Here is a 288,358-nt window from a genome sequence, read left to right as displayed (position 1 = left end):
AATTTTCGGTTCTTTACAACCTATAAAGTGTTTTGAAACTTGCTGTGTGTAATAATTTGGAACAGTGCATTGTACGTTTTTTTTATTTAAAAAAAAAAAAAAAAACTGTTATCATTAGGAGGTTTGTTCAATAAAATGTGAATTGTACTCTTAATAGTTAACATGAGAATTATGCCGACTGTTGTGTACATCAATTATTTAGGTAAATGAGAAAAATATCATTGGCATAATAATTTGGAACAGGGTGTAGTCTCTATTTGATCTGATACATATAGTTTCACTTGCTGGCCTTTACCTATTCCGATATGCCCCTCTTTTTTAGTGTTTTTATTTCTATTTGTTTTTATATTTTTTTAAATCTGTCACTGCCATTACTTCCGGAGTTCCAGTATATTCCTTTGCTGGGCACTTAATATTATTATAATATATATACATATTTTGTATTTCGTTTTTATTTAGTTTTAAGATTATTCACCCTTAGCCAGCCTTGTCTTAAAATCATTTATCTCATGCTCATTATTATGTTAGGAACGGTAGATTGCACAATCTCAGCTGTAAGTTTTGTTACCCCCAAGAAAATGCCCATGTCTCTATCCATTAAACACCAAAGCACAAGAAAATGGCCACTATGTAAATATCTATAGAAAAACGGCCGCTGTACGAATTAACATTGGACTACCAGAAAATGGCAGCTGATTGAATCCCACACTAAGGATATTTAAAGACACTTCCATTGCGTGTTTTTCTATTCCTTGATGAAGTCACGTGATCGCGGCGCTACGCGTCGAAACAGACGGGCACTGGAAGTGACGTCAGTGTACGAGCTCGCTGCTCGTGTCGTTTTGCATGTTACCTTGTTTTTAAATGTGAGTACTGCAGTTGGAGCTATTAAATAAAAGCTTATATTTTACATACTACACTATCCAGAACCCCTTTTCTTTCTCTATATATGTACCCACCTGGGAGAACTTTCTGCGCCTTATATCCTCAACCTCCAAGAGAGACATATACATTATCCTAAATCACCAATTAGGACACAAGGTTTTCTAGATGGGTCCTACGTTACGCCATTGATAGGAAGCCGGCCGAGGGACCTACTGTGGGATCGGGGATCTCCATTTGCTTTACATACATGCTGTTACCTTACAGCGGTAAGGTAAGGGGCCAGCTATTATTGAGGGGTTATTACACTGAAGAGAAGTCACCGTCTACTTTGCTGCATTTGCACCATAGCTTATTCATCGTCTAGTTTGCTACATTTGCACGGAAGAAAAGTCACTGTTTACATTGCTATTTGCACAGAATTCCAGAGGAACTTCAATATTCGTGTATTCACGTTTTTTATTATCAAATCAGGACATTTTATCTTCTGGGACTATTATTCAATATTTTTTAGTACTGTTCTTTCGGTATTTTTTTTCTTTACTTATATATTTTTGGATTTTGTGATGTCCATATGAATTAACCATTTGAGGTTTCCATTGCTTTCAAGCACGTGGCACATTACATATCTATTATTTATTTTTCTTGTAGCACTTATCACTTTAACTTTGCATGTAGTTTATTATCACTTAGAGCGCAGCAGCATCTATTGATTTTGATACATTACTCACTGTGGTTTATGGTTTGACCATTTTGGTGCTTGCAGCAACTACTGTAGTGTTTTGTTTTACTCTCTTCTCTTTTCACTGGTAGCATGGGAATACCTTTCTTTCTATTGTGGGTGTATAAAGTGGTCTTGGCAAATGTTGAGTGTACCCCAAATAAATCTGGAGGCCCTATGCTGTAGGATGCATAGGTAATACAAGGGAACCTGTATTGGGAGAACTCTGAAGAGAGGGAGGATGGACATTTTGAGCACCGTGATCCTGCCCATCCATGCCAACGGTAGGGATGACCATTTAGTCATTAGATTGGCGAGTAGGGTTAACATGCAAGGTAATTTGCAGCATAGAGGTCAGTTGGATTCGCAGTGAAGTTGAAACCTAGGAAGGTGATGTGGGTCGTTGTCCAGGTGAATGGGGGGAAGTCTTGTAATTGAGCTTGGAGGTTGGGGGATAAGGAAACCTTTAGGGCTTTTAATTTGTGTGGGTTTATATGTAGGTCCGACAGACGTCCAAATTTGGAAAGGGTGTCCATAAGATTCGGTGCCAAAATGAAGAGAGAAGTGAGGAATATCAGGACGTCATCAACAAACATGCATAGTTTATGCTGATGGCCTCTGATTTCCAGTCTTCTTATGTTTGGGTTAGAGCCGATAAGTTCAGTATTTTTTCATTTTATATATAAAAAAAAAAAAAAAAAGTGGTGATTAAACATTATCAAAAGAAAGCTCTATCTGTCTAAAAAAAAAAATTATACAAATTTCTTTTGGGTACAGTGTTGAATGCATGCACAATTGGCGTTCAAAATGTGACAGCTCTGAATACTGAAAATTGTCCCAGACTGGAAAGGGGTGAAAGTATCCAGACTTGGAAGTGGTAAAAAAGTTATGTCATGTGACTATGCATCTCTTGTTTCTGATGCGGGCAGGGTTACAGAACACTGTGCAGACACACAGTGTGCCTGTATTCTATAGTCTGTTCAGACTGGGGTAAGTTGCAGGCTATGCGTAATGTGAAGCTCCACCCAAAAGGGGAAGTTCTGCTTTTAGCACTCCTCCCCCCTTCTTATGCCACATTCGGCATGTAATTTTTGGGTGGAGTGGGTACCTAGTTTTGACACTTCCGCTCGGGCCACCTAGGTGATCCAAGTGAAAGTTCTCCTCCCGTCACAGGTCCCAGAAGATTGCCCAACCATTGAAGAGGCTCAGCACAACTTGCACCTGGCTGTGAAGCCGTGGGTGCCCCCAGCTGTAATGCCAGCACCAAGGAGAGGACTGAGGTTTTAGGCTACCACATCACTGGTACCTGGGACAGGTGAGTGTGTGTTTATTAAAAGTCAGCAGCTACAATTTTTGCTGACTTTTAACAAACACAACAATGACTGGAACTCTACTTTAAGCAGGGAGCATATTTAAAAGGCAGATTGTGATTGGGAGGGGATGTGTGCCAGAGGAAGGCTGTGATTGGTCAGGGGGCATGGTGGTTGAACAAACTATCCAATAAAGGCATGCTTGGTGTCTGCACGGTGTCCTGCACCTGTGAATAGCCAGCCTACTTGACCTGCCTACTGTAGAGCAAGCATATTCTCTCCCAAAGCTGGCCTGCAAATGAATCCAGGGCCTTACTGTTCCCAGTCATACAGTTTGGCAGCAGACCTCTGCAGTACAGAAATGTCTCTTCCTTTACCGCAATCTCTGCCTAGTCAGATTCAGTATCAGAGGTCAATGCTCATGGGACATCCACAGCTCACACACTGCCCATGTCAGTGCAGAACAAAGATCTAGTCAAATTGACCCTTGCAACATATCTTTAAAGCGATCTAAACCCAAAAACACATGTTTTATATATTGCAGCTTACTGGTCCTCGGAAGTGGTGACTTATTTTTTTCCTTTCATTTTAAATGGTGATCCTGCCATTAACACACTTCTTGTCATAGGGTATCAGGGCTCACCGCCTATACTGTAGCTACAGAGAAGCAGTGTTTCACCCCTAGGTTGTTGTCCTTATTTGGAATACAGTTGAATTTTATTTTTATTTTTTGATCAGGAAATTTTTATTAATACTTCAAACAGTAGAGCAATACAAGAATATGTGAGATTCAGTTGACAGATCAATACTGTGTAACCAAAGTAGGTACAACAATTTAAGCGACAAACAGCAGCCATAGCAGAAATCACTTAGTCAGCAAGAAGACAAATCTGTCCTGGCCCATGGCGGATGGAAACTGCATGGAAATCATAGCTATGGTCTGAACAGAAGCTTCATTACCCAACAAGGTGGCATTCTTGAGGACACCACCTGATATGAGCTAGGATTGGAGAACCAAGTGTTAAGAAGTTTGGGAAGCAGTAAAGCACCAGGAGATATGTTTGGAAGGGTGCAAGAAAGAAAGGGTGGGGGAAGGGAAAGGAGTGAAAATGGATAGGTGACAGCGAGAAGTGGAGCTTATCAAAATTATAATCTCAAAGGGCAAAGTCCTGATACCCAACTTTAAGATTGACAGAGTCCCCATGAAAAGTAGATAGTAGACTGGATCCATGGTTTCAAACTTTTCAAACCATTTTCAAAGTTTCCTGTATAGCTGTGTGTAAAAAAACAAAAACAAAACAAAAATGCAACCTGAGAAACCTGGTGCTTGACTTGAAAGCTAAGGTGGGCTACATCCAGGCCTTGGCTATTACACCTTTGGCTTCCAATAGCATATGAGTAACCAGGTTATACTGGGTATTTGTACACGTTTCAGTTTTTTTTTATTAGTAAAGCTCTATTTGAATCCTTGCAGAAAGATACTGCTTTCAGGGGTGGTTTACTATATTGATGGGGATCGAGATCCCAAGGGATGCTGGGAGTGGTGAGGTGGTAGCCAGTGATATAATTACAGTCGAGTTGGTCTGTTATTTTCGTGAAATGGACATGTCCTATTAAGACATGTCCATTGTAGGCAACCCCCAGAGTAGTTTTTTCAAATATTGCAAGAGCGACAACATAAGAAAGTCAACACATTTTTGGGTTTACACTCTCTCTTCATCAAGGCTTGTATATTACTGTATATCACTTAAATGTCAAGTCATTTCAGGAATGCCTGGACAAAAAGTTTAAAAGTGTTTGTCGATTTCACATTCAATATTGTCATCAGCCAGTAATGCAGATGCTATGAGTCTACAAACACTTTTTCTGTTTCAATCCATTTTATTGAGAATATTAAATATTACACGTATACAAATATTGAACATGTATTTTGTTTCACAGCGGTATACAGTTGAACTATAGCTTACAATGTGTGCAACAGATTACTAATAATAAATGATAGACCCACAAGGCCTTACAACTACTTGCAAGCCCACAGAAGGGGATCATAATGTATAAAGGGAAAGGACCCCTCGAGAAGTAGAAATAACATGAAAGAGTTGCATGTGACATTGTGGGAGGTGTCTCCTAACTTTGCCTGCAAACGCTTTTAAACCTTTCTGAATCCAGTCATTCCTGAAATGACATACAGGCTCTAATGAAGGGAAGCGTGTGAACCCCCAAAATACATTGACTTCTTGTTAATGTCAGTAATAAAAAAATACTCTGCACTCTATCTCAATTTGTGTGGCACCCTTACTGCTATTTGCTGGATTTCCCTCAGCACCTTATCTTTAGGGGGTCTCTCATTATCCAATCAGCTGGAAGTGGTTTGATCGGTGTACTTGATGAAGGTGAGCTACGATAGGGATAAAGCATCTGGTTGTGCTGTCTAGAAGGGGTGCCTGAATCACACCACTTAGGGCAGACACAGCAGCTCCCATATACTGTATGTATTTTTAGTGTTTTGTTTATTGCTTGTATAAAACTTGTGCACCCACATTTTATAACGTTCTCAAATCTTATCTTTAACCCATCTGAACTCTGGATTTGGTGCCCAGCCATTGAAATAGTCTTCCCAATAAATTTCTGATAGGTGTGTTTTCTCCTAGTAGAGTAACTTGGATTATCAATCTGTCAAATACTTGTTCTAGGCAAGAGACCAGATGGGTTACCCAACCAGACTTAAATCCATCTGATTCACTAAGGCCCCTTTCACACTGGCGGAGTCCATCAGTGGATCTGTCTGCTCAGCAGGGGATCTCGCAGCTGATCCTCACTGAGTAGGTGGATGACTGGTCTGTGTCCACTGCGCTGATGTAGAACAGACACAGCCCGCTGTCCTCTATGGGTTGTCAGATGGTAATTTTTTTTAGCAAACAGGATTGGATCCTATGTTGGCGGGTGTCAGCGGACACTTGAGTGGAAGTTCTCCTCTCCCCCTCCCTGCAATCTTCTGGGACATATCACAGGTCTCAGAAGATTGCTCGGGCATTCAGGGCTTGCAGTGCAATTTGCTTAGTGTGCACCTAGCTGTAAAAGAAGCTAGCTGCCACAGCCAGGTGCCCACACTAGTGATGCGGGGGAGAGAAGCGAGGCTTTGGGTGGCTGCATCGCTGGATCGTGGCACAGGTGAGTGTGTGTTTATTAAAGGTCAGCAGCTACACTTTTTGTAGCTGCTGACTTTTAATAAACACATACATGGCTGGAACTCTACTTTAACATACAAGGGCTTCTGATTAGCTGTGTGTAGGCATTAAGAGACCCAAGTCCCTACCCTGCTTTTTGAAAGAACAACAACCCACCTGCTTGTAGCCCTCTACCTCTGCCATATTGTGCCAAGCCTAATGCTATAGCCCCCCACAACAACCTTGGCCATTAGCCTTTATATTCAAAAGAAAGGAATATCCACACCAATAATACATTTTCTGCACTTTACTAATATTTCTTCAGAATATGGCAGTAACCAGTCACATTGCATACTATCCGGGGTCACATTACTTTTTCAATAACATATATAGTGGATGATCCGTAGCAGTCATTATGTGAAAGCAGCACACAGTAAATCAGCCTTATTTAAGCCATCTTCCTTTTGCAGGGTCAGTAGTACTCAGAGGGCTCTGACCTGCCATAGGCTCTATATATCCAGGTCACGACTCCCTGTTTGCTGTTTCAGAGACGGGATCACTTCCTCTGCACTGCTAGCCTCAGTACACTTCTCCCAGGTCATCCAGGAGGATAGAACTCAAGGTAGAGAACACTTGGCCTGGCCTGAAAGTCCTTTTGCAACCCACTCTAGCTTCCACCAACTATAAGACCAGTGGCGGCTGGTGCTCAACATTTTTTTTTTTGGGGGGGGGGGGGGCACAAACAAACTGAAAAATACTGAAAACAAAAACCATCAAATGCAGCCACCGTACCCATCATATGCAGCATCTGTGCTCATCATATGCAGCCACTGTGACCCCCAGCCTGCCCGCTTGCTCTCTGACTGGCACTTACCCCATATTGGTGGCTGGTCAGGCAGAGGTTGATGGCGGTGAGCTGTGGGACATGCAGTGGGTCCATGTAGTGGGTCAGGTTATGGCTCCTGTGTCCTCCATAGTTCCCGTGCGTCTCTTCCATTCCGCTAGGCATCCAATAGAGATGCCTGTGCCTTCAGCCAATCAGGCAACGGGTATTAAACCTGCGCTTCCTGATTGGCAGAGAGACGGTTCTGTGTTCGTGTTCAGTGTTAAAAAAGCAAATGTTCATTTGCTTTTCTAACACACTTGGGTGGACTCAGAGCAAAATGCCCTGCGCTCTGAGTCCACCTTTTTTGAAGCCTATTGGAGCCTATGGCTCTAATCAGGTGCTTTAACCGTTTCATGACTATGCCTATTTCTGACGTTTGGTGTTTACAAGTTAAAATACGTATTTTTTGCTAGAAAATTACTTAGAACCCCCAAACATTATGTATATTTTTTTAGCAGATAATCTAGAGAACAAAATGGTGATTGTTTCAATATTTTATGTCACACAGTATTTGTGCAGCAGTCTTTTAAATGCAACTTTTTGGGGAAAAAGACACTTTCATGAATTTTAAGAAAAGGAAACAGTAAAGTTGGCCCAATTTTTGTGTATAATGTGAAAGATGATGTTACGAGTACATAGATACCAAACATGTCACACTTTAAAATTGCGCACACTCGTGGAATGGCAACAAACTACGGTACCTAAAAATCTCCATAGGCAACATTAAAAAAAATAAAAATAACGGTTACCAAGTGAGAGTTACAGAGGAGGTCTAGTGCTAGAATTAATGCTCTCGCTCTGATGATCTCAGCGATACCTCACATGTGTGATTTGAACACCGTTTACATATGCGGGCACGACTTCCGTATGCGTTTTCTTTGCCGCACGAGCTTGCGGGGTGCTTTAAAAAAAAAATTTTTGCAGCTGCGGCCATCATCCGGGAATAATCCCCAAAAGCCGGGGCCGCATATCTGCGTACTCTCGGCGGGCAGGAGTTTAAAAAAACAAAAACACTTCTGTAATTTAGGTGCCTGGAGTACAAAAAGGGGCCAGACGCCTGTATAGGGGGTGGCTGCAGCGGCCATGAATAGATTCATGCTATTATTTTTCTCATTACGGGGGTCTAAGTTTTGCCTAAAGCCTCACCAAAACTAGAGCTGCCTCTGCTTGTAATAGGAATAAAAGTGACGTTTTTGTTTTGTTTTTAAAAGAACAGTGTAAAAAATAAAAAAAAATAAAAGGTAAAATAAATGAGATTTTTTTTTCTTTAATTAGCCCCGTCCCCCCGAGCTCGCACGCAGAAGCGAACCCATACGTGAGCAGCGACCGCATATGAAAGCGGTGTTCAAACCACACAAGTGAGGTATGGCCGCGACCATTAGAGCGAGAGCAATAATTCAAGCCTTCCTCTGTAACTAAAAACATGCAATCTGTAGAATTTTTTAAACATCGCCTATGGAAATATTTAAGGGTAAAGGTAAAAAAAAATAAAATAAAAAATAAAAAAAAATGGGGCTAACTTTACTGTTGTCTTATTTTTTAATTCAAAAGTCGCTGCACAAATACTATGTGACATAAAGTATTGCAGCGACCGACATTTTATTCTCTAGGGTGTATTTTTTTTTAAAATAAATATATATATATGCAAAAAAAATTTTTAACGTAAACACCAAATCTCAGAAAGAGGCTCGGTCCTTAAGTGGTTAATGTGACCTATAAACTGTACAACTCAATTGAAAAACAAACTGAAATCTTAAAAAATAAAAAACTGCAATAGTGGTTGCATAAGTGTGCACACCCTCTTACCCTAGGTTCACACCTATGTGTTTTTTTTTATGCATTTTGCAGTTTGCAGAAAGACACTGCAGTCCATTTAACATGATTTGCTATGGTACACATTCACATCTGTGTTTTGCAGCCAGTGTGTTTTTGGAAAGGGTTCGGGGACTTTTTTCCTGTTATTTGCGGGTAATGGACTTCAATGGAATTGCACCAGAAACGCAAGTGTTGCGGCTGTGATGCGATTTTGATGTGTTTTTTTTATTTAACCAGTTCCCGACCAGTGCACGCCGATGTACGTCGGCAGAATGGCACGGGCAGGCATATTGGCGTACAGGTAGGTCCAATCTTCAATGCCGCCCTGCCATCGCGAGCGCGCTCGTGTGCTGGTTGGGACCCTCGTGAGTCCGGTCGCGGGTCCCGCGGACTCGTTCGCCACGGGCATACCCGCGATCTTCTCACGGGGCGGCTGAATGGAGAAATGCTGTTGTAAACAGCATTTCTCCATTCTGCTTAGCAACTAGTGATGCTGATCTCTGCTCCATGTGATTGGAGCAGAGATCAGTGTTCACTAAATGAAAGCCCAGCCCCCCCACAGTTAGTAACACACCCCTAGGAACACTCAACCCCTACACTGCCACCCACTGGTTAACCCCTTCACTGCCAGTGTCATTTACACAGGAATCAGTGCATTTATATAGCAGTGATTGCTGTATAAATGACAATGGTCCCAAAAATGTGTCAAAAATGTCCGATGTGTCCGCCATATTGTTGCAGTCCCAATAAAAATCGCTGATCGCCGCCATTACTAGTAAAAAAAAAAAAGAATTAATAAAAATGCCATTAAACTATCCCCTATTTTGTAAACGCTATAACTTTTGCGCAAACCAATCAATAATCGCTTATTGCGATTTTTTTACCAAATATATGTAGAAGAATACGTATCGGCCTAAACTGAGGGAAAAAAATTTTTTTTATAGATTTTTGGGGGATATTTATTATAACAAAAAGTAAAAAAATGCGCTTTTTTCAAAATTGTCGCTCTATTTTTGTTTATAGCGCAAAAAATAAAAACCGCAGGGGTGATCAAATACCACCAAAAGAAAGCTATATTTGTGGGGAAAAAAGGAGATCAGTTTTGTTTCGGAGCCACGTCGCACGACCGCACAATTGTCAGTTAAAGCGACGCAGTGCCGAATCAGAAAAAGTGGTCTGGTCTTTGACCAGCAAAATGGTCCGGTCTGTAAGTGGTTAAACACTGCATATAGCTGGTTGCTAGACAGGGGGCGGGGAAGCCGGCTGCCACGTCCTTAACAACTGATGAGTCATCAGCTGTCAGTGGGGTTCCCCGCTGACAGCTGAATGTAAAAAGCAAAACATTGCCAGCAAAAAAAACACTACCGTGCCTGACCTGTCAGGCTGTGTGCTCGGATAAGGGTCTGGTATGGATTTTGAGGGGACCCCCATGCTATTATTTCTGCATGGGGGTTCCCCTTAAAATTCATACCAAGGGCCTGGTATGCTCTTGGAGGAGGAAAATATGCAGTTTTTTTTTAAAGTTTGCTGTGGAGTTCCCCTTCAAGATCATCAGAGCACAAGTCGCATGCCAAAGTCAGATCAGTCAAGATGGCGATCTGACTTCAGTGATATTTAATGGGCTGAAGTCAAGTCAAGGCACCCTGCTATCTGTGGTACCTAACACTAACTTGTGCCTTGACGAGGATCTGTGGCTTACGCATGCATTTGCAAATGTGTGTAGACTAAACCCCTGCTTTTAACGCATATTTTTTTATACAGGTTATTTAGTTGTCTGCAGGCTGGTCGGTAAGTTAAGCTTGTTTTTTTCCTTGGACTTATCCTTGGCCTTGTTTATAAATGTTGTTAGCCTTCCAATGCTTCTTACTGTGATAGCCAGCTATAGATGGGGGCAAGTTGTGTACCCTTTTTGTATCACTGTTGTGTTTTATGATCAGGCAACGCACTGACACATTTGCAGCCATTGTGCTATATGCTGGGTGCTCAGTGTACCTTTAAGAAGAGGTGGCTCCCCTTCAGTCCACCTGCCCTCATCTATCCATCAGAATGCATGTGCCTCCATTGTTGAGACACTTATAAGTTAGTGTTAGGGACCACAGATACCAGAGTGCCGTGGCGAGGCTCTGTGGCTTACGCATGCATTTGCAAATGTGTGCAGACTAAACCCCTGATTTTAACGCATACTCTTAGCCCCTGTACACACGGTCGGAGATTTCCACAACTAAATCCGTCGGATTCTGCCCGTCGGAGTTTGTCCGTCGGATCTTGTCCGAAACTGTTGCATACACACGGTCGGACAAAGTTGGCGAAAAATCCGATCTTTCAGAACGTGATGACGTAATTTCGTTACGATGGGACTACATTCAGGCTAGTAGCCAATAGCTTTGATGTAGGAATTTGATTTGAGCATGCATGGCACTTGGTCCGATCAAAATTCTCTTCACATGATCGGATTGGGTCCGACCGGCCCAGTTGGTCAGGAAATATTTCCAACATGTTGGAAAATTGGGTCCGACGGAGATGCGGACGGAATCAGTCCGATGCAGACCACACACAGTCGGATTATCCGACGACACGGTCCGATAGGACACATTCCGACGGATTCTCCGACCGTGTGTACAAGGCTTTAGACAGGTTATCTGGTTGTCTGTAGGCTGGTTGGTAAGTTAAGCTTGGTTTTTTCCTTGGATTGTCAGACAGTTGTCATCAGAACAAGAAGTGAGTGCAAATCATTTGTGGCAAAGGTTTCAGAGAAAACTAAGAGGGGATTTCCTCTCACTTTATAGTTATCGCTTCTCGCTTCCTGTTGCCTTTTCTGGACAGGAAGTGAAAGAAAATCTACCCAATGGAATTTAGACCGCAAAAAAAATAAAAAATGAAAGCAGTTTTAACACTTTCCTACTCTATCTACTCTTATCTAAAGTTAAAAAAAGTTTTATACACTGTAACATGCATTTACTAAAGTCAAGCAGTTCACTTCTGATAAACTAAATTAGAAAGATAACCCTACCCCTCCTGAACCAAAGCAATGAAGAACCTTAATAATCCACTAACTGCCCTACTTTGAACCTATTTTCTGGTCTGAATCGGCTAAATCTTCGATGTCTGCACCTCATCATCTTGAGGGTTTGTTATTTGGTCCGGATCTCCTCTATCAGCACACCCGGCTCTGCATAAAAGTATTTTCACAACATCGCTATAGGAAGTGTGGCTTTACTTTTTCCTCTCCAGGAAACGTCTACCTAAAAATACCCAGACTGCGAGTTTGGTGATCAGCTTTGTTTTAACAAGGGACACTGTTAAGACAAGAGTCCTGCAAGTGTGGCTCTGCTCAGCAGCCTTCTGACACTTTGGAGGTTTGTTTCAAGATTAGCAGAACAGGAAGGAGAGCAAAGTGTTTATCAGCAGGATGCTAGAGTCACTGGCAGGAGAGTTACCATTTACCACCAAATTCCAGATACCATTCAATGCAAAATGGTGTGTGGCAGCTAGAGGGAGCCAGAGAGCTATTTAACATGATTTTGTTGGTGCTGACTGCCTGCTAGAAGGGACAAGCTGCATTGTGTGCTGCCTGTTCTCTAAAAACTTCAAGGTGATGATCACTATAGATTATAAACTGTCATGAGCAGGGCCCTTCTAACCTTCTATTCTTCAATTGAACTGTACTGTCTCGCTTTTAATTTTTGAAAGCACTGTGCTATATAAATCCTATATTATAATAATAATATAGTGCTTGTTGCAGATGAAATATGTAAGCATGCACTGTACATTGAATGAATACATTTTTACATGTATACTTTATTTGAAGTTGTGAATATGTATTAGAACATTTTGTCTATGAAGGTTTGACAGAATCTGACACCCGTTTTTTTTGACCTGGGGGTATGCTATTATTTCTACTATAAAGTGAAAAAAAAATCAAAAGCTCTAAACTTTTTTTTATTTTATTTTTTTACTAAAGCTATATCTATAACTGTGTCCCACAAACATGGGAAAGAGGAATCCGCTTCCACAAACTATTTTGGGTATTGTTTTTGCCAGCTGATAGCTTACTTCCATTGAGATGGGGAGAGCTTTACCCATTCAAAATTAGGCGACCCGATGCTTCATGACGTAATACAGCGTGTCATAACCCCTGTGTGGCCAATCACGCAAGTGCTAAACCTTGCTCCCAGTTTAATATTTTCTTTGTATAGCCCAATGTTGATACTCCCATCAATTACTGTAAACTCGTACTTGGGCTGGGTTCACATCTAATACTGATGTGGCTCCCAGCAGGAGTCCGGTGCATCCTGGTTCGTCGTTACAGGTCCGATTTCAGCCCAAATTTTGGGCTGAATTCGAACCTGAAACGGCCCATAAGACGCACAGGACCCGTGTACAAATTCGCACTGGAGCCGCATCAGAAATATGTGAACCGGCGGGCACCTTCAATACGCACTAGTGTGAACCTGGCCTTAAAGTGGTATTAAACACTGCTGGGATACTTATGGTATACTGAGATACTTATGCCTACAGCTAAGCTTATAATAAAGCTTACCTGTAGGTACAAGAAATATCTCTTAATCATGCACCATTTAGGAGATATTAAATGTTGCTCCAGTCGGTGACGTCACCGTTGCATGCGCTCTGAAGGAACAGCATACTCGTGCTATTCCTTCAGAGCTCTGTGCTGTGGCTCCCACGTGCATGCGCGGGAGTGACGTCATTGTGGCTCAGCTATTCAAATGGCCGAAGCCCACAAACACGGAAGGAAGACCAGGTGAAGATGGAAGCCTCTACAGCAGTGACAGCACAGTGCTGGGGGGCTTTGTTTTAAGCTAAGTATTTCATAATGTGTTGGAATGCGATGCATACTAGCACATTGTGCTCTTAACTTGTAGGGAGATTTTTATTATTATTTATAATGTGTTTGAGTTTACTACAGCTTTAACGAGGTTGTGCATAGACTTTATATGTATTTGAAGATGTATGCAGATAAGACCTCTACTTGAATTCTGCATTAAAAATAAAAAGTTCTAAATTAAGTCTGCTTTGTAACTCTCGGGACTGGGCACTTGAATCTTTATTGGTTGGTAATAAAACGTTGTTAGTAGAGAAAATACATAGATAAAGAGAATAAAACTGTAGGCTACCACTGAATATGTGTGAAACCACAACTCCAGGCAAAGAGCTAACTATGTGATGAAAGACGTGACCTGATCTATCTGCCAAAATATTTGTAATTCTGTTCAGGCACTCACACACACCCCTGCCACACTATATAGCTAGAGGGTGACTCCACTGGTTGGGACATGCAGCTTTCTGTGTCCCTTCCCCATATCTGCTCACTGGGCCATTACTGAACCTCATGTCATTGGAGCAGACCCCTCCCCCTGGTCTACCCCTTTATTAGGCCTTCCTAAGAACTTTACATCTCAGCACTAAATGCTTGAAACATGTTAGGCTTGCTAACAGCGCTGTACAGTTCAGTAGAGCTCCATCCTGATAAACGCAGTGTTGCCATTCTCACTCTAAAGCCTGGTTCACACTTATGCAGGTTGTAGTTTCCATATTGCAGGTGCATTTTGCATATTTCAATACACATTTTTAAACCATTGAAGTCTATGGAACCAAAAGCGAGAAAAAAAAAAACCACTGGCCCTTTCCAAAAAATGCACAGATGTGACCTACATCCATAAGAAACCATGTTAAATGAACTGTAGTGTGTTTCTGCAAAATTGAAAATGCACTAAAAAATGCATAGGTGTGAACCAGGCCTTAGCCTGATTTTTTTTGTTGTTGCACATATGGACTTAACGATGATTTTTTTTTTTAAAATCTGTTATTATTAGTTATGCAATTAAAGCCGAACACCTTCCTTTTTTTTTTATGGTAAACTTTTGCGTATGCAGAGTTTCATGGTTTGTATTGGAATATGCTTTTACCTTCATATTTAATGTATGAGCATATAGAAGTAATACACTAATGTAGATAGTACTGAATAGAGAACTATAATTCAGAGCATGCCCTGCAGGTAATTTTTCAGTATGTTAAGGACTCCTTTGACACTTGTTGGGCACAGTAAATGTGTTTGTAAATGGTATTCACTATGGAAATCATAATAAATAATATTTATTCTACCCAGGGTTCGACAACGGACTGAATTCACTATTATATATAATGCAGCTCTGTCATTAAAAAAACGGGAGATGCAGGCTCTAGGGGTACCCACAAAATATCTGAATTACATTCACTTGTGAAAGTCCCAGTCCGCATTGCATTGGTTAGGGCTACAATTAACTCTTGTGGATGTCCCAGTCCGCATTGCATTGGTTAGAGCTAGAATTAAGTCTTGTGGAAGTCCCAGTCCTCATTGCATTGGTTAGAGCTAGAATTAACTCTTGTGGAAGTCCCAGTCCACATTGCCTTGGTTAGGGCTAGAATTAAGTCTTGTGGAAGTCCCAGTCTGCATTGCATTGGTTAGAGCTAGAATTAAGTCTTGTGGAAGTCCCAGTCCGCATTGCATTGGTTAGAGCTAGAATTAAGTCTTGTGGAAGTCCCAGTCCGCATTGCATTGGTTAGGGCTAGAATTAACTCTTGTGGAAGTCCCAGTCCGCATTGCCTTGGTTAGGACTAGAATTAACTCTTGTGGAAGTCCCAGTCCTCAATGTACTGCTTGGGGCTAGAAGTAGTACTTGTGGAAGTCCCAGTCTACATTATATTGGCTAGGGCTAGAAGTAGCATTACTGGAACAAGGGCACTCTCTCTTCCAGGCCTTGCACATGCGCAGTGCTCCGTCACCTGGGGGCATCCCAGATCACAGGCAGAGCAGAGCCAATCAATCCCAGTAGTAATTTTCCTAGGCTCTGGGAAAACTGCAATGAACCTACAGGTATGGCAATTAAATTAAACTATATTAAAGCTATATACAGTGTTTTTAAAAGTACAGACCACCCTTCACTTCATAGTTTATTGCAAAGGTGAACTAATCCTTAAACACAAAAAAAAATGCGGTTTACCTTTTATAATTGCTGAAGAATCTTACTTAGCTTTTGGCTTTCTACGTAATGTTTGGGAGGGGGCTAGGGAAACATTTTTACTATAATTAACACTGCCTGTACTGCGCTGGCATGTTTTCATTAGCAGTTGCAAATGAGATTTGCACACTGTCTGAATTAGGGATCTCAAGGCTTAGGTCGTGCATTGCAAATGAATGCATTTTTAAACAAATCTGTCCCCCAATTGCACAATGCAAACTATTCTAAGCAATACAAACTGCGCATAGATTCCTTTGTATAAACCAGCTCCAAAGAAACCAAAAAAAATTCCAGAAACGGTAAACATTTTTAAAAGTATTTTTGAATACTGTGTGAATGGGAGCTCAGCTAAAATACAAACGTATACTGTGACATTTAAAAAGCGTCTTAGGCTGGCCATACATTATACAATTTTCCTTTTCGATTTAGCAAAACCATATAATATGAGGTCATACCAAAACACTTTCCATTTGAATGCAATCAGACCGTATTTTTCGGTCCATAAGACGCACTTTTTTCCCCCAAAGAAATGGTGCAAAATGTCTGTGCGTCTTGTCACCGCCATGTTAGAATACTGGGCCGGCCATCTCCTGCAAGCACTGGGCTATCTCCCAGCTGAGCCTGTCACCTGTTTCTTGGCTGAGTCTGTCACAGATAGAAGACAGAGCAGCCGAAATGGAGTACAGCTGTGGTGGCCGCTCTGGCTGCCCTGTCTCTATCTGAGAGTGATGCTTGATTTTCATGGGCACCGGTAAGGCTGCATTTAATTGCCATTGATCAGGCTGCATTTCATGGGCACCGGTAAATGTTTTAGTACATCATTTGGTTCAGAATATTTTTTTTTTTCTTGTTTTCCTCCTCTAAAACATAGGTGCGTCTTATGGAGTGAAAAATACAGTAGTTGAAGGTAAATCTAAGAAAATTGTATAATGTATTGCCAGCTTAAGACACTTAAAGGGGTTGTAAACTCTCACCATTTTTTTAAACTTAATGGATTCTATGCATTAAGGTGAGAAACCTCCTGTGCTGCAGCCCCCCCCCCTAATACTTACCTGAGGCCCGTAATTCCCACAACGGCAACGAGCACACCAGCTCTGGCCAGTGACTTGTGTCCTGATTGGCTAGATCACAATGGGAGCCAATGGCTGTGCTGCTTTCAGTCAATCAAATCCAAAGACGCGGGCACCGGAAGCCGAGTCCTGCTGTCTATGTCTATAGACACGGGCGCACGCCCGCACGGGTGTCCATGAAGGAGAGAGCTTCTCCAATGGGGCACTCGAGAAGAGGAGGAGCCAGGAGTGACCCCAGCAGAGAAGGATTGGGGCCACTCTGTGCAAAATCAACTGCACAGCAGAGGTAAGTATTTATTTTATTTTATTTTTTTTTAAACCTGAAGCTTTATAACCCCTTTAATCAGAGAAGCAGCCAAGAGGCCCATGGTAACTCTGGAGGAGCTTCAGAGATCCACAGCTCAGGTGGGAGAATCTGTCCACGTTTGATTGATTGATTGATTGATACATAGATATATATATCTATCAATTTTTATTTTTTTTAAACCAAACCTTAACAACCACTTTAATAGAAATTAGTCTCAGGGTAGTGTGACAAATGGCACAACTTGAGACAGATTTATGTACGTGTCAGTAGGGGGTATGTAAATCTTTTACAGTAAAATGTTTTAAGAGTTTACTCCAAAATGTAAGAGATCTTATTTACTTCCACTTTTCTTACCACTGATCTGGTGGTATTTATTTATAAATGTGTTGTAATGATAGTGACAGATAGTAATAATGTTTTGCCAAAAAAACATTAAAAAAATAAAAAATAAAATCTTGAAGCAAGGTTTCCAGCCCCATCGCCAGCAATGTGCCACAAATGAATCGCCCCCTCATAGCGAAGGTTTCTCAAATTTGACAGTAAATGTAGCAATGAGATGTAAGACAGCCAACAGTGTTTGAGGGGGAATGGAATGATTATCAGGTCCTGTGAACTATGATGGGACCCACGTCTACCATTAAAACACTTCCATGTTTGTAGAACATGTGAGTACTTTGTGCGGTTAGAGAAGCTCAGCCAGAAAGAGCCTCTCCTTAGCTTTCTTGTATGCGTTTTGTCAGAGCTGTGTTCATGTTTTGGGTTCACTGATAAACCATGAAAGGCTTTCTCCCCCTCAGCTGCCTTCTTGGCTGCAGAGCTGTCAGTGCAGTGTTTGGATTAGATCAGTACTGGTCTGGCTCCCAGGCTTGGGAGATGGATTTTATGTCAAGGGCAAGGAAGGGCAGCTGCTCCAGACTGTTTGGCGCCTCCCAAACACCTGTTTAACTCAGGTTAAAGTGTTCCAGCATACAGGTGAGGAGGCTTCCTTTCAGAGTCCTTGCAGCAGGCAATCCCCAGGCAGCTACGTTAACCCCTTCCGTCCACTGAAGGCAGGAGAAAAACCTCTTCTGCTTATTATACAGCGACACTGCATTCCTTCACTGCAGAGAGCATGCCCGTCACTTAAGCCCCATACACACTATTGGATTGTCTGCAGATTTACCAAAACCGTATAATAGGAGGTCAAACCTTAAGAGTTTCAATTTGTTTGCAATCAGGCAGGGCCTTCCACTAAATCTGCAGAAAATCTAATAGTGTGTATGGGGTCTAAGAGATCCTAAACCGCGTTGTCCTGGCATGCGAAGGACTTACGGTATGGTAACAGCTGCAATTTTTAGGGTCATCCATGCTTTCCAGTAGAACAAGACGCTCTACAGCTAAAGATTTTTTTTTTAAAGGGGCAAATTACACATTTTAGTGGTCTTATTGAAAGCAGTTGCTATAGGACTAGCCTGTGCAGAAGTTTACTTTCATGCTTATTCTACATTTTGGATGTTCGTTTAGTTCACTAGTATACTTTTTTTTTTTTTTTTTAGTATCTCACTGGTATACTTTAATTATTATTAAGCCTCAATCTAGAAGCAGAACAGAAAGGAATGTGGCAAGAAATGCAGTTCGCCTGTACAACTATTGCACATGACCCCATAGACGTGGGACAGTAGTAGCTGCTAACAGCTGTAGTTCCCCATATATGAATAGCATTTGTTAGTCTGAGGCAAGTCAGTTCCAAAAGAAATAATGTGTTGATTGCACCTTGAGCAGTTTATATGAGAATAGAGAAACGTTGGTTATTATATGGGTCAGGTACCATTCAACCTCTAAAGCCCTAGATGCAGATTTTTGGCTTCAGATTTACCAAAACCATATAATATAGGATTTTCAATGTGTATGCAATCAGGCAGGCCCTTGTACTACATGGTTTGGATAAATCTGAAGACGAAAATCTGATAGTGTGTAGGGCTTATGGCTGGATTCACACCTATGCAGTTTTAGTGCTTTTTTGCAGATTTGCACTAGAGTCCATTTAACATGGTTTCCTATAGAACACGGTCTATAGTGCAAATCTGCAAAATGCATTAGGTGTGAATCCAGCCCAAGTGTGGGCATATAGGCTTCAAAGAGAGCAAGATTGATTGGGTTTTGAGCTGTACCTCAACACTGCAGGCAAAGATTCAGAGTTTTACATCAACTATGCAGGTAGGTGTTTTTGTGCACATTAATCCCAAAGTCTGCTCTGTCTAGCAGTTTCTTCTCAACCACAACTAGAAATAGCCGATCATTAAACTGATCAGTTACATGGTACCTATAGGCAGTATGGAACCTCTACAGCCAGCTCCTATGTTGAGCAAATAATTTAAATTTACTTGAATTCCAGCTTGCACTGCGGGTGTGTTTAGTGCATTACAGTGGCCATCAGGGGTATATACGGTTAAATCCGGTATGGTACTAAATTATGTGCCAACTACATTTTCCTGTCTATGGCCAACCTAATACTTTATTTTTTACATTAGGTTAATTGTATAATGTACGCAAATTTGATGGCTTGTTAAACACCAGGTCTACTGCTAGAGGGATGGACTAAATTGGATAAAGGGTTCTCAATCTTACGCAAAGCATAAATAATGCTGGACATCAATGCAAAGTTCAAACCAGGGTAGAATAACCTAGAATTCTACAACTGGGGGGGGGGGGGGGCACGCGGAGAACTATTACAGGGGATAATTCAATTCTTATGGGAGACGTTAAGTCTTTTTCCAAGAGGAGCCAAGGTTTAATCAGTAACATAATGGTTATTTTAACCTAACTCCCATTACTCCAGCCTGATCTAGAGATTACAGAAATAGCTCAGCTGAAAAAAAAAAAAAAGTGGGTCTTGAGTGCAACCTAGTCACCTAATAAAGCATTTGACATGTAAAGGCAGTAGAGGCAGCTGCTTTGGGCGCAAAGAATTTATATTTCCAAACACCTCCCAACCATATACAGCCTTTTTCGAGGGGACAGGAGAATGGTTAGGTCAGGACCACATGCCAAACTGACAGCAATTCACTTCCAAGCTGGTACAGACATAAGGCTGGGAGTGTTACAAGTTTCTTTTATGTTCTGCATGGTTTGTTTAATAACCGTATAGATCATGTGTGACCTGATCCAACTGAGCAGTGCAAAGTCTGTTAAGACAATCATTTACTTGCTTAAGTCAATTAGTGTGATTCATATAAGGATCTGTTGGAGGAATATCTGTACACAGGTAAAGAAAAGGATTTCCGTTAACCATTTTTAACATATAGGCAATACCTTTATTAGAATAAACCCACAAAGACTAAAAAAAAAAAAAAAAAAAAAATTCATTTCAATAAACACCATTGATTTATTCTGTATAAAAAAAAAAAAAAAAAAAAAAAAAAAGCTTTTACAACCAAACTTTTATAAAAAGTTTAGCATGATTAAATTTTTCTTATTACACATTTTGCAGAAATAAAAATCTCTGCCACTGTACAAGGGAGGGGAAAAGACTTGGAATGTTAAAGAGTTCACAATTTTCTTATTTAATAATCTATATACACACACATTTTTCATTTCAGTCCTGGAGGAGACATCTGATCCCATACAACTTTAACTCCCGTCCGCATTGCCTGATGCTTCACCTTTTATTAAATAAAAAGGTATTATAATAGCTGTTGGTAAAGTGGCAAATCCCTTGTGGTAACTTTTTTTTTAGCTTCCACTCCCCATTGCAGGAGAGAATAGTAGATTTCAAGCCTTCCCTGTATTAGGAAAGGTGAATTAAAAAGTCTTTCATAAATAAGCAGTCCAAAGATTGGCTGAGAAAAAAAATAAAATAAAAAAAAATTCGGGGTGGGGGGGGGGGGGGTGATGACAGAAATAAAAACTGGATGCGAGTCCCTTTTCATAGCCACACGGATCCCCCCTCTTCCACAAGCTTCTGTACAAATGCAGTACTCAAATAATGAAATAGAGAAGTCTTGTAGCCATGTTGTGCAAAGAAAAACAGTCAATCGGAACACCTGCAAGAGATTGAGAAGGAGGCCTTTAGTGGAAGCGATCAGGAGACAGACTGGCGCCAGTGAGGAAGCCACACTGAACATTTAACCAAACACTCACTGGGGGCGAACCCAGTCCTCCAGATGTACACAGGAGCTGGGGATTAACCCTTCCCACGCTACAGGCAGCTTCACCCACACTGCTAGGTCACATGCTAGACCCCACACATCTCCCCCCCCCATCAGGCGTACTACAAGAACATGCTACAGATCACATACAACTGACACTCGTATACAAACAGCACAATAATACATTTGGAGGGGAAGCAAAATAATTTGTCTGATTTTGCTGCAAGGTACTTGGACCAATAAGAGTCATGGTGGGCATAACAAAAAAGGAGACCAGGGCATTGAGCACTGGTTATAAGGAGGGACACTAAGTGGATTATGGAATGAGATCAGGGCAGGCTGCTGGGTATAGTAGTGCTTATTATAAAAGGGACACGGCCTAATAATGAAGACTAGTACAGGCGGCTAGGCACTGCACAGGTAATAAGGACATGGTATGCATATTAAAAAAAAAAAAAAAAAAAAACTGGGGAGACTGCTTAGGCACAGAAATGGTTAAAGCAGATTTAAAAAAAATAAAAAATAATGTTTAAGCCATTTTCTTGGATCTAAGCATGTAGGCGCCAGTGTACTGCTTGCATCAATTATTTGATTAAATGCAGCCACTTAGACGTGATGGCAGGAGCCCACAAACATTTAAGGCATTAGTGCTGACTCTCCGCCACTTACTCTGCTTGTGACAGAAGGGAGAAAGATGGACCGCTCAAACTGAATGGGACGTACAAATTGAATGTTCAGCTATGACAGCACAGCCAACAGAGCGTTCACCACCCTAATAGACCTTTTAGAGTATCCGAATAGGACTTGCCATAAATCTGAACGTTCAGTATCCCGATATTGCAGCCATTCTCAGCCAGGGTTCAGTTTTACAGTTAAGGTTCTTTGAGCTGTAGCTGATTGACCTCCCGTTTGATAGTGTCTGCATAGTTCCGGGGCCTGTGCCACTTGGCAGAGCCAGCTGCATGACACCAGTTATCTTTACAGCCATCTGTAAGGGGTGCATGCTACCTACTGACCACCCAACTGTAAAAAGGTGCATACTTCCAACTGACCGCCCAACCACAAGGAAAATGTTCATCAGTTTAGAGCATTCTTCCCACTGAAGGGGGCATCCTCACCAATTAAACAAACATTCTTCCCTATTGACCAAAGGGGGCATCCCCCCCACCACCTAACCAAAAGGGCATTCTTCCCACTAGCCACCAATGTAAGGAGTATTCTCACCAACATAGGAAGCATTCTTCCCCTTTGACCACCCAATTGAAAGGGGCATTCTTCCCACTGACCACCCAACTGAAGGGGGGGCGGGGGCATTCCTCCCCACCCAACCGCAAGGCACATTCTTCTCCATTGACCAACCAGTTGAAGAGGGCATTCCTCCCCACGACCACCCGCTTCCCACTAGCCACCAATTTAAGTAGAATTCTCACTAGCATAGGAAGCAGTCTTCCCTTTTGACCACCCAATTGAAGGGGGCATTCTTCCCACTGACCACCCAACTGCAAAGAGCATTCTTCCCCATTGACCAACCAATTTAAGGGACATTACTCCATGACCACCCAACCGAAGGGGGCATTCCTCCTCACCCAAGCACAAGGGCATGCTTCCCACTAGCCACCAATGTAAGAAGCATTCTTCCCCTTTGACCACCCAATTGAAGGGGGGGGGCATTCTTCCCACTGATCACACAACTGAAGGGGGCATTCCCACCACCGACCACCCAACTGAAGGGGGCATTCTTCCTACAGACCACTAAGCGTAAGGAGCATTTTCCCCCTATTAACAACTTAGCAATGATTCCCTGAGAATGTCAAAAGGTTCCTCTAAAAGGTAAAAATGGGGGTACTAGAATGTTCAGATTGACAGCAATTCCCACCAGAACCTTCAGTAGGCCCATAGAACGTCCAGTATTGTGATGAAATGTTGGAGTATCCTAGTAGAAGGTGGAGTACCTTTCTCGGGGAGGTCGCTCATCCTCTCGCCAGCCCCCCACATACATACACCCCGCAATCACACACACACACACATATATTAGACACTCACCATTTTTAAGGACAAAGAGCTTTGCTGTCATTCGTGATAAACTCTGCCGATAAATCAGACGCCTGCAAGAGAAAACAAGCACGTGTAAGAAGATGGGAGCCAACAGAGGCTGACAGTCTGCTAGGAGAGGGGGAGGTGGAGGAGGGGAGCACATACACAAAGCAGCAGGGGGAAGAAGGAGGAGAGGAGACACCTGGCTATGGGGGTAATAGGGGGGTGGGGGGGTACAATGCAGAAGGCAAGTGTGTGCAGTCCAGATGGAGGAGAGCCAGGACAATGCATGTACTGAATATGCATGGGATGATGTAGGGTAGGGATCATCATAGGGATCAGCTCCCCGTACCTGCAATGTCAGGATACTGATGTCTGTGTTGAGGGTGGTGAGTGGGGTCCTGGTGGTGGAGGGGGAAGAGGTGCCCATCCTCGGGTGGTGCAGGCTGACGATGGTAGGGTGTGAGTCCAGGGCGATCTGCAGGTCCAGGATGTAATCGATGACATGCTGCAGGATTTCCATCTTGCTGACCTTCTTGTTCTGGGGGATGCTGGGCACCAGCTCCTTCAGCTTGGAGTAGCAGTCATTCATGTTGTATAGAAGGCTCATGGGATCGTCCACCGGCGTTTTGCTCCGGGAGATGCCCAGGCTGTGCTCCGTTATGCTGCCTTTCCTGACGGACCGGACGGGGCTGAAGGCTTTCATAGTGCCGGCTCTATAGATAGGGATTCCCCGACACACAAACACAGACAGGGAGAAGAGCGCTCAGCGATCCCTCTCCAGCTCTTACACTCCTAATTCTCCTTTCTTGATTAGCTCAGAATGAGCTGCAGGACGCTCGGCATTCACTTATATACCCCAGTGCGAGGCGGCTGACAGGTGGGCGGTACACGGCGTTCTGGTTGGCTGGAAGGAATGGCGGAGATTCGTGATTGGAAGGGGATTAGACTCACGGAATGCGAATCCCTTCCGCGTTCTAAACCAATTAAGGGCAACGGGGGGCGTGTCCGTGTGATCTCAGCTGTGCTAGTAAATAGCCTGCGATAGACTCACTGTCAGAGTGCAGGCATGACATAGAGGAGGACATGAGGAGAGTGCAGGCATGACATAGAGGAGGACATGAGGAGAGTGCAGGCATGACATAGAGGAGGACATGAGGGGAGTGCAGGCATGACATAGAGGAGGACATGAGGGGAGTGCAGGCATGACATAGAGGAGGACATGAGGGAAGTGCAGGCATGACATAGAGGAGGACATGAGGAGAGTGCAGGCATGACATAGAGGAGGACATGAGGGGAGTGCAGGCATGACATAGAGGAGGACATGAGGGGAGTGCAGGCATGACATAGAGGAGGACATGAGGGAAGTGCAGGCATGACATAGAGGAGGACATGAGGGGAGTGCAGGCATGACATAGAGGAGGACATGAGGAGAGTGCAGGCATGACATAGAGGAGGACATGAGGGAAGTGCAGGCATGACATAGAGGAGGACATGAGGGGAGTGCAGGCATGACATAGAGGAGAACATGAGGGGAGTGCAGGCATGACATAGAGGAGGACATGAGGGGAGTGCAGGCATGACATAGAGGAGGACATGAGGGGAGTGCAGGCATGACATAGAGGAGGACATGAGGAGAGTGCAGGCATGACATAGAGGAGGACATGGGGGGAGTGCAGGCATGACATAGAGGAGGACATGAGGGCAGTGCAGGCATGACATAGAGGAGGACATGAGGAGAGTGCAGGCATGACATAGAGGAGGACATGAGGGGAGTGCAGGCATGACATAGAGGAGGACATGGGGGGGGAGTGCAGGCATGACATAGAGGAGGACATGAGGGGAGTGGAGGCATGACATAGAGGAGGACATGAGGGGAGTGCAGGCATGACATAGAGGAGGACATGAGGGGAGTGCAGGCATGACATAGAGGAGGACATGAGGGGAGTGCAGGCATGACATAGAGGAGGACATGAGGGGAGTGCAGGCATGACATAGAGGAGGACATGAGGGGAGTGCAGGCATGACATAGAGGAGGACATGAGGAGAGTGCAGGCATGACATAGAGGAGGACATGAGGGGAGTGCAGGCATGACATAGAGGAGAACATGAGGGGAGTGCAGGCATGACATAGAGGAGGACATGAGGGGAGTGCAGGCATGACATAGAGGAGGACATGAGGGGAGTGCAGGCATGACATAGAGGAGGACATGAGGAGAGTGCAGGCATGACATAGAGGAGGACATGAGGGGAGTGCAGGCATGGCATAGAGGAGGACATGAGGAGAGTGCAGGCATGACATAGAGGAGGACATGAGGGGAGTGCAGGCATGACATAGAGGAGGACATGAGGGGAGTGCAGGCATGACATAGAGGAGGACATGAGGGAAGTGCAGGCATGACATAGAGGAGGACATGAGGGAAGTGCAGGCATGACATAGAGAAGGACATGGGGGAAGTGCAGGCATGACATAGAGAAGGACATGGGGGGAGTGCAGGCATGACATAGAGGGGGACATGAGGAGAGTGCAGGCATGACATAGAGGAGGACATGAGGGAAGTGCAGGCATGACATAGAGGAGGACATGGGGGGAGTGCAGGCATGACATAGAGGAGGACATGAGGGGAGTGCAGGCATGACATAGAGGAGGACATGGGGGGGGAGTGCAGGCATGACATAGAGGAGGACATGGGGGGGGGGAGTGCAGGCATGACATAGAGGAGGACATGGGGGGGGGGTGCAGGCATGACATAGAGGAGGACATGAGGGGAGTGGAGGCATGACATAGAGGAGGACATGAGGGGAGTGCAGGCATGACATAGAGGAGGACATGAGGGGAGTGCAGGCATGACATAGAGGAGGACATGAGGGGAGTGCAGGCATGACATAGAGGAGGACATGAGGGGAGTGCAGGCATGACATAGAGGGGGACATGGGGGGAGTGCAGGCATGACATAGAGGAGGATATGAGGGGAGAGCAGGCATGACATAGAGGAGGACATGAGGGGAGTGAAGGCATGACATAGAGGAGGATATGAGGGGAGAGCAGGCATGACATAGAGGAGGACATGAGGGGAGTGCAGGCATGACATAGAGGAGGACAATGAGGGAAGTGCAGGCCTGACATAGAGGAGGACATGAGGGGAGTGCAGGCATGACATAGATGAGGACATGAGGGGAGTGCAGGCATGACATAGAGGAGGACATTGGAGGGGGAGAGCGGAGTGTGCAGAAGGACATGGAGGAGTACAGGCATCACATAGAGGACATGGGGGGGGGGGGGGGGGGGTGCAAGCATAACCAAAAAGACATTGGGGGTTATTTACGAAAAGCAAATCCACTTTTGGGAGTGCAGTCACTGTAAATATGAAGGGTAGATCTAAAGTGAGGGGAAGCTCTGCTGATTTTATCATCCAATCATGTGGAAGTTAAAATTCTGTTTTTTATTTTTTTTATTGCATGTCCCCCTCAGATCTACAGCAAGTGCACTTGTAGTGCAGAGTGGATTTGCCTTTCGTAAATAACCCCCATTGTGAATGAAAAACAATGGGGAATATGTTTTCAACTTTCTTTTCTTTTTTTTGTCATCTCAGCACTCCTGATCTCCTCCAGTCTTTTTCCAGCCACTTTCTGTATACAGGAACCTGCTCCAGTGTCGCACAGCATTGGACCTGCTGCTCCCTGATAGTGATAAGAGTGCCTGTGTAGTCTGTGCGGACATGGTTGCTTATCTCCACCTGTGACAATGCAGGAGAACATCTGGGAGGTAGTTGTCACCCAATAACAGGAAGTTCTTGAACAAGGGACCTTGTGGCAGGATCACCAGGTATTCTTTAATGAAAGTTCCAGATTCGAAAACAGCATTTAAAACTACATTAAAGGGGACCTTCTCTTGAAAATCAAACCATAATTTTCTCTCTAACCCCCCAGCCTGTTCCACAATCACAGTATTTTTTATTTTTGGAGGGCTGAGGCAAGTACCTTCATTTAGCAGTACTTGATCCTACTTCATTCTTCTATAGCTGGGTAAAGTTCTTCTTTAAAGTGTTACTAAACCCAGGGCCCTGCATTCATTATATCTGGACTCCCATAGTCTTGTGTCTTCTATCAGTGTTTGTAGGAGGAGATTTCTTTATGCTCTGACTGTCCTATAAGGCTGCAGGATCCCTGACCTTCTGTCTGGACAGTGCTGATTGGCCCTGTGCTGATAACATGCACCCTCCCAAGAAAAAGAAAAAAAAAAAAACTCTCTAGTAATACACACCAAACTGAGCATGTGCAGCTTGTCTCATACTAGAAGTGAAACATGTGTAAGGGGGCACTATTATACTAGACCTATAGCTATTTAACAATGTGTGATGACATAAAATACAACAATCAAAAAATAAATATATAATGCCGTGACATAATTCATAAAGTGAAAAGTGCTACACATTAACCAGTGTGATTGAAAATGTCCTCTAAAACAGTTCATATAGTCTTCAATAGTAGGTCTTCAATATGGTATGATGTGGGAGACCATTACCGGCTTAGCACATATCCAAACCAATACCCCCCCCCCCCCCACCGAAGTGCTCAGTAGGATATCCTGCTCACCTGAAAATCATGACCCCTTTAGCTAAAAAGAGGGTCAATTAGCGCTTAAGTGGTTGAGTCATGGATCCTGTGGTTTTTCTCTGACGTGCATCAACATTATCTTCTCCTCTCCTCCACTCCATCAATAATCTCTTTGAAATGAGAGAAAGGGGAACCAATAGCATGATACTGTTTGTTTTAAAATATTCTAAAACATTAAAATTCCTGCTTACATGTATAAGTGCCTAACCCGGCACTGAGGATAGCCCACATTCAAGGTTGAAGGGAAAAGCCACCACCCGGCTCAAGCTCGAGGGCTGGCGTGCATGAAGCCAGGGACCCCGACGTGACCAGAAATGTGCCTCAACACCTCAATGTGAAGCTTGCTTCTAGACTCTGTACTATCAGGGGATGGATTGTGGGCACTGGAAGAAGGGGAGGAACAGAGAAGACAGGATCAAACAGCCTTTGTACACAATGCAAAGGATTAACCCCTTAGGTTCCACAGTGAGTATGACAAGCATGCTTTACTGCATATACAGACTGATTTTACTGTTGTGGGTTTAGTAACAATATAACTAATTGTCAACCAGCCGCCTTCATTATACCGTGGCAGGTTGGCTCTATTGCGCAAATTGCTGTAGCTATATGTCGGTTCGTGCAATAGATACAGTGTGCCTGCGGCGCTGGAAACCAAACCGCTATGTCCGCCGGCCACCCGTGATCGCTCCACAGAGAGCCATAATGGGGTCTGTCAATGTAAACAAACAGATCCCCGTTCTGATAGGGGATCAGAGAGAGATCGTCTGTTCCTAGTGATCAGCAACAGCGATCTCTCTCCTCCTCCAGTCAGTCCACTCCCCCCACAATTAGAAACACCTCCCAGTGAACACAGTTAACCCCTTGATCACCACTAGTGTTAACCCCTTCTCTGCCAGTGTTATTTATACAGTAATCAATGCATTTTTATAGCACTGGTCGTATAAATGTCACTGGTTCCACAAAAGTTTCCGATCTGTCTACCGCAATGTCGCGGTCCCACTAAAAATCGGTGATTACTAGTAAGAAAATAAATGAAAATGCAATAAATCTATCCCCTATTTTGTAGACGCTATAACTTTTGCACAAACCAATCAATATATGCTTATTGTGATTTTTTTTTTTTACCAGAAATATGTAGAAGAATACATATTGGCCTAAACTTAGGAAGAAATTTGTTTTTTTAAGGATATTTATTATAGGAAAATGTAAAAAATATTAGTTTTTTTTCAAAATTGTCACTTTTTTTTGTTTATTAAAACAGCAGAGGTAATCAAATACCATCAAAAGAAAGCTCTATTTGTGGGGAAAAAAAGACATAAATTTTGTTGGGGTATAGCATCGCATAACTGCGCAATTGTCAGTCAAAGCGACGCAGTGCCATATCACAAAAATGGCCTGGTCATTAGGGGGGTAAATCCTTCGGACCCTTAAGTGATTTAAAGGTAAGAACTGATATGAGATTTTAAGGACGTGCTAATTTTGAATCTGAATTTTGGTATGACAACAGATGGAGAGTAGTCTCTCTGACAGCAATGGGGTGTTTAGAAATCTATCTTTATGTGCATTGCTGGAACAAGGAGAACGACCCCATCATCGATTGACATACATGCGGTACAAGTGCAGTAAGAAGTTTGATCCCTTTTTTATTATGAAGAGGAACCATGATTATAAGGATTGAGAAAAAAATCTCAAAACAGGCGGATTTTGTAGACACATCATGAGGCAGTAAATATGAAAAAAACATCTTTATTACAAAAAGTAAAAAAAACATATACACATTTAGACAACACCTTATTATAGAGACAAGATCAGCAAATAGCCAATATACCAGACATGAAGGTTGGATTGTTACATATGTAGAAAAATATATAGATATATCTGCATTAAAATATGATCCAACAGCTCCTCCACATCTGCTTGTCAACGCGATTCACAAAATAGCTTCCTCAGGACATACTCGGTAGGTGCTGATATAGCACCTACCCAGTGTGCCCTGAGGAAGCTATTTTGTGAAACGTGTTGACAAGCAAACGTGGAGGAGCTGTTGGATCATGTCTGGTATATTGGCTGACCTTGTCTCTATATAAGGTGTTGTCTAATACCCCGTACACACGACCGGACTTTCCAGCAGACTAGGTCTGAAGGGATTAGTCTGTCGTACTATCCGATCGTGTGTGGGCTAGTCTGATTTCTATTTCCGATGGACCTAGAAATAGAACATATTTTAAATTTATCTAAAGGACTAAAATCGGGAAAACCGTTCGTCTGTGTGCTGGTCCGACAGACCAAATACGACGCAAGGGAAGCTATTGGCTACTGGCTATTGAACTTCCTTGTTTAGTCCCATTTACGTCATCACGTTCAAAACGAAAGGACTGTGTGGCCAAGTCCGTTAGTTCGGAAAGTCCATCGGAATTCCGCCGAAAGTCCGTCGGGAAGACCGTCGGACCTAGTCCGTCAAAGTCCGGTCGTGTGTACACGGCATAAATATGTATATGTGTAGCGCTGGCTCCTGACGAGCAGGCGCTATGTTTTTTTGAAAAGTTAATTTGCCTGAAACCACAGTTGGGTTTTGGGGCTATTTCTCAAAATTTCTGTCTTCAGTACCAGCCTAGCTGAGTTGCACTGGGTTCTCCTTGACCGCAGATGTCGCTGCCACCGCCGGCAACGGCAGAAACGCAGTCTAGCTGGGTGTATTGAATGCCACTATTCTCTCGGAAACCAGCCCAGTGGGAGTGTTCTCCTGCTGTGCATTCTGGGGGGTTGTATTTAAGGTACCGACGCCACGTGGTTTGGGATTCCATCTTTTATTTTCTGTCTGTTAGGTTCTGGGGGTCCTCCTGACCCAGCCCCCTGGCCCTCCTGGCCTGTGGTGCGGAACCATGCATGTTGAGTCTTGGGGCCGGCTGGCCCGAGGCGACGCAACTGTAGGGACAGGCCCAAGTGAAGTTTCGAGGTCTACTGATCCGAGGGTGGTCCGATGCCATCTCATCTGAAGGGAGAGGCCCAGCAACTGAAGAACCCCAGGGGAGGACTCTTCAGGAGAGGGCTGTGCACAAGGCTGGCTTCTCTGAAGTAGCCTGGAGGCTTAGTTGAAGGACGCAACCTGGATCAACACCCATACGGTATCGCCGGATCGGCTGAGAGAACCTGGTACCATATGTTAGCTCTTTAAATGTATCCACATCCCTCAGTAACGTTCAAGTGTACCTCACAAGTCTGTGGCAGAGACTTTGTCGAGCACCCCACCGGCTGCTAGGCCTAGTGAGAGGAGGTCTATCCGGGGGTTGTTAAATCCAGCTGTGAAAGGGTCTCTATTCTCTGGATTTTCACTAAAGACTTCCATTTTGCAATCCAAGTACCTGAACTCACTGCTAACCCTCTACCCCTTTATTGAAAGACTCTGTTTCTGTTCTAAATAAATAACCCAAAAGAAGATTCAGTGTCAGTTTCCACATTCTTTGGGCCATCTACCACAGGAACCCCAATACGGAGAAGCAAGCAGGTCAGGTAACGGTAAGCCCAAATAAAACCAGCAGCTCCTTCGGGGGTCAGTGCTACATATTTTTTTTAACTTTTTGTAATAAAGATATGTTTTTTTATATTCACTGCCTCATAATGTGCCTACAAAATCCGTCTATTTTTGGGGATTTTTTCCAAATCCTTATATTAAATTTTTGGATGTTGGCATAGTGGGGGTCTTCCCTTGGCATGATTATATGATCACACAGATTTCCTAACATGGTAAAAAAAAGTCTCTGGGTAGGATAATGTTTTCACCCTTTGCTAGTTAGATTTCCTTTTGGGATGTAATGGTTGGCCTGGTTACACCGCTTGCATCGATAAGTAAATTCATGGTTACCCTAGAACAACCACCTGGTCAGCGTGATATTTCCTGAACAATCCTCTGTTTACTCGATATGTAGAGTCATTATTCAGTGCATGTTGGGTGATCTCCTCATTACTGCCTCTAAGGCACTACCACCTGGTGCCAGATTATCTCTGCTGTATCCGCGTACAGGAGAAGAAAATTGCAAGACATTTTCCATCCTATTGGATCATTTGCCGGGCAGGCACCTGTCTCTCAGTACATCTTATCCGTAATGCACATTGAGCTTACCTACATTGGGCAGCCATCTAATAGCTTTTATTGGAGCGCACTCCCCTATAGCTGATACTATTTAGAGGTAAATAGAAATCTTCAGCTAAAATAGTCTGAAGACTGATAATGAGGTGAGCTTGTCCCTAGAAGGAATGCAGGAATCCATGCGTGTGCTATGGGTAAACAGAAGGTGGCTGTGTGCTGTTTGAAGACTGACAGCTCACTTGCTGAGTAATAGAGCAAGCATTTCCACTTTAAGGTCTGGAGAAGTGAAAGCAGGCAGGAGGCAGCATTATTCCCCTCTGCTCTGTATGAGGTTAATCTTTTTCCATTTATCTCATGCTGGCACTATAGGTTGACATTGAGTGTCTTTAAAGTGTAACAAATTGATACAGTAAGAGTAGAGGTTCAGGACCCTACACAGACCAGGAAGGATGCAGAGCTGCCTGCTAGATTTACTTTGCCAGTGCCCGAGAGCCTGATGAGAGGTTTTGAGCAAGAACAGCAGGAGGTACAAGTGAATTGTCAAAGCACATTACAAACATAGGCTAGCATGTTCTCTGCACACAGAGATTGAACGCATCCACTTTATATGGGATGCTGCCACATCTGGTAACAAGTACAATTATGGTACTGCTGTGTTGTCTACGTGTTGGCAGATTTGAAATAGAAATTTTACCTTTTTTTCATCACGCAAGCACAGTTTGTAGCAAAGCAAACATGTTATTATTTTATTATTATTGCTCTTTATTAAAGAATATGTAAACCCAACATTTCATATTCCTGATATGTGCCTGCTGTACCATGTACTTGTATGAAAAAGTATTCTGTTCTTTTTGTATTGCTTCCTTTGTGTGAAATCACTAGTGTTCCTGCAATTCCCTCTGCTTTAATAGGAAAAGCTGACCACACCAGGCATGAGAGCACGGCATGGTCAGTTCTTCAGCTGTGCTGAGAACTAAGCCTGCTCTCCTCCAATGATCAGACCAGTGGTGGCTGGTCCAGAAGGGGCGCAGGAATGCCACCTCCCCAGCTTGCACAATCTGCGCCCCTAGCCTGCACAATTAAACAGTGGGGCACCAGCTAACAGGTCCCCACCGGGTCTGTCACCCCCTCACAAGCACGTGACCAGAGCCCGAGGACCCAATTGGCCTGTTTCATGTGGTCTTCAGGGTGCAAAGCACTGGCCCCTGAACCCTCCCACCCTGCAATACAAGTGAATCAACACTCGCCTTCGGCTTCCGGCTTCCCGCCCCAGCCAATCAGGACAGGAAGCCAAAGACAAAGAAACCGGAAGAAGACTGGGTTAACACAGAAGCCGCAGTGCCGGGCACCAGGGGAGCCATGACCGCTGGAGGGCTCTGCCCATAGGGTGAGTGGGGACCTGGAGGGGCCTGCCCCATGCTCCCCAAAATCCTCCACCCCCCCACCCATAGCCATTCACTGGCATGACCAGTGTGCTGCTGTTTCTCCTCCCCCAGCTCTCTGGGCTCCATATGCAGCTGTGAACAGAGGGTATGTGATCACTTATAAAAAAAGGTAATATATTGTTATGTGTATATGTGTGTGTATATATATATATATATATACACACACACACACACACACACACACACACACACACACACAAACACAAATGTTTTGCCTTTCATTTCTATTTTAAGCTGGATGGGTTATTTTACAAGGTGAGGGTTTATGTACACTTTAATAACTTATTCCGCAGTGCTTTAACCCTTTCACTGACAGAGCAGTTTTTGCTTCTTTTTTTCTTTTTTGGACACACACACATTTAACTTTGGTCTAGAGCTCATGTCATCTCCATCTGTGGTTGTTTGCCCCATACTGTCACCACATGTCTGCACTCTCAAGCATATGCTATTTAAGCAAGTGGGGGGTTGGCATATCTGCAAGATAGAGTAGGGACTCAACAGAAAGGGATCACTTTGATGTAGTTGGCCAGCTTGAACATGTATTGCAATATATGCGAACTAAGAATCCCCATTTTATAAGCAAGAGTTTGCTATATGGAAGGGTTAATTAGTAGTTACACCTCTAGTATCTCATGTGTTGTATACTCCCATTTCTACTGTATGATGCAGGTTAGTAATTAAAAAGGGCAGGGATGTCTGAAGTTGCTATTTTTTGTTGAAGCTTTACAATTTTGCTTTCTGCGCTGTATCCCCCTAGTATTATACATTGATTGTTTTGGTGTTATTGGGAATACACCTGGTTATGTACAGAGCTAACTATTGTTAACTGTGGGTATTTTCACACACATTTAAAAAAATTGTTTTAGGCCTGAAGAATAGTCTAATCCCCTCAAACATTATATATTTTCTGAAAGCAGACACCCTGAAGAATAAAATAGTGGTACTTTAAATTTTGCATGTCACACAATATTTGCACAAATTTTAAAAAATACACTAAAGTTCATTTTAGGGCACACAAACACAATATATTACCCATTATTTTTGTAAAATATAAACAATGAGGTTGCATGAAGTAAACGGTCATGTTAAACTTTAAAACTGTGCATGCCTGCACAATGACGATGAACATCAGTACCTAGTATTTTTCATTGATGACCCTTTAAAAGTCCCCACAAATCATCAGTTTAGATTTAACTGTGCATATTGGCTCTAGAAATATTGCCCTCACTTTAGTGTGTGTGGCAACATGTAATAGGTGTACAGCAAGTGATGTTTTCATACATAGGTGTTCCAACTGGTGTATTTATTTTCATGTATGTGGGGGTGGGGCAGTCTCAGAATTTTTCCTGGGGGGTTTCTAAGTGCTCAGGTGGAACTTTATTTTTTGACATTTCACTAAAACTTTATTTATATCACATAGGGGACAAAAAGTTCCCTAAGTGATGTCAACTTTTTATGACAAGTTCTCTTTTAGCCCTCAATGTCTCACTTGCCTTCCATTGAAGCTAATGGAGCATAGATTGTGCTCCATTAGCTTCATTCATGGCCACAAAAACCATGGAAAGTGACAACAGAAACTAGAAGTAATGTGATGCTGGCCATAGATGATACAACTCTCTTTCCTTCCACCACAGGTCAGTAATGATGGAGGAATGCTTCCTGCTGTGCGCTATTGTATTCTGCCAGTGGAGAAAGAAATTTGTTTCATGTATGGGCAGTTTAAGCAAACTAGCCCCTAACCTAATCCCTAGTAATTAACCCCTAAGGTAGCATACACAAATTTGCAAAAGTATTACGTTCCCTTAGACAATACATTATGTAGCATTACAAACTGGCATTACAATAGGTTTATTGGGAATTTTATGACACCGATCTTTTACAAAACAGTCCAAAGTTTCCCAAAATATTTGCAAAAATAAATAAATAAAACCTCTTCATTCTATAAATATTCACCCCAGTTGCATAATTCACAAATAAACTGGTACAACCAACTGCTTACAGGGTTACATAATTAGTTGAATAGAGTCCAATTGAGCAATGAAAGTCACATGATTCCAGAACAAATACACTTATTGAAAGGCTACACATTTTATTAGAAAACATATCTTAACAAAAAGCATCACAGAGACCAAGAAGCTGTCAGAAGTCCATGACATACAGTATTTCTACAGAAGCACCAAAAAGGGTTGGGTTACTGAAAAATATCCCAGACTCTAAACTTTCATTATTAAAAATGGAAAACGTGGTATAATTGCATCTGGTGGAATCTTTTAACTAAAACTCAGAGACATAACAATGAGGCCAATGGGGAATTAAAAATATGACCGAGTCTAGAGCAGGCACAGTGTAGTGTGTCGCTACAAAGGGCTCCGTGCTGTTTCAGAGACCTTCCATCTTCTATTAAGGCACATCCTATGATAGGGCCCACGTTGTGTCAGTGTTCAGGGCTTTTCTCCAAGGGTAAGCTCTCATCAATAGAATCCCCACTGTTCCCCATCCTGGGCAACCCACAATTTGCCCTGGGTTTGCGGAAGGGGACCTTTGATATATTGATGGATTAGGCGTTATAGCAGGTTTCCCAGTTTGCGTCATCAGGAGCTTGGTCCACGTTTCAAACATGGACTTCTAGACCTGGCCTTTTTCAACTGGATTTCTGGTGAGCGGCCCAATTAAGACATTTTTTTACATACTTTACCCGTTCCTGGTGTCTTTGAGTGTAACTTATCCCCTTATGAAGAATAATGCACTGAAGGAGGACCACTTTCACATACCCTTTCGAAGATGTATGCCCTGTTGGTTGCACCTCCGGAGGACTTTCAATTATCATTTTTTCGAAAACAGGAGTTGGAGTTGAATAGAACTTTTACGGAGGAACAGTAATTTGCACAAAAGTGCAGGAAACAAATTTTACATTTTTTTCTCAATGGTATTGGACCCCGGTCCTCCTTGATAGATATTTTCCGAGCACCTCGGATAGATGCTGGCACTGTCGGCAAGAACGTGGGACGTTACTACATATTTTTCGGTCATGCTCTAGAATAGAGGGATATTGAAGAGAGGAGAGAGGTTCGGAGGATTACGCAAAAATTTAGAGACTGTAAAGTCTCTGAAGACCCAACCTTTTTTCTTCTGCATGACTCCAAAATACCTGTTAAGACATATAAAAATTCTATCCTGTGCCACCTTTTTAATGCGTCTAAATCTTGCTTTCCTCTTACTTGGAAGCAGACACAACCACCCTCAGTGGGATTGTGGCTTTAGAAAGGTGGAAGAACTGAATCGAATGGAAGATCTAGTTTGGACAACCAGGCAGAAACGAGAGATATACGTAAAAACATGTTTTTTCGTGGAACCTTTTTATTAACTCAGAGCAGGGATGGACTCTTACTGATGTGAATTTTGTTAATTGAAGGAGTGAACATATTATCCCCTCTGAGATGGATTGGCTCTTTGATGGAGCCGTGGACCCTGTGGGGAGCCGGGGGGTGGGGGAGGAAAGGGATCTTTTTTTTGGGGGGGCGGAAGGAAGGGGAAAAAGGGTGGGAGGAGAGGGTTTGACACCTTTCCATCATATGGGGGCTTTTTCATGTGATGGATATTTTTGGATCTTGAACCTGGAGGTAGGTTCTTTGAGCTTATGTCCAAGGTGGGGAAGTTATCTTGATTAATATGTTGATATTATTGATTATGCCATAGGTTAGACCTGTTTACATTTTTAAGATATGTGTTTATTGTTTTGCAATGCGGATATCAGTACCTTAATTGTATATGTATCTATGAAAGGTGTCTTCCTTTTTTCCTCTGAAATAAAAGATATAAAATGAAAATAAAAACAAAAAGGCCAATGGTGCCTTTAAGTTTGCTGCTGAGGTGGAACAAATAGTCTAATGGGATAAGTATAACCCAGACACCCAAAAAAGCTGTGATTTATGGAATAATGATGAAAAGCCTCTATTGGAAACATGTCGAACCCTTGTTTGGAATTTTGGAGAAAAGGGCATGTGGGAGACACAACAAATATGTAGAGAAAGTTTCTCTGGTCCTATGTGTCCCATGGCCCTAGTGCAAAATGGTATGCGTGGCCGAAACCCAACATAGCTTTTTGTCCTGAGTACCCCATCCCCAGTTGAAAAAATGATTGTAAAGTGATGTTGAGATTGATATTTATCAGCAGGGACTTGAACGCTGATTGGGACATGGAACAAGATGAATTGAACCAACGTCACACAAATTCTAAAAGAAAACTTGTGTCAGTGTGCAAGGGACCCGAGGCTGTGGACATCGTCCGGCAGGACCCACTAGAGTGGTTTTGAATGTCTTAGAATAGCCCAGGTTAGGCCAAAAAAATTGACAAAAATTGCAGGATCCAGATATACAAAGTGAGTAGACATTCACCCCAAGATGCTTAGAGCTGTATTGCAGTCAAAGTTTCTTCAACCAAGTACTAACTCAGAAGAGCTAGAGGGGTGAATATTACAAATAATAAGTGTTGTACCTTAAGATTCTGTGTAAATCATAGGATTAAAAACCAAATGAAATCAATTAATTCCTGGCTTTATCTTTACAAAATGGTAAAAAGACCATTTGAACTGTTTTGTTGTAGTTTTCTCTTTTATTTTAACTTTACAAGCGACGTGCTCCTTCATATCCCAGTGTGCCATGTTTTGCAAGTAAATTCTTGAGTCTTAAGAGACCCAGGGTAGAACACCACTACCATTCCTCATATACCATTTATTCCCGGGGGGGGGGGGGGGGGGGGGTCACAGATGTGTGGAGGTGGCATTATCCCCATCAACGCGCCTACACCTGGCATTCCGCCTCGCATAAAACCCTTTCCTGTATAGACCTAGTCTATGCTGGGGGTCTGACCTTTTTAGAATTCGTAACATTTCCATCCTACCTCATGGCATTTTGGACCATGCTCCTCTTGCCTTGAAACTGAATGTATCTACTGCCCCACAGGATAGTTTGTGGCATTTATTCAGGTTCTGATTGTCACATTTGAGGGTTTCTGAGCCATATAGAGCTGACATGATACACTACTGGAAGGATCAGGACCATTCTATATCTCTGTCCACCTCTTGGCCTGCTTTTAAAGCATTCTCCAGAGGCAGTTTGCAGTCACACGTCCGCCAGGTTCGCAGGCGCTTGAGGGAGGCCTTGCTGAGGGCTGAAGAGAGGGTGGCTGCAATTGAGGTGGAGTATTCCCTGTCAAGAGCGTCCCGAGTGTACTCTGATTTTCAGGCAACACTGAGAGATGTTCTTCTGCTCCAAACATCTGCTACTAAAACCCAGCTTCTACATAAATCCCAACGGATATTCAAACATGGGGAAAAAACTGGGAGTATGCTGGCGTGGTTGACTAGGGAGAGTTCCTCACCTGTGTCTATCTCCGGCATTTGAGACTCTGACGAGACGCTGACTGATCCAGCCTCTATTAATGCTTGCTTCGCATCATTTTACCACAAGCTATATAGCTCTCGGATGGTGGGCACGGATGAGGAACTAAACGACTATCTAGAGGGAATTGAGCTGCCATGCTAAACATCTACTTTTAAAGATGTATTGGATGGTCCCATTACGCTGGAGGAGCCCCGGCGGGGGTGGCTTCTCTGCAAAATGGTAAAACACCAGGCCCTGATGGTCTCCCTGCTGAATGCTTTAAGACATACAGAGAGGAACTGATCCCTAGATTTAGGCTTATGCTCGAAAAATCCATGGAGGAGGGATCTATTCCCCTTTCCATGTCTGAAGTGGTTGTTATGGTCCTTCTTAAACCTGGTAAGGCCTTGGAGCAGTGTTTCTTATGCTGGCCAATATCCCTCCCTAATGTGGATGCAAACATTTTGGCTAAGGTTCTGGCCAGTTGATTGAACGCGGTGATCCCCGCTTTGGTACATGCGGATCAATCCTGGTTTATGCCAGGTAGGGGAACTGATATTAACATCCGATGCCTGCTTACACATCTCTCTAGAGAGGACAGGGACGGTTCAGGGGTGGTGGCCTCCTTGGATGCCGAAAAGGCTTTTGATTCAGTGGAGTGGCGCTACCTCTGGGCCATCCTATGTAAATTTGGATTCGGCCCTCGCTTTATTAAGTGGGTCCAATTTCTTTATCACAACCCTACGGCCTAAATACACACTAATAACTCATTGTCCTCTCCTTTCCCCCAACTCAGGATACTAGACAGGGCTGCACGCTCTCCCCGGGCCTGTTTGCACTGGCAATGGAACCCCTGGCGGTATGCATTAGGTCTGCTCCCTAGGTTGAGGGCATCCAGGTGGGGAGTGATTGTAGACAAAATATTCCTGTATGCAGACAACACTCTCTTGTTCCCAAAAGACATTTCCCTTTTTACCTCCAGCCCTTCAAATCATAGATGTTATTGAGTCCTATTCGGGCATCAAGGTTAACTGGGGAAAATCACTCCTATTCCCATTACACACCTCAGATCCCCGCACCCAGATTAGTACTACGTTGACCTAGACTACTGAATTTAAATAGGTGTAGTAATAAGGGTCCCCTTGTCCTCATATTTTGAGCTGAACCTCTTGCTGTTGCTTAAGACCTTCTCTCAGAAATGCATGGCCTGAAGGTCTCTCCCTCTTACTCCAGTGGGTAGAGCTAACCTTGCTGAGATGGTATATTTACCTAAGTTCCTTTATCTCTTCCATAGCTCCCCTCTTGTGCCTCCAGCCTCCTTCTTTAACAAGCTACGGAGAATTATATAATCCTTTGTGTGAAATGGGAGGCCTCCAGGTTTGGCCATCTCTACTTTACATCTCCCTCTTTCAGGCTTATTTCTGGGCGGCGGTCCTGGTAACGGTGAGATGGTGGTTCTCCCAACCTAAAGATAACCCAGCGGTTACACTGCAGGCGGCCATCATGGGGTCATACTCCACCCTTAGCAACTTGGTGTTCAGGGGGGCAAAATCCCACCCCGGAATTACAGATTTGATGCATACCACTATTTCGGTGTGGCACAGGGCGAGGGTCCATTATAGCTTTCCGGAGACGTTCTCCTCACATACTCCCCTTTGGGGTAATCCAAACCTCCCACATCTGAATCGTGTTCCTGACCCGCGGTTTGGGTAACAAGAAGGGATTGTGAATCTGGAACATGTTTCATGTGGCAAGTTGCGCCCTTTTCCCGACCTTAAAGATGCATATACATTACCACGGTGGATGTTGTTCCACTACTACCAACTTCGCCACACATTTCATAAGAAGTTCCCACCCACTCTCACCCTAGAATTGGACCCTGTTGAAATATTGCTTATTGCCAAGGTAATAAACAAACCTCTATCTTCCCTGAACTTCCATACCCTCCACTAATAAATTAGAAAAGACCATTGACAAGTATAAAGTATACATCTTTGGCTTAACTGAGGAGGATTGGAAAGGTTGTTTGTCCTCCTTTGTGACTATGGTTTCAGCCAGAGACCGTTTCCTACAAGTCAAGTTCTTGCACAGGGCCTACTTCACCCCAAAAAGATTGACAATTATGAACCCGGTGGCCCTGGTATCCTGTCCCAGATGTGGTACACGGGCCGCCTTTTTTCTCCATATGGTCTGGTCCTATCCACTCCTTGTAGTAACAGTACAGTCCTAGCATGATCCAACCAATGGTCATGCTCTAAATGCAATTCTGTTACAGAATATAGAGGCATAGGACATTCCAACAGGTTATAAAGACCCAGAACAGTAAAAATCTAGCATGACTTGGTCAGGTGTGAATGGTAAGCAGGTGTGTTAAATTTGGTGTTATCGCTCTCACTCTCTCATACTGGTCACTGGAAGTTCAACATGGCACCTCATGGCAAAGAACTCTCTGAGGATCTGAAAAAAGAATTGTTGCTCTACATAAAGATGGCCTAGGCTATAATAAGATTGGCAAGATCCTGAAACTGAGCTGCAGCACAGTGGCCGAGATCATACAGACCATGCAGCGGTTTAACAGGACAGGTTGCACACAGAATAGGCCTTGCCATGGTTGACCAAAGAAGTTGAGTGCACATGCTCAGCATCATATCTGGAGGTTGTCTTTGGAAAATAGACATACGAGTGCTGCCAGCATTGCTGCAGAGGTTGAAGGGGTGGGGGGGGGGGTTTCAGCCTGTCAGTGCTCCCACCATATGCCACACACTGCATCAAATTGGTCTGCATGGCTGTTGTCCCAGAAGGAAGTCTCTTCTAAAGATGATGCAAAAAAAAAAAGCCCACAGTTTGCTGAAGATAAGCAGACTAAGGACATGGATTACTAGAGCCATGTCCTGTGGTCTGAAGATAAACTTATTTGGTTCAGATAGTGTCAAGCATGTGTGTTGGCAACCCGATGAGAAGTACAAAGCCAAGTGTGTCCCCTGGAGCTAATAAACTACTTTAAAAACCTGTCTAGTGTGTTTTTTATTGACTTTTCCCCCCAGGTGAATGGGTAGGGGTACGATGTACCCCATACTTATTCACATAGGGTGGGGGGCCGGGATCTGGGGGCCCTCTTATTAAAGGGTGCTGATTCCGATAAGCCGCCCGCCCGCAGACCCCAACAAACAATGGCCAGGGTTGTTGGGAAGAAGCCCTTGTCCTCATCAACATGGGGACAAAGTGCTTTGGGGTGGTGGGCCCGCAGGGCGCCCTCCTTCCCCAAAGCACCCAACCCCCTATATTGAGGGCATGCGGCCTGGTACGGTTCAGGGGGGGGGCCCTTGCTGGGCTGGGCTGCGTGCTTGGATAAGGGTCTGGTATGGACCTTGGGGGGACCCTCACGCCGTTTTTTTGGCGTAGGGGGTTCCCCTTAAAATCCATACCAGACCTAAGGGACATTTTTTCCTCTCTCTCGCGCTTGCTGCAATAGGAAAATTTGTTTTTCCTATTGCAGCAAGCGTGAAATGTACACTACCCTGCAGCCGAGAACCAGCGCGATAAGATTGCGCTGGAAACATTCTCGCGGGCAAGTGCTGTAGCTGTCCTTGCGTCGTATTTGGTCCATCGGACCAGCATACAGATGAACGGGTTTCTCGCTAGGAACTGGGTCCGGCGGAGTTCTGGCGGGAAGATTTAAAACATGTTCTATTTCTAAGGTCCGTCGGATTTTTGGACAGCAAAGGTTCGATGGAGCCCACACACGATTGAATTGTCCGATGGATTCGCTCCGTCGGACCTTTTGCTGTCAAAAAGTATGGTCGGGTGTATGTGGCATAAGGGGTAGATCTGAAATGAGTGGAAGCTAAAATGCTGTTTTTTATTTTTCTTGCATATCCCCCTCGGATCTACAGTGACTTTACTTCCAAGTGCACTTGCAGTGCGAAGTGGATTTGCCTTTAGTAAATAACTCCCCATATTTTTTACTGTTTGCTATAATAAATATCCCAATTTTTTTTTTTAAACAAATTTTTTCCTCAGTTTAGGACGATATGTATTTTTGATAAAAAAAAAAATGCAATAAGCTTAGATTGATTGGTTTGTGCAAAAGTTATAGCTTCTAGAATATAGGGGATAGATTAATGACATTTTTTTTTAATTTTTTTTTTACTAGTAATGGCACGATCTGTGATTTTTATCGTGACTGTGACATTACGGCAGACATATCAGACACCTTTGAGACTATTTTTGGACCATTCACATTTATACAGCTATCAGTGCTATGAAAATGCACTAATTACTATATAAATGTCACTGGAGGGGAAGGGGTTAACACTAGGGGGTGATCAAGGGGTTAAATGTGTTACCTAGGGAGTGATTCTAACTGTAGGGGGAGAGGACTCACAAGGAATGGAGACCGATCAGTGTTCCCCTGTACTGGGAACACACTATCGATCTCCTCTCACCTGACAGGACGTTGATCTGTGTGTTTACACACACAGATCCACGGTCCTGCTCTGTTATCAGGAAATCGTGGGTGCCCGGCGGACATCGAAGCCACCGGGCACGCGCATCGGGTCCCAAGTGACGAGGCGGTGCATGCCACCTAGATGGCCGGGAAGCCGAGGACATCATATGACTTCTGCCCAGGATGGGAGATCCCTCCTGCAGACGTCATTTGACGATGGCTGGGATGGGAAGTGGTTAAAGTGGAAATAATCCCTCCTATCATTTGCAGCCAAGGAAGCTGCCATCTTGGTCTTTGTTAATCTACAACTGCCATGATGCTGCACATGTGATCAGTTAGGACAGCGGCCATTGGATGGTTTGACAGTTTAGAAGTTGAGGTTGGGGGTGTTAATACAGGTTCGTTCAGGAGGTGTTGGGGGGGGGGGGTGAAAGGATTTAGGTATAAATGTACAATTGTCCCTTAAAGGGCTTTAAGGGACAATTGTACATTTATACTCCGGGGGGAAATTAGAATTTCCTGCAGGGGTTAATTGCTCGGTTTGTCTATGGGAGAGGAGAAACCATTTTAATTACCTGATCCTCTGTTTCCCTGGCAGTTTGTAGGTGGACTGTGCCTAGGTATTCTCAGGTCCTGAGCAGGGCTATTGACTGCTCCAGTCTTGATGAGGTCAGGACCCAAGACCGGTAGAGTGTGTGGACGCAGACACTACATATACTGGTCTAGCTGTAGCTGAGAGCAGAGAATCGAGTAAATCTTTTTTTTTTGTTCCCCTAGACAAAAACGAGTAATTAAGCCTTGCAGTGCAGGCACAGCCCCACTGCAAGGGCATGATGTTTGTATTTGCCCAGATTTTGGCTTTAAGGTGTGTTTGGTGGGGACAAGGTTGCATAGAGTTTCAAATTTGTGACTGAGTCAGCTGGTGTTGCTGTCTGGTTACGTGATGATGATATTCTGATCTTACATTACAGTGTTGATGTTAAAGAGACTGTGACCTCCACTTCACACCTGCTGTGCAAAGATTATCTTCTTTACTATAATTAACACGTATCAGTAGCTAAGTAAAATCCTCTCGGTGTTTCCTGATTTACATATCAGGTAACATTTGCGCGGGATCTTTCTATGAAGCAGAATCAGGTTTTTGCTGTCACCCAACAATCCAGCTCTCGGCAGTAATCAGGGCAGTGCATTGCTAATTTCACCTGCATGCTTGGAATCCTTCCAGCCCTACTTACCTGTATGTCTTCCAACTGCAACTCGGAGGCGTGCAGCTGACTACTCAGTGTTTGTTTTTATGGGAGGGCTCTACCTCTATAAACCTTCCATAAAAGATCACTTTGCAGGTGTGTCTACAGTGTTATGGAGCAGTCAGCAGATCAGATGTTTGCAAATGACCTTTTGAGTAAAGAGTGTAAACAATTATAAAGGTACTAAAGGAGACTCCAAGCTGGCCATAGACATTAGATGGCACCTGGATGTGTGTGCAGGACACAAATGTCATATTATTATTTTTGTTTTATGAGACTGGAATGCATATCCATTCGCTCCATTGTGCCCAACAATGTTTACTAGAGATCAGAGAGACTCTCAAAATTGTTTGATTTTACCTCTGACCCACATGTAGAAGAACATTACTGTCTCTTTGGTAATTATTCATTTTAAAAAAATGCATGTATTTTCAAATATGCCTATAAATATATGTAGAGGTGCCCCCCGTGGGGTCGTTGCATATTTCAGCTTCCACACATCACCCTGCTTGGCCAGGCATTCACTTCAGACACACTTTGCCAGTCAATGAACAGTCCTTTAGCTTGTTTTTCTTGTTTTTATTTAGGGGATTTAACTTGGATGGGGAAAAGGGGTCATGGGATGCCCAGATAATAAATCTTAATGAATTTAGCAATCGTTTTAAATCTATATTGGCAGTCTCTAAAGCTCCACACTCCTCCAGCACATTACTTGAGATCACTTGCTTTCTCTACTATGCAGACCTAGATTCCGGACACCATTAGCACTTGGTTAGGCCTCAAAATTAATAAGTCCCAGCAGTTGAATATTAGCCATTCGCTGGCAGGGGCCTGCAGTCCCCTTTGGTGTAGCAACCAATAGCAATAAAAAAGGGACATCCCAGAAAGTCCAATGGCTTCACATCCAATCCTGGCCTGTCTGGATCCCTCCTGAATGACTTTCCTGGCAGTGCTCCCGCTGTCTTCATCCTGCTCCTGTTCCAAGATACCTCTTGAAGACTGTATATAGAGAGGCTCCCTCCCAACTCGTGAGCTCAAGACCCGAGTTCACCCCCCGCCCCAGAAATGGGGTTCGATCCAGGGCCACAGCAGTCTAACACTCCATCATTCAGTTCTTCCACCCGACAACTCCTCCCCCAGCAGGCTGACCATGAGTATATGTAGGAGGCCTGCCCCTTGCCAATCCTAGTTGGGGATTGGTCAGGGCTCCCAGATACACTCCATGTCACTCTTATTCTTTGCCCTGCCTCTTCTCCAGAACCCTCTGTAAATAAAGGAGGCCCCAGAGAGATAAAGTACATGTCAGTCACCTGCTGCTACACTAAACCACTCCCCAGCCCCCAGATCAAAAACAAACAGGGTGAGCTAGGCCTGCCTAAATTTACCTGCACTGGCTGTGCTAACAAAAACACTACTCTAGCACCTACCTATCTAAGGTAGAGGGTGCTACATATATAAATATGACTATCAACTGAATATTATATTAGCTTCCTGTACTGCTCTGTACAGCAGCACTCAGACTGAGGAAAGATCGAATGATGCCTTTGCATGGCGCTGTCAGCATAACCACTTGAAGACCAAGCCTATTTCTGACAATTTATGCTTACATGTAAAAATCTGTTTCCTGACAGACTTCCATGGCAGCATAGGTTTGGGTAGCCCACCCTCGCTCCTACCCCATAGGACTTCACTTCCATAAATTTTCAGGCTGAGTCAGAGGCTGTGTTCCTTTTTCTGTCCTCCTCACTCATAGGACCATTTTGTATACTCATACCCATGTTGCAATCTGACGTGGCTTTGGCATTCAATGAGAACAAAGTTTTGTTCCTCCCATATGCAGAATCACCAAGGATAACTGGTTCCATGCCATGCATATTGGGATACTTTGCACATACTCTCAAGCTACATCTTTGCTCAGAGTTTTAGGACACAACTGTCACTCTCTCCAGCAAAATCAGCGGGATAGAGATTTCATCCAGAATCATCGCTGGATGGGTAATCCCAGCTAGCCATTAGGCTTATAGAGCTTAGGGCTTGGATCCTATGGAAACAGTCACCACACACTCAACCAGGAGTTTGTAGGTTTCATGGGCTCTATGTGAAAGGGTGCCAAGAATATTTGTAGGGCAATAGCATGTCTTCCATCAGGGGCGTAATCAGAAATCACGGGGCCCCATAGCAAAATGTATGGGGTCCCCCCCTCACCCTCACCCAGGGGCAGATCCAGAGTCTAGTCTCGGGAGGGGCACTGACAGAAAATATGTTTTTTTGGGGGCAATTTATCGGGGGCAATGGCTGATTTTGGTTGTTATGGTGTCAGGATGATTGAAACACATTATTTCTATTATTACATTGTGATAGCAAATTAAATAGTTCAACTCACCATAATGCAGAATCAGTGGGAGCCCTGATTATGTAATTTGCCACCATCACCTGCTACCAGATGCAGATTGTAAATTGTCACACGTTGCAGATGGTCACTTGCCATGTCACCTGCCACACGTTGTGGATTTTCACTTGCCACGTCACCTGCAACACGTTGCAAATTGTCCACTATCACCTGCCACACATTGCGGATTGTCCACTTGCCACGTCACCTGCCACAAGTTGCAAATTGTCTACTTGCAATGTCACCTGCCACCCATTGCGGATTGTCCACTTGCCATGCCACCTGCCGCCCGCTGTGGATTGTCCACTTGCCACATCACCTGCCACAAGTTGCAAATTGTCCACTTGCCACGTCACCTGTCGTACATTGCGCATTGTCCACTTGCCACGTCACCTGCCACATGTTGAGTATTGTCACTTGCCACATCACCTGCCACATGTTGCGGATTGTCACTTGCCACGTCACCTGCCACATGTTGCAAATTGTCCACTATCACCTGCGACACATTGTGGATTGTCCACTTGCCACGTCACCTGCCACAAGTTGCGGATTTTCCACTTGCCATGTCACCTCCCACAAGTTGTGGATTGTCCACTTGCCACATCACCTGCCACACATAGCGGATTGTCCACTTGCCACATCACCTGCCACACATTGCAGATTGTCCACTTGCCACATCACCTGCCACACATTGGGGATTGTCCACTTGCCACGTCACCTGCCACAAGTTGCATATTGACCACTTGTCATGTCACCTGCCACACATTGCGGATTGCCCACTTGCCACGTCACCTGCCACACATTGCGGATTGTCCACTTGCCACATCGCCTGCCACAAGAGAGAAGCACGGATTAAGAATGCAATGATATAAGGAGTGCTGGACATGACAGTGTGGATGAGGGACACAGAGGGTTAAGCTTTATGGGTGGAGCTGAGGAAAAAGGTTTGCAGGAAGCAAGTTCAGTGTAGGGGAGGGGTCATATAAAAGGGAGGGGTGTGGCTTTAGGGGATCATTCGGATCCCAGCGTGACACAGAGGAGGCAGTTTTTCTCTGCTCCTCTGTAATGGCCGACCTGGATGGGATTTTCAAGAGGCTGAGATGGGCGGCGGAGCGGAGTGGCTGCGGGACCGAGCGGGGACCTGGAGGACGCCGCGGAGGATGTCGATGATGCAGGTGAGGCGCCGCTGCGTGCGCGGAGGTCTCGGCCTCCGGCGCGTTTTTTCCCCAGGGCCTACACCTCGTCCACCTCGTGACTGTCGGAGCCCGGGGGCCGACCGCTCGGTCCCCCCGGCGAAGAGGCAGGTGCCTGGCTCTCCCTGGTCCGGGTGGTCATTGCGCCGCCGACCGGAGGGGGGCGGGGCCTCGCGGCAAAATGGCGCCGGCTCCGGGTCGGGCCGGCACCCGGGAACGGGGGGGGGGGAACGGGCGGGGGGCTCTGGGTCCAGCCGCCTGGGGGTGCAGCGGAAGGGGGGGATCCTCGGACTGGGGGTTCCAGCATGGGGACACGCGCGGTGGGGGGGCAGGGTTGGCACGGGGGGGTCGCAGCTCCCGGAATGGGGCGGGTGGGATGAAGGGAGCCACCGAGGTGCCTGGAAGGGCTGGTCTTGGACACCAGCATGCCGGGGGTGGTCGGGGGCCACAGGCACTGCGGGATGCGCCTGAACGCGCTGACCAGGAGGTCTGCGATTCGCCCAGGGGGATGGCGGCGCCCCCAGCGCGCACCGCGGAGGACAAGTCCGAGGGTGAGCTGTCGCAGGAGGAGGAATTTTCACATGCAGCGCACGAAACCATGACTGTCGGCAAGGCCCTGGTGCGGCCAGGTAAGTCACGTGCTCTTTTGGTTCTGACGGAAGCCTTGGGGGATTTGCTGGGGGACCCGGTATCCCAGAACGGCAAGGGGATGGGGGCAGAGGGCCGGTCGGCGGGGGTGGGGCATGTCGCCCTGGGGGGGCCCATGGACAGCTGCAGGACCTTCTTGGAGGGGCTGCGGGCCCTGGTGGGTAAGTTTGCCGGGGGTTCGGGGGCGCCGCAAGTGGGTCCCTGGATGGCTGCGGGCCCAGGGTCGGGGGGAGGGGGGTCCAGGGCCACGCCGGTGGTGGACCCCCCGACCGCTGCGGCTTCTGGGGGGGTGGTAGACATGGGGCCTGGGGGCACGGGGGTCCCCCCAGTGGTCACGGAACCTGGGGCGTGGACCGATGTGGTCAGGATTGCGGATGCTGCCCGGTGCGAAGTATATGTTGATTCGAGGGCCCGGTGGGGGCGTGCCCGAAGCAGGAGGTGCGGGAGAATATTGGCATGGGTGAGTATGTGGAGATTTTCTCTTTGCTCCCCCTTGAGAGTTCAACTTGGATAGGGTCAAGCCGGACAGTTCCAAAAGGACGACGAGGAGCAGCGTAGGTATCGGCTGATTCTGCACACTTTCTCCAATTGGCTTCAGGCGTTCGCTGGCTTAGCTAGCGTGATTGGGGAGAAGAACCCCGAGCATTGCTCGGCGTTGTTCTGCTATATGGACGCGACTGGAGAGGCTTATCGGGTGTATGGGGGGGGTGGCATGGCTGCGTTATGACGAACAGTCCAGGCAGCGGTAAGCGGTGCGGCCGGAACTACGCTGGGACCACAAGGACATCAGCCTCTGGATGAGGCTTATGTCTGCGGCTCGGACTCCTGCTCCGTTTCTTCAGGGGGGGGCGGGAGTGTGTTGTCCTCAGGGCTGCCGGCCGGGAAAAAGTGGGGTGTGTGCTGGCCCTTTAACGGGGGGCTTGTAAATTCGGGAGAGCGTGCCGATTTAAGCACGAGTGCTCCGGCTGCGGCGCCCTCGCACTGTCCCGCTGTTTCAGGAAAGGAAAGCGTTCCGGCGATGTTGCTCACGAAAGGGATGACGCCGGTAACCCTGGAAAGGATACTTCCTTTCCTAAGTAAGTATCCGGATGGTGAGGCGGCGCGGGGGTTGATTTCGGAGTTTTCGGGACGGTTTCAGGATTCCTTGTTCATTGGCGGAGGTGCCCCCAGTGGCCAGGAACTTGCGATTGGCTTTGGTACACCCTGGGGGTGGTAGGCGAAAACTTGGGCAAGGAAGTGGCGTTGGGCCGGATGGGTGGGCCTTTCGACGTGCAACCGTGGGGCGACCTGGTGGTGTCCCCGCTGGGTGTAGTTCCTGAGAAAGAGCCTGGGAAATTTCGCTTGATTCATCACTTGTCCTTTCCTAAAGGGGGGTCGGTCAATGACTTCATCGGCCCTGATGCGTGTACGGTCTCATACACGTCTTTTGATGCGGCGGTGAGGTGGGTCAGGCTTTCTGGATGCGGGGCTCTTATGGCCAAGGCAGATGTGGGGTGCCATTGGCGGGGCCAGTTCTATATGAGTAAGTGCCTGCCCATGGGTTGTTCCATTTCCTGCGCCTACTTTGAGGCGTTTAGCTCATTTTGGAGTGGGTGGTGAGTGACGTTTCGGGCCTGGAGTCGGTCATCCACTATTTGGACGACTTTCTGTGCGTGGGCCCCGCCTGCCTCCAGTGTGGGTGCGATTTTTCTGTCTACGTTGCAGCACATTGCAGGTAAGTTCGGGGTACCGTTGGCGGGGGCTAAAACAGAGGGACCAGTTACGGACTTGAGTTTTTTGGGGATAGTGATCGATTCGAGGGCAATGGAGTGTCGATTGCCCGAGAATAAATTACTTGATCTGAAAATGGAATTGGCGGAGATGCAAGGATAGTAGAAGGTCCGGTTGAGGGCCCTGCAGTCTCTGTTGGGCTAGCTAAATTTTGCTTGCCGGATCATCCCTATGGGGGCGGGTGTTCTGCAGACGGCTGTCGGCAGCCTCGGCCGGGGTGAGTGTGCCTAACCATTTTGTGCGTCTGCGGGAAGGAACACAGGGAAGACTTGCGGGCGTGGCTTGAATTCCTAGCCTCTTGTAACGGGCGGGACATGTGGATGTCGGGGCCAGTGAGCAATTTCGATGTGGAATTGGTCGCTGCCGCGGCTGGGTCGGCGGGTTATGGGGCGTATTTTCGGGGACGGTGGAGTGCTGACCCTTGGCCGCAATCTTGAGAGGTGGCGGGGTTGTTGGGCAACCTGGTTCTGCTTGAACTATTCCCGGTGGTGTTGGCATTGGAGCTGTGGGGGGAGGAGTTCCGTAATATGAAGTTGCGCATTAGTTGAGACGGCATGGGGGGGGTTCAGGTCCTCAACCATTTGGCTGCTACGGCAGCTGGTGTTTCGGTGCTTACGGCTCAATGTTTACGTTTCGGCAGTGCACATACCTGGGGTGGAGAATTCTTTGGCTAACTCGCTCTCTCGTTTTCAGTGGGACGAGTTCCGGGATCTGGCGCCGAGAACGGAGGAGTCGAGGGCGTCTTGCCCTGGGTGGATGTGGGGGATGCCCGTGTAGTCGCCGCAGGTTGGATTCAGGGGTCTTTGAGTGAGTCCACGTGGGCGGCCTATTCTAGGGTGTGGTCAGAATGGTTGGGTTGGAGCGGTTGGTCGGGGCTCCGACCAGCGCTGGTTGGTGCTGTATTGGGTGGCACGGAACATTGAGATGGGATTGGCACCTGCGTCGATGGATCGGAAATTGGCGGGGTTGGCATTTTGTTTAAGCTGTGGGGAGAGCCGGACGGGAATGCGGATTTTTGGGTGCGGCAAACCTTGAAGGGGTATAGGAGGGAACGGAAAGGTCGGGATGCGCAGGCTGGTGAAGTATGATAACTTGGTGGCGATTTGTTCCCGGCTTGTGGAAGTTTGTTCTTCTGCTTACAAGGCCATCCTGTTCACAGCGGCTTTTTCGTTGGCGTTTTATGGGGCGTTTGGGACTGGGGAGTTGGTGTGTCGGTCTAAACGGGTTGCTGAGGGGCTGTTGGATCAGGATGTACAGGTGGCTGCTGATCGGGTGAGTATACGGTGGCGGAGGTCCAAGCCTGACCAGCTGGGCAGGGGAGTGGTGATTATACTGTTTGCCTTGCCGGGCTCGGCAGTGTGCCCTGTGGAGGCGGTAAGGGCCTTTCGGGCGGTGCGGCTGGAGGGGGGGGGGCCTTTCTGGCTGCATGCGGGGGGCTCTTTTCTCTCTAGGTTGCAATTCGTGTCAGTTTTCAACGGTGCCTGCGGACTGTGGGTTTGGACGACCGGGAGTACTCGTCGCACTCCTTCCGTATTGGGGCGGCCACTGAGGCTGCCCGATGTGGGCTGGCTGAGTCGATTGTTCGCCGGATCGATCGTTGGGAATCTAAGAGGTTCCGTTCGTATGTCCGGCCGCAGTTGATCCTGGGGTGAGCTGGGGCGCGGCTGGGAGTGTTTTGCAGTATGGGGTTGGGAGTTACAGGTGTTATGGTATATTACGTTGGTTGGTTGTTATATGTTCTGTGTTATGTTTTTTCATTCCAGATGGAGGTTCCTCACGCCTCGTTTGGATCCTAGGGCACTCGGACGTGTGCTGGGGGGCCGGGAGAGGTGATGCTCGGCCGGCAGGCAGGCCATTGGGAATTCCCGGGCGGGAGGCTAGGTTGATGTGGTTGGGATTCCCGGGCATGCGGTGGGAGCGTGTGATGAAGGAAGTTGAGCGCTTTGCAATGAGGGACAGGCCCCCGGATGTGTTGGTCATTTACGCAGGGGGCAACGACCTGGGCATACGGAAGGAAAGGGACATCTTAGCTGATGTTAGGGCGGATGTTTTGCGCTTACGAGTCCGCTTCCCGGGTACCATCTTGGTTTGGTCGGACATTGTGGGCAGATCGGTGTGGAGGTGGGCTAGGTCCATGGTAAGCATCAACAAAACCAGGATGGGGGTCGGACGTGGGTATTGACCTTTGGTCATTGGGTCTGCAGGAGGGTATACAAAAAAGCTCTTAGGGTGTGGGGTGGCCCTCAAGGTTGAGGGGGTCACCCTTTCGGGCTGTGGCGGTGTGTTTTCTGGTGGTTTCTGACGGTAGACAGGTACTCAGAAGGGATCTGAGGGTGTGGGGGGCTCATCTAACGATCGGCCCCTCTGGGTATTCCTGAACGTTGGAGGGAATACGGTTATGTTCACTGGCGGAAGTTGTCTTCGACCGGTCACAGGTGGAGGCCTTTGGGAAGTTGGTCAGGTGTACCGCAGTGATTTGGTATTGGCTTAAGTGGGGTCACCGTCAGAGATCACCAGAATGGGCAGCTAATGTTATTTAATGTGGTTTAATGGTAATAAAGTTATTTATATTTATATATCTATATATATTTAGATATTTTCATATTTACAAGTTATTGGAGTGAATTTTGAGTTATGTTTAATAAAGGCTGTTGTGGCCAGTTTACTCCAACCTATGGTGTGGTCTCGTTTCTAATAGGGGAAGGTATGGGTAAGGAATAATATAAGGGGAACATTCAGACTACACTAGTCATGGCAAATTGTCATTTTCCTGCTAAGGTGGGAAATGGGGATTGTCACTTTCTATTTCCCAGTCTGAGTCAGGCAGCAGAGAGGCGATGTAATCTCTCTGTTGCCTGCACAGTTAGTGAGGGCGGAACTGCCAGGATGCAGGGCGGGTGTCGGGCGGTGAGAGGTGATGTCATCTCTCTGCTCCGCCACTCACTGATTGGCCAGTCCACCCACCGAGCCTCCCTGCTGGCAGCCCCCCTCCTCCGCCAAGCCACCCAGCTGCGTCTGCTGGTACAGTTAGTGTGACTGTATGAGCACCGAGCGGACAGGCAGCTCGGGGGCTCACCTGCCACCCACTCACCAAGCCCTCCTCGGCTGCGGGCCCCATAGCACCCGCGTGGGTTACTATGGCGGTAGTTCTGCAACTGTCTTACATTAAGGCTGTTCTGGCTCATTGTGGGGTGTAGCTAACTTCCTTATACTGTTAATATCTATCCATAGGTTTTCTGTTAGCTAAATAGCTAAATTCTATGATTGAAACCCTACTTTTTTCGGCATCCCACCCTTGTTTTTTGGGCTAGTTAGCTCCCATCAAATTCTTACTGTAATTTTCCTTTCCTGATAGACTCCATGACAGCAGGAGTTCCCTCCCAGTGTCATGAGTAAGCTAGTTACAGAATGTGGCTCAGCCTGAAAATTTATGAGAGTGGGGTCCTATGGGGTAGGAACCAGGGCGGTGCTACCCAAACATATGTTGCCATGGAGCCCATCAGAAAAGGGAAATTAGTATTTAATAGTACATTTTGCATTTTTTATTTCTAGAAAATTACTTAAAACACCCAAACATTACATATATATATATATATATTAAGATAAAAAAAAACATTTGTGTGTAGCAGCCACCCCAGCACCCCCCTAATTACTTACCTGAGCCTCATCTCTCTCCAGCAATGTCCATTAATGTCTGATGCCCATGACTGTTTTTTCCATCAGAATAAACTCTGACAGTCTTTTCGACGGAGTTCCCGCTGAAACTGACTTGTCTACACACAAACACACCAAAGTCCGTTCGTTTAGAACGTGATGACCTACGAAGGAAGTTCAATAGCCAGTAGCCAATAACTGCCCTTGCGTTGTTTTTGGTCTGTCGGAATAGCATACAGACTAACGATTTTCCCGATAGGAATTGATTCCGTTGGAAAGATTTAAAATGTGTTCTATTTCTAGGTCTGTCAGAATTTTTTTTTTTTTAAGTCAGATGCAGCCCACACACGATCGAAATATTCGATGAACTGATTCCGTCTGACCTTTTCTGATGGAAAGTCCGGTCGCATGTACGCGGCATAAGCCATCCGGGACACTCCTCCTGATTGGCTGAGACACAGCAGCGCCATTGGCTCCCGAGCTGTCCATCAAAGTCAGTCAGCCAATCAGGGGAGAGAGGGGGCGGGCCGGGTCGGGGCTCCATGTCTGAATGGACACATGGAGCTGTGACTCGGCTCCAGTGCCACATAGGATGCTGTTGACTGTGGGGGCACTCAATGGGAGGGAGGGGCCAGGAGCAGCAAAGAGGGACCCGAGAAGAGGAGCATCTGGGCTGTTCCATGCAAAACCTACTGTACAGAGGTGGTAAGTTAAAAAAAACGAGACTTTACAATCACTTTAACTGCAGACTGCAGCATCTTGGATAGAAAGCATGTGAGACACAAATGAAGGAGGTTTTGGCTTGAGACATAAATACAAATTTGGATTTGGTACTTGTTTTAGCCATTAGTTGGACTTTAATGGCAAAGGAAAATGTCAGCAGCCTAGCTGTGATGTCTTTAAAGAGTACCTGGATCTACCTTTTTTCTAGTGCAGGCAGGACAAAGATAATTAGATATGAATTTCCTTAGCAGTAAAGTAAAAACTTTTTTTTCAATTTGGATAAAGTAAGGAAGGGTATAACCCCTGTCCGTTTTCAATTTGGTATCCCATTGCATTTTCTGTCCCATAGCCAAAACAGGAAATGAGAGCAATCTCAACAAAGTGAGTGAATCCCTGGTTGTCCCCGGGGTCACTTGAACTAGTGTTCTCATTGGAAGGTTTCCTCTCTATTCGTGTTCTGGTGACAACCCAAATTTTGGGCTTTTCTTTCACTTTCACTCTTGGTGATCAGTGTTGGTCATCTTTAAAAAAGTAATTAGTTAAGTTACAAATTGCTTCTCCCAAAAAGTAATTGCGTTAGTAACTTGGTTACTACATTGGAAAAGTAATTAGTTACTCGGCAAAGTAACTGTGACAGGGGTGGCAGTAGTGGTACTTGAGGGGGTGGCAGTGGTGGTACTTGAGGGGTTGCAGCGGTAGTACTTGAAGGGTGGTAGTGGTAGTACTTGGGTGGGTAGCAGTGGTGGTGGTGTACTTGGGGGGGGTGGCAGTGGTGGTGGTGTACTTGGGGGGGTGGCAGTGGTGGTGGTGTAGAGTACTTGGGGGGTGGCTGCGGTGGTACTTGGGGGGGTGGCAGGCAGCGGTGGTGGTGGTGCCATCCTCTCCCACCACCACCTCTGCCTCTTACTGATCCCATCCCTCACCACCACTGATCTCATGCCTACCGTATCCCCCCATCACCTCTGTTGTAGAAGTGATGGTGGGTAGGGATGGGATCAGTAAGAAGCAGAGGTGGTGGAGGACTTGGGATGGATCGATTGCACTGCAATTCGAATCGTCAGACAGTCACTTACTTGAATGCCCCCAGGGATGCCTTTCCTCATGGGGAGAGAGAGAGAGATCCTCCCCTTCACTTGATTGGTGTCAGCTGACTTCATCTTTCAGTGTCCGCCCCGCCTCCCTACATTCTCTCTCTCTGGATAGGCAGGGCGGGATGGGGCGGTCCAGACAGTCTCTCTTAGTCTCAGCCTCTTCTCAGCAAGCGAAAGCCCCCCTCCCTGTGGTGGAACCAACAGCCAGGCAGCGCGGCCATGGCGGGCCTCCCGGGCGGTAAATGTAATTGTGGTAACAATGCCCAAGTAATGGGAACTGAGTTACCATGAGGGGAAGAGTAATCAGTTAGATTACTCGTTACCCTCTAAAGTAACTGCGTTACGTAACTGCGTTTATTTTAACTGAGTTACTTACATTACTGTTGGTAATATAGGTGTAACGGATGACATTTGGGATCAAATGTCATACGCATTGTAAATTTTGTTTTTGGCCTCAGGACAATAAAGGTTCTGAGGGTTAATTATTGTAGGTAGGCCTAACACCAGTCTGGCCAGGCTATGTTTAAAAGTTCTGCCTGGTCATGTGAACGGTGAGGTGCGCATGACAGGCCAGAACCAAGTCTGGTTGGATGTTTGGGTATCGGCCCTCTCGGAGCCAATCAGCGGGAGTGCCGGGGCCCGCTGAGGAGTCTGGGAGGGGGTACTTAAACAGGTGTGGGTCACATGTTCAGGGTTCCGGAGTTGTTTGTGAGACCCGTGTGGTCTGTTCTGGTTCCAGGACTGGGGTAGCCCCGTGAGGGGTCCCGGTCACGGGGTGTTTGACATCCCACACATGTTCCTGTTAGTGGCCCCTGATAGACCTGTCTGGTCTGGGGTAGGGATCCGTCTGTTCCTGAGTCTCGGAACCTGCTGGTCGGAGGTGCAATAACTGAGGGAGGATTCAAAGTGTCCGCGTGTGCTCTCGGCTTGGAGGGACACCACAGCTCGTGGAAGTGACCGGGGGAGGACTCTTCAGAGGAGGGCCGGCAAGTGGCATCCAGAGAAGTGCCTGGTTACTGAGTTGGGAAGGACATTGACGAATTCACAATTTTCCAGTACCATAAAGGAAGCGGGAAACATTCCAGGTACGGTTGGAAAAAGGTTCCTGTATACCCTCAGTTGATTGTTCAAGTTTTGAGTCAACGTGCTGATTGCCATGATCTCTGGCTAGAGATCTGTTCAGCCTTGAAGTACCCAGCTGTGAGTGGCTACTCTCTGGATGGAAATAGAGACTTTGCTAAACCTGCAGTTCAAGGTACCTGAGTTCTTCACCCGTGTCCTCTGTTCCCTAAGAGACTGTGTTTGTGAAAGTTCTACTGCAAAATAAACCTTTTTGAAAGGACTTAATCTGTGTCAGTGTACAAGTCATTGGGTATCAACCCTGGGAACCCCTAGACGCGGAGGAGCAGGCAGAGAGAAGGTAACCAGTAAGCCCATTAAGTTAAGGCCACCCTGCAACAGGTTATGGCCGCTACATAGGTAAATAGGATAAATGAGGAGGGTGAATCTCCGTAATAGGGGCACAAACCGTAAGAAAACCTGACAGGGTTCTTATCCCTCTCCATTCTATCCAAAAAAAATGTTTTTTGCTTTTAGTTAAAGGGTAAGCATAATAACAATAATGTGAAAAAAATAAATACATTATTGGTAGAAAAACTTACATAAATGTGTTACAACAACAGTTTCAATAATTTTTTAGGTGTACAACAAAAACCAGCAGTCACCCAAACAAGTCTTCCAGTCACTATCAGAGGGAGCCAGCATGAAGGAAGAGGTTGAAAAACTTGTCACAACTGATGTTGTTACGCCAATAAACATCGCCCCCCCCCCCCCCCCCCCCAGTACAGGGCTGACCTCTGTTTTGGAAAGACTCAGATCATTTCAGGCATGTTTTAGCGTTCCTCTAAAGCAGAGGTCTACAAATTATGACTCGCAGGCCAAACCCAGAACTCTGCGGTCTCTGATGGGAACCCTGATGTAAGGTGTGACTCTAATGTAAGGGGGAACCCCGATGTAATCAGGACCTGATGGCCTCATGTTTATTTGGAATTTCTTTGCTTTCTGTTACTGATTTTTTTGTTCAGTTCTAAATCATTTAATGCTGACTACAAAAAAACAAAAAAAAAAAACAAGTAAAGCTCGGAAAAAATGTATTTAAATTAATTTAATTTAATGACACCAAAATTAAATTGAATTTGTTCATTTATAAAATCATTTTTTTTCAGCCCATTAATATTTGTAAAATATACAATGTGGCCCCTGTATTAAACGTTTGTAGACCCCTGCTCTAAAATCTATGAGCACCAGGTACAAATACATAATTTATCTAAAAAGAGTATTTTAATTGAGATCACATGACTATGAAATACACCAACTGACTTCTTCCAATTATTATAGAATTGCAGCTGTGATGCAATGGTCACCAGAATCAGGTGTAAATCTGAAGGCACACATCCAAGGTAAACAATGGCATAGGTTGCATGACTTAACAGTTGTTGGGCTTGATTGAGCAATGATCTCATTCATGTCTTTGGGGAGACCCTGACCTCATTGACAGCTGAAGAGAAGGAAAGAAAGGAAAAAAGTGGATCAAATGGGTTAGAAAACCTTATATGTATGCAAGGTCACAAGCTCTCTTTGTTATCAATGAATATTGTTAAATGTTCTTTTGGAACTGCAGAAAAAAAATCGAACCTGATTGTTAGACTTAAAAGAAAACCCTGCATGGTCCTGGATCTGTCTGCAATTTTAAGCTAACAATAAACATTTTTTTTTATCACATTTTATTTAGAGCGGAGTTCCACCCAAAAGTAGAACTTCTGCTAATCTGTCTCCTCTCCCCCTCTGGTGCCACAGTTGACACCTTTCAGGGGGGAGGGGGGAACAGGTACCTGTTTTTGACAGGTACCCTTCCCCACTTCCGGGAGACCGACCCCCTTCTCCTTCCTCCGCCGCTAGACCAATTAGAAGGTGCAGCGCACTTTGTGCATGCGCAGTAGGGAATCTGGTTGCAGGAAAGAAACTTTGAACGTGTATGGCCAGCCTAACACAGTGTGAATTCTCCCTACAGCCTATCATATGCAAAAATTCTGGTGTATGGTACACTCTGTGCAAAAAAAAAAAAAAGCTGTGTTACTCTGTGGGATGGAGAGAGCTAAATATTCTGATTATTCCACAGCTTATCATTCCAAAGCTCATTGTAGAGTTGACCCTTAGGAAGAAATGTTCACAACAATTGTGTGTACTCCGATGAAATAAGCCTCCCCCTTTTTTTTCCATAATTTTTATTGTTTTCTGGATAATTTGTACAAACAAGAGGTTATCATACAGAATGTGTCAAATAATGCTTATATTGGGAGAATGGTAAATACAATATATGCAGTTCATCTGATAATAATAATTTGTACTCTTAAATTAATAGTAAATTAATAGTAATTGTTAAGCATGGGTGAACAGTTGGACCATTTTACAGTTTAACATTTTAACAATTCTAGATTCCTTGTCAAAAACCCATTCTAACTGAGTAATTTTGAGCATTTTAGAGTATGATAAAGTATAATAATAAAATAAGATAAAAAACAGAAATAAAATAAAAGCAAATAAAAAAATAAAAATAAAGAATAAAAAAAAACAAAAATATAAAAATAAAAGGGAAGGAAAAGTAATGACTGAAACTGTTGTACCTATGTGTAATGCCGCGTACACACGACCGGACTTTTTGACAGCAAAGGTCCGACGGAATGAGTCCGTTGGACAATTCGATCTTGTGTGGGCTCCATCGGACCTTTGCTTGCCAAAAATCCAGCGGACTTTAGAAATAGAACATGTTTTAAATTTTTCCACCGGAACTCCGCTGGACCGAGAAATCAGTTTGTGTGTATGCTAGTCCGACCGACAAAAACCGACGCTGGGCTACTGGCTATGAACTTCCTTATTCTAGTCCAGTCGTACGTCATCACGTTCGAATCTGTCGGACTTTGGTGTGATTGTGTGTGGCCAAGTCCGTTCATTCAGAAAGTCCGTCGGAACTCCGCCGAAACTCCGTCAGAAAGACCGTCGGACCTAGTCCCTCGAAAAGTCCAGTTCGTGTGTACACGGCATTAGAAAGTGTCATTTAATAGTCCCAGCTCGCCTAAGTATATCAGACAAAGGTGTTGGAGCAAAGTATGTAAACAATGGTGACGATTTCAAACTGATATAATGGAATTGTGCTATTCCCTTATTACATCTGTATAAGATAAATTACTCAAAAACAATGAAAAATGAAAAATAAATAGCCTGTGTTAATTTCACACACGTGAAATGGATAAATTAATCATTAACAATCAAGTAACTACATTTGATGAGTGTGGACCCATTGGGGCAGGGGTACTTTTCACATGGAGTGGATTGAAGTGAAATTTGCACTGCCCTACCATCTTTAAGCACTGGCATTGTTTAATAGAAAATTCTAGTCATCTTTTATTTATTTTTTTATAAGTTTTTCATTTTTTGCACAGTTTCTTAATGCAATGAACTTTTTGTTTGATTATTGATTTTTTCCTTATATACTGTATACTTTCTTCTGAAATCATGGATTGTACTTTATTTCAAGCACTGGCACTTTGTAAATTATTTACTTGATTGTATTACATATGTACAAAATGACATGTATAAACAGTTAACAAAGTTGTTGAAGTGCAAAAATCAAGTGAATTGCATATATAGTTTCAATGTATATATATATATATATATATAGTTAAGTGAAGTGAATACATAGTTCAAATGTAGTAAGTTCTGTGTCCAATTTCCAGACATGACTTTTCACATCTGAAAATTGGACTCAGAACTTACTACATTTGAACTATATATTCAATTCACTTGAATTTTGCACTTCAACAACTTTGTTAACTGTTTATACATATGTAATTTTTTGCACTACATGCATTTATGTGGATTTTTTTCTTAATTTCTTTTTCTTCACTGATATGAGGGTGTACAATTTTCTATATGTTATTTACACCGTTGGTTGTGTTATTTATGTTTTTGAGCACATATATTAATTCATGATTGTCATAAATGTATTAGTGCAGCCATTTTTTCTTTACACTAAACAATAACACACCTGTCCATGTTTGTGTCTTACACCATTCTCCGGTTTCACATACAGCGGGACACATCTAAGAGTTTTTCAAAATACTTTTGTCTCTCCTGATGATAAATGGTTTTTCATAACTGGTTCTCTGTGACAGACTTTTCATCTAGTTAAACCTGAAAGAAATACTTGCCTCTAATCTTGTCTCATCATACCGTCAGGCGTCCACGATAGGTACATACTTAATTTGAATAAAGACATAGCCACGGTGAACATATGTGCACAGGATTTATTCTAATCTATTGCTTTGACAGTTAATCGTGTTACAGTAGAAAACACTTTATAAATGACCGTGATGGATTGTTCTCACTTGTACCCACACTTTAACCTGTTCACTGCCTTGAAGGACCTAGGAAACGCTGTTAAATGATGCTGAATTCCAGGGGCACCTAAAAAGCAGTCATTGAATAATTCACTAATTATTCTCCATCTGGATACCTGCCACAAGATTATAAAGCCCACTCTTTGTCTAGTTTCACCCACATCCATTACCCAAGCATCTGATTTTTTCCATTCTGTAATGGGTAGTCCAGGTATCAGTAACATCCATCGGTTTTAATATTGACTGTTTACTTTTAACAATCAGTTAACCTAAAATTGTTATTTCAGTTATTGGTAGAACCTTGAGGGCTGAATGTTGGATGCTCCATTCCCCGTTACAATTTCCAAATCTGTTCTTGTCCACCTGGTAGTCTGGCTACTTTCACCCACCTTCTCGTGTTCAAGTTGCCACTCAAGTTGCCAATCATTTTGGAATGTTCCAGATACTTCTGTTGGATTCTTCAAAATATAAAAAAACTAAATAAAATCCAACAAAGAGAATGGGAACTCCTTTACAATGGAACATGGCTCAACTTTAGCAAAATCACCGACAGAGACCCTAATACCTTTAGGAAACTGTCAGATGGCTTAAAGTTATTTTGAAGGATTTAAATTTTTTTTTTAAAACATGTCATACTCACCTGCTCTGTGCAATGTTTTTTCACAGAGCAGCCCCCATCCTTCTCTTCTCTGTTCCCCGCCAGCGCTCTTGGCGCCTCCCACCTGCTGAGTGCCCTAGAGCAAGCAGCTTGCAATGGGGGCACACAAGCAGACTTGTTCCAGAGCCATGACTCTCCATGTCCAGTCACACACAGAGTCGCACACAGCGGGCCCCACCGCCACTCTTCATTGGCTGTGATTGACAGCAGTGGGAGCCAATGGCTCTGGCTCCTGTCTCAACTAATGGAGGAGGAAGAATCCCTTGAGAGCTGAGACTTTTGTGCGCAGCGCTGGATTGGGGGGGGGGGGGGGGGGCTGCTACACAGATAAGGTTTTTTTACCTCCATGCATATGCATGAAGGTAAAAAATCTTGAGCCTTTACAACCACTTTTACCAGATACTGAAATAACATTTAATTCACTGGTCTGGCCTTTTAAACATGCCATTTTCAAAAGGCAAGTCAATGGTTTAATTGGGCTTTGTTTACACATGCTGCAGTGTTTGGATTGCTCTTCAGAAGGTATTTGACAGTAAGGGGGCATTTAGCATATACTGGCTAGTGTAAGAGCTTGTTAAAACTTTGCTGCCAACGCATACATTGCCTGATTATCACAATCACTGCACACATCTCTTGTCAAACCATTTAACACTATGCTTCAGGGCTGCTGTTAGAAATCATGGAGCCTGGTACAGCCTACCTGACACCCCAAACCCCCCCCCCCCCTCAGAAAATATCAAATTTATAGTTTCACTAAAAACACACTAAAATCATTATTAGCAGACAAAAACACAACATAACATCCAAAATTCTTGCTAAACATAAAACTGTATTGAGTTAATAAAGCTTTGTGTGTGAATGATGTCTTGGGGCTCATTTACATGGGCTCTGTGGCCTGTACAGTGTGAATCTGCTTCTTTTTTTTATGTGGCTGGAGCTGTGTACAGGCAGCCTATGTTACCCTATGGCAGGGATATGCAATTAGCGGACCTCCAGCTGTTGCAAAACTACATGTCCCATCATGCCTCTGCCTCTGGGTGTCATGCTTGTGGTTGTCAGAGTCTTGCTATGCCTCATGGGAATTGTAGTACTGCAACAGCTGGAGGTCCGCTAATTGCATATCCCTGCCCTATGGGAACACAGCAGCTGTATGAACACAGCCACAGGTCCTAATTTGACAGGCGTGTGGGGGCCAGGCCACTTACCAGCACATGCACACCCATTCCCACTGTATGGGCCAGAGAACCCATGTGAATGAGCCCTTCATTTTTTTTATTTTTATTTTTTTATTATTTTTTTAAATATTTTTTTACATTTTTGTTTTTTACAGCGCTGTTGAGGGGGCTTTGGTGAAATATCAGGGGTCCAAACAGACCCCTGATACCTCACTTTTGAGAAAGAAATTGAAAGGAATTGAAAGATCCCCAATCCCTTCTCTGCTTCCTCATTTGCACTGCAAAATGAATGACATAAAGCCCTATGTACAGAATCTTCCATTTATTCACAAACTTAAGCGCATAGTACAGTGCCTTGAAAAAATAATTACACTCCATAAAATTTTCCACATTTTGTTATGTTGCAACCAAAAACGTAATTGTAATTTATTGGGATTTTATGTGATAGACCAACACAAAGTGGCACATAATTGTGAAGTGGAAGGAAAATGATGATTGTCAACATTTTTTACAAATAAATATCTGAAAAGTGTGGCGTGCATTTGTATTCAATAGTTTGTAGAACCACCTTTTGCTGAAATTACAGCTGCAAGTGTTTTTGGGGATGTCTCTATCAGCTTTGCACATCTAGAGAGTGACATTTTTGGCCATTCAAGTATTCAAGGGGTATGAATACTTTTTCAAGGCACTTTATATAAAGCGGGTAAAATAAGTATTGAAAACGTTAGTTTTTTTAGGTAAATATATTTCTAAGGCTGGGTTCACACTGCTGCGGGGGGAGATCCGGATGTGATTCGCACCGCAAATCACATCCGATCTCCGTAGCGATGCGAGTTCAGCCATACAGATAGTATGGCTGAATTCGCAGCGCTCCCGCAGCAAACTCGCACGGGACCCTTTTTTTGGTCCGCAACAGAATTGGATCGCATGGTGGTTCACACCATGCGATCCGATTCCTGTGCGAGTCGGCAGATCGCACTGCGATATGCGGACGGATCTGGGGGTGTCATTAACATAACATTGACACTCCCAGCCGTCCGCATAGGGCAGTGTGAACTGCCGGCGGGAGGTGTGCGATGCGGGAAAATGCCGCGGATTCGCGGCGTTCCCGCATCGCAGCGGTGTGAACCCGGCCTAAAGGTGCTATTGACATGAAACTTTCACTACATGTCGGTAACAACCCATGCAATCCATACAAAGAAACCAAAACAAATAAGTTTAGAAATTAAGTTATTTGTAATAAAATGGAATGACACAGGGAAAAAGTATTAAACATGCTAACTTTAAGTTTATTTAATACTTCGTACAAAATCCTTTGTTGGTAATGACAACTTCAAGACACCTCCTGTATGTATAAACTAGTCGCATACATTGCTCAGGTGTGATTTTGGCTCATTCTTCCACACAAACACTCTTCAAATCTTGAAGGTGTTGTGGGCCTCTTCTACGAACTCTAATTTTTAGTTTTCCATAGTTTTTCTATTGGATTCAAGTCAGGTGATTGGCTGGACCGTTCTAGCGGCTTTATTTTCTTTTTTTAAAACCAATTTAAAGTTTCCTTGGCTTTGTGTTTGGGATCATTGTATTGCTGAAATGCCCACCCCCGTTTGATCTTCATCATTCTGTCAGATGGCAGCAGATTTTTATCAAGAATGTCTTGGTACATTTTTCCATTCATACTTTCTTCAATGACATGAAGTTTGTCAGTACCATATGCTGTAAAACAGCCCCACACCATAATGTTCCCACCTCCAAACTTCACTTTTGGTATGGTGTTTTTGGGGTGATGTGCAGTGCCATTTGACCTCCAAACATGGTGTGTATTATGGCATCCAAAGAGTTCAATTTTGGTCTCATCTGGCCAGACTATATTCCCCCAGTATTTCACAGGCTTGTCTAAATGTTGTGCAGCAAACTTTAAACGTGCTTCAGCCCTGGTTCACATTGATGCTACTTTGAAATCCCGCTACTTTACTTGAAGAAGCAGGATTTCAAAGTAGCAAGGTCAGCGTAATTTCAGCTGCTACTTGATAGACAAATCATGACAAAAATGCGTGGCTTCATGCACAGATATCTATTGAAGTCCCACCTGAAATTAGTAAGCACAGGAACTACTTTTGCAAATCGGTGCAGCACTGCAAAATTGGTGTTGCACCGATTGTAACAGTGCCATTGCCTCCAATAGGCTGCCACTCGTCATGCAATTTGATCTCTCAAATCGCATGACAAATCGCTCCAATGTGAATCTAGGCTTAACATGCTTTTTTTCAGCAATGGAGTCTTATGTGTTGAGCATGCATACAGGCCATAGCGGTTGAATGCATTACTTATTGTTTTCTTTCAAAAAATTGTACCTGCTAATTCCAGGTCTTTCTGAAACTCTCCACAAGCGGTCATTGGCTCTTGGACAGCTCTTCTGATAATTCTTTTCACTCATCTGTCAGAAATCATGAGAGGAGCACCTGGTCGTGGCCGATTTATGGTGAAATGATGTTCTTTCCACTTCTGAAATATGGCCCCTACAGTGCACACTGGAACATTCAGAAGTTTGGAAATCATTCTGTAACCTATGCCATAAGTATGTTTTGCAACAATAAGGTTCCGAAGGTCTTGAGAGAGATCACTTTGCTTTTACCCATCGTGAAATGTTTATTGTGTGACACCTTGGAAATGAGGCACCTTTTTATAAACCATCAATTGAGACTGAACCAGGTGATATTAATTTGCACTGACAAGGGGCAGGGTGGTTTTCTAATTACTGATAGATTTCAGCTGGTGTCTTGGCTTCCCTTGCCTTTTTGCACCTCTCTTTCTTCATGTGTTTAATACTTTTTCCCAGTGTCATTCCATTTATTACACATAACTTAATTTCTGAATTTACTGTATTTGTTTTGGTTTCTTTGTATGGATTGCATGGATTGTTACAGATATGTGGTGTAAATGTCATGTCAATAGCACCTTTCGAAATATATATATTTTTTGTTTTGTTCTGTTTTGTTTTCCTTCCATGTGTCCCTTATATCCGTTATATCCTGCTGTATTCACTTTGTTGTTTTTACATAATTTCCATGGTGTTATAGTATTGTTTGAGAGGATTTGGTTCCGTTTGATGATGGCTTCCGAGTTTTAGAGTGCCCACAGTATCTTCTGTCCACGGACTGAGGGGCTGCTGTTTTATGATGTTTTTGTTCCAGTGTGGGCTGAATTTTTGGTTTGGGGGCCATTTTGGATAACACGCTATTGCGTAATTTCCACACTTTCATTCCAGTAACCATGGGTGATGGTGCTCTCTTGTGTTTGGGCACATTGCCCCATTAGCGTTGCAGCCTGCGGCCATGTTTGGTTGTGTTAAATGAGATTTTTGATGCAGCCACAGGGAGCGCAGGGGTGTATGGCACCTTTCTCTTCTCTGTGTATCTTATAGTTTGCCATTGAAGAGAGGACCCGTCCAGCTCCCAATTAGACACCAACTCCCCCCTCTGTATATTTAGATGGTTGATGGTGATGATAAGAGTTGCTGAGGGTTTTGGGTTCACGGGACAACAAGGAACCACCATTCCATTGCTCTGGAAGGTCAATTTAGTACTATTCTTGAGTGAACGTCAGTATTACTACCATTCTGTATTTTGATTCCATTTTTGTCCAGAGCGTGAGTCTCTGATTTATTGGGGTATTTTATATCTGCCTGTAATTGGTGCACCCCATTTGTGATTCTGTGCTCCCTTTTTTTGACACACAGCTTGCGGGATTTTCTGAGGTCCTTTTTTTTTCTGCTGAACTCCAGGGGTTGGCTTGCCCCAGTACAGGTTCCTGTACATTTGTCTCCCCATAGCTTAAATGGATGTGATGGCCATGTGAGGTAATATATATTATTGAGTTATTTTTTTTCTCCTTTCCCTTCTTTCCCGTTCCCTATTTTTCCTTCTTCCATGAGATAGGGTGTTCTATACAAATGTGTATATTGATATGTTTTTTGCTGATTTGTTTGTATTATATATTGATTATATATATTTGTCAATACCAGGTATTCAGTCAGATGTTGAGAGACTGAAGCCCTGAAGAAGCAGCTTTGACCACGTATCACCTTGTTTTTAAATATTTTAGGCTATATATTGCCCTCATAATGTGATTTGTCTATGCTTTAAGAATTTTGTTTATCTATTTAAATTAGAGATATCGGGTCATCGTTTAAAGCACTTACTCTTACATTTCCTTGCTTCAAAGACTTGAAAATTGCTGTTCACAGACGCTCTCTATCCAATCTGACAGAGCTTGACCTATTTTGCAAAGAAGAATGGGCAACAATTTTACTCTCTAGATGTGCAAAGCTGGGAGCGACATACCCAAAAAGATTTGCAGCTGTATAGCAGTGAAAGGTGGTTCTACAGATTATTGAAACAGGGGGGCTGAATACAAATGCACGCCACACTTTTCACATATTTATTTGTAAAAAAAATGTGAAAACCATTTATCATTTTCTTCAACTTCTCAATTTGTGTTGGTCTATCACATACAATCCCAATAAAATACATTTACTTTTTTGTTTGTAACATGACAACATGTGGACAATTTCAAGGCACTGTAAAACATTTTATTATGCTTCAGTTTTGAATGAACACAATAAGTGAATACAGTGAATAGTACAGATCACTTACTGTGTTTATTCAGGAAAGGAAGGGGCCAGTAAATATGACATATGCCTGAAAGCTGGCAGGAGGGAGAGAAGGAGAAACCAGCTTTCAGCTGTTGCAAGGAGACTCATACAGGGGATTGGTTCCTGTAATTGACCCCCCAACCCCAATGCACTGATCGCTCCCTCTCCTGCCCATGATCTAATTCTTCTATACATTAAGACCGGCTGTACCCCCTTATCAGCAGCCCTGCTAATCTTAAGCTAGCTATACACTAGTTGATTTTTAAATGAACATTTGTGCAAAAATTCTTCTCATCTGGAAGAAACCCTCTGTTTCGATTGCTGTGGTGAGGAGCATAATGACCAACCTTGATGATTAATGAGAAAATGTATTCTTCATGACTCTCACACCAAATTTCTTAACATTTTGTCTCCTTGGTGGTCTTACACCCTCCCCACGTTGCATCCAACCAGTCTTGGCACTTCTTTATTAATGATATGGCTTAGATCCTAGCCTATGGGTATCTTCCCCTCTTTCTCTCTGGGCTTCTGCCCATTCTTACCCTCGTCCTTTCCTGATATGTGCCGGTGCCTTTAGACTTTGGTCATTTTCGCAGACCTGTGGTGAGGGGGTCGTACTCTGAGCATGTGCTCTATAAAATAGATCTTTTTTTGATTCATTCGTTGATGTTCTGTGTAATCCTATGTTCTTCACCCGATTCCCCTGTGCGGGTGACCTGTTGATCTGCATCTGTGCATTTTTCAATAAAAAACTATTATTGTACCAGACAAATTCTTATCAGTACATTCAATGACTTGATGAATGTTGTTCCAAAGTGTTTAACCACTACAATACAGGGCACTTTCTCCCCCTTCCTTCCCAGCCCAATTTTCAGCTTTCATCGCTCTCGCACTTTCAATGACAATTGCGGGGTCATGCTACACTGTACCCAAATGAAATTTTTATCATTTTGTTCGCACAAATAGAGCTTTATTTTGGTGGTATTTATTCACGACTCCGTTTTTTATTTTTTGCGATATAAGTGCAAAAAAAGCAGAAATTTTTTCTATTTTAAATGAAATCCAATAAAATCTAATTTTTGTCATAAATTTAAGCCAAAATGTATTCTGCTACATGTTTTTGGTAAAAAAAAATTCCGTTAAGTGTATAATAATTGGTTTGTGTGATCACGGACATATGTACGCAAATTGATCATGTACAGATGTGTGCAGGTGATCACGTACATATGTGCGCAGATAATCATTGGAACATGTGATTTTAGTGGGACATATGTGGGGGACATGTGTTTTTTTATTTGGGGACATGTGTGGTGACATGTGTATTGTGGTGACATGTGTGTTTACAGTGTGTGGTGATGTGTGTATTACACTAGACTGGTGATCAGTTAGTAAAAAGCTGTAAAAACAGCTCATACTCACTGATCACCAGCCGGCTGCAGCGATCTGCTCTCCTCTCCTCAGCGATGACTTCTGTGTGAGGAGAGGAGGAGCCGATTGCCTAGCAACCGGCTGTTTGTTTACATCACATGACGTCCGTGATTGGACACGGCTGTCATGTGATCAGGAGGGCCAATCACAGAGCCCCCCTGCCGATCCGAGATGTGCCGTGTCCGGGTGACACGAGCACATCGGGATCGCACCGCTGCGCGGGCACGTGCGCGCGATCCCCCTCCTTCTGAAGGACGTTCCTGAACGTCCTATCAGAAGTAGAGAGGTCCCACCCGGCCGTATATGTACATTGGCTGGGTGGGAAGTGGTTAAAAATTTTTGCTTCTAACATTTGATTTTGGAGTGAATGGACTTTCCCAAACAAAAACCGCATTCACTGTTAGAAATGTGTTCATTTGCCAAAAAAATTCTATCCTGCTCCTTCTTGTCACTGTGGTCAGAAACAAACATTGATTTGACCCCACTAATGATTAGAAAACAGAAGGAACATCCTTTAAATTTAAATTTTCTAATTATATTCTAATATTCTATGGACAGCTTTACTTTAGTGTGTGTCACATTTATTTCTTCTTACCCCAAGTTTTGTGTTGAACATAGGAATGGCTAAGTGCCAAATGTTGTTGTAGGCTTTTTTTTTTCCAATGCTGGCACAACATTTCGTGACTTAAATGACTGCTTAGAATATCTTACTGGCATCCCATTGATTCTTCCTGCCTCCCAAGAGATTGAAATGTTTCTCATGGCTATTCTATGATTCTTCTATCTCCACTAGTCCCATTCTCATCCTCACCAGATGTTTCCTGCATCCTTCAAGAGCCCCTGTCTAGTCTCAGCATGTAGCTTCCCTTCATGGCCATTGGTACGTCTGCTTAGACCCCTGAACTGCATGTGACTGGTAGCCCAGAAGACAATACATATGTGTACATGACTATATAACTTCTAAAGTAATACATTCATTCCATCTCCTTGTATATAATATAGCAGGTCTACATATCCTTATTCCTGCAGCTGAGACAGCTTATGATAAAAATCACAGCATGAATCAGTTTGGTGAAATGCCACCTTTACACTCCATAAACTAAAAAATTATGATAGATCATTCCCATATGCTCTTACATATCATTAAGAATTTAGAAAATGACTCCGGGCTTTTTTCCTTCAATTGCTGTATCTAACATTTCCTCTGAGGGTTTAGATTTCCGTGCCTTCATGGTCTCTCTCCTGAGCCTACTATGCTGCAGTGTATATAGTTGCCAGTTATAATCTGGCAATATATCAATAGACATTAGAGTTTGGTCAGGATATTCAACGCCACGCATTCGTTCTGATGAAGAATCAGTCAACAGCCATGCACGCTAATGTTCAGGAGCACTGTTCTTCAATGTCCTTATGTGAGCACAAACCTAGGGTCACATGGTCCCTAACTAGTAGGGACATTGTGGGTATATCACATCATTAGAGAATGCATACAATCTATTGTTTTCCCTGTTTTGTGGATGTATTTGCCATAAGATAGCAGGATTAGCGAAGGACAACATTGCAGCACTAGGAAGAACCAGAAACAACATGTCTAAAAACAAATACGGCTGCCTGATGTACATGTATAAAAAAAAAAACACGCTGACAAAGGATCTTTAAAACATTAAAGTGATTGTAAAGCTTTAGTTAAAAAAAAATAAAAAATAAACATGTCATACTCACCTGGTTTTTCACAGAGCAGTTCCAATCCCCCTCTTCTAGCTGCTTTCTATAGGGGCACTTGTGCAGGCTCTATCCAGAGCTGTCCTGTCTGTGTCTATAGGCGCAGACAGCGAGGCTTGCCCACCTATCACAGAATTTGATTGACAGCATTGGGAGGCAATATCAATCTGCCTTATGAGGAGGAAGAGAGCAAAGAGAGACACTGCTCTCATGCACAGGGAGTGACTTCACGACGTGTGCGTCTTTCCACACTTCGGCTGATTCTTCTTCTATGCTTTTACCTGCACCCATGGTCACGTTTTACATTTTGCGCAATCTGTTGCCTGATAAATGTATCCATGAGGTAATCACCTTGGTACATTTGGATTCTCTTTTTTGCTGTGCACAATTTTTCATTTCTTCACGTATTCTAGTGTTCATATCCATATGACTGTCTTATACACTTTGTACCTTAGCCTCATTCACTTTGGTATGGTTCTTTGGTTCCTATTGGTATAATCTTGTTCTCTTTTAATCCTTTTACTTAAATCTTCTGACTAGATTTGGTCTTCACTTGGTTGACACCATCATTATGATACGCAAGGCTCCCTTGGAGCCTTACCTTGTGTTACCACCCACACCATATGAAGAACCTAGCTTTCTGGGGAGTGTGTTTAGGCATTCGCTCCTGTGTGCGGTGTGGCTTCCTCAACTCCCGGACCAGACGGCTCATTCCAGTGTTCCCCCCGGTTGCAGTTTTACATACCCCTGTTTTTTCAATCCCATGTATGTAAGCAGACTGTAACAATTTCCATTACCTTTTCTTGATACTGGAGTTCTTACCAGAACTTACCGGTGTCTATATTTATTTGTTTTACAGACTAACTGATGCATCCATTCCTGATGAAGTGTCTTTACACGAAACACGTAAATATGAGGCAAACTCCTTTTAGATATTCATCTTTGTAATTAACAACCCCCTTACTATTTGCTATTCTCTTACACAGAGTACATACTACATACATTGTTAACTGGAATGTGCTGCCATCTTGATTTTAAGTTTGTATATACATGAACTATCTGAATATGTTTGTCTATGAACTGTACTTCTTTCATCGTTTACATTATGCATACTGAGTGCGATTCTATACCCTCTTTTATGTGAATAAAATCATTTAGTCACTATATATATTTTTGAAAAAAATTGTGTAATGAGGGGCGCTCATTACACAATTTTTTTCACATTTATCTAAAAGGTTTGTCTAGCACAAGGGTTAGCAGCTGTCACTATCTTTTTGCTTTATGGTTTATATTAGCACTAAGGTAATTATTAATACCACTTGTTTGTATCACAAATTAGGTACTTTGGCGCGAGGTTTTAAATAATTTTTCACTATATATATTTTGTCTTGTTTAGCTGCCACTTGCCTCATAAAAAGTCCCAAGTTCCCTTCTATTATGCCCTGTACACACGACCGGTTTACCCGTCGGAATAAACTCTGAAGGTTTTTCCTGACGGAGTTCCGACGGAATTCCGCTGAAACTGTCTTGCGTAGACACCAAAGTGCGATCGTCAAGAACGCTGTGACTAGAAAAGGGAACTTCAATAGCCAGTAGCCAATAGCTTTTGTCTCGTACTTGCTTCAGAGCATGAGTCGTTTTTGGTCCTGTGGAACAGCATACAGATGAGTGGTTTTCCCGATAGGAATTGATTTCGTTGGAAAGATTTAGAATATCTTCTATTTCTAGGTCGGTCAGAATTAAAAAAAAAAAAAAGTCAGATGGGGCATACACACGATCAGCATATACGATGAAAAGCTTCTGTCTGATTTTTTTCTGTCGGACATTCCGCTCGTGTGTATTCAGAATTATTCATTTGAATCAGGGATGAAGGTACATATTATCATATGTATACCTCATTTAAAGTCCCAAACCTTTTCCCTTCCTTTTTTTTGTATACAGGAAGTGAGGTGGGATCCAGCAGCACCAAAGGTTTTAGAACCACTTTAACACACATTGTTATTATTTACAAACATAAAGCAGATCTCCAACAGATGATGGCTTCACTTTAAAATAGGTTATTGGTATTTAAAGTATTCTAGTTTAACGCAGAACTCCAAACAAAGAACTAATGAAATTAAATTTATGAAATATATATAAGGGAGCTTTTTTTACCTGCGAAAAGTGGTGCCAGTGATGTCTCCTCTCCACCCCCAACCTGCTAATTGTACAGTGGAAGTGCAGCAAAGGGCTGATGAAGTCATCTCTCTGCTCAATCTGCACTCTCCTCCTATCACAGGAATCTTCAAACTACGGCCCTCCAGCTGTTGCAGAACTACACATCCCATGAGGTATTGTAAAACTCTAAGGCCGCGTACACACGCGGGGACTGTTCGCTCAACTTTGTCCGTCAAACAGTTTCAGCAAACAGTCCGCTCAAAATTAGCATGGACGGACTTGCCCACACACGACGAACGAACAGTTTGCTGAAACCGTGCGCGATGACGTGAACGGCACGTACGACGGGACGGAAAATATGACGTCCTATACACTGCATTACAACTTTCGGCGTGTAAATCCTTTCTGAGCATGCGCGGAACTTAGTTTGACGAACAAGCCTACACACGAGGGGACTGTTCGCTGAAACCAAGTTTCAGCGGACAGTTTTTCGGAATTTCCGAAAAACTTTGTTCAGCAGACTGTTCGCTGAAACTGTCCGCTGAAAGCCCACACACGGGCGGACTGTCCGCCGAAACACTGTTCAGCGGACAAAGTTGGGCGAACAGTCCCCGCGTGTGTATGCGGCCTGACATTCACAGACATGACTAGGCATGATGGGAATTGTAGTTCCTGAACAACTGAAGGGCCATAGTTTGAAGACCCCTGTCCTATCAGGTTATTCCTTGCAAGCATATTTGCATACAGCACACCTGATTGGTTCTCTGTCCTGACCCTCCCCTTCCAAGTCTGAATTTTGCTATATGTGGATCTCAGCGTGCTGATACCAAGTGACATTCAAGCGGAGTTCCACCTGCAAAAAAAAAGCAGCTACAAATAGATACTACAGCTGCTGACTTTTAAAATAAGGGCACTTACCTGTCCAGGGCACCCGCGATGTCCTAACCTGAAGCCGACCCGTCCCTCGGGTCCGGCATCTTCAGTAAGGGAATCAGGAAGCGAAGCCTTGCGGCTACACAGCCTGTTTCCTACTATGCATGTGCAAGTTGCGCTGCGTGTTTGGTTCTGAATGGTCCTGTCCTGTCTACTGAGACCTGTGTGTCTCTCAGAAGACAGAGGGTGGGGGAAGGAGAGGGGGCTGGACATGACGTAGTTCGCCGCAGATCCTGCGGTGCTCTTTCACCAGAATTGGGAGCAAATACCTGGATTAGACAGGTATCTGCTCCCCCTTCCCTACTGAAAGGTGCCAAATGTGACACCCTGGAGGGAGGAACCGGATCAGCAGAGGTTCCATTTCTGGGTGGAACTCCGCTTTAAGTACTTACACCTTTTGCATATTAAAAAATACATTTATTGATATAGTAATGAATACTTAGCTACATTTGATTATGTCTTTTCTATCCGCCCTTTGGTTCAGTTTTAAACTTTATCTTGTGACTTTTTCTGATTTGGGAATTTGATCTGTAAGAAAACAAGGCAGAAAAATAGTAATTAGCATATTGAAAAAAAAGTTGTTTGTCTCAATTTGGTGAAATTATAAACAATATTGTTCTCTTTGACCATACTGCCTTCCTTTATAATATTTTGTGGTGTTCTAGAGACACATGTTTTAGGAGCGGGCTTTATGGAATGTTCTTTAAATTGAGGTCAAAGAAAATTTCTAGCAAGAATTATCATCAGAAAGTGATGCTTGAAAAACAGTAGTTGTATATACAGCTGGTAGACATTTTCTTCTGAACTTACCACCAGCAAAATGTAGCATTTTGGCAAATACGTTACCCTTTTTTTAAAGAACAGTTTGAAAAGATTGTCAGTGTTCCTGAATTCAAAGTTAAAGAAAAGAGGATAAAAATTATTATATACTAAAAAATGTTGCAAAATATTATTAATGCCTAATTTAGATTTTTACTATTTTTAGCAACGCTTTACCATATTTTTTTGCATCCCTTTTCGGCCGGTAGTGGGGGTCTTTGAAACCCCACTAACGGCTGAATGCACTCGTAAAGCTGCAGTGTCGCTTTGCCGGCACTTTGCCAGCGCTGCCCAGTGGGCAAGGGCGCTGTAGGAGCGGTGTATACCGCGCTTTCACACTGAAGTGACAGGAGAGGCTCTTTACAGGCGCTATGCAGGCACTTTTTTAAGCGCTATAGCGCCTGTAAAGTGCCTCAGTGTGAAAGCAGCCTTACTGAAGTTCGAATGCTGATTCTGAAACCCATTGAAGTCAATAGGAGCCAAATCTAAGGAATCAGTGATGGCCATTTTCTGGGATAATATGCAATTTAATAATATTTTAATTAAAATATTAAATTGCAAAATTCTCACCTCCTGGAATTAACATGGCTTGTTTGAGGATTTGCATAATTTCATTTACAGAACATGCCCACAACTTTGAAGATGTTTTTTTTTTTTATTGTGAAGCAAACAACAAATAAGACAAAATAACAGAAAAAGTCAATGTGTATAATTATTCTCCCCCCTAAAGTCAATATTTTGTAGAGCCACCTTTTGCGGCCATCACAGCTCCAAGTTGCTTTCGATAAGTCTGTGAGCTTGCCACATCTTACCACTGGGATTTTTGCCCATTCTTCCTTGCAAAACTGCTCGAGCTCCTTCAAGTTGGATGGTTTGCGCTTGTGAACAGCAGTCTTTAAGTCCGACCAGAGATTTTCAGATTTGGCCAAAAAGTTAAATTTTAGTCTCATCAGACCAGAGCACCTTCCTCCATACATTTTGGGAGTCTCCCACATGCCTTTTCGAAAACACAAAACATGCCAGTTTGTTTTTTGCTGAAAGTAATGGCTTTCTTCTGGCCACTCTGCCATAAAGCCCAATGCTATGGAGCGTAAGGCTTATTGTCGTCATATGTACAGATACTCCAGTCTCTGCTGTGGAAATCTGCAGCTCCTCCAGGGTTACCTTGTGTCTCTGTGCCGCCTCTCTGATTAATGCCCTTCTTTCCCGGTCTGTGAGTTTTGGTGTGCAGCTGTCTATTGGCAGGTTTGCGTTTATGCCATGTTCTTTTCATTTGGTTATGATAGATTTGATGGTGCTCCTAGGGATCATCAGATATTTGGATATTTTTTATAACCTAACCCTGACTTGTACTTCTCAGCAATATTGCCCCTTACTTGTTTGGAGTTCTTGCTTAGGTGTTGCAGCCTCTGGAGCCTTTCAAAAAGGTGCATATATGTAATGACAGATCATGTGACACTTAGATTGCACACAGGTGGACATCATTTCACTAATTATGTGACCTCTGAAGGTAATTGGTTGCACCAGAGCTTTTTATGGGCTTCATAACAATGGGGTGAATACATACGCACATGCCAATTATAATTTTTTTATTTATGAAAAATTGTTTTATGTATACATTTTTCTAATTGTGCTTCAACTTAGACTATTGTGTTCTGATCCATCACATATAATTCAGACTTAAAAAACATTGAACTAAAGGCTGTAATGTAACAAAATAGGTAAAAAAAACAGGGGGGGGGGGGTGAATACTTTTGTATATTATAAATATAAAATGAGGGTCTGGTATGAATGTCACAGGGAACCCCACTCAAAACACAACAAAAAAAAAACCCAGACACCCCCCCCCCCAAATCCATTCCAGCCCTATCTGGGCATGTAGCTGCGCAGTCAGCCAGCATCCGTGGCTGTTTTAATACCTGAACAGTGTCTGCATCTGGTAGGATGCAGTTATTGTACAGAAAATAATTCCCACCTGAAAGGGCCACCCGCAATTTGAGTTTTGGCTAGTTCAGCAGGAATTGGAAGAAAATTGGGTTGTTAAGGTATGTGTAAACACTAATGACGCTGAATGATATTTAGTTGATTAACCACTTCAATACAAGACATTTTCACCCCCCTCCTGCCTAGGCCAATTTTCAACTTTCAGCATTGTCACGCTTTGAATGACAATTGCGCAGTCGTACAACACTGTACCCATAAGAAATGTTGATAATTTTTTTCCCAAAAAAGCTTTCTTTTGGTGATATTTGATCACCTCTGCAGTTTTTATTTTTTGCGCTATAAACAAAAAAAGACTGACAATTTTGAAAAAAACACTTTTTTTTACTTTTTGCTATAATAAACATCCCAAATAAAAAATATAATAATTCTTCCTCAATTTAGAATATGTTTTCTTCTATATATTTTTGGTAAAAAAAAATTGAAATAAGTGTATAGTGATTGGTTTGAGCAAAAGTTATAGCACCTACAAAATAGGGGATTTATGGCATATTTTTTTCTGTCTTTACTAGCAATGGCGGCGATCTGCGATTTTTGTCAGGACTGGGATATTGCAGAGGATAGATTGGACAGTTTTGACACTATTTTGGGGCCATTCACATTTATACAGCGAACAGTGCTATAAAAATGCACTGATTACTGTATAAATGTCACTGGCAGGGAAGGGGTTAACACTAAGGAGCGATCAAGGGGTTAAATGCGTTACCTAGGGAGTGATTCTAACTGTGGGGGGAGGGGACTGACTGGGGGAGGTGACTGATTGGTGTTCCTCTGTACTGCAAACACACGATCGGTCTCCTCTCCCCTGACAGGACATGGATCTGTGTGTTTACACAGATCCACATCCCTGCTCTGTGACCAGCAATCGCGGGTGCCTGGCGGACAACGTGGCAGCCAGGCACGCCCATCGGCTCCCGAGTGATGCAGTGGGCACACGTGCGCCCCCTAGAGGTCGGGAAGCCAAGGTCCTCATATGACGGCCTCCCTGGATGAGAGAGCCACCTTGCGGCCATCATTTGACTATACGCGGGATGGGAAGAGGTTAAAGAAGCATTGTGCGCCATAAATGCCACGTTTGTTTTTTAAATAAAAAAATTTTTTCACCGGTTTTCATGCTTTGTTAAGTTTCAGTGGTGCTGCTGATCTCTGGCAGCCTCTTCCTGACTACATGCACTCCACTGAAAGTTGCATGGCAGGTTTCCTGATGATGACAACAGTGGACCATGCCTATGTAATACGTGTTAATATTGCCACTTAAAGTCTCCTTCTGAAGCTCCTTTGACAGGGTGCCAGCACAGGGGCACAATTGTGAGTCAGGGCTGTCTATATCCTGCTATCAAGAGGCAATTCCAAATGCATCCAATGGATTTGCAGAGCATATGGAAAGCAGTTGCTCCAGGGTTTATTTCTTCCCTTCGCATGGGTACGTTAAGACTTAGGTGCCTACGGACATTGGAAAACGTTCACCTGATTGTCTGTTTATGGTGAGATAATGGAGAATTTGTATGTTTATTAGAGCAGACGTCTCCTGATTGGACTGGTCGGGCTAGATTTTTCCTCACCAATGAATACTTTCACCCTGAGAGGCCAGTACCAGGGATGTCAGCACTCCTCCTCCATTACTGGCAGAATTTTGCAATCTTGTACCACAGTCTTTCATCACAAGGGTCATTCACTGGGTGGACTGTGCATGAACCAGTGGCTGAACAGGAAATGTCTATAACCATCGTCAAGACAATGTTAGGCCTTTTGTACACAAATGTTGCAAGCTGACACAAGAAAAAGCAAGATGTTTCCGGGTGGTAAAGCCGATGACCCAGCTTGGCAGCTTCAGCAGAGTATCTGTGACATGTTACAGCCATGCTTTTTCTCTAGTGTTTGCCATCACTGCTCAGAGAAACAGATTTTGTTGTGACAGTAATCAGAGACACCATGTTGTTGCTTGACTGATAAAGGATGGACTCAGCATAAACAAGCATCCCTTGATTCCTAGGAATAACATTTATAATGTCTAGCAGTACCAGCCACTGCCCTCCTATACGGGACATCCTGACTACACAATTTATTCCCCAGAAACAGTCATGTCTCTTACCCCAAACAGTGAGGGGAAAAAAGTGTTTGTCTCCCTGCTGATTTCGTATTTTTGCCCACTGACAAAGAAATGATCAGTCTATATAATTTTAATGGTAGGCTAATTTTAACAGTGAAAAACTGAATAAAAACAAAAAACAAAAAAAACAATGCATTTCAAAAAAGTTCCAAAATTGATTTTCATGTTGAGTGAAATAAGTATTTTCCCCTTTGCAAAACATGACTTCGTACTTGGTGGCAAAACCCTTGTTGGTAATCACAGAGGTCAGACATTTCTTGCAGTTGGACAACAGGTTTGCACACATCTCAGAAGGGATTTTGTACCATTACAGAACCTTTCCAAGTCATAAAGGTTTTGAGGTTGACGTTTGGTAACTCGAACCTTCAGCTCCCTCCACATATTTTCTATGGGATTAAGGTCTGGAGACTGGCTAGGCCACTCCAGGACCTTAATGTGCTTTTTCTTGAGCCAATCCTTTGTTGCCTGGGCCATTTGCATAACCTACTTTCAATGCCCTGGCTGAGAGAAGGAGGTCCTCACCCAAGATTTAATGGCACATGGCCATCATCCCTTTGATGTGGTGAAGTTGTCCTGTCCCCTTAGCAGAAAAACACCCCCAAAACATAATGTTTCCACCTCTATGTTTGATGGTGGGGATGGTGTTCTTGGGGTCATAGGCAACATTCCTCCTCCTCCGAACATGGCAAGTTGAGTTGATGCCAAAGAGCTGGATTTTTTGTCTCATCTGACCACAACACTTTCACCCAGTTCTCCTCTGAATCATTCAGATATTCATTAGCAATTTTCATACGGGCCTGTACATGTGTGTTCTTGAGCAGGGGACCTTGCGGGCACTGCAGGATTTTAGTCTTCCACAGTGTAGTAGTGTAGTGTGTTACCAATTGTTTTCATGGTGACTATGGTCCCAGTTGCCTTGATATCATTGACAGGATTATCCCGTGTAGTTCTGGGCTGATTCCTAAGGCCGCGTACACACGGGCGGACTGTTCGCCCAACTAAGTTCGTCAAACAATCCGACAAACAGTCCGTTCAAAATTTGCATGAACGGACTTGACCACACACGATGAGCAGACAGTCCGCTGAAAGCGTGCGCGATGACGTGAACGGCACGTACGACGGGACGAGAAATTCGACGTCCAATACACTGCAATGCAACCTTCGCCATGTAAATCCTTTCTGAGCATGCGCCAAACTTAGTCTGTCGAACTAGCCTACACACGAGCGGACTGTCCGCTGAAACCAAGTTTGGACGGACTGTCTTACGGAAATTCCGTAAGACTTTGTTCGTCAGACTGTCCGCTGAAACAGTCCGCTGAAGCCCACACACGAGCGGATTGTCCGCTGAAACACTGTTCAGCGGACTAAGTTGGGCGAACAGTCCGCCCGTGTGTACGCGGCCTAACTGTTCTCATGATCATTGAAACTCCACAAGGTGAGATCTTGCATGGAGCCCCAGACCAAGGGAGATTGACAGTTATTTTGTGTTTCTTCCATTTGCGAATAATCCTACCAACTGTTGTCACCCTCTCACCAAGCTGCTTAGCGATGGTCTTGTAGCCCATTCCATTTGAAATTTGTGATGGAAATGGGACAGAAATACTTTATGACTTAAGAAGGTTCTACTGTGCTTTTCACTAATTTTGTAATTTTGGCAGATACAGTGAGGGAAAAAGGTATTTGATCCAATGCTGATTTTGTACATTTGCCCACTGACAAAGAAATGATCAGTCTATATATTTTAATGGTGGGTTTATTTTAACAGTGAGAGACAGAACAACAACAAAAAAGTCCAGAAAAATGCATTTAAAAAAGTTATAAATTGATTTGCATTTTAATGAGTGAAATAAATATATACATCTAGAACTGCTGGTTTACAGCACAGCTATTGCCTGATGGTTGCAAACCTTGTACCATGTGAATTGATGACTGTAAGGCAAATAGGAATGCTTTTAAGATTCATGCAGGCTGCAATCTGTGAAGACTCATACATTCTATTATTGATGATTGTCATTATTTTTATTACTATATAGGATTTATATAGCGCCAAGAGTTTGTGCAGCACTTTACAACATGAGAGCAGTTAGTACAGTTACAATACAACTCAATACAAGAGGAATCGAAAAGACCTGCTTGTTAGAACTTAAAGTGATTGTAAAGTCTCATGTTCTTTTGTGTAAAAACAACAAACATGTTATACTTACCTGCACAGAGCAGTTCTGATCCTCCTCTTCTCAGGCCCTCTCCGGCACTCCTGGCCCCTCCCTCCTGCCCAGTGCCTCCACAGCAAGCAGCTTGCTATGGGGGCACCCAAGTCGAGCTGCTACTCTGTGTGTCCATTCAGACACTGAGCTGCAGCTCGGCCCTGCCCCCTCTCTCTCTTCATTGGCTCACAGACTTTGATTGACAGCGCCAATTGCACCCACTGTGTGTCTCTGCCAATCAGAAGGGAGAGTCTCAGACAGCCTCTCTCGTGCAACATCGCTGGATCTGGGGAGACTCAAGTAAGTATTAGGGGGGCTGAGGGGGGTTTCTGCACACAAAGGTTTTTCATCTTAATGCATAGAATGCATAAAGATAAAACATAACCTTCTGCCTTTGCAACCACTTTAAAGTGGTTCCAAAGCCTAAACATTTTTTACCTAATGCATTCCTTGCATTAGAATAAAAAATGTTTAGAATAGATCTTGGCCCCTCACCAACCCCCCCCCCCCCCCCCATACTTACCTGAGCCCTTATTCGATCCAACGCTGTACATGTCTGCTGCTTTTCTCTCTCCTGACTTCCGTTTCTCGCTGGCTTTGCTTTCAATGGATGCAGCAGCGAGGCCCAGGAACGAGTATGTACAAGTGGCTTCCTATTGGGGTACCAGACATATAAGAGGAGCCAGGTGCGCAGGCAGGGGACCCCAGAAGAGGAGGTTTGGGGCCACTGTGCAATTACATTGCACAGAGCAGGTAAGTATGCAGCTGTTTGTTTAAAAAAGAAAAAAAATCCTTTACAATCACTTTAACCAGTTCCCGACCGGCGCACGACGATGTACGTCGGCAGAATGGCACGGGCAGGCAAACTGGCGTACAGGTACGTCCAGTTTAAATTGCCGTCCTGCCATCACATGCGCGCCGCCAGCGGCGCACGAGCGTGCTGGTCGGGACCCCCCTGTGAGTCCGGTTGCGGGTCCCGCGGACTCGATCGCTGCAGGGATACCCCCGATCGTCTCACGTGGAGGCTGAACGGGGAGATGCAGATGTAAACAGCATCTCCCCATTCTGCCTAGCAACAAGTGACACTGATCTCTGCTGCCTGTGATTGGAGAAGAGATCAGTGTTCACTAAGACATAGCCCAGCCCCCCACAGTTAGTAACACGCCCCTAGGACACACTTAACCCCTACACTGCCACCCCCTGGTTAACCCCTTCATTGCCAGTGTCATTTACACAGGAATCAGTGCATTTGTATAGCACTGATTGCTGTATTAATGACAATGGTCCCAAAAATGTGTAAAAAATGTCAGATGTGTCCGCCATAATATCGCAGTCACAATAAAAATCGCTATTCGCCGCCATTACTAGTAAAAAAAAATTATTAATAAAAATGCCATAAAACTATCCCCTATTTTGTAAACGCTATAAATTTTGCGCAAACCAATCAATAATCGCTTATTGCATTTTTTTTTACCAAAAATATGTAGAAGAATACGTATCGGCCTAAACTGAGGAAAAAAATGTTTATTAATATATTTTTAAGGGATATTTATTATAGCAAAAAGTAAAAAAAAAAATGTGTTTTTTCCAAAATTGACGCTCTTTTTTTGTTTATAGAGCAAAAAATAAAAACCGCAGAGGTAATCAAATACCACCAAAAGAAAGCTCTATTTTTGTGAAAAAAAGGACATCAATTTTGTTTGGGAGCCATGTCGCACGACTACTCAATTGTTTTCTCTTACGGCCACCCATGAATAATGATAGTAATAATGCCCACAGGGTTTCAGTTGTAGGCATGGTTCCAATGTTGGGCCCTAAACCTTGATATAGGTATAGAATAACATAATTACTGAACTATTGTTCCAAAGTTTTAGTGAAGACAAAACTTTTCTTTGCACTTTTGAATAGAGTATATCCCCAGGTTCAGTTTCCCTGTTTGTTCTGGTGACCGTTGAAACAAGCAAAGGAAGAGGCGCCTCTAGGTGTAGAAGTAGTGGACACTTTAATTATAAAAATATGTAAATACAGGCAACTCACATTTTTGGTGTAATATATGAGCGTTGAATCACATTAAAATCTGAGCATGGATATGGTCATCATCAAGTCCGTCAGGCTGAGGCGTTGTAACTACTAGTGGCCAGGAAGCGATGGAGATGACGGCCGTAGAGCGTGCCTCAGACCAGAGCGAGGTCTGGAACGCAGGCGGAGAGAGATAACGTCACTAGTAGGCGCGACCGGTTTCGTGAGCGTACAGGCTGAGATAAGATGACAGTCGCGCTCCTTCAAATTTAATTTAATTTAATTTAATTCATTATTTTATTGCCTATATTTATTCCCCATTTTTCTTTATTTGTTTGTCTTTTTTTATTTATTTGTTTCTTTTTTACATGTTTGCAATTTGCAGCTTTTTGCATTGTCATTGTTTTCTGGCCGTATACCACTCCCCCTCTTCCTGTATATGGTCCTTATATACTAGTCTCCGCATTTGTCCTATTCGCTTGATGAAGGAGCGCGGCTGTCACGTTATCTTAGCCTGTCCGCTCACAAAACTGGTCACGTCTATTAGTGGCATCATCTCTCTCTGTCTGCATTCCAGACCTCGCTCTGCTCTGAGCAGCGCTCCACGGCCAGCGTCACCATCGCTTCCCAGCCGCTAGTAGTTACAGCGCCTCAGCCTGAAGGACTTGATGACCATATCTGTCACGTACCTTACAGCGGAGTCCGAATGCTGGGGGTGGGCTCTTGCAAGGTTGCGGTCTCAACACCCCTGGAAGTGAGGACAGGGAGTGATGAGGCAGCAAAGGGTGCAGGTGCCTGCAGGTTGAAGATTGGGGCTTGAAGACACTGGATCCTCACGGAGGAAGAAGTGTAGACTAGTCACTGGAGGTGTTCAGTGGGAGCCAAGCAGGTATGTAGAAATATTGCACGTCAGGAACAGGCAAGGTTGGCAACTGGATGGCAACAAGGTACAGGAACGGAAGGCAGGTTCGTAGTCGAGGACAGGCAGAGGTCTGGCAACGTGCTGGCAGCAAGGTACAAAGTCAGGAAGCAAGCCGAAGTAGAGAGTTCAAGCTGAGGTCAGTATAATAAATCCAGTTAAGTAGTAAGCAGGGGTGATCCAGAAGAATATTCAAGCAAGCCGGGTAATCAGGAACAAGGTAACAGGTACAACAGCAGTCAGGTATCTCAGGAACGAGCTGAAGGCGATCCAGCACTGGTATCAGGTCAGGACGCTGTTTATATATGGTGACATGTGCCAGGATTGGTGGACGTGGTTGTGTGTGAGTGAGTGTGTACACACGTTTGGATTGGCGTGCGAGTGCGCCCATGTGTTCGTATTGGCATGTGCGTGCGTCCGTTCGTTCCAGAACTTGTTCGCCTCTGACGGGGACACCGCGCATGGCCCTTGGAACGAAAATAAACTGCTGCTATACGGGGACGGACCTTCACACGGTGAGTTCCCTGACAATATCCATGCTCAGATAGATTTTAATGTGATTCAACGCTCATTTATTACACCAAAATGTGAGTTGCCTGTATTTAAATATTTTTATAATTAAAGTGTCCGCTACTTCTACACCTAGAGGCGCCTCTTCCTTTGCTTTTTCTATAGACTTTGGAACATGGTTTCTGTCCTCTTCTGATGGCAGCCTTGGATGTAGAGTTTCTGTATCTGATCCCTCACCTTCTTCTATTGGACGGTATTTTCATAAATATATGGACACTATATAACATGGACTTTTATCTATATAATTGTATTTTATGTTTTTTAATTGTCTAGAGATCCATGTTATCTGGCATTGTGGAAAATCTCTGATCCTGTTTTTGTGCATTTACTTGTATACTGGAGACCGTTGATGCTAAGACTAAAAAATCTTGTTCTGGACACAAAAATCTAAGAGAGGATTTCTGTTTCTCTGGATAACCTATCACTTTCTCTAGTGTCTACATGAAAGGAAGCTAAAGCTTAGTACACACTAGTATTTTTTTCGTTCAACTCGAAAAAAACCTGACAGCTCAAGAGGAGCCGCTGTACTAACTATTCAACGTTAGTACAGCCCTCTTCCCTGCTGTTCTATTGTGTTCTGACAGGGGGATGCCCCCCCCCCCCCGCAAGAACACTAAAGTCAGTGCTTGTAGGCATTGGCTGAGAGTACTGATCAGAAGCCAATCAGCAGACCTTTATTGGTCATGCCCCTTTAACAGAAGCTAGCTGGCTTCTGTTGGACCGACTACAGTACACACGGGCTGAATGTCGGCTGGTTTCCCAGCCCAGCTGGTTTTGGTCTGTGTGTACTAGGCTTAAGAGAAGTCTCCCCAATGTGGACTAAAATAATGAAAACGAATATGTCAAAGATTCCAACTATTACCTACTTTATCCATAACTAGAAAAAAGTTTTGGCTTTAGATATAGTTTAGCCGATTAGGGCATTGATTACCATACCTGTAACTCACATGTCTGACTGCATACACACTGAGCTCAGCAGCTCATATACTGTAAGCCCTTGTACACACGGTCGGACATTTCAACAACCAAATCCGTCTGATTTTGTCCGACAGATTTTGTCTGACGGATTGTGTCCGAAACTGTTGCATACACACGGTCGGACAAAGTTGTCGGAAAATCCGATCCTTCAGAACGTGATGACGTAATTTCGTTACGATGGGACTACGTTCAGGCTAGTAGCCAATAGCTTTGATGTAGGAATTTGATCTGAGCATGCATGGCACTTTGTCCGATCGGAATTCTCTACACATGATCGGACCAGTTTGTCGGAAAATATTTCCAGCAAGTTGGAAAATTTGGTCCAACGGATATTCCGACGGAAACAGTCCGATGCATACCACACACAGTCGGATTATCCGACAAAATGGTCCGATAGGACACATTCCGACAGATTCTCCGACCGTGTGCACAAGGGCTAAGATTTATCTCATTTAACCGCAACCTCTAAACAGCCATTCATCTTCTGAATATTGTACATTTGTAGTTGGAAAAGGGTAGATTTTTTAATGACCAGCCTTTGAAACATGCTCATCAATATATGATCCAAGCCCAATCTTTCTGAAAACAACAGAACTGGCCAAAAAAGGCAACTTAACAAAGATTTCCAGGACCAATGTAATTATGCATATACCATACCTGGCTGATGCCCCTGGAAGCTGGCAATCACTGAAGTGGGCACTGCTACTCCAGTGATCTTCATAGCAGGATGAGATGAAGAGGTGGGGTGATGTTACACTTCCCACCTCATCCAATCAGACAAAGGCTTTGCATTCATTCAAAAGATGCAAAACATTTTCTGATTGGCTCCCTTGCCAATGTAGCAGGAGAGCCGTTCAGCAGAGTACCTGGAAGAGGAGATCATTGGAGTAGTGGTGTCTACTTCAGTGATTTTCAGCATTCAGGAGCATTGGCCAGATATGGTACATACATATTAACATTGGTCCAAGCTGGTCCAATGTAACTATGTATAAAATATCCATGCCTGGAATTCATCTTTAACTACTTAACAACCGGCCCATAGCCGATTAACGGCTTCAGGGCGGCTGTCTAACTCTGAGAGGCCGTTAATTAACGGCCTCCAAGAATTCAGCTCTCGCGCGCCCCCTGGGGCGCGCACTCGAGAGCATCCGTGACCGCCGGCCGTTTACCACATGACCGCTCCGTCAAATGACGGAGCAATCACTTGTAAACAAACCTACCGATCGGTACAGTGGAGGGGGAAGAGATCAGTGTCAGAAGCACTGTGGGCTGCATCTGCAGTGCCCAAATCGCTGCTCACCGAATTTAACCCCTCAATTCCCTGCCAATACTCTGCCATACCCTGCCAATACTCTGCCATGTCCTGCTAATACTCTGCAATACCCAATACCCTGCAATACCCAATACTCTGCATTACCCAATACTCTGCAATACCCAATACCCTGCCAATACTCTGCAATACCCAATACCCTGCCAGTACTCTGCAATACCCCGCCAATACTCTGCAATAACCTGCCAATACTCTGCAATACACGCTAATACTCTGCAATACTCAATACCCTGCCAATACTCTGCAAAACCCGCCATTACTCTGCAATACACGCCAATACTCTGCAATACCCAATACCCTGCCAATACTCTGCAATACCCGCCAATACTCTACCATACCCTGCCAATACTCTGCCAATACTCTGCCATACCCTGCCAATACTCTGCCAATACTCTGCAATACCCTGCCAATACTCTGCAATACCCAATACCCTGCCAATACTCTGCAATACCCTGCCAATACTCTGCAATACCCTGCCAATACTCTGCAATACCCAATACCCTGCCAATACTCTGCAATACCCTGCCATTTTTTCATTTCAGGCTTCCCAGCCTAGAGGTGAGATGTGGGGTCTTATTGACCCCATATCTCGCTGTAAAGAGGACCTGTCATGCCTATTCCTATTACAAGGGATGTTTACATTAATGTAAAAATTACTAATCTGCTAAATGTTATAACAGAAACTTAGAAAAATTCATTTTTTTACAGAATTTTCGGTCTTTTTTCTTTTATAGCACAAAAAATAAAAAAGCCAGCAGTGATTAAATACCACCAAAAGAAAGCTCTATTTGTGTGAAAAAAAGGACAAAAATTTCATATGGGTACAGTGTTGCATGTGTTGCATGACTGAGTAATTGTCTTTCAAAATGTGAGAGCACCGAAAGCTGAAAATTGGTCTGGTTATTAAGGGTGTTTAAGTGCCCAGTGGTCAAGTGGTTAAAAGATGAATTCCAAGTACAGCTAAAGCTCGTTTTGCTTTACATCTGTAGATCACAGGAGTGCAGTTTGTTCTGCACTCCTGCAACAGGCTGGGGAAAGATTGGGACCATGTGGTCGGGATCTACACAGATACCTGGACTGACAGCTGGCTCAGCCTCTTGGCGAGCCTCTGAGGGCCTGAGCCAGCTGCTTCTGCTTCCTCCACAGCCCAGCGATCCAGTGTGCGGGGGTGGGGGGGGGGGGGTCAGAGCAAAGAGCCGGTGACTGACAGTAACCAGCTCTTTGCTCACGGAGCCCTAAGAACTGACTGATCAGTGGTCTTTGATCGATCAGTTCTCAGACTTAGAGCCGGCAGGGCACTGATGCAGCATCGGATCGATGTTGCATCCACCTAGGTAAGTATAATTCTTCAATAACTTTTTTTCCCTAAACTTCTCTTTTAACAGCCAGTTTAAGGTGACAGTTAGCAACTTGTTTATTGACACAGTAAAATCATGATGACTTGTTTGTTTTTTTTTAAAAAGCCTATGGCGTGCAAAACACACCCAAAAACTTCCACCCGGTGGCAAAAAAGTGCACACACATCAAGAGTGAACACAAAAACGTGCAACGGGTGTCTACTATCCTCCACAAGGAAGGACCTTACCCTGATCCCCCGGGACGTTAGGTTCCAGACAGGGACTGAGGTACCAATACATGGCCCATCTGACCGAAGCCAGATGACCACCTTTCCCTGGAAGGTCTGCCGAAAAAACAGACCCACCCAGGTACTAGGGTAGGGGCTCCCCCAAAGGAAGACCCCCCAAAGAGAGGGCGAACCAAGCCAGAAGGCCTATGTCCACCCTCCCACAAGACTATCAGGGTTGGCCCGAGGACAGACACCCTACTCGCCAAACGTGCAGGTGACAACGTAAAACGTGAGAAACCACACAGAAATAAAATAAATAAATAAAGTGGGGAAGGGATAGTGAAGAGGGAGAGTGAAAAGGTGGCCATTGTGTAACACAATGACCAGGCCCTCCGGCCAGAAATCTAAAAATTCCTCTGGTCCTAGCCAAAAGGCCCGGCCCTAGAGGCAGGTGTGAAAAGATGTGTGACGTGACCAAGGTGCCAAACATCAAAGTGATTAAATCACAGTGAAAGTAAGGTACCCCTGAACTGCCACTTCAGGGGCACATCACCATAGGCTTTTTAACAAAAGCATCCCCGGCCCCCCAGCCCAGACCACAGCAGCCCTCACCCCAGCCAGAAAGGCATGGAGATCCAGAAGCTTAGTAAGAGCCCTTTGCCATCAGGCCTCACACTCGCTCCCATCACTCCTACCTAATTACATTCGGGAAGTACTGGCCATTCCCCCAGTGGGAGAAAGGGGAACCAACGTTCCCTCCCGAAAAACTGACTGGAGCTGAAGCTGCTCCAATCCAGACCAGAAGGCCAGGGTCCCCTCCCCTGGTGCCGACCAGTGGTTCTCCATCCTCATCAGAAGGCTTCCCTTTCGGCTACAAACCGCTCCAGGTTACCTTCACACCAGCAGGTTTTGCATAGCAACTGCCACCCCTGCTCCACCTCGCTGTAGAACAGGGACGGAAGCAAGCGCCACCTCCTGGTAACTGATAAGAACAGATACTACACTTGATCTTAGCCAAAAGGCAGAGAAGTAAAATCATGATGACTACTATAGGTGCAAAGAGCGGTAATATATTACAACCAATCAGAATCTGATCTGGCTACAATAAACCGTGCAGTGTTGTACGTTGTGTAGGGTCAGTGAGTACTTTTTTTCTGTCCTTTTTTTTTGTACTTTATTGAAGTTTCGCAAAACACTAAATTGAACTCAACACGACCCAGCACATTTTGACGTGGTGCAGTGTAGTTTGTAAAAATGCAGCATGTCCCACCCTAAGGCTGGATTCACACCTATGCATTTTTAGTGCTTTTTGCATTTTGCAGATTTGCACTACAGTCATTTACCATGGTTTCCTATGGAACACTTTCTGTTGTGCAAATCTGCAAAATGCAAAAAGCACTAAAAATGCATAGGTGTGAATCCAGCCTAACAAAGCATTATGCTGTGATGATGACATTGAGTCTGTGTTGATCTATGCAGATCAACGCAGCTCAGCTTGATATGGTGTGAACAAGCCCACAGTGTGTGATTGCACATTAACATACTTTATTAAATATATCATCTATATTTGGTAAATTACATTTCACAGAATCCAAAAAAAAGCAATAATCCAGCTGGAGGGAAATAATTCACATGCAAGAAATCACTCTTAGCCTTGAATAGCTCTTGTATGACCCTAGTTTAATATTCTTTAAAATTCTTATTACACCTCCATGACAACTCCAGTCCTGTAAGAATGAATGCAGTTAATTAAAGTCAATGATTAAGAAATGCAATGTGCTTATGCAGCCAAAATAAAGGTTGTTGGTTTCTTCTAACCTTTGAACTTTTGTCACATTAACTTGTTCACCTGCAGTGAAGTTATTTCAAGACTTCTCCCCCCACCTAAAGACTGCTAAGCTCATTCTGCATAAGCTCAACACAATGGTGTTATTACTCGGGACTGCTTTTAAACGTCTGCCAGCAGAAAATAAGCCACAAATTGCTATATAGGACGACAATGATATTTCATCAGTCCGGAGATCATCTTTATCCACCGATTTTTCCCTATACACTGTAACATTACATGATCACTCCAGGTCACAATTTGACTCCATTGGGTTTATTATCATTTTACAGGATTTATATAGCGCCAACAGTTTGCGCATCCCTTTACAATATAAGGGTAGACAGTACAGTTGCAATACAATTCAAGACAAGAGGGTTAGAGGGGCCCTGTTTGTGAAAGCTTATGCTCTAAAATGGATATACAAAATTATGTAAGTCATACGAAATCCATTGTGTACAAGAAAAAGAACCACTGCTCCAGATGTATAACGATAAGGCTGATAGGAGTATTTTGCAGGGTGCTAGCCCCGGCCCGCCTTCATGGGAAACTTGGAAAGAAGAAAGAAACGGCTACACATCCAGAACTTCCGGTTGCTTTTTATTTTGCTTCACAAAGATAACACCAAAGACACCAAACTGTGGTCACGTAGACGCGTTTCACACATACATCTTGTGCTTAATCATGATTAAGCACAAGATGTATATGTGAAACCATGCACGTGTAGGCTAATTGTACACAAGTGGATCCATCGATTGACTTGGGTTCAACCAGCATGTCAGAGAAATAGGCGCATCCCTATGCCCAAAGGTATGGCCATGTTAATGCACGTCAGCGCACACGGAGGCGCAATGTGCTTCTAAAACGAACATATGGTGTTGCGTTTGAGCAAACGCGTATGGGCGATGATGATACGAGCGCATGACGTAACAACGTCGCAGTCGCACGAACGCAACGGCGCACGTACGACGTGACACAGGCGTCTTGCCTATTTAAACACTCTTCTGACAGTGCTGCATTGCTGGATTATCGTCAGCTTCTCCTGCATACCTGTGTCCGTGATTTCTGCTATCTGATCTCCTGTGTACCGACCTGGCTTGTTTGACCTGCTCCTGTTGATCTCCTGGCTCTTACTACCGGCTTGCACCCGACTTCCCTTTGTCTGCTTCCTGCATCTGATCCCGGCTTGGCTTACGGTCTCCGAATACTCCGGTCTCCTGTTCTGGACTTGTGGCTCCGATCTTTGGACTGATTTACTGTGTCTGACCCCTGGCCTGGCTTTGACCCTGCTACTGGACTCTGTTTGTTCTTTTCTTGGACATCCCAAGGACAGTTGTCCCCAGAGACTTGCTCTACTCAGTTCCTGACACCAGCTGCTACTGCCAGGCAACCCGTGCTTCTGTGGGCACTGCATCCCTGTGTCATTTTCAGGGTTGTGCTGCACTCGGCTGCAAGGGGAGCCCTCTCAGCATCTCGGCCTCCCTCCAAATCCGTGACACAGCATGTCGATTTTTTTAGAAAGCAAATACTTCCAGAGGCTATAGCTTCATATCTATAACATAGGGTGAGGTGTAGTTTACAGAGGTGAACTGGATGGGCCGATCTCTGCGGGTCCTGCACCACTGAGGTCTAGGGGTCTTGTGCAGTAGACAGTTCCTGAGGTCATGACACCCATAGAAATGTCCTGCACTTGAAGACATTAGGAACAGTCCACTGCTGGATCATGGGAGTTTGCCACTGGAGCAGAAGATCAGATGAGTATGCAATTTTTTGGTTGGCTCTTGACAAAACAAGCAGTTAACCCAAGCAGTGATGACACAGCCCCACTACATGGGGAAAAAATTACCTGGAGTTCAACTTTAAGAATTAATGCCTTTCTGGCAGGGAAGGAGCTGTATCTTGTGACTGGCTAGGGGCTGGGAGGTGCAAAGGGTTCCCGGTGATGTGTCTCTTGAAGTGATGACCCAGGGGATGCCAGAAAATCACTACGGTTATGGGAACCCACAGTGTATTCACTGGCACTTGGTCACGTCACTATTTTCTTTACTTGCACACACCTCTTCAGTGGGCCTTTTGGCCAACTAGGGCAATTTATATCACGGTTGCGAGGTCTGCTGTGTGTACTTCACACTGCACAATTTCTATTTTCACTATTTATAGGGGCACTTGCGCTGCAAGAAGGGTGCAGGTTGTTGAGGCCTGCCCTAATGTTGGGGAGAGGTTGCTTTAACCTCCCCCAGCCGGAGGGGTCTCTCTTCAGGAGAGCCCTCACCAAGTACTTGGAGGACCAGCTTTGAGGTTTGTCTCTAAGGAGTGGGTCCACCTGGCTTTGGCCTAGATAGACCATGGAGCACCTTGCCTCTGTCAGGAGCCTTGCACCCCGTGGGGTATGGTTTAAAGGCCCTTACTCTTCTGAGCCTTGCTTATTTTTGTACCCTTCGTGCACGTTTTTTGTGTAGTGTGATTTAACAGCTCACTTGTTTTGTTCACGAGGGATTTGACAAAGCACCGGAGCTCCAAAATAAAAAAAACAAGACAAAAAATAAAAACAGGACTTGCTCACTCAGAGAATGCTTTTCATTTTGTTTTTCATTCGCTTTTTCATTCGTTCAGAACGGCTGATCTCCTGTGTTAAAGCAGAACTACACCTTCCTATCCTTTTCAGCCAAGGAAGCTGCCTCTATTTGATCAGTTGCACATATGATCAGTGATGACACCAGCCATTAGATGGTTTGACAGTTTGGTTGAGATCACAATCAAATGTGACAGTTAGCAATCCTGGCATATAACAGTTTTTTTTTTCAAACCATTAAATCAATGGGTTTGGTTCTGCTTTAAAAATGCAGCAAGCCATCCACACAGCACAGGACCCAGAAGCAAGTGAAGATCACAGCAGTGCCTACATCAGAGATTTCCAGCTTCCAGGGACATCAGCCAGGTATGTTATATACACTGTATTACTAAAAGTATTGGGACGCCCGCCTTTACAGGCACATGAACTTTAATGGCATCCCAGTCTTAGTCCGTGGGGTTAAGCATTTAGTTGGCCCATCCTTTACAGCTATAACAGCTTCAACTCTTCTGGGAAGGCTGTTCACAAGGTTTAGGAGTGTGTCTATAGGAATGTTTGATCACTCTTCCAGAAGCGCATTTGTGAGGTCAGGCACTGATGTGGATAAGAAGGCCTGGCTAGCAGTCTCTGCTCTAATTCATCTCAAAGGTGTTCTATCGGGTTGTGGTCAGGACTCTGTCGAAGGCCACTCAAGTTTCTCCACCTGGTGTGCAGTCATGTTGGAACAGGAAGGGGCCATCCCCAAACTGTTCCTGCGAAGTTGGGAACGTGAAATTGTCCAAAATGTCTTGGTATGCTGATGCCTTAAGAGCTCCCTTCACTGGGACTAGGGGGCCCAATCCCCAAACCATGAAAAACAACCCCACACCATAATCACCCCTCCACAAAATGATTTGGACCAGTGCACAAAGCAAGATTCCTAAAGACATGAATGAACGAGTTTGGGGTGGAGGAACTTTACTGGCCTACACAGAATCCTGACCTCAACCCGAAACAACACCTTTGGGATGAATTACAGCGGAGACTGCGAGCCAGGCCTTCTCATTCAACATCAGTGCCCGACCTCACAAATGCACTTCTGGAAGAATGGTCAAACATTCCCATAGACAAACTCCTAAACCTTGTGGACAGCCTTCCCAGAAGAATTTAAGTTATTATATATAGGCCAATTCAATACTGAACCCTACAGACAAAGACTGGGATGCCATTAACCACTTGCTTACTGGGCACTTAAACCCCCCTCCTATCCAGACCAATTTCCAGCTTTCAGCGCTGATACACTTTGAATGACAATTGCGCGGTCATACAACACTGTACCCAGATGAAAAGTATATCTCTCCCCCCCCCCCCCAATAGAGCTTTCTTCTGGTGGTATTTGATCACCTGTGCGATTTTTTTTTTTTGTTAAAAAAATGTAAAAAGACCGATTAAAAAAAAATATATATATATATAAAATTTAAAAATGTGTAATTTTTGTCCGCCATTGATGTATGCTGTTGAGGCGGCAGTGATGGGCACTGATGGTTGGCAGTGATGGGCACTGATCGTTTACACTGATAGGCAGCACTTCTATGTGGTACTAATTGTCACCACTGGTGGGCATTGATAGGTGGCACTTGTGGGCATTGATAGGTGGCACTTCACTTCCTGATTCCCTGAACGAGGATGGCGGCAGGGGCAGCCGAGACACAAGCGATTGCTCATCATCTGCTGCCGACATCACGGTCATCCTGGACAGGTGAGTGTCCATTTATTAAAAGTCAGCAGCTGCAGTATTTGTAGCTGCTGACTTTTAATAATTTTTTTAAGGTGGCCCTCCTCTTTAAACACTGATTTGGGTTACTTTCACCAAAGAAATGTAGCAGAATACATTTTGGCCTACATTTATGAAGAACAATTTATTTGCAAAATGATATAACAAAAACAAAGAAAAACAATTTTTTTTCTATTTTTTTTTTAGCAAAAAAAAAAAGTGGTGATTAAATACCACCAAAAAAAAGCTGTCTTTGTGTGGAAAACAAATGATAAAAATGTAGTTAGTGTACAGTGTTTCGTGTAATTCAAAGTGTGACAGCGCTAAAAGCTGAAAATTGGCCTGGGCAGGAAGGGACTTTCATGTCCAATATTGAAGTAATTAAGCCTGGAATAGATTAACCACTTGCTGACCGCTGCACGCCGATATACGTTGGCACAATGGCAGCGGTGGGCAAATGGGCTTACCTGTACGTCCTCTTTAAAAGGGGGGGGGGGGTAGCAGGCACACACGTGCCGCTGGAGGGACTCGATGTCCGTCGGTCCCCTGGCAATCGCGTCACGGAGCCACAGAACAGGGAAATGCCTATGTAAACAAGGCATTTCCCCGTTCTGCCTTGTGACATGACAGAGATCACGGCTCCCTGTCATTTGGAGCAGTGATCGCTGTCATGTGATTGGAATCCCACCCCCCCCCCCTACAGTTAGAATCACTCCGTAAGACACACTTAACCCCTTCATCGCCCCCTAGTGTTTAACCCCTTCCCTGCCAGTGTCATTTACACAGTAATCAGTGCATTTTTATAGCACTGATCGCTGTATAAATGACAATGGTCCCAAAATAGTGTCAAAAGTGTCCGATGTGTATGCCATAATCTCGCAGTCCAAATAAAAATCGCAGATTGCTGCCATTACTAATAAAAGAAAACAAAATAATAAAAAAAATGCAATAAAACTATCCCCTATTTTGTAACTTTTGCACAAACCAATCAATATAAGCTTATTGCGATTTTTTTTTACCAAAAATATGTAGAAGAATACAAATCGGCCTACACTGAGGAAAAAATGTTTTTTTTATATATTTTTGAGGGATATTTATTATAGCAAAAAGTTAGAAATATTGAGTTTTTTTTCAAAATTTACACTATTTGTTTATAGCGCTATAAATAAAAACTGCAGAGGTGATCAAATACCACCAAAAGAAAGCACTGTTTGTGGGGATAAAAGGACGTCCAATTTTGTTTGGGTGCTGCCTCGCACGACTGCGCAATTCTCAGTTAAAGTGACGCAGTGCCCAATCGCAAAAAGTGCTCTGGTCAGGAAGGGGGTAAATTCTTCTCGGGCTGAAGCGTTTACTAATGCAAATAGAATGCAGTAAGGGCCAGTTCACACCACATGCAAGTCCAGTGTGTTTTTTTTTTCTGCATCAAAAATGCATGGGAAATTACATGGTTTGCAATGACATAGTTCACGCCAGGGCAGTCAGTTCCAGTACCAGAAAAAAAAGTAGAACATGCTGCATTTTTCCTGCACTGAAACGTGGCAAAATGCATAATAACACAACAGAATACACTGGAGCGCATCAAAATTGCACCAGACAATAAAAGAACATGAAAAAAAAGCATCTGGAATGCAAATACAGAAATGCTTCCAAAACATGCATGCAGAAACACATCCGGAACGGATCTGGAGTGCATTTTTGTGGTGTGAACCAGCCCAATGACAAGCAGCTTTACCTGCAATAGCGTCCAGGGGAGGAAAAGACTGTACCGTGTGCATGAGGCGGTGTTTGTCCCGTATACATGAGGCGGTGTCTGTCCTGTGTACATGAAGCAGTGTCTGTCCCGTGTACATGAGGCGGTGTCTGTCCCGTGTACATGAGGCGGTGTCTGTCCTGTGTACATGAGGCGGTGTCTGTCCTGTGTACATGAGGCGGTGTCTGTCCCGTGTACATGAGGCGGTGTCTGTCCCATGTACATGAGGCGGTGTCTGTCCTGTGTACATGAGGCGGTGTCTGTCCTGTGTACGAGGTGGTGTCTGTCCTTTGTACATGAGGCGGTGTTTGTTCAGTGTACATGAAGCGGTGTCTGTCATGTGTACATGAGGCGGTGTTTGTTCCGTGTACATGAAGCGGTGTCTGTCCTGTGTACATGAAGCGGTGTCTGTCCTGTGTACATGAGGCGGTGTCTTTCCTGTGTACATGAGGCGGTGTTTGTTCAGTGTACATGAAGCGGTGTCTGTCCTGTGTACATGAGGCGGTGTCTGTCCTGTGTACATGAAGCAGTGTTTGTTCCGTGTACATGAAGCGGTGTCTGTCCTGTGTACATGAGGCGGTGTCTGTCCCGTGTACATGAGGCGGTGTCTGTCCCGTGTACATGAAGCTGTGTCTGCCCTGTGTACATGAGGCAGTGTCTTTCCCGTGTACATGAGGCGGTGTCTGTCCCATGTACATTAAGCGGTGTCTGTCACTTGTACATGAAACGGTATCTATCCCGTGTACATGAGGTGGTGTCTGTCCCGTTTACATGAGGCGGTGTCTGACCCATGTACATGAAACGGTGTCTGTCCCGTGTACATGAAGCTGTGCCTGTCCCATGTACATGAGGCGGTGTCTGTCCCGTGTACATGAAACGGTGTGTCGGTCCCGTGTACATGAGGTGGTGTCTGTCCTCTGTACATGAGACGGTGTGTCGGTCCCGTGTACATGAGGCGGTGTCTGTCACCTGTACATGAGGTGGTGTCTGTCCCGTGTACATGAGGCATTGTCTGACCTGTGTACGAGGCAGTGTCCGTCCCATGTACATGAGGCGGTCTGTCCCGTGTACATGAAACGGTGTCTGTCCTGTGTACATGAGGCGGTGTCTGTCCCATGTACATGAGGCAGTGTCTGTCCTCTGTACATGAGACGATGTGTCAGTCCCATGTACATGAGGCGGTGTCTGTCCCCTGTACATGAGGTGGTGTCTGTCCCCTGTACATGAGGTGGTGTCTGTCCCGTGTACATGAGGCGGTGTCCGTCCCGTGTACATGAGGCGATGTCCGTCCCGTGTACATGAGGCGATGCCTGCCCCGTGTACATGAGGCGGTGTCCATCCCGTGTACATGAGGCAATGTCCGCCCGTGTACATGAGGCGGTGTCTGTCCTGTGTACATGAGGCGGTGTCTGTCCCGTGTACATGAGGCGGTGTCTGTCCCGTGTACATGAGGCGGTGTCTGTCCCGTGTACATGAGGCGGTGTCTGTCCCGTGTACATGAGGTGGTGTCTGTCCCGTGTACACGAGGCGGTGTCTGTCCCATGTACATGAAGCAGTGTCTGTCCCGTGTACATGAGGCTGTGTCTTTCCCGTGTACATGAAGCGGTCTGTCCCGTGTACATTAAGCGGTGTCTGTCCCGTGTACATGAGGCGGTGTCTTTCCCGTGTACATGAGGCAGTGCCTTTCCCGTGTACATGAAGCGGTGTCTGTCCCATGTACATTAAGCGGTGTCTGCCCCGCGTACATGAAACGGTGTCTGTCCCATGTAAATGAGGCGGTGTCTGTCCCGTGTACATGAGGCGGTGTCTTTCCCGTGTACATGAGGCAGTGCCTTTCCCGTGTACATGAAGCGGTGTCTGTCCCATGTACATTAAGCGGTGTCTGCCCCGCGTACATGAAACGGTGTCTGTCCCATGTAAATGAGGCGGTGTTTGTCCCGTGTACATGAGGCGGTGTCTGTCCCGTGTACATGTGGCGGTGTCTGTCCCGTGTACATGAGGCGGTGTCTTTCCCGTGTACAAGAGGCGGTGTCTCTCCCGTGTACAAGAGGTGGTGTCTTTCCCGTGTACATGAGGCAGTGTCTGTCCCGTGTACATGAGGTGGTGTCTGCCCTGTGTACATGAAACAGTGTCTGTCCTGTGTTCATGAAACGGTGTCTGTCCCGTGTACATGAGGTGGTGTCTGTCCCGTGTACATGAGGCGGTGTCTGCCCCGTGTACATGAAACGGTGCCTGTCCTGTGTATCTGAAACGGTGTCTGTCCTGTGTACATGAGGCGGTGTCTGTCCCATGTACATGAAACAGTGTCTGTCCTGTGTACATGAGGTGGTGTCTGTCTCCTGTACATGAAACGGTGTGTCGTCCCGTGTACATGAAGCGGTGTCTGTCCTGTTGACACAAGGCGGTGTCTGTCCCGTGTACACGAGGCGGTGTCTGTCCCGTGTACATGCAGTGGTGTGGTGAAGGTGTAGAGTTGTTGGAGGATAATACAGAGGTAATGGTGAGGAGGCCATAGAGGTGACGCTGTGTCTTCCCTCCCATAGCCCAGCACCTGCATTCCCTCACACTGCCCCCTCACTCCTCCACACATCCCAGTAACCAGGACCACCCCAGGCATGTGAGAAATGTGTCTGGGAAAGAAGGCCTCAGCACCCTCCTCACCATTCTCCACCATTGTCCTCATTCTCTTCGCTATAAAAGGCCTTATCTGTACACACAAACATCTGCTCTATACACATCCCCGGACAGCCAGCAGCAGCTCAGCAGCGGCCTCAGCTCCTATACACAGCTATGTATTGGAGGGAGGGAGGAGGGGCAGGGACTCCTCCGTGTGATGCAATGCAGACTTGGGATTCTCAAACTCCTCTCCCACACACACACACACATCTGGCCCAATTGGAAGTTTTTTTTCTCTCCTCTCTCTTTCTTTTCCCTCCTCTTTTTTGTTCTCGCAGCTGTGTACATTTCTCCTGACACCCCCTGAGTGATCCCCCTGACAGGTGATGAATTGGCACCGGAGAGAAAGAGAAGGGAGAGAAGCCGGGGCTGCCTGCAGACTCTCTGGCGCCAGCCCCCGTGACGTCACCGGCGCCCCTCTCCCCGCTCTCTCTCTCGGCTCCATTCATGGCCGGCCCTCTCTGCCAGAGCCTCTTGTGCCGGGGCTGGCGCCGCCGAGGCGGCTGCCATGGAGACGGCGCCTGTCAATCAGGCCGGAGCAGGGAGAAATGAGCCCTCACATTCCGTCACCTCGGCCCCTGTGTGCTGCTCCGGGGCCCGCACACCTGCACACATTTGCATTTCTTAGGTTACACTCAATGTATGTGTGAGAGAGAGGAGGGGAGAGATGTGTACAGCCCAGAACACTGACTACTTCTACACACAGGAACACTGACGTCTTCTACACGCATAGGGACACTGACTACTACACAAATAGGGACACTGACTACTACACAAATAGGGACACTGACTACTACACACATAGGAACACTGACTACTACACACATAGGAACACTGACTACTTCTACACACATAGGGACACTGACTTCTTCTACACCCATAGAAACACTGACTACTACACACATTGGGGCACTGACTTCTTCTACACACAGGAACACTGACTACTACACACATAGGGACACTGACTTCTACACACAGGAACACTGACTTCTACACACATGGGGACACTGACTTCTACACACATAGGAACACTGACTTCTTCTACACACAGGAACACTGACTACTACACACATAGGGACACTGACTTCTTCTACACACAGGAACACTGACTACTACACACATAGGGACACTGACTTCTACACACAGGAACACTGACTTCTACACACATGGGGACACTGACTTCTACACACATAGGGACACTGACTTCTTCTACACACAGGAACACTGACTTCTTCTACACACAGGAACAATGACTTCTACGCACATAGGAACACTGACTTCTTCTACACACAGGAACACTGACTTCTTCTACACACATAGGAACACTGACTTCTTCTACACACAGGAACAATGACTTCTACGCACATAGGAACACTGACTTCTTCTACACACAGGAACACTGATTTCTTCTACACACAGGAACACTGACTTCTTCTACACACATAGGAACACTGACTTCTTCTACACACATAGGAACACTGATTTCTTCTACACACACAGGAACACTGACTTCTTCTACACACACAGCAACACTGATTTCTTCTACACACACAGGAACACTGACTTCTTCTACACACACAGGAACACTGACTTCTTCTACACACACAGGAACACTGATTTCTTCTACACACACAGGAACACTGACTTCTTCTACACACATATGAACACTGACTTCTTCTACACACACAGGAACACTGACTTCTTCTACACACATATGAACACTGACTTCTTCTACACACAGGAACACTGACTTCTTCTACACACATAGGAACACTGACTTCTTCTACACACAGGAACACTAATTTCGACACACATAGGAACACTGACTTCTTCTACACACTCAGGAACACTGACTTCTTCTACACACATAGGAACACTGACTTCTTCACACATAGGAACACTGACTTCTTCTACACACATAGGAACACTGACTTCTTCTACACACACACAGGAACACTAATTTCTTCTACACACACAGAAACACTGACTTCTTCTACACACTGACTTCTACACATAGGAACGCCGACTTCTACACACATAGGAACACTGACTTCTTCTACACACATAGGAACACTGACTACTTCTACACATATAGGAACACTGATTTCTTCTACACACACAGGAACACTGACTTCTTCTACACACACAGGAACACTGATTTCTTCTACACACACAGGAACACTGACTTCTTCTACACACATAGGAACACTGACTTCTTCTACACACACAGAAACACTGACTTCTACACACACAGGAACACTGATTTCTTCTACACACACAGGAACACTGACTTCTTCTACACACACAGCAACACTGATTTCTTCTACACACACAGGAACACTGACTTCTTCTACACACATAGGAACACTGACTTCTTCTACACACACAGGAACACTGATTTCTTCTACACACACAGGAACACTGACTTCTTCTACACACATATGAACACTGACTTCTTCTACACACAGGAACACTGACTTCTTCTACACACATAGGAACACTGACTTCTTCTACACACATAGGAACACTGACTTCTTCTACACACAGGAACACTAATTTCGACACACATAGGGACACTGACTTCTTCTACACACTCAGGAACACTGACTTCTTCTACACACATAGGAACACTGACTTCTTCTACACACATAGGAACACTGACTTCTTCTACACACATAGGAACACTGACTTCTTCACACATAGGAACACTGACTTCTTCTACACACATAGGAACACTGACTTCTTCTACACACACAGGAACACTAATTTCTTCTACACACACAGGAACACTGACTTCTTCTACACACATAGGAACACTGACTTCTACACATAGGAACGCCGACTTCTACACACATAGGAACACTGACTTCTTCTACACACATAGGAACACTGACTACTTCTACACATATAGGAACACTGATTTCTTCTACACACACAGGAACACTGACTTCTTCTACACACACAGGAACACTGATTTCTTCTACACACATAGGAACACTGACTTCTTCTACACACATAGGAACACTGACTTCTTCTACACACACAGAAACACTGACTTCTACACACACAGGAACACTGATTTCTTCTACACACACAGGAACACTGACTTCTTCTACACACATAGGAACACTGTCTTCTTCTACACACAGGAACACTGACTTCTTCTACACACATAGGAACACTGACTTCTTCTACACACATAGGAATACTGACTTCTTCTACACACAGGAACACTGATTTCTACACACATAGGAACACTGACTTCTTCTACACACACAGGAACACTGATTTCTTCTACACACACAGGAACACTGATTTCTTCTACACACATAGGAACACTGACTTCTTCTACACATAGGAACACCGACTTCTACACACACAGGAACACTGACTTCTTCTACACACACAGGAACACTGATTTCTTCTACACACACAGGAACACTGACTTCTTCTACACACATAGGAACACTGACTTCTTCTACACACACAGAAACACTGACTTCTACACACACAGGAACACTGATTTCTTCTACACACACAGGAACACTGACTTCTTCTACACACATAGGAACACTGACTTCTTCTACACACAGGAACACTGACTTCTTCTACACACAGGAACACTGACTTCTTCTACACACATAGGAATACTGACTTCTTCTACACACAGGAACACTGATTTCTACACACATAGGAACACTGACTTCTTCTACACACACAGGAACACTGATTTCTTCTACACACATAGGAACACTGACTTCTTCTACACACATAGGAATACTGACTTCTTCTACACACAGGAACACTGATTTCTACACACATAGGAACACTGACTTCTTCTACACACACAGGAACACTGATTTCTTCTACACACACAGGAACACTGACTTCTTCTACACACATAGGAACACTGACTTCTTCTACACATAGGAACACCGACTTCTACACACATAGGAACACTGACTTCTTCTACACACATACTAACACTGACTTCTTCTACACACATAGGAACACTGACTTCTTCACACATAGGAACACTGACTTCTTCTACACACATAGGAACACTGACTTCTTCTACACACATAGGAACACCGCCCTTCACATGTACTGACACCATTCCCTCATTGACAGCATTCCCTTATATACACTGACACCATTCCCTCACACTGACACCTTCCCTCACATGTACTGACACCGTTCCCCATGACACCATTCCCTCATATACACTGACACCATTCCCTCATATACACTGACACCCTTCCCTCATAAACACTGACACCATTCCCACACGCTGACACCCTTCCCTCATATACACTGACACCATTCCCTCACACTGACACCTTGCCTCACATGTATTGACACCGTTCCCTATGACACCATTCCCTCATATACACTGACACCATTCCCTCATATACACTGACACCCTTCCCTCATAAACACTGACACCATTCCCTCATATACACTGACACCATTCCCTCATATACACTGACATCTTTCCCACACACTGACACCATTCCCTCTTATACACTGACACCATTCCCTCATATACACTGACACCATTCCCTCACACTGACACCCTTCCCTCACATGTACTGACACCATTCCCCATGACGCCATTCCCTCATATACACTGATACCATTCCCTCATATACACTGACATCATTCCCACACACTGACACCATTCCCTCATATACACTGACACCATTCCCTCACACTGACACCCTTCTCTCACATGTACTGACACCATTCCCTCATATACACTGACACCATTCCCTCATATACACTGACACCATTCACTCATATACACTGACAGGCTTCCCTCATAAAGACTGACACCATTCCCACACACTGACACCCTTCCCTCATATACACTGACACCCTTCCCTCATATACACTGACACCCTTCCCTCATATACACTGACACCATTCCCTCATATACACTGACACCATTCCCTCATATACACTGACATCTTTCCCACACACTGACACCATTCCCTCTTATACACTGACACCATTCCCTCATATACACTGACACCATTCCCTCACACTGACACCCTTCCCTCACATGTACTGACACCATTCCCATGACACCATTCCCTCATATACACTGATACCATTCCCTCATATACACTGACATCATTCCCACACATTAACACCCTTCCCTCACATATACTGACACCCTTCCCATATACACACTGACACCCTTCCCTTATATATACTGACACCCTTCCCTTATATACACTGACACCCTTCCCTTATATGCACTGACACCATTCCCTTATATATACTGACACCATTCCCTCACATGTACTGACACCCTTCCCTCACATGTACGGACACCCTTCCCTCACATGTACTGACAACCTTCCTTCACATGTACTATATCCACAGTTTCTGACCATCTATTGTATCATATCCACAATCTCTGATTGTCTCTTGTATTATACCCACTATTTCTAACTATCTCCTGTATTATATCCACAGTCTCTAATAATTTCTTGTATCATATCCACAGTCTCTGACCATCTCGGATTATATCACAATCTCTGATCATCTCTTGTATCATATCCACAGTCTCTGGCCATCAGTTATATCATATTCACAGTCTCTGTTCATCTTTTGTATCATATCTGCAGTATCTGACCATCTCTTGTATTATATCCATAGTCTCTGACCATATCTTGTATCATAGCCATAGTCTCTAACCATCTCTTGTATCATATCCGCAGGCTTGAATAAGTATTCACACCCCTTGAAATTTTCCACATTTTGTCATGTAAACATAAAGATAAATGTATTTTTTGGGGGATTTTATGTGATAGACCAACTTTAAGAGGCACATAATTGTGAAGTGGAAGGAAAATGATAAATGTTTTTTCATTTTTTTTTACAAATAAATATCTGAAAAGTGTGGCATGCATTTGTGTCCCTTTTACTCTGATACCCTTAACTAAAATCTAGCAGAACCAATTATCTTCATAAGTCACCTAATTACTAAATAGAGTCCACCTGTGTGTAATTTAATCTCAGTATACAGCTGTTCTGTGAAGCCCTCCGATGTTTGTTAGAGAACCTTACAGACAGCATCATGAAGGCCAAGGAACACACCAGACAGGTCAGGGATAACGTTGTGGAGAAGTTTAAAGCAGTGTTAGGTTATAAAAGAATATCCCAAGCTTTAAAAATCTCACAGAGCATTGATCAATCCAAAAATGGAAAGAGTATGGAACAACTGCAAACCTGCCAAAACATGGCCGTCCACCTAAACTGACAGGCCAGGCAAGGAGAGCATTAATCAGAGAAGCAGCAAAGAGGCCCATGGTAACTTTGGAGGATCTGTAGAGATCCACAACTCAGGTGGGAGAATCTGTCCACAGGACAATTATTAGTCGTGCACTCCACAAATCTGGATTTTATGGAAGAGTGGCAAGAAGAAAGCCATTGTTGAAAGAAAGCCATAGGAAGTCCCGATTGCAGTTTGCGAGAAGCCTTGTGGGGGACACAGCAAACATGTGGAAGAAGGTGCTCTGGTCAGGTGAGACCAAAATTGAACTTTTTAGCCAAAAAGCGAACGCTATGTGTGGCAGAAAACTAACACTGCACATCACCCTGAACACACCACCCCTACCGTGAAACATGGTGGTGGCAGCATCCTGTTGTGGGGATGATTTTCTTCAGCAAGGACAGGGAAGCTGGTCAGAGTTGATGGGAAGATGGATGGAGCCAAATACAGGGCAATCTTAGAAGAAAACCTGTTAGGGTCTGCAAAAGACTTGGGACTGGGGCAGAGGTTCACCTTCCAGCAGGACAATGACCCTAAACATACAAGGTGGGGTATACATGGACAGGGCAAAGCAGGGTGGAGCCGGGGGGAAGCAAAATGAGGTTTCGCCTAGGGTGTCAAAAATACTTGCACCAGCCCTGACTCAAAGCTATAAGAAGAGGTCATTACATGTAGAAAAAATGGGATATATTATTATTATTATTATTATTCAGGATTTATATAGCGCCAACAGTTTGCGCAGCGCTTTACAATATGAGGGCAGACAGTACACTTACAATACAAATCGATACAGGAGGGAATCAGAGGGCCCTGCTCGTTAGAGCTTACAATCTAGAAGGGAGGGTCAAGTTGAAACAAAAGGTATTTAACTGTGGGGGGATGAGCTGATGGAGAAAATGAAAATACAGTTAGGTGTGGGTGGGGTAGGCTTCTCTGAAGAGAAGTGTTTTCAGGGATCGTCTAAAAGCTAATAAAGTAGGAGATAAGCGGACAGATTGGGGTAGGGCATTCCATAGGATTGGGGAGGCTTTGGAAAAGTCCTGGAGGCGAGTATGGGAGGAGGTGATGAGGGAGCTAGAGAGCAGGAGGTCTTGAGAGGAACGAAGAGGACGAGTAGGTTGGTATTTAGGGACTAAGCCAGTGATGTAGCTGGGGGCAGAGTTGTGGATGGCTTTGTATGTAATTGTTAGTATTTTGAATTTAATTCTTTGGCTGAGCGGAAGCCAGTGGAGGGATTGACAGAGAGGGGTAGCAGACACCGAGCGATTGGTAAGGTGGATGAGTCTGGCAGCGGCATTCATAATGGATTGAAGAGGTGATAGACTATGTAGAGGTAAGCCAATGAGGAGGGAGTTGCAGTAGTCAAGGCGAGAGATGACCAGCGAGTGAATTAAGAGCTTTGTTGTCTCATTGGTTAGAAAGGGGCGTATTTTGGAGATGTTGCGGAGGTTGAGGCGGCAAGATTTGGACAGTGATTGGATGTGTTGCTTGAAGGAGAGTTCAGAGTCCAAGACTACACCTAGAATCTTGGCATGAGGGGATGGGCTTATGGTTGTGCCATCAATTTTGACAGTGAGATCAGGGGAAGGGGCATATGGGGGAGGAAAAATTATAAGTTCGGTTTTGGATAGATTGATTTTGAGGAAGTGGTGTGACATCCAGACTGATATTTCTGATAGTAAATTAGTGATACGTGAGGAGACAGAGGGAGTGAGCTGAGGGGTAGAGAGATAGATTTGGGTGTCGTCAGCATAGAGGTGGTATTGGAAGCCATGGGAGGCTATCAGTTGACCCAGGGAGGAGGTATAGATTGAAAATAGGAGTGGTCCAAGGACAGAACCTTGGGGGACCCCAACAGAGAAAGGAAGAGGAGAGGAGGAAGTAGAGTTGTAAGAAACGCTAAAGGTGCGGTTGGATAAGTAGGAAGAGAACCATTGTAGAGTACGGTCACAGAGACCAAAGGTGTGGAGTTTTTTGAGAAGGAGGGGGTGGTCAACTGTATCAAAGGCAGCAGAGAGATCCAGGAGGAGGAGTACAGAATAATGTCGATTGGTTTTGGCCGTTAGTAGATCGTTTGTTAGTTTTAGGAGAGCAGTTTCTGTGGAGTGTTGGGGACGAAATCCAGACTGAAGGGGATCAAGAAGGCTATTATCAGCGAGGTGGTCACTCAGTCGGTTGTAGACCAGACGTTCGAGTAGTTTGGATATATGTAAGAAAAAATATATATCAAAGTATTTCAAAAAGATTTAGGCATGGGGAATGTCTTACCTATTATGCCCTGTACACACGGTTGGAAAGTCTGACGGAAAAGGTCCGATCTGATTATGTTGTCAGAAAATCCAACCATGTGTGGGCTCTATCGGACTTTTTCCATCGGAAACTCAGACGGAAAAAATTTGAGAGCTGGATCCAAAAATTTTTGACAAAAAAATCCGATTGGGCTTTTTCCGATCGTTTGTAGAGAATTTCGATGGAAAAAGTGCCACACATGCTCAGATTAAATTACGAGACCAAAGCTATTGGCTACTAGCCTCTACGTAGTCCCGTCGTACACAACAAATGTCACGTCATTCCGAACGATTGGATTTTCCAACAACTTTGTCCGGCTAAAATCGTGTCGGAAAAAATCAGACGGATTTTGTGGTCGGAATGTCTGACCGTGTGTACAGGGCATTAGTCTGTGGTATCTACTATACTAACCATAATATTGAGAGGAAAAGGAGAAGAAGAAGGCACAAACATCTTATTCTTCCTCGTTGATAGATGCTGGCTATACTGTAAATCAATAAAGTCCACCCAAATTGTCTTAGCCCTTGTACACACGGTCGGATATTCCGACCACAAAATCTAGATTTAGTCCGTAAGTGGTGTTGCATCCACACGGTCGGACAAAGTTGTCAGAATTTCCGGTCGACAAGAATGCGGTGTTGTAAACCGTGTACGACCGTGTACGACGGGCCTAGAAAAGGGAAGTTCAGCACCACGTGGGGCACCCTTTGGGCTCCTTTTGCTGATCTCGTGTTTATCGCGTGTTAGTAGAAGTTTGGTAAGAGACGATTCAGGCTTTTCAGATTTGTGCTTCAGATCGTTACTGCTCTTCAGTTTGTGCTTTTCGGTGCATATCTGATTATTAGTGCGTGTAGTCAGTTCGCATTTGTTGGTCATTGCGGACTGTATCTTGGTACAGTGCCTTGCGAAAGTATTCGCCCCCCTTGAACTTTTCAACCTTTTGCCACATTTCAGGCTTCAAACATAAAGATATAAAATTTTAATTTTTTGTGAAGAATCACCAACAAGTGGGACACAATTGTGAAGTGGAACGAAATCTACTGGATATTTTAAACTTTTTTAGCAAATAAAAAACTGAAAAGTGGTGCGTGCAAAATTATTCTGCCCCTTTACTTTCAGTGCAGCAAACTCACTCCAGAAGTTCAGCGAGGATCTCTGAATGATCCAATGTTGTCCTAAATGACTGATGGTGATAAATAGAATACATTTATAAATAGAATAAATGTAAAAGATAAAATAATAATTTTTTTTTGATGGGATGATGGACTAATATTTGAACATTAGTATATACATTTCTCTGTCTGCACTTTGTTAACATTTTTGATTTCATGTTTTATTTATTCACTTATTTGCTTCACGTAGCATTTATTGGATCAGTATAGCGCAGCTTATTTGGGAATGATAAATAGAATCCACCTGTGTGTAATCAAGTCTCTGTATAAATGCACCTGCTCTGTGATAGTCTCAGGGTTCTGTTGAAAGCGCAGAGAGCATCATGAAGACCAAGGAACACACCAGGCAGGTCCGTAATACTGTTGTGGAGAAGTTTAAAGCCGGATTTGGATACAAAAAGATTTCCCAAGCTTTAAACATCCCAAGGAGCACTGTGCAAGCGATCATTTTGAAATGGAAGGAGTATCAGACCACTGCAAATCTACCAAGACCTGGCCGTCTCTCTAAACTTTCAGCTCAGACAAGGAGAAGACTGATCAGAGATGCAGCCAAGAGGCCCATGATTACTCTGGATGAACTGCAGAGAACTAAAGCTGAGGTGGGAGAGTCTGTCCATAGGACAACAATCAGTCGTACACTGCACAAATCTGGCCTTTATGGAAGAGTGGCAAGAAGAAAGCCATTTCTCAAAGATATCCATAAAAAGTCTTGTCTAAAGTTTGCCACAAGCCACCTGGGAGACACACCAAACATATGGAAGAAGGTGCTCTGGTCAGATGAAACCAAAATCGAACTTTTTGCTCACAATGCAAAACGATATGTTTGGCGTAAAAGCAACACAGCTCATCACCCTCAACACACCATCCCCACTGTCAAACATGGTGGTGGCAGCATCATGGTTTGGGCCTGCTTTTCTTCAGCAGGGACAGGGAAGATGGTTAAAATTGAGGGGAAGATGGATGCAGCCAAATACAGGACCATTCTGGATGAAAACCTGTTGGAGTCTGCAAAAGACCTGAAACTGGAACGGAGATTTATCTTCCAACAAGACAATGATCCCAAACATACAGCAAAATCTACAAAGGAGTGGTTCACAAATAAACGTATCCAGGTGTTAGAATGGCCAAGTCAAAGTCCAGACCTGAATCCAATCGAGAAACTGTGGAAAGAGCTGAAAACTGCTGTTCACAAACACTCTCCATCCAACCTCACTGAGCTCGAGCTGTTTTGCAAGGAAGAATGGCCAAGAATTTCAGTCTCTCGATGTGCAAAACTGATAGAGACATACCCAAAGTGACTTGCAGCTGTAATAGCAGCAAAAGGTGGCTCTACAAAGTATTAACGCAAGGGGGCCGAATAATTTTGCACGCCCCACTTTTCATTCTTTTATTAGTTAAAAACGTTTAAAAAATCCAATAGATTTCGTTCCACTTCACAATTGTGTCCCACTTGTTGGTGATTCTTCACAAAAAATAAAATGTTTATATCTTTATGTTTGAAGCCTGAAATGTGGCAAAAGTTTGAAAAGTTCAAGGGGGCCGAATACTTTCGCAAGGCACTGTATATAGTATGCTTTGATGCACAGTGCTTATTGTCCACTTGTTTCTGGTTTTCAGTTAGTTCTTTCAGGCCTTGCTGTTTATTGGTGCTTTCTGTTGTCCGTTCTGACCAGCCGACCATTTTAAGCCATGTTTCGTGTATGTACTCGTCGTAGAGTTCGTGCTGTGCGGGGGCTTGGTGTTGGGCTTTTAGCTTTGACACAAGCCCAGTCCATGAACAGGGCGAGGAGGAGTTCGTGGACCAAGAATTGGTTGCTCCAGCGTGACCAGTTCTCGCACATGCCTTTGCTTTGTGAGATCCGAGAGAATAATCCTGATGATTTCAGGAATTATGTCCGGATGACGGACCCCGTTTTTCGCCGTCTGCTGGCTTTGCTGTCCCCTTATATCAGCAGGCAGGATACCTGCATGCGGCAAGCCATCACTCCGGAACAGAGGCTAGTCACCACCTTGCAGTACTTGGCGACAGGGAGAAGTCTTCAGGACCTGAAGTTCTCGACAGGAATCTCCCCACCCCCCCCAGGCTCTGGGAATCATTATTCCAGAGACCTGTTCTGCCATCATACAGGTCCTGCAGAATGACTATAATAAAGAGGAAGTAAAGGCTAAAAAAAACACAAAAAAAAAACACACCCTGTAAGGCAAAGGCATAATGAGCTAGTATGCATAGCATACTAGCTCATTATGAATAACTTACCTGAGAACGAAGCCCCCGAAGCGGTCCCCTGTCTTCATGTCCGTCGCTGCTATGGATCCCGGAGTGACTTCCGGGTCTCGCTGCTCCGGCGCTGTGATTCGCCGGAGCAGCGATGTGACTTCCGCACATGCGCATGGGAGCCGACACTCGCAGCATATCGCCGCGATCTGCGACCTGCCCTGTGCGCCGCCACTGTCTACGCATGTGCCGTAGACAGCGGTGGCTGTCTTCGGGTAAATATCTCCTAAACCGTATAGGTTTAGCAGATATTTCTTGGACCTACAGGTAAGCCTTAATCTAGTGCACTTAAACTGAGTGAGTTCTGAGTGTTGTATTACAACTTTGCCTAGTATTCGCCTAGAGGTAAGGTATATAACCCAATGGCTAAGAGAGGAGCTGTGTTGGTCGGGGAATTACAGAGAAAAGGATTTTATGGTGAGTACAAAAAATCCTTTTTTTTTTCTGGTCAGATTTATGGATGAATTCACTAAAGCATGTAGTGCAAGGGCCTGCCTCAATACTTTCAAATGCTACAGTTTAAAGTTTTTTTTTCTCCTATTATTATCCTGATAAGTAATAGCAGAATGTCAAAATGTGCTTCCATTTGTTCCTTTTTGTTTTGTATTATGACACTTACCTGTCCTGTGGGCTGCCAATAGTGTAAGTAAGGAGAGGCTGGCCAAAGTATCACACATTATTTATGCATTCAGCTCTCAATAAAGTGGAGAGGGTTACCTGTCCAAAACACCCCCCCCCGTAATTTTTTGCAATGGGCCATCAGATTGGGGGGGGGGGGGTCTGGGGGTGAGGAATCTGATAAGGGGACCTTATACTTTTGGCTTTAAATACTCATTTCCCAAAATGTTATACTGATCTTGGCCAAAAATGTTTGTGTCTAATCTGCTTGCAATGTTTGACTTGTTTGACTCCACAGTTTCCTTTAATGCCACAGGAATGGCAGACTGTGGCCTCCCACTTTGCCAGTCATTGGGACTTGTGACCTGATTTCTGTTGTGGAGGTGCAATTGATGGGAAATACATCCGCATCGTCCCACCCCCCCAACTCGGGATCCTACTATTATAATTACAAGGGGTATAATAGTATTGTGATGTTGGCGGTGGTGTCAGCGACATATGATGTTGGCGGTGGTGTCAGCGACATGGCCGTATGTCGGATGGTGGAGTGTTCGCGCAGACGGAGTTCTACTGGGCTTGCCACCTCCAGGGGAGAATGTCGAAGGACTCCCCTTTGTTTTTGTCACGGATGAGGCATTTGCTCTGGCAAACCATCTGATGCGGCCTTTCCCGATGAGGACCCTCACCCCAGATCAGAGGATCTTTAATTTGCAGCTGGCCAGAGCCAGAAGAGTAGCGGAGAACACTTTTCGGGATAATGGCCAGCTGGTTCCGCCTATTTTTGACTCCAATCCACATGGCGGAATATAAACTAAATCATATTGTGCTTTCTTGTTGTGTTCTGCACAATTGTTTGAAAAAAACACTCAGCAAACTATGTGGCCTCAGTTAGGCCTGATGCAGACTTGCCAGAAAATATCAACCTCACGGCCCTTGAAGCTGGTCGTCCTGGCTTGCCCCCCAAAGCGTCCGTGAGGTCAGATCAAGATATGTGGAGTACTTTGTGGGTAGGGGGGCCATTGATATGCCAGACAATGTCTGAGAGGCATTTTTTAAATAAATTTTTCTTTGAAACTCCAATAATCTTTGTTTTCATTTACTGCTTGGCTTTGTTTTAGGTGTCTCCTATTTTTTATTTGTTTTTTTTTGGGCCTTTCTCTACAACAGTGCAAACCCAATTTCAGAGCGAGAAGAGGTGACAGTCTCTTCTTCAGATAATCTTATTATGTTGTGGGTCTGCTACACACACACCTTGTTATTGTTGATAATGTATGTAGTGCATTACTGACAAAAATATTGATAATTTTCAGCACCATGGCAGAAATATGTGGGGTCATGAAAATGGCGTGATTGGGGAAATTTAAACATCACTGTGGGTGTTATTTACTAAAGGCAAATCCACTATGCACTACAAGTGCACTGCAAAAGTGCACCTGAAACTGCACTTGGAGTGCAAAGTGGATTTGCCTTTAGTAAATACCACCCTTTGCCACAGAAAACAACAACTTTACTACAAATACTGCTTTTGCGCATTGAAAAAGGAAGCCACACATTGTTGATCATTTAACTCAAAGCACGTTCACATGTGCGTTTAGAAAAGGGTTTTACAACAAACCAACATATTTGGTGTATATAAAACATTATTTTGGATAACATTATTCTAACTTGCCGTTTTTGTGTAAACAGGCATGTATCAAAGCATAACATACAGAACACAGGAACTTACAAAGATCAACTTTGAAAAGTGAAGACAATATCAGACATGAGTGTGTACAAACTGTGCTGATATTGCCTTCATCAGATGGGGTGTCACCCCTGGAAAAGCCAAATTTGGAAGATGCACACAAATTGAGAATCAAAAAGTGGCCAGTTTCCTCCTGTTCCCATGCCTAATGTCAACATGTGCTATCTTCCATCATGAAGTATCAATGTACGTGTTTTGGGGGTGCAACCCCTTCATCTCAGTCACTTTAGTAGCAAGGAAGGGGTTGCACCCACAAAACACGTACATTGATCCCCCATGATGGGAGATAGTACATGTTGACACACTGTGTGCATCTTCCAAATTTGACTTTTCTTAAAATATAAAAGTGTTTTTAATGTATGCTAGCTAGTTTTGGGTGTTTCAGACTCTCCCTAAAACATAAATGATGTTCTTAATTTTTTGCTGAACATCATTGATGTTTTTCTGGATATTCTCTAAATCGTGATTGCACCCCATTATCTCCCCAATGAGGATCTGGGCATTTCACTGGTAAAATGCGATTCTTCTTCCACAACATCCACATCACCTAAAAAGAAACAAAAAAAAACACCACACAGTGTATTATAAATATGCAGGGATACATTGATTAGCTTACCAGAAGCTGTGGTCTCTGACACTCACCTGTTGTGGTGTCAATTTTACCAATTTCGACAATCTCTCCTTCCCCCTCCTCCTCTGCTTCTGGTGTTGGTATTTCCCCTTCTTTGGGAGGTGTGGGGTCCCTGGTGTCCTCAGACATCCTGAGTATTCTCTCCCCTATGAGAATGTAAAAAAGGAATACTTAGCACACAGATATTTGAAGGCAGAAATAGGAATATGAAATATTGCTTGGAAGTGTCGTACAATTGTGTTTTTTGGCAGAGTTCAAAGGTGAAAACATTATTTTTGACACTTTCTAAAGCTGGAATACTTACCTGTTGTGTGAACAAATGTAGTCAAGTGCAACTTGGCAAAACATTGTGTTTGGAGTGGGTTAACGAACGATGTTTATTACGAACGATTGAACCCATGAACATGAAAGTGGCCATTTTAAACTGTACAACATTACATCAAAGCACATGGAGCAGGATGCAAGCAATAGTAATATATGAACACACGACAACTACTTACTTTTTTGAAGAACTCACTTGATCCTTCTGTACTGATCGTGCTCCCTCAGTTTCATGTCTGACCAGCGTTTTCTCAGTTGATCCTTGGATCGTAGTACCACAAAATTCTTCTGAAGACTTCACAACTTTAGTCATGATCTTGGCCTTTCTGACATTTGGGTTTGGGTAAGGTCCATACTTCCCATCATAGTCGTTCCTCTTCAATATGTCCACCATATCCAACATCTCTCCAAAAGACATATTTGAGGCCTTAAATCTTTTCCTCTGAGACCGGGACGTTTTTGGCTCCAGGCTTTCCTCGTCCTCCTCCATGTTAGTGGAATTATTATCATGCCCCTGCTTTGTCTCTGCCATGTGCTCTCCCCACTGCACCGAAAGAGAAGGAGCGGGGAATAGACTAGAAAGAACGTCAGGGGCGGGCGGAGTTTTACGCATGCTCACTGTATATAAAACCAACATGCGTGTGTCGTACGTACGATCTGTGAGCAGAGTGAGGAGCTGACACGCCGATCGTTATAACAAGGGTACAATTTTAACTTGGTACATCGCTAGCCTATACTGCTTCTATATTGAATTCTATATTGGGACAATATTAGGAGAGTTTAGCCTGACATTATTAGGGTTTGTCTTGTGTTGTGTCTTGCAGAGAAGATGGATCCCTTCAAGGAACCACATTTTCTGGGGCTAATCATTGATATGCTCAGGGAGCTGCCCTGCCTGTGGCAGATGAACAACCCCCTTTCTAAGGACCGAAGAAGGAGGAAGGCAGCGCTGTAGAAACTGCTTGGTTTGGAGAAGATCATGCTCCCCACGGCAGACATGACCTATGTGATAGCCAAAATTGGTACCCTGAGGAGTACATATCTGAGGGAGCGCAAGAAGTTCCAGGATTCCCTGAGATCAGGAGATCCAGATGACATTTATGTCCCCAGGATGTTGCACTATGAGAGGCTGCATTTTCTGGCAGACCAGAGGGAACCCAGGCCACCACTCGACAGTCTTCCTTCAAGGCTTCCTTCACCCCCAGCTGAGGCTTCCGATGTCCAACCTGGGCCTTCCAGGCAGCAACATGTGGAGGGGCCCAGCTTGAGACAGGTATAGCATTGTTGAACATATTTCTTGTCATACATTTAATGATGTTAACTAGATGTTATTATTGATCAGTAAGTTGTGATTTAACAAAGTGGTTTACATATCAATAGACAGTAGTGACCAAAAATGATTGGGATAAGAATGAAAAATGCTGGGCTCAAAATGATAATCTGTTCTATTTGGTAACATTCAATTTGCAACAGTCATGAGCACAAAATTGTGTGTTTGATGACCAAAAAACTAAAGCTATGTCCCATTTTCATACACAGGAAGACCTCAGCCGGGAGGAGGCTGTGGCAAGTGGCAGCCGGGAGGTCAACCATCGCCCTCCTTCTCCTGCCACAACTACAAGAGCAGAGCCACAGCCTGGAAGGAAGCCGGGAGGGAAGTGCCTAAGGAAGACCAGAGAGTGATGGCCTGGGTTCAGTCTGGTCTGACAGAAGATGCAGCCTCTTGTATGACCACAGCCTGGGGACATAGATGTCATCTGCTCTTCCTGATCTCTTGGCCTTCTGGACCAGACTGTTCTCCCTCAGACATGTACTCCCCAGACCACCAATTTTGAATTTAAAAAATATTTCATGCCTGCCCTGGGGGCCAAAGGCTTTGCCAAATTGACCAGTTTCTCCAGCGCTGCATTCCTGTTTATTTGTTTGACACCTAAATAAAGGTTTTTTTTTTGGTTCAAGAAATACTTGCCTATGTGTTTTACCTCAAAAAGGACAGTTTATTTGTGAGTAGGCAGGTACATTTCAAAAATACAAAGTCAAATTAATAACAAGGAGCACCAACACCAAACAACCTCCTAGAGATTAAAAAAGAAAACAATAAAATAAAAAGATAAAAATGGTGTTGTGGTAAGTTGACACACAAAACACACCAAAAAAATTCAGAAGATGAGCAAACTGTCAAAAAAAGGAGATCTTGATTAAAAAATCCAACCACAAAATTTAAAACAAAAAAAAAACTAAAAAAATGATTGGGGAGATGTGACGAATTAAAATATTGTATTCATGTAATGAGGAAAAAGAATAAAGAAATATACGTTTTGGAGAAGTGTGTGTGTGAATATGAGCAGCAAAACAACTTCATTTTTGTAGCATTATAAAGAAAAAGAGAATGCGCTGCATTAAAGAATTTTTAATATTGCAGCGTGACAAATGTGCTATATCGATTATGAACGGTAGTTTTACCTGACCGAGCGCTTCCGTCTCCGTCACTTGGAACTTTTATAGCCAGCTCTCAAACTTTGTCGGTCAGATATTCAGAAGGAAACAGTCCGATGGAGCCCACACACAGTCGGATTATCCGACAACATGGTCCGATCGGACATTTTCCATCGGAATATCCGACCGTGTGTACAAGGGCTTAAACTGTAGCAGGAGGGATCTAATGACAATATGTTATACATTTAGTAGCCATATTGAGTATGACTAATAAATGGTAAGCGACCATAACCCCATTAAACTATCTTAAATAACAAAGGCTTACATGCCACTAATTTAATGGTATAGTGGGGCAAGTTGGCAACAAAGCCATAAATGTCCTCTCAGGAGCATATAGGTTCCCATGGGATCCACCTAATGATATCAAAACATTTCCTTAATAAAATAAGGGAACAAAGCTCATTTTCAGTCTTCCCTTTCATTCATGTTTTTTTGGGGATAAGCAATTGATACTCTCATTGTTTCAATTTTTGTAAGCAATAAGCCTGTGTGTCACTTGACACATTATATTGGCAAGGGGTCTAAGAAAAACATGAACTACTAAATTATAAACCACTTTATCCAATCCCACAATCCCAGTGTTACAACTCTACAACAAAATGCACTTATAAAAAATAATCCAAAACGTGATATATAGGTCTTCACGAATTATGTTATTCCAATCATTGTGATAGAAATTGATACCACAACCTCGGTGCTGCAAGTCCAAGAATTAAGATATAAAACCACACACACACTGTCATGTGAGTCCCTGTATATATGTGCTCAAAGTTCACTCCACTCGGGACAATTCCACCAATGTGTCAGACAATATCCCAAAGAGGGTATCCAACAGATGTTCTAGCACCCTACACACTATGAGCTCACCTTAAAGACTGGACCCATACAATATACTGTATATCATATAGGTCGTATGCATTTACATCCTAAACCAAACACCTGGTCTGGCTTGTCATTTAAATCCTCCAATCCAGAGAGCTTGATTCTCTCAGGGTACTACTCAGCAGGAGTAGATATAGTATATGGGACCCTTTAAAAGGTCATAGTCATCTCTCTACATAGAGGGTGATGCTCCAAATAATACATATAGAAACTGTCAATAGTGCAAAACAGTATCAACTTGGTAACTACAGTATTATTAGCAATATTTGCCCTCACAAAAAAGAATAGTAGACGGTGGACCAGTGTTCTGTAAGTAAGCGATACAGCTCACAAAGCCTCTATTCTCACCAACTTCTGGTCTCGATCCAAACTGGAAGTGACATAACTCGGCAATCTAAACTGTAGTCTCTAACCATGTCTTGTGTCATGTCCAAGGTCTGACCATTTCTTGTATTATATAGTCTTTGACCATCTCTTGTATCATGTCTGCAGCCTCTGACCTTCACTTGTATTATATCCGCAGTCTCTGACTATCTCTTGTATCATATCTACAGTCTCTTACCATTTCTTGTATTATATCCTCAATCTCTGACCATCTCTTGTATTATATCTGCAGTATCTGACTATATCTTGTATCATATTTACAGTCTCTTACCATTTCTTGTATTATATCTGCAGTCTCTGACCATCTCTTGTATTATATCTGCAGTCTCTGATCATCTCTTGTATCATATCTACAGTCTCTGACAATTTCTTGTATTATAGCCTTAAGCTGGTCATACACCTATAGGTTATCTGCAGATTTTCTATGGATAGATGGAAAAAGTGCAACTTATTTCTCCATGTATGCTAAACTGTGTGGCTGGAGGAATCTCCCACTGGGCCAAGATTCAGTATCTTGCTAGTCGGGGCCAACTAGCAAGATATAGAAGTTTGGGCCAGTGGGAGATTCTTTCATCCACACAGTTCAGCGTAGATGGAGGAATCTGTTCCACTTTTTCCATATGACCATCTGCAGATAATCTATAGGTGTATGGCCAGTCTAAGTCTCAGACCACCTCTTGTATTATATCTGCAGTCTCTCTCCATCTCTTGTATAAAATCTGCAGTCTCTGACCATTTCTTGTATTATATTTGCAGTCTCTGATCATCTCTTGTATCATATCTGCAGTCTCTGAACATCTCTTCAGTGGTGGTGCATCCATTAATTTAGGCGCCCGGCCTTTTCAGATGCCGGGCGCCTGAATTACCGTGGCAGGGGTGGTTTTTGAAGCACCTTATTGGAGCCATAGGCTTCAAAAAAGATGAACTGTGAGCGCAGAGCATTATGCTCTCAGTCCACCCAGGTGTGTTAGCAAAGCAAATTAATATTTGTTTTGCTAACACTGAACTGCCTCTCCACCAATCAGGAGGTGCAGATCTAATACCGGTCACCTGATTGGCTGAAGGCAGAGGCAATCCCATTGGCCACCTAGCTGAACAGGAAGAAGACAGGCAGGAAGGACACAGGAACCATCGCCTGACTCGTGCTACCCGTCCCACAGCTCGCCGCCGTTACCTGCTGTCTGACCCATCACTATGAGGGGGTAAGTGCCAGGCAGACAGCGGGTGGATGAGCAGACACGGGGGGGCACAGTGGCTGCATATTATGGGCACAAAGACTGCATATGATAGGCAGATTTGGCTGCATTTGCTGGGCACAGAGGCTGAATATGATGGGCACAGTTGGCAGCATTTGCTGGGCACAGTTGGCTGCATTTTCTGGGCACAGTGGTTGCATATGATGGGCACAGATGCTGAATATTATGGGCACAGTTGGCTGCATATGATGAGCACAGTTGGCTGCATTTGCTCTGTACAGTTGGCTGCATATGATGGGCACAGTGGTTGCATATGATGGGCACAGTTGGCTGCATATGATGGGCACAGTGGCTGCATATTATGGCCACAGTTGGCTGCATATGATGGGCGCAGTGGCTGCATATGATGGACACAGTTGCTGCATATGATGGGCATAGTTGGCTGCATTTGCTGGGCACAGTTGGCTGCATATGATGGACACAGTGGCTGCATATGATGGGCACAGTTGGCTGCATTTGCTGGACACAGTTGGCTGCATATGATGGGCACAGTGGCTGCATATGATGGGCAGGGTGGCTTCATATGATGGGCACAGTTGGCTGCATATGACGAGCAGAGTGGCTGCATATTAAGGACACAGTTGGCTGCATTTGCTGGGCACATTGGGTGCATATGATGGGCACAGTGGCTGCAATTGATGTTTTTGTTTCAGTATTTTTCAGTTCGTTTGTCCCCCCCAACCCCCCCAATTTTGAGAACCAGCCGCTACTGCATCTCTTTTATCATATCTACAGTCTCCGACAATGTCTTGTATTATAGTCTCAGTTTTAGACCAGCTATTGTATCATATCTACAGTCTCTGAAAATCTTTAATTGGAGGTCAATGGTAAGAATACCCCTTTTATAATGCTGATCAGAATGTCTCCAGGTAAAAAGATCACCAGGGGATTTACAGGGATCATCATTTTGGAGGTCAAACAAGCAAAATACGCACATTACACACATTTTCTCTTTTCTTTTTTTCAGGCACTCTTATTGAAGTCTATTGGGCAAAACATGTGACTCGTGTGCTTTTTAGAGTAATGAACTTCAAGCAATGCGATGTTTAGGTATGAATGGGTGCCATTGAATTTAATGGAAATTCTAGTATCAAGTGTTGAAGCTCTTCTGGTGAAGCTTCAAATCGGTCAGGTGTGAACGCACCATTATCGTGCATGCAATTCGGTAAGGCACAAAACACAGTTAGCGACATTTGTTAAAGCGGAGGTCTGCCCACCACTGCAAAAAGTAAAAGCCAGCAGCTACACATACTGCAGCTGCTGACTTTTAATAATCAGACACTTACCTGTCCTGGAGTCCAGTGATGTCCTGCAGTCCAGCACTGCAGCTGATGTTTTCATTAGCTGTCGGGTGTGTGTCACCTCCATTGCGAGTAAGGAAACCCAGCAATGAAGCCTTAAGACTTCACTCCGGGAACCCTACTGCGCATGCGCGAGGCTCTGCTCCTCTCTCCTACTGGCACGGCTGCCAGGAAAGGAGGAGGGAGCCCGGGCGGTGACGTCAATACACGTGGCTGAGGTTCCCGGAAGTGGAACTGGATACCTGTGAAAGACAGGTATCCTGCCCCCCCTCCCCCCAGAAAGGTGCCAAATATGGCACTAGAGGGGGGAGAAGTACAACGAGCAGAAGTTCCACTTTTGGGTGGAACTCCGCTTTGAGCAATTACATATTAAAGCAAAACTTTACCCTGAATTAAAAAACTTATGAGCAGGAAGAATTTTTATTTTTTTTGCAGAAGAGACGTACAATGTTGTACAATAAGCGCTTCTTGCCTTACTCCGCGCAAGTAAACTCAGTGTACATTTTTGGTGGTGGGATAAATGAACTCCTGGGTGTTACTTCATCCCAGCGAAGTGAAGCATCACAACCGTGGCTTGTAAACACCCCTGTCCGCTGTCTACTGCAGCTTAAAGGATAAGTTCACCTTAAAGAGGAGGGCCAGTTTAAAAAAAAATTTTTTTTAAAAGTCAGCAGCTGCAAACACTGTAGCAGCTGACTTTTAATAAGCAGACTTACCTGTCCAGGGCGCCCGCGATGTCGGCCGCCCGAGGCTGACCCGTCCTTCGGCTCTCGGGTCCCGGCACTGCCATTTTAACTAAGGGAAACAGGCAGTGGAGCCTTGCGGCTTCACTGCCCATTTCCTACTGCGCATGCACGAGTCGCGCAGCGCTTTGTAAATGGGGCGCGCTGTGTTCTGGGACACACAGTTCCCAGAACACACAGTGCCCCATTACCCAGAAGACGCCGCACGGAGGAGAGAAGACCGAAGATCACCGCGGAGGAGGAAGAGGCAGATTAGGACGATGTGCCTAGAAACAGGCATTTCTGGTAAGTTTAAAAAAAATAAATGTTTCATTTTTTTTCAGATTTTTTTCAAAATTTTAATGTATTTTTGTTTTTCAGGGTGGCCCTCCACTTTAAGGAGCATGTTACACCCATATTTAGCACTTGGGAGGTGGTAAAAACACATCTCAACAATGAATTTAAAAAGACACATGCTCCCTTCCAGCCCAGCCCTCTTAACTAGAAGGAAAAAGCATGGGTTTATGGGCATAAGATTTACCCATAATCCCATGTTTTTCTCACACAGTTAAGAGGGAGAATGAGAATCTGCTGCCTGCTGAAAAATTACTGTTTTAATCAAGCTAAATCATGTATTATTATGCTATATGTTATAGCATAATAAGTTATTCATTATCTATTTACTGTAAAATTACTGGTTGGAAGTTATAACTTCAAACTTCAGTAATTTGTTGCATTAAGCCACCTGCTTGAGTACAGTTTTTGAAAAGATAATAAATTAATTAAAAAAAAAAATCGAATAATTATTTGTATATTACTTACTTATGGTAGTTAATCACTTGCCACCCAGGCCAATTCTGACACTTCTCTCCTAAAAAAATCATCATTTTTTTGCTAGAAAATTACTCAGAACCCCCAAACAATAGATAAATAGATACTTACCATGTCACGCTTTAAAATTGCGCACACTCGTGGAATGGCGCCAAACTTCGGTGCTTAAAAATCTCCATAGGCAACGTTTTAATTTTTTTTACAGGTTACATGTTTAGAGTTACAGAGGAGGTCTAGTGCTAGAATTATTGCTCTCGCTCTAATGTTGGCAGCATATGTAACTTGTGTGTATCTGACTCTGATACTAGCCAGTGCCTCACCAGCCACTGACCTCACCGCATGTCCCTGCCACATAGGGGGCGCACGTGCACGCCGCTTTTGTTGTGATTAGTCATAGCAGAAGCCGATCAGCGGGTGCCGGCCAATGGATGTACATCGGCACCCGCTGATCGTTGAGGAGAGACACAGCAGAGCAGAGCTCTGTCCTGTTGGCAGGGATGTGGTGGATTTTGTTTCCCTGCACACCCCTTAGTAAAAACAGCTCACGATGTACACGTAAATACTGGTTCAGCACACATTTAACTCTTTGATCCCCTCCCCTAATTCCCCTCTCTAGCACTAATCCTCCCCCCAAAATGTCCCCTCCTAGCACAAATCCCCCAATCATCCCTACTAGCACAAATCCACCCCCCCATACCCCTTCCTAACACAAACACACCCTCCTAGTACCAACCCCCCCCATCACCCCCTCTAGCAAAATCCTCCAAAAAACCCTACTGCACCCAGGGCAGTAATCTCTTCTGCCCACCCCTTTCCTGGCCCTAATTTATAGTATTAATAAATAAATGAAAAATTCCATAAATATATAACATAGTGTATAGACGTTATGGGTTTGATTTACTAAAGGCAAATAGACTATGCACTTTGCACAGTGCAGTTGCTCCTGAGCTTGGTAAATGAGCAGAAGCTCTGCTGCCTTCTGTCATCCAATCATGTGCAAGCAAAAATGCTGTTTTTTTATTTTATTTGCACATGATTGGGTACTCTTTGCAAAGTGAAGCTTTGCCTCATTTACTAATCCCTGGAGCAACTGGACTTTACAAAGTGCATAGTCTATTTGCCTTTAGTAAATCAACCCCTATAACTTTTGTACAAACCAAGAAATTTATGCTCATTGGGATTTTTTTTTTACCAAAAATAAACAGCAGAATACATATTGGCCTAAATTTATGAAAATATTAATTTTTTAAAACATTTTTATTGCATATGCTTTATAACAGAAAGTAAAAAATATATATATATATATATTTTTTAAATTGTCTGTTTCTTTTTGTTTATAGCACAAAATTTAAAAACCCAGTGGTGATCAATGACCACCAAAAGACAGTTCTATTTGTGGGGAAAAAGGACATCAATTTAATTTGAGTACAACGTTGCATAACCACGCAAATGGCAGTTTAACACAGTAACGTTTAGCAAAAAAATGGCCTGGTTATGAAGGGGTGAAAATCTTCTGGAGGTTGAATTGTTATCTCATGTGATATTTCAAATAAATAAACAAAAACACAAATGATGCATGCAGTAGAGGATTGAACACACTGTGGCCATGGCACACTGTGCATTACTAAATTATTATTCTCTGCACCAACATTCCAGCACTGGTAAATCTTGGTAAATCTTGTGATCTTTTGTTCTTGACACTTACAGAGCTTACCAACCACTCAGTATCCATCATCCTCTCTGCCAATCCATCCACTGGCTTCTGATCACCCAACAACTCATTTTCAAAATACTAATAACAACATACAAAGCCATCAACAACTCAGCCCTGAACTCCATCACCAGCTTCATCTCAAAATATCGCCAAACCGTGCTCTTTAATCCTCCCCAGACCTCCTGACCTCTAGCTCCCTTGCTTACTCCACTCATGCTCACCTCCAGGGCTTCTCAAGAGTATTTTCCATCCTCTGGAACTCCCTACCCCAATCTGTCTGGCTATTTCCTACTCAGATGATCCTAAAAACTTATCTTTTATTCGACCTCCACCAAAAAATGAAACTTTTTCCTCCTCCATTAACTCATCCCTCAGGCTGCCCATACACTAGAAGAACTTTGTTTTAATTTTTTAGTTTAAGAATGTTTGTTAAATTTTCTAATTATTACTGGAGCCAAAAATGTTTGTTTTTGATTGTGAAGAGGAAAATTTGAAGGAGCAGAATGAAAAAATGTCTTAATGAATGAACAAACTTCAGTGTATGTAGTTTTTGATCAGGAAAGTTTCTTTATTCCAATAAAGAATATTAAATGCAAACAAAATTTTACTTTAAGTACTTTTGAATGACATTTGTCAAATCAAAACTACTGAGAATTTTTCTGAGGAATATTTGTACAAAGTTTTGGAAGAACATTCATTTGAAAACAGTGGCGACTGGTGCTCAATATTTTTTGGTGGGGGGGCAGCAAACAAACCTTGCCCCCTCACTCGCACTACCGACCCCCAGCAGACAGGAAGGCCGCGATGACCAGGTGGTGCTGGATCTGAGGTAGGGCTCCTGGAAGCTGGAAGAGGCTGTTGCTGCCCCTCCGTTCCTCCATCTGCTGCTCCTCGCTCCAGCTTGCCCAGGGAAGACTCGGGCCATTGCTTCTCCTCCTGGCAGAACTGGAAGTGTGTCCTAAGACCTGATTGGCCGGGAGTCCTGAAACTCCCTGGCCAGTTGGGTCTCAGGACCCTCTTCCTGATTGGCCAGGGGAATAAGCAGGAAAACATTAGAGAATATTAATTTGCTAATGTCACACAACTGGGTAAGCTCAGGGCGCAGTGCTCTGCACCCTGAGCCCACCTTTTTTTTAAGCCAATTAGAACCTCAGGCTCTAATCATGTGCAAAAAAAACCCCATTGAAAACCATGCATGTAGATTAGGGGCCAGGGGCATGGATTAGGGGGGCAGCGCCCCTGCACCCCTAAAGAAGAGGCAGCCACTGTTTGAAAATTTACTAGCTTATGCACCGCTTCACAGTTATTACTTTTTGTATCACTTGCCCTTCCCATTTAGATTGTAGGCTTCTATAAGTAGGGCCCTCTTAACCCTCTTGTATTGTATTTTGGGCTGTTACTGATTAAAATTTTCGTGTTCGATTAATTGATTTTTTTAAATCGATTAATCAACTAATTTCAATAACTATAACGCAGATACAGATCCAACTACTTTTAGCTGATCTCCTTGCATTGCAACTCTGCATTAGTCAGTGGTAAATGTGGTATACACTATATACAATCACCCGACACTAGTTAGTTTCCACAATCCATGACTCAACTTCACAGTTCACACAAATACGTTTTACATTTAAACTGTAGCACTGACGTAAATCATTTTTTCTTCACAGTAGCGTGACAATCCCTCCACCTCCGGTCTAACTAATCACTCTCACCTTATGGCATGGACCCCTGTGCAAACAGGTGGTCATGCAAGCGGGTATCAAAAGGGTTAACATAGACCATAAACTTCTCTCACATCTCTTTAGATCTCAGCAAGGACGCCAGGTCATCGGTAGGAAGAAAATCTAAGTGCTCACCGCTTTAGTATAATTTCATTTTTGTGTTCAAACACAAACTACTCACATAAAGATGATAAAAACACAGCATGTAAAGCCGTCAATCGTGTTAGTTCCATAGGGGAGCAGCGGGTGAAGTCATGCGTAGCTCCTCCCCTGTGCGCGTTGCGTTCAATCAGAACTTCAACATCATCGGACTTCTCCCCCCTTCCCGTCGTTAGCAGACGGAGGCACTTGAGGAAGGGGGAGGAGTCCAGTGACGTCAATGTCCGTGACCTTACCGGATCTCCGACGGAACTCCCTGAAGACCCAAAGCCGGTGGATAGGTGAGTACCGATCAAAAAAATGAATCGATCAATCAAGGAATTCATGTTTAATTTACACAGCCCTAATTGTATTGTATTGTAAGTGTCTTCCTTTATTTTGTAAAGCGCTGCACATATTGTTTGCCCTTTTTACAGTAAATCCTGTAGAATAATAATAAAAACTATGACTTAGAACTGGACTCACTCTGGTCATGAAGGCAGAACATGATCTGGTCTTGATAGGGGTTAGACTCTGAGTGTTCTCACAAAGACATTCTTCATGATACAGCTGATCATATGACTCTGTGTAGGATGCATAAACGACCACAGCATGAGACTGGCGTCTGTGGCGGACACGACAGGTCAAGTTGGAAGTTGTCAGATATTATTCTTCATTTTGTGCTACACAGTACTGAATTACATGCAGGAAATGGGAGGGATCACCTGGTTTGTATGATAGTGAATAGTAAATGTCATGTAAATACAAGATCTTTCAGGAGTCCGATTCCCATTTTCAAACTATCAGATCTCTATAGGAATCATGTACAGTAGCAGTACAGTACATGTTCAGGATGCTGGTTAAAGGAGCTTACAATCTATTCTTCATTATGCTATTCTCACGCCTAAAGATAATCTTTGCAAATGATCTCTACACAAAAAAAGAAGGGATGATTCCTTTTTTCTTTGAAATTTAGCTTTTTTGATTAAATCACATATTTAGTGCACTATATTTCTTTTATTTCAGCATTCTTATTGAGCAACCATATTGTTATATATATGGCCTCCATTACGCAGACCATTTCTAGTATTGTTGGTTTTTGTACCCACGCTGGTTGGAACTTTCCTTCATTTTTATTTATATGTGGCCAATCAGTTTTAACATGTCTGCCTTTTAATGTTTTAATGTTTTAATGCCTTTTAATTTACAGTGTTTGAGTCCTGTATCTATGACATTGTATCTTTACAAATTAATTGCATCAATATTACTATGGTGTTACTATTGGACCCACTATAAATATGCATATACAGTGTACTTTATCTCACAAACTCTGAGCTACATCACTAACCTAGTCTCAAAATACCAACAAAATTGTTCACTTTCCTCCCAAAACCTTCTACTCTTTAGTGTCATTGTCACCTCATCCCATGCTTGCTACAGGACTTCTCTAGAGCCTTTCCCATCCTCTGGAACTCTCTACCCCAATCGATCTGACTATCTCCTACTCTCTACACTTTCAGACAATACTTAAAAACTCATCTCTTCAGAGAAGCCTATCTGGCCCCCACCTAATAGCTGTACATTTACGTTCTCCATCAGCCCATCGCCCACAGTTATTACCTTTTGTATCTCTCGACCCTCCCTCTTAGATTGTAAGCTCTAACGAGCAGGCCCCTCTGATTCATACTGTAATATATTTTATTGTAACTGTACTGTCTGTCCCTATGTTGTGATATATAAATCCTGTATAATAATACGAATAAATGGAATAAATGTACTGTTACATTTTATTTAGCTGTGCCATATTCACAAACTTTGACAGAAGTTTCATGACCTTAGTCTTATTGTTTGCTCTTTAAGAAAGCTGCACTAAATCAACAAAGAGCTGTAATCAGTCTATAGCAGTTATACAATTGAAGATGGCTATGCTGTTGCTATAGGCTACTACACATTTCTGCTGATCAGAGAGCCTTCTCGTTTCTCAGCATACACACACTGAAGGACCACCTACGTAGTTTCATAGGATGTGCTGTAAGAATAAAAAGAAGCTTGCCCCTTTATTTTGGGGCCATGGCTTTTTAGAGGCTACTGAGGTGGTCCTGGCATGCTCTCTGGGATAAGCTTGTTTTATTGTTTAGTAGGGCTTACTTGATGGGTATAGAGTAAACAAAATAGGAAAGAAATATACAATTCTACAGCATCTTTATATGTCTACATCCTTTGCTTTGCCAGACATATATATAGGTTTATGGGCAATGTGGCCAGATTTCGGAAAAGATTCTGGAAAAAGGCTGTGTGGGAGGCAGCACATTGACGATCCCAAAAGAGATGAGTTGTAGGTAAATACGTCTTATGAATGTGCTAGGGTACGGGATGGGGTCACAAGAAAGGACACTAGGAAAGGAAAGGGCACTGGCTGACAAATTTCCACTCAATTCTAATAAGGGTGCATGTATGCTTGTGAATGCCTCCTTCCCATATTTTTTTTTCTTTAATCAAGAGGAAGTTTATTGAACATAGGAAAGAAAGAAGAACAAAAACATACTGGAGTGTCCATACAGTATGAATGGCATGTACAATCTCAAGTACAACATCACACAGAGAGATTTCAGAGAATGGTATCAGTAAGAGCTGCAATTACACTTTCCCACATTGTTTTACTATAAAGGCTATTCCATTTTTCTGTAGCAGTTCCCACAAACTACCTCGCACAGAGTGCTGACTCACAGTAGCAGCCTATCCATCACCAGATCTACCGGAGCTAGACCAGGAGTAGCCAACCACCCACCTCATACTTTTTCATACTTAGCCAGGCAGCCTTGGTGTTGATAAATCAAATGCTTGTATCTCCCATATTGTCAATCCAGGCCTGAGGGATGGGGGGGGGTCAAAGACTTCCATTGAATTAGGATATGCTTTGGGCCTGCCTCACTAGTGTGCGTATCCTGCATCTCCTTGTCAATTATACCTAGGACACATTGTTTAGGGTTCATCACTATCATAGTTCTATGAAAAGTTCTGTTAATGGTAGTGACTACTTGCCATGGTTTTATACGAGAACCCCAGCAGAGGTTCCCGTGATTAGCTGCAAGTGACAGCCCCACTGTAAACAATAGGAGGCTGTCGGCTCTTGCAGCTAATCATGCCCAGCACATGTAATCTCTCAAGTTACAATTAGATGCCAGTAATCAGCCCTGGACGTGGACTGCCTGTGACCAAGTCCAATCATTTGCATTTAATCGCTGCTTGAGAGATTACATGCTAATGGGTACGATTAACTAATCATGGGAACCCCTGCTGGGGTCCTCGCCTTAAAATTCTGGCAAGGGTGCATTTACACTTGTGAATGCACCCCAAAGCCTGGTACACCCTACTATTTTTTTTGTTCAACCCAGTGGGCTGAATGAAAAGGAACTGACAGGTCGGGATGAGTCTCTGTACTAACTATGCAATCTTAGTACAGTGATCACCCCTGTGGTGCTATTGTGTTCTGATGGGGGGGGGGGGGGGGGCGTTCCTCTGCAGAACATACTGGCCATTGACTGAGAGAGCTGAACGGATGCTGATCGGCAGACCTTTTTCCATCATGCCCCTTTCAGTCAGGGCCCATTTGGCCAGCTTAGCTGCCGTACACACAGGCCGAATGTCAGACAGTTTGTAATAAACTGGCTGCCCGATATTCGGCTCATGTGTACTAGGCTTAAGAGAGTAACTGGTACAGGTGAAGGGAAACCTCAGTGGGGCTATCGCAGTACCTGCAGGAGCCCCTTCTGTACATCCAGGGGAATGACTCATACTGTCTGCCTGAAGCATGTCTTGTGCTGGATTGTGGGCTTTTAGCTTTGACAGGTTTTGCGTGTTAGCATTCGTATGTTGGTGAGCGTATGTCAGTGTGGCCCTGTTGCTGGGATTTTGGTCTGGCAAGAAGGCATGTAAGATCCATCCCTCATGGTGGCCAATGCTGTGACTTCTTGTCAATTACCCTGGGCCTGAGGTTCTGTTTCTGTTTTGCCTGTTGCTGACCTGGATTTCCTGACTCTGCTTACTGTATGTCTCCTACTCTATTGTTTTTTTCCTGTTACCCTCCTGCCTGCCTCAGCCTCTGCCTTAATACAAACTCCTCACTCGCCTGCCTTGACATGCCTGAACACCAACTAGTGCCTTGACCTCATTGTGTACTCTGACCTTCCCTTATCTGCACCCTGTTTTCACAGAGTAGCCTTTCCGGCTCCTGCAAACCCATGGTGGGGCAATCCTGAACCTGGTGTCAGTTTACAGAAAAGTAGCCCAGAGGTCACTAGGATCACTGACCCATCAACCCTTGCAGGTTTCTATGGTGAAGATCAAGTTGTTACTTTTGTGTCAGCGTGTCACATCCTAAAGATGTCATCCATAGACATAAACACAGTGCAGTAGTGCTAAATTCCATTAATATTTTCAAATAATCTATAAATGATTGGTTTTGCTAATTTTCTAACAATTGATATAAGGAAAGTAGTGATGAACAATAGCATCATGAACCGGCCATTTTATGAATATGAATTCTTCATGAACGGGGTTTCTACTAGGTGTGAGTATTGTTACTGCATATGTTTGAAAACCCTTTTTCCCATCCTAGAAAGTTCGGTGGTAGTGAAATACGTAAGTTAAATAAAATTTCCCTAGTGACAAGTTCCTTCAAGCTGGAAGGTTGTATTCAGTGGGTGGCTGGATATCTATTCATATCAATGTTCTTGGCAATGAGGAAATGGGTAGAAGGAATAAGAACGTGGAAAATGTAATGGTACCACAATAACTTCTGGAAAGAATATTTGCATCATAAGGTCCAGACAAAGCATTTTCCAGAAACATCTGTGTTTTTGGTGACTTGTTAGAATGAACTCATCCCCAGGTGCCAGCTCACTTACAGCATACTGTTAGTTATGATTGCTCCAGCAACGCTGTGCAGTCATGGCCACAGAGAAGTTAAGATGGTCCATAGTTCAAAACGTTAGCTGCATTATAACTCAAAAAATGGCTTTGTGTTCCTAAAGTTCTCTGTTAGGATTAACTCTGGTCCATACATGGACCAGTAAACATGCCTATGATACTTTTATAGGATTAAAAAAATGGCAAGTGGCAACAATAAAATCATTCTAGGTGCAAACATTATTGTTTTAAACTAATAATAATAATGATATTAGTTGGTTCACCCAGGTTGAAAAACCATCCTCCGCACACAGTTGATAGATTGGTGATTTTTGAGGATACAGGGAAGTTATAAAATTAAATGTATTAATTGCTGCTCGAGTTATTGTTAATTTGTTTCTTTTGTAAGTGTGTATATTGATATTAGCTACATATATGGGAAATGTCCAACCTGACAAAATATTTGTAATTCTGTTTGGCAATTTGTTTGTAATCCAGGCACACATTGACAGAGAGATTGGCTAACGTTGATCATACACTGCTCTAAATTTAGTGGATTCCTACTGAATTGTCCAAAATTTGAGCCATGGGTGGCCTTTGATTTAAAAATTTAAGGAAACTGGTGGAAAATTGTAGTGGGAAAGTGGAGTGTAGACAAACGGATGCGATCGCTGTTCATTTTTTCTGAGAGCCACGGGAGCAGCAGCTGTCAGAAAATAATAGCTGGTAGGGGAGATTCCTCCATCCCCACTGTTTAGCTTGGATGGGGGAATCTATTGATTTCTATTGTTGAGTATGGCTAACTTAAAGCTGGCCATACAAAACTCAACCATTTCCCCCATCTACATATTCGAGTTGGATGCAGGAATCTTCCCTGCTTTGTCATTGTATTCTGATAGCAGAGTAGTCAGCTGAACCCCTCCACACTGTCAGAATACATAGATTAGCCCTGCAGCCTATTGGTTTTCCAGCAAGCCTGTTCATGAGAAGGAGATCCTCAAACAGGACTGGTGCCTGATGAACTGACTGAACCCTTGGCCAAACTGACCTGAACCTTGCTGAACTGGATACATTTTTATCCATCAATGACCAACTTTAAGGCCATTGATACACATTGCTCGTTTTTTTTTGTTCAACCCAGTGTGCTCCATGAAAAAAAAATGTCAGCTCAGGTCAGAGCCACTGTACTAACAATCCAATGTTAATAGAGTGATCTCCCGATCTCCTCTGCTGTTCTATTGTGCTCTGGCAGGGGGACGCCCAGAGACATCCCCCTGCCTGAACACTCCGCCATTGGCTGAGAGCGCTGATCGAGAGTCGGTCCACAGACCTTTTTTATTCATGCCCCTTCAACAGAAGCTGGCTGAACGGCACCAGACCAGCTGCCTTAAGCCCCATACACACTATTAGATTTTCTGCTGATTTTTGTCTTCAGATTTACCAAAACCATGTAGTGCAAGGGCCTGCCTGATTGCATACAAATTGAAACTCCTAAGGTTTGACCTCATATTATGTGGTTTTGGTAAATCTGAAGACAAAAATCAGCAGAAAATCTGATAGTGTTTATGGGGCTTTACACATGGCTGAATGTCAGCTGGTTTCTTTAGAACTGGTTAAATGCACCTAAATACGGGGCTTTAGTCAGTGACCTCACTTTTCTCTACTGAAGATAAGCCATTCATCTTGGTAACCAGCCTACTCCAGCCTTCTGACTGGAGTAGCAGAACACTGATGAAGTCATATCTCTGCTGTGCTTTGTTCTCATTTTGTTCATAAGAGAAATTGAAAACATTGAATAAAACTAGGTCTGCTCCTCCTCTGCCCTCACATTTAATAATTTTTTGTAAACATATAAGTGGATTAAATAGTGTTTTTCTATACCTGCCTGGAATTCAGCTTTAAGCTACACATTAAATTGAGATGGTGGTTGCGTGATCCGCCCATTTTGACCATGTGCTTTATTGTCTATGAATTCCCTATAATGCTACTGTTAGATGGAGCAATTGATTAGCAGACCAGAAAACTTGTCCCGAGCTATGTGGTTACCCAAGGATAAGCAACGCTTGCATCCTTTTCCTGCTTTGCTAAGCTTCTCCCCCTTCCCATTTCTATTTACATAATTATACAGAGTTAGCAGATTGGACCTTTTAAGTTTAGGGAGTGCTCTGTATCTCATGATAGATTTGCTGCCCTGTGTGTGGTCAGTTGATGCCACATCCAGCCACTATTTCATGTCTATGGGTACCCATAGGTTTTATGTCTTAAAGATGCTGGGCGGCACAGTGGTGTAGTGGGTAGCACTTTCACCTAGCAGTAAGAAGGGTCACTGGTTTGAATCCCAACCACGACACTACCTGCCTGGAGTTTGCATGTTCTCCCTGTGCCTGCGTGGGTTTCCTCTAGGTACTCCGGTTTCCTCCCACACTCCAAAGACATGCTGGTAGGTTAAAGAGGAAGTAAACCCTGATGGGTTTACTTCCTCTTTCATTCCCTGCAAAGGTAAAGCATAATGGACTACTATGCATTGCCTAGTAGTCCATTATGTGTCACTTACCTGACACAGGAGCCAGCGAAGTCACCGCTGTCCTCTGTAGTACAGCGCATCCATCTTATCGGTGGGTCTCGCCGTTCCGCCGCTGTCATTCGGCGAAGCTGTCCCTCCCGCGCATGCGCACGGGAGCCGCCACTCGTGGCATATCGCCGTTGACCACGGCACGCTCAGTGTGCCTGCGCGCCGCTGTCTACGGCGCATGCGCCGCAGACAGCGGGGCCTGTCTTTCGCCAAATATCTCCTAAACCGTGTAGGTTTAGGAGATATTTCTTGGATCTACAGGTAAGCCTTAATTTAGGCTTACCTGTAGGTCAAAGTTGGTTGTAAGGGTTTACAACCACTTTAATTGGATCCTGTCTAAATTGTCCCTAGTATGTATGAATGTGACTTAGGGACCTTAGATTGTAAGCTCCTTGAGGGTAGGGACCAATGTGAATGTACAATGTATATGTAAAGCGCTGCGTAAATTGATGGCGCTATATAAGTAACTGAAATAGATAGCTGATAAGTCGGGCTGACAAAGGTTTACTGTATACATACTGGTAAATATATTTTGTACTGGTGATACACGTCTTGCTATTCCAAAGACTTGTGATTGGATGGGTGCAGGTGTTATCGTACTGTTTCAATGGCAAAAGCAAAGCACAACATTTTACAGTTTCGCTAAGCATTCAGATTAAATCCATTGGAAAGGAGAATATTGCTAGAGCTCGTGTCTGCTTCTTGGTGGAACATGATTGACTATTGCCTGGACCTCTATCTCAGTGGAGCTATAAGATCAATACCCAATCAGGATTAAAATGGCTAGATTTGGTGACTGCTTTAGGAATATGTGTATCTTTAAAACAGCATGAGCTAAAATGTTATTTATGGCTTTGGATAGAGTGGCAAAGGGTTAAAACATTCATCAAGATATTATTGCAGTTTGGCTAGATCAAATCTCACTATCTGCCCAGGGAACCATTGTCACAGGAGAGAAAGTCAAGGGGAATCCAACATTTTTTGGGAACTGTAGCAGAAGGGATATCTCCACTAACAACTATGAGAGGTAGGCTTTTCGCCCGTTTGCGTCTCTGGAGAAAATCTCCCCTTAACACAGGTTCTAGCCCTTAATATTCTATACAAAACTAAAAAATAAAATAAAAAAAGTAGTTATAATTTTAAGCTAGGCCTAGATGCACAGGTAACGGTCATCTGAAATGTCTGGGCCCACCACTGATTCTTGTGTGACCCACCAGATAGAATAAAGCAACAGATTTCAAGGTTCCAATGATTATGTAAAAGCAGTGTTGGACTAATGGACCATTGGCGAGGAGAAGTTAGGAGCTCGCACACGTTTTAGAACTGAAGTTGTTATGTACATATTGGAGTTTACAGTTTTTTTTTTTACATTTTTTATTTAAAGGTGTGCAACAGATGACAATAACAGACTGATCTTTTACAGCATATTGAGTGGTCATTTCAAGTACATAGAATAGGTTCAGAGATCATCCAATTAGAAGGTCCATCAATGCATAAACAAGTTAAGACGGCTAGTATAAGTAAACAGTTACCTGAACTGGCATCTTGCTTAGTAAATAAAGAAGCAGAAGCCAATTCTGCGTGATTAAGTGACCAGTGGCTTCCTAGTTCAGGTTAAACAACTGAGGTTGTATTGGTCAGATATTATAAGAATGTAGAATTCTGTTTTAGAAGAGCTTAGCTGGATCTGTATTTTTTAAAACGTGATTTCACAGGGTTTAACAGCTCCTGGAATATCTGAGTAGACAAGACTTATTTATGTTCTTACTATAAATCTGGTTGTAGTTTAGTGTGATTGTAGCCGTATTAGTGCAATTGTGACAGAGAAAATTAGTACTGTCCGTGATACTTTTTTTATTTGCACTAACATACAATTTTTCAGGACAAGCTTTCGGGTATGTCCCCTTGACCTTGAAGAAGGGGACATACCCGAAAGCTTGTCCTGAAAAATTGTATGTTAGTGCAAATAAAAAAAGTATCACGGACAGTACTAATTTTCTCTGTTGTAGTTTAGAAAATTTAAAGCCAAATTTCCAGCTTGTATCCATCACCACCATGCAGCACTTTCAATCTCATACATATATTGTTTACAGGTGTTTTTGGTCAAGTCATGTGACGTCACAGGGCCTTTTCCTCAGGCAGTGACCGCACTCATGTAGTATTATTCTCTGCAGTATTCATCTGTAAAACTGGCCATACACTAGTAGATTTTTCCAAAGACCATTCATGTGAAAATTCTCAGTAGATTTGACGACTTGACAAATGTTGTAGGAATATACAAGGAAAACGCTGCACACCTCAAAACTGCTCAAGGTGTGAAAGAGATGATAGGCGGCCTTAGCCCTAGTGTCTTCTGATAGACCATGCCCCCTGATGCATTTCGCCCCCAGGACTTAGTCATAGAAGTATCATACCTCTATACCAGTATATTCATACTGCATTGGATTAAGCATTCATGCCTGCACCCTACTTTGAAGTGGGTCCAACAATGCCTTATCATCGGCACTTAGAGCAGCACTCCACTAAGCATTTACAAGGTCGACTTGAGTAATGTTTGAAAGCCCTTCAAAATTTTCATTTGCTTTGAAAATTCAATTTTGGAATGAATGGATTTTACTAAATGAAAACAACTTACACTGTAATTCCGTGTACACACGGTCGGACTTTCCGGCAGAAAAAGTCAGACGCAATCTTTTCATCAGATATTCCGATCCTGTGTGGGCCTCATCTGACTTTTTTTTCAGAAAATTCAGACGGACCTAGAAATAGAACATGTTTTAAATCTTTCCGACGGAATGAATTCCTATCGGGAAAACCGTTTGTCTGTATGCTGTTCCGACGGACCAAAAACAACGCATGGGCAGCTATTGGCTACTGGCTATTGAACTTCCTTTTCTAGTCCCATCGTATATGTTGTACGTCACCGTGTTCTAGACAATCGGACTTTGGTGTGATCGTGTGTAGGCAAGACTGTTTCAGCGGAACTCCGTCGGAAAAACCGTCAGTCTATTCTGACGGAAAAACTGGTCATGTGTATGTGGCATTAGAAATTCATTTGTTTGAGAACATTTTTCCCTCCTGCGCCTTCAAATAATTTAATCACTGCAGTCGAAAATTAATAACAATTTGTTTTCCACTTATTATTAGAAAATCAAATCAACATTCTTAAAATAAAAACTTCCTAACCAGTCTACTTGTGTATGGCTAGCTTAGGTCTAGAGGGGCACGAGAACGCACCAAAAGAGAATGTGTCATTGATTCCATGGACAAACTGGAAGTCGGGAACACTGAAGATGGACTCGGATGAGGTCTACACTAAACCTCAGAGCAGGTTTGCGAAAGACAGCACATTAGAGGTGAGTATTGCTGATTTTGTATTTTGCAAAAGAGCTGGCTAAAGGATTTGTTTAAAAAAGAAAGCTGAAATGTCTTTAAAATAGATACAGCTTTCATTTTTTTTTACTCCAGGTAAAATAGTGGCACCTTAGCCCCTGTACACACGGTCGGAGATTTCCACAACCAAATCCGTCGGATTTTGCCCGTCGGATTTTGTCCGTCGGATCTTGTCCGAAACTGTTGCATACACATGGTCGGACAAAGTTGGCGAAAAATCCGATTTTTCAGAACCTGATGACGTAATTTCGTTACGATGGGACTACATTCAGGCTAGTAGCCAATAGCTTTGATGTAGGAATTTGATCTGAGCATGTGTGGCACTTGGTCCGATCAAAATTCTCTACACATGATCAGAGTATGTCCGATCGGCCCAGTTGGTCGGGAAATATTTCCAACATGTTGGAAAATTGGGTCCGACAGATATTACGACTGAATCAGTCCGATGCATACCACACACAGTCGGATTATCCAACGACACGGTCCGATAGGACACATTCCGACGGATTCTCCGACCGTGTGTACAAGGGCTTATAGCAGATTGAAGTGACAAGACCTTTTTTTTTCTATTTCTAGTATAAATTGCATTTTCCAGCACTTAAAAGTTTTTAGTGCAGTCAGCTGTAAATGAGCAATTAGCTGTAAGAAGTTGTAGGGCCAAAAAACACGGACATCTCAAATACAACGCAGTATCTGAATTTAAATCAGCAAATGTGGCAAAAAAAGCTATTTCCTCCCCTAAAGCGTATAACAATTAATTCCTAATCTGTACATTGTTGCTTTGTAAAGATCTAGAAGAGACCAGACACTGGATAACAAAGTATATAACATTCAAACCAGTCTCTGGCTCCAAAGGTGATCAGACAGGCTAAGAACACAATGGAAAGCACTGAAGGGTGTATTGATTTAACAGAGTCTGATAAGTAGAAAGGCACCGTGTCTCTCCTTCAATTGGATGTGCATTATAGTTTAGTACTTATCAGTCCAAGCCTTGACAGGTTTGACAATAAAATATCTAACTCCTGAAGCCAAAGAGGTAGGATTAGGTTACTCCGTGAGATCTGTCACTTGCCCATACTTCAATCCTGTGAACTGTACGCAGAAGGTAAAGATGTCACCTACAAACATTAAAAACCTTCAGGAAATATCTGTATGTTTGTAGGCCCTTCCACAAACCTGGCCTACATGCCCTGGCTGAGCCCGGGCAAAATGTAATCACCTAGATGGGTTTTCCTGGACATTCACTATTATTTCCAGTAATATTGGTACCACTTTCATAAGTACAAATTGCTTGTTTTCTCAAAGTAAATAATCATATAACTGTGTAATAAGGTATTACAAATCCTTGTTTTTGGATATAGTCTATAATTGTGTATGTATGCATAGGCTTTTTCATCATTACATTAGTTACCGCAAAAGGGCGCACTCTTTGAGACTGGAAGAAAAGATGTTTAACCACTTCTGCTCTAGAAAATTTACCCCCTTTCATGACCAGGCCATTTTTTTGCGATATGGCACTGCGTTAACTGACAATTGCGCAGTAGTACAACACTGTACCCAAATAAAAATTGTCTTTTTTCCCACAAATAGAGCTTTATTTTGGTGGTATTTGATCACCTCTGCATTTTTTATTTTTTGCGTTATAAACAAAAAACGTCTGACAATTTTGAAAAAAACCCAAACAATATTTTTACTTTCTGCTATAAAATATATCCAATAAAAACATTTAAAAAAAATCAACTTTCTTCACCAGTTTGGGCCAATATCTAGTCTGCAAAATATTTTTGTTAAAAAAATCCCTATAAGCGTATATTGATTGGTTAACGCAAAAATGATAGCGCCTACAAACTATGGGATATCCAGTATCCAGTATACAGTACACCCTATCACACTTTTGTATATATTTTATTGTATCTTTTCATGTGACAACACTGAAGAAATGACACTTTGCTACAATGTAAAGTAGTGAGTGTACAGCTAGTATAACAGTGTAAATTTGCTGTCCCCTCAAAATAACTCAACACACAGTTATTAATGTCTAAACCACTGGCAACAAAAGTGAGTACACCCCTAAGTGAAAACGTCCAAATTGGGTCCAAAGTGTCAATATTTTGTGTAGCCACCATTATTTTTCAGCACTGCCTTAACCCTCTTGAACATGGAGTTAGAGACCTTGCGCTCCTCCACCTCCCGTTTGAGGATGTCCCACAGATGCTCAATAGGGTTTAGGTCTGGAGACATGCTTGGCCAGTCCATCACCTTTACCCTCAGCTTCTTTAGCAAGGCAGTGGTCATCTTGGAGGTGTGTTTGGGGTCGTTATCATGTTGGAATACTGCCTTGCGGCCCAGTCTCTGAAGAGAAGGGATCATGCTTTGCTTCAACGTATCACAGTACATGTTGGCATGCATGATTCCCTCAATGAACTGTAGATCCCCAGTGCCAGCAGTACTCATGCAGTCCCAGATCATGACACTCCCTCCACCATGCTTGACTGTATGTAAGACACACTTACCTTTGTACTCCTCACCTGGTTGCTGCCACACACGCTTGACACCATCTGAACCAAATTAGTTGATCTTGGTCTCATCAGACCACAGGATATGGTTCCAGTAATTTATGTCTGTTTGTCTTCAGCAAACTGTTTGCAGTCTTTCTTGTGCATCATCTTTAGAAGAGGCTCCTTCTGGGATGACAGCCATGCAGACCAATTTGATGCGGTGTGCGGCGTATGGTCTGATCACTGACAGGCTGACCCCCCGCCCCTTGAACCTCTGCAGCAATGCCGGCAGCATTCATACATCTATTTCCCAAAAACAACCTCTGGATATGACACTGAGCACGTGCACTCAACTTCCTGAGCTGCAGCTCAGTTTCAGGATCTTGACAATGTTCATATAGCCTAGGCTATCTTTATGTAGAGAAACAATTCTTTTTTTCAGATCCTCAGAGAGTTCTTTGCCATGAGGTGCCATGTTGAACTTCCAGTGACCAGTATGAGAGAGCGAGAGTGATAACACCAAATTTAACACACTTTCTCCCCATTCACACCTGAGGCCTTGTATTACTAATGAGTCACATGAGATGGAAAATGGCTAATTGGGCCCACTTTTATACAAGCTGTACATTCACTGTAATTTCTTTACATTGTGGCAAAGTGTCATTTCTTCAGTGTTGTCATATGAAAAGATATAATAAAATATTTACAAAAATGTGAGGAGTGTACTCACTTTTGTGAGATTACAGGTTTGCAGGAACACAGAATCCATGCCTTCTGTACTCACAGAACGGCAATCTGTCTTGTTTACATAGGCAGATCGCTGTTCTGCCTGTGTGCAGAACAATCTTAGGGTGCCGGCGGAGATCAAGTCCGCAGGACTCGCTGATCGATTCTTGCTGTGTAGAACCATGGTGGGAGTGAGCCGGTGACATAGCGCACTTGCACCAAATACCTGGAAGTGCAGGATCATGTATATATATACTTGATCCTGCGCAGCTGGATAAAGTGTATATAAACCCTAACAATAAACTTCTCCTAATGGTTTCTTTTAGTCTGGTTAATGCAACAATGTTAACATTTTATTATACCTGTTCAATAAGTGCAAAAAATACCTGTTGATCCTGCCTGAAATCCAGTAAGTTTGTAACCTCATGTACACTCTGCTCTGCTGAACTTTAATCGGCAGTGTTGTCAGCCCCCCCAATTCACCTCTGTAGATTACAGAACACTTCCCCCTTCGTTGTGGATATGAGGAGAGGGGGAGGTATGCTATAGTCCTAACATACTCTCTATTCTTGGGTGCTGGATACAGTGGGTGTTGTTACCCTAGGACAGATAGTGTATTAGGCCAGCCATACACATTCTGAACAATTTTAAATTTGAAAATCACACCTTTGAATAATTGTTTGATTTTCGACCACTAGTGGGGCCTCAGCAATGGGCGATTTTTGTGTGGTCATTGAATTTGAGTGATCAGGCATGTTAGAAATTTCTAATCGATGATGGGAAAATTGTATGAGAAATATAATCAAAAAAGAAATACGCATGAGCTGTGACCTGGAAAGAAAATTCCTGGTTACAAATGTTCTTTTTTGTAACAACGTGGTGAAATTGAAGGCTTGGTTGGTCAAACTTCGAAATCAATGGTGACACCACCGGATTACAGAACACATACATTTTCAACAAATCGTATGGAATTTGACCCATGCATGGCCTGCATTATTGGCAACATTTCCAGGTGATATTAGGAATGAGGAAAAAGCTTGAAAAAAATTAAAATAAATATATCCAGCACATTTAAGAACTAGTAAGCTGCAATGCATTATATTTTTTTTCTTGGGTTTGGATACATTTTGACATTTATATATAGAAATGGTTCATTAATAAAACAACAATGAAAATGCTGAATAGACATCCATAGGAATTTGACTAGTTTCTGCATATGTTGCTAAATGCACAACATTCCAATACCACTAGCATTTCTACAAAATACCATCATACAATATTGATCCCAGGAGTTGTCAGATTGTCTTCGAGGAACAGGTACAATATTTGTCCATGTTAGTGCAAGTTTGGACCATGCACTATAGAGATTTTTTGCCTTCTTCTAGATAAAGTGAGGGTTGAGGATTTTAAAGACAAATTGCCTCTTGTTCTTTTGGGTTTACCTTGATTGCCAAGTCTTTTTTTCTAACCCACAGTGGCGGCCTGTATGATCTACATACAGGGATGCCAGACCATGGATTCCAATGGGGGGTGTTTTTCTTTGAAGCACGTAATTAGAGCCAGAGGCTCTAATAGGCTTCAAAATAGGGTGGGCTTGGGGTGCAGACAACTGCTCTCCGGACCCACCCAGTTGTGTGACAATAGCGAATTAATATTTGCTATTTTCACACTAATTATGCTCCCGGCCAATCAGGAAGTGGGTCTTGAAACCTGTTTCCCAATTGACTGAAAGGAGAAGCTACATTTGCCCCTGAGAGGAGATGCGAGGAGAGAAGATGCAGGGGAAGCTACGCTGGCTGCCGGGAGGAGGGAGGAGAGGAAATATAGAAGCCGGTTGCTTGGAGGGAAGCCTGCGGTAAGTGTTCCAGCTGCCGGGTGGCACTAACCGCCCGGGGGGCTGATGGGGTGGGGGGTGTTGGTGGCTGGCTGTGCACTGTTTGCCATCCCCTCCCCCAGAAAAATACCACGGTCGCCACTGCTAAACAACTATGTAGCATATACAGGCTCTATTTCCTGCATAATAAATAATACAGCAAAGTTTTGAGCCTTCCTTATCCATAGACATTCACAGAGCAATTTTCTCTCATTTAAAGCTAAAGCATTACATGCGGCACCAATGTGTACTGCAGTCAGTCCAACAGAATCCAGCCGAAAGGGGCATGACCGAAAAAGGTCAGACCGGAGAGTTCTGTTGGGGGGGGGGGGGGGGCATCACCCTGTCAGAACACAATAGAATATCAGGGGAGATTGTTAGTGCAGTGGCTCCAACCGGAGCTGTCCGTCTTTTTACATTCAACCAGCTGGGTTGCAACTAGCAGTGTATACTAGGCTTAATGAACAGAAACCAATTGATTTCCCCATTGACACTAATCTCCACCTCTAGTTTTTGTATTCAAACAGGTTCAAGCTCCCTGAATGCCTGAACAGGGGACTGCATTTGATAGGATCCAGTCAGTATTCAGTCAATAATTTTCCACCTGGCTCAGTCAATTTTTGAATCAACATTTGTAGAGTCGGGTGGTGCTTGCAGGGCCATCCAAGGCTTGAATTTTGGCTGACTTAGCAGTAATCAAACACAATTTGAGCCATCTTTGGCCAGCCTAACAGACAAGGTGTTTATGATGAATACAATAGTCTATTTTCAGTGTCTAATGATGTGAAACACCCAGAATGCTGATGTTAGTGGGACATGTGATCAGCTTTTTACTCAATTTGATCTTGTAATGCTGACATGTGCCCTGCCCTCTGCTTTCCTGACAGAATATGAATTGATACTGGACTTATCCCTTTCTGAACATTTCCGTTTTTAAAAGAACTTCATAAATGAATCAGGCTACAATTGGGGTTCCCTTTCATGTTTTTTTTTTAAAAGCCAGTGGCGTGTAAAACACACCCAAAAACTCCACCCGGTGCCCAAAAAAGTGCATACACATAAAGAGTGACACAAAACGTGCAACTGGTGTTACACTGGTCCTCCCTAGGAAGGACCTTACCCTGATTCCCTGGGGCGTTTGGCTCCAGATGGGGACTGAGGTACTTCACTGGGACCATCTGGCCGAAACCAGATGGACCCCCTTTCTCTGGAGGGCCTGCTTAAACAGACCCACCCAAGTACTCGGTGGGGCTCCCCCAAAGGAAGACCCCATGAGAGAGGGTGAACTAAGCCAAAAGGCCATGTTCACCCCCATCCCAAGATGTTCAGGGCAGGCCCAAGGACCCATACCCTACTAATTACACTGTGTCAAACGTGTAACAACCAACAAAAAAATACAAAAAAGTGACAAAAACTGGGGTAAAATAAATAGGAAAGTGGGGAGAAGGAAGTGGGAGCGTGAAAGAGTGACCATTGTGCAATACAATGGTCAGGCCCTCCAGCCAGAAATAAAAATTTCCCCTGGACCTAGCCAAAAGGCTCGGCCCGAGAGGCAGGTGTAATATAAAAGTGTGTATGTTGAAGTGACCTTGGTGCCATAAATCAAAGTGACCCTCACTCACAGTGATTGTACGGCACCCCTGAACTGCCACTTCAGGGGCACATTCACCATGGGCTTTTTGTATAACCCTGACCAACAACCCAGACTACAGCAGCCCCCACTCCAGGCAGGAAGACATGAAGTTCTGAGAACTTGGTGAGAGCCCTTTACCATCAGGCACCACCGTTGCTCCCATCACTCCTTCCTAATTACATTTGGAGATACTAAGCGCTCCTCCCCCTCCAGTAAGAGAGGAGCCAGTGTTTTCTCACGAAAAACTGTCCGGAGCTAGAGCTACCCCAATCTAGGCCAGAAGGCCAGGGACCCGACCCTCTGGGTCAGACCGCATGCAGCACCCATCCCCATCAGGAGCACCCTTCCAGACGGCTCGCTATCGGCCCCGCTGGCACCAGCATGGACGCCCTGACACCAGCACTGCCGAACCGCCCTTCCAGGTCCAATGACACCACTGGATTTGCATGTGTCCCCCCCCCCCACACTCGGGCGATACACAGCGCCTCCTCTGGAAACTGATAAGAACAGATACTACACTTGATCTTAGCCAAAAGGCCGAGAAGATTAGATGTCCCACCTTCTTTGGTTTCTGCCTGACCATGAGTACTCACCCCTTTGCTATTACCTAAATTAATGAGACCACACATGAACGGGAGTACAAATGGCCATAGCAGCCTTTTTATTAACCAAACAAAAAAATTCACATCATTTTTCCATCAACATCTGAAACATAACTAACAGTCCTCAGACTGTTGATCTTTGACAGCACCCAGAATTCCAACCTGTTCCACTTGTAACACTGCGTGACCTTTTACCATACTAGGCCTCCAGCCATGACACACCAGTTTGGAGACAACCCACACCCGCAGTGGAATCATTACCGTATTCCAGCTAACCTTAATTGACTGGAATATACCAGAGGGGCACATACCACTGATGAGTCCCCCACACGTCCATCTCTACCGTATTTTCTTCAACCCCAAAAGACCAACCACTGCCTCCCACAGGACAGTTCACCCTCTGATCACACCTCTGGGATCTGTGATTCCTCACATTCCTCACCTTGAAGCATCCCAGGCAAGGACAGCCTGGATGCCTTGGATCCGTGCCGTACCCGCCTCCACCTCCCCGCACCGGATCCGCCCATCGATATGCTGCGCAGACCTCCAGCACATACAGTGCCCTGGGCTGCCGTCTCTGCCTTTTCCTTGCCTTTTCCACCCCTCTCCACCTGACAGCTGCAGCTGGTAACAGCCTGGTGGCCGCAACATTGCTCCTCCCATGCCAAGACTCCCCACTTTCCAAAGCATCAGAGGGGGAGGAGTCCGCTAGCTCCCGACAGTGATGCTGGGCAGGTGGAGAAAGCATGTGTATGCTTCCTGACACCCTCCCTGCCGAGCTCCGCCTACGCTGAGGATTCCCTCCAGGCCCACCACCTGAGGAAGATGGTGATCACTTCTCTGGTGGTCCTGACGGGTCCCGAGTGGGGCTCCTACACTGGTGCAAAGCTCGGGGGGATCCGGATTAAAAACTCTCTGGCGGCCAAGACCGCCGGGCGCATGGGATGTCCTGCCCCCCACTACTGACCCGGACGCTTGGTCCTCTAGCAGGGCAGATACCTGGCTTGGCAGCCACTCAGGCCCCTTGGAAGCTGCCGCAGGCCGCAGCCATGCCAGGACCCCGTCCACCTCGGGCATGCTCCAATATTTATGGACCAGCAGCAGTGTGGAATAAACTGCCTCCTTGTCACATGTCCTTCCTCTACTGCCCAGGAGACCCCACCTATCCCTTAAATAAACTCCAACAAACCCCTCCTCATCCTTCACATGTCCTTCCTCTACTGCCCAGGAGACCCCACCTATCCCTTAAATAAACTCCAACAAACCCCTCCTCATCCTTCACATGTCCTTCCTCTACTGCCCAGGAGACCCCACCTATCCCTTAAATAAACTCCAACAAACCCCTCCTCATCCTGTTGCTCCAACCAATCCTACCTCTCCCTTATTCTCCACCTACAATCCTTAACCCCATAGTTGCTTCCCCTTCTCACCCTGTCATGCAGGCCCTGCACTATCTTTCATTTTATTTCTCTTGCTCGGGGGCCTAATGCCCTGTACACACAGTCGGACATTCTGACTTCAAAATCCGTCTGATTTTTTCCAACGGATTTTGGCCCAAACTTGTCTTGCATACACACGGTCATACAAAGTTGTCGGAAAATCCGATCGTTCTGAACGAGGTGATGTCAAATACGTACGTCGGGACTATAAACGGGCCAGTAGCCAATAGCTTTCCTCTCTTCGTTTATTCTGAGCATATGTTGGACATTGTCCGTCGGAATTGTCTACACAGGATCGGAATTTATGCAATCGGATTTTGTTGTCAGAAAATTTTAGATCCTGCTCTCAAACTTTGTGCGGAAAATCAGACGGAAAAAGTCCGATGGAGCCCCCACACGGTCGGATTTTCCGACAACATGACCTGATCACACATTTTCTGTCGGAAAGTCTGACCGTGTGTACAGGGCATTTCTGTTTTGTTTATATTCATTGTGTTTGGGTGACCTATTTTTTATTATAACCACGGGTAAGCCTCCAGCAAAGATAGGGTTATTGCATTTAATACTTTATGTATGAATACATTCTTCCAATGAATCCCTTAAATTAGGCAAATGTTAAATTTAATCCTTCAGGTATGTGATCTGTGCAGAGAGTGTAATACAAAGTACAAATAAGACAAAGGAATCGTTATTGACTCAACATCCGGGGGTTTTTTTGGGCAGAGAGCAATAAGCACACTGTGATAAAGTTATGTTTTCCTTGGACAATTCAGTATTTAGAATGAAAACATAAAACCTCCATATGATTTGCTCTTGCTGAGCATGACGTACACCATACATAAAGGAAGTACAGTATTATTTTATTAATCTATGTAATTCTATCATATACTTTACAACTATAGGATTCCTCTCCATACAATAACCATAAAAGTTGGTGCACACCAGGGCCAGCTAGAATCCAGGCAGGCTCTATGGCTTGTCATAGACAATAAAACGATGATCTGTTCATGTCTATGCTGTAATCTAGGTACTGTCACTCTGAAGTTTCTCACCCCCTACATCTGAAAGCTATGATACCCTGGTTGTCCACTTCTTTTCTGTTCTTATCTTCTGTATGTGTATTCAAGGGTATGTTTAGAACTGGGATTCCCAAAGGATGGCCCAGAGGTCACCTCCTGGTGCACATAATCCTAATGGTGTACATAACCGTCAAATAATAACTATTATCAAGAAAGACTCCGCCCCCTCTCCCTAGCTGCGTGCATAACTCTATTGCAAAGCTACAACCTCCTGCAATGTTTATGTCCTACCCCACGGAGTTGCTTGATGGGGTAATATATCAAGAATAATAATCCCCAGTATATGACTCCATTAAAGTTAAAGGACACCTAAACGCAAACAAAAAGGGTAATGTATTTCATCTTTCCAATACTTATATTTTATTTTTCAGGCTTTTTGCTTTATTTATATATGTTTATAAGTAACACACTTGCAGTCCTAGGGTGACAACACTCACTCCCTCACCTTACTCTATCAGAACAATAGTAACATGACAAGCGTATTGTGTCCTGGGGTGAGGTCATCTGGGCCAACCAAAATCCACCCTCTGCCTCTACCCTTTACATTAATGGAATGACACCAAGGCTGGATTTGATGAGCACAGCAGCCATTTATTAAACACAAAACCAAATAACATCCTTGCAAACCATAAGTATAAGCTATAAACATAGAAAATTAACTGGAGATGGAATAAAGGTCTATGAGGGTCATCTTATAACAAAACCAACTAGTATCTGTACATTGGGCCCCTAGCTGCTGACACCACCTTTGGGTCATTACCATTCCAACTGCAGATACCAAATGAATCTTCACATGACCCACTGAAACAAGGATGCCATACTTGAAAGGGCTCCCCAATCTCAATTGAGTGCTAACTGTGGATGCTGTCTTTTAAACACTCTAATACCCTGGCTTGCTGCAGTAACAATTTAGAAATTAAACCACATTTTGGAGCAGGCCCAGACTGGGACAAAAAACAGGCCTGGGCATTCCAGACCAAGCAGCCAATTCCTGCAGGGACCGGGGGGGGGGGGGGGGGGTGATGGGAAACCCACGGAGCTGCCCCCCCACTACAACGCAAACCCCACTAACTTCTGCCCACCCAAAATTACCCCACTGACAGACACCCCCACGTACTGCCCTCTACCCCGCCCCAATTACCGCCACCTCCCGCCACTAAAAGACCCCCTCCCTCAACCACAACCCCCCCGCTCACAGGTCTTCACCACTCAACTACCGATTTCCCACAGACCCTCCCCACCCAATCTTCATGCTACAGTCATTGTGAAATCTTGTATTCCCACTGTTAATAATTATGACTTGTGACTGTGTCCCTGTTTGGCTGTCAAGGTGCCCAAGCTTGTGTCGTGCCTGTGTCCCCACTGACCATTCAGCATGTAAGGAGTTAACTGAGTTCCGTTACCTCTTTGGTTGCAGCTCAGCGCTCTGCTTGTTTTGCCTGAATTCAAAGCACAGGATAGAGATCTTCACGCTACACTGGGCGAGGAGACACAGGTATGGCCACACAGCGGGAGGCGAGCACCGAACCGCAGCCCGCATCAGCTCAGTCACCAGTAAGCCGCTCATGCCAAGACATGTGGCCCAGTGGCCCGGGGCCCCCAGGCAAATGCCCAGTGGGCACTATGGCCATTCTGGATCTGGTCGGTAATATCCTTAAAATAATCTAACAGGACAGGGGGGAGACAATGCTGCTACAACACTGTAAACTCCCATTCACATGTGCAGTAGAGCCCTGTTCACATGGGCAGTCGAGTTTATTGCCCCTCTAAAAAGTGGTCCGTCGTGGATTGCTTTTTGATCCACTGGAGATTCTCAGTATACGGCTTCACTCAAAGCACTGGGGACTCAGTAGCAGAGCATGGAAAAGTCCTGCTGGATCATGAAAACTGGGATATTTTTTTCTTTTCTTGTTCAAATCTGCTCAGCTATGACATGTCAAGAATGAGATGTGGTGATACAGGGAAAAGTTTCAAAAATCTTTACATGTTCCCTACAGCAAGATGCCTGATGGCACAAATATCAGAAAGTTAATTTTCACAGAAAGGTTGGCAGTTACTGTTCTTTTATGAAAGACTTTGTTTTTGACAGGTTGCAGCTATTTTAAGCTTTGTAATTTCTCTTTAATAAACTATTTCGATACAAAAGTGTATTGGGGTCATGGTTACACATAGTACCTGCTGTAAAGATGCTGCTGATTATTTGTAAAGAAGATGGAATGGAAAATCTTTTTGTTGTTTCCTGTCTTACAAACAAGCGGTATATGTAGAGCACCATGTGTGACATTTTACCATATTAGAGAGACCTCAGGCTCTTGAGAGGAAGTGACCCAGACTTTCATGTCCCATTTTACTTGGAGATGATGGAGGAACTCCTGAGAGGTTTCGACCACTAGGCCATTGTGGGGGACATCAGCAGAATGATTGCTGATTGTCACATGAAGAGCAGCAGCTGTGTTAGAAATGTATATCTGTGCACCTCCCTTCTTCTAACACCTTAAAGCTGGCCATACATGAAATTAATGTTGTTTGGTTCCTGATGAACTGGCCGAAATTTACTCAGTGTGTGGCCCTGTCAGTCGTCCTCCTTTGATTGAACATTCGAAGGAGCTGCATGGATAATTGTCAGCCTAACATCAGCTGCATACAATCAGATCAGGTATTTCGACAGCTGGCATGGCTGTCTGTCAAAATACAATAGCTGCAGCCATTGTCCATAAGCGCTGTGCAGCATGGACATAGGAATCTAATACTTTTTTTTTCCATTTAGCATTTAGGCAGAATAGAAAAAATCAATACAGGCCTTTACACACCACATTCAGTGCAGTGCTTTTTTCCTGCATCAAAAAAGCATGGAAAGTAGGTTATATGGGCACCAATGGCATAGTTCAAACCAGCGCAGTGTGTTCCAGTGGTTCAGAAAAAAAAATACATCATACTGCTTTTTACCTGCACAGAACTGTACTGGAGTGCAATACAACGCATAAAAAAGCATTATTCACCACATGCCAACCAGCCACCTGAGTTGTACTGTGGCAGAATGGCACGGCTGGGCGAAACAACGTTATGTAACGTCGCTTCACATTGTGGCCACTAGGGGGCGCGTGCCCCCCCCCCGCTCGCTCCTCGAGCTGATGCAAGTGCGATCTCGATCACCGTCAGGCTCCTGCAATCGCTCGGGGGAAACGGAGAACCTGGAACAGTGTGTGTAAACACACAGTTTCCGGTTCTCTGAGGGTAGAACTGACAGATCGTCTGTTTATACCAGGGGTCTCAAACTAGCTGCCCTCCAGCTGTTGCAAAACTACAAGTCCCATCATGCCTCTGCCTGATGGAGTCATGCTTTTAACTGTCAGCCTTGCAATGGCTTGGGGACTTGTAGTTTTTCAACAGCTGGAGGGCCACAAGTTTGAGACCCCTGGTTTATACAGAGTATAAACAGCGATCTGTTAGTTTCCCTGCACAGTCCCCATTCCCCTTCAGTTAGAACACAAATTAGGACACACTGCCTCCCTAGTGTTAACCCCTTCACTGCCAGTGCCATTTTTACAGTAATCAATGCATTTTTAATTGCACTGATCGCTGCATTAATGCCAATGGTCCCAAAAATGTGTCAAAATTGTCCGACATGTCCGCCACAATGTCGCAGTCATGATAAAAATAGCAGATCACCGCCATTACTAGTAAAAAAAAAAATATTAATAAAAATGCCATAAAACTATCACCTATTTTGTAGGCGCTATAACTTTTGTGTAAACCAATCAACATACACTTATTGCATTTTTTTTTTTACCAAAAATATGTAGGAGAATACGTATCGGCCTAAATTGAGGAAAAAAATGTTTGCTTTATATATTTTTTGGGGAGATTTATTATAGCAAAAAGTAAAAAAGAATGTGTTTTTTTCAAAATTGTCACTCTTTTTTTGTTTATAGTGCAAAAAATAAAAAACGCAGAGCTGATCAAATACCACCAAAAGAAAGCTCTATTTGTGGGAAAAAAAGGACATCAATTTTGTTTGGGAGCCACGTCGCACGACCGTGTAATTGTCAGTTAAATTGACGCAGTGCCAAATCCCAAAATGTGCTCTGGTCTTTGGCCAACCAAATGGTCTGGGGCTGAAGCGATTACAAAATGCATACGTACAGATCTGGAGGACGTTTTTGGGGTGTGAATGGGCACTAAGTGTACAGCCAACTTTAACCAATATTAGTGATGCATTTGCTTTAGTGTTTAGCATTGTCTCTATTTCTGCTGCACAGCATACAAGTGATCCCATCAGTGTCAACTGCACATCCTACATGCTATTCCTGCACTGTTCCTTTCTCTGATATGAGGCACTATTCATCCCACTGACACCAACAATGAGGTACTTCTCCTTTCACTCACACTAATAGTGGGGTACTATTCCTCCCATGGACACCAAGGAAGGGGGCACTATTCCTTGTATTCCAGCATTTCTCCTCTCCCTCAGCTTCTCTCCCACATTCAGCTAATGTAAACCCAGTGCTGATGGAGAGGGACAAACAAAGACATACCCAGGCATCTGATGGCCTTCTTATCAACCTATGACATCATCAGTTAGTAGAATGCCAGCAGCTGGCCCGCATGGTACCCAAGGTTGTAATGCCGCACAATTAAAACCTGTGGCATAACAAAAAAAGGCAGGCTTGAGACATCTGTTGGCTTGTTGACAATTTGTGGGCAGTTAGTGGCAATTTTTAGGCATTTTGCCAAGGCACCCCTGAAAATCTAAGAAGGCACTCCAGGGTGACATGGCACCCTAGTTGAAAAAAGTTGCTTTATAACAAGAACCTTCATGACAGGATGACCAGTATAATTTTAATGAAAGCTGCAGATTTAAAAAAATAAAAAAAAAGCCAACTTTTGAAATGAAATGAACATTATAGCTTTATGTCTACCTTGAACAATTACTAAATGTTACTATTCAAAGCTCATCTGTAATTTAGTATTACAAAAGGTTATGAGGGAGCAATCTAGTAGGGAAGGCAGATGCTGTATTCCATTCTTTTGGTGAAGGTTATTTTGGAAATGTGGCATTTGAAGTGAACCTGTGCTTTACCTATGTTGGGCAAAGTAATATGTACACTTTAACCAATTGCAGGTCAGCCGCCATCATTATGCTGCAGCAGGTCAGCACCTTCCCACGAATTGCCATAACTGTATGTTGGCCCTTCAACAGCGGCACGCCGCAAGATGATGAGCGTGGCCGGCAGCTGCAATTTCCGCAGGCTGCGTGCGATCGCGGGCATGAGACCCAGAACGGGGATGTGTGTGTGTAAAAACACAAATCCCCATTCTGTCAGGAGAGGAGAGACAGATCGTCTGTTCCTACTATGCAGGAACAGCAGTACCTCTCCTCCTCTAGTCAGTCACATCCCCCCACAGTTAGAAACACACAGGAGGGAACACATTTAACCCCTTAAACAGCCCCTAGTTTTAACCACTGCCCTACCAGTGACATTTACACAGTAATAAGTGCATTTTTATAGCACTGATCACTGTATAAATGTCAGTGGTTTCCAAAATGTGTCAAAAGTGTCCGATTTGTCAGAGTCCCACTAAAAATTGCAGATCGCTGCCATTACTAGTAAAAATAAAATAAATAATAAAAATGCCATAAATGTATTCCCTATTTTGTAGATGCTACAACTTTTGTGCAAACCAATCAATATACGCTTATTGCGATTTTTTTTAATTAATTTTTTTACCAAAAATATGTAGAAGAATACATATCGGCCTAAACTGATAAAGAAATTTATTTTTTTACATGTTTTGTTTGGATATTTATTATAGCAAAATGCAGAGGTGATCAAATACAACCAAAATAAAGCTCTATTTGCGGGAGTACATTTTGCTTGGGTACAACGTCGCACGACCGCACAATTGTTAGTTAAAGCGACGCAGTGCCGTTTGGAAAAAAAAGACCTGGTCATTAAGGGGGAGATTCTTCCGGTCTTTAAGTGGTGCAAGATCCACAGACCTGCTCATTGCTCCTCTGTTGACCCATTCAACCAATAGAAGAAAAGAGAAGAATCCTTTTGTCAATGTTAATAATGATTATTTACTAATGTAAAAATGTAATAGCAGCATGATCTGTTCAATAATTATCCTCTTAGGGAATGTACCCACATCCCATGCCATAGACTCAAATCCCCCCCCCCAAAAAAAAACTACCACAAACAGGTAATTATTTGGGCCCTTTTAGATGCTCTGCTTATCAAATATGAATTTCTTGGCCTGGGAAATGTGTTGAGAGGCCCCTCCACCAACCAAGTTGATAATACAATATAGATAGGATGCTGTATATGTAGACATAAATAAAAAAACGGATTGATGATGGGAATTGTATGCAAGGGGATATGTGTTGTGTAGTTTGATGTGGAACACATATACCCTATATTGGCAAAAGTATTGGGACACCCCTCCAAATCATTGCATTCAGGTGTTCCAATCACCCCCACATGGTCACAGGTGTATAAAATCAAGCACCTAGGCATGCAGACTCTTTTTACAAACATTTGTGAAAGAATGGGTCACTCTGAGGAGCTCAGTGAATTCAAGCATGGTACCGTGATCGGTTGCCATCTGTGCAATAAGTCCATCCGTGAAATTTCCTTGCTAATAAATATTCCACAGTCAACTGGTAGTGGTATTATAACAAAGAGGAACCAAATGGGAACAACAGCAAATCAGTCACAAAGTGGTAGGCCACGTAAAATGACAGAGCGGGGTCAGCGCTTGCTGAAGCTCACAGTGCGCAGAATTCATCAACTGTCTGTAGACTCAATAGCTACAGACCTCCAAACTTTGTGTGGCCTTCAGATTAGCAAAACAATAGTACATAGAGAGCTTCATGGAATGGGTTTCCGTGGCCGAACAGCTGCATCCAAGCCTTACATCACCAAGTGCAATGCAAAACGTTGAATGCCGTGGCGCAAAGCACGCCGCCACTGGACTCTAGAGCAGTGGAAGCGTGTTCTCTGGAGTGACAAATTACGCTTCTCTATCTGGCAATCTGATGGACATATCTGGGTTTGGCGGTTGCCAGGATGGTACTTGCCTGACTGCATTGTGCCAAGTGTAAAGTTTGGTGGAAGGGGGGGGGGTTATGTTGTGGGGTTGTTTTTCAGGGGTTGGGCTTGGCCCCTTAGTTCCAGTGAAGGGAACTCTTAAGGCGCCTGCGTACCAAGACATTTTGGACAATTTCTTGCTCCCAACTTTGTGGGAACAGTTTGGGGAAGGCCCCTTCCTGTTCCAACATGACTGCACACCAGTGCACAAAGCAAGGTCCATAAAGACATGGTTAAGCGAGTTTGAGGTGGAGGAAATTGACTGGCCTGCACAGAGTCCTCACCTCAACCCAATAGAACACTTTTGGGATGAATTTTAATACTGCTATGGTATTGTGAGAAAATATGGCAAATGAACCATTAAAATGGCCATACAAAGTTTGATATTCACAGGAAAGTCCATCTATGAGCTCACAAGTGTCTCTTGCTGCTGGAGATGTTCATCAACATTAATGGAGAACCTGGGACTCTCCTTGTGATTAGGATTCAAATCAAATAAGCGTATTTCAGGATCTGTTCTGTAGCCTTCAGAAGATAGTTACAGCAGATCCCTCCATTGGGAAAAGGATTTGAGGAAGGGCCTTTATGTTCTCTACCAGACGCTAGGGATGGGTCCTGTATGGGAGATATGTATCCCCATTATTTGGGTTGTGGTCCCTTTAAGGGAGTGCAAAAGAAGTATAGTTTGGGAGCACTCAGGGATTCTAATCCATGCTGGGTGAGGGGTTTTGGGGTGATTTGGAAAAAAGGGAAAACTGATTGGTGGCACTGACTTCCTGAGATTATTAAGTCCTTACTTACGGGACATCCTGGGCTTCTCCATATCATAATTCCTACACTATATTCGCAGACTATAAAGCCACTGTGATATCAAACACACCAAATATGTGGACATAGTATGAGTGGCTTGGTTTGCAAAAGAGGTGGGGCTTAACTTATATAGAAGTATTCGGGGCTCAGTAATATCCTTTCAAAACACCGTAAACATTTTGTAATATAAGAAAGAAAATAATGGACAAGATATACTTTTCTCTCCTTCTATGGGCCTTATTTTCTCCAAAATGACAGGTGCACTTTAAAGTCTCTGAACAGTGATAGATAACTCCTGGCTCTAAATAAGACAGGTCAGTCACCTCTGGGTAAAGCCATGCATTTTAGAGATTACGATGCACAGGATCCTGTAAGAAGGAGTCAGCTTGATCCTGGTTTATTGAGCCATGCTGTAATATATTGAACCTCTCCTGATGTGAAATTTGTAGCATGCAGCTAAACAGTGTTTGTTTTTAAATCAATTCTTATTTATTTAGGCCTATTAACGGAGTGCCTAATTGCGAATTGCTTGTTAAATAGCTGGGAATGGATGTAACATGCTGCTTTTGTCAGTCAATATTTACTGGCTCATTCTCAGCTGTGGAAACAGTCCTGAAGGTTAGTAAATAGCCTGTAGAAAATACTAGTAACAATTACATTTAACAGATCTACAGCTGACCTCTACCGTTATCCAGTGGTGGGCAAATGTCAGCTCTTCAGCTGTTGTCATTCCACCTATTCTGTGGACTTTAGTGGCTCCATTCACACATGTCCACTTTTCTGCTGTAAAACATTTTTATTACAGGTATTTATATAGTGCCGATCAGGGGCGTTGCTAGGTCTGCAAAAGATCTGGGGCTAGAGCCCATAACAGCGAAGTAAAGAAAGTCATACGCTTGGGCAGGCATACATGTGTATATAATATACGTGTGTGTGTGTAGATAGGTAGACATATATATGATATATATTATCATTACATCAGGGTCCCCAGAGAGCCCCCCTTACATCAGGGTCCCAAGAGAGCCTCCCTTACATCAGGGTCCCCAGAGAGCCTCTCCCTTACATCAGGGTCCCCAGAGAGCCTGCCCTTACATCAGAGTCCCTAGAGAGCCCCTCTTACATCATGGTCCCCAGAGAGCCTCCCCCTTACATCAGGGTCCCCAGAGAGCCTCCCTTACATCAGGGTCCCCAGAGAGCCTCCCTTACATCAGGGTCCCAAGAGAGCCTCCCTTACATCAGGGTCCCCAGAGAGCCTCTCCCTTACATCAGGGTCCCCAGAGAGCCTGCCCTTACATCAGAGTCCCTAGAGAGCCCCTCTTACATCATGGTCCCCAGAGAGCCTCTCCCTTACATCAGGGTCCCCAGAGAGCCTCCCCTTACATCAGAGTCCCTAGAGAGCCCCTCTTACATCAGGGTCCCCAGAGAGCCTCTCCCTTACATCAGGGTCCCCAGAGAGCCTCCCTTACATCAGGGTCCCCAGAGAGCCTCCCCTTACATCAGAGTCCCTAGAGAGCCCCTCTTACATCAGGGTCCCCAGAGAGCCTCCCCCTTACATCAGGGTCCCCAGGGAGCCTCCTTACGGTAGAGTCCCCAGAGAGCCCCCCCTTACATCAGGGTCCCCAGAGAGCTGCCCCACTTACATCAGGGTCCCCAGAGAGCCTCACCTTACATGAGGGTCCCTAGAGCCCCCCTTATTACATCAGGGTCCCCAGGGAGCCTTCCCCTTACATCAGGGTCCCCAGAGAGCCTCCCCATTACATCAAGGTCCCTAGAGAGCCTCCCTCTTGCATCAGGGTCCCCAGAGAGCCCCCCACTTACATTAGTGTCCCCTTAGAGCCCCCCTTACATCAGGGTCCCCAGTGAGCCCCTCCTTACATCAGGGTTCCCAGAGAGAGGGCGGGCAGTGAGAGATGATGTAATCTCTCTGCTGCCCGCGGCTGCACAGTGAGGGTGGAACAGCATTGATGCAGGGCGGGTGGTGAGAGATGATGTCGCTTTTCTGCTCTCTTGCCCGGCCGGCTCTCCCGTACTGCCTGGCCGCTCTCCAGCTCTCCCGTGCTGCAGAGAGACCACAGCCCAGTAGTGGATAGGGGGGGGGGGAAACATTTTTGCCATGTTGTAATGCAAATCATCGTGGCTGTTGCATGTGCCAGTGCCTTTGCAGCTTAACGGGTAGTGGTCTTGTGTATGTGTGTGTGTGTGTGTGGTGGTAAAAACAAAGCTGTAAAGTGATATTTGTAATAGCATGGCAGTATGCGACACCTTGTGATATTGGATCAGATGATACTGTATGTATATTTTTACGTGACTGTTCACAAAAAATAGGGTTGCACCGATACTGGTATGGGTATCGGTGCCGGTACTAAGCATTTGCACACGTATCGGTACTTGTGCAAATGTTTCGATACCTAAAACCAATACTTTCAGGCTCGGTTCTTTCAACTGTCAAAGGGATTGCCCCACTTACAGCTGAAATGTAAAAAAAAGCGCCAGCAATTATTGGTTGTTAAGGAGTGTGGCCATCACCTCCTTAACAACTGATGACTTATTCAGCTGTCAGTGGGGTTCCCCTGTTGACAGCTGAAGTGTAAATGAAGTCCCGGCAATTGGAGCTGTCAAAAAAATAAAAAAATCAGTCAGGCAAAGTTTATCAACAACATTGCTTTGTCAATGAAACAGAAAGATAAAAAGAAACACTGTTTCTTTTCGTATCTTTCTGTTTATTCATCTACAGATCAAAGTGATGAACTTCATTCTGCAGATGAATTCAGTTTAAAGTGGATGTAAACCCCATTCATGAAATCTGACCTGGGCACATATATCTGTGTGTGTGTGTGTGTGTGCCTTTCCTCCAATCAGCTCACACAGTATAAGCCCAGACTCCACACCCACTGCTGAAACAGGAAGAAAAATTTCTAACACGATGTGCGCTTTGTAAAGAATATAGAAAGCTGGCAACAGCACATATACAGTACACGTAAAACTTATGTAGGGAAATTTGTTTCATCCCTGTGTATCATCTAAGGCTGTTCACTTGGTATATGTGAGGATTTACATAAACTTTAAAGCAACCTGCCAAATAAAAATAAGTAAAAAAAAAAAAATTCGGTGTTTAACCCCTTATTAATTTTACTTAATTAAGGCTGATTAGTAGTAAAATTATCTCCTTGCTCTCCTCCATTTAATTATTATACTTCTTATTTATAAAATTATTAATAATTAAAACTTTATTTTTTGTTTGCTTTGTTTGTTAATATTTTTACACCTTTAACATATATTTACACATTTCACATAAAAAAAAAGGCAAAATAAAAAAAAGCAAAAAACGATTTATTTAATTTGTAAATAACTTTTCAATGCTTTGTACCATTGCTGACAGCCGAAGCGTAAACAAAACAGTTGCAGTGGTATCGGTAATTGGTATCTGTGAGTACTAAAAAAAGTGTCGGTACTCATGCGCGTTGTAGAAAAAATTGTATCAGTGCATCCCTAATAATAAACATGATGGGATTCCAGAACTGTGTCTACTCTTAATATTTTGGTACATTAAAAGTCTCAGTATTTGCACATGCATATTCAGTTATATTTTTGGGATGAAGTACCTATATATTAAAGCATAACTAAAGGCAACATTTTTTTTTTCAGTTTTGGATAGAGTGGAGAGGGATTAGAACACCTGTCAGTTTTTATTGCTGTCGGTGCCCCTGGAAAGGAGATACACCCTCTCTATTTGTCCTGTTTATCATTATGTTTGAAAGTGAAGCTAAAAGTAAATCCCAAATTGTTGGTTGTCTCCAGAAATGTAATAGCAGGGAAATCTTCCAACTAGTTCTGGTGACCTGGGGGTTCCCAAGGCATTCCCTTAATTTGCAGAGATTTTCTCTCACTTCCTGTTTGGATATTGGACAGGAAGTGAAGGGAAATCTCCACAATGGGTCATAGATGGATGGAAAAAAAAATTGTTTTTGTTATAACCCTCTCTTGCTCTATACAAAATGAAAATCTAGAATAAAAAATAGAATAAATAAAATAGAGTTCTACCTTAACACTTATTTTGTTTGTCCATTTACATTGCTTATATCATTGGTTTTCCATCCATTTGGTTTTGCTATTTTTAAGTGAAACTAAACATTAAACATTATCCATACACTTACCTGGTTGTAAAGGCTGAATTCTACTCATTAAGGTAAGCTTCTCTGTATTAGGGTAAAAAAACTTTCTGTGTGCAGCCAACCTCTCTCCCCCCCCCCCCCCCCCCAGCTACCCCTTATACCTACCTGAGCCCAATCATCGCAATTCAGCAATGTTCACAAGAGCAGAGACTCTCTTGGCTCTCTCCCTCCTCTTTGGCTCAGAGACAATAGCTGGAACCATTGGTCTGCTGTCAACCACAGCCAGTGAGGAGGGAGTGGGAGTGGGGCTGAGCCATGCTCTTTGTGTCTATTGACACACAGAGCCAACACTGGAGCGAGTCAGCACGAGTGCCCCGTTACCAAGTGACTTGCTATGGTGGGCACTAAGTGGGGGTGGGGGGGGGGGGTGATCAGGGATGCTCTGTGCAAAACATTGCACAGAGCAGGTAACTATGAAATTTTTGTTACCTTAACCACTTGCCACCAAATCACATAAAGTACGTAATTGACTTCAAGTGGTTATACTGGGATGATGCATGCAGCTACAGACATTATCCTGGGATTGTTTTTTTCTGGAGGTGATCGGCTTTTATGTGAAAGCCATCCTAGTGGCTAATTAGCTGCTGGTGCCTCTCTGGGCTCTACCTTCCCACTAGCGAGCCCAGAATAAACATTTGGATTGCTTTTCAGAGGGCATTTTACAGACAGCGAGGAGGCATTATATTGCCTGATTTAACTCTATAACGCTACACTACCCATTGAACCACTGAACTCATTAGACAAGTATGATACCTGTCAAACTCTGCACCTTGAGTTAAAAATGCTGTGGCTGCAAAGCAAAACATCATGGCCACAGCATGTGTACAGCCAAGTTCAGCTGTTATTTTACAGTATGGATGGGTCTATGAGAGTAATAAAACCTGCCTGTTTTTACTGCTCCCCTAACAGACTGTCTGAAAGAGACCTTACTGTGTTTTTATGCCTCCTTCTATCATACTTTGTCAACTTCCCAACCCATCACTTTTGCTTGTTTGGAACAAGCATTGTATGTTACTCGTTAGTCAAGTGCATTGCTCTATGCACACTATACATCCCACAGTCCATAGGCCATGGATGCCCAACCAGTGGCCCGGGTACCACATTTGGCCTGTGGAGCCCTCTGATGTGGCCCGCGACCTCCTTCTGTGGGATGGCAGATTGGCAAGCCCAGATCATAGGTTGCAGACCCGCCATCCCAGAGCATCTGTGTTGTGAATGAAGGCGGCAAAGCAAGCAGCTGTGGAGCAGAGCTGTATTAGCTGATGCTTGCTGTATAGTGCCGTCTCTTCCCATAGGCAGAGTGATACCAAATGCACTCTGCCGGGGACAGCAACAGCAGGTGATACCTGAATGGAAGACTGTTATTAAAGGTCAACTTAATACTAAATTTGCAGTGTATATGGGCATATCTGCACAGTGGTTACTGGGCTGCTTTCAAACTGATCCACAGGTGCAGTGCACCTTCAGGTTACCTGCACTGAGCCATAGACTTCTGTTATTACCTGCGGGTTTGGTGAGCTTTCAGAAAGTGCACAACACCTGCAGGATATAATAGAAGTCTATGGCAAAGTGTAGCTAACCCGCAGGAAAGACACAGGTGCACTGTGCTGCATTTGTGTGAAAGGCCCCTTTCACACAACCGGTCCAACTCAATCGAACCCTCCATTCACCTTTATGAAACGGCAGATGTAAACAGATTCACTAAAATTCACTAAGAGAAAAAAGAAATAAACAGAAGGGGGATCAATCCCCTTCCGTCAGGGTGGATCGGATCGGAGGACCCATAGAGTAGAGTGGGCTGTGTCCGCTCTGCACGGACCTGTCATCCGCCTGCTCTGCTCATTGTGGCCCGCGACCACAGTATATGTACTGTGGTGGGTCAGCACATGTTTAAAGTGTAAGTTCTCCTTTACAGAAAATATGTAAGGTGAACTTACACTGAACCCCCTTCCTATCCCCCCGGTCCCGCTAACCTGGAGTCCGGCAATCCCACGCACTGACAGCTCATATCACCGTTGTACCAGTCCGGGGATTTGAAATCACTGTGGCTTTCTCTCCTCTTCGCCCACTGTGAAAGGAAGGGCCACGTGGGTTCTGATCGGTGCACACCACCCATGTGAAGGCGTCGACCAATTAGAATACTCCTAAACATACCTGCTGACGAGGTACATTTTAGAGATTAAGCTGCAGGGATTTCTAAGCCCCAGACCGGTGAGGCAGTGACCCATTGGAAAATTATTAATCTCACCCCCCCTCCACCACCACCAGAGTTAGCCGATTCATTAGTAGATGTCCATCTGCTTACTTTTTTTACTCCCTCCCTGGTTGGTTCCTCCTCTCGCACTTACTGCGTTGAGCTCTTCACTCCTCTCGCCTCCTGGTCAGCCTCTCATTGACGCCACGCTTTGCCGGGACTCGGAATTGCCTGTTGGGCAGAGACTGCTCTGCGGCTCCGCCTGATAGGGAAAGGAAGACTGGGTCCTTTGCTTGTGCCGAGTGAAGGAGCGCACTCAGCACATCTTTGCAAGCAGGCGCAGCTCCAGTGTTGTAGGTGTGGCCAGTGGTAGTCAGTCAGGTGTTTCCCAGAAATTGGTCCCCCTCTTCCGCCCTCCCCCCATTCTGGCCCTGATGGCTACGTTCCTATATACAGTGGGACCATGGGGAATGAAAATAGCCTCCCTCTAACAGAAAGTTGGATCACAGCAACAAAAAAAAAAGGAATGTGGAGATTTGGAGGGGGCTGAGGGTAAAAGTAAGGGACTTTTTTGAGTTAAAAATATATACTTAAAACTTAAATACAACTTTTTTAAAACCAAGAGTTTGGTGTCACTTTAAGATTTTCCCAGGGTTGTTTTCAACCCTGGCCTACTGGCCAATAGGTGTGTAGTTAGGAAAGAGTTCATCTAAAGAACCATTGTTGGCTGGGTGGTGTCTGTGGGCATCTTTTACACTACAGACAAGGATCTCACTAATTGCTTTGCAGTCAGAAGCATATAAGAAAGTGCTCTTTTCTTTCCACAGGATGCCAGTGAAGCAGAGATGAAGAGATAGACTGCTCATCAATCAGTAGCCCGGGACACTGGCAAGCTGTGCCGACACTTAGCAGTTTGGTTGCCACAGAACTCGGTGTACAGGCCTGAGGCAGTTGCTGTGTTTACCCATGACGCAGCCTTCTGTCCAATACACTTCCCTTTCTTCTACTTCGGAAACATATTTATTTTCTTTACCACCACCTACCCCTTCTTCACATTTGTATAGTAACATAATACTAGATGATTTTTTAAAATGTATTAACATTATTATTATTATTATTATTATTATTATTATTATTATTATTATTATTATCTGAAACAAAATATAAATGCATTTTGTATGCAAGTGTATCTAAAGCCAAACAACTAAACCAAATATGTTGCTGAAAATTTTCATGTAATATCAAAAAGTTACTGTTATAATCCTGCTTATATCCTGATTTCATTAAAAGATGTAGTTCACTTTTCAGACCATGTTTTATGTTACACCCGTATTTAGCATGTAAGGCCGCGTACACACGGGCGGATTGTCTGCCCAACTAAGTTCGTCAGACAATCCGACAGACAGTCCGTTCAAAATTTGAATGAACGGACTTGACCACACACGATGAGCAGACAGTCCGCTGAAAGCGTGCGTGATGACGTGTACAGCACGTACGATGGGACTAGAAAAACGACGTCCTATACACTGCAATGCAACCTTCGGCCGTGTAAATCCTTTCTGAGCATGCGCCATACTTAGTCCGTCCAACTTGCCTACACACGAGCGGACTGTCCACTGAAACCAAGTTTGGACGGACAAAACCAAGTTTGAACGGACAAAATTACGGAAATTCCGTAAGACTTTGTTCGTCAGACAGTCCGCTGAAAAAGTCAGCTGAAGCCCACACACGAGCCGATTGTCCACTGAAACACGTTTCAGCGGACTAAGTTGGGCAGACAATCTGCCCGTGTGTACGCGGCCTTAGAGAAAACAATGTGACACTCCCCAACCCTCAAATGGTTCCCCACTTACCTGAATTGTGGGGTTCTTCTTCCTGCAGGAATCTGTTTTGTTTTAAATTTAGTGCGGCTGTGCATGGTTTTTCCTGCAAAGCCACATCATCCATTCATAGATCCATTGACAAGTGTCTGTTAATGGAAAGACTACAAGTCCCATTTTCCATCACGGCAGAGGTACTCTCAGATTTCAATGGAGTACAGTTGTGTTGACATCACTGCACTTGTAGTTCATTGATTACGTCCTCCAACCCCATAACGGTAGATCTGTACCCTGTATGGACCTGTGGGAAGAGTTTTCAGGAGCCTGTGCATTGCACTTATAGACTACTGATGACAGTTGCAAAACTCTACTGGCTCCAATGCAAAAATGTATGTAGCAGCAGCTCCTGAAGAGCACGTGCTATGCGTTTTTAAAAGTTAAAGTTATGACTGAACTGCAGTTTGGTTTCGGTACAATTATCTAAATTAGACTTCAGCATCAGTCTGACTGGACTGTGAAATGTTCAGGAGCACTGTCTCTTCTGGCAAGCATGGAACTATGGTCTGGTTAGGTGCTTAAGTTACTCTCTCTCGGAGCCCGCCCAATGGGAGTGTCGCTCTCACTGTGCTTTCTGGGAGAGGGTATTTAAGATGCGGACGTCACGTGGTTTGGGGTTCCGGTCCAGAATGATGTGCTGACTTCATGGTCCTGGTTCTCCTGACCAGCCCGCAGGAAGGCTATGGCCTGGGGTGCGGATTCACCCGATGTTGATGTCTTGGGGTTGACTAGCCTCAGGCAAGGAAATTAAATAAGGATTCTGAGGTGGTTGGGTGCCATCTCCGGTTTGGGAGAGACCCAGTGACTTCAAGCATTCCAGGGGAGGACTCTTCAGAAGAAGACCACGTATGGGTTGGTTTCTTAGTAAGAGCCTGGAAGGGCTGAGGTACCCGAGAGAACCCGGTCTTGTGGCTTTTGCCAAGCTGGCTGAAAGATCCGGATATCCTACTTCAAGCTTAAGTTTCCCTATGTGTTCTATGACAACGTCTGTGGCAGAGACATTATCTTGTACGTTCTACAACAATGTCTGTGGCAGAGACTTGTTCCTGAGTAAGCACTTTTTTGGCTGCTAGGCCTTGTGAGAGAGAGACTGTCCAACTTGAGTGATCATCCAGTTGCAAATGGCTATTCTCTGGATGCAGTCAAAGTAAGCAAGTTCTTTAACATTTTGACTTTGACACTAAGAGTACCTGAATTTCCTTTCCAGCCCTCTGATCCCAATTTAAGAGACTGTTCATTATCTAAGTTTTGCAAATATAATCCATTCAAGTGGATCTGTTGTTGGTCTCTCAAGTTACTGGGCAATTTACCATGGGACATTCCTAGATGTGCAACGAGGAAAACAGAAGGTAATGGTAAGCCCAAATCTAACCATCAGCTCCTTCGGGGGTTAGTGCTACATGTAATAAATTTAAATTTTATAATTATTGTCTAATAAATGCACATTTTTACATTTTTTACTATGACATTTACATAGGAGGTGGACTATGTCATTAAATGATACTAGCAAGCTGTATCCATAGGCATTTACATTCCTAGGTTGACAACAATTACCCAGTTCAGCTATTAGGTTGTCACCCTTTCTTGCACACTGAAATTGGACTACAAGCAGCAATTCCAATGCACAGTACTATGGCGGATTCCACCATATTCACTGCAGTAAAATTCTGATGTTCAGCTTCGGCTGGAATTGCCCACTTAACCACAGGATGTTCAAACTGAAACAGGCCATAAACTGATAATTTGGCCGGTTTGGCAGAGCAAGTATGAGCTCCCCCGCTTGGCAGAAGTTGAAATGTTGGAAAATTTTCCATCAATCAGCAGCAGCAGCAGCTAGTTAGCTATACATTGTACAATGGTGTGATGATCAAACCATTCCTCCCAGTCATCCATAAGTAACCACTGTTGAGGGTGGACATATGGCTTTACAATAGTACCATACAAAAGCCAACTGAAGAAAAAAACAGCTCACCAAGACTAGATTCTGGAGTAGTTGAAGTAACGAAGTTGTTTCGAGAGCATGGCGGACCTTTTTTTCAAGGTGACAGAAAGAGACAATAATATGAAAACTGACAGATACTTTAACCCTTCCCTACTCTACCTGAATCCGTCCTGTCTATTCTTTTTCTCTGATGAGAGACAACAACGCACTATCCTATACCCATAGTTAATCCAGAGGAAGCCAAAATAAAAACCCAATAAAGCATGATCCAATTTGCTCCAGCGAGGGGAAAACAATTCCTTCCTGATCCCCTGAGAGGCAATCGAATATTCTCTGGATCAACTTTACCTATAAATGTCAGTACCCAGTTACATTATATTAAAGACTCCAGGCCTTTTAAAAAAAAAAAACAATCTACTGAGCTGTCCAGAACTAGCTCCTGATAGAGTCTTTTCCATATTTTCACAGCTCATACTGTGAAGAAGCCTTTACTTATTTGGTGATAAAATCTCTTTTCCTTCAGACATAAAAAATGCCCCCTTGTCCTCTGTGATGACCTTAAAGTGAATAACTCAGCACCAAGTTCACTATATGGATCCCGTATGTATTTTTACATGCTGATCATTAGTGATGGACGAACTTCCGACGGGACGTTTCGCGAACGCGAAACGCGAACGGACACAAACGTTCGCGAAAACGACCGTTCGCCGCGGGCTCCATTGACTTCAATGGGAGGCGAATTTCGCAAACCTTTAGGTCGAATTTGCGGCCACGGGGTAATTATTAGGGGGTAGCACGTAGTCCCACCACCTGGACAATAGCATAATACATGTATGAGGTGAATTTGGGATCGATAACTACAAGCATTTTTTTTTTATTTGGGAAATTGTTCTGACAATTCAGGACTATGGAGCTAATGAAGGCAATGGAGGAGAGGGAAGGTCAGGGACCAGGGTAGGCAAACAAGAGGGTGCAGGAGATACAGAGCACTGACAGCAGCACCGTAATACAGAGCACTGACATCAGCACCGTGACATACAGCGCTGACAGCAGCTCCGTGACATACAGCGCTGACAGCAGCTCCGTGACATACAGCGCTGACAGCAGCTCCGTGACATACAGCGCTGACAGCAGCTCCGTGACATACAGCGCTGACAGCAGCTCCGTGACATACAGCGCTGACAGCAGCACCGTGACATACAGCGCTGACAGCAGCTCCGTGACATACAGCGCTGACAGCAGCTCCGTGACATACAGCGCTGACAGCAGCTCCGTGACATACAGCACTGACAGCAGCTCCGTGACATACAGCGCTGACAGCAGCTCCGTGACATACAGCGCTGACAGCAGCACCGTGACATACAGCGCTGACAGCAGCTCCGTGACATACAGCGCTGACAGCAGCTCCGTGACATACAGCGCTGACAGCAGCTCCGTGACATACAGCGCTGACAGCAGCTCCGTGACATACAGCGCTGACAGCAGCTCCGTGACATACAGCGCTGACAGCAGCTCCGTGACATACAGCGCTGACAGCAGCTCCGTGACATACAGCGCTGACAGCAGCTCCGTGACATACAGCGCTGACAGCAGCTCCGTGACATACAGCGCTGACAGCAGCTCCGTGACATACAGCGCTGACAGCAGCACCGTAAGCAGCCCCAGGAGGAAGTCAGCACAGCACAGGGATGGTGTGATCCCCTCATAATAAGAACCCCCAGGAGGAAGTCAGCACAGCACAGGGATGGTGGGAGCCCCTCATAATAAGAACACCCAGGAGGAAGTCAGCACAGCACAGGGATGGTGGGAACCCCTCATAATAAGCAGCCCCAGTAGAAATATGACACCGCTCAACCTCTTCAAAGAGGAGGGTAGGGGCATATAGTACGGTGTGCTTTTTTGGGTCAGGGAAGTGAGCCAAATGAATTAAGAAGGTCTGTGTGCTTGATTCCAAAAATTGTTTATAGACATATACATGGTCTACTGATCACATGTGTTGAATTCCTCCGAGATCCATGCCTCATTCATTTTTAGAAATGTGAGGTAGTTAACACTGTGGTGAGCTAGGCGAGTACGCTTATCGGTCACAATCCCCCCTGCTGCGCTGAACGTCCTTTCGGACAGGACACTGGATGAGGGGCAAGCCAACAGTTCGATTGCAAATTGGGCAAGCTCTGGCCAGAGGTCAAGCCTGCCCACCCAGTAGTCTAGGGGTTCATCACTCCTCAGAGCGTCCACATCGGCCGTTAACCCAATGTAGTCGGACACCTGACGGTCTAGGCGTTCCCTGATGCTGGATCCGGATGACACCTGTCGATGGGTCGGCTGAAAGAATGACCTCATATCCGAAGTCACCAACACATCTTCAAACCGGCCTCTTCTTGCAGGCGCTGTTGGATTGGTACCCGCAAATCCTTCTCTGGGAGTGGGAATTGCTCCTCTGCCAGCGCACGCAAAAGCAGAATGCAGCATTTCTCGAAGCAAGGCCTGGAAGTGCTGCATTCTGACAGCCCTCTGCGACGGCGGTAACATTTCCGCCATTTTGTGTTTGTACCGGGGGTCTAAGTACGTTGCCACCCAGTACTGGTCCTTGACCCTCATGCTTTTTATACGGGGGTCCCTATTAAAACACTGGAGCATGAAGGCCCCCATTTGCACTAAAGTGGAAGCGGTGTGGTGGCCTGGCTCCTGCTCATCATCCAGGATAATGTCGTCCTCTTCATTCTCCTCTCCCCATCCTCGCACAACAGGGATCCCAGAAAGGTTTAAAGCATGCTCTTCTTGCTCCTGCTCATCCGCCCCGGCACCATCCTCCTCTGACTCCTCATCAGACTCCTGTTGTTGACTTGTCTCAGATAGAGTAGCCCCCCCTGGGAATTCATCCAGCATTGCGACTTCCTCATCTTCCCGCTCCTGCTCCTCCACAGCCTGATCAATGACACGACGCAATGCACGCTCCAGAAAGAAGGCATAAGGTACCATGTCACTGATGGCGCCATGGCTGCGACTGACCAGTTTGGTGATCTCCTCAAATGGCCGCAGAAGTCTGCATGTGTCGCGCATGAGCAGCCACTGGCGCGGTGAAAAAAAACCCAGCTCCCCAGAACCGTTTCTTTCGCAGAGTTCATACAGGTAGACGTTAACTGCACGTTTCTGCTGGAGCAGCCTATCAAGCATATAGAAGGTTGAGTTCCATCGCGTCGGGCAATCGCAAATAAGACGTCTGACCGGCAGATGGTGTCGCCGCTGAATGTCAGCAAGGCGAGCCATGGCCGTGTAAGATCTTCTGAAATGGGCCGAGATTTTCCTTGCCTGCCGCAAGATGTCCTGGACCCCAGGGTATTTGACAAGGAATCGCTGCACGACCAAGTTTAAGACGTGTGCCATGCACGGCACGTGCGTGATTTTGCCCTGTTTCAATGCGCTAAGCAGATTGGCACCGTTGTCACACACCACTTTACCAACTGTCAAATTGAGCGGTGTTAGCCACTCATCTGCCTGTGAACGCAAAGCTGAAAGGAGTGCCGGGCCAGTGTGGCTCTTTGCTTCCAGGCACAACAGACGCAGCACGGCATGGCAACGTCTCACCTGGCATGTGGAATAGGTTCTGGGGAGCTTGGGCGGTGCAGTGGAAGAGACGCTAGCAGCGGAAAAGGAGGAGGCAGCTGAGGAGGAGAGGGAGGAGGATGGAGTAGGAGGAGGAGAAGAAGAGTCAGGCCTGCATGCAATCCGTGGCGGTAAAACCAAATCTACACGGGTGCCACGGGTTACATGCTTGACGGCCGTCAGAAGGTTCACCCAGTGGGCAGTAAAACTGATATACCTTCCCTGCCCGTGTTTGCTAGACCACGTGTCTGTGGTCAGATGTATCTTGGCACCGACACTGTGTGCCAGAGATACATTCACTTGCCGCTGAACATGGCCATATAGCTCTGGGATGCCCTTCTCTGAGAAATACTTCCTTCCTGGGACCTTCCATTGTGGTGTTCCAATGGCCACAAATTTGCGAAAGGCCTCCGAGTCCACCAGTTTATATGGCAGTAGTTGGCGGGCTATGAGTTCTGACAAGCCAGCCGCCAACCGTTGGGCAAGAGGGTTATCCGGCGTCATCATTTTTTTACGCTCAAACATTAGGCCCACGGAAGCCTGCCTTTTTGCAGAAAAATGTGAGCTTGGCGTGATGGAAGGTGGAGTGGAGGACAATTGTGAGGAGAGAGGAGAAGGAGAAGTAGAAGACGAGGCTGGACGGTGAGAGCCTGCAGTGTGGCTTTGTGTGTTCCGTTGCTCCCACTGGGCTCGGTGATGGCTGCTCATGTGCCTTCTTAAGGCGGTCGTCCCTAGGTGAGTATTGGGCTTACCGCGACTAACGCGTTGACTGCAAAGATTGCAGATGGCAACGCTATTGTCAGCAGCGGACACGTTAAAAAAAGCCCACACTGCGGAGCCATGTGCCGGTGTCCTGGGAGCGCCAGATGTGACCGTACATGGTCGATGACTCGCTCCTGATACATTTGCAGTCTGCTTTGTCCCTGCTGTGCAATGTAAGTCATTGCTGCTTCTCCTCCCTATCTGCTGGTCCATATCTCCCTCTGAACTCCCCTCCTCTTCCTCTCTTGTGGGCACCCACGTGACATCACTAGACACGTCATCATCAACGTCACCTTCCCCACCGCTATAAGTAGAGTAGGCAGCAACACCGGGGACCAACCTCCTCCTTGGGCTGATCTGGGTACTGGCGTCAGACTGCTGAGTAGCGCTTGTTGCTACCTCCTCTTCCTGATCCAATACCAAGAGTGGCTGCGCATCAGAAATGTCCTCTTGATATGGATCGGAAAATAATTCCAGTGACTCAAGCGGAAGGTATGTGGTGGTGGTGGTGGTGGTCGTGTTGTTGGTGGTAGTGTCTTTGGGGGTGCACATAGCAGAGAGTGAAGAAGAGGGTGCAGATCGAGAGGATGAGGAGGGTGCAGAAGAGTAAGGCTGAGCGAGCCACTCAACCAAGTCTGGTGCATCCTTTAAAGTAATTGAACGCACCTTCTGCAACTTCCCACTTTGGCTCAAGCCTGTTGCTCCTGCCCTACCCCTACCACCCCTGCGGAAGGGCCTGCCTCTTCCTCTGCATGTCATTTTTTAAATGACCCTGTGACAAAACTCTTAGTCCCTATACCGCTGAAGGACTGCTGCAGTATAGGTGAGCGGTCAGCAGTGGTGCACGTCAACCCTATCTATTGTGGACCTATAGCGGTCCTTACAGAACAGCAGACTGTACCGCACTCAAGCCTATGTACCGTAGCACCCTATACCAAGTTACCAGTCCTTATAAGAACTTTTGTGGACCAAGCAGGTTGTGTATTAGTGTTTAGCAGACTGTACGTCAGTCCCTATACCGCTGAAGGACTGCTGCAGTATAGGGCAGCGGTCAGCAGTGGTGCACGTCAACCCTATCTATTGTGGACCGATAGCGGTCCTTACAGAACAGCAGACTGTACCGCACTCAAGCCTATGTACCGTAGCACCCTATACCAAGTTACCAGTCCTTATAAGAACTTTTGTGGACCAAGCAGGTTGTGTGTTAGTGTTTAGCAGACTGTGCGTCAGTCCCTATACCGCTGAAGGACTGCTGCAGTATAGGGCAGCGGTCAGCAGTAGTGCACGGCAACCCTATGTATTGTGGACCGATAGCGGTCCTTACAGAACAGCAGACTGTAACGCACTCAGGCCTATGTACCGTAGCACCCTATACCAAGTTACCAGTCCTTATAAGAACTTTTGTGGACCAAGCAGGTTGTGTGTTAGTGATTAGCAGACTGTACGTCAGTCCCTATACCAATGAAGGACTGCTGCAGTATAGGGCAGCGGTCAGCAGTAGTGCACGGCAACCCTATGTATTGTGGACCGATAGCGGTCCTTACAGAACAGCAGACTGTAACGCACTCAGGCCTATGTACCGTAGCACCCTATACCAAGTTACCAGTCCTTATAAAAACTTTTGTGGACCAAGCAGGTTGTGTGTTAGTGTTTAGCAGACTGTGCGTCAGTCCCTATACCGCTGAAGGACTGCTGCAGTATAGGGCAGCGGTCAGCAGTGGTGCACGTCAACCCTATCTATTGTGGACCGATAGCGGTCCTTACAGAACAGCAGACTGTACCGCACTCAAGCCTATGTACCGTAGCACCCTATACCAAGTTACCAGTCCTTATAAGAACTTTTGTGGAACAAGCAGGTTGTGTGTTAGTGATTAGCAGACTGTACGTCAGTCCCTATACCAATGAAGGACTGCTGCAGTATAGGGCAGCGGTCAGCAGTAGTGCACGGCAACCCTATGTATTGTGGACCGATAGCGGTCCTTACAGAACAGCAGACTGTACTGCACTCAGGCCTATGTACCGTAGCACCCTATACCAAGTTACCAGTCCTTATAAAAACTTTTGTGGACCAAGCAGGTTGTGTGTTAGTGTTTAGCAGACTGTGCGTCAGTCCCTATACCGCTGAAGGACTGCTGCAGTATAGGGCAGCGGTCAGCAGTAGTGCACGGCAACCCTATGTATTGTGGACCGATAGCGGTCCTTACAGAACAGCAGACTGTAACGCACTCAGGCCTATGTACCGTAGCACCCTATACCAAGTTACCAGTCCTTATAAGAACTTTTGTGGACCAAGCAGGTTGTGTGTTAGTGATTAGCAGACTGTACGTCAGTCCCTATACCAATGAAGGACTGCTGCAGTATAGGGCAGCGGTCAGCAGTAGTGCACGGCAACCCTATGTATTGTGGACCGATAGCGGTCCTTACAGAACAGCAGACTGTAACGCACTCAGGCCTATGTACCGTAGCACCCTATACCAAGTTACCAGTCCTTATAAAAACTTTTGTGGACCAAGCAGGTTGTGTGTTAGTGTTTAGCAGACTGTGCGTCAGTCCCTATACCGCTGAAGGACTGCTGCAGTATAGGGCAGCGGTCAGCAGTAGTGCACGGCAACCCTATGTATTGTGGACCGATAGCGGTCCTTACAGAACAGCAGACTGTAACGCACTCAGGCCTATGTACCGTAGCACCCTATACCAAGTTACCAGTCCTTATAAGAACTTTTGTGGACCAAGCAGGTTGTGTGTTAGTGATTAGCAGACTGTACGTCAGTCCCTATACCAATGAAGGACTGCTGCAGTATAGGGCAGCGGTCAGCAGTAGTGCACGGCAACCCTATGTATTGTGGACCGATAGCGGTCCTTACAGAACAGCAGACTGTAACGCACTCAGGCCTATGTACCGTAGCACCCTATACCAAGTTACCAGTCCTTATAAGAACTTTTGTGGAACAAGCAGGTTGTGTGTTAGTGATTAGCAGACTGTACGTCAGTCCCTATACCAATGAAGGACTGCTGCAGTATAGGGCAGCGGTCAGCAGTAGTGCACGGCAACCCTATGTATTGTGGACCGATAGTGGTCCTTACAGAACAGCAGACTGTAACGCACTCAGGCCTATGTACCGTAGCACCCTATACCAAGTTACCAGTCCTTATAAAAACTTTTGTGGACCAAGCAGGTTGTGTGTTAGTGTTTAGCAGACTGTGCGTCAGTCCCTATACCGCTGAAGGACTGCTGCAGTATAGGGCAGCGGTCAGCAGTGGTGCACGTCAACCCTATCTATTGTGGACCGATAGCGGTCCTTACAGAACAGCAGACTGTACCGCACTCAAGCCTATGTACCGTAGCACCCTATACCAAGTTACCAGTCCTTATAAGAACTTTTGTGGAACAAGCAGGTTGTGTGTTAGTGATTAGCAGACTGTACGTCAGTCCCTATACCAATGAAGGACTGCTGCAGTATAGGGCAGCGGTCAGCAGTAGTGCACGGCAACCCTATGTATTGTGGACCGATAGCGGTCCTTACAGAACAGCAGACTGTACTGCACTCAGGCCTATGTACCGTAGCACCCTATACCAAGTTACCAGTCCTTATAAAAACTTTTGTGGACCAAGCAGGTTGTGTGTTAGTGTTTAGCAGACTGTGCGTCAGTCCCTATACCGCTGAAGGACTGCTGCAGTATAGGGCAGCGGTCAGCAGTAGTGCACGGCAACCCTATGTATTGTGGACCGATAGCGGTCCTTACAGAACAGCAGACTGTAACGCACTCAGGCCTATGTACCGTAGCACCCTATACCAAGTTACCAGTCCTTATAAGAACTTTTGTGGACCAAGCAGGTTGTGTGTTAGTGATTAGCAGACTGTACGTCAGTCCCTATACCAATGAAGGACTGCTGCAGTATAGGGCAGCGGTCAGCAGTAGTGCACGGCAACCCTATGTATTGTGGACCGATAGCGGTCCTTACAGAACAGCAGACTGTAACGCACTCAGGCCTATGTACCGTAGCACCCTATACCAAGTTACCAGTCCTTATAAAAACTTTTGTGGACCAAGCAGGTTGTGTGTTAGTGTTTAGCAGACTGTGCGTCAGTCCCTATACCGCTGAAGGACTGCTGCAGTATAGGGCAGCGGTCAGCAGTAGTGCACGGCAACCCTATGTATTGTGGACCGATAGCGGTCCTTACAGAACAGCAGACTGTAACGCACTCAGGCCTATGTACCGTAGCACCCTATACCAAGTTACCAGTCCTTATAAGAACTTTTGTGGACCAAGCAGGTTGTGTGTTAGTGATTAGCAGACTGTACGTCAGTCCCTATACCAATGAAGGACTGCTGCAGTATAGGGCAGCGGTCAGCAGTAGTGCACGGCAACCCTATGTATTGTGGACCGATAGCGGTCCTTACAGAACAGCAGACTGTAACGCACTCAGGCCTATGTACCGTAGCACCCTATACCAAGTTACCAGTCCTTATAAGAACTTTTGTGGAACAAGCAGGTTGTGTGTTAGTGATTAGCAGACTGTACGTCAGTCCCTATACCAATGAAGGACTGCTGCAGTATAGGGCAGCGGTCAGCAGTAGTGCACGGCAACCCTATGTATTGTGGACCGATAGCGGTCCTTACAGAACAGCAGACTGTAACGCACTCAGGCCTATGTACCGTAGCACCCTATACCAAGTTACCAGTCCTTATAAGAACTTTTGTGGACCAAGCAGGTTGTGTGTTAGTGATTAGCAGACTGTACGTCAGTCCCTATACCAATGAAGGACTGCTGCAGTATAGGGCAGCGGTCAGCAGTAGTGCACGGCAACCCTATGTATTGTGGACCGATAGCGGTCCTTACAGAACAGCAGACTGTACTGCACTCAGGCCTATGTACCGTAGCACCCTATACCAAGTTACCAGTCCTTATAAAAACTTTTGTGGACCAAGCAGGTTGTGTGTTAGTGTTTAGCAGACTGTGCGTCAGTCCCTATACCGCTGAAGGACTGCTGCAGTATAGGGCAGCGGTCAGCAGTAGTGCACGGCAACCCTATGTATTGTGGACCGATAGCGGTCCTTACAGAACAGCAGACTGTAACGCACTCAGGCCTATGTACCGTAGCACCCTATACCAAGTTACCAGTCCTTATAAGAACTTTTGTGGACCAAGCAGGTTGTGTGTTAGTGATTAGCAGACTGTACGTCAGTCCCTATACCAATGAAGGACTGCTGCAGTATAGGGCAGCGGTCAGCAGTAGTGCACGGCAACCCTATGTATTGTGGACCGATAGCGGTCCTTACAGAACAGCAGACTGTACCGCACCCAAGCCTATGTACCGTAGCACCCTAGACAGACCAAGTTACCAGTCCTGATAAAGAGCTTTGTGGAACAAGTGAGTTGTGAATGATTAGCAGACTGCAGCAGAAGGGCAGCAGTCAAGTATAATATTCTTTCTATATTTGGAAGAAAGAATATTATACGTGTACAAGCCTATTACCGTACCACTGATACCAGTCCTGAAAAGAACCTTTGTGGAACTAATAGTAACAGCAAGTCTTTAAAATTATCCTCACTGCCTGACACACTGCTTCCTGCCTGTCCCTATACAAATTGGCAAAAAAGAGTAGGCTGGAACGATTAGCTGGAACAGCTCTTTTGTGGACCTGATAGTAACAGCTAATGATGATGATGATGATGATGATGAAGAAAGACTAATCTGGCTGAGCTGTCCCTAAAATAGCAGCATACAGCGCTCTGTCCCTTTATCTAAACTGACAAAAGAAACTCAGGCTGCTGACCTAACACCTATACCAGTCCTGAAAAGAACTTTTGTGTACCAAATAGCTAGCGTTTTCTCTGTCCCTACTCCACACAGGATCCTTTCCCTACAGTGACAGAAGAAAGAATGTAAAATGGCCACCGGATCGGGTGTATTTATAGGTTAGGGGGAATGTCCAAGTGTCCATGAGCTGTCATGTCTCAATTGGTTGTCCTGTAACACATGATAAACGTGTCACGAAAGGTTAAAGTTCTTGTATACATTAAACACGTAAGTCCGCCGGGGCGAACGACGGAAAAAGGCGTTCGAACCCGCGGACGGCGAAAGTCGGAAATTCGCCGCGAAACGACCGCCGGGCGAACCGTTCGGCCATCACTACTGATCATATCCTCCCTTATGCTGGATTCACACCTATGCATTTTTAGTGCTTTTTGCATTTTGCAGATTTGCACTACAGCCAGCTTAACATGGTTTCCTATGGAACACGTTCTGTAGAGCAAATCTGCAAAATGCAAAAAGCACTAAAAATGCATAGGTGTGAATTCAGCCTAAATCTCCTCTTTTCAAGAGAGAAAAAATTATTTGCTCTTATCTTTCCTCATAGCAGAGCTCCTCCATACCTCCTATCAGCTTGGTTATCGTTTTCTGCACTTTCTCCAGGTCCCAAATATCCTTTTTGTGAACTGGTGCCCAAAACGGAACTGCATATTCTGGAGGAGGTCTTATTAATGATTTGTACAGGGGCAAAATGATGTCTCACTCTCTCTGCAGTCCAACAAGGAGTCCACATTTGGTAGAGCTGAAAATGCACATTCACATGGCTCAGTAGTTTGTGTTCCTAGAACATGGAATTGCATAGCATGGTAGCTGGGTGTCTTACAGTCATGCCTGGGTGACAAACTGAAGCTGAGCAGGTAGGATGTGCTGCCTGTATCAAAGTTTTTGCAGTTAGACTTCAATGTACATTATGAGGATTTACATATCTGTAGGACATAAGAGGAGTAAAAGCATTTATCTGTCTTTTCTACCTCTAGGCTGTTTTGTTTCTTCTGTGTTAAGCTTCTGCATCTTCTGTTCCTGTGCAAACAAGGACATGATAATGAAAACCACACAGGAATGTAAATCTTATACAATTTTCTTTAATTGATATTTCCATTACAGCTTTATACTGTTATGCCATTTGCTTGTTCTTGCATGTATAGGGTTTGTTATTATAATGTCAAGGCACAAATCACATTTAAAACATATAGGCAATTAGGTGGGATGCTAGACTATGAACTTCGATCTGTCAAAAGGCCACACTGGGTGGATATAGAGTCCAATTTTGAGACTCCAGTCACCGTCCAGTGTAAAAATAGAACCATATCACATTTGTTTAGGTTAGATTAAAAAAACAAAATAAACCTTGGGCAGTTGCAACAATTAAAATTTTCCCCCTAGGGCTTATTTTTTTTCCAGCAGATGGAACACAGTAGTAATAAACGGTCCTACAATCTCCACAATGGTTCTGGATGTAACTACCAATTGATCCTCCATATTCCCGTTGCACACTTTCCTGGAACAGGCTAAAAGTTAAGCAGGGGGTGCACCAACCTAGTGCATTGCCATTGTAATAAGAAAGATGTGTGCTCACAAATGACATCTGCAATAAGGCACATCAAAGTCCATATGTACTTTAAGCAGATTGTTCACCTAGACAAGTCCCAAGGTGTGAGAAGACAGTCCAAATGGCAGACACGTTTTGAGAGAGGTTCCTTGCCATTTGGGTTTCCCCGACCTGCAGGGGGCAGCAAAACCAGTGTAAATAGGATTTTCTGAGTACAGATTGTCCTTTGCCAGAACACTTCTCTTGAAAATTAAGCAGGTGCTGCAGCACAGCCAGCTGGAAACTGGTAACATCACAGATCAATGAAACTGATAACATCACAGATCAATGTATATATTTGCCAGTACACCATGCATCCTTATTTAACATCCAAACACTTTTATTCAAAGAGGTCACATCACAGCAAAAAAGTTGTCACCTTTTTGATGTGATGTGATCTCTTTGAATAAAAGTGTTTGGATGTTACCTGAGGATCCATGGTGTACTGGCAAATATACACATTGAATATAATCACCAGTCCCCCTCATCTACCTTTGTCAGTTTATAACTAGGCATGTCATTGACCTACTTGTCTATGTCCTTATGTAAAGTGCAGGACCAGTGCCTACGTAATCAGGATAGTACAAAAGGAGGTCCCCAACACACTTTTAAGCTAGCCAGCCATCGAAATTCACCTGGTTAAGCAGGGACAGACACATTTTTATCAGCACATGGTCATCCCTGCTCAACAGAAATCATTCTCTTGATTGACCGTGTGTAAAACTTTTGTTGATCAGCAGCCAATTAGCTGCAGCTGCTGATCTGTGTATTCTGCCAAGAATACAATGTCCCAATGGGGGGGTTGTAGGCTAAATGAAAAAAAAAAAAAAACCCGGGGACAACTTGTCAAAGCCACACACTGATAGGCTAAAGAAGAGAACTCTAATGCTGCATACACATGACAGGTTTTTCCATCAGAATAAACTCTTGCCTACACACGATCACACCAAAGTCCGATCATCTAGAACGTGGTGACGGGACTAGAAAAAGGAAGTTCAATAGCCAGTAGCCAATAGCTGCCCATGCGTCGTTTTTGGTCCGTCAGAACAGCATACAGACAAACGGTTTTCCCGATAGGAATTGATTCCATTGGAAAGATTTAAAACATGTTCTATTTCTAGGTCCATCCGAATTTTTCGAAAAAAAAAGTCAGATAAAGTCCACACACGATCGGAATATCCGATGAAATGATTCCGTCTGACTTTTTCTGCCGGAAAGTCCAACTGTGCGTACACGGCATAATAGATCCTTCCATCTATGCTAAACATGTGAATGGATAAATCTTCCCTGATGGCTATTATATTCAGACAGCCGACACCCACAGCTCAGAATACCTAAACATTGATTGCATCTTATGGATGCAATTACTCTTAGGTCGACAATTTTCAGCTCAGCCCCTTTGACTAAAGAGATGCCGACAGGGCCACCCATGACTTGAATTTTCCATTGAGCCATTTATGGCAGCCTTAACTCTAAAGCTGGCCATACACTTATGGAATTTTGTTCAAATTTTTTCACTTTATGAAAGTTTGTGTGATTTTCTAATCATTACTGAGGTCAAATTGACATTAGTTTCTGACCGCGGGGACTAGAAAATTCAAAGGAGCAGGATGGAAAAGCTGGCCATACAACGTTACAAATTTTGTTCGAAAAGTTTTGTTTTAAGACCTGTTGTTCATTTTTCGAATTGTTAGTGGGGTCAAACTGATGTTCGTTTTGAATGCAGTGACGAGCAGGATGCAAATTTTTTTCAACCAAACAAATTTCTTACAATGAATGTGGTTTCCATTCGGGAAAAGCACATTCATTCCAATAATGTAATAATAACACTTTCACTGCCAGCGACATATGGGATGTTATTACACATGGCGTGGGGGTAAAGGTGTTTGCATCTATTGGGGTTTGTTTACTAAAGCTGAAGAGTGCAAAATCAGCCTGATCGTTTTCTATGCAGAATTGAGACTCATTTTACACTGTCCAGCCTTAGTAAATAAACCCCAGTATGTGTAAATCTGATATACTGACTGTTGGCTTTCTGATGGAAGTGATTGAACAGCTGTAAAATGACTGACTCTTCTTGGTGTGCTGTACACTCCTCTACACGCAGAGAATACATAAAGGTAAAAAACCTTAAGGGCTCTTTCATGACAGATCCGTCCCCGCTCACTGTGCAGAGACGGACCCGTCAGAGCCCTGCTGTCCTCTATGGGGTGATTGGATGAAAACAGACCGCCTGTCTGTTTTCATCCAATCCCATCCAATCTGATCCACCAGACATATGGGAAATAGGGTCTCCATCCATCTGAATTTGATGGAAAGGATCGGATCAGATATCGTTGGATGTCAGAGGACATGTCACTGCTGACATCTGCCGCTCCATAAAGGGGAATGGCGTTTCCAATCAGGTCCGCCTGAAAAACTCTCAGGCAGACCTGATCGGAAAGCCCATGTGAAAGGTCCCTAAGCCTAAAAGTGGTTTCTAAAGCTGAATTTTTTTTTGCCTTCATGCATTCTATATATGAAGGTAAAAAACCTTCAGTGTGCAGCTCTGCCTTCAGCTCTCTCTAAGACTTACCTGAGCCCAATCATGATCCAGTAAAGTGCACGAGAGCAGCGTCTCTCCCGGGTTTTTCCCTCCTCATTGGCTAAGATGCAGCAGCAAGAGCTATTGGCTCCCACTGCTGTCAATCGCAGCAAATGAGGAGGGAATGGGGAGTGGGACTGAGCCACGCTTTCTGTGGAGGGACCCGAGAAGTGGAGGATTGAGGCTGCTCTGTGCAAAAACATTGCACAGAGCAGGTACGTATAACATGTTTGTTAATTTAAAAAAATGAAATCCTTTACAAACACTTTAAGAAACACTTCAAGAGATTCAACTGTCATGCCACCTGCAAAATGTCAGTATTATATAATATAGTGTACACTATACAAAACAGTGTATAAATACCTTCCAACTTTCTGGAATGATAAAGAGGGACACCTTTTAGCACGCTCTATGTCGGCAAAGGACATCTCCCTGCCATAGCTCAGGTTTCACAGACCGCAAAGATCTAATATACAGAAAGCTAAACCACACAAGTGCTTTTTGGACTTTTTTTCTTTTATATTGGCTTTTTAACATAAAATGAACACAGCAAGATAGAGGTTGAATAAAAAGTGTAGTGCAGCATAACATTAAAATACTACATTTTGTATAAAAATGTACACATCAGATCAAAAAAAGGGACAACTGAGGATGCACAAGGATAGAGAGATTTGGTCTCAGAAGAGGGACAATCCCTTCAAATAAGGGAGAGTTGGAAGCTATGTCACAAAAGATGCTGGTTATCAACTACCAACTAAGCACTGGTAGTTTAAATGCACAAAGTAACAATTTTGACATTGTTTCAGTCTTCTTATGAGCACTGCAATTTTGTTTCATAACTGACATATTCATTGTCACAGAAAGCCCACATCTGTTACATCTGCTCTTTTGCCATTTATATTTTACAGGAGCCTTCACACATTTCTAAAAAACAGAAAACTAGATAGTTAAGCTAAATGATTGCTCACGGTGGTCATCAAGATCTTACAGCTGATCTTATCTGCAAGGCACACTTTACTAGAAAAACCGCTTGGTAGATGATTGCTGTTGTAAACACAGCTACAGTGGTCAACCTGCAGCCCTGTGCTGTGTTCCTCGTGTAGATCTCTATCTGATCTGGTGAGAAAATATTCTCACAACTTTCTTGCTCCTCCTTAGTGGTTTAATCTTTTGTAGGTGCTGCCCTCCTTAGCAACGTGCTAGGCTAATGTCCGGGTGTACCCTATTTATCCAATATAGGTCAGCACTACACAGCCATCTGGAGTTAAGCATTTTTTTTTTTATTATTCAAACGTGACAAAACCAACCTAGCAGGATGCTTGATCCAAAAGACACTTTATGACATTTTTAGAAACACTTAACTTTACATGTTACTCAGAGGACCCCAAAAAACTCTATTTTAAATGATGCACCTCAGTAAATTTTAAATTATAAAGACTCTTTCAAATATTAAAAGATACCCGACAATTATTTTAGATAATGAAATGCAAAAGTCCTGGCTGAGAATAGACGCAAGAAAAATAAAGTTTTAAAACTCCACTCTGGTGTAATTTTTTTTTTTTGTCTTAAAAAATATACATCTCAAGCTACTCCTCTTTTTCAGCGGCCTTCCCTACATTAATCCCTTTTAACCACTAGATGTCCTCAGTCTTCTGAGTTGAACGATCCTCAGCATCATTAAAACCAGAGGACTGAGGACATACTATGAGTGCAGGTATAATGATGCAGAGTAGCACTGACATCATTATTACACCATTCTCTGCATCAGCAAACACTCACTACTCGTTGATGAACTGAAGAGGAAGCACCTTGCACATGTTGCGATCGGAATGAAGACATCTTGAAGTGGTAAGCATAAAAAAGTAGAACATCTATGGGGAAGGGGTTGACGAGTCTGGGCAGATCCTGAAGTAGGAATTTAAACAAATTTCACTTTAGGACTGATTCAAGGATACTTTTTGCTCTCCTGTTCAATGGGAGTACCTCAGTGGCCAATAAGAGCTCTCTCAATTACCAAAGTAATAGCAGTTAGCAAGAATTTAGTCTGAGGCCAGGGAAGGAAAGTCTCTAGTAACAAACTGAAACTAGTTCCAGGTAGGCACACAGAAGATCTTTTACAGCTTAAAAATTGGAATAGCTATTGTCTGTTCTTAGGCAGTAATCATTTAGGTAGTGAGGAGTACTGGATGACTCGATGGGGTTGATTTACTAAAACCAGAGAGTGCAAAATCTGGTGCAGCTCTGCATAGAAACCAATCAGCTTCCAGACGTTATTGTCAAAGCTTAATTGAATAAGTTGAAGTTAGAAACTGATGGGCTACAATGGACACCTGCACCAGATTTTTCACTCTGTATTTTTAGTAACTCAACCCCCAAGTGTGGTTAAAAAGTGGATTGGAGTTGACTGCCAGCTATATTTGTCCTAGGACTTCTAAAGGTGGTCTTTAGGAAATAGTAAATATAGGATAAATAATAGAAGCACTGCTCCATTCCACTAAATTCAGAATATTTTATTTTAAATCAGATATACTTTCTCTTATATGTGGCATTTACAGCATGTGCATAGGGGCAGCAATATTTGTTCACACTTGCAGACTACTATGTAGTACTGCACACAGTTTTGTCTTGCTTATACTACTATTTCACTTCAAGTCTACCAGAAAACAATTGACTCCCTGACATTTTTTAAAGAGACCCTGTCATTAGACTATTCATTTCAGCAACAATCTTCCCATAAGATTTTATGTGTGTTTAGGTCCCATTTACATTTGGGAATGCGGTCGTTTGCGATTACATGTGGGGGACCCAGAGGGAAATCCCAGCAACTACTTGTGGGAGGAAGCCCCATTGAAAGCATGGCTGCTCGCATGTGATTGCTCATGGAACGATTACCTGGGAATGATCAGCTGTGGATGCAAACAGCCTAATTGCTAATGCTAATTCACAAGTATAAGTGTGGCATTAATGTATTATAGTCATATTGTTTAATGACATATTTCTGCTATGGACTTGTCATCAAGTGGTTAACTGTAAAAACCTCCCCTGCATAAACAGGGTGATGTCAGCAGCCTCGGCAGACTCAAATGACACTCTATGGTATTGCTCCTCTTCTCATTGCTATATAAAGGATTATGTAGAAGGTGAAGGGAGGAGTGGAGGAGTTGGGCCAGCACAGGCAGCAATTAGACACTCCCAGAAGAGGCGAGGGCTATGATCTGGTGAAGGGGTTGTGCTAAGGAATTGACTCTTCTGAAATAATAAAATCTGCTTGCAAGTTCCGAGGCACATTGCAAGTGAATAAAAAGTTCCTGCTTTTTTGTGCTTTACCTGTCATTTTTTAGGTTGGCAATGGGGTCTTTGTTGACATGAAACATCTCTACTGTGCTTTTAGTCACTAGGGGCAATGTGATCTAAGTCACATGAGGAGGATCAGTAGCACCAGGAGCATTCATAGTAAAAAAAAAATAAGCTTTTAACATGAAAACTCCTCTCACAAGACATGAGGAGTACTAAGGATGATGACTTGGATTAGAAGCAAGGACCACAGCAAGGGAATTTGCAGGGGGGACTAGGCTCCTCAGTTTACATTCCAATATGGATAAATCTACTTTATAGTTGTAGTTACACCAATGGGGTGATTTTAACATTAGGAGAAGATTAAGGATCTGTTTAACGGAGGAACTGAATCTAACAAGGAGCAAAAGAGGAATTTGTGAAAGACATATGGTCGGTTTCAGTCATAGTATGACTTTCAGTTCATACTTCATAATCAGCTCACTTATGGCAGTGAAGACGTGCACAGAAACCTTAGCATACACTGCAAAGAGTTACTTACAGTTTTTTTTAATTCTCTTGTGACATATTGTGAGGCATCAAAGATTACTTTTATTTAGTAAAGTGGTGCTGAAAGCGCACCCAATAAAACACTGACATATGCTCAGTTCCACCATTGATGAAATGTGCGTCCAAGGTGCAAACCTGGTACAAGGGTTTTCTTTCTTATTATTTATCAAAATACTGCTACTTTAATAAAGAAGACGCCTTTGCAGGCAATTATGTTTACTTCATAATACATTACAGTAGGATACTTGGAAAGCAGAGTGATGGGATGCCATGTATAACAGTTTGTATAACTGTAGCGCTACCCCCTGGAGGAACCACTAGGTGTATTTGATTCTTCTGTCCCCAAGAGGATGTCCTGCTTTGGAAGCTCTGCCACTCACCAAAACATCTTTGGATTGTAGGAGATTGGGCAATGCAGCCTGGCAGATAAGGAGACAATTGCAAACAGTAATACACTAGGTAGACTTCACTTTGAATGGGAAGTTGCATTTTTCAAGGGAATTTTCCCCAGACTTTAGTGAAATAGGTGAAGCTGTGCTGACTTTCACCCACCAATTACTTGTAAGCATAATTTATGTTTAAAAAAAATGTTGTTGCATGCGATTTGGTTTTCTGTGCTAAGTGAAATTTCACCACATTCACTAAGCTCTTGCAATGTGCAACTTCCTTTGCAAAGTGAACAATCAATTTGCTCTAGTAAACCTCACTGAAGGATAGGTTACCACAAGATTATATGTAACAAACAATGAGTTACAATTAACTAGGTGACATAAAATGTTTAAAATAACATATACACAAACCGTAAATATTCTTTAACTCTGAACAATTTAACTCTAAACAGAGTCTAATTGGTATGAAAAATCCTACTGGCCAGTGGTCTCTGTGTATGGTTGGCTGGTGTTGGGGCCCTAAACCTCATGTTGGGGCACTCAAGTAAGTGTCAAGTCAAGTGTCTCTCACTCTCTCTATCTGGTCTCTGGATGCTTCTGCAGTCCTTGATGCTCTCAAATTTACAGAGTTCTGGGACAGCTATACAGTGCCTGGGGAATACTGTATGCTATGTGGGTACTTACAGATAACCAACTCAGTCTCTGTCTTTAGGTGTAGCCACAAGCAGCAATGGCTCGTACACGTGAACTGACTGTTGGCAGGGGATTGTGTGATGACAGACTGTTTGCCTAAAATCTGACCATTAGTACGCTCCTTCAGACAATTGTTGTCCAACTTTTGGTCACCAAATGTTGGATGGCAGGCTAGTAAATTTTCGGCAGACAATGGTCAGTTGTCAGATTTTCGTATCGTCTGTACACAAGTCCGTCACACAAAAGTCCAAAGTACAAACACACATGCTCGGAAGCATGGACAAGCCGGAAGTGGTCAGTCTTGTAAGCTAGCATTCGTAATGGAGAAATAACATTTATGACGAGGCAAATTATGAAATGTTGAAATGCAGCCCGCATTCTCTTCTTCTTTAATAGGATAATAATGAAGCTGCTTTGCTGGTGATACTGATGGAGTTTTGGCAAACTTATTTGAAAAGGCTTTTTATCTCTAGTGATATCAAAAATAATATTATTATGCTCGTCGTTTTATTTTTTGGGCAAGTTATCACAACACCATTATACTGTACTTTAAGATCAAAGATACAACTATGTTGGTGTCAATTGTTAATTTTACATTGTATTTTTGAAAATGTAACTGCCTTCTCCCAAACTGTTATTTGAAGTAAAACACAAGCCAAGTATTCTACACAATTTTTTTATTGTGCATTAAAAAAAGAAAACTAATTAAATTAGAGATGCTATGTGCCATCCAAATATAAAGAACTTAACCAAAAAGTGCATTCTATGCATACAAAAATATAGAAAATATAACAAATAAAATCATTATTCAACAAAACAAAACAAAAATAAGATTAGTAAAGGGGGTAGTGGTGCAAATCTCCAGACCAGCGGCCTTGTTGCGGGTCTTGTGGCTGATATTGCCACTGACCGCCATGCTGCTGTGGTGGGTGGGTTGGCTGTGGAGGTGGTGGATGTGGGGCCACAAAATCACACAGGTGTGTGTTTTTGGCAATTTGGCCCCTCACCCCCTTGTTTAGGAGCTGCAGGATGAGATCCTCGCACCTGCTCCTTTGCTCACCATCCATCTGCCTTAATTTGTTGGCAGTCAGCACAACAAATCCTTCAGCCTCATATGGGTCTGTCTGGATGGCAGTAGTGACCTGGCTGAGGAAGGCAGCTGTGGCCTCCTCCAGATTCCTGCTCTTCCTTAGCAGGAGGGTGTAGGGGAGTGATCTGCGACTCCATCTGGATGCTGACTGCTGGCTTCTCCATACTGACATTTTCCTGTGTATAAAAATGGGACATAATTAGAATCTTTTTTAGGGTTTGGTCATCAATCACACACGATTTTGATCTCCTCACTGTTGCATATTGAATGTGGAGAAATAGAAAAGTCTATCATTCTGACCTCATCATTTTTCATTCTTGTTCAAATAATTTTTGATCACTACTGTCTATTGATATGGAAACCACTTTGTTAAGGCAGAAATATTCAAACAATAACGTCTAGTTTTCATCACTGTATTTTTGGATACAAATATGTTCACCAATGCTATACCTGGGTCAAGTTGGGCTCCTCCACATCTTCATCCTGTGCAGCAGGACCTGTGTGGACCTCAGGAGCTGTGGCCTGAGAAGATGTTGAAGGGAGTGTAGACAGCGATGGCCTGGGTTCTGTCTGGTCAGCCAAAAAATGCAGTCAAGGACCTTGTTGAGCTCCCTTTTAAAAGTACTCCTCAGGTTGGAAATTTTGCTCATGGCATAGTTGATGTCTGCCCTGGGGTACAAAGGCTTCACCAACTCAAGCAGTTTCTCCACTGCTGCCTTCCTCAATATTTTATTGGAGTAATCTCGACTCTTGACCTTCCAGTGACAGGGCAGCTCCTGGTACAGGTCAATGAATTGTGGTAAAAAATCAGGCACTGTAAATTTATCTGTCATGATAAATGATATGCTGCCTGCAAGATAGAACACAAGAAAAAATAAAATGTCTAGCTTAACTCATAAGCTGGTCCCAATATAGGCCTCAATCTAAGCAGTATAGGCCACTACCCACCTATGCGCCAAATTGCAATTGTCCCTTCCTTTTATGGCTCCTTTTGTGTGTTGGCAATGGCGATTGTTCATCCTTCACTCCAAGATCCTTCCTACGGCCGCTCAATGGGCCTTGCGTTCTGGCTTTATATACACTGCGCATGCGTGAAACTCTGCTCCTAGTGTGTCATGATGCTGGGGCATGACCATCTCTCTTCTACATGCGACACAGCAGAACATTCGGGAGGGACAACATGGCAGATTTGGCGGATTCCAGGCAGTCCCGCAGTGGGGGAGCTCATAGGAGGCACAAAGCAACCCCCATGACCAAGGATGAGATGGTGGAGATGGTGTGCATCCTAGAAAAGCACGATTACGACTGCAAGCTGTGCAATTACGAAAGGCCCAACAGCCGAGAGGACCTAATTTTGGAGAAGGTCATCACCATTTTACATTGTGAATTTTCTGTGGAATGATCAAAGGACCAAATCAGAAAATGATGGTCTGATCTCAAACACCGTGAACAAGACCAGATGGAGTACATACATCAGATCATAAAGATAAGTAAGCAATATCTGTATCTAACCAATATGGATATGTGAAAATTAGCTGTCTGTATATGTTCTTTATACAAGTAGCTCGAGAGAATTCTATCTAATGTTTTCTAAATCTTTGTATGATTTGGTATTCTAAAGATGAAGGTAAATATAAAGCAGATATGAACATTCTTGTTTGCTCCTGTTTTCGGACATTTCTTGATTTTTGGATCAAATTTATTTCTCTTTTTCAACAAGGAGGCACCAAAAAAGGAGGCTACAACCAAACCTCCACAAGGGACGAAGGGAGGCTACCCCCACTCAAGCCCCAACAGGGGAGGTAACAAGGCTATTTTCCTCACAAAAACTTGCCAGTGTAGACATGGGCAGAGGAGAGGCAACCGGGGATCACAGTCACACAGAGTCATGCCTGCTAGGATGATCATCATATATCCCCTATGCCAAAGCAGACAAGAGGGGTGGGGGGCAACTGCTGTAATTTTTCAAGGTTGGCATTTATCCAGTGTTTTCCCTCTGTAAAATGACATCACCTTCCCTGAGTGCAGCATGGTGGAGTCCACTAGTCAGGAGCAAACATTGACATGAGACCAAGTGCAAGGTTGGTCAACTAATGCAGCAAACTGGATGCTAGAAACAGATGGGACTTGGGGTGGCTTAATGAATGGTGTATTGTTTCTTTTTAGAGGAAAGTGAGTGTGGTGAGCTCACCCAGGATGTTTGTTTGAAGCCATGGGATCTGACTACTGGACCCAGAAAAGACCTTGCCATTGTGGATGTCAAATTCCCTGACACGAGTCACACTGAGGGGCCAAAGTGACTCAGAAGAGGAAGAAAGTATTCGGGAACCTCTTGTTTGTGCAAGTATTCTTGGAATCTGCCTTCAAATCTGTATTCATGTCGAGTGTTTAGATGTCCAAACAAAACACCCACTCGACACATTAGCAAAATATGTAGTGCCTTAACATTAGCATGGAGAAGGAAAAGGTGGAAGGAGCTGGCAGTATTGCTAGGTCCCCGAGTTTTGGACACCCAGGGCCAAGATTACAAAGTAGTTGCAGTGTATACATTCTTAGTAGTGTAGGTGTCTGAATGGCAAGCAGGTTGCAAGCAACAATAGACTGCGTAGGTAAGTATTTACGGAATTTGACTAGTAACTTGACCATAAACACAGTATGTAGGGCTTCAGCCACTTGACCATCGTTCCCTTAATAATTTTTACTCTTCTTACTAGGTCATGATCTTGCACGATGCACTATTGGTAGAATGAGTGCAGATATGTTGCATTGTTTGAAGGATCTGGAACAAACCACAGAGGCTGCCACTGCTTTACAGCGAAGAATCTGAGATTTTGTGGACATGCTTGCCAAATTTTAATTTCCTCTTGCCTGGTCTGAAGTTTCTTATTCCACTTGTTGGCTCCTGTTTGCCCTTTAAATATTTACCATGTTTTTATGACTTTGAAATGTGAAAGTTTAGGGACAGAACTCAGTGTTTCTCCACTCCACTCCTCTTGGTGCACCAGGTCCTATTTTCTGAATTTTCCTCAGTGTAAAAACGACTTTGCGAATTACTACCAGTTAAAATGACAAGATCACCTGTGCCAAATTCAACAAATATAGAAAACATGACCTGGGTTTGCATCCTGAGAAGAAGAGTTGTGAAATACTGCTATTCCTAATGTGAATTGGAATGTTTTTGTGTTTTGAAGAATAGCAAAGCCCAAATTTGAAGATGCCCACAAATTGTGCCTTAACATTCTTATTTCCCTCATGATCCCATGCCTAAAATATGTGTATTTCCATTCATATATTTTGCTAAATCCCCAAAACACACAGTGTGTCAACGTGTGCAAAACTCCCATCACTGGGTATCAATGGACGCGTTTTGGGGGTGCAACCCCTTCCTCATAACTAAAGTAGGTCAGTTGAAGGGGTTTCACCCCTGAAACACGTCCATTGATACCCTGTGATGGGAGATAGCACATGTTGACACACTGTGTTTTGTGGGTTTAGAAAATAACAAGTTTAGAACTACACACATTTTCAGCAGGGGATCATAAGGGACATTTAATAGTTCTGCCTCTACGTGACCGTGGCTTCAAATTTTGGCTTTTAGAGAGGAAGGTAATAGCCACACGGTCTTCGGACACTAATGTCTCATTTGGCCTTTACCAAAACTCAAACTTTGTAAGTTCCTGAGTTGGAGATGTGTATCTAATGTTTTCTAAAGCCACAAAAAAGGAGAAATAATGCAAAACATACTATACATGTTATACACCAAGATGTTGGTTTGTTTTAAAACCTTGAAATGCACATGTGAATGCACTTTGAGTAAAATGTTGTTTACTAAACAATGTGTGGCTTATTATTTCAATGCTCAATACCAGTGTATTTGTTAAGTTACATTGACAAACGTTCACTTAAATGTGGCCAACTCAGGCAAAAAATTAAAGGAGTTGAAAAGGCATAATGTTTTTGAACTTCATGCATTAGATCCATTAATAACCAAAACATTGTGCGTGTGTGTGTGTGTGTGTGTGTAGCAGACCGATAGGACACCATAATAGTTAGCTGAAGAAGATCTTGTCACCTCATGTAGCAAATAAGGAATGTTTGCACTATTGTAGCAAGTGTTCAAAATAAAGGCCATTTGTGTAAATATTAGACAGATAAGAAACACGGACAACAGTAGTTCAAATGAAATATGAGTTGAAGATAAAAGAGAAATATTATTCCTGATCAGCTACAATTTGCTGCCAAGTCACTGCCCCTCTACCCACAAAATAATCCAGGTTTTTTTGCCATAGATCTCTGGCATTTTGAGAGGGCAATGCAGCACAGGCATTTTCTAGAGCCGTCATCACACCCACAGATGGCCAAGCTGCAGCCTCTTCAGCTGGGCCTGCCACTTCAGGGTCCGCGTCAGTTGGCACTGAGGTAAGGTAGCTGCTAGAATTCCTCCTTAAAAAATGATGGAGTATACAGCAGCACAGTACCACATGGTTTATTTTGTACAGTGTAATTAGTGTTAAAAACAGCCTGAACCGACTGGAGAGAATGCCAAAGGCATTTTCGACTACTCTTCTGGCACAAGAGAGCCTGTAATTAAATATTCTCTGCTCTGGGGTGAGGTTCCCCATAGGAAACGGCTTCAGAGCAAAGGCCTCATCTGCAACAAAAATGAGACCCTCAACATTCTCCTCAGCAGGTGGCAAGTTTAAAGTGCCATTCTGGAGCCGCTTGTAGAACTCTGTCTGCATAATGACTCCTCCATCAGAGTTGTGGCCATTCTTCCCAACAGCAAGATACAAAAACTCATATGTGGCAGACACTACAGCTAGCAGGACTATGCTGCAAAAGCCCTTATAATTTAAATAATATTGGGAGTTGGGTGGTGGGACAATTCGGACATGTTTTCCATTAATAGCACCGCTACAGTTGGGAAAATCCCAGTGATGATGGAACTGGGTTACAATGTCCTGCCATTGCTGTGGGTTGGAAAGAAACTGTGGATTAAAAAAAGAAAAAAGAAATTACTACTTCTACACATAACACTGCAAGTTGACACAAACATGCTTGGCCAACATAAGGATAAAACTTAAATGACTATTTAAAGACCAAACTATAAGGTTAACTTATCTCATTCCTCACCCCTCTGGTGGCCCATTATAAAAATGTTATGTGGGGGAGGTAAAGGGTGCATGTTTTGGACAGGTAACCCTCTCCACTTCCATGAGAGCTGTTTACAGAAATAATGTGTGATACTTTGGCCAGCCCCTCCTTACTTACAGTATTGACAGCCCAGTGCACAGGTAAGAAGTGTCATAATCTAAAAATAGGGATACACACTGTCCAAATTGCAGCACATTTGGAAATAAACTATCAATATAATAGGAGAGAAAAACTTTCCAATTACGTTACAATTTGAAGGTAATCAAGCAGGCCCTTGCACTACATGGTTTAGTGAATTAAGCCAAAAATATGAACACAAAAGAGGGATAGTGTGTATGGGTTTTGCAAAGTCAGCAGATAGAGTATTTTTTTGGGGGGAGAGAGGGTTCAAAATTAGTTTGACACAAAAAATGGCCTCTTGCACCCTGCCTGAATTTGAGGACAGCAAGAACATTTAGACACATTTTAGGCGTTGTTTAGATTACGCCCAAAAATGTAGCTGACAAAAAACATTGTTAAGTTACTAGGCTAGGTGTGTATGGGCCCAAGATAGAATGCTGGGGAGGTTAGTCAGAAACAAACTGAAAAGCACAAACTGAAAAGCGTGAATTGACCAAACTTCTACTAACACACAATTAGCAGAAGGAGCCCAAAGGGTGGTGCCCGACAATTGAACTTCCTCTTTATCGTCTCGTAGTACATCTAGTACATCACTACGTTCATGTTTGTTAGCCGACAATTGTGTACCGTTAGTATGCAAGACAAGTTCCTGGCACACGCCCTTCGGACAAAAGTCTGACACTCTGTTGACCAACAATCCGATCGAGTGTACGAGGCTTTAATCTCTGTTCTCTGGATTAAAAAGCAGCCATGTGGGTCTTTGTATGCTGGGAAGTACAGTGCCTCTCCCTTTCTCCTGGGATCCAGCATGTCTCACCCTTTCCTGGAAGTCCCTCAAGCCAATAGCCATCTGAGTAACACAAGTCTGGTCTCTCCTGCTACCTTTGTTGTGGACACTTTCCGGTTCAATAATGTCCTTGTTCTCACCCAAAATGGCAACCCCTGCATTAGGCACAGTTTCCATTTCACCAATGTAGAAGGACAAGAATAAATGGTCTGCAAGCAAATTTAAGGGCCTCCAGACCAGGTTACACAAATATACTTGGGTTTCTACAGATGGGCAAGGACATGCATGTGTCACACCTTGGAAAATGAGGGGGCCCCTAAGTAAAAGAATTTAGCTCATCCTAAAATCTTTGTAGTTAAGAGCAATGGCGCTGCTTTCCTGACCAGCAAAACAATCCTTCATTCTCTGAAAGTAAACAGCAAGTCAGCCCCTTTACCTGAAGGTCAAGTTCTGCACTTGGAAGCCTGTCAAGGACTTTTGATTGACATGTGCTGTCAAGAGTGACTGAATTAAAGGTGAACTCCAGGATAACCAAATATTGGCTAAATAGTCATGTGTACTCCTATTTGAATATTGATGTGTTTGGTATAATTCTTCCAGATCTGTGCAGTAATCCACAGTGAAACTTTACTTCCGTGCAGGGCTTTCTGTTATCAAGACCAGTCACTGTTGCTCTCTCTTCTTATGCAGGTTGACTGGTCTTGTATCTGCCCCTTCTTGTGGTTTTCTATAGGCATCTTGTAGTGGGTGGAGCCTCAGTGCACAAGCTATGACCAGCACAGTGATAATATCACTGCTACTTTTGCAAAGTAATAACTGGGTGTGCAAAGGCACTTTATACAAGGGTTCTTCAAAAAGTTGCTGCACTTTTTTAACTCTATTAAGACCCCTCATATAACTTGTGGCAATTGAATGATATATGTAAAAGAAAGTTTCTGCCTAGAGTTGAGCTGTAATTTTTTTTTAACCTTTTCACCATGAAGAATTTAACTGTTCCCCTGCTCAGTAGCTCCCCTAGACTTCTATGGGACCATGTTCAAAGGCCAAATATGCTCTGGAGATTGCCCCTTAGCAGTCAGAAGCTACTGAATAAGTTTGCTCAGTGCACAGTGCGGGCTGAATGAAAAAAAACTGAAAGATCACCACACCAACACAAGCAATCTCCCCAGCTGTGCTATTGTTTTCCAGAACACACTGATCAGCGCTCCCAGCCTTTGTCTGCACGCACTGATCTTTGTTGGACTTACGAACAAGTTGGACTTACGAACAAGTTGGACTTACAAACAAGTTGAACTTACAAACAAGTTGGACTTACAAACAAGTTGAACTTACAAACAAGTTGGACTTACGAACAAGATGCCGGAAAGGGACTTGTACATAAGTAGGAGTCTTACTGTAATTAAGTATTTTTTCTAGTTGTTTTCTTTAACCTAAACTAGACAGACAATTCCCCTAGGCTAAGCTTATGGTCTGAACCCATAGCATACACTTTGTATATGAGATGTCATAATCTGTCTTCGACTCAGCGTAATAGACTGGTCTGGGGGTTGGTTTTAAATGCATTTAACACTATAATTAATACCTAATACATTTCTGTACTCTAATCCACAAAGTTGTCATTTTGGTGAGTAAGAATGTCTTTTTAAAGTAGGGGTGTCTTTTTAAAGTAAGGGTTGTACTTTCTTATTAGTAAAAGATGTTGGCTTAGATATAGACAATATTTTATGGACCTTATTTTAGAACAATTGTAAAATGTTATCTTTCTTTGCTTTTGGTGTAATTATTCTGGGAAAAGGAAGCTGGCCATACCTATAAAAATTTCTTCAAATGGATTGATAGACAGAGTGTTGATGGACATTTCTCCCACTCAGAATTTGTCTTGCATGGCTAGCTTTACTATCCATTCCATTCAGCAACAACCCGAATGGTCCAGGTATATATATTTTTTCTTTTTAATTACATAACTCTATGTCTGAGTTGAGCTTCCAAATGGTACAAAGGACAGTGGAAGTAGTCCTTGTAATGTCTTCATATTTTCTTGATGCATCAGCACCTACCCAGGTTAACCTTTTTTGACATAAGTGTGGGGAACTGTCACTGTTTACCCTGATCTAAAAATGCTAGCAACCTGGCTATTAACATCCTCAGTTAATATGTAAATTGCTGTGCTGGGACAAGTATCTTCAACTATGGCTGCTCTCCATCTTCCTCTTTATAGTAAAGTTGACTTTTAACTCCACTCAAGCTACCATATATAGGCATCAAATGGCCAAACCCATCATAGTTGCACATACATCCACCCACTGCAATCGATGGACATCTTTACAACTGTATTTGCTGTGTGTTGATCACTACTTTTAGAGGCTCAAAATGTACAGCAACATCATCATGTGTTTAGAAACAGAAACCTAGTCAGAGTTGGATCCATGTGATATGAACTCAGGATCTGCTGCAATCCTGGAACACATATTTGTCAAGACAAAAACACATTTTAAGAAGTTGATTGATGATCCAGCCTTCCAGCATTTCCGCAGCAAAAATCAAATATTTGTTTTGGAATCTCTGGCCCTTTGCACAAAACAAATGTGGCAATAAGTGGCCCTATAGTCTGAAATAATGTAATTGGCTGCGGCAGTTGGGAGAAGCAGTAGTAACTGAACACAGTGGATACTGTTTAGTATTTTGATTTTGTTCAATTGGTGATCCATTCTAAATAGAAAATACAATGGACCATGTACTGAGTGTGCTGCATCAGTGGGCTGACTGAGTCAGGGGGAGAAGAGCAAAGGACCTCAGTACACCTTTCCAGTACAAGACCTTGTAATTGCTAGCGGCTGCTTATGCAAACTTTGCCTTATTCACAAGCAATGTTTATCACATCCCAGCCTTTGCTCTTTGGTTTCCTCATCTCTAGTTATGACATGCAATAAACATATGAAGTTAAATGGTGCTTTTTTCTGATGAAATGCTGTCAGCGGATTCCTATAAGAAGCTGCATGAGATGGAAGGGTCAGTGGTTACAAAGCATATGCTGGCTGTAATGATGTGCAGTACTCTCCAGAGGCTGGAGGAACTCCTATCTAAGGATAAAAGCTTTCATTCCTGGAGCCATGTCACCAGCTTCATCAACCATCCGCAGCAACACATGGGGGCCATTTGTTAAGGGGACACAGCTGGAATGAAGCTGATTGTAAAGACTAGCAAACAACTTAAAAAATAAGACATTCTGTCTCTGTAAACAAACTGTGATGGGCAAAAGAAACAAACCCACCATGGCAAACGCCTTGCCATGGATCAATCAAATTGTACAGCTTGTAAGAGCAAAAGTAACACTCTTATATTTACTTGTTTACACATACTAGGCAATCACGTCCTTTTATTTGCCTGCCAGCACCTGAAGGAACATTTAACTGCTCATATATCTCTGACTTTAGCACGTACAAGTGTTGCACCATTTTAGCCGTGAATATTAGCAGGAAAGTGAAAATGTGGGTGATACCTTTTGCTGCTTAATTAATTAACTTAACTAGATATTCAGTTAGCCAATGAAAAGTATTGCCTATATGATCACCTCAACAGTACCAACAGCCAAAACTTTCTTTCTTTAACCACTTGCCTACCGGGCACTTTTACCCCCTTCCTCCCCAGTTTTCAGCTTTCAGTGCTGTCGCACTTTGAACGACAGTAGTGCGGTCATGCAACACTGTAACCATATGACATTTTTATCATTTTTTTTCACAAAAATAGCACTTTGTGTTGGTGGTATTTAATCACCACTGTGTTTTTAGTTTTTTGCTAAACAAACGAAAAAAGACCCAACATTTTGGGTCGGCACTGATGAAGCAGCATTGGTGGGCACTGATGAGGTAGCACTGATAGATGACACTGGTGGGCACTGATAGGCAGAACTGATAGGTGACACTGATGGCCACTGATTGGCAGCACTGGGGGGCACTGTTGGGACTGCGCTGATATTCAGTGCTCTGATTATCAGTGTCGATGTCCCTTTAACAAAAGCCAGTTATGTGCTTTCTCCTTTTCTCCTCACACTTTCAGTTTGAAGAAAGAAAAGCCTATTACTGGCTTGTGTTGACATCCGTGATCAGATGTCATTGAGCTTTCATTGCACACAGCTGATCAAGTGGTAAAGGGCCGCATTTATTGACCCTTTACCCAAATTCATTCATTAATTTCAGGTACTTCTATAGCGCCATCAATTTACGCAGTGCTTTATGTATACATTGTACATTCTTATCAGTCCCTACTCTCAAGGAGCTTTCAATATAAGGAAAATCTGTGATCAGATGAGTCCGAAGAGGGCATGTGGGAAGTGCAATCACGGGACAACATCAATAGACACCCTCCCAGCAAAGTAAGCCCACTCTGTAGCCATCATTCGGCTATAGCGCAGGTGGGAAGGGGTGAAAGCTGATCATACACTAGTAGATTTTTGAGCAAACGTATGTTCAATGACTTGGCAAATGAGGTTCAAATGTACTTTGAAATTTTGTATGCTTTTAATAATTTGCAAACAATATACTTCTTTCCTGAACAAAAGCTGCATCCACTGTTAGAAATCCTTCAAATTTTCTCATCACTGTGATAAAAAAAACAAAAAACCTCGATTTGACCACACTAACGGTTAAAATAATCAGACGATTTCTCATTGTTGAAAAATCTCAATTGAAATTCTGCTAGTCAATGGTCAACATGGATAGTGGAAGTGTTAGACCCCTTTCACACTGAGGTGTTTTTCAGGCGCTACAGTGCTAAAAATAGCACCTGTAAAGCACCTGAAAAAAGCCTCAGCTGCAAACCCAGTGTGAAAGCCCGAGTGCTTTAACACTGGGGCACTGCGCTGGCAGGGCGTCACAAAAAGTCCTGCCAGCTGTGTCTTTGCAGTGGTGTAGGAGCGGTGAATACACCACTTCTACACTGCTCCTCCACCGCTCCTGCCCATTGAAAACAATGGGGCAGCGCCATGATACCGCCGACAAAGCATCGCTGCAGCAGCGTTTTGTGGATTTAACGCTTGCCCCGCTAGCGGCCGAATAGTGCCGCTAAATCGCCAGTAAAGCGGCACTAAAAATAACACCGCTTTACCGCTGACACCCGGGGTGGCTTAGTGTGAAAGGGGTCTTAAGCTGGCCACAGATGGTTCAAATCCTGGGCAGTTTAGCAGGGACTGGCCGATAATTGAACCATCAGTGGGCAGGCTGATTGTACCCAAGTCAACCCTAGCCCCTAGCAATAATCATTGTGTTTTCCTGGTCCTGGACTGCTCCCTGAGCCCCCCACTCTTGGTCTCACAGTAATTCTGTTACCCAAATAAGTAAGTCTCACCCAAGGAAAAAAATCAGGGAAACAGATAGCGGTGGACATTTGTTTGGGGATGCTAGCATTCCCCTACTTAAATAAAAGGGTGGTTGTATGTCTGTATCAGTGGCGGCCTGTCTATTAAGGGAGCCCAGGCACTGCCCCCTCTTTCAACGTCACCCCTATATGCAATGAATAGCCATCTCCTATTCATGCGTCTGGCCCCTTTCAGAAAACACTGGGCACATGAATTAAAGCAGCCGGGATTTATTTTTTTAACCACTTGGGATCCACGCTATTGCCAAATGACGGCATTAGCGCGGACCTACATTTCCGGGACTACGTCTATTGACGTCGTCCCGTGTACGAGCGGCCTGCGCGCCCCCTGAGGGGCGCGCGCGACGCGCTCTGTGATCGGCGAGTCCATGAGACTCGCCTGATCACCGATCCGTGCAAGGGGTCGATCCCGACCCCTTATCACGTGATCAGCTGTCAGCCAATGACAGCTGATCATGTGATAGAACGGAGCCGGTAATCGGCTATTATTCCTCCTCGCGCTGACAGCCGTCAGTGCCCCCCGTCAGTGCCCATAGTGCCCACAGTGCCACCCACAGTGCCACCCACAGTGCCACCCACAGTGCCCACAATCTGCCTCAAAGGTGCTGCACCCCAGTGCCGCCCATCAGTGCCCAGCAGTGCCGCCCCCGTCAGTGCCCATAGTGCCCACAGTGCCACCCACAGTGCCACCCCACAGTGCCACCCACAGTGCCACCCACAGTGCCACCCACAGTGCCCACAATCTGCCTCAAAGGTGCTGCACCCCAGTGCCGCCCATCAGTGCCCAGCAGTGCCGCCCATCAGTGCCGCCCATCAGTGCCCAGCAGTGCCACCTATCAGAGCCACCTATCAGTGCCACCTATCAGTGCCCATCAGTCCCATCTATCTGTGGTACCTATCAGTGCCCATCCGTGCCACCCATCCATGCCACTTATCCGTGCCACCCATCCGTGCCATCTTATCTGTGCCCATCTTTGCCCATCAGTGCCGCCTTATCTGTGCCCATCGGTGCCGCCTTATCTGTGCCTATTAGTGCCGCGTTAACTATGCCTATCAGTGCCCACTAGTGCAGCCTATCAGTGCCCACCAATGCAGCCTATCAGTGCCCACCAATGCAGCCCATCAGTGCCCACCAATGCAGCCCATCAGTGCCCACCAATGCAGCCTATCAGTGCCGCCTAATCAGCGCACTTCAATGAAGGAGAAAAATGACCCGTTTGCAAAATTTTATAACAAACTATTAAAACATGATTTTTTTTTTTTTGCATCTTTTTTTGTTTGTTTAGCAAAAAATAAAACTCCGAGCTGTAACTAAATACCACCAAAAGAAAGCTCTATTTGTGGGAAAAAAATGATAAAAATGTCATTTGGGTACAGTGTTGTATGCCCGCGCAATTGTCATTCAAAGTGCATCAGCACTGAAAGCTGAAAATTGGTCTGGGACTGAGGGGGGTTTAAGTGCCCAGTAAGCAAGTGGTTAAGCACCTGAGTTAGAGGCTCTAATAGGCTTCGAAAAAGGGTGGGCTCGGGTCACAGAGAATGCGCTCTGATCCCACCCAGTGTGTTACAAACACTAATCCTCAATCCGGCTAATCAGAAGCAGGAGTGAGACATGTTTTCGGATTGCCCGAAAAGAGACTCCCGACTGCCTGTTGAGGTGGAGGGAGAAAACGGAAGCCGCCGCTGTGATGACCCATGGAGATCAGGAGAATGGGAGGCCATCAGGATTTTCTTTCACTTCCTCTCCTACTGAAACATGTTCCCTGGGACACAAAGTGAGGGGAAATTCACCCAAAAAGGCCAACCCCTCCTCTTTTTGGTCTGCATAATATACCAAACAACACCCCCCCCCCCCCGAAAAAGAACAGTTTACTATGCTTCAGTTATGAATGAACACAGTGAGCGAGTGTGTTCACTGCGTTTATTTTGAAAAGGTAGGGGCCTGTAAATTACATATTTACTAGGCCCTTCCCCAACTCTCCATCCTGCAACATACCCCGCAACAGCCATGGGGAGAGAGGAGAGGAGGGAAGCCAGCAGCACTGCATGGTGGTGGTGGTGGGGCAAAGGGGGGGATGGAGCCTGGGCAGTAGCAGGAATCTGCACCACACATAGTAATTAGTGTGTGTCCAGGCACACCTGACACATCTATGCTTGTCCCCAACCCACAGAAACCAAAGGCAGAGAGAGCTGGGGAGACAGACGGAGGATGAGCAGGCTGTGTGCTGAGGAAGGGGGGTGGGGAACCTGTCAAATAGGCTCTACCCTGCAAAGAGGACACAGGGATCTGTGACTCACCCTGCTAACCTATTTCCCAGCTCAGGAACTTGGAGTCAGGCAGCAGAAAGAGTTGAAACAGCGTTTGTGAGAAATCAGCAATGCATTGGCGTGGTGAGAGTCCTCTGACCACCCTTATTGTATTAAAGCTTGCTTGCTGTTGATAGAAATTTGCTTTTGCCAATTAGAGCTCTAGCCAAGACACATTGGGAGTACCCCCTCCACAGGCCTGTACTTGTTTGTTAGACTCTCGCTTATGGCACAGTGATTAAAGGATATTTTGTGGGTACAAAGACTGAACGAAATGTTACCAATAACCCAGTGAGCATGCTCAATTGATAAGCCCTTCCCACTGTTAGTGCAATTTTCCACACCTACAAGTCTCTTTCAGGTGCCTATGTAGCACCCTCTAGTGTGTGCTAGATGTAGTGTAAGTTTTGCTAGTGTAGGTAAATTTTAGTTACTCAGGACTAAGGCCGCGCACACACGGGCGGATTGTCTGGCCAACTAAGTTCGTCAGACAATCCGACAGACAGTCCGTCCAAACTTTTGAATGAACGGACTTGCCCACACACGGCACTTTTTGAGCGGACTAATACGGCGGACTAAGTCCGCCATACTATCCGCCCTACTTTTGAAATGAACGGACTCGCCCACACACGCGGAGGAAAGTCCGCTCATTTCGAGCGCATCTCCAGGTAGGCGGGGCCCGCGAAGGAGACGTCGCGGGCCCCGCCGCCTGGAATGGACTTAAAGGGGAACCCCAACGCCGAAAAAAATCGGCGTGGGGGTGCCCCCCAAAGTCTACAACAGACCCTTGTCCGAGCACGCTACCCGGCCGGCCAGGAAAGGGGGGAGAGCGAGCGCCCCCCCCTCCTGAGCCGTACCAGGCCGCGTGCCCTCAACATGGGGGGTGCCTTGGGGAAGGGGGGGCCTCGCTCGCCCCCCTTTCCTGGCCGGCCGGGTAGTGTGCTCGGACAAGGGTCTGTTGTGGACTTTGGGGGGCACCCCCACGCCGATTTTTTTCGGCGTTGGGTTTCCCCTTTAAGTCCATACCAGGCGGCGGGGCCCGCGACGTCTCCGTCGCATGCTCCGCCTACCTGGATACCCGCTCGAAATGAGCAGACTTTTCTCCGGGCGGGAAAAGTCCGCTCATTTCGAAAGTACAGCGGACTGGCACACACACGGGCGGACTGTCCGCTCAAACCAAGTTTGGACGGACAATCTTACGGAAATTCCGTAAGACTTTGTTCGTCAGACTGTCCGCTGAAAAAGTCCGCTGAAGCCCACACACGAGCGGACTGTCCGCTCAAATGTGTTTCGGCGGACTAAGTTGGGCAGACAGTCCGCCCGTGTGTACGCGGCCTAAGACTCAGCTGTAAATCTGGGTCAGGGTTCAATGATTCAGGGCTGGATGACTCGTACCTCTCCCTGTTACTGGAACATTAGAGAATGTTCTAGAGCTAGTAAGCAGGAGGCTAGGAGGAGCTGCTTGGAATATTTATGAGGCTTCGGCCAATCCCCAGTAGTGGGCTGGCAGTGGGAAAAACTTACATCATAAATAGCCATGCCAGCAGGGGAGTTGGGTGGAAGATGGAGATATAGTGCTGTTGAGGCTGTCGGTGGCCCTCAGGGGTGCCCCCTAGTCTAGGGGGTGGTGTTCTGCCTTGGACCAGGGCTCAGGTGCTGTAGGGATCCTGCCATAATGCACGGAGAAAGCCCTTCCTGGAGGCAAAGGAGCAAGAAAGAGGACAGCCTAAGTAGATCAGCATGGCTGGGGACTTACAAGGGGGAAGACTGCCACACATAGCCAGTTTTTCCTGAAGACAGCAGTGTGGTTAAAGTGATTGTAAAGGCAGAAAGTTTTTTTTTATCTTAATGCATTCTATGCATTAAGATATAAAAACTTCTGTGTACAGCAGCCCCCCTCAGTCCCCCTAATACTTAACTGAACCCCATCTCTATCCAGCGATGTGCATGAGTGCCTCGGCCGTCCAGGACTCTCCCGTCTGATTGGCTGAGACACAGCGGCAGCCAATCAGGAGAGAGAAGGGCAAAGTCAAACCACGTAAAAAAAAAATTTTTTTACAAGACAAAAAACAGGAAGTGGGCTGTATAAGGTATTTACTATCCAAAGTTAAAACAACAAGGGCAGAAGATTTAATAGATGAGAAAATGACTGAAGGTCAGTTTTAAGTACAAAATAACCCACTTTTTTATGTTTACTGTATTTTTGAGGATGTACAGTAAAAGTATTCTAACCTGAAGGAAATGTAAGGAGGACAGCCCTGGAGCATTGACTTGTAGCAAGTCAGTGTTAGCAGCATCCATATTTATATGAGGTTCCTTTAAATGGGAGTTCTGGAGTACAGTAGAAGTAAGACAGCATGGTTCATCCATCTCTACAACGTATCATTTTTTGATGGGCCGTTTCCCCTATAAGCTATGCCCTATTGTAGAACTGCAGAATGCATGTGTGGAATATTGTTACAAGAAGCCTAGCTTTCATTTCCTTGGTTACATGCAATTAAACACCTGGCTTCATTAATAATGTGCATAATTAGTTTGTGGATATGCAATGGAAAAGCTACCGCTGGTTCTTTTTAAATATATGTCTTTAAACCATCAGTTGTACTGCTGTGAGATCTGATGAGCTCCCTGAATCTTGTTATTTAGGGACCTCAAAGCTCAAAAATATTCATTTTACATAAACCCAGATGTCACACAAACTAGCAGCCTCGGTGCATCTGTTCTTGCTTTTTTATTTACTACTAAACCCTAAGTACCTGGAACCACTGTTGGTGAAAAGTCATTGCAGAGTTGTCTACTATGCAGTTTCAGCCTGACATAGAAAGCTTGGAAGACACCATGGAAAAAATCCTGCAGATACCAAAGCATGGTGTATTTGGCATTTGCATCCTAAAGCCCAACTCCAGCTAAAACTTTGTTTGTAGTTTTGAAAAGAGTAAAGCTCTATACACATTATCAGAGTTTCTGCTGATTTTTTTCCTTCAGATTTACCAAACCCATATAATATGAGGTCAAACCTTAGGAGTTTCAATTTGTATGCAATCAGGCAGGCCCTTGCACTACATGGTTTTGGTAAATCTGAAGGATAAAAATCAGCAGAAAATCTGATTGTGTGTATGGGGCTTAAGGAAGAATTAATCTGACCATAGACAGATCAAAATTTGGCTGGTTCAGTAGTGCTGGTCCCTGCTCAGCAGAAGTCCATCATTTGATCGACTTCTATCAAAGGAAAGTGTCCAGTGTGTTGTGACAGTGTCGGGAGCTGCTGTCAGAATACAATGTCCCAATGGGGGGATTCCTCAATCTACTTTGTCTGTGTGGGTAAAGGAATACTTTTTTTTATTTTTTTCGTTCAGCTTGCTGGTTGTACAAAAAAAAAACACAAAAAAAAACTGACCATTCAGGGCCAGCTGTTTATTGCTGGTCCACCGCTGTGGAGTTTTCTTCTTATTTTCTAGCCTGGACACCACATCACTCACCTTAATACATATGGTGTCTCTGGAACAGAAAGTGTCTTAATCGGGGAAAAGTGCCTTCACTTCCGGTCAAGATGTCACCCAATACATTGTTATAACTTGCATTCTCTGTTTCCCCTTACTGGAGTGCTTTTTCCTGTTTTCCCCTATGAAGAGTTCACTAGGGTCTAGTTTGGTGGTGGTGTCACTGGCCACCTGTGGATTTTCCTCATGAATTCGAGAATCTACAGAAGGAAAACAAGATGTTTTGGCTCATTGCAGTGGGTGATGTTGAAACAGGAAATGAAGTTGAATCTCCCCAAAAGGAATATAGACAGCCAGTGCCAGGACAAGGTCACCTAGAGCCAAGGGTGCACATGCCAAATTGCCCAAAAAAACTAGCTCCAATCTGCATGTTTAACCCCTAAGCATAAATTTCCCATCCTCCCAGTACAAATCCACCCCCCACTGAAATCCCCCTCCCAGAACAAATTGTTTTGCCCTTCCCCCCAGCTCAAATCCTCTCTCTCCCCTTATGCTCCAACACAAACCCCCCCCCCCACTCCAAAAAGTTTCCCCTCCTTGCACAAATCCTCTACCCCTCACATTTCCTCCCTGAGCACAAATCCTTTCTCCCCACTCCAAATTCCCCCTCCCCCCAATTTACCCTCCAGCACACATACCCCCCAATCATCCCTACTAATACAAATCCCCTCCTTCCAAAAAAAGTCTCTTCCTAGCATAAATCCCTTCCCCCTTTATTATATCACCTTTTCTAGCACAACCCCCCCCCCCCCCCCCCAAATACTCCCTTCTAGCATAAATCCTCTTCCCACTCCCAAAACGTATTCCCTGCTGCCCCCAAACCCCCCCCCCCCGCAATCTCTTTGTGGTGCCCCCATCTCACATGATACCACAGCATCCAAGGCAGCCACCCCTCCAGCCCACCCCTTCTCCCAGCCCTGCAGACAGCAATCCTACTGTACTCTATCCAAAACTTAAAAATGTTAAGATAAATGTTAAAGTATAGCTGTCATGAGAGATATACAGTATCTCACAAAAGTGAGTACACCCCTCGCATTTTTGTAAATATTTTATTATATCTTTTCATGTGACAACACTGAAGAAATTGCACTTTGCTGAAATGTAAAGTAGTGAGTATACCATTTGTATAACAGTGTAAATTTGCTGTCCCCTCAAAATAAACTCAACACACAGCCATTAATGTCTAAACCGCTGGCAACAAAAGTGAGTACACCCCTAAGTACAAATGTCCAAATTGGGACCAATTAGCCATTTTCCCTCCCCGGTGTCAAGTGACTCGTTAGTGTTACAAGGTCTCAGGTGTGAATGGGGAGTAGGTGTGTTAAATTTGGCGTTATCGCTCTCACCCTCTCATACTGGTCACTGGAAGTTTAACATGGCACCTCATGGCAAAGAACTCTCTGAGGATCTGAAAAAAAGAATTGTTGCTCTACATAGAGATGGCTTAGACTGTAAGACGATTGCCAAGACCCTAAAAACAGAGCTGCAGCACAGTGGCCAAGACCATACAGCGGTTTAACAGGTTCCACTCAGAACAGGTCTTGCCATGGTCAACCAAAGAAGTTGAGTGCACATGCTCAGCGTCATATCCAGAGGTTGTCTTTGGGAAATAGAAGCATGAGTGCAGCCAGCATTGCTGCAGAGGTTGAAGGGGTGGGGGGTCAGCCTGTCAGTGCTCAGACCATACGCCGCACACTGCATTAAATTGGTCTGCATGGCTGTTGTCCCAGAAGGCCGCCTCTTCTAAAGATGATGCAAAGGAAAGCCCGCAAACAGTTTGCTGAAGACAAACAGACTAAGGACATGGATTACTGGAACCATATTTTTTGGTCTGATGAGACCAAGATAAACGTATTTGGTTTAGGTGGTGTCAAGCGTTTGTGACGGCAACCAGAAGAAGAGTAAAAAGACAAATATGTCTTGCCTACAGTCAAGCATGGTGGTGGGGGTGTCATGGTCTGAGGCTGCATGAGTGCTGCCAGCACTGGGGAGCTACAGTTCATTGAGGGAATCATGAATGCCAACACGTACTGTGACATACTGAAGCAGAGCATGATCCTCTCTGAGATTGGGCAGCAGGGCAGTATACCAACATGATAACGACCTTCAAGACAACCACTGCCTTGCTAAAGAAGCTGTAGGTAAAGGCGATGGACTGGCCAGGCATGTCTCCAGACCTCACTTTTGTGAGACACTGTATGTCATTGTCTTTGCTGACTTTCAATTGATATGTATAGACCTAGAACAGATATGCAAGAACATAAACATTTTTAATGTATTTTTATTTATTTATTACAGCACCATCAATTTATTCAGTGCTCTACATATATATTGTACATTCACATCAGTCCCTGACCTCAAGGAGCTTACAATCTAAGTCACATTCATACCTACACATGCTAGGGCCAATTTAGACAGGAACCAATTAACCTACCAGCATGTCTTTGGAGTATATCTACACTTGTTCTGGATCAGTGGGTTTGATTTACTAACTGAGGCAAATTAACTATTCACTTTGCAAGGGACGTTGCAATTTGAAAAAGGATTTTCCCAGAGCTTAGTAAATGTGATGATTTTACTTTACAAGAAAATACCCAATAATTGAAGGAAAATAAATTGCAAAATACAGCATTTTTGCTTGCATGTGATTGAATAATGGTAATTTCTGACCAGAAATGTATAAAGCCTGACAAAGGGATCTAAGTTATCCCAAAGCTTGCATCTTTAATAACTTTCTGCACTGGCCAACCATGAAACGGAAGCCACCATTTAGAATAATTAGTGATGGATTCTGATAGCTGATATGAAATAGCACATTTCAGTTAAGTTAGAAAAGGTACGTTGGGAAGCTGCCATTTACAAAAATAGTTATAAAAAAATTAAAGTATCTGAAATATGGAAAGAAAATGTAATGACTTTATGATAAATTCTAAGTAAAATAAGAATAAAAATGAAGTGTTACTAAACCCACAACAGTAAAATCAGTCTGCATATGCAATAAAGCATGCTTGTTATACTCACTGTGGAACCTAAGGGGTTAATCCCCTGCATTGCGTAAAAAGGCTGTTTGATCCTGTCTTCTCCAATCCTCCCCTTCTTCCACTGTCCCCTACCCATCTCCTTATAGAACAGAGCCTCGGGGGCATGCTGCACATGTTCAGTGTGGTGTGTATTGCTAGATAGTTTTTTTTTCTTGGGAGAGTTGAATTGATTAGCACAGGGCCAATCAGCACTGTCCAGAGTGTCAGGGGTTCTGCAGCCTCATAGGACAATCAGGGTACAATGAAGACTCCTCCTACAAGCTTTACCCAGTGCTCTGCTGGACACTGATAGATGTTACAAGACTGCTCCAACTGCCAATGAGAAAGGGTATTCAGCAGTTTATATTTACTAAAATAACAGAATTTCCATGTTCTGTGTACTGTGGGAGACCAGATATAGTGAATACAGGGTCCTAGGTTTAGTAACACTTTAATGCTTCTCCTATGGATCACAGGAGTGCATTCGTTTGGCACTCCTGTGACCTGTTTTCAGCAGAGAGCGGACTTCGTCACAGATTTCAGGCAATGCGCCACGGCATCAGGACAATAAAGTCTGGATCCGCCAGGTGCCTGGACTAACACCCATCTCATACTCTCAGTGAGTGGCTGAGAGTCTGAGACAGCCCACTCCGCCCCTCCACAGCCCAGCGCTCCAATGAGTGCGAGGGGGGGGGGGCAGCAGAGAGCTGTGGCTGACAGTCTGCAGCTCTCTGCTCACAGAGCTCTAAAAACCAAGTGATTAACGGTGTTCGATCGCTTGGTTTTCAGTGTAGAGACGCCATGGGACAGATGCAGCATCAGACCCATGCTGCAACCACCTAGGTAAGTATAAATGGGGAAAAAAAAAGAAACCCATAATTCTCTTTTAGGTACCTGACACTAGTCTCTTGTAATCTCCTGCACAGAAGCACTGCGACTAGAAGGGGGAAGGCCAGCACTAGGAACCAGTTAGGAGCTGCTGCAGTGCTCATGTGGCTTACAATGAACATGCTGAAAGCAGGAGAGCAGAGTGAGTGAAGGATGGCTTCATTAGCAGGCTGGGGATGTATTCTTGACTAAATTGCATTGGTAGTCAAGCACCTGGATGTGCTAATCTGCAGGTATATCTGTATCACAAAATTGGCTTCACATCACATAATTGCAAATATTTTTGCAGATGAAAAAACTATCATATATGTAGTGAAATTGTATGTAGCACCCTTATGTTTAGGCTGGGTTGCTAGCAAATGTACCTGCCAAGTGACAGTTGCCTAGTCGATTGATAGGAGGTCAATTGATTTCACCCTAATTCTGGAATTTCTGCACTTCTCTCTTCTCTCACTAGATGGCCAGGTATCTGGTGGCATTAGATAAGACAAGGGCATTGCAAGGACAGATTAGAAATAGATGGGGTGTCTCAGCCAATGGGCAGGGATTTTCTAGGGTCCCTTGGCTTGCTGGGAGAGCCTGTTTATTTGGGTGGGGTCAGGCAATCGGGTTCTGTGCCTCCTGGATGGCTGTCTGTATGGACGTGTGTTGTGCTGCCCTGGGCTGCTAGGCCAGAGCCTAAGGCCTGTCCCGGGACATCTGGCTGCTAAGCTGAGGTCCTATCCAGAAGCAAGAGAGCAGTGTAGGGTTGGGACTGCAGCTTGCAGTCCAACCAGAAGTGACGGTTCTGCCAGCCGGAGAATGTGTCGTGGTCAGGGGTAGAGGGGAAGCTGTCACCACTAAGGGACAATCCACCTTATTACCAGGGACCACAGTGAGTAGCTGAAGCAAGTACCAGAGCAGTGTTCTCACCAACCAGGGAAGGTGAAGGATTGGGAAACTTCAGCAATGTGCCAAACCAGGGACCCAGCCAGCGAAGGTGACACTTGGAGAGCAGTCTTGTGTGCCAAGCCAGGGACCGAGCAGGCCAGTGGGGTGTCGCTTAAAGGAGTATCTGTGAGTGTCAAGCTAGGGACCCAACAGAGACACAGGGGGTGACGCTTCAGGAAGAAACTCAGTGAGAAGATTGGAGGAGCTCAGGAGATCCAATGGCAGTGCATGTCACAGCGTGTAGACAGCGTGTCTACACATGCAGATGTGGTGTCCGGCTGGGTGCCTTTCCCTGCATGGCTATCTACCTAAAGAAGTCTGAGAGTCTGCTAATTAACATTGCAGCTACTTAAGGGTGTCCTGGCCCTAACCCTTTTTCCCACAGTTCTGTTAAGAGAAAATAAATCTCTTTACATTCAAGAAGTGTCTGGCACCTATAAATCTACCTTGCATTACACCCACCATGCCTCTTAACCCACTCTACTTAGAAGGATGTCAGCTGTCCCTGACTCTAGAGGTTACCATTAGGCCTGGGACTTGGCTACATGTATATTTATCTGTTTACCTGGTGTTCAGCTTTGATCCTAGCCAGAATCATTGAAAAGCATCAATACATTTGGTAGTTTTTTTTTTTTTTTTACGTTTTGGATAGAGAGGGATTAGAACACCTGTCATGTTTGTATTGCTGTCTGTGCCCCTGTTAGGGAGATTCATCTCCCCTATTTTTCCTGTTTACCATTATCATTGAAATTGAAAGTAAAAGAAAATCCCAAATTTTCAGTTGTCCTCAGAACACTAATGTCGCGTACACACGACCGGACTTTCCGGCAGAATAGGTCAGACAGAATTCAATCCAATCGTGTGTGGGATAATCTGATCGTTTTTCTTTAAAAAAATTCAGACGGACCTAGAAATAGAACATGTTTCAAATCTGTCCGACTAACTCAATTCCTATGGGGAAAACCGTTCATCTGTATGCTGGTCCGACGGACCAGATACGATGCAAGGGCAGCTATTGGCTACTGGCAATTGAACTTCTTTTTCTAGTCCCGTCGTACGTCATCACGCTCAAAACTAACGGACTTTCGAACAGACTTTAGTTTGTTCGTGTGTGGGCAACTCCATTCGTTCGGAAGTCCTTCGTAACTCCGTCGAAAGTCCGTCGGGAAGACAATCTGACCTTTTCTACCGGAAAGTCCAGTTGTGTGTACGCGGCATAATAGAAATCTTCCACTTGGGACACTAGTTCTGGAGACCTGGGGAGTCTCAAGGAATTCACTTAATTTGCAGGAATTTTCTACCACTTCCTGTTTCAGCTACGGGACAGGAAGTTAAGGAAAATCTCCCCATGTGACACAGATGGCAAAAAAAAAGGGGGTTATAACTTTACCTTACTCTATCCAAAATGGATACTTTAAGCAATTATAACCTAGATTAAATAAACTCTCAGAACTACATGTCTTTTTTTTTCTTTATCTTTCATCCTTTCTTCTTTCTTCTCTCTCTTTCTTTCTTTTCCTTCTTTCTGTTTCTTCTTTTCCTTTCTTTCTTTTCTTCCTTCCTTCCTTCTCTTCATCCCTTCTTTTTCATGTGGTGTTGGGTCCTGTGGCTCAATCACAGCTGTCAGCAGGAGCAGTCCCGATGTCAGTGTGCGCACACTCTACAGTAATCCCTATACTCTGCTCTGTTTATATATTACTTAGGCTTTAAGCTGAGTGTTGAAGAGTTTCAATTTTCTCCGCTTTCATGTGGCACACTCAGAAGCCGTTGTTGGTATATTGTCCCCTAACCAGCCCAGCATTTACTTCCTTTTCCTCGCTGTCAACAGTCATGGCACACAATAGCTTTGGGAAACATCCTTACAGATCCTGTCAAGCTGGATAGGGCAGTAACCGACCTAGAAAACACACACAGGCTCATTTCCCATCCAGCCAGATGCTGACTCTGTTGAGATAATTATACATTCCTCTCCTTTCCGAGACACCCAGGCACAAATTGTAATGGTGGGGGCCACTTATCAAAGACCGCATGCTGCACATTCTCTGGAAATTGGAAGTATGTAACCAGATTTACCAAAGGAGGTCATGACAATTAAAAGCATCTGAGCTATGATTTGCTTTGATAATTCAATGCCGTTTATCTGCTCCTAATCTGTTTCATTAATAGTTTTCAGAAAATGCTGCCAGCTTTACCCAATAAAATACGTATTATGGCAACGTGAATGGAACCTGACACTGGAGGAATGTTATCTGGGTTTCTATCCATATAATTTGTTTTTATAATCTGTAAGCTTTTGTGAGTTTATTTCACTGAATACATTGGGCTATTGGGCTCCAACAGTGTTATTTTGTGTCTCCGCACTGCCATTTTTCAGCGCCTGGAAGTTGTAAGAAGGGTTAGAATACGTCATATAATTTAAACTCCACATTCGGATTGCATCATGTGTCAATGTTCTTCTATGGCCAACCATAGTCCTAAGTAAGCACAGTTTCTCATTAAAGACAGAAATAAACTGTTATTACTAACAATACTAATTGAGCTTGTTCACACTGTAAGGGACTATTCACATATATGTGTTTGAATACAGGTTATTGCATGTACGCAGGTTAACTTGTGGTTTATACAGCACTAAATCACATTTGTTGAGTGCACTGTTATACAGTATGTTGTCCATTTTTTATACATCAACACATGGTATAGCATCAATTGAGGACAATGGCAGCAAATGAAAATGTCTAATTGTTGATACTGCATGAAAAATGCATGAAAATGCATATGTAAGGCTAGGTTCACACTATTGCGAATTGGATGCGGTTTCCCCTCTTACAATTCGCTTGTCAGGAGACTGTGACCAGCTCTCAATGGAGCCTGTTCACACATCTCCAGGACAGTTGCAGAAGAGTCCTGTGCATCTTTGGTCCATTTCAGGTCCCTATTCAGCCAAAAATTCGTACCGAAATCGGACCTGAAATGGTGAACAGGAAGACACCTGACCCCTACTGTGAGCCTCTCTGCACACAGTGTGAACCCAGCCTTAAAGTGGTTTTGTACTCAAAATTGCAACTTAATGTTATTTAAATCCCTTTGGACCATAGATCCTGAAATGACATTTAAAAAAAATTATTATGCAGTAATTACCTTTTAGCATTAATTATTACAATGACTTCCGGGCTCTCCTCCCGTGGAAGTAGGCGTGTTTATCGCCTTTCCCCGGCTTCGCAAAGACCCATGGGAGCTTTGTTAGATTCTTCCCAAGAATCAGTGGGGGGCGCCGTTATGCCGAAATCTCGTGAGATTTCGGAAGGAAGATGGCGGTCACGTGACGACTCCGCCCGTTGTGATGGCAACCCGAAATTCTACGGCGCTGCTCACTGATATCACTGAGCATGCGCGGGATCGAGCGGTGAATGCTGAGAGCACAGCATTCACTGCATCCATGAAATCAGTGGTTGTGGGCTTCAAATGCCCACAAGCAAAATGGAAACCGCCGGGAGGAATTTTTATAAGTTTACCTCATGGACGAAATCGGCAAGCAAGGGATATAAAACCAGCAAGAAGTGAGTGATAGAATAATAGTATAAACGTATATCAATGAGACACACATAAGAAAATTATAGGTCAGCGGAATCCCGCTTTAAGGTGTGAGTCCTTCCTAAAACATACAATGCACTTTGATATGTGTGAACCCTGTCGGCAGTGTCGTGCTGCTCACGCCCTAACCCATGGACTTTTAGGCTCCATGCACACTAGCAGCTAAAAAAAAACGCTAGAAAAACACTGGATAAAAAACGCTAATATTAGCAGGTTTTGCTGGTGTTTTTGCAATGTTTAGGAGTGCTTTAAAGAAAAGTGTTCTAGGAGCGCTAGCATTTACAAGAGCATAAGAGCAACAGCTGCTGGCATCCTTATAAAACAATGTTTTGTTGATTTTTGATCCTATACTTACATTTTCATACTCATATTCACATAGGGGGGTGGTATCTGGGGGGCCCTTTGTTAAAGGGTGTTCAAGATTCCAATAACCCCCCTTGCCCGCAGACCCCCACAAGCACCGCCCATCATTGTGGGGAAGAGGCCCTTGTCCCCATAAAGCCCTCTCACACCAAAGCACCCCCCCATGTTGAGAGCATGTGGCCTGGTATGGTTCAGTGCCTGCCAGTCTGTATGCTTGGATAAGGGCCTGGTATGGATTTGGGGGGGAATCTAAGCATTTGCTTAAAAATTTTGACGTGGAGTTGCCCTTAAAATCCATACCAGACCAGAAGGGCCTGGTATGCATTAGGAAGAATCCCCCACACTGTTTTTTTCTGAAGTTTTCATTGCTGGGAATTGTTTTGTTTAAATTCAGCAGTCAGCGGGGAACTCCGCTGATAGCTGAAGAGTCATTCATTGTTAAGGACCTGGCAGCTGGCTTGCTGGTCTGCTTCTTGACAACCAGCTGGTTGTTAAGGACGCTGGCAGTCGTGCTCCTTATAAATGACTGTAATTAACCAGGAGGGCTATCAGGCAGTTGGCTGGGGCATCGAACCCAGCACACTCGGGATGGGGCAGGACTAATTCCTGCACCCCACTTAATGTTGTGCCCGGGGCGACCTCTCCGGCTGCCCCCCTACTCTGTGGGCTGGAATGTTCATACAGGACACTCTGTGTCCTTGATGCATGTTAAAGTGTTTGATGTTATGAAACTCTACTGAAGCATGGGACATTTCTGGGTGATATTATGAAGCTCTACTAGAGCCCTGGATTTTGCTGAACATTACTATACGTTTCTAGTACAGCCAGAGATATTGCTGGGTGTATTTATAAAGTGATACTTGAGCCAAGGACATTGCTGGTTCTAACTATATAGCATTAATAGAGTTAGGAACATTCTTGGGAGTTATTAGAAGGCATTACTAGAACCAGGGACAATGCTGAGTATTATAAAGCATTGCAATAGATTACAATAGCCAGGAGCATTGCTGGGTCTCATTATCAAACATTACTAGAGCCAAGAACATTTCTGGGTATCATTTTAAAACATTACAAGGAACTAGGAATATTCCAGGGTATTATTATAAAACATTACCAGAGCCAGGAACATTGCTGGTATAGTTATAAAGCTTTTTAAAGCAAGGAACATTGCTGGGTCTTATTATAAAGCATTACTAGATCCAGGAACATTGCTGGGTAAAAGTATGAAGTGCTATTAGTGCCCTGGATGTTGCTGGACATTATAATAAGTTAATACTATAGAAGCAGAGACTTTGCTGGGTATTAATATGAAAGCTCTACTAGAGCCCTGGATATTGCTGGACATTACTATTAACCACTACCAGAGCCAGATACATTTCTGGACATCATTTTAAATCATTCCAGGGTCATTGATTGGCTTTATTATAAACTATTTCTAGAAAAATCCATTAACTTTGCAAGTCTTTGTCACTAAGCACTATGTGAATGATGTGAATGTACAATGTATATGTAAAGCGCTGCGTAAATTGATGGTGCTATGTAAGTACCTGAAATAAATAAATAAATATCAATGGCACAACTATAAGCCCATCCCCACATGCCAAGGTCCTAGGTGTATCCTGGACTCTGAACTCTCCTTTAAGCCCCACGTCCAATCACTGTCCAAATCTTGCAGCCCCAACCTCTGCAACATCTCCAAAATATGCCCCTTTCTAACCAATGACACAACAAAGCTCTTAATTCACTCCCTGGTCATCTCTCGCCTTGACTACTGAAACCCCCTCCTCATTGGCTTACCTCTACATAGGCTATCCCCCCTTCAGTCCATCATGAATGCTGCTGCCAGACTTATCTACCTTACCAATCACTCTGTGTCTGCTAAACCTCTCTGTTAATCCCTCCACTGGCTTCTGCTCACCCGACAAATTAGATTCAAAATACTAACAACTACTTACAAAGTCATCCACAACTTAGTCCTTATTTACATCACAAAACTAGTCTCAAAATACCAACCTAATCGTTCTCTTCGTTCTTCTCAAGACCTCCTGCTCTCTAGCTCACTCTTCACCTCCTCCCATGCTCACTGCTAGGACTTTTCCAGAGCCTCTCCAATCCTATGGAACTCTTTACCTTAATCTGCCAGATTATCTCCTACTCTATTCGATTTTAGACAATCCCTGAAAACCCTATCCTATCCACACCTAACAATTGTGTTTTCATTTCCTCCATCTGATCATCCCCAACAAGTTATTATCTTTTGTTCCACTTGACCCTCCCTTCTAGATTGTAAGCTCTAATGAGCAGGGCCCTCTGATCCCTCCTGTATTGATTTGTATTGTAACTGTACTATCTGCCCCAGTGTTGTAAAGCGCTGTGCAAACTGTTGGTGCCATATAAATGCTGTATTATAATAAGAATAAATAAGCACTATAAGACCAAGCCAGGAAGATTACTGGGCATTGATTTAAAGCACTACTAGCTAAAGCCAGAAACATTGCTGGAAATTATAATGTACTACTACTGCCACGGATACCACTCAGCTCAGCACAAAACACAAGGCCACATTCTGAATATTAGCTCCTACATAACCAGTTATACTGTTGGCATCACAATTAAACAGCAGATAACAAGCAATCAGTCTTGGCAATATAGCCACTAACCCTGGGGAATTCTGCCCGCAATTCCAAATCCTGTAGCGATCACTGTACAATGCACATTTGGGTGCATTATACCTTAAAGGCACCCCAAAAGTAAGGTGATTCTGCCATGGTCATGCATCAGGACCACATGGCAAACTGTGCCTTTCAAAATCACGCAAAGCTTGTCGCCCGAAAAGAAACAAGAGGTGCATAGGGCAGCTCATTCAAGTGAATGGGCTTGCCCTATGTGACATGCAAAATCAGAGAGTTAGCAGGTCCTGCTGAATCATGCTGCTTCCTCTGTGTTCATGTGACTGCCCCCTGTGGGGAGGCAAATAAATAGACAGCAGATCAGCTTGTTTGGGCTTGTCTTTTGCTCCAGGATGGGAACTAGAGATGAGATGCTCCCACTATGTAATTGAATTTGGCTTACGTATGCTCCCCTCAATGGGAACCCAGTTGGGGTTCCCAAGATATTGACATAATTGACTTTTTAGGACTTTCTAAAATAGGGATGTATGATAATTATGGGGCTGAGGGGCTATCAGGATGCATGCCAGTTAGAAAGTGTGACTAAAACTGTAAACATGCTGAAGGAAATGTAGCATGCTGTGAACTGTAAACGGATGAAGTTTTTACAAATAATAGAAACGTTCTGCTGTTATTTAATCCTGTCTGGGCTGAAGTTATTCAAAGGGGTGCATTCAGGGCCAATCCTAGGGTCACAGATGCCTGGCAACGACTCAAACACAGAGATGCTCCCCTAAGAAGTCTTTGTTACCCGGGATGATCTTTTAACAATAATGAAAATACATGAAGAACGTACACTAATAAGACCCGGAGGGGAGTCTCTCTGATGCACACAGAGGGGGCTTCTTTTAGAGAGTCTGTTAGAAAGAGCCCCAAGAAAAGGTACAGGAGACGGTCAGAAACTGCAGACATGATACAGAAGATGGTCAGAGACTGCAGACATGATACAAGAGATAGTCAGAGACTGTAGACATATTAAAGGAGATGTCAGAGACTGTAGACATATTAAAGGAGATGTCAGAGACTGCAGACATATTACAGGAGATGGTCAGAGACTGCAGAAATACTACAGGAGGTGGTCAAAGACTGCAGATATAAAACAGGAGATGGGCAGAGACTGCAGATATAAAACAGGAGATGGTCAGAGACTGCAGACATGATACAGAAGATGGTCAGAGACTGCAGACATGATACAAGAGATAGTCAGAGACTGTAGACATATTAAAGGAGATGTCAGAGACTGTAGACATATTAAAGGAGATGTCAGAGACTGCAGACATATTACAGGAGATGGTCAGAGACTGCAGAAATACTACAGGAGGTGGTCAAAGACTGCAGATATAAAACAGGAGATGGGCAGAGACTGCAGATATAAAACAGGAGATGGTCAGAGACTGCAGATATAATACAGGAGATGGTCAGAGACTGCAGACATATTACAGGAGATGGTCAGAGAATGCAGACATATTACAGGAGATGGTCAGAGAATGCAGACATACTACATGAGACGGTCAGAGACTGCAGATATCATAGAAGAGATGGTCAGAGACTGCAGACATGATACAAGACATGGTCAAAGACTGCAGACATAGTAGAGGAGATGGTCAGAGACTGCAGACACGATACAAGAGATGATCAGAGACTGCAGACATGATACAAAAGACTGTCAGAGACTGCAGACATATTACAGGAGATGGTCAGAGAATGCAGTCATACTACAGGAGATGGTCAGAGACTGCAGATATAATACAGCAGATTATCAGAGACTGCAGATATAATACAGGAGATGGTCAGAGACTGCAGTTCCTATGGACGTTAGTAGATAATGGCCGATCGGCCTTCTCACCTGACCCAGCGATACAGCAACAATGGTTCCTCTGATCAGCCCATGGCGACACCGCTGGGTAGTGCCCAGATCTATAGTCTGGTAATGACTCCATTCCTTTCTCCACCAGGGATGGTGCTAGGCTGTGTGGCTTTCCCTCTGGTGGCGCAGGGCAGCAGGTTCTCTCTCTGATGGTGTTCCCTCAGCACTGTGCTCTCCCTCACTGTGCTCTCCTTCTGGAGTCCTGGTGCTCTTCCCTGAAAGCTTTCCTGGGCTCCTGGCTCTCTCTCTCCCATTCAGCTGGGCATGCTTTGTGGGCTGCAGTTTCTGTGTTACAGTGGGGCTGCCACTCCTCTGGACTATATGTCCCACAATCCTCTTCTCGTCTCCTTTTTTTATTCTATTTCTTCCCTGGCTGATATGAAGGAGGGGGAAGAAACATAGTGGGCAGCTGTTTTGGCAAGTGCCCGGTCACTAGTACAGCAGCATGCATGAGGAGGAGAGGGAGAGGGAGGGGGAAAGAAGAGCCTGCGGCTCCTCTCTCTACACACAGAGACAGCCGCTCTGATCTCTGGCTGCTTCGCTCTCCCCCTCTTCCTGTTGCTAATATAGTTGGCGGCGGCACAGTCTCTCCTCCTCTGACACTCTCCTGTCTGTTGCTGGCTGAGGAGGGAAGGGAGCACTCTGGTGCTTCTACACCCCCACCTCTGCGGTACCCGGGTGCGCTGCACCCCGTGCAACCGCCCAGGATCGGCCCTGGGTGCATTCATAGTGTATTCAAAGAACATGGCTTAACCAGGGGACAAGAGGAGTTACTGAAGATGTTGTACAAATGTCTAACAAGCATAGAAGCTACCTGGAGGAGGCTATATTGCCTTTGCCAATAACTACAGTACTAGTGCTTAAGCAACCAGTTAGTCGGTAGTGAAGGAGCTTGTGGGCTTGGTGATTGGCCCCTCACTTACTGGGTCTGACATTGTGGTACAGGGCGTTCTAAGGACCCAGCCTGTAATGTCATGGAAGATGAAGAGAAAAAATGAGAGAGGGGCCTCAGGGGTTAATCAGCTCGGAGTATAGGCAAAAGTTGGCTTCCTAGTATTCAAGTGTAATATACGGATCAATGCCACTGAGAGTGAGGCGACTGGTTACTGAGCTGGTGGAGTATGGTGAAAGCTTAGCGGTACCAGCTCAAAGTGCTGCACCAAAAGAGAAGAAGTGTAGTCCGGTGTCCAGAGCATAGAGAGAATAATGAACTGTGCTGCGGATTACACAGTGTTAACTAGTGAGTGAACTAGCATCGTTTTTAAGATGGAGTGCCACAATAACTCTGTATCAATGTGAATGTCAGCCTCAGCCCACTTTTAGGGCACTAGTAAATGCTATTCGGTTTCTTCCACTTGGGTGTGGTAAGCCCCGTCCACAACTGGTTGGAGCTTGTGTTATGGGTGCTGCATGGATATTCCCAAACTCAATTTTAGCAATCTGGTATGCTGGTATTATCAGCTGGTATGCTAGTATATGCTGCTCTAGCTGTACAGAGATAGTAAACAAATAGTAAGGTTATGATGATGTGGCCAAAAGTAACAAAAAGGCTCCACTGCAATTTTTACTTTCTATTCCTTCTCTACATTTTATGTTTCATTTTTGAATGCTTCATGCCAGACAAAAGTTCCAAAAAAATGGACTGATTCTGATGAGTCACAATGAGCACTATGTTACTTTATGGTAATAGTTTCCTTGTCTTATTCCTGTTCCAGATAGTTTTGTTATTCCATTTGTGAAAATAGCATGTGATTCCAGTTGAGGATTTTTGCAGTTACAGAACATATTTATGCATTGATATTGGCCCTGAAATACAGGGATTTGTTGGAGGAGCAGTTGCCAGATTTCATTAACATTACTAATGATTGTAACAGGCAGGTCAACTTTTTATTACTAATGGCTTTCGCTTAGGCTGGCCATACACAATTTGAATCTTGGCTGGTTCAGCAGGAACATGCCGAGATTCAAACCTTGTATTGGCAGGCTGAATGTATTAAGTTGATCTATCGATCAACTTGGGTACAACCAGCCTGCTGAATTTTACTTGTGATTATCGCAAGGGGCTGCTATAGCGGCTAGCAATAATTACTGTCTTTTCTTGGCGAGGATGTCTTCCCTCGGCCCCCCTACTGGGGGAATACAATGTCCCGGCAGGAGGGATTCCACTGTCAACACTGTCTGTGTTGATGGGGGGGGGGGATCGTGCAAATTTCTGGTAGCAGGAAAAAAAATTAGCACCATCTATGGCCTACCTAAGGTGAGAAGTATCTCCTGATCCCAACCCAGTTTGAACATAGCCAGCAATGATAGGAAGGAAGTATTCCATTTTGTAGACAGAAATATAGTTCTTGTGATACAACAGCAAGTAAACAGAAGGGCAGCAAAATATACTCAAGCTGGCCATACGCCGATCAAATTTAATTCAAATCCTGCTGATTTAACCAAAATTTGTTCCATGGATGGCCCTGTTGGCACCACCTGGCGCAACAAAAAGGAGGAGTCAGCCGTAAAATGCGTACCCGAACAGCACCTGCATCCAATCAAATGCAGGCACTATTCAGGTATTCTGACAGCTCTGGTTGCTGAATAGAAAACAGAATACAGTAGCTGACACTGCAAATTTGAGAATCAAATAATTTCTTTGTTCAACCATGCAGGCTGGACAAGAGAGATCTTAACGCGTATGACCAGCTTTAGCCTCCTGTTAGGAATTCACTACCAGGGCAACTTTTGGTTTCTTCTTTAGGCAAAACTTTAAAGTATGAGACATTTTGTCAGTGTATGGTTTAACACAAAAAAGATAACAAGAACTTGCAAGTGTTACAATAATGAATAGATAAAATACCAAGCTTCTGACTATATAACTTAATTAGCTGTAGACTATGATTCACATAAATTATATTTATCAGCGTAACATCAGCAGAAAAAAAAGAAAAACAAGTGTCTGGCACTAAATGAAAGCAGGAAAAGTGCATGTGGTGCAGGTATCAATTTCACATGTAGAGCAATTCAAACTCAAGACATTCTGTATTAGAAAGACTGAACAAGAGCCCTGACCTCAATCTCAATGAAGTGCTGTGAGGAGATCTGAGGCAGAATGTTCAAGTATGACATTTACAATTACACAGGATCTAAAACAATTTTGTGTACAGAACTGGACCACATGACCTACTAATTGCTTTACACGTCTGATTAGCATCTACAGAAAGCATTTGGTTGAGGTTATTGCCAGCAAAAAATAGAGATTCAGTGTTGTTAAACCCATACGTTCCTTTAGGTTATGGTAATTTAAACATTTTTAAAAAAATAAAGTGCTTGCCTTTATGAGCTAAAGGATAGTTTTGGTCACTCATATCATTTTTTTTTAAGGAATATCTAGTCTTTTTAAATTATGCACATGAATGATGTCATCTTACCGTAATAATATTCTCATCAATGGGTTTTAATGCTTAAACAAGCCCCTTTTCTGTGAACAGTTTGTAATTATATATTTTTATAGGGTTCAGCTTCTTGCTTTGTTGTACTGCACTGATCTCTCTTTTCAATACAATTCAATTATTCTGTTCACACTGATTGAAAATTATACAGTCTGTATGTGGAATGTCCTTTAACTGATCTTATCAGCAGCCGTGAGCTTGTTTTAAATTTAAAGTTTGGCCTGTCAGTGAACTGTAGAACTAATTAGCTGCCTGCTCACTTCCGCAAGCTTAACAAATGTGCGCCTACCATTATACCAGTTCTTACCTCCCAAGACCCAGTTTTGTTGCTCATTATAAAGAGATTACATTAGGTAAAATGTAACAAAATAATAAAACAACAAAATGTAATAATGCTCTCCTTCCTCCCCATGCATATAACACTCATATGCACAATTAGAACACACACTTGCACATATGCCCCTTAGTACACAAGACGCATTAATAGCTATTATGTTTAAAAATAATTTTGAGGTCTTCTTTATAATATAACACTAAATATAGGTTTCTGGCTTTTTGCTGTTTTTGAAGCTTACAATAAAATGTGTTCTTTATTAAAGCGGTTGTATACCCTCAGAACCCCCCCCCCCCCCCCCCTGTAAGGTAAAGGCATAATGAGCTAGTATGCACGCACACTAGCTCATTATGAAATACTCACCTTAGAATGAGGTCCCCGTATCGCAGGCCAGTCACCGTCGAGGGAGCTGACATTTTGCCCTCGGCATGCCTTCCACATTCGCAGCTCCGGCGCTGTGAGTGGCCGTAGCCACGATGGAATCACTACCACGCATGTGTGCAGGAGGCTTCTTCCCGGCAAGGTTCGGCAGCGCCTGCCAGACCTTCAGCTGGGCATTCAAAGCGCATGCACCGCTGATATCAGCGGCTGCATGCAAAGTGAATATTGTCTAAACCGTAAACCTTATTATAGGCTTACCTGTAGGTAAACATGAAAAAAGTGGGTATACTACCACTTTAACTCAATGCTGTGTTCTCTTTTATATTTTGTAGGATTTTAGGAGTGTATCTTGTGTTTGTATACGCTAAAAATTATTATAATAATAGGCAATTTTTACTGAAAAGATTGCTTTGGTAAACATTTAGGCAACTAAAGCTTCCCGTATATGGAGTGAATTCCTAATGAACTGGACAAAATTTAGACCATGAGTGGCCATGGTGGCAACCTCCCGATGGACATCCTTTGATCTGAAAATTGATTGAGCTGCGTAGAACATAGGGGTTGATTTACTAAAACTAGAGAGTGCAAAAACTGGTGCAGCTCTGCATAGAAACCAATCAGCTTCCAGATTTTTTGTCAAAGTTTTGAACAATTGAACAAGCTGAAGTTAGAAGCTGATTGGCTACCATGCACAGCTGCACCAGATTTTGCACTGTCCAGTTTTAGTAAATCAAACCCAATGCTGACAATAGAGATTTATTTTGCAGGAATGAGGGGATCAATGACTTGAACGAGAGAAATCTTATATTGCATGATCAGCTCAATATGGGGCATTAAAAAATCAATATAACCATCTTGTATAGATCCTGTGCTTTTGGACAACAAATAGTTTGGGTTGGTGTGGGGCGCAAACATTACATCCATAACGTGAAAAAAAGTAATTTATCTTCAGCCATCTGAGGTGCAAAATCGGAGGCAGACCACGTCAACGAAGGGTTAATTTACAAAGAGATACAAGCTTGAGCATCTAAAAATATGGAACTGAAATATGAAATCCTGAAAATATATAGCAGCAAATATGCAAAATGTGACAGCCACATCAAAATGACTTGCAGGCAAGTTTATGATAATAACCCAAAATGAGCACTTACAAAAAAAAATTCATAGTTATCTTGTAAATTGGCTGCAAGGAGAAAATAGGAAGGTTGCTTGTTCCAATTTGACAAGCCTATAATAACCCAGCTAAAAAAAAAAGGCAAATTAATAGTAATATAATGCATACAGTAAGCAAAGGAATGGCGATGGTAAGGTTCAGTCCCCCAAGATCGGTCTGTCATGTGCTTGACCCACTAGTGCTGAGAACGTTGACTATATAATGCTGGTTGAACCCACATTGCTGCGCTCACGTGACCCACAAGCAGATGTGCTGTTCTACTTCTCTCTGTGGGGGAATGTGGTGGATTCCAGGTGTTGCTTGTCTCATTTTGATAAAGATGATCAGATGGGAGCAGTGCAGCGTGCAATATCATAAATCTATGTCCAGTCTAGCACTGTAGGGATGTGCCATAGTCAGTGATTTATTAATGAATACAGCAAGCCCCGAACATATCACTCATTCTGAAAGTATTCCTGTCAGGCTGAGCCTTCAATAGAAAACACACAACAGCACATCAGTCTGTGGTGTCCCATTAGGTGACTTGTATGAGGCAGATAATTGAGCGCTGTAAAGTCTCTTTAGACCTGATTTCCTGTCCCTGAGTCACACAATTATAGGGCATCTCAAGACTAAAGGCCTCCTTGCCTTTAGACCGCAGTTGCTATAATGGTGTCGAAATGACTAACACGCTTATGGATCAGGTGTCTTTTATCTTCTAAATGTAACTAAATGTTATAAACTCTTTTAAGATTTAATATACACTTTTGAACATACAGTTGAAAGAGTAAAACATAACATAAAACAGAAGTTACCTTATATATATGGAAATTATGTAAGACTTCCTAAACTTGAAGTGAAAATATTGTATGTCGTCAGCAAGTATTTTTTCTAGTACTTTTTGATTTCCAGCCAAAATGTTCTTTTATTTCAGTTTTGTGGGAAAGGGTTAGAATCGCTTACAGGCTTATAATGCCATCCTTGTCCCTGTTGCTAAGATTTCAATTAACTTTCTGTCCTGTTGACCAATTTTACTGGGACAGGAAGTGTGGAAAATAGTCTGTAGCCCACAGAGACACAAGTAAAAAGCTGACATGCTTTAACCCTTCCCCGCTCTATTAAAAGAATGTTTTTTTTTTACCAAAAAGTTGATGTCCAAGTTTAAGCAGGGCCCTGATTTGCTGCCAGAAATGGTCATGCTGGCCAATGGTACCTCCCACGATCCTCCTGCAATAGGAAAGGAATAGAGTATCATACCCCTGTAATTTAGAGGAACTATGCCATCTTGATTATTCACATGCTCCTGGCCAGAGGCACACTTCACTCAATAAACAAATGTCCACATGATCAGCGTATTTAACCTGTTACTGTAAACATGAACAGTTTTCTTCCAATAAAGTTGTACAGGACCTCCTTCTTCTCCCAAATCAGTTGTAACACTGAACCTCAATAAGTTAGTCTTAAAGCGGAGGTCCACCGACCATTCTTTTTTTTTTTTTTTCAACCATGCAGATACTGACATAATAACAATGTAACAATCACTTGTTAGGTGAACTATGTCCCCCGATGTCCGGTTTCGAATAAAAAAATAAGTTTTAAAAATTGTGGATGGCCGGTTGGGACCTCTCAGGTCCTGAAGACTGCAGCAGTGTTTTGATGTCACAACCAGTGATGGCAACAAAACCAGTTGGTAGGGGGCCCTGGACCCCAGCCCTGAACCACTCTGGGAAGAGGCGCTGTCAAAAGTCACATGATGGAAAAATCAGAAAAGTTAGAACAGGCAAGTAGAAATCGAGACAAATTTTGGAAGCTTTGCCTCCCCCACCTTCCCAATACTTGATAAGCACTGCAATAGGCACAAAGGAGCCATCCTATTTGTTTTGCCTGTGCTGGCATGGCCCCATCAGACACCAAAAGCATCCTCCCTTGTCATTTGAAAGGCAGGTGCATAGTTTTAACCAGTTTGCACTATCTTCCTGGTTTACTGCAGGAGACTGGAGACTTGTATCTGCGCCCCTTAACCACTTTCAGACCGGACCATTTTGCTGGCTTAAGACCAGACCGTTTTTTGCGATTCGGCACTGCGTCGATTTAACTGACAATTGCGTGGTCGTGCAACCTGGCTCCCAAACAAAATTGACGTCTTTTTTTTCCCCACAAATAGAGCTTTCTTTTGGTGGTATTTGATCACCCCTGCGGTTTTTATTTTTTGCACTATAAACAAAAATAGAGCGTCAATTTTGAAAAAAACGCATAATTTTTTTACTTTTTGTTACAATAAATATCCCCCAAAAATATATAAAAAAAAATGTTTTCCCTCAATTTAGGCCGATACGTATTCTTCTATATATTTTTGGTAAAAAAATTAGCAAGAAGCGATTATTGATTGGTTTGCGCAAAAGTTATAGCGTTTACAAAATAGGAGATAGTTTTATGGCATTTTTATTAATAATTTTTTTTTACTAGTAATGGCGACGATCAGGCCGCGTACACACGGGCGGACTGTTCGCCCAACTTTGTCCGTCCAACAGTTTCGGCAAACAGTCCGCTCAAAATTAGCATGGACGGACATGGCCACACACGACGAACGAACAGTTTGCTGAAACCGTGCGCGATGACGTGAACGGCACGTACGACGGGACGAAAAATACGACGTCCTATACACTGCATTATAGCTTTCGGCGTGAAAATCCTTTCTGAGCATGCGCGCAACTTTGTTTGACGAACAAGCCTACACATGAGCGGACTGTTCGCTGAAACAAGGTTTCAGCGGACAGTTTTTCGGAAATTCCGAAAAACCTTGTCCGTCCAACTGTCCGCTGAAACTGTCCGCTGAAAGCCCACACACGAGCGGACTGTCCGCCCAAACACTGTTCAGCAGACAAAGTTGGGCGAACAGTCCGCCCGTGTGTACGCAGCCTCAGTGATTTTTATTGTGACTGCTACATTGTGGCGGACACATTGGACATTTTTCACACATTTTTGGGACCATTGTCATTTATGCAGCAATCAATGCTATGCAAATGCATTGATTCCTGTGAAAATGACACTGGCAGTGAAGGGGTTAACCAGGGGGTGGCAGTGTAGGGGTTAAGTCTTCCTAGGGGCGTGTAACTAACTGTGGGGGGCTGGGCTTTGTGTTAGTGAACACTGACTAGTTTACAACGGCATCTACCCGTTCAGCCGCCCCATGAGACGATCGCGGGTATCCCCACGGATATCAAATCCATGGATATCGAGTCCGCGGAACCCACGACCGGACTCACAGGGGTCCCGACTGGCACGCGAGTGCGCCGCTGGCGGTGCGCACGCGATGGCAGGGCGGAATTAAAAAATGGACATACCTGTATGCCAATATATGCTTGCCCGTGCCATTCTGCCGACGTACATCGGCGTGCGCCGGTCAGGAACTGGTTAAAGCTGGTACACACAGGCTGAAAATCAGTCAATATTGGCAAGTTCAACAGAAACTGTCTAACATTCAGCCTGTGAGAACAGCAGCCTGTCTGGCTTCTGTCAAATGAGCATGCTGGAAAACCAGCAGCTGACCAGCATCTGATCCATCCAATGGCTGCGAGCGCTGTCTGGTGTGTTCTGGTGTGGGGTCAGTCCTCCTGTCAGAACACAATAGCTCAGCGGGGAGATCATTGTACTAACATTACACAGTTAGTACAGAGTGCTCCTCAGTTTTTTTTTTCATCCAGCGCACTTTGTTGAAGGAAAAAAAAAAAACTGCCTGTGTGTACCAGGCTTAGACATCCACCAGACTCAAGCCTCTTGCCTAGTTTTCCCTGTGAATGATTAGGCTTTCAGAGAGCAAACTGATTGCCACATTCAAGAAGTCAAATAGATTTTTGCATTGAACAATCATATAAATATATGTGTCCATAGTCTGCATTGCTTAGAAACAACCAGTTCAGATACAAAACATTCATTTTCCCATCTCACATATTTCACTGTGCACGTGAAACTGATTGGTGGATACCAGGGGCGTTTCTAGGTATAGAAAAGATACGGGGCTAGAGCCCATAGTAGTGAAGTAAAGAAAGTCATATGCTTGGGTGGGCATACACGTGTATAGAATATATGTATATATATATATATATATATATATATATATATATAATATTGTTACATATCTGAGTGCAGATTCCCCCTTACATCAGGGTCCCCAGGGAGCCCACCCTACTTACTTCAGGATCCGAAGAGCCCCACCTTACATCAGTGTCCCTAGAGAGCCTCCCTACTTACATCAGGGTCCCCAGAGCCCCCCTTACATCAGGGTCTCCAGAGAGCCCCAGGGCTCAGGAGTTGGCTACATAAAGAATGCAGGGCTCAGCTGTGCCCGTCTATGCAGCCTCACCAGTGCCCAGCAATGCAGTCTCACCAATGCCCAGCAATGCAGCCCCCACTGTAGTGTCCACTGTCCCCTGCACCCCACCCCACTGCATCCAGCCCTGTGATAATGTCCGCGGGCCAGGTGCACGCATTCAGCGGTGGCGGGCCGGGTTCTAACCCCTGCCCTAGAGATTCGGGGCTATGGGCCCCAGATTTGGGGCTATAGACTCAAAAGCCACCCCCTTGCAACGTCTCTGGTGGATACAATATAAGGTGACTGAGGCTGAGTTAAGCAGTTCTTCCTTCAACACTTTGGTCAAGTACTTGAATTATTCTAGACAAAACTAACTGTAATGTAATGTGTGGGCCTTCTGTGCAGGTGGGGGATGAATATGAAGCTATATCTATCGGTTGTCTCTATTTATGAAGATAGTCATAATTTATAGATCTCATAAAAGATATGTGTGATTTAGTCTAAATATGGTTATACTGGGTCATGTTCAGATGTATTCGCACAGATAAGCCACTCCTATAGGGAGACAAAATGAAAACTAGGGCCCTCTAATGAAGGTAGGAGAAGAGGTTTATATGTGACCTCATGGGAGGTATTTGGCAAGCAGTGCATTAAATCCCTGGGTTTGATGTGTCAGCGTGCTTATTGATTTAAAGTGTCAGCTAAAGCAGTAAACATACAGTATCTGTATTTCATCTTTGCGTGAAGTTGTTTGTCAGCAATTTTGGTCTGACGTTCTTGACTGCCAGGACCACTTGTGGTCATGAACAGGTGTCTTTTTTGGTAGTAAAGTAGAGATTTTAAATGTCCTATTTTTCGATTTTAAGGTTGGGGGGGTACATAGTCCCTTATCAGGATGCCCAACCACTGGGTTCTATTGTTGCATCTCTACACAGATGTGTTTTCTCTGCCATGTAGGCCATGCAGCTACTGTGTGCCGATGTCAGTATCACTTCTTCAATACTTTCCCAAAGAAACATCTGTGCAAGTGGTTCCACTTTACCGAAAAAATAGCATATTGATTTAGCAATCAGTGTTAGAATGTCAGCTCAGCTCACATATCTATTTTACATTGAACCAAGTAAGTAATTATTCCAATATGTGAGCTCTGGCCAATTGCGATGACAAAGAAAATGGCATGTTCATTAATAAGGATGTCGTAAGTGATTGGATAGGAGAATCTGTTGCACATGCTGACATAATCACATCATGCATTTTTTTTTATCATGCTACATTGTTTACATTGTTTCCTTCCATCTCTATCAATGTCTTCTGTTTTTCATTCCAGGAATACTGTTATGACTGAAAAAGCTCATTGAAAATTGGAGGATGCATGTAGTCAAGAACATGCAGCCTGTATGCCCGTATAATTCAATGATTTCATTCTAGATTGTCTGCGCTTTGGGACATATCTTGCTTTCCATAGGTGAGAATATACCTTTATGTATAGTTACATTACTGTGATAAGGAGCATCCCTTCTGAAATTCCAGGGGACATAAAGCAGGACCAAAACTGTGCATCAACTGTGGGTATAGAATTGGGTATATTGGATTGTACGATTTTTTTATTTTTATTTTTTATGGTTAAACTAGATGGATTTGTGTCTTTTTTCAACCTAACTAACTATGTAACTATGTAACTGTTCATGATTCTGTTTTATAATGACCCTGTGAATACTTCAAACCAATTTATAAAGCCAGGCTAGGACATAAGACTGGGGTCTGACATGCGGGTACATTACAACTGCAACTTTCAAATATTTATCTTAATTCGCCAAATTGTGCATGACTCTGCAGAGAACCATTATACTATTAATATAGGGAAACAATATGGCTCACTTCACATGGCATCAAAGGTATTCAGATTTGGTGTTTCGTGGATCACCAGGCCAGTAATAGCAATACAAATTATAGGCAGCTAAGCCTATGACATAAACGTCAAATAAGCTGTTTGTCCCTCTGCACTGCCTGCGTGTCCTGCAATGTAACACTGAATTGTAAACGGAGCCATTGGAGTAGTTTGCTAATTCACTTCCCATTGCTTGCGAAGTGAATATTGTAAGGAGATTTTTTTTTAAATTTTTCTTCTAACATTTTTTTCTATATTTTCAATGTGGTATTTCTTTTTGGAGGTGGTGGCTTTAAATACTTATGCTGTGTACACACGGCTGGACTTTTTCGTCAGACTGAACTCCGAAGGACTTTTCGACGGAGTTCTGCCAAAATGGACTTGTCCCACAATCACACCAAAGTCCGATGGATTCGACCGTGATGACGTACGACCGGACTAGAATAAGGAAGTTCATAGCCAGTAGCCAATAGCTGCCCTAGCGTCAGTTTTCGTCTGTTGGACTAGCATACAGACAAACTGATTTTTCAACCGGACTTGAGTCAGCCGGAAAGATTTGAAACATGTTCTAAATCTAAAGTGCGGCTGATTTTGCGACAGCAAAGGTCCGATGAAGCCCACACATGATTGAATTGTCCGGCGGATTCCTTCTCGTCTGGCCTTTGCTGTCAAAAAGTCCGGCCATGTGTACATGGCATTAGTTCTGCTATGTGCAATGCAAAACAGCAAAGATACATGACGCTTGAATCCCAGCACATATTCTTTAGGGTATATAGTAGTTAGAGAAGCTGTGATCAAGAGAAACTGGTTAATTTTAATCTCACAAACAGCTTCCTAATACATAGTGAAAATACGCAAATGTGAATGGTTATACCAGCCAAAATGTATGTAATTCTGTTCTGTTGGACAGCTCCTATGAGATGACATCCCTAAAAACTCATGTCTACAGGAAAGCCTATCACGCCTCCAACTAATCTTTTACAATTTCCATCAGCTCATTCCCTGCAGTTACAACCTTTTGTACCCCCTGCTTCACCCTATTACATAGTAAGCTCTTCTGAGCAGGGTCCTCTTAATCCTCTTGTATTTTATTGTATTGTAACTGTATTGTCTCCCTTTTATATTGTAAAGCGCTGTGTAAACTGTTGGCGCTATATAAATCCTGTGTAATATTATTAATAATAATAATGGCACATCAAAATACGTGATCATTTTTCACATGTACCCTAACAATAAACTGTTCTTATTTGCTCACTTACCATTGAAAGTGTTTTTTTTTTTTTATATCTGTTTGAGAAGTGCAACAAATACATGTTTATCATTCCAGATACCTGGCGAGCTGATAACTTCATGTGCTTCCTGCATGCATGGACTGTTTTCACGTACATTGTTTCTAGCTATCCCTGTGGTTTACAGAACCCTTTCCTTCTATGTTGTGGAGGAGAAGGGGAGATTATTGTTGACCTGTCCTAGGGTGACAATGTGGTTTCTCCATAGATACTGTGAGAGAGCATTGTCAGCCTTGGATGGGAAAGAAAGTACTTGTAACATAACATTGCACATACTGCCTAATATTGCACTAAAAGTAGAGAAACCCCCAAGTAGCCATAGCTTCCAAGCCACATAGTAAAGTGTAAAGTCTGGCAAGTCTAGCAATATCCTAGCAAGTCATTTTCAAACTTGCAGCTCAGTTGCTTGCTATCTGGAATGATTCATTGCAATAAGAGGACACTTATCACTCTCCAGTGTAGAGACAGACAGCAATAAAACCTAAAAGTGGTTCTAACCCTTCTACAATCTCCTATCCAAAACTAGGACAAAAAGATTTGGCTGAAGTCCCACTTTAACAGTCCTTTTCTAATATCACATAATATGGCACCCTATGGGGGCGGGTCAAGAATGTTTTACAGCTGTAATATGTGTGAAAATGGCCATTTGTAATGTCCACGGGAAGCCTAAGTGACAACACAGGAGAACAAGTGGGACACAGAGACAGACCCTTGTTACTTTGCAACATGAAGTGGCTAAACAAGGGTTTCAGTGGAGGATTCATTGGGCATAGAAACTGCAGGCTTCAAAATATTGAAAATTAAAAATGAAATAACATTGCCATGTTCAAGCTTATATCATTTTAGTCATTAAAACTTTACATTTTAAAAAACGTTTGAAAATACAGCTCTGCAAAAATGTCTCTGCATAAAAACATAATTCATCTGTTTCAATTTAATCATGTAAAAGAAGTTGGTGGACTTCACCAATAAAAAGTCCCTATAGCAGCTTCATAATCAACATCATGAAGGAGTGTACTTTAGGCATACGAAGCAAAAAAATGTGTATGTTTGTCTTAGCTCAACAAGATAAACCCTCTTGTCCAAGGTCATAAAGTGTTCTGAAGCTGCAATTCCAGTCAGGATGACCTACTTCAAAGGCACTGAAGAAAGAGACCACTAAATACCTCAACTACACCAGTACTTCCAGTCACTATTGCTTGTTGATGTGTAATGTGTACCTGGCTTTGAACCTCTATATCTCCTCGCAGCACTCTCTTAGCCTTGAAATTTATTACAAAGCATCACAGGTGTATATGACACCCACACCTATGTGCACCTGTAATTAATAGGTGTTGTGAAACACCACTTGTAATAAAGTAGATAAGCAGATGAAAGGACAAGAAGACATAAGGGACATATTGCTGCATTTAGACTTCAGCTGAGATAGATTGTGGCTAGTCTAAAGATGCCATTAGGAAACTTTCTCCTGACCATGCTGTTTATGGTGTGATCAAGAAATGTTGGCATTCTTGTGTTTTTCTCCATGAATAAGGTGGACAATTTCTGGCCAAGCCTGCTCAGGCTAAGGTTGATTGGCTGGGATGTATTTTCTACAGAGACAGGCGGTGACAGCCCTCGGTCTATGGCATGGGTCTTCAAACTATGGCCCTCCAGTTGTTCAGGAACTACAATTCCCATCATGCCTAGTCCTGTCTGTGAATGTCAGAGTTTTACAATGCCTCATGGGATGCGTAGTTCCGCAACAGCTGGAGGGCCGTAGTTTGAGGATCCCTGGTCTATGGTATATCAATACTTATGCCAGTAAATGCTGAGAATGAAGGTTTTGATCTTGTTATGTTTGCTTATGGACGTTATTTATTTTTACTTTCTTACAGGTATATATATATATAGCACCAACAATTTACACAGACCTATACATATTGTATATACATATCAGCCCCTGCCCTCAAGGAGCTTATGATCTAAGGTCCCTATCCCACATGCATACATTACATATAGTAGCGCCAATTTAGACAGGAGATAAGTAACTACCAGCATGAAGGAAACCCATGTAAGTATAGGGAGAACATGCAAACTCCATTCATGTAGTACTCTTGGGATTTGAACTGAGGAGGACCCTAGGGCTGTAAGGCAGCAGTGCTAACCACCAAGTCACGGTACTACCCAGTTAAAGTGGTTGTAAACCCTTACAAACCACTTTGACCTACAGGTAAGCCTAGATTAAGGCTTACATGTAGGTCGAAGAAATATCTCCTAAACCTACACGGTTTAGGAGATATTTACAAAAATACAGGCACCGCAGCAGCGCGCAGGCGCACTGAGCCCGCCGCAGATCATGGCGATATGCCACTCGTGTCGGCTCCCTGCGCATGCGCGGGAGTGATATCATCGCGGCTCTTGCGAATCACAGCGCCGGAAGCAGCGAGACCCAGAAGTCAATCCGGGATACATGGCAGCGGTGAAGATAAAGGAGGAGGACCGCTTCGGGGGCTTCATTGTCAGGTAAGTTATTCATAATGAGCTAGTATTCTATGCATATTAGCTCATTATGCCTTTGCCTTGCAGGTTGTATTTTAAAAAAAAAAGTGCCTTTACTTCCTCTTTAAGAGCATCCTGCTACTTGCAGTGCCATACTTGTATGTGCTTTATAAGGACTAAAGCCTGGTACACATGGTAATTTTTTTGTTGTTCAACCCAGTGGGCTGTACAAAATAAAAAACTGAGGAGGTCTATCTACTAACTATCAAATGTTAGTAAAGCGATCTCCCCACTGTGCTATTGTGTTCTGGCAGGGGGACTGCCCCCCCTGCTAGAACACACACGTGACGTCAGTGCTCGCTGGCCATTGGCGATAGAGCGATAATCTAATGCCGATCAGCTGCTGGTTTTCCAGCATTCTTTTTATAAAGAAACCTGGTTGTGAGATCACCTTCTGCCAAATAAGGGCCTGTACACACTAGCCCGAATGTCAGCTGGATTCTACTGTGCGGGCTGACGTAGACCGATATTTGGCCTGTGTCTACAAGGCTTTTCACTGTACCAGGAATATATCTACTATTCTACAGGGTACAGTTGTACTCTACAACTGAGCGCAAAGCTTCAAGAGATCAAACAAATTCTGTAAGCTTTTAGGATCTTTGTCAGAATCTCTTGCTACTTTTCAGCACATATAACCTTAGAGAACCTATTCTGCTTTAAAATAAAAGTAGCCTGAAAAAGCTGATCTTGCATGAAATTCCACATTCTGCTTTGCCCCCCAAATAAAGCATATCAAATCAAAGCTGCCAAAGATAAAGCTTGAACCTAGCTTCCACACACTGTACTTACAGAAAAATGGATGTTACATAGAGTCAGTTGTGAAGCATCAAAAACTCAGTGCACTGCATCAAACTTGTGCAGATGTGTATAGGACAGTCATGTCCAAAGTCCATCCCGCATTTTGGTTTTGAACGGCCCGCCTAGTTATTTGAACATATATATCTTTTGTGGACCCCAATGATCTCCCAGCGCCAGGGCAACGAAAGATATATATGCTGGCTGCCTTGGAGGGGAGCGGGCGGGACGAGTGCCATACACACAGGAATATTTCCTGTTTAAAAGGCAGCCTCTGTAATAGGAAGTCCTGTCTCCTGTGTTGCCATTGGACAACTGTTCTGTCCATCAAAGAAGGCGTCACTTTCTATTAAAGAGGCTGCAGAGAAAACAGGAGTTCGTTCCGCTCCCCCCACCCTCCCTGTCCCCACTGAGGCCGCAAATGGATGGGCATCAGTCAGGCTGCACTGATGGCAATGGTGAGTCTGCATTGATGGCAATGGGGGTTCTGCATTCCTAGCAAAGGTGGATGCTGCATTCCTGGCAATGGTGGCTGTTGCATTCCTGGAAATTGGCGGTGCTGCATTCCCGGCAATGGGGGTGTTGTATTCATCGCAATGGTGGGGCCTCATTCATGACAATGAGGGTGCCTCATTCATGGCACTTGTGAGGCTGCAGATCGGCACTTACCCTTATTTTGCTTCACAGTTATTTATTTAAAATGTCATTTTTTTCCCTGAAACTTCCCTCCTAAAGTGAAAGTGCGTGTTATATGCTGATAAATACGGTATATCCAAATAACATACCCGAGGTCATCGCTTTACTTTACACATACAGCCGCAAAGGGAAGAGAATTCTTGTTGGGCAGTGTATTGGTGCTCGAACGAACACACTTAGACCAAATTTTAATGGTTCAAAAAAAGTCAGGCAAAATGGTCGGACCTCACGCATATTCACTTCATCAAATCTGGCCCTCTTTGAAAAAAGTTTGGACACCCCTGGTATAAGGCCTACAAACATAGCAACTTCATAAACAATAAGAGCCTATTCAGTAAAGCTTCGCACCATTAACAGACCACTTGCATCAGTTGTCCCCTAAAAAGGCATGTAGCTATTTTAATTTGGAATTCTGGAGGAAGTAAGCAACGTTTTTTTTTTTAATGGTATATAAAACAAGACTTGCTTGGCCCCTACCTTCAATTGATAATGAGTGTAATGTGCATATGTGTGTGGTTTTCTATTAAAACTCAAAAAATTTAATAAATAGAAAAATGCGATATAAGACTCTGGTTTAAAACTGTTACTGAACTCTCTTTTTTATTTTTAAAAACTACAATGAAATTGTTTATCTGAAATTCTGAAATGTGACTCTTTTCACACTGCAGTGCCCCGTTCGTTTTTGCACCTCTTTTCAGCTGCTAACAGGGCAGTTTTTACCTTAAACAAGGTGAAAAAGTCCAGTTTTGCGGCACTCTCAAGGTGATTTTGAAATGCTGCCCATTCATTGCAATGGGCAGGAGGTTTTGGGAGTGCCATTTACAGCGCTCCCAACCTGCCCCAAAGATGCTGCTTGCATGTAGGGTTGCCACCTCATCCCTTTAAACCCATATGAATTACACAGGTTCTGAGGCTAATTTAATGCAGATAAGGCACCAAGTGAGTTTAATTATCACCTTAATCAGCCACAGAACCTGTCTAATTAATATGTTTTCGGGTTTAAAGGGATGAGGTGGCACCTCTACTTGTAGGATTTTTCGTAACGTCCCACAAGCGCATCGCCCCACTGTGAAAAGACACACTGCAGTAAATGGGAGGCGGTTTTTAGGCGCTTTTCAGAGGCTATTTCTAGCGCTAAGGAGCCTAAAAAACGTCCTCAGTGTAAAAAGGGTCTAAGTATTGTTCTAAGGCTACTAGGAGAGTTCTTCTTTAACCTTTGCCTAATACAAAGATGATTTCAACCTGATTTGATCTGTCTCATAATCCATCAGCTGTAGAAATGACTTCATGCTATCAGGTACGAAATCCATTGAGTTTTAATATTTGCAAACACGTTCGGGATTGACGTCTCAAGATGTAAAACCACCTACGTGTACAGCTGGTATTTAGCAATGGATTCTGAAAACACAGCGCTCCAGTGAGTGAGCGAACATGCCAAAACTCTCTGCTCCAAAGTTGTCTGTACTCAGCTCGCTGAACTTGCAGAAAATACGCTTTCTACAAATAAGCAAGCCCTTTCTCCCAAGCTCACAGACTGTTTTCCCACCAGATCTGCTCCACAGCAGATTTTATTTTTCTTTTAATTCAAAGAGAGGCCGCTGCACTCTCATTCAAGTGAAAAATGAAGCCGGCGAGATAATGTCTGCAAAACAATATGGAATTGCCAGTGTGTTGGTGGGAGCTCTCCAAGCTTGGCGTCAGGAAGTCTGCAGCCTGCTTCAATTGCAGCTGATCCAGCTTTACGCAGCTGCACTCAGTACAATTAGCTTGTAGAAACAATCATGCCTCTTCCTTCAAAGTTCTTTCTTACTATAGTGATTCCTCTCATCGTGACACTGGAAAGCCGCTCACAAGCCAAGCAGTGTTTGGCTGGCTTCATCTGTGGGAATTCATTTCCATCTATCTACAGACCACAAACAAGGGCTGATCTGTTCTGAGCTCAACTCCATCTCATATTATGATGTTGCGCATACATCAAACCTGTATATGTATTTTTTCCCCTAAGATATCGTCACAAGTGTTACATTGTTTGTACGCTTGGCTATAATTTTATAATTGTTGAGGCTGTGAAAGTCAACCTGATGCTTTTTCATTTAACCCTTTCTTTTTCGGACATAAAACAGTAATCTGATGATGGGTATAGGTTAATATACATATTTTGCTAATTGAATAATATGCGTATGAAGAATCGATACATGTATTGGGATCCTGCCAGGGTGGCTATTACTAATCACAGACAGGTTAGTTCTACGCCACTATACACAATGTTGTAGAGGTGTGCAAGTCCCTGTGCGCAATATTGCAGAGGTGTGTACCTCCCTTTCCACAATGTTGTAGAGGAATGCTTGGCCCACTATGCAACATGCACCACTCTATGATCAATGTTGAAGAGGTCTGCACTGCCCAATACTCAATGCTGCAGAGGTGTGCGCCTCCCTTTGCATAATGCTGCAGAGGTGTGCACTGCCCAGTATGCAATGTAAAGAGGTATGCACTCCCACGTTCACAATGTTGCAGAGGTGTGCACCTCTTTGTGCGCAATGTTGTAGAGGTGTGTACTTCCCTGTGCTCAAAGTCGTAGGGGCTTTTGAAAGTTGACATCCGTCTGTCACCCTGTCCAGCCCGGCATTTACTTTCTCAAGCACAGAGTCAATGAATAGTCCGTTAAATTGTTTTTTATTGAGGGGTTAAACTTGGACGGGGTTAGGGGATTTATAAGATGCCCGGACTTTGAGTAGAAACATTTGCATTGGGACAGAACTATATAAACTCCCTGTACATATTTCCACTTCACACTCCTCCTGCACAAACATGCTTGCAGACTATTACCTCCTCTCTCTCTCTCCAGCACATCACTTCTCAGGCACAGCTAGCACATGATTAGGCCTGACTCTGGTTCCAGCCAGGCCTTGTAGAAATGCCTTTTGTAGGCAAGGACTGTGGTCCCCTGTGGTGTAGCCAGAAAAGGTTAAATTGGTTAAATGCCAGCTGTCCTTGGTGGACTACTGATCCCAGCCAATCCTCTTCAGGCCCCGCCAGCCCTCTTGGCTGCAGCTGCCTGACTCCAATGCCCATGGCATCACAGTTTCTCCTGCTGGCTCTACATTCATATCAGACTGCACACTCCCAGTCCACTCTGGCATGCCTCCCCAGCTCTCCTGACTGTGCCTGCCACTCACCAACACCTAGTGGATCCCTCTTGGAGACTTTGCCTGGCAGTACCTTTACTGTCCTCTCCTGCTTCTGGTCGGAACACCCCTGTGATTTGTACGAGGGTTCCTTTCACTCCCAAGCTCCAGGCTAAAGGTCACCCCCCAGACTGGGGAGTCCAAAGGGTTCAATATTGAGTTGGTCCACCCTTTGCAGCTATGACAGCTTCAACTCTTCTGGGAAGACTGTCCACAAGGTTTAGGAGTGTGTCAATGGGAATGTTTGACCATTTTTCCAGTAGCACATTTGTGAGGTCAGGCATTGATGAGGCCTGGCTCACAGTCTCTGCACTGATTCATCCCAAAGGTGTTCTATTGGGTTGAGGTTAGGACTCTGTGCAGGCCAATCAAGTTCCTCCACACCAAACTCGCTCATCCATGTCTTTATGGACCTTGTTTTATGCACTGATGCACAGTTATGTTGGAACAGGAAGGGGCCATCCCTAAACTGTTCCACAAAGTTCGAAGCATGAAATTGTCTAAAATGTCTTGGTATGCTGACAGTATGCTGTCTTGGTATACCTTAAGAGTTCCCTTCACTGGAACTAAGGGGCCAATCCCAACCCCTGAAAGGCAACCCCAAATCATAATCCCCCCCTCCACCAAATGATTTGGACAAGTGCACCAAACAAGGTCCATAAAGACATGGATGAGCGAGTTTGAGGTGGAGGTTGACTGGCCTGCAAGTTGACTGGGCCTGACCTCAACCTTTGGCAGGGATGAGCTCAGGCGGATTTGGACAGTCCAAACCTGCCTGAGCTATCCCGCCAGGGAGCTGTCAAAGTTGACACCCAATCATAGGGGGCAGAGACGTTTCCTGCCCTGCAGCCTCATGTATACACCCCGCTTGTAAACATACGACTGCAGGTTGAGGAATGCCTCTGCTACTTATGACTGGCTGTCAGCTGACAGCTCCCTGGTGGGATAGCTCAGGTATGTTCAAACCCATGCCTGAATCTGCCTGATCCCATCCCTAGTCCTTGGTGTGAATCAGGATAGTACCTGCAGTTTGTATGTTCTCCATGTGCTTGCATGGGTTTCTTCCAGGTACCCTGGTTTCCTCCCACACTTCAAAACCATAGAGGTAGGTTAATTGACTCCTTTCCAAAATGTCCTTGGCATGTGTGTATGTATGTATGTACGAGAGAGGCTTTCGACTGTAAGCATAAGGGCAGAGACTGATGTACAGTAATGTAAAGCACTGCCAGGGGCGGACTGACCATTGGGCCACTCGGGCAATGCCCGAGGGCCCTGAGCCACTAGGGGGTCCCATGAGGGTTGCCAGCCTCAGTAAAACCAGGGACAGTATGTAAAAATCTGTGTTTTTTTTACAACTGTCTCTGAAATGTCCCTTACCGACATCCTTTTGGTCTAAAAATCCAGAGATTATAGCTGCCCCACCTCTCCAGTACCTTCTCAGCCAATAGAAACATGTCTGTGTATACTGTGTGATTGTATACTGTGTGTGTGTATACTGTGTGGCCCCATAATCTCGGATTGCCTGGGGGCCCCATAATCTCCTATTGCCCGGGGGCCCCATGAGTTATCAGTCCACCCATGAGCACTGCATAAATAATTGGTGCTATATAAATAAATGTAATCAATAAAACATATGAAAAATATACTGCAGATGGGAGTTATGTGAATTTCAGGAAATGGTAACTATTCCTGAAGAAGGTCACTCTGTATGACCACTGGCCCCTCTCTCTCAACTTGTCATTGCAGCAGAAACAACTCCGCTCCTAGGATGCAATAGAAGCCATCAGAAGTAAGATGATTCTGTCTATTCTCCTGCTGATGATTGGCTGTATGGCGATTGCTCTATGTTGAACTGTGTGTGGTTGATTTATGTGCAAAACTGACCTCATAAAACTCTCCTGGGTTGAAGTCCTAACTACTGCCTGCTGTCAATCTGAATTCTTGTGACACACATGACAGCCCAGTGTCAGAAGACTTGCAGTTTCTAAATCACATATTGCTTCCCATTGGATTCCAAGAAAACACAAACTGTAAAGTGGAACTCCAGGCAAACCGCTAAATTCACATTTGAAATTAATGTATAGGAGTTCTTTTACTTGCCAAACAATTTGAATTTTTGTACATTCAGTAATATGAAAAAAATGTTGCTTCCAGGGATGTTCTCAGGAGGGCACTATGGCACACATTTGGTGGTCTTGCCTGAAGGTATGCAAGTTATGGGTCAGGATCTATACTCTCCTCTGCAATTTATTTCAATCTCAAAAAGACCCCTACGAAGCTCTTCTTTGCAAACCGATTGCAGAATCTTTTACTGCTACTAAATTAACTATTGCGATGGCTTTAAAAACTCATGTAGTTCACTTTGATGATTATGGTTGATATTTTGGTGAATGAGAAGTTGACAGCTATCCTTTCGGACACACATGAAAAATTTCTTCAGGTCTGACAACTGTGGTTTGCATACTGTATATCCAACCTTCTAGATTTGACAACATACTTCTCTCGATTTAGCGGTCCTCCGACGCACACCCCGCAGAACTTTTCTTTTCTCCCCTCTCTCATTTCTGGCTTTCTCTTTTTCACTTTATCTCTTTCCCACTTCAGTTTTATTCTTCGCATTTATTTCATATGCCTATCAGGCTGCCAAGCAGGGGCGTAACTATAGGGGATGCAGCAGTCGCGACCGCAACTGGGCCCTGTGATGCAGGGGGCCCATGCAGCCCCCTCTACATATGGCCGGCAGCAGCATAGGCAGCTAGCACACACTATTACATACCCCCTCCATATCCCCCTGGGGAAAGAAACCCCTTCTCACATGGGGACAGGGACCCCCACCTCCCCTGGCAACAGGGACCCCTTCTCACCTGGGGGCAGTAACTTCATCTGCCCTGGAGAAAAGGACCTCATCTTCTGGTGACGGGGACCCAATCCTGCCTAGGAACAGTCCCCCAATGAGCAACCTAAAAATGTAAAAATAAATAAAATAAATAAAAACTACTGATACCAGTGGTGGAACTACAGGGCTCACAAAGGTCATACCTGTAACCACGCCCTGGAGTTCCACCACCGGACTCGGAGGGAAGGGCCCTGGCTGGAGTTCAGGGGGGCCCTTCATGGTTTCTTGCATCGGGGCCCTGAAGGTTCTAGTTACGCCACTGCCACCAAGCATTGTCCTGGTTGGGATGGTTACGGTGATAGCCTCTCTCCACTTGTATTGCATTGTCACCTAAATGTAAACCTACCAACAATAAGGTCTTATGTCTAGCTATGTTCAGCTGTATGCCTGGATGTCTTTGTTTTAATGCATTACACAGTGTAATCTGGATTCCCAAGCTGCCTCGGCCAGTGACATTTGGATCTTTGTTGATATGAGGTGCTGAACCTGGAACTTGCATCATTTTTTTTTGTGTTGCTCTTTTTGATTTGTTTTTGTTCAACATGCAATGTAACCATCTTATTGTTGATCGCATCTGTTGGATTGAATAATAATAAAACCCTAAAAGCCAAACTCCAACCTTAGCTCCTCTTGCCGTATTCAAAATGACTGCATTCAACAATATCTCCACCTGGGAACCAACCTTCCTTGATGTGTCTTCAACCTAACTTCACTCTACTTCTTCAAAGAAATAAAACGAGGTCACCTTCTTACCTCCAACCTATGATTGGACACTGAACGATCAACAGTAGACTAAGCTCATCCCTTTGCTCTCTCCTTCTATCAGCTTTTTCATTGAAAACATATATACATATATGTCTGACTGGCCCCAAACACTGCTCCTTCATCTTCTTATGAGAGTGCTGCTGTACAAGAGCTGACAATGGGCTGTTAGCAAGTCAAATTCAAATACATACTGTACATTAGTTGCACTTAAAAATACATTTAATGTTTTAATGAACAAATGACTGTATTAATTGGTGCTTTCTATATGTATCTGTCTAGAGTTCAGCTTTAGGCCAAACTTTGGATATTATTAGATTTGTCTTTGGCTATTACTGATGGGTATTATAGAGTCAGAAACTGGAGGTAATGCATATTACCCCTTTTGTGTATGACCTTGACATATCTATTGTAACTGAACTGCATATGGAAGCAAATATTTCACTGATTTCAAATTGTGTATTAGATGGATTAAATGTAACACACCTGTATCATCATGTGTAGTCATCACACCTCTCTATTGTCCACTGCTTGATCTGGAAGAGTGAATCAGGAGATGAACACCTGGCTTTCCAGTGGCTACACACTATATTCTTGGGTGGAATTCTGCAAATTGCACAGGAGCCCTATGCGTCTTATCAGGTCCGAATTTAGCCCAAAATTTCAGACCTGAAACGGTGAATGGAGATGAACTGGACACCTGCTGTGAGCCGCTGCATACTCATATGTGAACCCAGCCTCAGTGTTCGGACATTTAAGCGGCCATAGGTGTTATGGCTGTCTAAATACAACAGACAGCAGTAGAAATTATTCCATTTATGCTGTTAGCATGGATGGGGGAATAGATTGATTATATCGCTATCTTAAAGTAGAACAAACTAAAAGGCAAAACTTTTTTTAGTGTAGAGTAAGGGAGGGTTAAAAACTCTGTAAGGTTTATTTTTGCTATCTGTGCACCATTGGGGAGATTTCCCTTCACTCCCTGTCCCATAGCCAAAACAGGAAGTGAGAGAAAATCCTTCCAAAATGAGGAAATCCCTTGTTGTCATCAGAACTAGTGTCTCCATTGGAAGATACCCCAACTATTTCTGTTCTGAGTACAACTCGAAATTCAGGATTTTCACTGTGATAATAGTAAAAAGGACACATTGCGAGGGTGAATCTACCTTAGGCCCCTTTCACACGGGACGGATCCATGATGATCCTCCCCGTGAACATCCGCTTGCTCAGTGGGGATTGCTCCGTTTATCCCCACTGAGCCAGCGGATGACAGGGCGGTCCCTGCACACTGTGCAGGGATTGCCCAGTCAGATCTCCGCTCTCCTCTATGGGGAATTAGATGAACACGGACCGTCTGTCCGTGTTCATTCGCTCCGCTCTGCAGACGGATAGAAAAATAGGATTTTCCTGCTTCTGCAGAATCGGACAATAGCAGAGACGGACGATATCGGGTGTAAGCTTTGGTCTTTAGTAATACTTTTAGGATTTGGCTACTGGTTCAAGCAGCTGGATTCAATTACATAACAACATCATTAAACTGATGTAATTTGTGTAAATCTTGGTGTCATTTTGAGTTAAATATACACAAAAGGTGGACAGAGAAATAAAGCGAGACAAAGCAATTTGTCCATTTGGCTACAGCAATAATTCCTTTCCTTGAAGGGTTAAAAAGAGACAACGCTTCCTCTGACGTGCATTTGATCCAAGTTATCTCTCTCTGCAATTTGCTAGCTTGTTTCCGTCAGTACGTGTCCTGTTCTCAGGTGCTGACACATTTCCTTCGTGGTAACATCTGCAGACAGCTCAATTCTAGCAAGATGGTAGCTGATTACTTACAGAGCAGAGCTGCTGACAGGAGACATGGAGCAAGCTTTTTCTCTTTCCCCTCTTTCAACCTATTATTAGAAAAGTGAAGAAATGGAGTCTTGCTATTTCTCATATACAGAAGTCACAGAGAGCATCCACTGGCTTCCACTTTAGCAGATTACCTCCTGTAGGCCAGTAATTGGCTGCTTAGCATAACACTCTGGCCTGCTTTATCACTACCAGATGTTGGTGCTGTTGTCTGCGTAGAAGGTGCAGCAAGGCCAATGATTTCACTACGGGATGAGCTGATGAAAAAAAGAACTTCATTTATCGCACTTGGGGTGCCTTCCATGTAGAGATACATTTGAGTTAATGACTTTGACACTTTCAATAGCTCAAAAGTACAATAAGTGTACAAAAATGTAATAGGTCTGCGTTAATAGAGTTCTTAATAAAATAGCAGCATGCAATAAGGAATAATATATGTAGTCCTTCAAATAATATTCTAAAAATTGCAGGTCGAAGTGATGATGCCACTGGATATCACCCTGCAAATTTCTTGAGCAAGAAGTGACCACCACCATAGAGTAAAAGTGGTAACCAAAACATCAGAGTTTAATATGCTCATGGTATAATAGGAAGGATACCCAGATCATCCTTAACCAGCATCCATGGTTCATGATACTGCAAACTTCTGAAAACCAATCCTCTCAGTATGTCACCTTCATCACTTTCAGGAATAATTTATGCTGGCCATGTATACAACCCACAAGCAGAGCAAGAAAAGGCTGTACACTGCATTCCACATATCTAATGCTGTACAGCATATATTGTATAATATACAGTATGTATTGTTGATCAATTTACTGTCTGGGAGAAGAAAAATCGAAAAGATCGTTTGATGAACCATATACTTAACATCATATCGATCTATATACTTTCCTGCAATCGGATTTTCTATTCAGATCAATCAGAATAGTTTTGATAAAATCTTTTGGTTTTGCTCAAAATCAATTGATGACACAATATGTGTTATTTCAATAATTCATAGTGTAGAGCAGCCTTTCTCAACCTTTTCAACACAGAGGAACCCTTGAAATAGTGTTACGGTCTTGGGGAACCCTGCTAAAAATTAGAAATGTACAACTCATGATACAATAGAGTGATGGTCAGTGGGAAGAATGGTCCTTACACTTGTGGTGATTGGGAAGAATTACCTCCTTACAGATAGCTAAATATATCAGTGGTGTCAGTGGGAACTTATCTGAGAGGCAGAAATGGCCCAATGCTGAAGGAACCCCTAGCAACCTTTGGAGGAACCCTGGTTGAGAATCACGGGTGTAGAGCTACCCCCATATGGGCTGCCAAAGTTTAACAGGTTCTTTCCCAAAACAATTCACTCTGGTTCATTTAACAGTCTAAAGTCTAAGTCGAAAGCTGCGTACACACGGGCGGATTGTATGGCCTACTTAGTCCGTCATACAATCCGACGGACAGTCCGTCATACTTTCGAATGAACGGACTTGACCACACACACCACTTTTTGAGCGGACTAATACGGCGTACTAAGTCCGCCATACTATCCGCCCTACTTTTGAAATGAACGGACTCGCCCACACACGCGGAGGAAAGTCCGCTCATTTCGAGCGCGTCTCCAGGTAGGCGGGGCCCGCGAAGGAGACGTCGCTGGCCCCGCCGCCTGGTATGGACTTAAAGGGGAACCCCAACGCCGAAAAAAATCGGCGTGGGGGCCCCCCCCAAGTCCACAACAGACCCTTGTCCGAGCACGCTACCCGGCCGGCCAGGAAAGGGGGGCGAGCAAGCGCCCCCCCTCCTGAGCCGTACCAGGCCGCGTGCCCTCAACATGGGGGGGTGCCTTGGGGAAGGGGGGGCCGCGCGGCCCCCCCACCCCAAAGCACCCTTTCCCCATGTTGATGAGGACAAGGGCTTCTTCCCGACAACCCTGGTCGTTGGTTGTCAGGGTCTGCGGGCGGGGGGCTTATCGGAATCCGGGAGCCCCCTTTAATAAGGGGGCCCCCGGATACCGGCCCCCCACCCTATGTGAATGAGTATGGGGTACAATGTACCCCTACCCATTCACCTGTAAAATAAAAGTACAAAAAAAACACAACACACGAGATAAAATACTTTATTGCACAGCTCCGGGGGTCTTCCATCTTCGAGGGTCTTCTCGCCGGACTCCTCCGCTATCTTCTTGTAGCTCTTTTGCTAGCGGAGGAGTCCGGCTTTCTTCCTCGCCGCCGGCCTCCTCTCCCGACTTCGGGGGTCTTGTCCCCCTCTTCGGTTCTTCTGCCGGGCCATTCCAAGGCACCCCCCCATGTTGAGGGCACGCGGCCTGGTACGGCTCAGGAGGGGGGGGGCGCTCGCTCGCCCCCCTTTCCTGGCCGGCCGGGTAGCGTGCTCGGACAAGGGTCTGTTGTGGACTTGGGGGGGGCCCCCACGCCGATTTTTTTCGGCATGGGGTTCCCCTTTAAGTCCATACCAGGCGGCGGGGCCAGCGACGTCTCCTTCGCGGGCCCCGCCTACCTGGATACCCGCTCGAAATGAACGGACCTTTCTCCGGGCGGGAAAAGTCCGCTCATTTCAAAAGTACGGCGGACTGGCATACACACGGGCGGATTGTCCGCCGAAATGCGAGTACGACGGACAGTATTTCGAAAAATCCGAAATACTTAGTACGCCGGACTGCACGCTGAAAAAGTCCGCTGAAGCCCACACACGAGCGGACTGTCCGCTGAAATGTGTTTCGGCGGACTAAGTAGGCTATACAGTCCGCCCGTGTGTACGTGGCATAAGGGCTGTCTTTTTAAATTGTATTTTCTTGTAGAACCAGAAACAGCAGAGGGTTTGGGGTCGTATGGGATACTCCAAATGTTTGATATTATTAGCAGAGGACACTTCTCACTTGGTATCAACTGCACAAGTAACAGGTAGACTATGGGTCTATGGGTCTAAACAGTCTATGGGTTCACGCCTGGGACTACGAAGTAGGTTTGAGTACAAGTAAAGGTAGACTGGAACAGTCTATAGGTTCATGGCTGGGGATCATGAAGCAGACCCGACAACAAGTAAAGGTAGACTGGAACAGTCCACAGGCTCTTGGCTGGGGACCATGAAGTAGCCTTGAGGTGCAGCACAGAAAGGAGGCTCCACCCACAGAACCAGTTCATGGGTGCAGCCTCCCGTAAAGTAACCCAGCATTCAGTCAAAAAGTGTCTCCCAGAAGACAGCGAAGGGGACGGAGGAGGGGCTGGACATAGTTTAGATCGCTGTGGAGACTGCAGTGATCTATGCCCGGAAGTGGAAGCAAAAATCTGGATTATACAGGTATCTTCTCCCCCCTCCCCCCTGAAAGGTGCCAAATGTGACACGGGGGGGGGGGGGGGAAATCCGCTTTAAACCCCCATTATGTGGAGGATCATCCTCTATACTAAATACACAACAATTTCCATCAGCAGCTCCATCTTGGTACATCTTCCCGGACTATGGCATTTTTGCATAACTTCCATCAACTCAGGGTCCCTCCCTCAAAAAAGGAAAAAACTAACAAAAAAGAAAAGTGGACAAAAAAAAAACCTTTGACCTCCCTCAACTGAGATGCTCATTTTCACACGAAAATACGCTTTTCTTCTCCTGACTACAAATAATAAATGAAAAGAAAACTTTGCAATACTACGTAAAATTTTTTATGAAAAATATCTTTGTAAAGCATTTGAATTAGAAAATAGTGAGAAAATAAGTGGGCAAACATTATGAAAACAGCAATTAAATAAAGCTTCATAACCTTTCAAACATCAGATTCATTGTTTGGATAACAGGCAAGTGATCATTCATACATGTCTGATGCTATTTTGATATCTTTCAGTTCATTACTGGTTAATATTTGAGGACAAGCAAGCGTTGTAAAATGCCGACACGTATACATCTCAATATGGCATTTAAGTGCTTTGTGACGTGACTGGGTGGCTGTGATGACTCCGGTTAATGTGCATTTTGAAATAGATGCTCAGCCTATTATCAGGGAGTGTCACCCTATAACATCAAAGGGAAGAGAGTGATGTGTGTCTATACAGGAGTTTAGAATAAGATGACAGATAATCTGCCACACACAAGAGCCTCCCAGTAAATCCCAAAATAGTTTTTGCTCATTGCAAGGTGTTTAACACTGTCTATTCCCTGACAGAAACAATAGGCTCATAGATTTAGGCTGGGTACAAACTATATAAATTTAATCTGCTTCATCAGGAAATCCACTACACGAATGCCCTTATTGGTCTATTGGCTGCCTCCCTCCTGACATCCTTTGATTAAAAAGTCGAAGTAGATGGGCAGAAAATTGTCAGCCGAACATCACTTGCATTCAATCAGATGAAGTCGCTGTTTGGTTATTCCGACAAGCTCCAGCTGCCGATGTCAGAATACAATAGCAACAGAGGGAGATTCCACCATGTGCACTGTATAGTGTGGATGGAGTTAATCTGTTAAATTTGTCTTTTTCAGCCCGCAGGTTGAATAAAAATAATCTGAATGTGTACCCATCTTAAAAGGATAAATCTACTCTTTAAAAAAAATTTTTTGCAGGTTAAAAATGTGCATTTTTTATTTTATGGTCCAGAAACCTGTGTCTGAATGACACGGCCGTGTGGGCGGAGCCCCGCACGGCCGCACTGTTTAAAAAAATTGACAGCTAGTATGAGGAACTTCTCCCTGTACTCCTACCACAGGGAGGGGGCGGCGTCGAGCGGTTGCAGCACTGGAAACATGTTACATGTTTCACTCTAAAATGTTCCCAAAGGTGAACTTATCCTTTAAGCTCAATAAATATTTTATTTACACTTAGCAGCAGGGCTGTTTTTAAGGCAGGGCAAAAGGGGCAGCTGCCCTGGGCCCTGTCATTGTTGTTGGGCCCAAAGCAGCTGCCTCATACTGGCCAACTATCCTGGTTTAAATTCCCTTGTCCCTTGAGGTTTTAGTCCTGTGCTGTGTCCCAATATCTCAGTGTGAAGTGCTGCTACTAATGCTGCCCAGCTCTGCCCTATTGTTGTGTTTACATGTAAATTATCGGCATTCATATGTAAATAGTGATGGCATTCATATGTAAATATCGATGGCCGGAGTCATTGATATGTATATCATGTCATATCCACAGTAATCTCTAGCAACCAATCAATAAGCAGAAATCATGTGCTGTAACATCTAGCAACCAGTCAGTGAGCGGTAATGATACACTGTAACCTCTGGCAACCAATCTCAATTGCTGCCTGATCTGATTCAGTAAACTGATTTTGAGTCTAGCTGCTATTTATTGTATGTCTCAGAGCAGGTGGAGAGCAAAACTGCATGGGGGGGGGGGGGGGGCGCAAGAAAAGTTTTGCCCAGGGTCCGATCAATATTAAAGACGGCCCTGCTTAGGAGTACTTGGTAAAAGGTAGCTAGTGGGCCTTTCAAGTGCTTATGTACATGATACCCAAAAGTACCAGTAGGCATATGATGACAGGGCCAAATTTCGATTGCTGGAGTTTTTCTGGTGGAGATACTAATACTGGTGCAGCTGTGCATAGTAACCAATCAGCTTCTAGGTTTTATTGTCAAAGCTTTATTGGACAAGCTGAAATATTAAAAAAAGATATGACACTAACGCATTTATATATCTATTAAAAATAACCAAGAAAAATATGGCAATTTGCTACCCACTAATATGGTGGGTCCTCTTGTGCTGATGTGTTTCGCCAATTTGTGCTTCATCATGGCTTAAGAGGACCATTTAGTACTCATGTAAACCCAAAACCACACCTCCATGCAAACTCTCTGGGCGGGTGCTGGAGGAAGAGATTTGACCAGAGAGATTTCACCTATAAACTAATAGTCATGGGGGAAATTCTAGTCAAACGAGGGCCCAGATTATCTAACTAGGTCATAGACACCATAGGATGTAACTGGAGGGCATAAAATATCAGACAATACACCATATTCTCACAGGATCCCTGATCATATTATGGTTTGCATATCTATGTGTCTCCTATATCAGTGGTCATCAACCCTGTCCTCAGGGCCCCCTAACAGGCCAGGTTTGCAAGACAACTGAAATACATCACAGATGATATAATTTGCTGCTCAGTGATTGCAGTATTCTAGCCTGCATCTCCCCAAGGTAATACATAAAACCCGGCCTCTTAGTGGGCCCTGAGGACAGGGTTGATGACCACTGTCCTATATGACTCAAGATATAGCCCCTATAGGGAGATCCAAGGGTTTCTAAAATTTTCTGGTCAAAGTCCTATGGGCACCCCGGTCAACGGTGAGGGCAGCCCCAGCCAATGAATGGATACACAGATCAGCAGGTAATCCTCAGTATACTTGAGTACAGGCATACCCCACGTTTAAGTACACAATGGGGTTTATTTACTAAAGCTGGAAAGGGCAAAATCAGGCTCACTTCTGCATAGAAACCAATGAGCTTCTAACCCCAGCTTGTTCAATTAAGCTTTGTTAATAAAACCTGGAAAATCATAGGTTTTTATGCAGAACTGAGCCTGACTTTGCACTTTCCAGATTTAGTAAATAAACCCCATTGTGTACTTAAAAGTGGGGTATGCCTGTACTCCTGTGTGTCTTATTAAGCCCCATACACACTATCAGTTTTTCTGCTGCGTTTTTCCTTCAGGTTTACCAAAACCATGTAGTGCAAGGGCCTGCCTGATTGCATACAAATTGAAACTCCTAAGGTTTGACCTCATATTATATGGCTTTGGTAAATCTGAAGGAAAAACTCAGCAGAAAAACTGATAGGGTGTATGGTGATTTAGAATTCCTGCTCCCCGATCTCTCCAGACAATCTTTGCAAAATTTGTCATTATGGCAAGGTTAAAGGGGTTGTAAACCCTCATGATGCATTAAGGTGGAAAAACTTCTGTCACTGACCAGCCCCTTAGCCCCCCGTTTTAATCACCTGAGTCTTGTGATTCACATGATGGAGAAGCGCTTTTCCCCTCTGCCTGTTGTCTCGGCTCTTGATTGGATAGATTGATAGCAGCTCAGCCATTGGCTCCCGATGCTGTCAATCAAATCCAAAGATGTGGGCGCCAGGGGGCTGGGCCGAGTCCGGCATTTTGCATTTATGACCGAAAAATGGACTCGGGAGCGCACCTGCAAGGTAACCCAATGGGAGAATGCTTCTCCTGGGGGTTATACGATGCGGGGAGGAGCTACCAATGCTGCCGGGGGACCCCAGAAGTCGAGGATCGGGGCCACTCTGTGCAAAACAAACTGCGCACAGTGGAGGTATGATATGTTTGTTATTTAAAAAAAAGAAAAACGCCGCCTTACAATCACTTTAAGATGAAAATAAGGTGGTTTCTGATTATTTGTAAGTTCTTTTATTTATTTATTTATTTATTTAAAATTTACTTTTTTTTTAAGTTTTATACATTTTTTCACAACTTTTTAAAGCAAAATTCTACCTAAAAGCAGCAAGATACAATATCAAAATGAATAGCCCATTAACCTCCCTGGCAGTATGATTATTTCAGATTTTTAGATGCTAAAAGCGGTACAATTATTTTGCATGAAAATTTGGTGTTTTATATTGTAGTCCTGTAATTATTAGGAATAACTCACTTAAATCTGTCCAAACCAGAGTCTAGCAGACATCCCGGATATGATAAAGTTTGAAAAATGAAATCATAAATTATAATATAATAAATAACTATAAATAATTATACCAAATAATAATATAACAATAATAAAAATTATGCAATAATGTAATCAAATCAAAAACACTGAAATTTGCTCAGGTGCAGAATTGTCACTGTCATTACTTTTCAGTATTTGATGACGGATCTCCCCACAAATCGCTATCCCTCAATTCTGTGAGTGATTTTAATTTATTATCGCTGTTTTCTAGCTGGTCTAAAACCATTTTTGATGTAAAGGGACAGTTTTGGTTGCTATGGACAATCTCCAGTTTCCAGGCATAAAGCACAGTTTTTATAATATAAAACTGCATGCAGGGCACTGGACAGAACACTAGGGACAAAGGGGATGTGAAATAATTCCATACAGTAATGTAATCTATAAGATTACATTATACTGTATGTAATGTGTGTGTTTCACTTTTTGAATTTGGCGTCGTTCTCTGCCCCTGCGCGTCGCAACACTCGCAGGGAACGGAGATCGGCTCTGTGATACATTGAGCAGAGCGAGGGCTTTCACACTACAGCTGTGTGCTGGCAGGTCAGTGAAAAGTCCTGCCAGCAGCTTCTTTGGAGCACCGCTCCTCCACCACTGCTCCCCATTGAAATCAATGGGGCAGCGCTGTAATACCGCCGGCAAAATGCCGCTATTGCGGCATATTGCCGGCCGTTTTAACTCTTTCTCAGTCGCTGGCGGGGAGTAAAAGCTCCCCGCTAGCAGCCGAAATGCTCCGCAAATCCGGCGATAAAACGCAGCTAAAAATAGCTGCGTTTTACCGCCCACGCTTTGGGCTGTGTGGTGTGAAAGGGGTCTTATAATCTGCATTGAAAATGCATTTACGGTGTTTTCTATGTATTCCAATGGTCCTAGTTTACACTATTGCAGTCAGAAAAAGTAGAACAGAAAATGCTGCATTTTCTGTATGGAACACATCTAGAATGCAAAAAAATGCATGTAAGCATGCATGCAAACCCACCAAAAATGCACCAGAACACACAATGGGGGTTATTTACTAAAGGAAAATCCACTTTGCACTGCAAGTGCACTTGGAAGTAAAGTCACTGTAGATCCGAGGGGGACATGCAAGGAGAATAAAAAACAGCATTTTAGCTTGCACATGATCGGATGATAAAATCAGCAGAGCTTCCCCTCATTTCAGATCTACCCCTTGGATTTAGAGCGACTGCACTTCCAAGTGCACTTTCAGTGCAATTTCAAGTGCACTTGCAGTGCAAAGTGGATTTTCCTTTAGTAAATAACCCCCAATGTACTCAGATTTTTCAAATGTCAAATAAAAAAAAAGAAGGGGGGGGGGGGGAGCACTGGGGAGCATGGAGAATACATCAAAAGAGTATGTAAACATATATATGCAAAAACTCATGCAGACTGCAAAAATTGTCGTATGAACCATCCCTAATGCCCGTACACACGATCGGACTTTCCGACAACAAAACCATGGATTTTTGTTCAAAGAGTGTTGGCTCAAACTTGTCTTGCATACACACGGTCACACAAATGTTGGCCAACAATTACGAACGTAGTGACGTACAAGACGTAAGTGATATCTCCATTATGAACGCAAATTTTACAAGACCGAGCACTTCCAGCTCGTCCTTGATTCCAAGCATGAGCGTACTTTTGCGCGATGGATAATTTGAGAACCTGTTATCCAATATTTGTTGGCGGAAAGTCCAACAACAAATGTCCGATGGAGCATACACACGGTCGGACTTTTAGCCAACAAGCTCACATCCAACATTTCCTGTTGGAAAATCCGATCATGTGTACACGGGATTAGTCTTACATGCGACTTTAAATGTCCTTGCATATAAGGCCTTTCAAGCGAAGGCAGTTCTCCTTTAAATCATGACCACATTCTTTTTACGTTCCCATCTATAATTCGGCATGGAAAACACATTCTTTCAATTTATCTTCAAGTGACCGTCAGGTTGATCATCACCACCAATTACAGCAGTGAAATCACCACCTGCATTTCCATAATAACTGAAGACCTGCCATAAGTGCTGAGATTCTTCCTCGCCTCCACATTGTCTGATTTCATTATTCATGTGATACCACTGGCAGCTTGCGTAATTAAGAAGTATTAGATACTTTTGTCACTGTTCCTTTCTTCGGTGTTAGCTTCTACGTCAAATTCAATCACAGCGACAGATCTGAGAGCATATTATTCCCTTCAATATTTATTTGGTTCTCTTCCTTCAGTAAATCATATAAATTTGGAGGAGAAGAGTCAGGTATGCGGATTATTCCTTGTAATTATACACCCATCAAGCAATATAAATATATGTCAAAATTGCTCACATCACTGAAAATAATTCCGTTACTGATGAGCTGAAACTGTTGCTTTACACGTGTCTCTTTGCTGACACAATATTTAATAGTCTGAAGAGTAAATGAAACATTAGCTAAAAATGAAAGTACAATATTTCATGCCTATGGTGCGAGGGAATGTGTTACATACCATATATTGCAATAATATATCATCGCACCAGAACTGTCTTGAATGTGTGCTGGTAGTAAAGTTCTGTATGGTTTAAAGACGATCTCAAGACATTAACAAAATTTACTCCCAAACTCCCCTCTTCCCATCTACAGCATGTCCCAGTTCAATTTTGTTCCCTTACCCTTTTGCACACAATTACTGCATATCTATTTTATTCATACATACAGCTTAAAGTAGAGCTCCAACCAAAGAGAAAGTTCTGCTTGTTTGCACCCCCCCCACATTAGTCCCTTTTTTGGGAGGATAGGGTACCTGAGTTTGACAGGTACCCATTCCAACTTCTGGTTGGATCGCTACGGCAATCTAAACTGGAAGTTCGGCTCACCCTCCTTCCCCGGTAGTCTCCTGGACACATCATAGGTCCCTGAAGACTACAGGACCATTCACAAGGTGTAGCATGACTTGCACATGAGCAGTAGACAACTGGCTGGGATGCCACAAGTCTTCACTTCCTGCTTCCCCTACTTCAGATACCTGTGCCTGCACCTGAAGCTGATTGAAGAATCGGCTCGGGTGAGGACATTGTTGGATCACTGGACAGGTAAGTGTCCTATTTCTATCTGTGGTTTTAAAAAAGGTAGATGTTATGAACTTATCATTGGCCACTTTGATATTCAAATCGAGGAAATTGATCTCCTCTAAGCCTGCCTCAAAATTAAAACGAATACCCCTGTCATTCTCATTCAAAAACGCCATAAAGGTATGCAAGTCCAGTTCGGTGCCGTCCCATAGGAGGAGGACGTCATCGATGTATCTAGCCCACAAGACCACCTCCGGCCTCCTAGGGGAATCAATTACGTCCTCCTCCCACTTAGCCATGAACAGGTTGGCCAAACTGGGGGCATACTTCGCCCCCATGGCCACACCCCTGGGCTGGTGATAATATTGGTGGTCAAACCAAAAGTAGTTGTGCCCTGCGGCAAACTCCAAAAGTTTCATAATGAATTCTATTTGAATTCGAGCTAAGTTTGATCCCCTCTCCAAATACAGTCTAACTGCCTCCAAACCCAAATGATGGGGAATAATGGTATACAGGGAGGTGACGTCCGTGGTCACAAGCCAAAGTCCCTTCCTAGGTGTAATCTCAGATAGTATATTAATAATCTGTTTGGTATCTTTAACATAGGGTGGGACTGTCTGAACCAGGGGTTTTAGGTAATGATCAATATATTTGCCCACCCGGGACTTCACTGAGTCAATACCACTGACTATTGGACGTCCCGGGGGCAAATTTGATTTTCATGTAACTTTGGAAGATAATAAATCACTGGTGTATGGGGGGCTACAGGCACCAAAAAAAGCCTTTCTTTTTCATTAACCACTTCCCACCCGGCCAATGTATATATACGACCGGGTGGGAGCCGCCTGCTCCTGATAGGACGTTCAGGAACGTCATTCAGGAGCAGCGGGATCGCGCGCGCGCGCTCCCGCGCAGCGGCGCGATCCCGATGTGCTCGTGTCACCCGGACACGGCACATCTCAGATCGGCAGGAGGGCTCTGTGATTGGCCCTCCTGATCACATGACGGCCGTGTCCAATCACGGCCGTCATGTGATGTAAACAAACAGCCGGTTGCTAGGCAATCGGCTCTCCTCTCCTCACACGAAAGTCACCGCTGAGAAGAGGAGAGCAGAACGCTGCAGCCGGCTGATGATCAGTGAGTATGGGCTGCTTTTCACAGCTTTTTACTCACTGATCATCAGTGTAGTGTAAACACACAACACACCACACAGTGAAAACACAGTCCCCACATATGTCCCCAAAACACACATGTCCCCAAAACATACATGTCCCCAAATAATAAAAACACATGTCCCTAATAATAAAAACATGTCCCCCACATATGTCCCACTAAAATCACATGTCCCAATGATTATCTGCACACATATGTACGTGATCACCTGCACACATATGTACATGATCATTTGCGTACATATGTCCGTGATCACACAAACCAATTATTATACACTTAACGGAATTTTTTTTACCAAAAACATGTAGCAGAATACATTTTGGCTTAAATTTATGACAAAATTTGATTTTATTGGATTTCTTTTCAAATAGAAAAAAGAAAATATTGTTTTTTTCCCAAATTTCCGCTTTTTTTGCGCTTATATCGCAAAAAAAAAAAAACGGAGTCGTGAATAAATAACACCAAAATAAAGCTCTATTTGTGCGAACAAAATGATAACAATTTCATTTGGGTACAGTGTAGCATGACCGCGCAATTGTCACTGAAAGCGCTAGAGCGCTGAAAGCTGAAAATTGGGCTGGGAAGGAAGGGGGTGAAAGTGCCCTGTATTGAAGTGGTTAAGGATGCCCTTACAAAAACCTCCATCCACAATCCTTTCGAGTTCTTGTTTATATTTCACCACTGGGTCTCTGTTCAACACAGTATAAAGCCGCGTACACACAGGCGGACTGTCTGGCCTACTTAGTCTGCCGAAACACATTTCAGCGGACAGTCCGCTCGTGTGTGGGCTTCAGCGGACTTTTTCAGCGTGCAGTCTGGTGGACTAAGTATTTTGGAATGTTGGAAATACTGTCCGCTGGACTCGCATTTCGGCGGACAATCCGCCCGTGTGTGTGCCAGTCCGCCATACTTTTGAAATGAGCGGACTTTTCCCGCCCGGAGAAAAGTCAGCTCATTTCGAGCGAGTATCCAGGTAGGCGGGGCCCACGACGGAGAAGTCGCTGGCCCCGCCACCTGGTATGGACTTAAAGGGGAACCCCAACGTCGAAAAAAATCGGCGTGGGGGTCCCCCCCAAGTCCACAACAGACCCTTGTCCGAGCACGCTACCCGGCCGGCCAGGAAAGGGGGGCGAGCGAGCGCCCCCCCTCCTGAGCCGTACCAGGCCGCGTGCCCTCAACATGGGGGGTGCCTTGGGGAAGGGGGGGCCGCGCGGCCCCCCCACCCCAAAGCACCTTGTCCCCATGTTGATGAGGACAAGGGCCTCTTCCCGACAACCCTGGCCGTTGGTTGTCGGGGTCTGCGGGCGGGGGGCTTATCGGAATCCGGGAGCCCCCTTTAATAAGGGGGCCCCCGGATACCGGCCCCCCACCCTATGTGAATGAGTATGGGGTACAATGTACCCCTACCCATTCACCTGTGAAAAAAAGTACAAAAAAAACACAACACAGGGTTAAAATATTTTATTGCACAGCTCCAGGGGTCTTCCGTCTTCGGGGGTCTTCTCGCCGGACTCCTCCGCTATCTTCTTGTAGCTCTTTTGCTAGCGGAGGAGTCCGGCTTTCTTCCTCGCCGCTGGCCTCTTCTCCCGACTTCGGGGGTCTTGTCCCCCTCTTCGGTTCTTCTGCCGGGCCAACGCGCCTTCTTATAGCTCTTTTACAGGCGGTGGCCCGGTCTTCTGTCGCCGCCGTCGCCGCCGTCGCCGCCACCTTCCGTTCTTCTTCTTCTTCTTCTTCTTCTTCTTCTTCTTCTCCAGGAGATGTTGCCTCGACGCTCTCTCCGGCCGGAATGCCAGGGACGCGCTCCGCTGCCACTTATATAGGGACAATGGGGCGGTGTCACATGGCTTTATGTCACATTCTTATTAAAGGGGGCTCCCGGATTCCGATAAGTCCCCCGCCCGCAGACCCCGACAACCAACGGCCAGGGTTGTTGGGAAGAGGCCCTTGTCCTCATCAACATGGGGACAAGGTGCTTTGGGGTGGCGGGGGCCGGGCGGCCCCCCCTTCCCCAAGGCACCCCCCCATGTTGAGGGCACGCGGCCTGGTACGGCTCAGGAGGGGGGGCGCTCGCTCGCCCCCTTTCCTGGCCGGCCGGGTAGCGTGCTCGGACAAGGGTCTGTTGTGGACTTGGGGGGGACCCCCACGCCGATTTTTTTCGGCGTTGGGGTTCCCCTTTAAGTCCATACCAGGCGGCGGGGTCAGCGACGTCTCCTTCGCGGGCCCCGCCTACCTGGAGACGCGCTCAAAATGAACGGACTTTCCTCCGCGTGTGTGGGCGAGTCCGTTCATTTCAAAAGTAGGGCGGATAGTATGGCGGACTTAGTCCGCCGTATTAGTCCGCTCAAAAAGTGCCGTGTGTGGGCAAGTCCGTTCATTCGAAAGTATGACGGACTGTCCGTCGGATTGTCTGACGGACTAAGTTGGCCAGACAGTCCGCCACGTGTGTACGCGGCTTTAGTGTCACCATCATCTACAATGCGATGCATCTCCTTCAGGTAATCACACCCATCCAGAACTCCAATCCCCCCGCCTTTATCCGCTGGTCTAATGACCAGTGATTTATTACTGCAGAGGGTATCCAAACCCTTTTGCAAATCACTTTGCATTTTGACCTTCTTAATCCTGATCTTATCCAAATCACGTAGAACTACATCCCTAAACACTTTAACGGGATTAAACAATGATGCATTTGAGAGATTGGAATGCTGAAATTCAGTTCTTCTGATGTTGTCCTCTCTAATGGGGTTGCTCAACATATATCTCTTAATGTTGAGCCTCCGGACATATTTGTGTACGTCCATATAGGTTTGAAATTTGCTCAAGCTCCTAGGCGGAGCAAACTTCAAACCTTTGTCCAGTAGCTTTTTCTCAGAATCTGCTTGCTCAAGTTGAAAATACCAGTACCTAAGATCTTTGACAGGCATTAAAAGCACCCCTCAAATGTCTATGCACAAGATATAATAGACAGCACATTGTGCTGTTCACACTAAGCGTCAGCATTGCATTGCTTCATAATTGAAGCCTCATGTCAAGTTAGGAGGCATTTGAAGCCTTTCAATGCCTCCCATTCAAGTCTATGGTAATGCTCCACAAACACTCTGGCAGGTGGTTTCGGCGCAGTATTGGTGCAGTTGCGGCACATTAAAATTAGTCACTTTCCATTGTGGAGCAGTTTTAACATTCATCAAACGCTATGAAACCGTGCATAGGGCATTTAGGGAACGTTTAACGCTTGTAAAACGCCCCATTCTAAAGCTCATTGATGCCTGTCTGATGCCTATACTAATGCCATACAAACGCTATAGGAGTGTTTGTTGAGCGTCAGTAATTTAGTCAAGTGTGAACAAGCCCTTAGTGGTAACCCCGAGCCACACTCGGGATTGCATTGCAGAATCCTGGGCCTCTCCAAACCCAAGATGGCACTGGACCATTTTAGAATCCTCCTTCCCGTTACTGCGCCTCGGCCTAGCCAGTCCCGAGGCTCGGAAATGGATGGATCCGCACCAAGGTCCTCTGGGGGCTGGTCAGGAGGACCAGGACCATGGATTCAGAACATACTTCTGGACCGGAACCCAGAACCACGTGATCTCAGCACCTTAAGTACCCTCTCCTGGAATACACAGCGAGACAACGCACCCACTGATTGGCTCCGAGAGAGAGATTGGTACCCAATGCCCATCAAAGGTGATACCTACACCCATGACCAGGCAGAACATAGTACAGTCCAGCCAAACTGAGGGCAAAACCACAATTTAGTGAAATTAACCCTAAGACCCAACTATAGTCTTAGGAAAAAACTAAATTTACAAAACATAGCACATGCTCTTTAGGAGCCTGGCGCTACATATATATATATATATATATATATATATATATACTCTGCATCCAGTATAGCCTATATCTACAATGCATTCTGTGGTGTACTGTTTCTAATACACTTCAGGCAGCTGTTGTACAGTTGCCAATACAGTGCAGGGGGTGTACACAGTATCTAATACAGTTGTTAGGTTTAGGGGGCAATTACTTTTTCACATAAAGCCAGGCAAGTTTGGACAGATTTTTTGCCTTAATAAATTAAACTATCATTTAAAAACTGCATTTTGTATTTACTCTGATTATTTTTGTGTAATAATAAAATTTATTTGATGATCTGAGTTATTTACGTGTGACAAATATGCTAAAAAAAAAAAAAAAAAAAAAAGAGGGGGCAAATACTTTTTCACAGCATTGCATATACTGTTCTTTCTGTCTGGAAACTTGAGATTGTCCATAGCAACCAAAAAGTGTCCCTTTACGTCAAAAGACCAGATAGAAAACAGCGATAGTTATATTATTATTTTTTATAATTTTATAATTTTTATTATAATTATTTATAGTTATTTTTTTATATTATAATTTATGATTTTGTTTTTCAAACTTTATCATACTCGGGATGTCTATTAGACTCTTGTTTGGACAAATTTAAGTGTGTTATTACTAAAGCCTCATACACACGATAGGACTTTGTACAAACTTTCCCTTGGATTTTTGTACAAAGGGCGTCGGCCCTGAATTGGTATTGCATACACACGGTAGGACTTTTTCAGACAACTTTCACCAAATCATGTGGTTTTTCTGCTCTTTACCGCCACCTTTGGTCAACTTCTGGATTGTTGTCTGATCTTTTGCATTGCTTCTGAGCATGCCTGTTTGTACTTTGTACAAAAGTCTTATGGTTTTCTGTACACACGATCAGACTTTACTCCATTGGACTTTTGTTGGCAGAAAGTTTGTCCATTCGCACAGCTAACAAAAGTCCAATGAAAACCAAAAAAGTTTGTCCGATGGAGCATACACACGGTCGGATGTTGCTCCAAAACAGCTAATTTGCATGTTTGTTGTCAAAAAGTCTGATCGTGTGTATGGGCCTTAAGAATTACAGGCCTACAATGTAAAAGCAAATAAAATTTTAATATAAAGCCAAATTTCTATGTGAGACAATGTACCGCTTTGAGATTCAAAAATCTTTTTATGTCACCAGGGAGGTTACATAAAAGCACAATAAACGCACAATAGGAATTGCACTCACAAGAGTAGCAGTACCTATCTGCATTAATAGGATAGTAGTGTGGCTGGACTGTGAACCTGTGTTGCAGCTAAATGCCGGAGCCCTATGCACTGCAGCTAAACAGAATATAAGGCTGTACATGCACCGCTCAAATGTTGGCCAGTTCTTGCTAAATCATCATTGAGCTGTAGGTGGCCATTTAGCACCTCATCGAAAACCTGATGAAGGAGGAGGAGCCTGGAGGAACACTGTATGCCAAACAGCTGCTTGAATACAAAAGCCAGTAGTGCAAATTCCTTCATCCACACTGTTTAGAATAAATGGAGGAATCTATTAACCACTTCAGCCCCGGAAGAATTTACCCCCTTCCTGACCAGGCCATTTTTGAGAAACGGCACTGCCTCGCTTTAACTGACAATTGCGTGATGGTGCGACGCTGTACGTCCCTTTTCCCCACAATTAGAGCTTTTTTTTGGTGGCATTTAATCACCTCTACGTTTTTGTTTTTTTGCGCTATAAACAAAAAGAAGAGCGACAATTTTGAAAAAAAAAACACAATATCTTTTATCTTTTGCAATAATAAATATCCCAAATATATCCCTCTGTGTACAGATCTGTACAGTGGAGGGGAGAGATTGGATGGCAGCAGCGCTGTGGGCTAGATCTGTAGTCCCCACATTGCTGCTCTGTGACAATTTCAGTCACAGCCATCCCTCCATACTCTGCCAATACCCTGCCACACTGTGCCAATACTTTGACAATACTCTGCCAATACCCTGCCAATACTCGCCAATACTCTGCAATACCCTGCAATACCATGCAAAACCCTGCCAATACTCTGCAATACCCTGCCAAACCCTGGCAATACTCTGCAATACCCAGCCATACTCTGCCATACTCTGCAATACTCTGCCATACTCAGCCATACCCTGCAATACCCAGCCATATCCTGCAATGCCCAGCCATACTCTGCCATACTCTGCCATACCCAGCCATACTCTGCAATACCCAGCCATACTCTGCAATACCCAGCCATAATCTGCAATACTCGGTTATACCCAGCCATACTCTGCAATACCCAGCCATACTCTGCTATACTCGGTAATACCCAGCCATACACGGCAATACCCAGCCATGCTCAGCCGTACCCAGCCATACTCAGCCAATATTACAGTGGGGGAGATTACATGGATATTAGAGTGGGGGAGATGACATGGATATTACAGTGGGGGAGATGTCCATTACAGTGGGGGAGATGACATGGATATTACGGTGGGGGAGATGACATGGATATTACAGTGGGGGAGATGACATGGATATTACAGTGGGGAGATTGTGGATATTACAGTGGGGACTAAATGGTGGTGTAATTATCACAGGTTTTTGCAAATTCAATTATTTGCTGATCCAAAAAATGATCCGATCCGTGATTCTGATCCCAGGAACAATCCAATCCATGAGTTTTTTGATCCGTTGCAACCCTATACAGCGTCCTGGAGGGAGGTTCCTAACAGAATCCTCCCAAGATGGATGGAGGAGTCTGATTTGTTTTTTATTAAGCCCACTGGCTGAACGATAAAAAAAACGAATGGCATATAGCCAGCTTTAGGCCTTATTCACACTGGCATACTGTAGGGCTAGTTTGTGCCAGAATGTAGTGCATGAAAGGCCCAATCTGTGCATGTTTTCTGCATTGCATTCAAGACACACTGCCTTTGCGATTTGCTGCTGGTTCCAACACATTGTTAATGGCACCCCAAACACAGATCACAAACAAATGCGTTTTGCCGGCACCAGATCACATGAAAATGGAGTACCATGCAATTTGGTGTGGCACATTTTTCAAAAATAGTGCATGCGCTACTTTTTGTGTTTTATGGTGGGATTTGCAGCCCAAATGAATGGGCTGCAAAGTAGAACTGCAGGAATCACACAATCGATTCTGGTGTGAACCGGCCCTAAGCGTACATCTGTGTGAAGGTCCACGTATAGTCTGCCCAGGATGCACAGGTGTTCCATGCATCTGCATGCAGGCAGTTCCATTCATACCTGTAGGGGTGCAGAAACTGCATGGACACAGCTGCTGGTCCCAATTTGACAGCAATACAGGTGCGTTTGGGGCCGCGCACCCAAATATGGATGGCTGTTTGCATTGATGTACCATCAAAGTGGAGTTCCACCCGTTTTTTAGTTTATTAAAAGTCAGCAGCTGCAATAAGCATAGCTGCTGACCTTTATAAAACCAACACTTACCTGCCCCACGGTCCATCGATGTGGCCGCCTGGAGGCTAGCTCCTCTCCCCATCCTCTCCTCGGCGCCGTCATGGTAACTGTGGGCACCTGGCCGTGACAGCTTACGACTTCACACCCGGGCGTGCACTGCGCTCTCCTATTGGCCAGCTGATATTCTGGGACCTGAGTTGTGTCCCAGAAGATTGCTGGCAGGGAGGGGCTGCCTAGAGCGAGAGGAGGAGTTGCCGAGGCGGCTGAAGATAGTAAGCAGGAAGAGGGACAGGAAGTCCCATGAAAAAAGGGTACACACTCCCCCACTCAAAAAAAATTACATGCCAAATTTGGCATGTCGGGGACTAGGAGTGCTTAAAGCGGAAGTCCCACTTTTGGGTGGAACTCCACTTTAATTATGCCCATGTGAATGAGGTCTTAGGAAAAGAAATGCAGGTCAACTATTGTCTACTTTTAGAAAACACAGCATCAATCCAGCTAAATTTTAAGTGTCTGTGGGGTCCGCAGGTAAACACTGCAGTTGTTTACTCACTGGAACTAACTAGAGGTAGAATAGCTCAGAGGAAGGGGGTGTGGCCCCGAAATGCATCAGGTTTTACACCCCTTGATGTGAACAGTATAGGTTTGCCCACACTGCATAGCATTGTGTGGTTCTATGGCTAATTGACAGTTGGCATTTTGTGAGTATCCATTCTTATGGATTTTAATATTCAAATAAAAGTCTTTCGGTAATGCACTAGGTGCGTGTGCCTCCCTTTTTTGTTTGTTTTTGTATTATCAATTCGGATTACCCCACCTGAGGAGGGCTGCATCCGCCCAGTTTTGGAATAGCCATTGTCCTTGTGCTTTCCACCACAGAAGACCTCATAGTGCTGGAAGTGACTGCTTGCCTGGAAGTAGAAAATACTGTGACTGTGAGATATGCCATTTGGTGCTCCAATGCTCTACTGCTATAAGAACCTTTTTTTAATAATTAAAATCTTCCATAACTTTGGATACAGCAACTTAATACAGGGAAGGTGAACATAGGCCTTCTGGCTTGGTTCGCCCTCTCTTTGAGGGGTCTCCCTTCGGGGGAGCCCCTACCCTAGTACCTGGGTGGGTCTGTTTCGGCAGACCTTACGGAGAAAAACGGTCGTCTGGCTTCGGCTGGATGGGCCATGTATTTGGTACCTCAGTCCCCGTCTGGAGCCTAACGCCCCGGGGGATCAGGGTAAGGTCCTTCCTTGTGGAGGACAGCAGACACCCGTTGCACGTTTTTGTGTGTCACTCTTTATGTGTGTGCACTTTTTTTGGCACCGGGTGGAAGTTTTTGGGTGTGTTTTGCACGCCATAGGCTTTTTCAATAGAAAAAAAAATTAATACAGGATACATTATAAACATAGACAAAATATACTGAAGTCAGCATTTCTCACTCACTACTAGTGCAGATGAAAAGCACTGAATGCAGCATTTTCATACTATTGTGAAACACTAATCTAGAGAGTTCAATTGTAAGCTCACTGGTCCTGTCACACAAGATGCACAGGGGATTACAAGTGCTCAGAATCCCCTTTGAAAGGGGCAATTTTAAAAAGCCACCCATTATTTGCAAAGTTCAAACTTGATATCCTTGATTTTGTTCTATGTGAGGTGATTTACATATATAATGCATATTTAAAATAAGAATACATAAGAAGTACATACTACGATTTGACATTATAGAATCCATATAGTCTTCTTGAATTACATACATATTGTCATTTTGGAAAATGCAAAGTTTGATCTTCCTTTTCCTAAAGGTTCTTTCACACTCTTTTGTTAAGCTTTTCAGAAGACAGAATAGCAGCATTCCTAATCCCCTTTTTTATTTACATTTTTTATTTTATTTTAAATTTTTTTATCAATTGCCAAGTTGAAATTTTATATTGGGGGACCATACTGCAACTGTGGGCCAGGCATTTTGTTCATGGTTGCGGTGTGGCCCCCATATCTCAATGGACGAGCAGTGCTGCCTGTCAAACTCAGCAGACTCACTTAAAAATGCCATAGCTGCGAAGCAAAGCATTGCAGCCATGGCATGTATACAGCCCACTGTTGGCTGCCCCTGTAAAAAAGCCCTAACTCTTGTACTTACTCCTGAGAACAGATTGCAGACTTCCTGTCCTTTCATGTGGTAGTTGCATTAGTTTTCTTTTTTCAGTTTTTTTTTTCATTTAATTTCACCTGGTGATCCTACCAGTAGCCACTTCATAGCCTAACCACTTAAGGACCGAGCCTCTTTCTGAGATTTGTTGTTGCTAGAAAATTACTTAGAACCCAAACATTATATATATTTTTTATAACACCCTAGAGAATAAAATGGCAGCTGGTTGCAATACCTTCTGTCACACCGTATTTGCGCAGCGGTCTTACAAGCGCACTTTTTTTGGAAAACATACACTCTTTTAAATTAAAAAATAAGACAACAGTAAAGTTATTTCCTCCTCCCATGCTCGTCTCCACGATTTCTCCAAAGCCTCTCCCATCCTCTGGAATTCTCTACCTCAACCTGTCTCCAAAGCCTCAACATTCTCCTACTCTGGCTGCCTTCAGGCAATCCCTGAAAACTCATCTCTTCAGGGAAGCCTATCATGCCTCCAACTAGACTTTTACCACTTCCATCAGTCATTCCCAACAGTTACAACCTTTTGTACCACTTTCCTCATCCTATTAGATTGTAAGCTCTTCTGAGCAGGACCCTCTTAATCCTGTTGTATTTTATTGTATTGTAACTGTATTGTCTCCCTTTTATATTGTAAATCGTTGCGTAAACTGTTATCGCCATATAAAACCTATATAATAATAATAATAATAATAGTCAAGATTAAAAATTATTACTGCAAATATATCAGGTTGTATATGTTTTTGTTTGAAAATGTCAGCTACAGAAGTACTTGAGTTGAATATTAATACCTCAAAGACCTCCAGTTCCCATCTGTTTTACTGATTATCATTTTTGAATTTGGTTGAGTCTATACTTGGCTTAGATCATACAGGAGTTGATTTACTAAAACTGGAGAGTGCAAAATCTGGTGCAGCTGTGCTTGGTAACCAATCAGCTTCTAACTTCAGCTTGTCCAATTAAGCTTTGACAAAAAAACCTGGGAGCTAATTGCTTTCTAAACCAGGAACTCTCTGGTTTTAGTAGATCAACCTCACAGCGTGTGATAATATAAAACAGATCTTAACATTCGCATACAATTTTTGTCACAAGCAGACTTTTGGAGGAACATTAGGTTGAATATCAAGCTTATCGTCAACTTTACTTCTAAAGAATAGCTACAAAAATCCATGGGCAAACAGGTATTAAGGTTCTTTTCTGGCTCTGTGTAGTCTTGTCACATCTGTACTTCATAAATTTCCTACTTACATGGGAAGTACAAAGTCCAGTAGTCCATCCAAAAACCAGAAGTTTCATTTTAAGTGTTGTTCCTCTTATATAACTGCCAACAAAATCATATAGATGTCATTCATCAATTAGAATGATAGTGTTTTTTTTTCTACATTAATAATTAACAAAATATATTATTTTCATTTTGAAATGGAAGTACATATGGAGATGTCAAGAGTCTCCGTTAATGAGTTGGTTCATATGGTATAACTCTAAGGAAGCCATTTAATTTGAATTGCAGAAATAGATTTATGTTTACGTTTTTTTTTTTATCATTTAATCAATATTATCTAATTTGCTTTTCTACATCTTTCCTGTGAATAATGGCAAATTGTATATGTTGCGGTTCACGGCTGGTAAAAATTTAAAAAAAATCTGTTTTATCACTGCAAAATGTGCACATCTGATCAGATAGACATAGAACAAATGGTTTTCTATGGAGTGAGCTAAACAAGTAGAATACAATAGCAGACCAGCATGCAGCGATCAATTTCTCATGTGACGAGCCCTTAGCCATAATCACATTGTGCAGATAATAAAAAAATAAATTAAAAAACTTATGATAAAATGAATGTTCTGACATGTATAGCAAGCAGCCCTTTATTTATTGGGTGGAGTACCAGTGGTACCATTTCTATTTGTAAGATTTGCTGTGTCCTTAAAGGGGCACAGAAAAATGGTGCTTATTGACCTGGAAATGTTCTTTTCTTTTTACTTTCTTATTTTTCTTTATTTTGTGATATAATCAGTACCTAATAAATATTTTTTTTGTACCAATTGCAAGAGTATTTTACTTGCTAACCTTCCATGTTCTTTCTAGAGAGATTTTCTTATCCTTTGATATAAAATGTACCAGCCTGATTGGATGCTTTCATTCTAATCCTACATATACTGTAGTTTGAATTTCCAAGTTGCCTCAGCTAGTGATATTAAGATCTTTATTGACATAAAGCACAGAGATTTGAACAAGCATATTTTCCTGCCTTGTTCTTGTCAAAAATGCAATGTAACCATCTAACTGTTGACTTTATTTGTTGGATTGAATATTAATAAAATCCTTTGTAAAAGATATACAACGTACCAAATGTTGATGCTATGGTTGAACACAAGATAAGTGTTTCTTTTCTATAGGCAAACTCAAATTTTGCAACTAGATTTTCCCATGTTGGCTACTTTGCCATATGTATAAATAACAACAGTGTGTAATCAGGATGTTTGTAGGGCCTATTCGGTCTTTTTCCGATTTATATATGATTATGGAGACAATTGTTGTGTGTAAGCTCTAATGAGCAGGGCCCTCTGATTCCTCTTGTACCAAATTGTAATGTAACTGTAATGTCTGCCCTCATGTTGTAAAGCGCTGAGCAAACTGTTGGCGCTATATAAAACCTCTATAATAATTATAATGTAACCTTGGCACTTCAAATTTTGAATGCACCGTTGGTGCATTTTTGTTTTAAAAACGATATGAAAATAAAAATTATACAAATATAAATAAATACATGTTCCATAATGAACATTAACCAGTAAAAATCAATTTGCCAGGGGTATAAAGTCAAGAGAGTATTACTAAGGCTAGAGTTTCTAGCAGCTCACTCATATTACTAAACTTGCTAATGGTTAATTGCTAGGCGTAGCAACAAATTGCTACATGAATTAAAATTCTCTTCGTATGGTGTGAAATACAGAAATAGCTTGTAATAATGTCTAAGGTTGTGCGACTGCACAATGCTCCAAGTGGTGCAAATTCTGGGGTAGACGGTACACAAGTTGGCCCAGATTTGGTTAGCAAACAGTTTCGCTAACCTTATTTAAAGTTTGTCTATTTGGGGGGGGGGGGGGGGGGTTAGCTCTACAAATGACCAATTCTGGTCATTTGTATGGCTAATCAGCAAGAAAAGCCATGGGCATGTACGTACCAGTGCCAGAATGAAAAATAAAAATGAAAGGATCTCTCCCCACACAGAATTGTTAGCTCTAGGGCAGGCCATAAATGGTGTGATTTTCTTTCCTGCAATCACGGATTTCAAGAAAGAGAAAATCACTCGATTCCCCCATCAAAACAGTTGTAAAAAACAAAACAAACATAAAAAAAACAGTGTCAGTGTTGATGGGGGTATCCCTCCCGGGGAGCTTTTGTGTTATCCCACCATGGAAGGGGATCAGGAGCCTTCTCTGCCAGTAGTTATTACTAGTGGCAATAATTGCACACTGTAAACCTCACTTGCTTTTTGTACCCAAGTGGATCGATGGATCCGCAATATTGTCATTGTGTATTGGAACAGTTAGGCCGGTCACAGATGGTGCGAATCTCAGCCAGTTAAGCAGGGACCAGCCAAGATTTGAACCATCTATGAATAGGTTGGATGTACCCAAGGGGATCCATCGAATATTGCTGCTGTGACTCGCCCTTTTAAAAAAAGAGGGCTGGGTTATTAATTATTATAAATTACTGACTCAGATCACCAGGGGCAATGGCTATGTACTGCGTTATATGTTGTTCATTTTCTCTGATGGCAAAGCTCTCAGCCAAAACTTTACAAGTCATTAATTTCACGAATCCTGGGGTTCTACCGCAAACCTAGGCTTCATCCCTACCGCTAAGGTATTCTCCCTCTCTATTCAATTTTATTTCTAATTGGCATGTCATAAAAGGAAAGGAAAAACAGCTAAATTGTTATTTTATTAACATGTTTACATTGTTAAATTTTTATATCACAGATCCACCAAGTATAAATCCAGGTAACTAAAAAAAAAAAAAAAAAGAAAAAAAAAAGGGAAATCCAGCATTGAACTTTAAATATCTTTAAGAATGGGATCAAAAGTAATGTAAACCTTTTTAGGTCTAGTAGAAAGCTTCCGCCACAGTAAATGAACACCTTATGACAGTGGAGACATATATCATGTCAGCAGCTGCCTGAGACAGGAGTGCTGGAAAATCATTTCTGCTTTTAGCGATGAACAGCGTTGCAAGAGCCAGGTGCACACCGTGAAAGTGGCAATTAAGGAATTAGCCTGATGGAGGGCTTCTTAACCCAAAAAAGTCATTGCTTTACTTCATGTTTCACTGTGGCTTTTAAAAACCAATAAATGTCATTCTTTGAACATATTTCTATTTAATTGCACTGTTCAAGGTGGGCAATCTACGAGAACATCACAGTAAAAAGCTGATGTGTGGCCAGATTCTTGTGTTTTATGCATTATTTATTTTCCGAAAAGCTGTTTTTACCATAAAACTGAATATTATATTGTTATTTTTTTGCCTCTAAAACTATTGTCTAAACCTTTTGTAAATTTCTATTGAGTTGTCAGGTCAGTGAGGTCAAATACATTGTCTATTTTTTGCTGTACGTCAGTATTTTCCTGAACTGGGAAACTAGGAAGTAGGATATGCTTATAAATAAAAAAGGTGAAGTAAGGAAGCATGAGAATTAATCATATGAATCTTAGTGACATACACCACATTTATGAAGTGGCTATAGTGTCAGGTTGCCAGCTGTCCCTTTATAACAGGAACATATCTCATTATCATCAAAATGTTGTTGCCCTCAGTCAACCTTTTCCTCAATCTGTAATATATAAGTAATGTCTTGGCCACCTCCGTATGTAAATACTTGACATCACAATGTGTAAATTCAATTGATTTGAATTGTGTGAAATCAAAGGAGGGTTTAGGTTAACACATATATAATACTGTAACACACCAATCATAAAATATGGTCATTTAATTATGTGCTAACAATAAATTACATAAGAACTGAGCAACCCCAAATATTCCTCCTGTCCACATTAAAAAAAGCTTTTTACAAATGTAGCAATAACTCCAGAGTTGACATGTATTTATCTAAATAATATTATTATACAGAATATGGATATCTCCAGAGTCTATGGGATTGATTTACTGAAGACCATTAGACTGTGCACTTTGCGGCGTGAAATCCCCCCCCCCCCAAAAAAAGCAGCATTTTTGCTTGCACACGATTGGATGATGGAAGTCAGCAGAGCTCTCCCTCATTTACTAAGCTCTGTCTATTGGCCTTTAGTAAATCAACCCCATAGACTGTGGAGATATCCAAACAGTTGCGTCGAGGGGGGGGGGGGGGGTCTGACCAGGGCTATAGCCCCGAGTGGGCCCCCAAAAATCCCCAGGTTTCATATTTGACATTCAGATTTATTAGTGCTGAGTCCCAAGGCCTTGGGTTGGCCTGGAACTCATCAACTGATCGGGCTGCATTGATGGGCACAGGTAAAGCTGAGCTAATGGGCACTAATAAGGCTGTATTGATTGGCACAGGTTAGGCTGAGATGATGGGCACTGATCAGGCTGCATTGATGGGCACTGGTGAGGCTGAGCTGATGGGCACTAATCAGGCTGCATTGATGGGCATTGGTGAGGCTGAGCTGATGGGCACTGATGAGGCGCATTGATGGGCACTGGTGAGGCTGAGCTGATATGCACTGATCAGGCTGCATTGATGGGCACAGGTAAGGCTGCACTGATGGGCACAGGTAAGGCTTAGCTGATGGGCACTGATCAGGCTGCATTGATGGGGACTGATGAGGCTGCATTGATGGGCACTGGTGAGGCTGCCTTAATGGGCACTGGTGAGGCTGCCTTGATGGGCATTGGTGAGGTTGCATTGATGGGCACTGATTAGGCTGCATTGATGGGCACTGGTGAGCGAGGCAGCAACCAGTGAGCCCACCCCCCCCCCATGATGCCGGGGGGCTTGGGCTGGACTTACTTCAAAATGTGGAAGGGGTTATCAAACTTACCTTTTGGGCTGAAGCCCCTGGTCTTTTTCCCACCTAGCAACACCCCTATATCCAGGGGTTCTCGTCCACATTAGTGGCTGACCTCACAAATGCACTTATGGAAGAATGGTCAAACATTCCCATAGACACACTCCTAAACCTTGTGGACTGCCTTCTCAGAAGAGTTGAAGCTGTTATAGCTGCAATAGGTGGGCCAACTCAATAATGAACCCTTCGGACTAAGACTGGGATTTCATTAAACTCCATGTGCGTGTAAAGGCAGACGTCTCAATACTTTTGGTAATATAGTGCAGCTCTAAATGGGCTAAAGCCAGCCATACATGCAGTGGCATCAGCGGGGGGCTGATGGTGGCTAAAGCCTAGAGTGGGTCCCCAAAAAGCCCCAGGTCTCGGATAGGCACGGTTCTATTATTAGCCCTGAGGTCGCCGCTGTGCAGGGACCGATCTGTCCCGAGAGCAGCCGAGTGTAATAGCAGGTCCAGCCTTCAGGAGCCTGCAGCGCTAATGGACATCCCACTAGTCCAATGCAGGGACTGCGGGACGTGTGACGTCCATCATAGGCGCTGCAGGCTCCAGAAAACGGGAATTACAATATGGTTGCCATGCCACTGTAAGGAGATCCTGACCCACTTGGTGCTCGGGTGGCCAGGCGGCTATCCTCTCCTCATCATGGCTCTGGCTACCTTAAAGCGGGATTCCACTGCCGTTTTTTTTTTTTTTTACCTGTGTCACTGTTGGGCAATTCCTACCGGGTCTTTGCAGCCACGATCGGCGTCTTTTTAACCCCCGGCGTGACGATTTCATTGCTAAGGAAAACTTTTAAAAAAGCAGTCCGGCGGTTTCCATTTTCACCGTGGGCGTTTGAAGCCCACAAGCATTTACTTCCTGGATGCGATGACACTGAGCTCCCAGCATCCACTGCTCCATCTCGCACATGCTCATCGAGTGTCCTCTTTGTTTTCCTTCCTTTTGTCTCCTGTGCTATAGTGGTAATGGCTGATAGAGCTGCCTGCCCACTTTCAAAATGGCAATTTCGGCTTGACTGTGTCCCCCATGGATTCCTGGGAAATAGCTAAAAAAGTTCCCAGGGACCATTGCGAAGCCGATAAACACGCCTACTCCCACGGGAGGAGAGCCCAGAAGTCGGCATAAACATTAAAAATAAAAGGTAAATACTGCATATTATTTTATTTCAATGGTCATAACTGCATCTATGTTCCAAAGCCATTTGAATAAGACGAACTTGCAATTTTCTGTACAAAACCACTTTAAGTCTATTCTACTGTGTGATGGGCTCGCCGCTGAGCTGCAAGAGGACACCTAGGTAGGTCAGTGTATGTCAGGTAGGTCATTGTGTGTCAGGTAGGTCATTGTAGGTCAGTGTATGTGTGGTAGGTCAGTGTGGGTCAGTGTCAAGTAGGTCAGTGTGGGTCAGTATATGTCAGTGTGTGTCAGGTAGGTCAGTGTATGTCAGGTAGGTCAATGTATGTCAGGTAGGTCAGTGTAGGTCAGTGTATGTCAGGTAGGTCAGCGTCAAGTAGGTCAGAGCGTATCAGGTAGGCACTACCCTCCCCCCCCCCTCCCCGGTGCTGGGCTCGGACTTTGGGCTGAAACCCCTGTTTTTTTTGCCACCAAGCATTGCCACTGCATACATGCATCAGCATTTGGCAGGTTCAGCAGTAACCAGATGAATTTCGATCCATGTATGTGCAGGGAGGTTGAAGAGAATTCGGTCTATTGATTTACTAATGTATAACTGCCTTGTCAGATTTTTCCCATTCGATCAGAGCTGCAGGCTATGGCCTTCAATGTATTCTGATGGCAGACGAAGTCACCCCACTCTCAGAATACCATAACTCAGCAGGGAGGATTTCCTCATCCCTCTTCAGTGTGTTGATGGGGGAATCAGGTCAGTTTTTTTTCAGCTTGCTGTTTGAGCAGAAAACACCGACTAATCTATGGGCTGCCTTAGGACCAGATAAAAAGCAGGAAAGGTTCCCTAGCATGCACACTTCAGCCTGAAGTCTTGTCAGCGTGTAATAAATTAGATTTGGAGAGTGGCTGGTGTAACTCAATGCAGGTGCTGGTGTTATCTGTGAAATATAGTACTTTGTAACCCACAACCTCCAGTCTTGAACTAAACCTAAATGTTAATTTGAGCAAAAACCCAGACTGTTGTCTTCAAAGACATTTTATTTTTAATGGATTTAAGATTTTATCAGTTGTAGATTTGAGTTTGTTCTCATCTGTTTTGTATAATCGGTGACACTGACTAGGAACACATAAAATGTAGTAAAAACTGAGATTTCGGAATGAAAGGGCTTTAGACACATAACAAACGTGAATAAAGAGAATGTTCAGTGCAGGTGGGAGCATGCACCAAAGAAATTGGAAAATTGTTACTATTTCTACCTTTTTCTTTTGCACCTCACTGCTGCTCATCTGGATGCAGAAATCTCCCACTCTGTGCTATTGTATTCGGACAGCGGGGACTCCCCTCCGTCAGAAAACACTGATCAGTGCTGCAGCCACTGGCTGCAACAGCTGATCAAATTCTGGTTTTCCAGCATGATCGTTGGATCGAAGTTGGTCTTAATGAGGAAGTTAACCCTGATGGCTTTACTTCCTCTTTCATTCCCTGAAAAGGTAAAGCATAATGGACTACTATGCATCGCATAGTAGTCCATTATGTGTCACTTACCTGACACAGGAGCCAGTGAAGTCACCGCTGTCCCCTGTAGTTCCGGCGCATCCATCTTCTCGGTGGGTGTCGCCGATCCGCCGCTGTCATTCAGCGAAGCAGCGATGACGTCACTCCCACGCATGCGCACGGAAGCCACCACTCGCGGCATATCGCCATTGACCGCAGCGCGCTCAGTGCGCCTGCGTGCCGCTATCTATGGCGCATGCTTTCGGAAAATATCTCCTAAACCGTGTAGGTTTAGGAGATATTTCTTGGACCTACAGGTAAGCCTTAATCTAGGCTTACCTGTAGGTCAAAGTTGGTTGTAAGGGTTTACAACCACTTTAAGCCTCGTACACACGATCACATTTTCCGTAGACAAAACTTCGGACTTTTGTCCGAAGGGCATTGGCCAGGAACTTTTCTTGCATACAAACGGCAAGGAATTGTCGGCCAACGAACACAAACGTAGTGACTTACTACATGGTTATTCAGCTCTTTAGCGCCACCCTTTGGGCTCCTTCTGCTAATTTCGTGTTAGTAGAAGTTTGGTGAATGTTGTTTCACGCTTTTCATTTTGCTCTTTTCAGTTCCTTTCTGAATGGCCATCCATCAACCAGCAATGTTACGGAATCAACTGAGATAACGTGTTATTTATTATTGGCCTTGGAGTTATTGCTTTGACCCAAGTCCAGTCCAGGAACAGGAGGAGGAGGATTTCTTGGAACAAAAGTGAGTTGCTTTATTAATCGTGACCAATTATGTCATATGCCTTTGCTGCAGGAGCTCCAGGAGAATAATCTGGATGATTGTCAAAATTATCTCCGGATGATGGACCCTGTCTTTCACCAACTCATTAGTGACCCCCTATATTTAGAAGCAGGACACATGCATGAGGCTTTTGTTTAATTTTTGGTTGAATAATGATTGATTTGGTATATTTTCTTTATTTTTGGATGCATGGAATGCACTTGGTTAAGTTCTATTGACAGATAGCATGTCTAATTTTATTTGTTTTCTTTTTTTAATGATCAGTAAAAAAAAATGTGGAGAAAAAATACTTGGCTATGTGTTTTACTTCAAATGACAGTTTGGGAGTAGGCAGCTACATTTTAAAAAATACAACGTAAAATTAACAAGGAACACCAACATAGTTGTATCTTTGATCTTAAAAACTATGGGATAATGGTGTTGTGGTAACTTGCACCAAAAAAAAAAAAAAAAAGTATAACTATATTATTTTTGATATCACTAGAAAAAAAAAGCCTTTGAAAATTAGTTTGCGATAACTCAATCAGTATCACCAGCAAAGCAGCTTCATTATTATCCAATTAAAGAAGAAGAGAGTTGTGCGCTGCATTTTGAGCTTTCATAATTTGCCACTTCTCCATTACGAACGCTAGTTTACAAGATCGACCGCTTCTGGCTCGTCCTTGCTTCCGAGTGTGCATGTTTGTATTTTGGACTTTTGTCTGACAGACTTCTGTACACGCTCGGAAAATCCGACAACAGACATTTGTCTGTGGAAAATTTTAAATCCTGCCATCCAACATTTGCTTGCGGAAAATCCGACAACAATTGTCCGATGGAGCGTACAAACGGTGGGATTTTCCACCAACAGCCTGTCATCACACATTTCCCGTCAGAAAATCATGCGTACAGGGCTTAAGGGTCAGCTTCTGTTGAACAGACAGGGTTACACACAGTTCAAAATTTGTCTGGATCCTTCAGAACCAGCCAAATTTCCTTACGTGTACACTCAGGCTGTAGTCTATGGATAGGTGAATGTAAACAGACATACGTCCTTTTACATCCACCTACATGTGAGCCAGTTTTAGCAGATAAAAAACGATGTCGTCCACTCACATCCATTTAATTTATCATTTCAATTTTTAGGCAAGAATTATGTTTTGTTTATACTTTTGTCACCTATGACTATTTTGTTCAAAAATAGACAGAGATGTAAAAAATTGGATGTATACTAATGCAAGCTAAACTGAACTGAAGATGGCTGTATAAACTGATGTAAAAGTCTTAATTTTTACGTGTATCAGTTTTCGTGATAGAACTGATAGCGTTCGTGTAAAATAGCCCTAAAGTGACAAAGGTGGACCATGCCTATGTAATATGTATCAGCATGGCTGCTTATATTCTTCACCAGGGGAGCATGCGATGATGGGGTAACAAAGAAGAAGCACAACTGGGAGACAATTCCTACCGTATAACAGGAAGTTCCTGAACAAGGACCTTTATGGCAGGATCACCAGATATGTATACATATTTACTTCATTACTTGGATGTTTTCCTATTTAGCATTTAGCATTTCATTGCATTGTTGTCAGCCTAAATAGGATGTTAGGAGCTCATTGTATCAGGCTCACCAGATATATTTCTGTACTTGCATTGTTTTTAAAGGGATAAAATATGAAGGATTTTGCATTTTTTTAATCTTGCCCAGACATACACTTTAACAAAAGCCACAGATAGAAAAAGATTGAAACAAACTTATGGAGTGACATTAACCTGATAAAGTTCCACCCAAAAGTGGAACTTCCGCTCATTTGTCTCCTCTCCCTCTCCGGTTCCACAATTGGCACCTTTCAGGGGGAGGGGGGACAGGATACCTGTCTTTGACAGGTATCCTGTTCCCACTTCCAGGAGTTCACGCTGTGGCCCATGATGTCACCGTGGGGCTGCCTCCTCCTCCCTCCTCCTCCCCCCTAATCCCCCTGTGACTGGGCCAGTAGGAGAGAGAAGCGGGGGCCTCACACATGTGCAGTAGAGTTCCTGGGGGGGAAGCCATAAGGCTACAACTCGAAAATGGCAGCGGCATCACCGGTGCCGACATCTCTGGACTCCAGGACAGGTAGTGTACCATTATCATAATTCAGCAGCTGCAGTATGTGTAGCTGCTGGCTTTTCAAATTATTTTGGGCGGGCCTCTGCTTTAAGGCTGATATGGTATAAAAACTGGCCATACACTGTTTGAAATTCATCCAGCTCAGCAGGGACTGGCAATATTTCAGTCAGTGCGTGGCAGTCCCCGTTTGACAGAATTCAATAGTTTAATCAACTTCTGTTGAAGGGACATGATGAAAAACGATTGGTGATTAGCAGCTGTAGCCGCCTATCAGGGTAATCTGTGGTGGGTCCTATTGTTAGAATACAATATCCTGATGGGGGGGAATACCTCCATCCATCTTTTTCATGTGGAAGGAGGAATCAGTTTTTTTTTTTTTCGTTCTACTCATCTATGGCCAGCATAAAGTGGGAGTAAATTCCCTTGGTTGATTTTTACCTATAATAAGGTTTGCCTATAGGTACAGTAAATATCTCCTAAACCCAGCTGCCTGCCTTCTGGCCTAACCAGATCCCGCTTAGCCCCCCAGTGAACATAAGAATGACCCGGGATCCACACCAGGCACACTGGAGACCAAAAGCACTATACTTACATCCCCACATAGTTAAGTTCCCATCATACCCATAAGGTGACCCACAGAAAGACACAAACATACAAAACCAGATGAGACATATCACCCTGGGAGCCACAGAACCCTAGCAGTAGGGGATCTACCCCCCTCTCCCCCATGTTATACTATCTCTAAAGAAGATGAGGGCAGACATACAACCAAAATCAATGAGATTCCCAACAACCAATGCTTTGAAGGGTCTGGTCGCTCAAGCCCCAATGTGCTGCCTCTGTAGCCGCCCCTATCCTGAACGAATGTGATGAATAGTCCTTCAGTGAAAACCCACACACCTCCAAGCATTTCTTGAAAACCGACACAAATTGTTATCTAGACAATGGCGGTCCATTTGTGTGGATCAAAAGGGTGCCCTGACCAGGAGGCAGTAACCCCAACCACTTCCTAAGCACTGTGCCCACCCAGCCCCCGAACCCAGAACCACTCTGGCCCCCTTTCCCATCTGATCAGTTTTTGACTTACAAATGAGCAGCATAACAGAATCTCCCCATACTGACACATCGGAGACGGCCATCCCTGACCAGTGATTTGGAGGGGCTGACCAATTCACCCACTTGTAAGGCCCCAAAAAAATGGCAACACAAAAGCTGTCCTGAACAGCCCAACCTCAAAGGGAGAAAAACAGACACGGGGTAACACTCCTGCCAAAACAGTCAACATACCCAATGACACTGGTCATCGAGAATCAGGCCTACTCCGCCCTTTTTCTGTAACCCCGCAAAGCCTTCCTCACTATAAAAGCCTTTGCCACATCCTCCACCTCACCTAATTTAACAGAAAAGCAAGGCTGGCCATCTTCCTGTTCACCGAAGTGACAGACACAGTTCTTACCGAGGAAATACAGCAACGCCTGTAGCCTGTCCTTGTAACTAGTACAACCCCCTACACTACTTACCAACTCATGCCACTCCTGCCATACCCATTCCTAAGTTCACCAGGTAGATTCAACCACCGTCTGCCACACCAACCACATCACAGTGTCAAAACAAGATCCCACAAACGCTCGGGACATGGGACTCCAAGCCGCTCCGCCTGCAGTGCCAACTGACAGAATCTGTCCCACTGTAGGCGAGAAAGCTACCTCATTCTCAACCCCCGGGATATGAACAGCAAACACAAAAATGTTCAGTTGCAGACATAACACCGAATGCCGCAGCAAGCGGACCACCGGTAATGAAGATGTTGACAGGGAATTAATGGCATGCACCACCCCCAGATTGTCTCAATGAAAACAAACCTTCCGATCCATGAAGTCCGACCCCCGAAGCTCCACGGCTAGCACTATGGGAAACAGTTCTAACAGCATCAGTTTCCGAATGAGATCGGACCTCGACAGCTCCTCTGGCCACCAGTCCACACACCATACCCTGCATACCCCACAGGCCCCGCCACATCAGTGAACAGATCCAGCTCTGCCGCCTGGACAGCAGGCCCCAACCAAAAAGACCCACCGTTGTACTGCTCCAAAAACATGACCCACACCGGCAGATCCTCCCCATGGTCCCGCCCAAGTCCAATAAAATGATGTGGCGTTTTGACCCCCAAAGTAGCGGCCGGCAAGCGTCTACAAAACACTTGCCCCACTGGCATAATTCAGCATGCAAAATTGAGCTTACCCAACAATGACTGCAACTCTCTCACCTGCACCTTGGAACGTCAGACAAGCAGCCAAAGTCTTACGGAGGTCTTCAAGCTTATTGCTTCGCTCTGGGGGCTGGAGGGTCTGATGTCAGACTCCCTGGATGGCAAGATTGGATTTTGAAAATTGGGAAATACACGATCCTTCCACGTCAGTTCTCCTTTATAGGAAAACAGGTACCCATAAAGAAAAGAAAGGGACCAATAGTGAAGTATGCTAGAAAAGGTAATTTATTGCACATACAAGGGCATACTTAACGCGACGTACTTCCGGTTTTGACGTCACTTCCTGTCTTGTGGAACTCTAACAACGGCGTTTGCTGCAGTTTTTATACCTTTTCAATGTCTACATTTAACTTACATTTGTAAGTATGCCCTTGTATGTGCAATAAATTCCTTTTTCTAGCATACTTCACTATTGGTCCCTTTCTTTTCTTTATGGGTAATTGTTTTCCTATGATTGAGAACTAACGGGGAAGGATCATGTATTTCCCAATTTCCATCATCCAATCTTGCCATCCAGTAATTCCCGGTGGATATTGTTAGAAGTCTGTACCGACTCCCAGACTGAAAAGCTGGGTGTCATCCTGACCCAGTGAGTGGAACACATGTTGAGGTGTTTTGTTATGCCTGAACCTGTCTGAAATGTTCTTCCTTACATCTCTGTACATTAGATGAGAAGTATTCCCTGCAACTTTGCACTTTGGGTGTGAAGCACCTATACAGTCTTATTTTGGACTTTATATCACTTTCGTGGTCTATATGGACTTTGTCATTTATTGTTTGTTTATTTTTCACTTATATGGTCACATGTTTGTAAAGCGCTGTATTATTTCTCTTATTAACCACTTGACAACTGGGCACTTAAACCCCCCTCCTGCCCAGACCAATTTTCAGCTTTCGGTGCTCTCACACTTTGAATGACAATTACTCAGTCATCTAGCACTGTACCCAAATTAATTTTTTGTCCTTTTTTTTCCACAAATAGAGCTTTCTTTTGGTGGTATTTGATCAAATTTTGCCAATCATAAATTTTTCTTCATAAATTTTGGCCAAAATTTATACTGCTACATATCTTTGGTACAAATAACCCAAATTAGTGGTTATTATTTGGTCTTTGTGAAAGTTAGAGAGTCTACAAGCTGTGGTGCAAATCATACAAAATTGATCACATCTACTGGCGACTCTCATTTCTTGTGACCCGAACAAGCCAGGAAAGTACAAATACCCCCCAAATTATCCCTTTTTTGAAAGTAGACATTCCAAGGTATTGAGTAAAAGGAATGGTGAGCTTTTTGATGTGTATTTTTTTCCCACAATTCTTTGCAAAATTAAGATTTTTTATTTTCTTTTCTTTTCCACAAAATTGTCATTGTAATAGGTTATTTCTCTCACTTGGCATGTGTATACCACAAATAATGCCCCAAAATAAATTCTGCTACGCCTCCTGATTATTATGATACCACATGTGTGGGACTTTTCCACAGCCTGGCCACTTAGAGAGGTCCAACATGCAGGGAGCGCCATCACGTGTTCTAGGAGCATAAATTACACATCTAACTTGTTGACTAACTATTACACTTTTGAAGGCCCTGGAGCACCAGGACAATGACACGTGACACCGATGTGGCACTGATGACAGATGCCACTAATACATCGCACTGATGACACGTGACACTGATAACAGATGGCACTAATATGTGGCACTGATGACAGATGGCACTTATACGTGGCACTAATACGTGGCACTGATGACACATGGCAGAAATACGTGGCACTGATGACAGATGGCACTAATACGTGGCACTGATGACACGTGACACTGATGACAGATGACACTGATACCTGGCATTGATGACACGTGACACTGATAACAGATGGCACGTGGCACTGACACGTGGCACTGATGACAGATGGCACTAATATGTGGCACTGACGACACGTGACACTGATATGGCACTGATGACAGATGGCACTTATACGTGCTACTGGGGACAGATGGCACTGACAGGTGGCAGTGGAGACAGATGGCACTGACAGGTGGCAGTGGGGACAGATGGGCTCTTTATTTTCGTTTTTTTATTTTTATTATTATTTTTTTTTTACACTAACCACTGCATCTCTCAGCGGTTCATCTCTCCCTCCTCACACGCTGTCTGTGTGAGGAGGGAGAGCCGGCGATGAGAGATGATCTCAGATGTTTACGTATGAGATCATCTCTCATTGGACACGCCGATCGCGCTGTAAACGGCCGCTGTGATTGGCCATTTACAGCGATCTGTGACTGGCTATGTCCAAGGGGGAAGTAAACAGGAGAATGTCCAGCGATGCCCTCCCGGCAGTTAGTGTCCGCGCTGTAGCTGTCTTTTGGCTATAGCGTGGGCGCGAAGTGTTTAAGTTCAAGTGTTTAGCACTTTGTGTAAAGCAGCTTCATTCACTTTTGATTCCCTTTTCCCTTTTTTTTCCTCCGTGTGAGTTTATATATTTAGATATATATTTTTTTACCATCTTTCTGGTCTAAGCCAGAAACTGGGAAGCAACTAAAGAAATGTAAAAAACAAGGTTTAAAACAAGTAAACATCATACCTTTCTTTCTATTTATTAATGCTAGCAGCATAAGGATTAAAAATAGTGTTGATTGAGAGAGTTTAGTTCAACTTTAACTGCTTCCCGACCGCCTCACGCAGATATAATGCAGCAGAAGGGCACGTACAGGCAGAATCGTGTACCTGCACGTTGCCCTTTAAGAGGCGGTCTGCGGGCGGCCGCGCATGCCTGCCGGGAGCTTCGTGAGCACGATCGCAAGTCTAATGTAAACAAGCATTTCCCCGTTCTGCCTAGTGACATGGTCAGTGGTCTCTGCTCCCTGTAATCGGGAGAGGTGATCAGTGTCATGTCACACACAGCCTCTCCCCCCTACAGTTAGAATCACTCCCTAGGACACACTTAACCCCTACAGTGCCACCTGGTGGTTAACCCCTTCACTGCCAGTAACATTTTCACAGTAATCAATGCATTTTTAATTGCACTAATTGCTGCATAAATGTGAATGGTCCCAAAATCGCACCAAAAGTGTCCGATCTGTCTGCCATAATGTCACAGTCATGATAAAAATTGCCAATCGCCGCCATTACTAATAAAAAAAAATTATTAATAAAAATGCCATAAAACTATCCCCTATTTTGTAAACGCTATACCTTTTGTGCAAAAAAAAATCAATAAACGCTTGTTGCGATTTTTTTTAACCAAATATATGTAGAAGAATACGTATCGGCAAAAACTGAGGAAAGCATTTTTTTTATATATATTTTGGGGAGATATTTATTATAGCAAAAAGTAAAAAATAATGCAATTTTTTCAAAATTGTCACTATTTTTTGTTTATAGCGCAAAAAATAAAAACTTCAGAGGTGATCAAATACCACCAAAAGAAAGCTCTATTTGTGAGAAAAAAAGGATGAAAAATTTGTTTGGGAGCCACGTCGCACGACCATGCAAATGTCAGCTAAGTGGTTAAAGCGGTAGTAGACAGCCGTTTTTTAAAAAAAACCTGCAACGAAAAGTTATAATGCGCTACTATGCATGTCATAGTGAATAAGGCCGTCCATGGCTGAAATGCTTTAATATCTGCTGTACTTACCTCTTTTTCTAGAGTATTATTAAATTTGAAAAGATTGAAGAGCATGGGGTTGCGGATCATCTTCCACTGATTATGCAAAACTTGCCTAAAAATTAAGCCCTCCAGCGGCGCGCTGTCACAGAGCTTCCATCTTCACCTGAACTTCGTTCTTGGTTGGTGGGCTCCGGTCCTTTGATTGGCCACAATGATGTCACTCCTGCGCATGCTATATAGATACAAAAAAAAAAAAAATTCTTAACAAGCTCCTGCAGGTGTAATGGTGTGCGTGGGGAGCAACCCAGTGAATTGTTTCAAAAGTATAGACCTTCGCCACTTCCCTGATGCTGGGTTAACATAATATCTTCATCTGTATTTTCCCTATTGTATACTAGTTAGACCAAGTAAACCCATGAGAGTATGAATATGGCTTTCACGCCATATGCTGTTATATTGTTCCTTTTTTAAAATTGTTTGTATGGTCCTTCTGACCTTTATTGTTTCATCTTTTCTTGTTCTTTTTGTTGAGGACTATTATGGTGCCCAATTATTGACATAAGTCTTTGACCTATTTTCTCTATATACCGAACTTGTAACTAAGATTGTGTATTACTTGACATTTTGTTTGCCTTCAGTATGCACCGCTCCTTTTTGTTTAATAACATTTTCTTGATTTAAAAAAAAAATATTTAAATAGTGTATTTTAGTTTGTGCTGCTGAGATACAGTTAAATTCTGCTTTAAGATGTATTGGATTTAGATCTACTCTAATGCAGACCTGTATTAAAACTTGCAGTCTATTGGTGGTCATGCTGGGATGGAGAAAAGAGTAAGGCCTAGACTAGCAGTTGGAGGATGTAAAGGTTTAATGTGTATTTAAAAACAAACTTTAACTGCTTGCCGACGGCTGCACACAGATGTACGTTGGCACAATGGCACAGGCAGGCTAATAGGGGTACAGGTACGTCCCTTTAAATTTGCCCGCCACACGCCGCAGGAGCGTGCCTGTGGGTCCTGGGAACTCGATGTTTCCGGCGGTCCGCAATTGCGGTGTGGAGAGGTAGGATGGGGAAGTGTAAACAAGGTATTTCCCCTTTCTGTCTTGTGTCATGACAGAGATGCGCTGCTCCCTGTGATCGGGAGCAGTGATTGCTGTCATGTCCTAGGTAACCCTTCCCCCCACAGTTAGAATCACTCCCTAAGACACACTTAACCTCTTCACCGCCCCCTTGTGGTTAACCCCTTCCCTGCTAGTGTCATTTACACAGTAATCAGTGAATTTTTATAGCACTGATCGCTGTATAAATGACAATGGTTCCAAAATAGTGTCAAAAGTGTCCAATGTGTCCGCCATAATGTTACAGTCACGATAAAAATTGCAGATCACCGCCTACTAATAATAAAAAAAAAAAAAAAATGCCATAAACTATCCCCTATTTTGTAGACACTACAACTTTTGCGCAAACCAATAAATATACACTTATTGCGATTTTTTTTTTCCCCCTAAAAATATGTAGAAGAATACATATCGGCTTAAACTGAGGAAAACATTTTTTTGAGGGATATTTATTATAGCAAAAAGTAAAAAAATATTGTGTTTTTTTCAAAATTGTCGCTCTTTTTTTGTTTATAGCTCAAAAATAAAAACCGCAGAGGTGATTAAATACCACCAAAAAAGAATGTCAATTTTGTTTGGGTACAACGTCGCACGGCCGCGCAATTGTCAGTTAAAGCGACACAAAAGTGCTCTGGTCAGGAAGGGATAAAATCTTCCGGGGCTGAAGTGGTTAAGGGCCCACAAAAGCATTTTCCAATGTGCAATTTACTTTTCTTGTCCTTTTTGCAAAAGTCTTATTGTCTCACTCATGTTCTAATATCCTGCTGGGTACAATGTGCATAGTGGACCCCCTATGTCTACAAGAATGGCTGGAATAGGAAAATAGGCAAACTAGATTGTTGCTGCAGGGTTTATGTCTAGTACAGCTGTAAGCAGCCCTAGGGGGGACACATGTAAGGATCTCTGAAGACTGATCTTTGTTGCAATGGGGTTGATTTACTTAAACTGGAGAGTGAAAAATCTGCAGCTGTGCATGTTAGCCAATCAGCTTCTAACTTCAGCTTGTTCAATTAAGCTTTGACAAAAACACCTGGAAGCTGATTGGTTTCTATACAGAGCTGCGCCAAATTTTGCATTCTCCAGTTTTACTTAATTAACCCTTGTGTTTTTAGTTCTACATAACATAATGTTCTTGTGCTTAGATCTACTTAAATAATGAACCTACTAACCAAAACATATGCACTTGCATAGGTAGAGAGTTAATTACATGAAAAAAAAAACATGTTCATTCCATAATCAATAACCAAACAAAATGAACAATGTGCTATAGAATTAGAATTAAAATCCAGATTATCTCTCACACTAGTTGGTCTTGAATTAACAATATATGATCAGAGTCGTATATTTACAGAACTAATATGCAAATCCTGTTATAAATGGAGGAGGAAATGAAAGAGGAAATGCAGAAGGATGTTCAGATTGCGTTTTGATATAAATTTAGCCAGGCTGTGCATTATCCCATGAGGTCTATTTGAACAGCTCAGTCTTCAAGAATATCACTGCTGGCCCTATTTATTTCCTTGTCACATGTACGAAAGAACTAGGACACTAGAAAAGTCTACAGCCTGCTCAGCCATAATGAAAAAGAGATAATGGAATGGGAATAACCTACTGAAATATTCTATCAAAAATCCTGTTCCAGAGACTATGGATAACACTACTTTATATAGCACCAATGGCCTCCGTAGAGTTGTACAAAATAAAAAACAACTTAAAATTATTAGCCACAATTTTCACAATTCAATTACATAGATTTGCCTATAGACGCAGTATATTATTAAATTTATTAAAGTAGTAGTAAACCGCAGTTAAAGAAAAGAACCAAAAATTCCCCTGCAAGGCAACGTCATAATGTGCTAGTATGCATCGCATACTAACACATTATGAGAGACTTACCTTAAAACAAAGCCTTCCAGCGGCGCGCTGTCACTGCTGAGAGGGCTTCTATTTTCGCTCGGTCTTCCTTCCGGGTTCATAGCCTCCGGCTACATGAATGGCCAGGGGCGCAATGACTACTCGTCAGCGCATGCACGCGGGAGCAGTCGTTTACGGCACAAGCTCTGAAGGTCTGGCACGGTATATTGGACCTTCAGTCCATGTGCAATGGTGATGTCACTGGCTGCAAGCCCTCTGAATATCTCTGGAACAGTGTAAGTTTAGGAGATATTCACAGTACCTACAAGTAAGCCTTATTATAGGCTTACCTGTAGGTATAAGTGGTAAAACTAAGTTTACTACCACTTTAAAGCGGTTCTCCACCCAAAAGGGGAAGTTCCGCTAATCTGATCCCTCCCCCCTCCAGTGCCACAATCGGCACCTTTCAGGGGGGAGGGGGGTGCAGTTACCTGGACAGACCGCTGCAGATGCCGCTCCCCCCACCCTTTGTGTTCTGGGAAACACACAGTTCCCAGGACATAGCGGGGACCAGAAGAGACGCGCAGCGCGTCTCGCGCATGAGCAGTAGGGAACCGGGCAGTGAAGCCGCAACGCTTCACTTCCCGATTCTCTGACAGAGGATGGCGGCGGGGGGCAGCAGAGAGATGAGCGATCGCTCGTCATCTGCCGCCGACATCGCTGGACCCTGGGACAGGTAAGTGTCCATTTATTAAAAGTCAGCAGCTGCAATATTAGTAGCTGCTGGCTTTTAATATTTTTTTTTTAGGTGCAGAACCGCTTTAAGAAATAGGACAAGCAAAAATGCTGGAAAATGTTTCATTTAGTTGAGTATAAAATGTATCAATTATGTTATTATATGGAAAGAGAGGTTAGGGGGAAATGGAAAAAAATAAACCAAAAAGCCACCTAATGGGACAATCTGTTTTAGTTTAGGAGAGAGTGAGGCAAACTCAAATTTTCTATCAGGTTGTTTTTTCTGTCTGTGACCCTATTGGGGAGTTTTCCCCTCAAGTCCTGTCCCTATGACATCAATAAAACATATGTGTTTTTCTTTTTGTCCCTGTTGGAGAGGTTTCCCATCCTGAGCATGGATGCTCAACCTGTGGCACTTCAATCGGTCTTGTAGTTGCGGAACAGCTGGAGGGCCACAGGTTGAGCACCTATGCTTTACAGGGAATGAGGGAAAATCTCCCTAGTGGGGACAAAGCAATAAAAACAGACAGAGGCTCTGATGACTCCCTTCTCCAAGGTTGAAATGTTCTGTGCTTTGGATAGCGAGGGGAAGAGTTAAGACCCCTGTCAGTTTTTGTATTTGTTTTGCTGTTTATGTTCCATTGGGGAGGTTTTCCTTCATTTTGTGTCCCAAATATACAATATGGGTTAACACAACATGTTTTCAAAGTGATGGAAAATACCCTTTGAGATACTTGTCATTGATGCCCTACTGGAGGATTTCACCTGTATCTCTGTTCCATTGGCAACTCAAAAATTATAGATTTCCCATTACTTTCTGCACCAAAGTCAGTGGTCACCAGGACAAACAGAAATTAACCTTCCTCGTGGGGTCCTATACTTTCACACTGGGGCTGTGCCGCGTTAGCGGTAAAGCACTGCTTGTTATAGCGGCGCTTTACTGTTGTTTTATGTGCACTTTTCGGCTGCTAGCTGAGCACTTTTAACCCCTGCTAGTGGCAAGAAAGGGTTAAAACCACCCATGTTGCAGCGCTTCTGTATCGCTTTTCAGATGCTTTCATGCACTCCAATGGGCAGGGGTGGTGTAGGAGTGCTGTTTACAGCACTCCAACCCCGCTTTAAAGATGCTGCTTGCAGGCCTTTTTTTCCCATCCTGCAAGCGCACCGGGTGGCATGGAAGGCGGTTTACAGGCGCTATTTTTAGCGATAAAATGCCTGAAAAACTCCTTCAGTGTGAAAGTAGCCTTAAAGTCTAAGCCCTTGTACACATGGTCGGAGATTCCGACGGAATGTGTCCTATCGGACCGTTTTGTTGGACGTTCCGACTGTGTGTGGTCTCCATCGGACTGTTTCCATCGGAATATCCGACAGACCAACTTTTCCAACTTGCCGGTAAAATTTTCAGACAAAATGCTCCGATCGGACATACTCCGATCATGTGTAGCCTACTCCGACGGACAAAGTGCCATGCATGCTCAGATCAAATTCCTAGACCAAAGCTATTGGCTACTAGCCTGAACATAGTCCCGTCGTAACTAAATAACGTTATCATGTTATGTACAATCAGATTTTCCAACAACTTTGTCCAACCGTGTGTATGCAACAGTTTCGGACAAAATCAGTCGGACAAAATCCAACGGATTTGGTTGTCAGAATTAGGGATGAGCCGAACACCCCCCGGTTCGGTTCGCACCAGAACTTTCGAACGGACCCCAAATTCGAATGAACGTTAGAACCCCATTGAAGTCTATGGGACTCGAACGTTCGAAATGAAAAGTGCTAATTTTAACGGCTAATATGCAAGATACTGTTCTAAAAAGGGTTTGGGGACCTGACTCCTGCCTCAGGGGACATGGGTCAATGCAAAAAAAAGTTTTAAAAACTGCCGTTTTGGCGGGAGCACTGATTTTAATGACGATTAAAGTGAAAAAAAAGTGAAATATTCCTTTAAATATCGTGCCTGGGGGGTGTCTGTAGTATGCCTGTGAAGTGCCACCTCTTTCCCGTGTTTAGAACAGTCCCTGCACAAAATGATATTAAACGGAAATAACACCATTTAAAACTGCTTGCGGTTTTAATGTTATATCTGGTTCCTGCAATATGGTTGAAAATCATTGAGAAAAATGGCATGGGTAGCCCTCCCTGCCCATTACCAGCCTATTTGGGTCTTGTACGCATATTAAGGGGAACCCTGTACCCATATTAAAAAAAGGAAATGCGTGTGGCCCCCAGGCCCTATATACTCAGAACAGCAGTATACAGGCGGTGCAAACAAGACAGGGACTGTGTAGGTTTGTTGTGTTAAGTTGAATCTGTTTGTAATTTTCAACTGGTACATTTTTAAAGTGTAGCTCCAGTCAAAAAAACTATTTTTAAGCTTTTTGGAAAACATAGGGAAGGGTTATCACCCCTGTATAATTTGTTTTGTCGTCCATCTTTTTTCATCTCACTTGCTGTTGTCTCCTTCCGTTTGCAAGTAGGAGATGTTTGTAAGTTGGATGTTTGAAAGTAGGGGCCTGCCCTATATGCTCTGCAGAAATGGCGGAACAAGGTGTTGGTTTTGCCACAACATTGTAAGCCCTCAAAGTGACTCTTGGTGAGCGCTGGAGCGCCCTGCTGTGAACGATTATATCAAGAATTGTAATTACATGCCAGTGTTGAACAGTGGTAGAAAAATTGACCTTTGGTGGTTGTGGTGCTGGTGCCACAACACTATAAGTCCTCACCGTTACTCTGGGTGGGCACAGGAAGGGGCCCTCCTGTGAAATATTATATCAAGAATTGTAATTACATGTCCCTGTTAAACAGGGGCAGAAAAATTGGGCCTTAGGCACTGCTGTTGGTGCCACCACACTGCAACCTCTTCCATATACTCTAGTTTTATTGCAGGAATTAGCCCTGCTGCAAAGCATTGCATCAAAAATTGTACTTAAACGCCCCTGTTAAACAGGGGCAGAAAAATTGGGCCTTAGGCACTGGTGCTGGTGCCACCACACTGCAACCTCTGTCATATAATTACAAATGACATTTGTTCTGCCTATGAAGCAATAAATTATTAATTTAAGTGGGAGTTTAATGTAGTGGTACTGGAGAAAAGAAAGAAGAATGCAATAGGAAAATAATTAGAATGCATAATTTGCTGGATCCATTGGGCTCCCAAAATGTTTTCTCTACCTCTTCATTATTTGACTTAAATACCCACTATCTTTTTCTATTAGGCCTTTCCCCCCTTACTGTGTGAAGCCAGATATACCCACGTAAATCCCCAAACTAGATCCCACATCCCCACTGTTAGGAGTACCACGACCCAGGGGACCACCAGTCTCCTCCAATCCTCTCTGCTGACGTCCACCTTTTTTTTACCATAGCCCATCCAATAGGAAGTGGCTACAACAGGCAGGGGTGTGGATTTTATCTCTGAGAGGGGCTTTAAATGAAAAGTATAACATTACAGTGGCAGTGCGTCCGTAAAGGGCGCAGGAGCGCTGCCCCCTCTCTTCTGTCACCGCTCTATCACCATTTATAGTCCCCGCTGACACCCCCTATTCAGGTGTCTGGCCCCTTTTCTGGCGCTGGGCACCTGAATTATAGTGATGTTTTTTTTTTTTTTGGAAGAACCTGATTAGAGCCGTAGACTCTAATAGGCACCCAAAAAGGTGAACAGCGGGTGCAATGCTGTGCGTTTGCTGCTCACTCAATTGTTTGTTAGCAAAGTGAAGGAATTCACTTTGCTAACACTGAACCACCTCTCAGCCAATCAGGTGCTTGGGTCTGTTATCTGTCGCCTGATTGGCTGAAACATCAGACGCTGTGATTGGACGCCTGATAGAGAGGACGGAAGAAGACATCAAGGAGCACGCAGGACACCGCCACTGACCCGCTGCGAGACAGGCAAGTGCCGGGGTGATACACACTGCCAGCATTTGATGGGGCACAGTTGCAGTGGCAAATGATGGGCACACTGGCAGCATTTGATGGGGCACAGGAGCGGCAATTGATGGGTACACTGGCAGAAATTGATGGGCATACTGGCAGCAATTGATAGGTATGGTAGTTGGCACAATGGCTGCTCTTGATGGGCACAGTAGCTGCCTTTGATGGGCACAGTGGCTGCGTTTCATGGGCATAATGGCAGCATTTGATGGGCACAGTGGCTTGCGTTTGATGGCACAGTGGCTGCATTTGATGGGCACAGTGGGGTTGCATTTGATGGGCACAGTGGTTGCATTTGATGGGCACAGTGGCTGCGCTTGATAGACACAGTGGTTGCATTTGATGGGCACGGTGGTGGCAATTGATGGGCACAGTGGCTGTGGTTGATGGGCACAGTGGTTGCATTTGATGGGCACAGTGGCTGAACTTGCTGGGCACAGGGGCTACGCTTGATGGGCACAGTGGCTGCGTTTGATAGACACAGTGGTTGGGCTTGATGGGCACAGTGGCTTAGTTTGATGGCACAATGGCCGCAATTGATTTTCTTTTTTCAGTTTGTTTGCGCCTC

General features: G+C 43.9%; 1 protein-coding gene, 1 long non-coding RNA gene and 2 pseudogenes across 2 annotated transcripts; all 4 read right to left on the bottom strand.

Moving 5' to 3' along the window:
* Positions 1-20,555: 20,555 nt before the first annotated feature.
* ID2 (inhibitor of DNA binding 2) lies at positions 20,556-24,175 on the bottom strand. Its single transcript, XM_077488743.1, has 3 exons — positions 23,691-24,175; positions 23,348-23,409; positions 20,556-21,199 (listed from the first exon to the last, which is right to left on the bottom strand). The coding sequence occupies exons 1-2, from the start codon at positions 24,042-24,044 to the stop codon at positions 23,353-23,355; spliced, it is 411 nt and encodes a 136-aa protein (XP_077344869.1). The 5' UTR covers positions 24,045-24,175; the 3' UTR covers positions 20,556-21,199; positions 23,348-23,352.
* Positions 24,176-58,214: 34,039 nt separating this feature from the next.
* Positions 58,215-264,012, bottom strand: LOC143990247 (uncharacterized). The gene is made up of 4 exons (XR_013277243.1): positions 263,935-264,012; positions 222,291-222,376; positions 74,662-74,742; positions 58,215-58,588 (listed from the first exon to the last, which is right to left on the bottom strand). It is a non-coding gene; the product is annotated as an uncharacterized LOC143990247 (long non-coding RNA).
* Positions 89,586-89,765, bottom strand: LOC143990624 (U2 spliceosomal RNA; annotated as a pseudogene).
* On the bottom strand, positions 144,140-144,243 carry LOC143990614 (U2 spliceosomal RNA; annotated as a pseudogene).
* Positions 264,013-288,358: the final 24,346 nt, after the last annotated feature.

Source organism: Lithobates pipiens, unplaced genomic scaffold (genome assembly GCF_037356315.1).
Source record: "Lithobates pipiens isolate NorthernLeopardFrog02 unplaced genomic scaffold, aLitPip1_a1.2 Scaffold_18, whole genome shotgun sequence".
Taxonomy (NCBI): domain Eukaryota; kingdom Metazoa; phylum Chordata; class Amphibia; order Anura; family Ranidae; genus Lithobates; species Lithobates pipiens.
This window is presented reverse-complemented; position numbering and strand designations above follow the sequence as displayed.

What these genes read in the sequence shown, in the direction of transcription:
- ID2 (XM_077488743.1), bottom strand. Translation starts at nt 24,044, where the DNA reads ATGAAAGCCTTCAGCCCCGTCCGGTCCGTCAGGAAAGGCAGCATAACG. An exon ending in TCAGTATCCTGACATTGCAG is followed by an intron (nt 23,410 to 23,690) that starts GTACGGGGAGCT and finishes TTTCTCTTGCAG; the next exon opens with GCGTCTGATTTATCGGCAGA.